The sequence below is a fragment of the Labrus bergylta genome, chromosome 7 (assembly GCF_963930695.1).
Source record: "Labrus bergylta chromosome 7, fLabBer1.1, whole genome shotgun sequence".
Lineage (NCBI taxonomy): Eukaryota > Metazoa > Chordata > Actinopteri > Labriformes > Labridae > Labrus > Labrus bergylta.
Genome location: NC_089201.1, coordinates 24297787 through 24570545, shown reverse-complemented (window position 1 = coordinate 24570545; position 272759 = coordinate 24297787). Strand labels below are relative to the sequence as shown.

Below are 272759 nucleotides of genomic sequence, written 5' to 3'. Positions count from 1 at the left end.
TGCAATAATATTTAATTTGGATTAAAACATATATTGTCTATGTGCACTTAAAAAGTGTAATAATGTCGGATGGTCCTAAAACTCTTAGGACTTTCTCTTTTTTATACTCTTTCTTTTTTTCTTATAACTCTTAATTTTATTGACTTTTATAACTTGAAATTTTCAGGGACAAATAAGTACACTAACAGACAAAAAATCAAAATCAGAACAGAAACTTTACAGACATTTCATTTCCTTCTATTGCACAACAGAAAGAATTGTGCAGTAGAAGCGGAAGACACCCAGAGGGGCTTGTCGAGTGGCCCTCCTATTAATAAAGAATAGCTAAATTTGCTGACAGTAATGCAATGAGCATCAAAGATGACATACACAACTACATATAGCATGTGTTGAACAAAGTCCAAGGTCAAGTTGCTTCCATTCACTGTCTGAAACTGTCCCGTTGTTTCTAAGACATGTCATTTTTCCAGTTTCAGTTTTCTGAGAATATTTTTTCCTGAATCTTTTGCCTTCATTTGAAGCCTTAATGTTTTCAGCATATGGGTTTGACACTCTTTATTATCTTAAAAAAAGATTAATCTGATTTGCATGAGTGTGGCTGAAAGCATGAGAGGAATGTTATAATGTTGAATTACAAATTTTGTTATAAAATGTGCAATGACAATAAAGGTATTCTGTTCTACAACTAATTGACTTTGACTGATGCAATTCCTTCATATTAAAGTAGGAAAGGTCCTCACATGATTGTTCTGATGGCTTGAATGGACTGACCTCCTAACCTAGTTAACACTAGCATGGATAGTCAGGATTAGACACTGACTTTAAGGAAGCTGTGTGGACTGCAGGGCTCACCTTCAGACAGATTTAAACCAGAAGATAATGGTTTGTTTTTCTTTCCCCAGATCAGTTTGCCACTGTTTGCATGTAATTCTTACAGTCATAAATAATCTCCTTCTAATTGTCAACTTTCCCACGGATAGCTTGCAGCACACTAGAACTCCTTTTGAAGTTCGAAAAGCTTTTTATAGTTTAGAAATACATGTTAAATAGTTTTTAAAAATACTATACAAATGTAGTGGAGATCCACAGAATGCATGTTGTGGAGGACTAAAATAAAAAATTGAAGAGAAATTGTTGCGAATTCTCAAGTGTGATTACTATGTTACACATACGTACAGTCTTCAGGCACTGGAGGTTTAGTAAGACGATTGTTTTTTAGATAGAGACTTTGCTCTCCTCTTATGTTGAACCGATGTAAAATATAGAAAATGTTGCACAAAAAACAGAAAGTCTGCACTTTATGTTTTTTTTTTTTTTTTTTTTTGGAGGCACAAATCATAAATCACATTAGATTTTGTGCTCATGCAATGGGGGTCAGTTTGAGCACTGGGGGAGCAGATAGTGGATCTTACCTCAGTCAGGAAGTCTAACTTTTGAGGTGTCTCTTTATTAGCAGATCACCCAGACAGACTATACAGTAAAAATAACCTTTATCCTGGCCTCTTGACAAGCTCTCTAAGGCACACGTGCCCACAAACTAAGACTTTGTTCTATTTGTAAATGTGGGTCAGACAAGGGTGTGGTATCCTCTGTTTACTGGAAACTTCTACCTGTCTACGGGGAGATAATCTTCATGGTGTTATTGGTGTTCGCTCACTGTCATAAGGAGGGATTTCTGAGCTAGCTTGTATGATTTGATGATGTGTATGATTTTTTTACACTCACAATAGGGTGTCTCGGGAATAGGTTGTCAAGTGGAATACAAAATCTATTACACAAACTAGTTTTTTTCTTTTTCTTTGGTGTGGTCAAGGTGTTTTGAATGAGTGGGCGGGGGATTCCCTCACTATTATCAATTTGAGTTGTTTGAAACATGGCATTTTGCACAAATAATTTCCTTAATATCCAATTCAAATAAGCACTTAAAATAGTCCCTTTAGGTCAATTCCCTTTTATAACTGTAAAAAGCTGCTTATAAAATACTAAACATGGCTTCATGTACAGCAATAGCACTAACTCCTGGCCACCCCTCCCTGCTTCCCGGAATGGTCCGGCCCTTATTTGCATAAGTTGTCTGCGGGTAGCTGCATGACCAGCAGGGGTAGGTTAGAGGAAGGAGGGCATGTGGACTACACATACTCATGAGTAAAGACACGGAGAGACGAGCTTTGTGAACTGCACTGTGAGCCTGGAATCTCGCACTGAAGCGGACACAGTTATGTATTGTACTCAGCCTGCCTCTGGCACAGGAAACAACTCATTGATGTATTGCTACAACATGAAACCAGTGAGTACATTTCTTATTATGTTTGTATAAGATACAGATGAGGATGCATGACAGTGTCTGTGGGTTTTTATGGGTGATGCTGTTGCACTTTTTAAATGTCCTGTTTGTGTTGACTCATGAATGAAACACCAGTTTCCAGCTGTTTCTGTTTATTCTAGCTGAACAGTGTGTTCCTCAGCTGACATTATTCAAACTTTTTTCCTGACTTAGAAACACATGCACATGTGCAATCTGTATAGAAGTTCAGATACTTTTAATTTAGCATGGCTTACTCTTTTTTTTTTTTTTTTTTTTTTTTAAACCTTGTTGTGAAACATTTTCGAATTATATTAGGTGCCGCTTTTGTTATGATAAGATTCTTTTATCTGGATGGTTTGCATGTTTGGGAGATGTGATTTAGACTTTACATAGTTTTTCCTCACTTCCATTTGGAGTACATGTGTTTATTCTGCTTAGTTGTTTCAACTTGATTTAATGCACAAAACAAGTGTTCTATGGACTACTATAGGGTAAACATGTCTGTGACCACTCATTATTTACTTTGTCTCTTTTTTTTTGTGTCAGCTAAGAATTTTATTTTTCATAAAATAGACAAAGATAACTTCTAATCATCCAACTTACATCAACACAGAAAGCATGTAAAAATTCACTTCGATACCTCACTCAGTTATTATTAGTGAGCGAAGTATTATTATTATGTTGACAAACTTGTGTTAAAAATGCACCAGTGAGACTCCCGCTTCCTGTTAGATGAACTACATGCAGTCAAGCCTGGCAGCAGAAAAACATCTTGACATGAAGCAGATTGCTGCTATTTCTATTTGATTTAACCCCGCTATGTTCGGAGCAGTCCCTCCACCACTGCAGCCATTATCAAAGGCAGCTTTGATCTCTGTGAGACTAACCATATCCAGACATCGTGGATCACAGAGGCAGAAAATTGGTTGCATGTGGCTGGAGTTGGCCATGGTGGAGCACAGCATAGGGCTTGAATAGCAAGTTGATATTTCACTCATCTAGCATGATAATGTTGTGTGCATCTACAAAGGGGGGGAAAAAAGTGATGCTTTTGGCTCTTTTTTCTGCAAGTTTATACCAGTTTTTCTTTTTAGAATACTGGCTACAGATACAGAGAGGGACAGTAAAGCAAACCTGTTTTATCAAGCAAATATTAAGGTTTTATTGTGGCTAAATTCCCTCTTAATTGTGTGTTTTATTTGTTGAAAAAAAGTCCCTTATCATTTGTAATGCCATGATTGATGGTCCCTAAATCAATGCTATGCTAAAAGAGGATGCCATGGTGACGGCCCCCTCTCCAGCAGGGGCCAGAGAGGGCGTGCTGGGGCGGGGGGTGTGACCATTATTAACGGGTCGCCTGCTATGCTGATGGTAAGGAGGACAATTGGCTTTATCCTCCGCCATATGCTGCCCATGGCGGCTCAGACGGGCCCAGTGTTGGTGGGGGCTCCTCTGTTTGGCCTAGCCCACAATCACCATGGGACTCATGCCAGGCAGGGTCATGGCTGCGTGTGTGTATGTGTGTTTAAGTGCGTGTGAGAGCCTGTGAGTGTGCTTGCGCGAGCATACTCAAGAGAGTCTTTAATAGCCTGCTTTACAGAACTTGTCGTCCGGGTAACTGACACCCCATTGATGCTGCGCAGGAGGTTTATTTTCATTTCCTGGGGCACATCAAAGCAATCGAGGGAGGTGCAGGTGCAGCCCAGACCTCTTGGTGTGTCTGAGTGAGGGAACATGTGTTGGTGTGTTTACTGTGCATATGTGCATGTGTTTCTTGCCCCATGCTTTATAATTAAAAGAGAAAAAAAAATAATTGCCAAAGGTATTGTAGTTTAATGTGAGAGATCTGTTTTTTATTTACTGTTTTTTTTTTTATGGTGAGACTCAGCCCTCTGTTATCTGAGGACAAGTAGTAGAAAAAGGCCGGAAATTTAATTTTATTCTTGAGGGAATTGTGTCCCAGTCTTCTGAAGCCAGCCGAACCCGATCATGATTAGGGCAGGGATTTCTCATGGTGAATGGTTCCTAAATCCGGATGAGGAGGTGCATGGATCTGCAGCTTATGGATTATCGCAATAGCTCTAAGTGTGCATCAGCTCTCTGCTTTGTTTTCGTAATACTGTTGCTTCAGCTTCCACGCACACGTTTGTTCTTGTAAGGATTGGTTAGAGTGAAACATCCACAGTAAAAAAAAACAACAAAAAAAACATGGCTTGTGTTGATAATGTTTTAGTTCAAAGTTGATTCCTAAAATGCCTTAAACAAGCTGTTCTCCTCAGGTTTATGGGCAGTCTCCCACTAATGACGACATCAACCAGAACACCTCTTTACACCCGTCCTCCAAGGCCCCCAGCAATGTGTTTGCCAGCACCTTCTTCGGTGAGCTCAAACAGTCCAAAACAAGCCATCCATCCCATGATCCATTGCATTTCCTGTGATGTTTGTCTCTGGTTCATTCCAACCTTTAGTCTCTTTAGTATGGTTGACCCTGACAAGAAAAACTGCAAGTTTATAAGGAATACCAAAACAGCCATAAAGTTTAAGTTTAGTCAACCAAACTTACTCTATTAGCACATCGTGAACCTGCTTTCCTGCTTAGATCTCTAGGCAACAATAAAATGTTCTCAACCTTCATTTAGTGTATGTTTTATGGACAGTGTTGCATTTATTCATAGAAAATTAAATTGGAAACTATGGCACCCTAATCCTAATCAAGCTAAGCTTTTTACACAGAAGTACCAAATGTATTAAACAAGTCTGAGAGTCTGCAGCATAGCTAGCAGCAAGTCATGGCTGTATTTTAATGCATAGCTCTGAGAGAAAAAAAAATGCATTTGAATAGTAGAAAAGCATGAATATTAGAATTAGGATTACCTAGACACAACTTTTTAATTTTCACTAATTCAATCCATATTTGATAAGCCAATAAAGTACAGCATTTAAAAAAAAAAAAAAATCCATATGGGGTCACTGTAGTGCAGGATGACTTGTTTAGCTGCTTGAGATGCTGTTCCAGTGCTGGCTATAACATTTCCTTATCTATTTTAGAGGGTACGAGCAATTCACCCGACATCTGGAATGCTGTAAACGGGCTGAACCAGCAGGGCTATGAAGGTGCACTGGGAGTAGCCACAACCCACCAAACACAGGCGGGGAGCTACAGCAGCCTGCCTCCATCACACAGTCACCTGGTGAGATTTACCTCCAGGACCTTGGATGTTGACAGCACAGCATTTTCTTAACCCCCCCCCCCCCCCCAGGGGAATAAATGTGTGCAATGTGTTTTTCCCTTTTGGTTCAGGACTACTCTCCACATGCAGTGATGGCGGCTGACATGAACAGGGGACTCCCACCAATGTCCACTTTTCACCGCAACAACGCAGCACCGCGCACTCCGTCAGTCAACACCTCGGAGAATTCCACAGGTGAGCAATGGAGAAAATAATCTTTTATACTTTATTCAGCTCAGCTTTGTCTGCTCTTTGTTGGAATATTGATTTTCATTTTTTATTTGTTGCAGTCTCAGGGAATCAAGGAAATGTGTCATTAGGGTCACAGACGGGCGATACCTTGGGCAAAGCTCTGGCCTCTGTAAGTATGCAGCACCTTAATCCCATAAGACTGGCTCATCTATACCCTGTAATGTCTAAGCAGTCAGTCAGAGCATAAAACAAAAGCCTGTTCATTCCTGCCATGAAGAGAGTACAGCATATTAACAAAATGCTACTCCTGTGCTGCTGGACTTTTTATTGGCTGCAGAAAAGTAAAATGAACGGAATTGATGAGTTAAGTCCAGGTTATGAGCCCGCTCCAAAGGCAGTGGCAGCAGCTGTAAAACATAACGCAGAAATGTCAAAGTGTGCTTTTAAAATGATCCATGCCCTGCTCACACTCCTCCCCCCCCTTTTTCCTGTTTTTTTTCCCCCCCGTCTGTTGCCAGATTTATTCCCCTGATCACACCAGCAGCAGCTTCCCCTCCAGTTCATCCACACCAGTGAGGTCCCCGTCCCCGCTGCAGAATGCAGCAGAGCCTGCAGGTAAACATGAAGACATCCACGCTGCCTTAGATGTGGAGTGGAGTCAACACGTTTTGTTTGAAACTTTTTATTTGTATTTTACAACCCTTAACAGAGTTAATTTTGTCTCTTCTTCTCAGGTACAAACATGTGGCCCCGGAGTTCAGCTCAGGCACCAGTCTCACCACACTATGAGTCTTCACTTATTTCTCTGGTAAATGCTTGATTTGATATGACATGCCTGAAGTTTAAATGTATTATATATGATCAATACAATCACAAGTGGTGGATTGATAATTGAATACATGTTGGCATTGCAGAAAATATAAAAAAAAATATATATATATATATATATATATATATATATACATACATACATACATACAAAGAAGTTCATTTTTTAAATGTATACTCTGAAAGTAAATAAAATGATCCTCCTTATGCTTTTGTTTTAATCCTAAAAGCCTAGTCAGGGACACGGATTGCAAATTAGAAACCTGTATGCATGACATCTACTTTGTATTTTACATGTGAAGCAATTGTCATTGCATTAGATAAACGTGGAAAAAAACTAAATGGCTGGAGTTTTACATGATTTATGTGACTGTCTGGCAGCAATTTTCTCCACCAACATAGATTCTCCTTTAAGTTTATGAGACGAGGTTGAGGGGATTGTTTGAGGTGGGCAAACTACATCCATACCAGATATCACTATTTCCTTCACACTGGCCCTTTAGCAAAATAGCATTTTATTTCACAACATTTTTAAGTAGTCCTTCAATGTTTCTTTAGAGTGTAGATCATATGTTAAAAAACTAAAACATTTTTAAATCATACTATATATTTAATTTCTGAAAAAATGAATATGCCACATTATTGAAGACATTCTAACTTTTTTTTTCTCTTGGTGTTCGCAGTCTCAGGTGGAGGACAGACTGGACAGACTGGATGATGTGATCCACATCTTGAGGAACCATGCCGTGGGCCCCACAGCCGGCCTGCTCACCGACATCCAGGGCCTGCTGAACCAAAACCACCAGAGCCATCCCGGATCAGCCAGCACTCTGCAACTCAACTGTCACACTCCAACCATGGTTAAGATCCATTACTTTGAAGTATTTAAGGAAGGACATGGATGGCATGTATGGAAATTCTATGCTGTGTGTGCATGTGTGGACAGTATGGGTCTGTGTTTTGGTATTCAGTTTCTGGAAATTTAATGCCGGCTATGTCTGCATGTTTTCCTGATGTAAAGGTTGTTGTCCTTGAAATAGGAAACAGCACAATGGGAGAGAGCAGTGACGCGTCGTCCTTGTATGGAGAGCGTAGCGTATGTGCGGACTCTAATTCCACTATGGGGTGATGAGGACGCCTGCATCGTACTCTCCCATTCCTGCATGTTTCCCTTTCAGCACACCAGGGGATTTTGGCCCAGCTGGAGTGGAAGTATATGCAGGGGAAACGAGGTTTAATCCTTTGGGGGGAGGGGTGTATTAAATTCTCTCACTTTTTCAAATGATGTGTCAGTCAGAAGTGACTCTTTCCTGAAGAGAATTAGTGATATGTTTAGGGAGTAGTAGTTTTAAGGGGAGGATTAAGATTGTTTTGAGATTAAATTAATGCTGTAGAGCGAGAGACGCCGGAAAAGCAGCGGCAGATGTTGGGTTGGTGACTTATCTGTCAAGAGTGGTATACTGTGTACGACTGAGCCAGACTCGTTGTTGTATGTGCACGTGAATATTGCCCTCATCTCATCCCATTCTTTTTGTGTCATAAAGGTTGAAGCTGTCAATATGAACAACAACCACTCAGCCTTCCAGAGCCGCACACTAAATGGCCACCCGTACCCACCCAGACAGAGGCCCACGCTGCAGCAAATGCAGGGTGGAGGCAGAGGCGAGTCTTTCCTCTTATATATGCCATGCTGGATTTATTTGTTCCACTCACTCTATCTGCAATGTCCAAAGCTTTTAACTGTAATGACTAAATGCGCCATTTCCCACAGGAGGTCTGGGAATTCAGAGTAATCTGGAGCTGAAGATGGAGAGCGGGGAGAGAGAAGAGATGATGCACACCGGCCACAGTCACAGCTCTGACAGTCAGAGATCAGATGAGGAAGGCGACCTCAAAACACATGGAGAAAACAGCACGAGTGACAGGTAAACAGCCCCCCTAACATGCTTTCGTCAGAGTGGAAAAATCTACAATTCATTCAGCAGACGCTTTTATCCAAGGCATGTGTTTTGTCCATTCAAGGCTACAGTAGATCAAATGTTTGTGGTGGTGTTCATGAAGAAATTGAAAAAAAGGATGAACAATCAGATACATTTTCTGAAGTACACCAGATTTTAAAATAAAAGCCCCTTTGTTCTAAGTCGAGTCTGGGAGCCCTCTCCATTTGGTTTCATCAATTTGAAATACAGTGAGGCCCTCTGCTGTGAAGGGCAGCTGTGTCCAGTGGAGCCTTTTCAGCTCTGCCTCGTATTTCTTCTTCGTGTAGCATTTAGTAGCTGTAATTTAAATGAAGAAAAAAGAGGAGCTGACAGGACACGAAGCACTTTTAAAAGACATCAATGAAACAAGATATATTTTGGCAGGGGATAACAAAAATTAACACATTGGTTGCAGAAAAATAACTGACGACTGGTTGCAGTCCTCAGTAGCCACAAAGACTAAAACATAGGCTTTGTTCTTGCACTGTCTTTGGTTAGCTTATAGGATAGAGGAGAAAAAAAACTTTCTAAGCTCCCAGATGTCAGTGTAATTTTACATCTAGAACATCTCACAGATTAAATAAAGTTTAAGTCTCGCTGTCTGAGGAATCCAAGGTCACTTCAGGACACATCTCGTTTTGACATCAGCTCCGATGCCTGAGTGCATGTCGTCTCCTTTTCATTGAGATCTGGGATAAAGTCGAGGGATATCGATGTTGACATGTGAATGAACCTCCAGTTATTGTTTTTAGACTGAGCTTTTTTTAAGATTTAATGTGAAAGAACCAGTGGTTTGACAAGAAAACAAATCTGCAAGACCATCTTATGTTCATTTTCTGAGAAAGGACCAAAGTGAAGAGCTTGTGGATTCATCATTAATGAACGACACCTGTTCACATGAGCTTATTGTCAATGTAGCCACTGTGTAAGCTCTTTAAACAGCACAAATGAGGGATCAGATAACCAGGGAGACACTCAGTGACCAGCAGAGGGCAGTAAAATCCACATTATCACTCAACACAGTCCTGTTATGTGTGACGAACAGTCGTGCTTAATGAAACGACTTTCTGAATGATAAAACTGTCATTTAAAACAGAGATTAAAAGTGTTTTTCCTTGTTGTTCTTTCAGTATCCATGAGGACGAGGACCTGAGTCCTGAGCAGAAAGCTGAACGTGAGCGTGACAGACGGATGGCCAACAACGCCCGTGAACGCCTGCGTGTGCGGGACATCAACGAGGCGTTTAAGGAGCTGGGTCACATGTGTCAGCTGCACCTGAAGAGCGAGAAGCCACAGACCAAGCTGCTGGTGCTGCACCAGGCCGTGGCCGTGATCCTCAGCCTGGAACAACAAGTCAGAGGTCAGTGAGCGCTGCTTCTGCAGGCCGGGCTGGGGGTCCAAAACTCAGGGAGAGACGTCAAAATGGAGACTCTTTGTCAAGTCAAATCAGTAAAGGAGAGAGGGGAGAGGAGGCTGAAACCAAAACATAAGGGGTGGGAGTGGTGTATTTATGATCCATAAATACTTTCTGTTTTTTGCTTTTATTGTTATTATTATTAAATGGGTATTATTTTATTCTTGTATTTGTGTTGTTTCACAACCATTGGGGCACAGACTCTCCTTTTTCCACTTTTAAAAGATATTGAGCTATTTTGTAATTTATTTGGAGACATGTGTGTCTAATTTGAGCTGTTTACTCTTTGGTGCCAAGCAGATAGAGCACAGCAGGTTTTCAGAGCCTTCTTTTACCCAAAACAGCTGTCTGTTCTAGAAAAACAACTTGAGAAAATGAATTAAAACACTGAATTGCTAGCTGAACGAAAAAAACATCACTTAAAAGATGCTTGAACGCTCCACAAACATGAAAGGGACCGTAGAGCTGAGTGAAACGCTTTCTTTAGGTCAGATAAATTATATTCTTTGATTCATTATTAACATAAAAACATTGATGGTGGCAACTTTAAAGCGCTACAATCAGAATTTGAATATTCCTGACTGATGCATCCTCTTGTAAATGTATTAAAAAGAAAATGTAGTTGACAGCAGTGTATTTCATTTGTCTTAATGATTGCTAAACAGTTCTATTAATAATAACTACGTCACATTGAGTAGCTTAACAAGAAGGAGAATTTGTCTTGTTTACCAGAGCAGGGTAGTACATTTTCCAACACACAGGGGATTGAAATGAACAATTTCAGTGTGCTACCCATTGTTTGTTTCATCCTACAGAGAGGAACCTGAACCCAAAGGCGGCGTGTCTGCGCAGGAGGGAGGAAGAGAAGGCGTCTGCGGTCATTACGGATCCACAGTCCATGCACCTCGCTTTCCACCCCAGTCTGTCAGACCCTGTAAACCCCATGGGCCACCTCTGAGCACGTAGTCATGACTACATCAAATCCAGCATCAAGTATGCAACAACAACTAATATTAATCCATTTTATTCAAACAAGATTGAACTAATTTAAATGCATTAATAATCCACATTTCACATGTCATTTGATGTTTCCTCTAACCTCCTTTCTCTTTGTTGTCCAGATGTTGAGTGAAGAGCATCCAGCTGTTTTAGACGTTCAGCGTTTCTTCTGATTTCTGACCAGAGCGGAGAAGTCGAGGTCTATTCGTGATGCAGTTGAACAATCATCTTCTCACTTCCCCAACGGACTTTAACTTGTGCCTAAACTTTACTTGTATAACAGACAAATGCATTGTAAGCTGCAGGTGTTTTTTGTACATATTTTGTATATTTATTGATTATCAGTGTCTTTCAATATATCTGAAAGGATGAAACCCAGTAGTGACAAAATGTCATCTGCAGTTTGAGGTTTTTTTGGCAGAGCCAGATCGGTTTTTGACTGACTTTTACCGTTCATCTCGACTTTTAACAAGTATGCTTGTTGTTTCTCCGAGCCCAGAGCACTGACATTCCCACATTTTGTGTTCAGACAAAGGATTTCATTGGTCCCGTGGTTTGTGTGTGTGTGTGAGAGTGTTGGAGGAGTTTCACCATTCTGTGAATGAACAGATCTCCGAGAATGTTCTTAAACAAGCAGGCGTCGGCTTTTATTTGTATATTTGTTACAAATCTGTGTTCTAGCGCTGTTAACAAGGTCACACTTCATGGATCGCTGGTGGACAGAGTCTCTTGTCCTCTCAGTGTGATTATTGCTCTTCAAGTGTAGTCGAAGCTCTTTGCATGTTTGAGTTTTCAATAGAACATCAAATGTTTTTACTAAGTTATGTAATTTATCTTTTATACAAATATTGTGTATTTGGTAATGTCTCTATTTACTTTTGTCGCTCTGATTTTACAAATGAAAACCCTCTTTGTGCAGTTTAACTAGACATTAACACATTTCATGCTCTGAGCAATACAGTGTTACAGAATAATGGATGTCTTGTTTTATTATCACAATACTTAATAACAATCAAAAATACTCCTATCATAACATGTACAGTATGTGTACAGTTTGAAGTAGCCTACAGGCATGTGTCAAAATAATAATGTAGCAATAAATGTCATTTTTCAAATAGTTTGAGTCTGTGTCTTCTGTTTTATATTTTATTGGAGTGAAGCGTGCATGCATACACTTAAAGTGCTACAGTTTGGCACTGTGTTAGAATAAGTACTCAAAACCTTTACTGCCGTAGAAGTGCAAATCCAACAAATATCCAAATACTGGAGCTTTATTAAAATGACTTGTGACTGACACTCTCAACAATACTAAATAATTAAAGTTGCCCTACTTTGGCCTTGAGGTCCTGACCATATCACAACTTGACAGGTTATGGAGACCTTTCTTGCTTGTGTTTCTCCTTGTTTTCTCATTTCTTATCAGCTCCCTAACCATCCATGCTCTAATGAACACATTCCCATTAAAAAAAGAGGCTAATAATACATGACTCGTGGTCTATTTACAACAGGGCTTGCATTTAGGAGAAAAAAAGAAAAGAAAACTCAAATGTAGCAGTTATTTTCCTTCATGGGCAGAGACTTAACATAAAACACATGCAAACATTCCGTTGTGGCGTCCTCAAATTACAAATATGTCCCACAAACCTATCAGGCTTTATAATCAGAAAATCCCAGTGTGATTTACGATTCTATTCTTCGAACCAGTTTGACTTTCATATTGTGGATATTAAATCATTTTTAAGTGTTAAGGCGTAGGCCTATGTTTTAAACATCGGACACGATGCAGGCAGTGAACGCCTCTCTCAGAGGCCAGTGTGATCATCGTGTCCGGGTGGAGGCAGGACAGTGAGAGCGGACACGGAGGAGGAGGAGGAGGAGGAGGAGGAGGAGGATTCAGTTCAACTCTCCGACTGGACACAGCCGCCGGTAAGTTTCAACTCGGGTCGATATCTTTGCGTTTCCTCTTAAAGACAATAAAATGATCGCTTTTGTGAGTTTTGTGTAGCCTGTCGTTGTTTTTAAGTGGAGACTTATTGTATCGTAATTAACTTTAAACTGTTTTCTGCCTCTTTCACTTGATCTGCCAGTGTTAGAGGCTACTACTCCTGTAATGATTGGACGGAGTTTATGTAATAACACGAGTTTATTTCACGTCTTCATTGTGTAGCCTACTTTTCCTGACCGTGAACTATTTGTTTAAAGTCATGTTGTTAAAACAGAGTGAGGTGAAGTGAAGTTCAGTCAAACCGGATAAACGCAGATCCGCTGCAAATAATGCATGCACACACTTGTAGCCTATTCACATATTAAAGCTGAATTCAACTTTAAAACACTTATTAAATCAAAATCCTGTTTGCACAATGGCCAATAGCATTGGACCGTAGTTTGACATTTGCCACTCAACTTAACGTACACAGTTATCTCAGTTATCACTGTTGGACTAAAAGTTGTTCCCATATGAGTTATTGATGATAAGTAGGTTGTTTTGTAATGTTTTACTATAATATATATATATATAATATAATTTATAGCTATAATCGATTTATGAGATAAACACCATTTGGGTTGTTGGGTTGTATTAAATCCTGCTATTGGTTTTTAATTTCCTTTTTTTGATAATTTTATCCATTCTTTAAAACATCATAGAAAAGCCATTCACTGTCTTTATGATCATTTAGCAGTCGATGCTGAAACTTACGTTCTTAAAAACAGTAGCCTAATAAATTAATATGATGGTCATTCTGATTAATTTTGCAACAGGGACAAATAAGTTATCATGCTGGAGGGGGATTTTCCACAACCTGGGATACTAGAGCATAAACGATTAGACTATTTTATCAAGAGAAAGATGATTGCAAAATATTTTCGGTAGCCAAATTAATTAAAAGTAGTTTTTCTATGCAGATGATGTTGTTTTCATCCTCTCAGAAATAGAGATTTCCTTTTTTTCTAAGTTGTGTCATATTAAACTGGGTGTGTTTGGTTCAACACCAAACAAAAAAAAGACTTGTAAAGACACAACTTTGGGTTTTTTACATTTTAGACCAAATGATGGATCTAGAGAAAAGTCTGTGGATTCATCCATTATGACAATTAAAATACAAGTTATTTCCTCACTTGAAACCTAAATGTTGAAAATGTATTCACTGATCTTTAAACACCAGCATTTTCTTTATAAACCATCAATAGGTTTTATGATAAAGCCTTCATAATAAAAACTAAAATCAGTCTTTATTTTCTATTAATGAGCAGCTTGAGTTTTGTAAAGAACTTGAATGACTACACTCAGGATGGCGCTCTTAAGAGGATACCGTTTTGTCTGCTTCATAACCCCTCTTGTGTTTCAGTCTCACAGTAACACATTTGTTGATAAGCACTTTCCTTGAGTGTCATACCATGAACTGGATGACGACACCTTGGAAACCTCGGTCGGTTGTAGTCGTCATGCAGTTGTCTCAGCTGTACAATAGTAGACTGTCATGAGCACACAGAGCGAGCTGTTCTCATTGCACTGCATTATCAGGCTATTGTCAGTCTCCATTTATTCGCTCTTTTACTGAGTGCAGCTGTGTTAGGAGTCGCATGGACGTCTATCATTGTGTCCCTGTGTGGCTCCCTTCGCTCCTATGTTGTGTAAACACTCTCTTTGACCGCTCACCTTCCCATGCAGCAAGATCACTTTTCTTCAGTGTTATTTTGTAACACAGGTTTGTTTTTCACCAGTTCATTTGTTTGTCCAAGATGGAGTCTCAGCAACTGAGCAGCTCTCCAGACATCAGGATACAGCGGAGCCAGGACAGCATGTTTGGAGTCAGGGTCCAGGTCCAAGGGATCAAAGGTCAACCCTTTGTGGTTCTGAACAGTTCCGGCCAGGAGATCCACCAGGACATCTCTGTGATCACTCACCAGGCTGGGTATAACCCGGGCATGGTGAGGAGGTCTGTGGACTCTCCATCACATGAGTCACAACGGACTGCATCCTCCGCTGGGTTTCATTATCAGAACCATCCTGAGATTCTGCGACCTTATGACCCTGAGAGAAATAACCTGAACCTAGTTGTTCCTTCAAAAGGATCAAAAGCTCGACTAGCACAGCCAAACATGGCTCTTCATCAAGAGACAACCCCCTCTACTAAACCCAGGATCCCCCTGCCTGCTGAAGGCCCAGAGGGAGACCAGGGGGAGGTGGTCCAAAATAAAGAGTCTTCCTTAAGTCGACAGCTCCCTGGGAGGTCCCCAAACACAGTGGACACAGACTCCATCTTTTCCGTAGGGAAGCTTATAAGCCAGTTCAACAGCAGCCAGCGGAGAGGAAGAGGAGGCCCGAGGAACAGGTTGGACCCAGAGCAGTGTCGAAGGTCACGCAGCGTGGACAGCAGCAGAACATCTGAATCCTCGTCGTCCTCCTGTTCCTCCAGCAGAGCGTCCTCTCTGAAGGGTATCAGGGGCGAGACTCCAAGTGGGATATATCCTCCGGGGTCGGCCAGAGCTCGGCTCCTCAGCCGGGAAGCCTCTTATGGGAGCAAGAAGGAAGAGAACAGGCCCAGCACCCTTAATAGTGTTCAAAATGGAAAAGAGATGAGCCCTCCACAGGCTGTCAAACATCTTCAGAGAGCAGAGAAACCGTTCATCTCCACATTGTGCAGTGACCAGATGGATGAATCTGATGACAGAGATGCACAGGTAAAGAGATTTGCACCAAGGCACAGTATTTATTTACAAAGGGTGTGTTTATTGCTGTATATTTCCTAACCAGGTGACTCCTGATCTTCTGAAAGGACAGCAAGAACTGTCTGTGGACTCAACTGAAGACACAACGAGGCAAATGCTGTTCACGTACCTTCAGGACGGGTAAGTGCCCCATAAGACTGAGAACTTTGTGAAAGTTGCTCCAAATTTTTTGGAAAATACGGTTATTTGCTTTCTTGCTGAGATTTAATAGAATATTGACAACACTTCTGTCGATTCCTAAAATATGAAGGTACAGGCAGTCGCCACTTAGCTTATCTTAGCACAAGAGCAAGTCATGTGTTCTATGACTGCAGCTTTTAAAGTCCCCATTAGTTTAAAAATACATTTTCCCAGTTTTAATACCTGCATTAAATGTCCATTATCTGCCAAATATATCGCAATAAATAATTTTCTAAGTATATTTACATCAAAATAACAGTATTTTCTCTTCCTTCTAAACATTTCAAATGTCTTATGACTTGTCCTGCACTTAGAGGCGTTTACTAATTTTCCGACCAAGTTAAACACAGTCGATTGAAAAGCATGAAAAAGCTAATCAAATTCATCCCAACGTTATTTTCCGCCTTGGGATAAACCTTATGATTGGTTCAATCCCGTTTCAGTTAGAAACATGTCACGACAGTCGGATACTCTTGAAGTTCCATTTCATTGGGACTTTAAATAAAGAGGCAAGTAGTATTTAAGTCTTTTTAACCTGTCTTCAGTTGTTATGCTAAGCTCAAACAAGCTAAGCTAAAAATTATACAAGATGTAGCTTTGTATGTGATATATGAAAGGATTAGTGGTATCAATCTTCTCATTGAAAACTAAGCAAAACAAGAAGTGATGCCTTTTTCTGAAGATGTCAGATTATTAATCAAAAAAAGCTTGATAAATACGTTCGCATTCCCACTTTAAAGTAATGTTCAAACTAAAACATTGCTTTGCCATGTTTATTTAGTTTACCCTACAGCCGCCTTTAGGTGATTAGCTTGTGGTTGTGATCATGTAATGTGGTCAGATAACGGGGTGCTGCTCCAGCTGTGTGTGCTCACACTGCAGTCAGGAATGCAGGGCATGTTCTCGTTTCCCCTGATAAAATATCTTCTTCACACGGAAAAGTTTTAAGACCCGTCAGTACTTTGTAAATATATGTGCTTAAGCAGGGCGGTTTTATTCAAGAATCACTGCCAGGCTGTGGCGTGTCAGGTACCGGTGTTTCATTCGCTCCACTGAAACATTCTGCACTGTCTTCGTTAGACAACATTTTACTTTATGATTAAACCCTGAGAGAACTTTTGATGGAGGGATTGTAAATCATTTTTATTGATTCTTAGGACGACTGACGATGACTCCACCACTCAGAAGAAAGTCAACCTGCTGCTTGAAAGAGTCAACAAGATCAAGTGGAAGATGGCTGAAAATTTGGAGGAGCTGGAGGAGAAAGTGTGTGTTGGGGCGAAATTCTTCACCAGTGTTGATCCTTGTTCAGCATGACTGAATGTGTTTGTCCGACCATAACGCTGACACCGTGTTGCTGGACGTCTCCTTTCTCTCACATGTAGGGTTCTGCAGCTAAGGTGAAGCTTTTACAGGACAAACAAGTCACACTGGAGAAAGAAGTGTCTGAGTTAAGGCAAAAACTGGAAACTGAGATAAAGGTTAAGTACTGTTCCATCCTGCTGATTCATTTCTAAAACACTCACTTCCTGTCCCATTGAGTGACGTTCCTGTTTCTGTTTTCTGTTGCGTGGTGCAGAATGAAAAGACTCTTGCCAAAGCTTGTGAAAAGGCCCGGACAGAGAAGAAGAAACTTCAGGAAGAGCTGGCCAAAAGTCAGGAAGAGCTCTGCAATCTCAGGGACAGACTGGCTGGGATCGAGGCGGCACTAGTGTCCACCAAACAAGAGTGAGGACCTGACCTCTACTCTCAGTTTACACAGTCAACAATGATGACTGAACTATGCCATGTCTACATTTTTACATCTTAAAGAGCAGGAAACTTTGAATCGGTCAGTAACCTCAGTTATAGTGAGGCTGATGCTTTCAAGCTTACTGTCTCTAAAACAACTCACTAGCTCACTCCCTAGCTGGACTCTATTTGGGTAAATGTGTAGTGATCTTTTCTTTCTTTTCCCCCTGACCTTCAGTTGAAGACCTGCTAGGTTGTGAAAAATGATTTTCACAGATTAGCAGCAACTTGTTAAAAAAGTTGCGAAATTAAAGTTGTTCTTGTTCTGTTGCAGAGAGATATATGTAGAAGGTCAAGACTCAAATGTTTTGTCTGTGGGGCTCTGTCAATAAGAGGCTGAGCTTGTTTGCTTATACAGCTTAAAAGAAAAAAACAGGAGGAAACAGTTTGCCTATTAGCCGAGCTGTAGCTAGCTCTACTTAGAAATCACACAAATAGGCCAGAAAGGACTCACATACTATTTTCATTGTACTTTATTGTCTGGATAAACAAAATGTGTAAATTATGTAAATTAATAAGCTGTAGAGTTTCTGATAAGTTGAATGTGTTACCTTTGAGCAGGGCTAGCTTTCCCCTTAGTGCTAAGCTAAGCTAACAGCTGCTGGCTGTAGCTTTATATTGTTTTTACTGTTGAAAAATTCCTTAGAACAGAAAATGACAGTTTATTAGATGACGTTCTTTCCCCTTGTATATCAAATGAATCAGTCCAGAGCTTAACAGAATACCTGTGTATACCTGTGGCCTTCGATCAATGCTATGATACACTTCCTTTTACTAAGCTTCTGCTCGTACTCTGAGGTCTGTCAAGTGATCTGTGATGATCCGATGAAGGTCACTTGACCGAAAGAAGAGTCAAATACCATTTGGATTAAGTGTGCACATGCCTTTCTGTTATCTAGTTCTTTCAACCTTTTTAAATGCTTAAAGCAGGGCAAGCAGGCGTCTTCCCTTGACATGAAATATAGAAATCCAATATTTCTGTCTTTTCTGCACATTTTTTTGCATGCTGTCAGGCTGACTCAGATGAAGGCAGAGAGAGAGAGAGCTAAGACGGAGATGAAAGACCTTCAGCAGCAGCTTTCTGAGATGCACGACGAGCTGGACCACGCCAAGAAGGATGAGGTGATATACACGGAAAAAGAAGTCCTTCTGAAGGTAAATGAAACCACATGAGGGAGAAAAGCTTCAAAAAATCAACAACAGCTGGAAAGTCTCCTTCACTGGCCACAAGGTATTGATGTTTTGTTGGATGTGTGTCAGGACATGGCTCTGCTGCGGATGGACTTTCAGGAGATGCTACAGGTGAAGGAGGAGCAGGAGGAGGTGCTGCACCATAAGGAGAGAGAGCTGAATGCCCTGAAGGGGGCGCTGAAAGAGGAGGTGGAAACTCATGATAACTACATGGCCGCTCTGAAGGAGGAATATGAAAACGAGCTTGAAAAGCTGCTCGTGGAGTTAGAGCAGGCCAAAGAGGTAGCAGAAGAGGCATGTTTACCTTTTGTCTTGAGTATAAAAAGCTGAACCATTTGTTTTTTTAATCCATTTTTAATTATCTCATCCTGACCTCCAGAGCAATGCTCTGCTGGGTCAGAAGAGGGTCGCGGTAGAAGAGGAGAGTGGTGCAGCTAAGATGCAGCTGAAGGAGCTGAGCCAGGAGAAGGATCAGCTGAGAGGAAAGGTGCAGGAGCAGAACAACAAGATGGATCAGCTGAGTCTGGCAATCCAGGAGAGTAAAACCAAAGAGAGACTGCTGGAACAGAGAGCAAAGCAACTGGAGGTGAGAAACACAGACAAAATGTCCATCCAGATGGTTTCATCAACCTTTCTTCTTTGCTGATGTGTGATGGTCTGATATTTTCTATAAATATTCATGTTGTTCCCCAGAGAGAAAAGCAGCAGCTGGAGGAGGCGCTGAGGGATGTAAGGAGGAATGAGGAGGAGATATGTCAGTCCAACCAGTCGCTGCTCTCTCGCTTAGAGGAGGTGCAGGTAAAGGGAGGTTTCTGTTAGCTTTAGAGAAACAGCCTGATGCATACTGTGTAGCTTCTTTTTCCTGCATGCAAGCTCCTCTTTCCTTTGATTTGTTTTCCTCTCTGTACCGTAAACAGTCAAATGACTCACACACAAACATGGGACAGTTGTTAAGTGTGCTTTGTCGCTCACCATTACCTCTTTCTTTCTTTTTTTCAGGGTAGGCTAACCAAGCTTAATCATGAGCACAGGGAGCTGAAGGAAAAGCTCAAGGAGGAGAGAAAACAAACAGAGGAGCTGTGGAGGACAAAAGCTGAACTGGAGGATGAGAGGAGGATGCATGACAGGACTGTAGAGCAACTGCAGAGGAAGGTGAGAGAAGGATCTGGAAAAAAAACATCAGCATTTTTGAGCCAAATGGACAGAAAATACGTTTATCTTACATGACATAAACAGACTGTGGATACTTCTTGTGCTTGTAAAGTCTTTTAAAAACAGATATGAGATATGTAATGCCATATAGCTTCATACCCACAGAGGGGCACTTTTCTCACTGTCGGGCTCTTTGTTTATCTTCATGTTCAGATGAATAGCATCATGGAGGAGTGTGAGGCGTCCACAGATGTGCTTCAGAACCAGGTGGATGAGGCCAAAGAGAAGAGTCAGAGGGAGTTGGACGAGCTGCGGAGACAGCTGCAGGAAAAGGGAGTAGAGCTGGAGAAATCCCGACAGGCAGCCAAAAAACTGCAGGAAGAGGTGTGGTGCTCAATGTCCCTCTGGTTCATCAGATCAACTGTCTTTTGTTGGCAATAAAAAAAGATGACTACAGTATGAAAATGAAGAGGGGCTCCTTTGTTTTAATATTTTACTTCTAACTAGGTGCTAACAGGATTATGGAGGGTTATTTTTTTTGGGATGTGATTTAAACAGAAACATAAAAAGTAGTCAAGGATGTCTCACAGGTTTGAAGAATTCTGTATTTGTTTAACACTGTTTGAATGATTAAACCATTCCATAATAGCAGGAACTGCTGGTCATACTTTATGCATGTTACATCTTATCTGACATGTTTGTGTTGTGCTCTGTTCTGGGTCCAGCTGCTTCCTCTGGAGGAGGATCTGCGGAGGTGTCTCAGGGAGCAGCAGGAGGCCCAGCTCAGGGGCCGGCAGCTGGAGCAGAGGGCGGAGGAGCTGGAGGAGAGGAATGCAGCCACGGTGGGGGAGCGGGAGCGGCAGGTCAAGCTCATGGAGGTGAACTGCAACCTTTAGGAACCATTACAACCAAACGTTATGTTTTTGATTGTGCATCTCATTATATTTATGAGTCTAATATCCCAGCTTTAAATGTAGACTCTCTGACAAACTCTAACAACACAGGATTCTTGAATATCCTTGTATACGTCTCAATAGCAGCTCTGATTGATCTTTGATTTCGCGAGCTTCCTTCAGTTTGCGATGCAGATTTTGAGTTTTGGATCAGTGCATGATATCTTACACTGGTGAAAACTTGACATGACAGCCATGAGTCTGATGTTCTTCTCGTAGGGTTTTCACAGTTGAAGCATAAATATATTTTCAAAGTGGATTGTGAGGTTTTAAATGACAACTCCAATTTTCCATGGCCTAAAAGTAATATTGTCGTGCACATGCTACGATTCTAAACGGATGATCTTTCGATCAGAAACAGTCCTCCCTCTTATCAGAGCTCACAGTCAAACACACTTCAGGTTATCACATGTTGTGGAGTGTTTATCTTCTCCTGTGCCTGTATTTGCCCTCGCTTAGTCCTGTGAACTGTAAGGGTGCTGAAAAGAGCCAACAACATCTCACAGCTCAGCACTATTTGTCCTGCTGATGACAAAACATTACACAGTGATAGCAGTGTGCTCAGTGTTGACTCTCTGAATCGACCAAGGAAACTGCTGTTTACTGTAAAAAGTTATCAGACCAGTCTGGGTGTTCTCAGGAGTCCTCTTTCACTTTTCCTTCTGTTTTCAAACACTCACATCCACCGAACAGAGCTTTCAGTCTTTCGGTGTTATCATGATTTGAATGCAGTTTTCTTTCTGATTTTATTACATTTCCATACCATTTTAAGTCTGTTTTCTCATCACGTCATCATTTCTCACGTCCTCTTTTCTGAGAAGCATGACAGTGTGATGTTATAAATTTATCAAATAAATGTTGGTTTGACGCTCTTCTAATGTTTTCCTCCCTCCTCAGAGTCGTATCGGTCAGCTAGAAGAGGATCTTAATGATGAGCGAAGCAGCGCCGACCGGCTGATGGAGCGATTAGACAAAACCAAAGAGCAGGCAGGTTCAACCCCTCTCTGTGTTTGCTTTTTGTCTGCACACATAGGTCTTATCCTGTATTTTCTAACATTCACACAGTGACAGAATTATAACCTGTATTAAGTCAGAACCACCCAGCCCTACATCTGTTTTCATTATAAACAGATTTCAGGCCGAGTTCTCAGATTTCCCATTGGACATGAAAAGCTGCTGATTGGTGTTTCCCAGCCAGGCTGAGAAACAAGTTTTGTTTTGGTTTCTCCACTTTAAGCCCTGAAATATGTCTGAACCCCTCTGACTTCATACATGTTTTCTCCATATCTTAGGCCGTCACAGGAGCCTCACATCCTCTGTGTGCCCGTAAAGTAGGCCACCATTCATAGGAGCAAAGCGGTGCAGACTAATTGACACAAAATCCTGTGTTGGTTACAAAAAAAAAAAAAAAGAAGCAAACTATTGTGAGCAGCCTTTCACACTCCCTGCACCGGGCCTCTGGATGTTATTAGAGAGAGCCTTTAGATCTGATGTCGCTGCTCAGACCAGACTGCATTTCCTCTCATTTTAGGAGTTAAGCTGAAAACCTTTCATCAAACCTGAACGTCAACAGGCGGTGTTCTTTTTTAATAAGAAACAGCCGTGTTTCCAGTCAATATGAAAGCCAGCACATATGAAGTACAAGCCCATATTTACCTTCAAGGTTGGAAATTGGCAAAAACAAATGAGTTCTTCAGTTCCCACGTGTCTTTGCCCTGTTAGTTTAATAAACAATTACTTTATTCCATGAGTTTGAACAGATTATCAGTCTAAAAAATGGTTTTATGATCTTTTTTTCAACCACAATAATGTTGTAGTAGTCCTACATAAAGTCGTTTTGATTTTGTTAAGACTTCACAATAAGGTCACCATATCTACTATGAATTGGTTCTCATTAGCATGCTTATTGGTAGCATACTAACTGCTGGTTAGTCATAATTAAGTGCTTATTTGTAACTTAATCTACATGACCATATTCTATAGCTAACAGGCCATTGAAGAGTATATCCTTAATATCCTCTTAATGAGCTCATTGATAATAAATTAGGAAGTTGATGATCACGAATTATGATCTTAATATGCATTTCTTAGTATGGCAAGAATCGTTCTTCTCCCTTAATAACTCTCAGTAAGTTTGGTCTGTTCTCATGAAACAAAGCACAACACTTCTTGTCTTAGTAATGTTTGAATAACTCTTAATTAAGTCTTTGTACCACAGAGTATGTTCCCCACTCTAGAATAGGCAACGAAAATGAGAGCGTAAGTGTGAAACTGGTGGTGAATTGTGAACAAGACCTCACTTTAAAGTTGCCTACTCTTCATATTTAATACATTGAATATAGTGTCATAAATTCTAAATCTGAAATCTGATGACACTCAGTACACTTCCATTTTTCATAGTTTGATCAATTTCTTAAGAGTATGCTCCAGTTAGTTGTGTGCAATATTTAAGTTATGCTGATAGCCCAGTGGTTAGTGAGCGACCCATACACAGGCGTGCATCCCGGGTTCAAATCCGACCTGTGCCTCCTTTCCCGCATGACATTCCCCACTCTCTCTCTCCCTGATTTCAGACTCTATCCACTGTGCCATCTCTAAATAAAAGTCATAAAAAAGCCCATGAATAAACCTTTATATTGAATTTATGAAGTGGTGAAAAATCAAGTATTAGATTTCACATAAGTGTGAAACTACTCGTGCCTTTTACAGGGGGAGAAAAAGAAAACAAAATCTGCTTGAAAAAATATTATTAATTAATTAATTATCTTAATTAATTAATTGTGTTCTGAAATGTTGTGGAATAGAAGTGTGGAGTAAGTCAGCTATGTTAAAATAGTTTTAATTTAAAGTATTTGAGGAGATGTACTAAGTTGTTTTTCACCACTGCTGACTTATCAAATCTGTGTTTCCCTCTCCATTTGTCATGTGCTACAGACGGACCAGATAAGGAACGAGCTGATGCAGGAGAGAGCCATCAGACAGGATCTGGAGTGTGACAAGTTGAGCCTGGAGAGACAGGTATACTCACACCTGAGATGGGTACAGACCCCTGAGACTGGTGCTTACCTCTGGCACTCAGGGACTCCTTAATTATAAAACTGATCTGTAGTGCTACACAGTGTCTAAAAACTACATAGTCCCTTTCAATTATTTTTCATGACTATCCTGTGGTATATTTTCTGTTTCAGAATAAAGACCTGAAGGGCCGAGTGACTCATCTGGAGGGATCACAGAGGAACAACCAGGATTCACTCCTCTCCAAACTGAACTGCCGCATCCAGGAACTTGAGGAGCGGTTGCAAGGAGAAGAGAAGTAAGCTGTTTCTACAAAATATTACATTGATAAATATATGCAGAGTTTGTATGTCCCTGTGCAGGATACTCCTCTGTGGATCATGGTTTCATCAGACAGTCTATGGTAGCTTACGAGCAGTGACACCCCCTCGTATCACTTTCCCTGTGGTTGTAAGAGTGAGAGTATCTCTGGCCTGAAACACACTGGGTAGGTGTTGAGTTACAGGAAGCTGCAGCTGCGATGTGATCTCTTGCTGCTTTTGCGTCCTCAGACACAACAACAGCCTGCAACAAGCCAACCGAAGACTGGAGCGTAAAGTAAAGGAGATGAAGATGCAGGCGGATGAGGAGCACGTCAACCTGCTGAGCCAGAGAGACCAGGTAGCCACTTCTTAAACTTATTATATAGTAGTTGGGAGCTGTCTAGTTGACTCATGATTAAATGTTTCACTTCTCTGAACTCTGCAGCTGACTCAGAGGCTGAAGACGGCAAAGAGGCAGATGGACGAGGCAGAGGGGGAGATCGAGCGTCTGGAACACTCGAAGAAGAAGCTGCAGAGAGAACTGGACGAGCAGATCGAGGCCAATGAGCAGCTTCATGGCCAAATGAGCGCACTGCGGAATGAGATGAGGTGACCACTCACCTTATACCACCAAGTTCCTCGAACTGCATGTGCAGCATCACGTTCAGTCTTGTAAAATTGTATTTTTTTTTGCATTGACAGGCGTAAGAGGAAATCCCCTCCACTCAGTAAGGCTGTGGAGGACAATGTGAAGGACGAGGATGACTATGGATCTGACTCTTAATTCAAACACACTCACTAATAGTCATCCCTGGACTTTGTAATGACATGATGAATCACTGCGAGGACTCCTTCATGTCATAATTCATATAATGTCATTAACAACTCAGGTGTGATCTCATAATGTTGTGAATAGCATGGCAGCTTGCCAAGGCTGACCTCTTGTGGCAATATGTGTAACAGCACTATCTGGCATACTGATGTTTTACAATGCAAAGGCCTAAATGGCTTACTTACCTGTACTTAAAATGTATTTTCTGTTCCTTAAGTTATTTCTCTGAGGGGGGAGTTAATATGATGCAAACTGCAAATCTTAAACCAATGAATAAATACGATTTAAAAGTATTTGAAACATTCATTTATGTTTTTCCATCATGAGAGAACTAAGCTCAGTGTTTCCCTTTGACGACACATAGAAAATCCTCCCTGAAATAATGTTCAATGACGATACATTCACGTCAGATCATGCACTCTAAACTTACTGAGTAGATGCGGATATAAAGGGCAGAGGGATGGTTGTACAAATGGATCGATGGTCTGTGCTGAATGGCTGCAGGCCGAGCAGAGGTGGCGATCTGACACAAGAGCTCTGATCAGTCCCAGAGCTTCACACTGCTGCTGGACGTCTGGTAGTTGTATCAGCAGTTGGCACAGTGACACATGGAAAAAAATCACAAGAGAAGCATGAGGCAACACTGTGCTCTCAAACATGGAATACTTAAGGAATTCCTGGCAGAATTCCTGGGGACGTTTGTTTTGGTTGTAAGTAGAATTTTGTTGTCTTTTGTGAAGTTTTTGCAAGTTTGATATCTTGTTTTATGCTTAATTAAGTTGCTTCTTTGTTATTGTCCAGACATGTTTTTATGATGTATTGGTGAAAAGATTTAAGATGTGCCTGTTTTGAATTTGTTGTCCTTTTTCCTCTCTGTTGGTCAGCTGTTCGGCTGTGGCTCCGTCGCTCAGACCGTCCTCAGTCGAAACACTCTGGGTGAGCCTCTCACCATCCACATCGGCTTCTCTGTGGGACTGATGATGGCGGCCTACGTGGCCGGTGGAGTGTCAGGTGAGAGTTGCAAATGTGGTTGTTGAAACTTCTGCGTCTGATAGTTTATTTCCATCAAGTAAAAACTTCCATATCTCCCATAAGCCACCAGCAGTGTTTGGTGTTTTATTTTGAAATTCATGCAGCACAGTTTGATGAATGAGGTTATTAGATGGTGTTTAGATCAATTTTCTTCTCCACTGGCATCCTACAAAATCAACTTTACAGTTTGTTTTCATAATTAGCTTCGATGCTCTGTTTAATCTACTCTTAAGCTCTTCAGACCCCCAGCATTAAAATAATTCATAGTAATTACAAACAACCAGTGCCTGAACACATAAACATCCTGACACAGCTCGCTTGTATGTGTTATAATGAAATGTTACTCCTAAGGCTTGCAGCTTGTAATAACATAACTTTATGACTTCCCGTCCAGCCATGTGCCACCTCCACAGCTCCAGAGTCAGCAGGAACGTGCCAGCGCTCCGTCCACATCCAATGAGTGTGGACTGGGCATTGATTTGTTAGCACAAGTGCACAGGCTCTCCCGGGTCATCCATAACCCTGGGCGTTAAATGTCCTTCAAATTGAATTGATCACAGGCTGCACTCGTGTGTCTATGACAGTGAACTGACTGAGTCTAAACTACACAGCACATTCTTTCCGTTTTTTCATCAAAATTATTTTTTTTAAAAACCACGGGCAGAGTGTCTAATGTGTTTTTGAATTGAAAACAGGCAGGATGTGAACACAGCTGGATGAAAAAGAGGAACAGAAAAATGCTCCTTTTGTTTTTCTTTGAATTTCTAATACTTGACCATTATTCTGCCGCTTTTATTGTGAATATACATAACAAAACCCGGCACCGCCCAGGGCGCTGCTCCCCTTCTGCTGCCCCTCGTAAATGTGACACCCTCACTAATGATGGAGAGGGTATCGTGCCAGACACCCCCCCACCCGCTGCATCCCTCCCTCACTCCTCTTGCTTTGTCCTCTCTCCCAGGGGGCCATGTTAACCCTGCTGTGTCTCTGGCCATGGTGATTCTTGGAAAACTGAAGATCTGGAAGTTTCCCTTCTACGTCATAGCTCAATTTCTTGGCGCTTTCACTGGAGCTGCTGCAGTCTTTGGAATATACTATGGTAAAAAAAAAACTAAACTAAAAGAAAACACACATGCAGTTTAAGTCGTAAATAAAGAGCCAGCAATCATAGAACTCAGAGCGTAATCTTTGATCTGTCAGAGAAAAGTATTTCAGTGTCATTTTCTTTCAGATGGAATAGATCCCCTTACACTTTCTGTTTGTCCCCCCTCACAGATGCTTTCATGGACTTCACCAGTGGGATTCTGTCAGTGACAGGTATCAATGCAACAGGTCACATTTTTGCTTCTTACCCAGCGAGGCACCTGTCAGTCCTAGGCGGCTTCATTGATCAGGTGAGCTCTGGCTAGACGTGACCCGACCACCCTCCTATTCTATCTATTGTTCACCTTCGCTCCCATTCAGGCTCTAAAGCCTGCAAAGTTTGGCAATTGTAACTAAGGCAGAATTGATTGCCCCCCTTTAGTCTGAGAACACCCCCTCTTTTGCGCTGCTTTGGGTCTAATCACAGATTTCCTGGTATTCTCTGAGGGGTCAAATCTATACCCAACACCACTTTCCGTCTTTTTTAAGTGGGCTAAGTGGTGCAAAAATAACATGTCTACCAGCTTTTAACTGTTGAAAAGGACATGAAGTGAACCACTGAGTAACTCAGATAAGTGTGATTGTTGTTATGTTGAAGTGTCCTTTTGAGTTTCTGCGTAACAATAGTGTTATTCAGTCCTCTGCATTCTTTTTGGAGGAGACATACATTGGGGGTAAACAGCTGTAAGGCGGCGTTAAAGGATAACATTCAGAATGATTATTGTGAAAATGTATGTCTGACTGCTTTTCAGATCATGCAGAAGTAATTATAATAATATAATGATAATAATAAAGTTTGTTTATAAAGCACTTATCAAAACCAACGTCACAAAGTGCTTTACAGAAAAAAGAAAAATCCCAAGAGTTAAATACACAACAATAAAATCCTAATTTAAAAAGCATGACAAATAAAGTATATGTTAAATGTTTAAGAAATGATAATACATTGCAGGTTCATGATTCTGAAAAGCTGGAGAGTATAAAGTGAGTAAACGTGATTGACTCTGCAACACATCAGTTTCATGCTCTGTGTTTGAACTATGTGGAATGGCATCATCAACAGGATGTGAAGTAACAGTTTATGTTCAGCTTCTATTGTTACAAAATGAATGCTCAAAGACACATTTAGGTTGATTTAAAAAAAACAAACAATTTTGCTGCATATAGTCATATTTACATGAATTTAAAGTAAACAAAGCTTGAGCAGGACATGTAGGAAGCTAAACGTTCATACACCATTTCAAGGAGACATGAACAGAGCTTAAATATAAAAAGAAATTAGGGTAAAGATGATCTCTTAAAAATTGGAGAATTACAGCTGTATGTCTGAATGCTTTTTAAATGTCAGCTGCGTTGACGGTGTGCCTCAGCTCTGCAGTTTATCAAAGAGGACATTCATCTCCTGCAGGTGGTGGGGACGGGCATGCTGGTCCTGTGTATCCTGGCTATCATCGACGGGGGAAACATTGGAGCTCCTAAAGGTGTGGAGCCGCTGGCCATCGGTCTGATCATCATGGCCATCGGTGTGTCCATGGGGCTGAACTGTGGGTACCCCCTGAACCCGGCCAGAGACCTGGGGCCCCGACTGTTCACGGCGCTGGCAGGATGGGGGATGGAGGTGTTCAGGTAACTGCACAGCACAGAATGTCAGACACTATTTCAAATCAGATCCCCCCCTCCCCCCCTCAGCTTGATTCATTAAAAAAAGTCATTAAGACATGATTTTATATGGCTCTCAATTTGTGTAAATAATATGTTAAAAAGTAGCCAACGAGAATATTAACTACAAAGAAACAAAGAAAATAAAAAAAGATTTAACAAATATTTTCACAGTAATTTAAAAAACCTTTATTCAATTCCTGTTTGTTCTATCGTTTTTATGTTAGCCTTTTTCTGAAGCAAATGAATGAAGATGTTGTTAGCCCACTGTGGCTTTGATTTGTTTGTTAGTTTTCTAGAGGGATCAACAATAAATGTGATGTTGTTCTCGATATTATTTTGAATAGATTACATTATGTCGTTTGTTATCGTATTGGGTCATGCTTAAATCATTTGACCAGCCCAAAAGGTGTTTACGAGACACAATTATAAAAAAAAAAAAAAAAAAGTCAGAGCCAAAACTTAAACGACACATTATATTAAAGACAGTCACACCTCCGACGTTTTTTCTTCTCACTAGAAGTCCACTACTCATTAGAAATGGGTATTAAACAAACATCCGTTTTCTGTCATCTGTGCATCAAATCATCTCAAGATTTTAAACATGCATTTTATTTGTTAAAGGTTTTCTGCACTCAACGTAATCAGGACAGTAGAAGAAAATATGAGTCATTCTCAATGTCGTCTATCTTACATGAGTCCCATGAACACTTGTCTTTTTTTTTAAACCAGTCAGCTCAAGGGCAAGAAGAAGGATTTCTGTTCTCAACGGTGTAGTTTAAGACCTCTGTGTCCTTCTTAAGTTCACTATAACATAAGGTTCAGTGTATTATTTGTGTTTGGTCTGACTTTATGTGTTTTCTATTAGCGAGTTAACTATTTTTCTGTATATTTTTCATATACTAGAAATGGTGTTAAGGCATTTCAGATATCTGCTTGGTAGTCAAATCTTGATTATATCCCTTTATCAGATTAATGTATAAAGTGAGACCTGAGCTGAGATGGACGGTGTTGTTATATAACATCACATGCAGTGGACAGATGCGATCGATGTTTGTGAATGATCCAGTGATGGCATTAGTGAACTACATGACCTCAGTGACCGCTGCATGTGTCACTGACAGAGATACATTTCCTCTGATGTGTTTTTACACTCAGCACCGGAGAGTACTGGTGGTGGATCCCCGTGGCCGGGCCCATGGTGGGCGGCGTGCTGGCAGCCATCATCTACTACCTGCTCATCGAGCTGCACCACCAGCGCCATGACGAGCCTGAGAAGCCCCATGTGGAGGAGGAGGAAGAGGAGGAGGAAGAGGAAGACGATGATGACAGCAGTCTTAAGGATAAATACGAGATGATCACCATGAGTTAAAAAGACATTAACCTCCAGGACAGTTTTTAAATGTTTGACGGTTAACCAGGTTATTAAAACAATGCACATCTTGCATCTGTACGGACAGTTTTACATGTTTATAGCTCCTCCTCTGGTTGACTTTTGCTTTGCAGCTCAGTGATGGAAGCATTCCAACATGCAAAGTTCAAACCACAATGCGTAATGAATTAAGAACCATTTTAAATGGAAAGCTACTTTTAGCCCTGCAGCTTCTGATGTTGTCTGTGTTGTGGTTAAAAAAAAGAAAAAGAAAACAAGGAACAAGTTTGACTGTCTTTGCTGAATAATGCTCCCATCACCCAAAATGTAGTTTGTTTTTTTGTGTTTCATGAACACATGTCAGTCCTGCGTGGTTACCATTGATAAGACTTTCTACATAAATGTAAATACTGTATTATAGATCTAAGATGAACCCCCACTTTAGAGGATATTTTCATGAGAACAGTTGGTATTGAACTAATAGTTGTACATGCTCCTTAAGCTCTGTTCCCAATTCATCTAGATATGATATTATAGTTTTGTTCTTTTTTGTCTTTTTACTTTAATATTTTTCTTCTTTATTTGTTATCATAATGAACCTCTCGTTCATTATAAATGTTTGTATTTTACCGAGTGTTGTTTTGTCTACATTAAAGTTTCTATAAATATCGATTTCATGAGACGTATTTTACTTCTAGGTCTCATTAACAGTAAGTCTGGTTATTATCTTACACATATATTCATGACCCAAACTGGCATTAAAATGACTGAGCACTTTCTTCTCAGTGCTCAGACCATTAACCCAAAGCTTCATTAGAAGAACAAAACTCAAATCTACATTTTAACATTTATGCTGAATAAGTTCTGGAGGCAGGATGATCGCCACTGACAGCAGAGGCACCAGTACATGCAGCCAGCAGGTATACCCACAAATTCTGGGCCTGAAAATTGGGGATCAATAACCAAAAGAGAAAAAGTGTGAGATTTACTCAGTAACATCTGAAGGCAAGGCAAGTTTATTTATATAGCACATTTCAACAGCAAGGCAATTCAAAGTGCTTCACACAAGACATCAAAAGCATCATGACAGAGGAAAAAAGAAACATTAAAGTTTAAAAATCACTGAAATTATTAAATCTGAAAATATGTTCAAATAAAAATCATTAAAATGAAATTAATTAAAATAAATAAAGTAAAAATATCGAAAGAGTTCAAAGTGACGGTGCAGCGTTAAAATTTAAAATCTTATCAAAACTGTTGAATGAAAGGCAGCTGTAAACAGGTGAGTCTTCAACCTGGATTTAAAAGAGCTGAGAGTTTCAGCAGACCTGCAGTTTTCTGGGAGTTTGTTCCAGATATAAGGAGCATAGAAACTGAACGCTGGTTCTTCGTGTTCGGTTCTGACTCTGGGGACAGAGAGCAGACCGGTCCCAGACGACCTGAGCGGTCTGGATGGTTCGTAATTATTCAGAATGTCACTAATGTATTTTGGCCCTAAACCATTCAGCGCTTTATAAACCAGCAGCAGTATTTTAAAATCTATTCTCTGACAGACTGGGAGCCAAGTGTAAGGACCTCAGAACTGGAGTGATGTGATCAGCGTTCTGGAGCAGCTGGAGTTGTCTGTCTGATGTTTTAGGCAGACCTGTAAAGACACTGTTACAGTAATCAAGACGACTGAAGATAAAAGCATGGACAAGTTTTTCCAGGTCCTGCTGGGACATAAGTCGTCTGATTCTTGATATAATCTTCAGGTGATAGTAGGCTGACTTTGTAATTGTCTTAATGTGGCTTTTAAAATGCAGGTCTGAGTCCATCACTACACCTAGGTTTCTTGCCTGGTCTGTGGTTTTCAATTTAACTGACTGAAGCTGCGTGCTGACTCTTAGTCGCTCCTCCTTTGCTCCAAATACAACAACCTCAGTTTTGTCTTTGTTTAACTGTAGTCATACTATCTGCTTCATAACATACCTGCAGGGGGAAACATCCTCTACTGGACTTTTTGCCATGCGGCTGAAATCCACACCACCACAGCACTGTCGTTCCATGCACTACTTAGATATTTACTGTTTTAATCTCTCTCATATATTTTGGCAATTCAAAAGAGTCGCCTGAACTTCAGAGGTCAGAAGCCAGAACTTTGTATCTCCACACATTCCCTGGTGGCATTATAATTAAGAGCCAGCCTCCTGTGAGGCATCACTGCAAGCCACCACACTAACGTGCAGACTTGATGGGCTTACCTGTTTAGATTTTCTTACTTTCAAGTACATAATGTCAGTTCAAACCGTGGGACACACTCCTGTGGGAGGATGCCAGAAGATTATACTGTATGTCCAAAGCCCAGGCTGTGATTTGAACCCAGAACCCACTGGCTGTGAGGCATCAGTGCTAACCACCACACTAACCCTGCGTGTCTTTCTTGTGTAACTTTTTACAAAAAAAGAAAAAGAAAACAAGGAACAAGTTTGACTGTCTTTGCTGAATAATGCTCCCATCACCCAAAATGTAGTTTGTTTTTTTGTGTTTCATGAACACATGTCAGTCCTGTGTGGTTACCATTGATAAGACTTTCTACATAAATGTAAATACTGTATTATAGATCTAAGATGAACCCCCACTTTAGAGGATATTTTCATGAGAACAGTTGGTATTGAACTAATGGTTGTACATGCTTTCTATTATATAACAGTGGTTTAAAAGCGTGGTCCAATACTCCAGTGGACACTTGAACATTCTTTCTCCACACTGGAAGGCCTCTGCTGGGATTCACATCAAGAACCAGCCTGCTTTGAGGCGACAGTTCCACTTGCATTGCTTACTTGTTCAAGTTTTATTTACTTTCCAGTAAATAATGTTCGTTAAGTAGTTCGGTAGAGGGATTTGATCCATGCGGTGAGTTATGCAGGGTTGAACATACCTCAGCATCTACCTGTTTAAGTATTTTTTTATGGTTCATCAATAGCATGGTTGACAATCTGTGGGAGGAAGACAGAACACTTAAATCGCACAAATGCGTGTTCCTTCATAGCATCAACAACCATAGAAACGAGCTGAACAAGGAACCACTTCTTTGTTTCTGCGAAATCACAAGGACACCAAAATAATTCAGTATGAGGAATGTAGTTTTGAATAGTGTGGAACAAAAACTGATGTCACTCTTCTCCCTGTAGATTTTTGTTCATTTAAAAAAATGGGAGAAACAAGATTTGATAATAACCTGTGAAATCCCTCCAGCTGTCAGCATATTGTAATAATGACTTCTTTCCTTGCAGCAGATGCTTTAACAAGCTAAATCCACATTGACTAGCTTTAAGTTCCACACGACATAATCTGATGCTTGACAGTGAACTAGGACTTTTTACTCTTTGCTTCCTGTGTGTTTCCATTCTTTGTTAGTCAGTCTCCAAGGTCAGCTGCTCTTTGCGATGTGTCAGCTAGCCCTCAGCCCGGTCTACAGGCCGGTGCCACTTCCACAATCATGCTCTGTCACTGCACAGAGAGACAAAAGGTGCCCCTCGCTTATCAACTGTGATGTCAGCTCCTTGTACAGAGTTGGATCTCTATATGTAGAGCAGGGTTTGTGGTATTGGCCTCTCTGGTGGGACATTGTTTGAGGCACATAGGGACATCAGCTAGAAGAGCAGTTTGATCAAACGCGTTGTAGCATTGATTATAAAAATATAAACTAGAATGCAGCTCTCTGCCTGTATTATGTAGGAAATATTGAACCTAAACTGTTGTTGTGGTCGACTGTGCTCGGTCATGTCACAGCCGGCGAGTGCAGCCAAGGATCCATATTGAAAATCAATAGATTGCTTCATTCCATTGCATGTGTTAAAGCGTGCTTCCAGGATCTGACTTACACTTTCCTATGATTGTTATGTCATCAAACATACTCATAATGAGGGGGGAAAAGGTCATCAATATGTAAAGGCATAATGAGGGAGGAGCTGTGTGTGGTGCTGATGTTGGATGAAGCTCTCCCACAGCTGCTGCTCCCTCTGCTGTGGACGCCCCTCTACTGCAGTCAGCTACTTACTGTACAGACATATCAAACTCAACAAGGTGTGTTACACATACAGGATGCAATTTTCATGTCCAACATTTGAGGTGAGGAAAGATTTGTATGCAAACATCCCAAGTTCTTGCTACATTTCTACAAAAAAAATGAAAAAAAAAAAAGATAGAAAAAAGATTGAAGATGAGAAGAAAAGGGGGGACACATTTTTTTGAGATGCTATTTAGTCTGAGACCTTTGTTCGAGAACTGAGAGGGAAACTGTATACTTCCTAAAATCCCTTTTCTATACCTAAAGGGAAAAAATAAAACAAGGCTGCTGTAAAATTATACAACAAAACTAGTTGATAGCTAAGTTCATAATTTTATGACTCATTGCGCCTTTTAAAGAACACTTAAGTGATTTATAAGTGCACTCTCAAAGTCAGAAAGCTTCTCACCAGAGATTAATTTATATACTTAAAAACTAATGTCAAAAACTAAGGTGTCATTTGGGGGTTAAATGTCTTGCAAGGATACTTTGATACATATTGAACTGCCTAATCTAAAATTGCAATAAGTGGAAGAGCTCTTCCTATTGAACCACAGAGGTCCCTCTGATGATTACACTCCAGCAACCCCAGCAAGCTTTTATTTTGTGAGCACTGTTCTTGTCAGGATGAAAGAACTTCAAGCTGCAGAGGTCCAGATACACTTAAAAAAAAGAACATATACAGTATATATTGTGGAAACTTGTACTGCCTGTCATAAAATTTCTTCTCTTGATGGGTGACAAGCAGGATGATTGTCCTGCTTGTCACCCATCTTTATTACTTTAAGTATCAAGTGTAACGCAGACAGAGCTATTTATTTCGATCTGATTTTAAGGAGGACAAATGCCTGAAGAGAGACGAAAACCATTGCACTCATCAGCCTTTCTAAGAAATGTAGCTTTCTAATATTTTTTGATTTCACACCACATTTGACGTGATCAACCACCATTTGCTTATCACCTGGCCAGAATGAACCATTGGTTTCCAGGAAACGGCACTAAATTAGTTGGGGCCCTTTAAAAAACAGAAGCTTTATGTGTTTGATGAATATTGACTTCATCAGTCACTATGTATCTGTGGGGTTTCTCAGGGCTCTGTTTTGGCACCTCTCTACATTTGAGTTTCTTATGACCTCTTTCACGTAGACACTAAACTGCTGTACAGGAACAGAAACAGCCAAAGACAGCACACATTACAGACAGTAAACAGGGGTCTATTTTATTTTGAACCAGTCTTTTAATTAATGCATTTCAAGTACTCCAAAAATTACATCTCTTTGCACAATACAATTTGAAATCTTTTTTTTTTTTTTTTTTAGTAAAAATGTTCAAAGTGAACAAAAATTTCCGATACTGTATAAAACACAGTGAACATTAAAATCAGACAGTAGTATTACTTTTTAATCTTGTGTTCTTTCGGCCTACATCACCTACGACATTTCAACTCAATTTGGACATTTTCAGTGCACGTTTATCTAAAAACTTCTTTTTTTTTACCAAGACTACGAAATGAAAAAGAAAGTAAATTTACAGGCATTATTCTTCTGCGCTTCTACCCAAACCATGCCACAGGATAACGAAGACAAAAATGAGAATGTAACTCCATCACCCTGAACTGTTTTTATCATCGACGATGGTGGAGAAAAGTATCAGAAGCAAACTCCATTTCAACTAGCACATAGAAGAACATAAATAACTTAGCAGAAAGGAAAGTTTGTCACATATGAACATCTTTGAACAACTTACTCTGGAATTAGAATACAAAAAATGGAACAGATGTATCAAAATGTAATTTTTCATTTTCAAATGAAATGCTAATTTTTCGAAGTACTGTACAAGTTTACATGTAAATTCTCCAGGCGTCAACGGATGTGATTCGGCCTCGAAGATGACATTTTAAAAAGAGCTCCTTATTGTACAGACATGAGAAGTTTTAGACACCGCCGACCTGCCTGATTCATCTGCCATGTGAGATCAACTGTTGACTGTGAGACATTACTTTTAAAGTCCCCTCCAGAGCACGTGTGTGACTAGAACAACCATTAGGACAGTGTTGTAAGATATTAGCTGTGATTAGTATTGCATGCATTCAGAAAAAATAATGCCAGGATGCCAATTAAGTCAGAGCACACACACGAAAAAAACTTTGCTGAATATCTAATGCAAAACATCAAAGTTTTTACTGCCTGCGTCCAACTTTTCACCCACTCCCATTATCCTATTTGTGGACAAAATGTAAATAAATCCTAGGACATCATGACCAGATTTTGAAATCCATTCGCTTAGTGTAACCATATGATCACTTCCCAAAGCATCCCCTCATGCTGTGCTGCAGCAGCGAGGGAAGGAAGAAAACACCTGAGGTCAAACAATCCCACAAAAAAATAAAATAAAATAAAAGCTCACATCCCTCCTTCATTTCTTTCTCTGAAAGTGGCTCCTCTTAAAGTTTCCTGGTATGCCGATGTGAACTCACACTGACGGCTGCACTCGTGAACTCTCAAGGGGATGATGAATCTGACCAGGATGTAACTGCAGGTGATTTTTTTTTTTTTTTAAAGTAAATCAAACGGCAGCAGCTTGTCTCCTGTGAAAATAGTGAACACACAGAGGAATGTAATACTGTGACAGCACTGCTGCGAGGCTCCTCCCACTCGCTTTAAGACTAACAGTTACAGCTGTCAAAGTAAATAGTGTTGAGTGACATACAAATATTACAGACCTTGGTCAATTAATAGTCACATTTAATAAATGTGTCTGCATGCCCACATTGAAAAGTTCTTAGATTCGCTATCTGAAGAATAATAGAATGATTTAATCATACTTTTTTTTTTTTTTACATCCACACACTGGAGTCGTTTTTAAATTTATTTCAACACTCATGTAAACTAACTCTGTAATGTGATAGACTCTCACTTCTAAACTAAGCCACAGCATCCCTCCTTTCCCTCGTCTTCATATCAGAACCGGTAGACTCATCATCTTCATCAGCTTCAGTTAGTGGTTATTCATTCTTCATTATCAAAAACATAATCAATAAAGACAATAAAAAGGTGTACCAAACTAGGCGATCTCTTTCCCTTTCTGTTCCCACGACCCCTTCCGTCATCTAGCTTGTTACACAACATGAGCGAAACAGGATGTTAGAAAGACAATTAAAAAAAAAAAGATGAGAAAAAGAGACCTTGAACAAAGAAGGCCTGAAAAGTGGGATATGGTGATCTTCAAATCCGAAATCTAGCAATCTAACGATAGTGACAGAGATCCACCTGATTGGACGACTGCAGGGAGAACTTGATGGCGTCAAATCCTCCACAATGAGTCGACCAAGGAACTCATCACAACCATCATTCCTTCAATAAATGTGTTAATAGTCCTGAGAGCACTAACTGAATAATCAAAGAAAAAAAAAAGTGAAGAATTACACATATACAGTAGAAGAAATAGTTTGTTTTCACTTATGATACACTAAATATGTACAGTCACATGCAGAAGACTGTCTGCACGAGAGACCGGAGCCTGTGTCTTTTGCCGTTTGACATGTGTAAATCACTAAAGTGCCGCAAATCCTCACCGAGTGTCTCTCATTCCTGGCAAGAATGGCGGAAAGAAAAATAAACAAAGAAAAATAGCACGGAACAATTCACCAGCAGCCACGGGCGTGTCACTCAAAGAAGATGTTGCAATCGACCAAAAAAACAAACAAACAAACAAACAAAAAAAACACAGCACAGAATGTACTAAAGCTACACATGATTCCTTAACTCCTTGGCACTCCTTAAAAAGAAAAAAGAAGAGGTGGAAAAAGATGCTAGATCACACTGCATTTGGAAATGGCTGATGGTCGAGTCCACTCCACAAAGAGCCAATCGAGTTGCTAGATAGTGTTTTCTGTTTTCCATGTGTCTGTTTTGTCTGTCAATGGAGGATGATATGATGATGACTAACAACCATGTCAGGCTTTTCTTTGGATGGAGTGACGCTTTTGTTTCCCACTGTAGGCACAAGGAGGAGCCAAGGCATTGGGGGGAGGGGGCGGGATGCAGGGTCTCAGCGTCTCATCTGACCCATCTGATAGTTCTCTCGGGGCTGACGGTGGTGCCTCTGGGGCTGCGCCTGAGGCTGAGGCTGCCTCTGGGGTTGCCGCTGGCCGCCGTGCCTTCCGTGCCCGCCGTGCTGGTGGGAGTGCGGGTGCTGAGACTGATGCTGCACCTGGGAGTTAGCGTGCTGCTGCGCTCGCCGCCTCTTCAAAGTGCCTGTCAGGAGGAAGGCAGTTAATTAAGCTTGTTAAAAGACGGTGGGATCACTCCAAACTAAATTAAGACTTGTGACACTCTGTAAACATTTTCATTGGAGTCATCTCTCGCAGACTGAAAGGGTGTAGCAGTCTGTGTCAAACCGTAAAATATCAAATTTGAGGCATGAAAAAGCGGATGATGAAAGTGTGGCACTATAATGTAAACAGAAAAATGTGAACACGTTTAGGACCGACACATGACATTAACTTGCATCATCTTTGTGAAAGTTTGGAAAATGTAGAAAAACAGGAGAAAAGGCTTTGGCCATGGAGCTGCAACCTACACACAGTGAAAAACCAGGAAAACGGAGGACAGCCCAAGAGGACCATGGGCCTCATTCAGCAGATGATTTTAGGACGATATATTTTCTGTTAACCAACATCTTTAAGTTTGACAATTTATATTGTGTGTTTTGTTTTTTTTAAGTTGTGCATGTGGCTTTAACCGTGGAACAAGCAGGACATTTGACTTTCACAAAAGCCTTTGCTGAGGTTTATGAATAAATATGCTTTAGGATCATTTCTCTGGTGTGATTAAGTTTATCTGTGACTCTCTGGACTCACCTGGAAGTGGTTTGGGAGGGGGAAGTTTGGGGTTACTGCTCGGGGTGTGCACGCTACAGATCTTAATGAAGCCAGCCATGAGCATGATAAGAGCAATACCCATCAACAACACTGCCCACCAATGAGCCTGGAAAAGAAGGAAACTCAAATCAGGCAAAAGTTACTAACAATATTTAATAACATATATTTTTTTCATTTTAGGAAGTGAATTCATACCACAATCCACTCTGCAATGTTCTCATAGAGCTCTGGGTTAAAGATGGCCTTCTTCAGCCTGGCCAGTGGTCCATCTGCATCCACTAAACGGCACTTCATGAACACGTCACAGTAGCCCTTGAAGTCATTGCAGGGCGAGCCAGCTGGCAGCGTAGTCACTTTCTTATTGAAGAAACGAGCCAGACGCTCCGATCCTGTGCTGCTGCATGTGTTGGGATTCACTGTGGAGACAAAAAATCACAGACAGTCAACACAATATAAAATGACAAAGATTCAATTCAAGGCATATCTTCTTTAAATAAATGATTCATCAAGGTGGGGAAGGAGGAAATGACTCACTCTTCTCCATGCAGCAAACGTGGCACAGCTCAGTCTCATCTTTGCCATCTTGGCTGGCACAGGTACACGCCTCGAGTCCGTACTTCTCACAGATGGAGCCAGAGCAGCCCTGCGGGGGAGGAGCACGAGGACAGGCCAGATCAGACACTGAGTGCCATGAATATAAAGTTGCTATAACAACCAGTTCCTCCAGGTGTGAAGACACTTACTCCGTTGAGGCAGACTTGAGTTTCTCCATGGCAGGCGGTGAAGTTGGCCTTGGGCTCAGACGTGGGGCATTGAGGGCTTACTCCGTTACACATGCCCTGGTGAGCGCACTCTGAATCCTCCCTGCACTTCTCGTTACGGCCCTTATAGCTGCACTCGGCAGTACAACAAGGACCCTGGCTGGGACTGATGGGAGAGAAATGTGAGAGAAGTATTCAGTCAAGTGTGGTCACAGTTAATCTTGTTGAGATTCCTATAAATGATGATGCTTTAAACGAGTCCATTTACCTGCAGACTTTGTTGGGTTTTAACTTGCACTTGTTGTCTCCCTGGTTGGCGTCATAGCAGCACTGGTCTCTGCACTGATCACTGTAGCCGCAGTCACACTCCTCTCCTGGCTCCACCAGGCCGTTACCACAGATGGGCTGGCCAGACTCTGTTTGAAAAAGTAAAAAATAAGCATGGAGTCTGGCTCAGAAATCATGTCTTTCATACTTTGGTTTTGTAATGAGACAGTTTTCATATCTAATGCCTCATTCACTCAGAGCGAACAAATATTGTTCTGAAGGAAGAAAAGAAATCGGAGAGCGAGAACCTATTACAACTCTTCAGGTTTAGTTTTTGTAAAAAGGCAAAAATAAAATAATACAATAGCAAAGTATCAAGCTGAAACCAGCAGCTTATTTTAAAAAACAAAAAAAACATTTGAGACATTTATTTATAGGCTGAAGCAAAACACAGAGTTTTTGTTGCCATGACACACATGGTTAATAAGATTTTTTTTTTATGCTACCCATTCAGATTTGTGTTGAGTGTCAATTCCACAACATGCCAAATAAACTTGGTAAAAATAAAACTGGAGTAGTGCTGTTCATTGGATCGTCTCTAAGACACTGTGGTTGAAATCTAAAACACTCATCAGTACGGAGAAAGTAAAATCTGAATGACATTGCGGTTCATTTTAAAAAGAAACAAAAGAATAAAATGTAAAATTGTATTTACAATTTGACCAAAAAAGTACAACGTACCGACAAAACAGTTGCTCCTCTTTTTCTCCAGCACCTGGCTGATGTTGCGCACGCTACATATGGAAAACTTATTGTTGTTGAGCTTGTCTCCAGATGTAGCCCTTGCATACATGATATAATTGCCCTTTTCTTTCTTGTCTTGGCTTTTAGCTTCTCCGGGCGTGCACTCAGATCCAGAATCATGCTGAGAGTGAGACAAGAAAAAAAAAAAGCCCAAGTTTAAAAGAAGAAGGGACAGAGTTTGAGATACTAATAAATTCCTCCTTGTCTTGCATGAAATGTGGCACATCTAAGTAACTCACCGGGGAGCCGAAGTTGTGTCCTACTTCATGTGCAAAAGTGATATGGGAGACCTTAGGAGGTACGTGGGAGGCGTAGTTCTGTACAGTGATTATGCCAGTGTTGAGAGATTTCTTCTTTCCGTCCGAGTACAGCTTGCTTTTTTCACAGATGCCTCCGGAGCTCCCTAGAAATGAAAAATTGCGGATGTTAAAGCATACCTTCTTTCAGATCACAGCTTTGTGAAATGAAGGTTTTTTACTTATTAAAAAGCAGGGACTTTCATTTAGCCCAAATGTGTTTGAAGATGTTTTTAATTTTAGATTTAGATTTTTTTTTGTCATCACTGGTATGAGACACTTATCTGTCCAGTGTATTTAAAGATTGTTTCAATGTTGTTTTTTTAAGAATGCAGCACAAAAATCACATTTCTAGTTTACTTAACCAGTAACAGTGTGTCTGCCTATTCTCAATAAATGAGCATGTACAACCCCACTAACCACGTATGTACCATTGGTAGCTACAATGTATAAAGCAGCCACGCTTCTGTTATCTATGACCTTATGCTTTTAAAATGCTAGCATCAAGAGGTTTGATATTTGCAGTTGTTGACCACATGCACTGTCTGTCTTTGAGTACCTGAAGGGGCGCCGACCCAGGCCAGACCCAACACCCCATCATCAAAGTCTCTGTCGGTGAAAACATAAGCCAAGCAGTAGTCGTCATGGTTCTGCTCTGAATTCAGCTCCAGGAACTTCTCCACCCCGATGTTGGCAAAGCGAAACGGGTTGGACCTGTCCCTCTCATCATTGGTGGTGTTAATCTACACAAGGGGACGACGATGAGCTCATAGGAAACATGGAAAAATTCAAAAAAATAAAAAAAATAAATAAACAATCTGCAGGAGACTCACTCTGATCCTTTTCACCATGAAGCTGATGTTGCGAATACCCATGAAGTCTGTGCCCTGGTAGATGGCATCAATGGCCTTGACATGACTGGAGATCTGAGGTGAGAGACATAAGCAAAAAAAGAGCTTTAACCCCTGAGTCTCAAGGAACAATTTATGAAGCTGTTGAATTTCAGTGCTACAACCACACTGTGCGCGCAAATATACATGGAGAGAGGCATCCAGAATTTCATATTGTATCTTAAGCAGTAATAACTGGAAGAGTTCAACCTTTTGAGAAACTCACTTACAGGCCTTCTGAAAAGGAGTTACATGACAAGATGGCAACCGCACTCGTTTAGCGTAAAACTGGAAATATTAGAAAGCAGGTAGCATGGGGAGGTCTACATGTTACACAGGTACACCCACCACCACCTCTAAAGTTAATTAATTGATATGTACTATCTCATTCAACAACTTGTTATCAATTTTATAGTTAAACCCTTGGAGAAAAAAAAGCACATGTCAGCAGTTCCTGAAACTCACTATGGTTGTGCCCAAATTCACTCAATAATAACCTTTGAACCCACTATGTATTGTGTTTGCCATTTCGTAATGCTGTTTAATGTTACTTAAAATTACTCTACTCCAAATAGTAGACTCAAAGTATCTCATGTATTATTGTACTGACTGTGGCCACTAACACAGCACTATAAACCACCGTGCACTGCGCTCAGAGTAAGAACAGCAATGTCTTCATTTCATACAAGCACAGAGAAAAGAAGCCAAGCAGTGTCTGAAAGGCTGTTGTTGTTGTTTGCTGATGAATTACCGTAACTAGATAGCCCTCTTCATAGAAGTTCCTATATACTGAGCATGATTTGTGAGGAAACCTATTTTTCTGTAGGAATGATTGCCCTTACATAGATTCATCGTTTTTGGCCTTTGTTCCTCTGTTGCAAGTGTTATGGCTCACCACTCACACCGAATAAATACAATATTATTCCACTACCAACTGCCTTTACACTCTTCGGTGTTACTGCTGGTTAAAAATATACCTCTCCTCCAACACTAGACACGAATCCTACCTACTGACTGTGTAAATCTAATCCCTAAAGCAGCACAGTAGGATGTGTCAGGTAAGTAGCTGACTGTGTGTTACCTGAGCGATGACAGCTTCTCTGGTCTTGTAGTACTTGTAGAAGAGGTGGTCTGTCTGAATGAAAAGCTGGCAGGTGTTTTTCTCAACCTGGGCCATCCTCTTCTTCCTCAGCAGCACAGGTTCATTAAAGGCAGTCTCAGTGTGGAGCTCCTGCTGTGGAGAAGAAGAAGTCGAAGATTAAATAAAACATATATGTAGCATTTTCAACCAAACAGTGGCTAAATAAATCATGTCTGGTATTTTTAGGCATTTTCAGCTACAGTATGTTCCATCAAGTGCGACTGAAAAACATGTACTGTATGTGTACCACCAGCCTGATGGAGGGGGAGAAATCATTTAAGTAAAATCACATCAAATGTCTTGTTTGAAAACATAATAGAAAAAAATCCTATTCATTTAAAAAACATTTGTTACACATGTTATTACTGCTCGTGCATTTTATGACTCTTGAGTTTAGAAGGTTAACCTAACAGCTCCTAATATACTTTTTTTTTTTTTTTGTTTAAACTTCATGACATGAACCTCAGAACTTCCTGCACTCATGTACTGGTGTACTTCAAAACCAGATGGCATCACTGTTGGGTGTAGTCATATGTGAAACAGAGCACAACAGAGCTATTGTTTAAAGGGGAGGGGTTATAATTCACTTACAAAGAAAAACTGTGTTGATGTAACATTTCCAAATAATTCTCAAGGAATACGCTTTGGTGATGCTTTTCCTGCAGGAGCTCCATTGTTTTTTTTTATGCTTGCAGTCAAACCTGCCCCTAGATCTTAAGTTCAACTTTTTTTACACGGTCAAGGTCTAGTCAAAACAACACAGCACTTAAAAAGACAGAACAATAAATAAGATATGTTTCTGAAAGCTCCAAAAAAACTTCACTTTATAACCAATGCATAATATACAGACACACAGATATATCCATATACAGACACATATATCATGCATGCATATATATGCCTCTACATCCATACATACACACGTACAGTATATAAATAACTGTAATCATAAAAAGAGGCATCTGAACCAGTGTCTCCATAACTGGGACTGATAGCAAACACTATTGTATCTGATGTGCGACATTACCAACATGATTTCATTCTTAGAGGTGTCAAGTCGCCAAATAAATGTATACACAAGATTTCTTAATACAGCTTGGAGTATTAATGTGTGCAACACCACACTTGCACTGCACCCTCTAGGTCTCTTCAGTAGTATTCTAAAAGTGTGATTCTAAGCTACTTGCAGTGTCTAATACTGGCTTTCTTATAGTTTGTCCTAAAGTGTGCAGTAAACAGAGGTGTACAAAATGCAATTCAAATCAAACAGTTTCACAGCATCTGAACACAAACGTGTCCTGTGTGTAAGGATGTTTGCTGCAGCATTGCCTTCAGATATCATCATCGTCTGAAGTTTTTCTTCTTCAATGAAGATATTTGAATTTTTTACAGACATCTAGATTATAATTTGCCCTTTTTAAACACAGAAAAATTCAGTGTCTGATTCTCTTTAGTGCAACAGATCAACACAGCACTCTTAACTGTTGTTATATTTGACATGGTGTTCAGAACCATGAACAGAACATGCAGTCAGTATGGAGACCAGCACTATACAATATACTAATTCAAAAAGAACTCAGGACAAAGTTCCCCCTCGTCTCACACCATTACTTTCACTAAAGGGGGCTGACACACTATGGCCCCAGTTTACCTACAATGTCTCGTTGGCTGACCAATAAGCGAAGACTCTCACAATGTGTTTGAGGACTACTCTTAACTCTTTCAGTCATTTTAACAAGCAGCTTTTTATGATGCATCAATTAAACACATGACAACTGACAAGGACCTGTTTACAACTTCCGTTAGTACATATTAACCCAATTCTGTGCCATGATAAGCTTTAAACCCAGAGCACCCTTTAGGAACTATTTAAAACTTCATCCAGAGGACTGCACGGCCCGATGTCAAGCTTCTCTTTAGATTTCAATGAATGCATACAGGGTGATAATTTATTAAGCGTATCAAGTGAAGTAATAAACTATCAAAAATATAAGCAGAGCACACATTTCCAAAAACATATAAATATTGTGTAGACACCCATTAACTTTGAAACATTTGAAAAAGGTTTTTCTCATCAGTGCGACTTCAAAAATTGACAAGCTGACTTTCAAAGAGGCTCCATGTGGACCTCTGGCCCTGACTTAGAACCAAACTCTCTCTCTAAAAGACACTGAAGGGTTTTGTGTGGCGTGCGGATGAGTTTACCTTGTGCAGCTCCTCGACAGCTGAGGCTTGGTACCTCTTCATCCTATCAAACACTGTGCTATCAGCACAGCCTCCCTCTGGGCCGTACTTGTGCGGATAGTCTGAGTGAAAACAGTCAGACACAACACTGTCAGGATTATGGAAGACAATGATAGCTGCTTACCCCCTGAGTCAATCTATTTCTGGCGCTATTCACCACCTGCTAAAGGATGTACTTACAGAACACTCGAGCCTAGCTTTACAATGGGAGCTGTTACTTTCCTGTCATTTTCATTAGCAATTCCTCTCAGATTTGTGCTTAATTAGCCTATACAATATGTACACAGATGATTTCAAATTAGGGGATGTCAGTGTGGTGAAGAAGGCTCTGTGCTGACTTTCAGTACCAACATTATAAAGTCTGCTAAAAAAATGAACCTTTAGCCCGGGAGATAATTCGTGTATAACTCAGCTAATGAGCACCGCGGGTATCTGCCCCCTGGAGGGTGATCACGCCAACCTGCCTCTGTCAGCGCAGCTGCCCTATCCTTGCACTTTCTTGATCACACATTTACATATACGTGCATCCAATTACATATACTCTGTGATTACAAGAAAATTGCTTGTCAGAGTGTTTGTGTTGTAGCTGCAGATGTCATAGACTCACGTATATCGTCTTCATGGTAGATGACTGAGTGGAAGGGCACATCTTTGCCCTCCAGGTACCTCTCAACAGGCTCCACGTAGTAATTGCCGTGGTAGCTTTGAATGAAGCCCTCGAACTTACCATCCACAATGGCACCATGAGTAAGGGTACCTTTCTCACCTGGGAATCCAAATCATCACAGAGGTGTCAGGGTATTCACACATGATCAGGTATTCATTTTTCCCTGTTTGAAAAATGCTTTGGATCACATGTCTGAAAAAAACATCAAACATCAAAAAGAGAAAGGCAACCGTACCATAGATTTCTCCGGTGTAGATATGTGAGGTATCATACGGAACCTCTTGTCCTGAAATCTCCACCTTTAAATCTTGGGCAAACAACTTGGTATCCCTCTTCATTCGTAAATTAAATTGCCTGAAATCGAAGAGATGAAACTATAAGCAATAAGGAAGAAAGACATGAAAGAGATGACAATAATCCCAAATAGAGCCTAACCGATTATCTGTGTGCTGTTATCGGGATATATTGGTCAAGACAGATATATCAGCACATGTTTACAAAAAAGAAATACATGTATAGCATTAGTCTAGCATTAGTCTAAACAATTCCATATTGGTTGCTCTCTTCTTATTATGTGGTACTCAGAGGTTTGTTGGTCTTGATGTCCCCAAACTGTCTGCAGATATGATTCATGTCATGGAGTGTGCTCCTATGAATTTGGGTATGGAAATGTATTTAATTCACTTCAGGTAAGCAATATGCATCCAGCATTTTAAAAAAGGAGAGTGCAAATGAAAGGGGAAAGAGAAAGAAAGGGCTCTCTTTGTTTGGCAGGTAGTATAAAATCGTAGCTGTTTCTGTTAAACAAAAGAAGTGCAGTCTTTATCTAGCAAGCGAGGGAACAAACATCAGAACATCTTGGAACAATACTGTTTTGCTTACATGTGGCAGGGAAATAAAGATGTCACAGTAAAACTTTGGACTTGTTTACGCTACTGCAGGCATAGAAGTTTAATTAATTGCAAGAGAACCAAGATCTTTGTTATTGGGTAAATATGGTCAAACTTGACGTGATGGAAAGTAAATCCTGCCGAGATGTGTACTGAACATATTGAATCTTTCTCGGTTTCCATTTTTTTACTTAATCTTTGGGGGAAAACAAGACTTTCTACACTGAAATTCTATCTGGAAACATGCTTTTACACAAAACCAGAGAGCGGGAGGTGGCTGCAGAGCAGCAAATTAAATGTAAGAACTTGTGTTGTGTCCCTAGCTTTGTAATGAATTCAGAGGAAAAGCAGCTGACACATTCTGGCTTTCAAAAGAACAGACATCTTAGTTCCGTGTGTTTGTTTGCTCAGCTCTTATCATTCTTTTCCCTTTTAAGCAACATCAGTGTTTGGGAACAGCAGGCCCTGCTACAGGCAGGACGATAAAGAGCCTATGCCAAGCTCCAAGCCAGATGGTCTTGACTTTGTCATGGAGAGTGTAGGGATTTTCACTCAAACAACACTACCACTTCAAAATGCTGGATGAAGGACCATTGCAAGGATCATATGTATGAATTCATCCATCTTCTTTACCTGGAGGGGGTAGCCACCCAGGTATCAAACGTACACAAACACCTGATCCGTCACAGGGAAACAAACAACTTACACTAAAGCACAATATCTATGTCACCTGACCTGTTTTTAGATTATGGCAGGAAATCAGAATGGACCCACTATTGGGCTGCATAATTCATCAAAATTGCTATATAGATAAATAAAGTATCCATATCACAGAAGCTGTGTGCAGCATTTAAATGTTGTACTGTGGTGATGCAGAGATGCCCTGGCCTGGAAGTCATATTCTCCAGTTATCAGAAAATATGTGTGTTAGTATAGACCCCTTACAAATGTCACATCGCTTTGATGGTAAAAGTCTTTCACTGAAAATAAACAGTGATACAAAAATGATTATATCCACTTATCATTACAGATCGCAAACCTTACATCCATTCCTCCACTATTGTACAGCCCTGGCTGCCACTCATAATGACCATTATCACCTAACGTTGTGACTGTTGTCTAAAATAACTGTGTTATATCAATCAATGTTACAAAATACAGTAGAGATCCTCTCATTTCCCCCCTTACGATACAGACTCCAATATCTAAACTTGAGTATTGGCTGATACGGAGTGTCCCTCTGATATTAGTGTTATAAAAATATATACCGGTACATAATATCACAAAAAAGTCACTTATTTCTGCCATTTTACCAGCTTAATTGACTAACTTTACACTTTTAGCAAGCAACACACTATTTATATCTGTTCTTGTCAGAAGATCATCTACCAGAAACCAGCTACCTTGAGAGGGGCTTGTTGATCATGGCACTTAAGAGGCTGATACTGATCCCTCCCAAGAATCGGAACAACAGAAAATACAAGTTACAATAATCTAAAAACTTGTAAAAAGTTGTAAATACATAAAGACCCAATATTCCCATGTATACAAATTATAAACTGAGAATATGGGAGTAGAGAATGCATAGTATTTTGAATAGTTAAATGTCTTTGGATGCACCATTTGATACTCTTTTTTTGCTCTAAAGTTAAGTACAAAACTACACAGAAAGAAACTACAATGAGATTTGAATCCATCATTGTAGAGCAAGTGGCCCTATTCAGACTGCCGCTTCAGGGCACCGTTGACGTTTCCCTTCAATCTAAATATCACACAGACGCATAATGAGGGGACAAAGGGTACCGAAGGAGCAGCAGAGGTGACACAGGTGCAAGGTGGGATCCGCAGACACAGAGGGGAAGTGCAATACTATGTGTTTGTGCGTGTCTGACTGTGTGTATGTGGAGCTCCTGCTGTGCTGTGTTTCCGCACAACAAAGAATGAGAATTCACAGACTGGGACAATGATATTACACCGTCCCGGAATCAGTATCTATATGCTGATGGCTGAGCTTAGTTACGACACTTTTCCAGAAACACATTTTGAAAAAGGCTTATGATTTATAAAACGGGACCAAATGTAAAAAAAAAACTTTCAATCAAAACTGCAAATCTCTGCAACAGCTACCCTCTATTTTTAACCATAAACAACAATGTAGGCATATCATGTGATGAGCTTTGAAATGTATAAGCAGACAGGTAAATAAAGACATAGATAAGAAGAGACAAAAACAGACTGAGACCCAGACAAAGTTTCCCCTCAGGTTATTATGTGAAGAAAATTGACAAACCTTCCATGGGCATGAAAATCTAAATGAAGGAACTTGTCTTCATGAGAGAACGCCCTCTTGGCCCTCTGATGCTTGCTGTGCACAAGCTCTGTGTCGTAGGACAGGCCTTCATAGTGACGGATGTACTTGTTCAGGGGATTTCTATAGTGTCCTATGTGAAAAGAAAAGAGAAACTCTTGTTATCAGCGAAAAGTGATATGATGTCCTTATAGATACCAAAATAAGTTACAACACACAAACCAATATAAGTACAGTCGTTCATTCAAGGTTGAACATGCATGTAACTGTGTATTTATACTGTATGAGCCCTAACCCTTGTTCTGAATTTGTTAAGTAAACATTATAGGTTTAAGGTAACATAAAAATAAACAAATTCAAATTCACTCCAAAAAATGTAGTAAATTAAAAACAAAAAAGTTACTAAGCTTGTGAAAGACACTTTTTGTCATCTTCATTAGTTTTAGTGTGGCAGTCAACCCGAAGCTTTAGATAATTTATCCTGCCTCTTTTGGGTGACAATACAGTGTTTCAGCAAAGTTTTCAGAGTCAAAAACTTGGACATGGTACATCAAAAAAAAAAATCTAAATTCAGGCAGACACACAAAAAATTGATGATCAGGGCAGATGTCTAAAAGGCAGGGTTACTACAAACTGACAGCATACCAGTAGTCTGTGTTTTAAAATTCAGCTAAATCCATTTGAATCAAATGAAGGCCGGTTCTGGAGCTCAAGCACAGCCCCCAACGTCCCAGCGTTATTATTTATCCACCAGAAGAGTGGGTGGAGGGCTCTGGGAAAAAATAATCCTGAAGCACCTCCACCCATTTCGCCAACTTCTTCACACTCAAAAAGCATTGCTTGAAAACACTTATTTTTGTTAAGACAATTACGGCCCTCCAGTAAGTGGATTTGTTTTTGATGTTTTGCATAGTATACTGTGCATACAGGCTAATCTGAAAAAAGAAATCACACATGTACCCACATAGCATGTCAACCAAAAGAGAGTGCTTTGAGTAAATACAGTAATTAGTTCTGTCTGACACATAATTACGCCTGACTAGTGAGCCATAAACTACAAGACTCAGTCTAAGTATGTAACATAGATGGTGAAGTAGCCCAGGCTTCAGTTATTTCCCGTTCATGTGAATTATGAAATATTGAAATGCTAACATTAAATATTTCAGTGAGGTGACTATGAAAAAAGAAGGCAATGACTGCAATTTCTAAATGTCTTACAGCAAATACTGAACATTGAGCAAATAAATAATTCCTCCGTGTCTGTGACCATTCAATACTGACAAGAAATATTAAAAAATCCCACACAATAACAACAGAAAGCAAGAAATAAACACCAAAAAGCAACATTACATGTTAATTTGAACAAGTCAATTGGCCTGTTTTATGTTGACAGTTTGACAAGAGATCAATCTTGTGGTTAAAAAAAAACATGAAGAATGTCAAATTTAATTATGAACCTTAAATCTACCTGAGAGTTTAAAGTCAGAAACCTCAAATGTATTTGGGTATGAAGCCCAGTAGCACAATATAGCAGGTGTTTGATACCTGGTGCATATCCCAATTCATTACAGAGTTTAAATGAGGGGGATTTTAGATCCCTTAATAATAAAACAGATATTATTTAACATATTTTTTTAAGATAAACTAGAATATATAAGGAGGACAGCAGACACACACTGTGACTATCAGAGAAACCAAAAAATAATAATAATAATTTCTGGAAACTTGTGTCATTTAAATTGCAAATGCAGAAAATGTGGTTGGTTACAATTTAAATTTAAACTTAGTTGCTGTTGATAGAAAAAAAACCCCCAAAAAACCCGTTTACGTTAGCTTCAGTTAGCATTCAGCTAAGGGTCCGTTAACCCAGTCGGTATCCCCGTCCTCTCATAACAATGGCTGTCGGCGCTGTTCACACGATAACAACAAAACCGAGCCAACGCTGACAACACAACCGGTGACAACACATGGAAACAACTCCTCAGTGTGCGATTCGTTCAACAAACCGCACGAATGACAGTCAGCTTTTACGCGTTGTGTGATTTGTAAGCTTGAACTAAATACGGCTAAAAAGGGTGCAGTCCTCTTCATAACAAGCAGGCCCCGCTGCTGATCCTCTCTCGGTTAGCTCACAAGGCTATCAGCCCTTTTCTTGCTGCTCCCGCTTTGCTTTCAGGAATTCAACACAACTTGAAAGGGTTTTTTTTCCCCCCCACTGAAACTCACCTTGGGCGTCGTTTAGTAAACACGCGAAGAGAAACACTTTAAGAAGAAGCATTTCTGCCAAATCCATTGTTAGAGCATTGATGCCGTTTTCACTTTATTGTCCTACTTAGATAGGCGCAGACGCCCTGTGTGTGTTTATTGCACCTTCCTCCGCTCATCGCCTCCTCTCTCGCACAACGTCGTGACGTCAGACGCTTCACAGCTCGGGCAACCCTCGCCCCCCCCCCCCCCCCCCCCTCGCTCTCCCCTCCTCCTCCTCCTCTCTCTCCCTCCCTGCATCCCACGGTAAAGGCCTGCATACGTTACAGCACGCCCCATACACGTCAACAACCAATACTGGGCGTTATATTTACAGTCTATGGATGTAATGCAATCTGTTTTTTCCCTCAATTTAACGCTCACTCAAAAACAAAATCTAGAAATTGTACCAAACACCCAAAATTACAAAAATCACAGCGTTTGTCCTGTGGTTATGTGACTTCTGTCACGTCACATGATGCCCGAATTGTATTTAAACGCCTGTATTTTTTTCATCGTCTATTATTTCCCAAAGAAGACTCAGCTAAGTATAAACATGTAGACACATCCATCCCTGGCAAATAAAGGATTTATATACTGCATCACAGAGCCTCAGATTTTCAGTGCAGACTGCCAATTTTTCACCTTGACCTTTGTTTGCAAAATAACCTGGACAGTTTTTGTTTTATTATTTTAAATTCTATTTTCAGTCTGAAATCTACCAAGCAAAATACAGGATCAAAAATATTCTTGCAACTTTTTATATCAAGACAGTTCATTAAATGATCTCTTCAATGTCAATACATTACATTGGACCGGTCTGCAAATATGGACATTCTCCGCAGGGAAAGGGCAGAGCTGTCCGTACTTGTGAAGGCTGGGTCTTTGAACATCTGCAAAAAATTGCCATAAATGTTTACCTATAGTCTATGGTGGCAAGTGTCCTCTTCTACGCCGAGGTGTGCTGGGGAGGAAGCAGAAAGAAGAGGGATGCAGCACGGCTAGACAGACTGGTGAGGATAACTGTCTCTGTGGTGTGCACAGAGCTGATATTTGTTATGGTAGTAGAGTATTGCATATTTATAGGCCAACTACTACAGTAATTACCTGCAGGAAAAAAAAAAAAAACTTGTGGAGTTGTCATTTGATTCATAAGCAGCCAACCGATTGTGAGTTTCTGTTGCTTGGCAACCTACGATCAAGAGAACATAGTGTTCCAAAGGAAAACACCCTCAGTTTGGTATGGATGTTAGATCCATTTTCTATACGTATCATCTCTGATGATGTGTAAGCGAGCTATTTCTGATCCTAGGAGTTCTACTCTTCATCATGATGCACCTCTTCAAGCTGAAAGCAGAGGTTTAAACCCCTTGCAACGGCCGAAAGTCATGCAGAAATCAATCTGTGATGTGTGAAAAATTGAATTTTTGAGATAGAATCAAGCTCTTTTCCAGGTGAATAGAACAAGAAAAAAGCCTTTTGGATTTTTTTTTTCAGAGTCTTAATCTGCAGATGTTTTCATATTGACTGCACTTTTATGAACTGTGGCAAAATCGTATCAGTCCTTTATTTCAGTGTCTGTTTATTCCAGACGAGCTCCTCTGGCTCCAGTAGCCTCGACATGACAAACTTCCACATCAGCCCCGAGTTTCTGCAGCTCATCCAGCCAGATCTGCTGCTTCTGGGACAGTCTGTCACTGGGCCCCTTCACCTCCACCAACTACAACCAGAAGAAAATTCATCTCATGATGCACAGTGCAGTGTCATTCATGTAGCGATTATTAAAATAACCACCAAAGGAAAGCATTCAATTACAAAGGCAGGATTTAAATCTCACCTTGTAGGTGTTGTTTGTAGTGTTCCACACCACTAGATCAGGCAAACCTCCACGACAGTGTCTGTAGTCTTTTGACATTCGTGCTATTACCCCGCCTAAGAAGGCTCCTCTCAGGCATGAAACAAGGGACTGCAAATAAAAGTGTCAAAGTGGTTATGTTATCCCGTTTTAGGAGCTTTTAAAGCATGCAAAGAAGATCCTAGTTATATATATGAGGTTACAAGTATCCCTCACCACTGATTGCATATGTAAGAGGGACAGAAAATACCTGTGCCTGTTGAAGGGATGAGAAACGCTCCCAGTTGACCAAAGAGCACACTTTACCCTCCTGGGAGGTCCAGGCATCCTCCAACATGTCGTGCAGAGTCTCAGGAGCTGCCTCACTAATTAACTGCACACGAGAATCAATCGCTTCTTTTCTGTTCTCATAAAAACAGTCAGTGTAAAGATCCAGTGGACATGACTGTGAGAAGAAAAGGAGGAGGAGCTCAACATGGTAGAACTGCACATATCGTCTATGAATATCACACGTTGAAGGTGAAGTAAAGCTTTCTTTACCTGGTATGGGTTTTTGAAAACATCAGGAATACCATCCATAAAAATGACGTCCCACATTAGAAGGGCAAACAATGTCGAGAAAGTCGAGCCCTCTCCATGGATTCCTATTCAATTTGCAATAATAAAACAATATTAAGGTAATAAAAGGACATTCAAATATTCTTTATAGGTATAGACAATTCGACTACCTTGATCAAAGCCTTGTTGACGGTAATGTGCTAAAGACAGTTCTTCCACAGAGCATATAACAGTAGCATCAGCACTTTCTTCCCCTTCTCCATCTGCTGGTAAAAGAAACCTAGATTTCCCCATTCCTCCCTCATGAGGAAACAGCTGTCCCCGGATAGTAACCTGCAGGAAACAAAAACAAACTTTCATTCATAAAAACATCCTATTTTTTTTTTTCCCGTACACAATTTAGACATAGTGTACTAAGCTCACATGTTTGACATCTTGGACATGAATAGTGGGCAGGTCTTTTAGTCGCAGGCGATGTTTCTTAAAGCTAGCAGACTCTTTCATCCTGACAGCTCTCTGATGAAGAGAGAGTTTATGTCCAGTTCGCACCAGGGGGTCCGACAGGCCATCTCTGATCGCACATATAGCCTAGAAGTGACAGAACAGACAACTGTCATGGAAAGAAAAACAGCTTTTACTGAGCACCGTGTCGCACACAGAGACAACAGAGTGGACTTAAAAGTCGAACAACACCACAGCTCACTTGCTCAGGTTGTTTCAGGTGCTGGTGAAGGTTTAGCGCCAGTCTGTCCCACCATCGTCCTCGACTATCAGGACAGTAAACGGACTGCATCAGTAAAGACCGCAACTCCTCCACTGCTTCCTTTTATAAGAAAAAGACCCACAACATAGTCGATCTTTTTTTTTCTTCATGCCATACATTTTTCACATTTATAAATACTTGAATTTGTGTGAAAGAATGAGCGCATTAGGTCAAAACACCTCATAGCGACGGAGCCTCTGCAGGATCTCCACCCCTCTCGATAAGATACGAGTGTAAGCCCATCCTGTTGTGAAGCTGCGCAGGAACACAGGCAGCTCCTCCTGGTGCCTAGCCAACACAATAATGTCAATATCACATCACATCCAGGAACTATTTATCTCTGTTTAAACAAAGAAGCAAATTCATAGATCTATGTCACCTGAGGTCATGGTTCTCCCTCAGCTCCTGCCAGTGACTTTTGGCAGCAGTGTAAAGCTCCATGGCCTCTTCCCACTGACCTCCCTGCATAGCCGAGACGATCTCAAGCAGGGCTCGCATAGAAGCTTCATATCTAGTGTGATGAATGGAAGCACGGAATTCATTGCTGGCTGCCCGGCATAGGTTCAAACACAATAAACCTGAAGGAAGTCTTGTGTCTGAGCCTCACCTGATCAGATCGTCTCTGTCCAGAAACACCTTGGCTTGACGATGCACTTTGTATTCTGGGAAAGCCAGACGTCCTGAATTAACCAGCAGGATGGTGAAGAGCTGGCTCTGCCCACCAGCCGCCATCTCCTCTTCATCCATGGTGTCAGACAGAGAGAAAAGCAGGAGGATGCGAGAGAAGACAGCCCGAGGACCCCGACACAGACGCACACAAGAACCAGCCAGCTTCCTCGCCCTTCCAGGGTAAAAAGAACAGGGTTGAGGTCAACACTGCAGCGCTATTACTGTGAAAGAACACAAAATATGAGATCAGCTCACCTTTTCAGCATGACAGCATTAATACTGTTCTGCGCAGGGTTCAGAGAGAAGAGGGACTTTTGCCGGCTGAGACGTAGAAGTCCATCCACTAGCTGCTGTTTCTGAGTCCCAGGGTTTCCCAGGTGAAAAGTCTTAGCCAGGGATTTGAGTTCAGGAGCAGGCAGGAGATCTAGAGCCTCCCCCAAGTCCTGTAGGTCACTCTCTTTGATTTACACAGGCAGCACAGGAAAGAAAACCAGAAAGCTACATGTCAGAGGGGATGATGTGTTGAAGAGGAGTATGCCAGCAGAGTACTTTATTTATATTGCACTTAAAAACCCACAAAGAACGTCACAATAAAAAAACCTCAGACAAAAAAAGATATACATGGCAAAATGATTGTGTTATTGTTATTATAAAAATAGGAGCAAAAAGTGACGAGGTGAGATCAGTCAACACAGAGATTCAAGAGGTCACCAGGAGATACAATAAAATTTGTTTTGTTAGTTCAATTCAAACTTTCAAAATTCAAATTCAAGTCCATTTAATGTCAAAGCAGTGAAGGATTTTGTGCAGCCTTTCCCGGTATACATTAAGTACTACTCTTCAGATAACACTTTTTCTATTCCCTATCTTTTCCTCAGTCTCAATATCTAAGCTGCGTTTGTGCAACAAATGTTAAGAGAAGAAGAGCAAGTTTTTAGTTCAATAATAATTCATGAATTGTCTTTATTCTTGAAAATACAACAAAACCCATTAACTATAAAGTCACCGCTTAGGTTGTCAACATGTTCGATACATGGATACTTTAAAAAAAAAACTTCAGATCATCAGACATATTTTAACCAAAATGCTAGTGTTTTATTCATCTTTTATTGAGTCCATCTTGACTTTTGGGATGATCAGCTGGTTTGCTAACCTCAGCATCACGAACAAAAACAGGCTGGGGAATATTGTTAAACTTTGCCGAAAGATAGTTGGCTTTCACTTGAATGATCTTGGCCATATTTTTCAAGCTAGAGACACTCAGAAGGCAAAGGCCGTCTTGGAAGACCCTCAGCACCCCCTGCATGCAGAGTTTAGAATTCTGTCGACAGGGCGGAGGTTCACTTGTGTTAGAAGGTGCCAAATCCAACAGATACCTGAGGTCGTTTGTCCCTTCAGCTGTTGGGTTTTTAAATAAGCTGTAGACATGGTTGCCTATACACTTTACTATGCACTGTTGGTTTTTAAGATAAGATAAGATAATTCTTTATTTATCCCACAATGGGGAAATTTACAGTGTTACAGCAGCAAAGAGCAAAGATTGCAGACAAAAAGTGAACACAGTACAATTTAAATTAAAAAAAAAAAAATAATAATAATAATAAAGAATGTACAAAAAAAATAGATACTTAAAAAAAAAAAAAAAAAAAAAAAAAATCTCACTCACATCCATCATGATGATTTCCATGGTAGTTGTTTTATATGTATGTATTTATGTCATATTGCTGTTTTCTGATGGATGCATTGCCTGTATGGACCTCTGTTGCAAACCAAATTGCCACTTGGGGACAATAAAGATTTTCCAAATCCAAATCCAAAAATCCACAGGGCCAAAGAAAGAGAGATGTTGAAAACATATTTTGGCAATTCAGACAGTGTGCAGAAGTTTGCCTGATTATCAAATACTGGGTAACTAGGACTTGCATTTGGTTGCCGAGGTATCAAAACATAAAACATTATTGTTTGGTTTCTACAAAATCCTCAAAATCTGGGATTGTGACTTAAAGAAAGAATGTCAATAATCAAAGAGATTTGGCTAACCCTCTAAAAGATGAATTTTACCTGACTGTAGAAAACCAGCTCGAACCAGCTCCTGAGTGACAGGTCCCAGATCGCTGCATATCTCTTCATAATCCAGTTTATTTACCAGAAGCCACTTCAGTTTCCTCTGAAAGAGCCTCACGTACAGCTTCTGGCCCATGACTTTGAGAGGAGAAGCACACGTGAGCGATGAGGCCTGACTTAAGATTTATTCACAATGACAGTTCAGACACAAACTGAACGTACCTGATAGCTTCTCAAATCCATGCACGACTGACAAATCACTCTCATCAAATAGTGCCCTGTCGTCCTCGTTCTCCAGGACAGCCTCGAGCACGGTGCAGAAGTTACGCAGGTAGTAAGGAAGCCGTGAGGGATGAGACACCTCGACAGCCTGCTCACTATTAGTGTTCACAGCACCAGACTCTGCTGGTGAATCACTTTTCATCAGTGCAGCACTTTCCTGACGTCTTTCGTCTGAATTTAGAGGGGGCACACGAGCAGCAGTAGTCAGAGGCGAGTCTGTATTAATAACATCTTCTGTTTCATGGGCGTGATCTTTCTCTGCCTCTCTGCTGCTCCCTTCACATTTTGCTTTCTTTCTAGAGACAGACGCTCGGCCAGTGGAGGTTTTTCTCTTTGCAAGTTCAGAGGTAGAGTAATGCAGCTCCAGTTTTCTGACCGATTTAGATTCTTTGAGATCAGGATCGTGTCCTCTCTCTGCACATGATAGATCACCCACAGCTGTAGGAGCTTCTGAGCCGGTTGCTGTCAGGTCAATGACGGTCACGCAGTCTCCTTTGTTTTCTGAACTCTGAATCTGATTCTCTTTCTGCGAGCTGCCGAGCGCCTCAGAGGAACACATCTCCTCCTCTCCTCCGCCCTCTGCCTTTGACTTCTCAAGCACCTTTTGACATTTCTTTGACAACTTGGCGGCAAGACTCCCGAGGTCAAGCGTCCTGACCACACGTTTACTGCCCAGCTCCCGAGGTGCCCGCTGACAGTTATTCTTTTTAAAATAAGGGCTGGTGTCGGTCCCTTCCACCACTTCTTCCTTGCTTGGATCCACCTCTGGGGACTTTGGGGGGTTCCTTCTGGGTGACAGCTGAGATCTTGGCACAACACTATTACCTGCTGAGGCTGCACTGCTGTCCCCTCTCTCAAAGTTCTGACATTGTAAATCAATGTGCTCATTGATCTTGAATCTTGGTACTAAGTGGCCGCACAGGGGGCAGGCCAGCCGAGGTGGAGGATGGCTGCAGAAAAACGAGGTGATTGGAGATGTGGCAGCAGCAGCAGCAGCAGCAGCACTGCCAGCTTTGACACTGCCTTTCTTCTTACTCTTGGACAATGACAGCCTCGTCTTGCGTGTGTCTTTGGGGTTCCTCTCGGTCATGATCGCGGCAGAATGGTTTTCGAGGAAAATGTGGCTTTTACTTTTGCTGCATGCTCATAAAAGGAGATCCATCGGCGTTGACAGTGCTGCAAAATATCACATAACTTTAAACGCTGTCGCTGACTTAGAAAAGTAAAACGCGTGACTTGCTTTTTTCTTTCTTTTTTTGCAAAAGTAAGACAAAACGACAGACGGACATGAATAAAAACGAGAATGACGCTTCAAAAAACAGAAGCTTAACAAACCGGGTGGCTCATTTTGCATCAGAAGGAGCAGCACGACAACAATCCCGCTTCCCAGGCCAAACCAGCAGAGCGAAGAATGTTCACAAGACCAGAGCAATCGATCTCAACTCCATCGATGTTCTCAAATCAAAGCCTACTAATCTATTCAGGCACTGTTATAAAAATGAAAAATACTTTCCTGCATGCATCATATCCATATGTATACATGCATATTTTCATAAAGAGGTAATGTTTGTGCAATTAAAGTCCATATGCATAATCTATTTTGCATTCTGAATGACACCCTGGTAAACTGTTATTTATTTATTTAATGAATAAGCGTTCAGATTGCAAACTCCTGTGATATAGACAAGTTATTTCTGCATATATTTGACACTGTTTTCATTACAAATCTCCCTGAGTTATTTGTTGGGGGGGGGGGGGGGGGGGGGGGGGGGGGAGCAGTGAGCACATGATTGGGGGTGTATTTCCTACACAGGTTCCTGGGCTGCTGTGCGGCTTTTATTCAAAAAATCACCATTCCGGAGAACAATCTGATCTGATCAACACAACATCAGCATTTCACAAGGAGGGCTGCAGACAATGCCGATGTTGGTAAGTACCACACAAAATAATCCGAGAACATATGCACAACAAGGTTTTAGAGATGCTCAAAGGCCTCTCGGCTCTCTGATATCAGGGCTGGGGACAATGCTGGGTGTCTGCTACAACATCAGCAGCACGTAAGCTGGATGTCAGCATGGTGCAGTCTCTATGCTTCACATCAAGGTCGATGTAAATTGCAGCAGCAGGATGATATTGTTCCCAGATCGGGAAACAAAACGGTGTTTGTGAAGGGATCAGCCCCGTAACTGCGGTGCTATGTGCGCAGGAAACCCATATTTCCGATTATCTTATCGATATTTATCCGGACGGGAATGCGGCGTCCACTTGTAGGAAAACCAGAGCAACCACAATAACCACTCCTGCGGCAAAAGTTAATCGTAATGGGTTTATTAAATACTTCCATTAACACGCCAAGGGCAGGGCAAAATACAGAGCCTCCATTGAAGCCTATTATGAGTCTTATTGTTTTTAATTAGCAGTTCAGCACCATGGAGAGGTCAGGATTAGGTCCGCGTGTTATTGGAGGTGATCTGTGGGGATTAGTTTATTTTCTCTTAATACCATAATCTCAGTCGCATTATCAACACTTGGGATTTATTGTGTTTATGGCGTGCACCATCAATCATCCCCCAAATGGTTGCGCCCAAACAGCTCAAACGAACTGTTTTTTTTTTTTTTTTTCCCAGATTAGCCACAGGCTGAGATGGTTCATGTTTAGATGAAAGTGATGACATGTTTGGACTGGGCGTGAACCATTGTTCAATGTGATATCTAGAATGCATCAAGTACTGGATACAACCTTCAACAAGCAGAGAACACGTGTATCACATTTCAGATTGTTTTTTTTCTTCTTCTTCTGTAGGATAATTTCATGTTGCGTATGAAAATTGATTTTAAACACAGAACCCTAAACATTTTTATTGATTTTGAGAACGCTTTGAATTCATGTTGGTGGCAATACAGTTGTGTAGGATTGCAATTTTCTGTTACTTACTTTATTACCACAGTCAATATACCAAGTATTTAGTGGTCAGGTCTATTCCTGAACAGAAAACGTTTTAAAATGCACATCATATTAGCCTCAAAAAGTGTTCTTCTTAATTTGACACGTTTAAAATGATAAGCCTACCAAAAAGGGGAAGCAATCTGTTAATCTTTAAATTGTTTGATCCTGCTGGATTTAGCTTTTCGCCCCTCTTACATTTACTAAAAGAGTCAGAAAAGAGAGGGCAGAATTCAAATTCAATTTGTTTTTCACCAACTTTATTTACACGCATAATGGGCTGTGGCATTATCAGTTCATTTGCAGAATAGAGGATGAGGTGCCCTGCCTTTGTCTAAGGCAAAGATCCATTAAGAGATGCCATTTAGCTGCTTTTCCACATTAGTCTCCTCACGCTACAAAAGTCATGGATGATAAATCGGGCACTCACACCCATGACATGAATGTTTCAGGGATGTATGGGATTTTATGTGAGGGTATGTTTGAAGTAGAAAAGCAAAGACTGTTTTTTTCATCAGAAAATATCAAATGCTACTGGTCTGACTCAACTCAGACTGATTGTCTCTTCTGCAAGACATACAAAATTAGAGCAGACCCAACAAACCAAAATAACTGACAACAAACAATTGGTCAGAGAACAAAAGGTCTCACATGACACATTTGGGGGTTAGTCCTTGAAAAGGCTCTTACTATGATATAATAGGGGATTTCAGTCCAAACTTTTGTGTAATTGTTGAAACAGATCTTTCTGGGTGTGTTATTTATTGTTATTTAAAAAGGTTATTTATTCGGGTAGTATGTGAAAAAGCATCAGCATTGTTCAGTGAATATACTACACGCATCTCAGATATGTAATTTACTTCATCTGTTAATATCCACAGGGTTGAGGGCAGTGGGCTTACAGGGCCAGTAATGGCTCATGGACAAAGGCCAGCAACCATCTCCAAAACATTGGCCCCCAGCCCTCCACTGTGCCCCAGTCCAGAACTCATTAAACTGAGCCAAGAGGAGCAGCAAGATCTGGTGAGGAAAGCGTCCGAACAACCACCGTGCACCTTGGAGGATGATAACAATGAGCAGCTGACTCTTTCTGTCTCTGAAAACCAGTGTTACATGAGCTGTGACCCAAGTCCTGAGGACATGGAGGACACCTGCTCTGAGTACGACAATGTGGGCTCTGATGTGGAGCAGGACTACGATGAGGTGCTGCATTTGAACAGGGAGGGTGTAGTGGACATGAGGTACTACAAACAGTACTCCCATGAGGGTGGTGGCTTTATGAAGCATGCATTAGGTGATGACATCAATGAGAACAGCAGTGGACAGTTCACCCAAAGGCCTCGTCACGGCACAGAGGTTTGTGAGGGATCACATGCAGACACTAAAAGTCACAAGACGGCCCATCGCTTCAGGTCAACTTGTGCTCCTGCTGCTGGCGATGAAGTAGGTACAGAGGTGGGAAAAGGCCAGGAGAACAGGTTCTTCTTCAGTGATGGGGATGAGATAGAGGTGGTGCTGGATGGAGCCAAGTTTATTGAGGATTTAGAGGAGCCTGAGGAGAGTGTACAAAGGCCGACTATCGTTTATCAGGACAATGAGAATGAGAAAATTAAAAAGGGAATTGATGAAAGGGAAAGAGAGGAAGATACTCGAGTCAGAAGAAACCAGCATATCCAAGGAGCAGGCAAGAAGTGTGAGCCCCCTCAAGTGGGCGCAAAGGAGAAAGAAAAGCAAGGGAAAGGACGAGGGAGAAGGGGAACAGGAGAAGACGTGGAGTATGTTGTCTCTGGCAACAAAGGAGGCCCCACAAACAGTGCTGAACAGCGTCCAAAGACTTTGTCAAAGGACAGCAAAAAACCTGCTGTGCGCTCTAAAGCTCGGTCCAGTTCAAGTAAGCAGCATCCTCCTTCACCTCCTCGTCAGTCCAGTGCTCAGTCCCCTACAGACACCAAGAAGGCCCCGTCTCGTAGAGAGCCTCCTCCTGTTTCCAGACCATGTCCTCCATCTTCTAACAGCCAGGATAGCGACACCGGTGTTACCAAACCATCCCCGGCACCTCTTCACACACCAGAGCAACAGAGGGAGCCTCTTGAGGAGAAGCAGAGACGGCCAGAGAAACCTAAGCAGGTAACAAACAGGGCAGGTCTTTGTCACACTCTCATCCCTTGTGGCGTGTGATTGTTAAGGTGTCTTCACAATCCTCCAGTCCCACAGTGAAATCAGTTTCAGATAGTCCTTATCGCCTGTTCCCCACAGGGTTCTCATCTTCACTGGACAACAAGAAGCATTAAAAACCTTCTTTTTTTTTCAAAGACCACATTAAAGCAGATGTTTGCATACAACAGGTTGAGAAGCCAGTGACCCCTGCTGTGACACCTGAGGAGGTACCAGAGCACCAACAAAGGCCTCAGTGTCCGGAGCTCGTCCCTGCAGAGGAGAGCAACACACCCATGGTGAAGAATTATTACACAGCGGCAGGTTTAAGCCCAAAGATCTGTTTAGATTGTAACACCTTTTGCTAAGTTTTTACTGCTTCTATATTCAAACTTACTGTCTTTAATTTGTAAAAAGAAATCTTTGTTTTTCAACCACTGTATAAAGGCAACAATACTAGAACATATCAACTTTGACAATATAGTTGAAATAGCATCTCAGGTAAAGCTTTAAGTCTAACTAACCAACATTCAAACTTATTTTAAGAAGACCCAGGAGGCGGCTGCTTTCCCCAGCTTTGAGGATGGTAATTATTCTTACAGTTTCTTACAATGCATAGTTTTCCTTCTTTATTGCAGGACAATAACATTTTCATCCCCGTTCAGTGCCAGGTCCCTGTGAGCCAGAGGATCTTATTGATGGGATCATCTTTGCTGCGAACTACCTTGGCTGCACTCAGGTGTTGTCAGATAAAAACCCATCGAAGTCTGTCCGCATGTCCCAGGCCCACGAAGCTGTCAGTCATATCAAGGTAATCTACATTTTTTTTTTTTAAACTGCAAATCGAGACAAAGAGGTTACTGTTCACTTATAAACCGCTTTCAAATAGATTTGGCAAACAGATTGGCCCAGTGTCCAGGAGAAATGTATATTCAAATTTGATCGTGATCTGGGATTTTTGCCATTAGACTGGTTTCATTTTAATTTTCAGCCATCAAATTAACTGAGACAAAGACTTGAATCTAATCTTAAGGGTGGATTTGCAGGTTTAAGGATGAAAATTGATGTCTCTGTGTTTAACAGAAGCTACTTTATCAGCAGTCTTATGCTCCCATAAGACTGCCCTTAGTGCCCTTAGCTTTGGATTTCAACAAACTGATTGGATTTTTAAGTAGGCCTGTGTATCTGTTTTGCCAGAGTTTATGCAGGGTTAAGTATAAGCAGCAGAATCATTTCTGACCACATGGTGGAGCTGTTGTATACCTAACTAGTTCTCCAGCCCATGTCAGTGTTTTTATAATGAGGTGACATTTTGCATTGTGTGATTAAAGTATGGGAATATGAAATGTCTGATAAAACTATATATTTTTGTTTATTTGAAAGAGTCAAGATGAGGACTCTCAGATGATGACAGAGGTGGACCTGTTTATCTCGACGAAAGCTGTCAAAGTGCTGAATGCGGATACACAGGTTAGAGCTTTCTTTTAATTTAGCCTCATCTCTGTGTTAAACGTGTTTGTGAATCTATTTCAGGCATATTGAGTTCGGACTTACATTTTTTCGTCTCCACTTAGGAGACAATGATGGACAGCGCCCTGCGGACCATCTCCTACATCGCTGACATTGGCAGTATTGTGGTTCTGATGGCACGTAGGCGCATGTCTCAGGCGTCATCAGAGGATTTCTCAGAATCTGCCGACTCTTCCAGTGAAGGGAATAATCAGTACAGGATGATCTGCTACGTCTTTGAGTCTGAGGATGTAAGTGACAGTTAAACAGTTTGTACATTAAAACCATCCAAATTTCCTCTCGCCTCATTGCTGCTGTCGGCTGGGAAAGCCTTTCTTGCTGAGTTGTTTCCCTCAATTTCTCCCCTTCCCACAGGCGCAGCTCATCGCACAGTCCATCGGTCAGGCTTTTAGCGTGGCCTACAGAGAGTTCTTGCGTGCCAATGGCATCAACCCGACCGACCTGAGCCAGAAACAATACAGTGACATCATCAACTCCCAGGAGATGTACCACGATGACCTGGTCCATTTCTCAAACTCAGACAACTGTAAAGAGGTGCGACAAATTGTATTCTTCAGCAGGTGAACTGTGGATAATGATTGATGGATTTCATGAAACATAAATGGCTGCACCAGAAACTTAAATGTGCTTTTTTTTTTTCTGCGTTCCAGCTGTATGTGGAGAAGCAGAAAGGAGAGATTCTTGGCGTGGTGATCGTGGAGTCCGGTTGGGGCTCCATTCTGCCCACAGTGATCCTGGCCAGTATGCTAAACAGCGGCCCTGCAGCTCGCTCTGGGAAACTCAGTGTTGGGGACCAGATTATGTCCATCAATGACACCAGCCTGGTGGGACTGCCACTCGCCACCTGTCAGGGCATCATTAAGGTGTGTTTGGTCTAACAGTGGAGCTTTTTGAAAAAATAAACCTTTGTCACTACTTAGTAAAAAGAACCACCTTTTAGCAGGATAAATTACAGTTTGATTTTGGTCTTTTCTTAGAAAATATCACTAGATTTACTGTTCTCTGTACTGTCATTTCAACATGTTTATTGTCTTGTTTTTTTTACGACTTCCAGGGTCTGAAGAATCAGGTGAAGGTAAAGCTGAGTATTGTGAGCTGCCCTCCTGTAACGACCGTCCTCATCAAGAGACCTGACCTCAAGTTCCAGCTTGGCTTCAGTGTTCAGAATGGCATTGTGAGTAAGCACATAAAGCATGACATCAAACTTTAGGTTGAGGCTCAAAATGAATGGTTGGTGACTTCTGAAGAGCACTGTTGTTTTAACTACTGAGAGCTCCTCTACAGTACATCCTATGCTGCTTCAAACAAGGTCTCTTCTCTCATCCTTAGATCTGCAGTCTGATGCGAGGGGGCATCGCTGAGCGAGGCGGTGTTCGTGTTGGACACAGAATCATTGAAATAAATGGTCAGAGTGTTGTTGCCATGGCACATGAGAAGATTGTTCAAACCCTGTCTGTCTCAGTGGGTGAGGTAAGAAGTCCTGTGGTCACAAGATGGCAATTTTCACTGATTACTGCACCACACAGATCACTATACCATACATGCCTTTCAAAGATATACTGCATCAGTTTGAGATTGTTTCCAGGAACAGAAAAGTACTAAAACATGAATCAATTTATTCATAAATCAATGAAGGACTTTGGTAAAAAGGGCACAGTCATGTTCTCCAGATACACTTTTTAAGATGTTGGTTGAAATTGTCTTTAGGTCCTGACAGACATTAATAATTCATGTCCTCTGAAAAAGGAACGAAGAAAATCAGTCATCTGTAGCAGTTGTAAGCCTGTAAAAACTTCGACCAATGTCTGCCACGAGGTGCCAATCTGATGAACCAATCACACGCCTCTCTGTCTCACTGCTCGTTCTCTACCCCATGCATGCACGAGCCCACACTCAAAGCATGAGCTGAGGTCCGCTTCTGGAACATTGGCGCTTGTGCATGTAAGTGAAAGGCGTGGCTTTAGAGGGAGCACAGAGGGGAGGGGGTAAGTGCAGACGGAGCACTGAGGGAATGCTACTTTCAAAATCATTCTAGTTTTTTTTAAATGACCAACACTGATCACTCTAATCTGCACCAAAATAAAACAAGCGTTTTTTAAAGAAAGGTTTGACACGTGAGCAATAGGCTTATTCGCTTCCTTGCTGAGCGTTAGGTGAGAAGGTCAGTACCACTCTCCTGTTTTGTCTGTTAAATATGCATCTACTAGAAGCAGCTGGTTAGCGTAGCATAAGAATAAAAACAGCTTGCCTGGCTCTGAACTAAGTTAATGAAATCTGAATATCAGCACCACTGAAGATTATGAATTAAAAAACATGTTAAGTTGATTTTTGTAGTCATTAAACTGAAGGAGAGTGTTTATAGTGGACAATTTGTTTGCAAGGAGAAAGGACTTTGTCGCTTTATAACCGCATGGAAACTGACAATTAAAGAAGTTACTCTGTCCCTAAAAAAAGTGTGAATCACATAACCCCCAAATAAAGAACGCAATGTGTTATATAAGATACATGCATTTTTCTTGCTCTGCTTCTTCTCACCCATTTCAGCTGCAGTAAACATACTCTGTGTTTGTATTTGTGAGTTATCTCAGTTTCTGAGGATGGAGCTCCAAAAAAAAAAGCTTCTTATTTGACAGTATTTCATACATGGTCTCTTCTGCCTGTCAGGTTTGCACATAAGGGTGTATATTAAGCCAGGATTAATGTCACGAGATCAAGTTCTCCTCAGCTGACAGTATAATGATCCCCTCTGCTCTCTCATCTCTGCGCCCCCAGATCAACATGAAGACGATGCCTGCTGTGATGTTCAGACTGCTGACAGGACAGGAGACGCCTATCTACATCTAGAGACCCTGCATGGATCAGCCCACTGTAGTCCTGCATGTCTGGCTGTGTGGAGGCAATGGACAGATGATGAGACAGGTGGCTCCAGTGGGAACCAGGAGAATTTATTTTTCTATCATTTTATTTTTTGGGCCTCTTGTTGCAGTGCTGTAAAGAACACCCAGTTCTCATTTTCAGGTTTGATCTTGAATTACATTGTCATAATGGCCTTACAATGTGAATACTCCGTCTGTAGTACTGTACTTGAGTGTCTGCTGTTGAAGAAAAGTAGCTTTAAGGTCATGATTATTTTCTTATGAAGAGATAAATTAGTACATTTATTTTTTATTTAGTCATTTTATAATGTGTATGGGCTTAAAAATGTATCTACTGTAAATACTTTGGATTACTCAAGGACTTGGTTGGAAAGGCCATATTACTCCTAAAGTATATGCATGTTATTCTGAAGAATTACTGACCAGGGATGAATCATCAATCTGACATGATAATCTATTACTGTAAGTATTAAAAGAAGCTAATAATGTGCTTTACAAAGCACTAAATTATGTGTATTATGGTGATGCTGAAGGCCAAAGACACACCTACTTTTCAAAGACATGCAGTATGGGGGATCACTACCTTTACTGGGACGTACAGTACAAGAATGTATCAAAATATACATTACTGAATGAATGTAATGTTATACCACAGTAACAATACAATCTCACAGCTGAATCATTGTCATCTGTTTTTTTTTTAATTTCAGGAGTTACAGCAAAAAATAGTAGCAACCAACCCCCGACATGTAAAGTCTGTATGTTTGGATTTGAGGTGAATCAAAGACGAGTTGAACAGTGAGATTTAATCCAGTGTACATACGAAAAGTATGGATCCCATACAAGTTGATATATTGTACTTACAACTACTGCTCTGTGACAGTGAACTTTAAAAATACTATTTACCTTAAATAATTTACAACACAAAACATTTACAAGGTCACATGCATATTTAAAAGTGGTGTGAAATTAAGACACTCCATCCGTGAACATTCAGGATAAAAAAAAAAAATCTTCAAGTAATGGCGGGAAAACTTCCCCTGAGAAAACTGAATGGCTTCATAAATTGTCCTGAAACACAGAAACAAAATAATCAGTCACTGTGCCACAGAGATGGAAATAACTTTCTTTACAACAGATTTTCATTTATTCAGGTATATGAAGAGATTGTGTGGTGCAGCAGGACAACATAGGAGTGATTCATTTAACTTTACTTATGCATCCATTATTAATACTGCATTGTACCCATTACCATTTTTCACATGTTAAAAAGTAGAACATTCAATGTATTTTAAAACAATAAATGTATCACAAATTTAGGTTTCCAACAATGTCATGAAAGAAAAATGAAAAAGTCACCGCTCGTGAATGCTAATGCATCGACCCCTCAGTTTCACCGACTTACCTTTGTCTTTGCCGTCAGTGTTGAGCTTGTCACTCTATCGAGGAACGCTGCGTTCAGGTACCCCTCCCCATACGAAACATCTTCATCTTCATAACTGTCGACGCCCACACTGAAAGCCTCTTTCATCTTCTCCGGCATCACAAAGTTAAGTATCACCACGAGAATCCCGATGATGGTGCACAGCAAACCTGAAAACAATGTTTCCGTCACTACAGATCGCCGTCGTTCAGCAAGCTTTGTGCGCCAGGTTGAAATAAAACATGAAGTTAAAAAGCAGCTTTTTCTCTTTACCTGTAGCCAGGGCCAGCCAGAATGAATGGCTATATTCGGTTTTAAAGGAGTCGGTTCCTATGGAGAAAACACACTGGGGCACGGAACTGATGTTGGAGAATGAGGCCATCGAGAAGAAAATGAAGGCAGCAGTAGCCATCATCATGTATCCGGCGTACAGAATGACCGGCATGGAGAATAGAATATTGGCGAGCAACCAGCTGCAAAACGCAGTCCTGTAAAAGTGTGCATCCTTTTTGAGCGTTGTTTTTTTTCAATCTTCACAAACAGCCTTTTATAGAAATGTGTTTATAAACTGCAGGTTTGTTTTGTTACCAGAGGGTTGCAGAGGCGTATCTTCCTGAAAATCTGTACTGTAAGATGAGTCTACACGGGCTGCCCAGAGTGAATTTCTCAGCAATGTACAGGATGGGGCTGGGGAGACCTTTCTCCAGAGCTTCCTCATAATCTTCTTCGATAGTGTCATGCCACCTGAACATCTCATTGTAGTCAATAGTCTCATTCAACTGTACAATAGGATTCCCTGAGAGAAAAAAAAAAGAAAGAAAAGCAAATCAATGCAGAAAAAAGACGCATGAAAATGGTTTCAGACTCTTGAGCAAACATCCTAATCAACATCTAAGTTGTTGAAACATTCAAGCATCAGTGTAAGAGTGCATGGCACAAGAGCAGCTGCAACTGTGACTCACCCTTCAGTGTGACATTAATGCCGTACAGTCCAACATGTAAGCCAATCTCGGCGTTAACCACAGCATTGCTGAAAGACTTATAAGTGGCATTAGTGGTCATTTTGGCCTCGGCCCAGTTGCACGTGAAGTTAAGTGCTGCAGTACAAAGGAAATAAATGATTAATCAGGAAGAAGGAAAAGGAAAACCAATAGTTGAATCAGCAACGATGATTGGAGTACAAAACTCACCGACTATCACCACACCTATGAAAAGGCTGATAATGATTCTAAACGTCCAGAAAAGTCTCTGACAGGAAGAGAAAGAGCAGATTTAATTTAGGTACATCTCGTTAAAAATGTCAAGACAAAACAAATGTATGCAATTAGTAATACAATATCTCGCACTTTCAATAACCATTAAACAAGCAGGCAAGGAGGCTACAATCATGTGCTTGCAGTGAGCAATAGTTTATTTGAAAGTTTGAACTCACCGACTTCCCTCTTATCCCCGGCAGTATGAGAAGTAGACTAAGTGCTAACACGAGGAAGACCAGGATAACAGTGAGCAAGTGGCTGCTGAAGATAAAGGAGGACCTTTGTAGAGGGTAGAATGGGTAAATGTCAACGTAGAAAGTCATCTTAGCTCCGGATCTTATGCACGCAGCTGAGACTAGACGGTGTGACAGAGAAGACAGTGTTAGTCGCCGGGTTCTCAATTTCCTCCAGATGCAGAGATAGCAGCTCGTGTTCTTTACACCTGATAAGAGATGGGAACAGTAAACGCAACAATTTCTTACATACTTAATACCATAAAATGTCCCTCGGTTTGATGTATTTGTAATGCGAAGGGAAGAAAATGCAAATGCAAAGCTTCATGCAGAAAGGTTTACATTAATATACTCCAAAGTAGGATCCTCCAAACAATGTGGTAATGTGCTGACGAGTTAAATGCATTGGATTCATTTGGAAGTAATAACAATAAATCCATCAATGAAATAGAGAGAAGTTTTTTTAAAAATCCAAAAGATCTTACCCACACAGTTGTGAGACAAAGACTGAAGAACACCTGCCTGAAGAGTGAACGCTGAGGGAACACTCACTTCTTTTATAGCAGCAGCAGCAGCAGCAGCAGCCCCCCTTGAGGTCACCGAGGAAGGAGGATGTATTAGAATGAATGCTGTGGAAGAAGTAGGTGTGATCCACTGTAGATAATGACCATTCGCATTTGGGCAACCCAGGTCACATGCACTTTGGGACACGCCGTGCAACACAGGCTGGCTTTAGTATTGCCCCATCCCTCACCTGCACAGGTGTTCTCTTGCAACATTTCAGCCTGTACAGTTGGTAAGACTCAACTGTTTCATCTTCTGTTCTAAAACGTAGAGCAACAAGGAAACGGGACACTTTCCTACGCTGTGTGCACTCTACAAACACACTGGAAGAGCACCAAAGGTTTGTTAAAGTTTTTACTTTTCATTCAAAAGAGTAAAACAGGCAGAATTAGACTCCCGGGCTTTTCTTTTTAGTCACTCAAAACCAGCTCAGACGAAACGAAATGCAATAAATATACGTGTTACCTTCGCCTAGTCTCCTCAGGAGTCCTTCACTGCTCTTGGCTGCAGACTGAGCCGAGGAGCATCTCTCGCTTCAATGGATTCACGTAAACAGGTTTGGAGTATCTGTGCAGCTTTTGGCTTTCTGCTCTGTGTCAGTGAATGTAAGTAGCCCGAAGTTGTCCTTCATATTCCTCAATTTAAAAAAGTTCACAGGAAGAAACTGCTGTTTTACGCTCGACCTGTATTAAACAGATTCACGCGGTGAAATAAACTGGGAAGTTCCTCGCTTCGACGGCTGGTACAACAGTTTGGGGAATCCGAGACGCGGGGCAGTCGGTAAGCAGCCGAGCTATAAAAGTGTGATTTAGCGGCATGACCTGCCGACATACCTGATCACCTGTTTGTGCTCGCGCAGGTTCTAACCTAGTGCGCCTCGTGCCCGCGCATTACTGGGACGGGGTCTACCAACCTGTCCACGAGCCGCAGCTGCCAAACCCCCGCAGACTGAGCAGGGTGCTCACCGCTGGAGCTTCCGGTCTGCCGTCTACACGAAACCGGACCGTGCTGTCTCTGTTCTTTGGTAAAAGATTATGTTCATCTCAGGTGCTAAACTATAATAAAAACGAAAGTTACCAGTATGGTGCGTTGATACTTTCATCACCGATATGAAAACGACATCAAAGTGTGTCTGTCACAAGGGTTTTTCTTTTTTTTGAAACAATAATGTAATTATTGACCTTTAAAAGTTGAAGTAAGTGGTCAACCCCTTTGTAAAGATGATGTGCTACAAAATCCAAACAAATGTTATCTTCACTTGTCAAGATTTTTATCTCAACTTTCTTGTTTGATACAGGTAAATATTTGTGGGTCATTTCTCATTTCTACTGCTCAGGTTATCATGTTGCTTTTGAAGTATTTGATTCAAGAGCCCCTGGGTGTCCCCCTGAGTTCATGAACATCCCGGTCCCCAAAGGTGACCCCGTCTTTGACCCTTCTGCCAACGGAAAAGTCCTGCTGCCTTTCCAGAGAGCGCTCTGGGACAAAGAGTCCGGCCAGAGCCCTGGTAATCCTCGGACACAGGTGCCATTTGTTAACCATCATCACTATGAAAAACAAATTGTTTGATAATGTTTACAACGTTTAACTATGTTACCCTACATCTCCCTGTCCTAACGTGTGGTCTTTTCATACGCATGCAGGTTAACTTGGTTACAGCATGGATAGATGGCAGCTCCATCTATGGCCCCTCCACGTCCTGGTCTGACTCCCTGAGAAGTTTCTCTGGAGGGCTCTTGACTTCAGGCTCTGAGTCGAACATGCCAAAAGAGGGAACAGAGCGCAGTTCCATGTGGAGCGCTCCTGACCCATCAACAGGAGAAAATGAGCCGTATGGCCTTTATGGTGAGACTTCATACTTCAGGTCTGAGCTCAGAGCTAATTGGTGCAGTAAAGTTCCCTAGACTCAATTAAAATCCCTTAAACTCACAATGAAAATTGATTTCCTCTTCACCTGGAGTGCAGGGCCTGCCACCAGATAGTTATATGTCATTTAATTCAGAGTTATTGCAGACATGATTTTACCCATGTCAGAGTTGAGTCCACAGAGGGCCAGACTGATTTATGACTCATTCATTATTATCCCTACGGCTTGTCATGCTCACCGCTCTAAATCCCTCACTGTACAGAAAATAAGATGTTGTGCAGGTGTATTGAAACCAGTGTTTTGTTGCTTTTGTTATTAAGGGTGTGTAGTTTTTATCTGAGGTTAAGGCGGATGATCTTCTCCTGTTATCACATCCTTGTAAACAAATTACCAAATTATCATCCCATTAGTGGGCAGAAATCCTCATCCATTAATTTATTGAGTTGTTTGATTTTGGGGCATAACCTGTATAAGAACGTAACCTTAAAAAATACAACCTGCTCTCTATTTACTGTAGCCATAGTGATGATAGTTCATACTGTATGTTTGACAAGCAGAATTCTCTGTCATTTGTGCCATCTTATGTCTCCAGTGTTAGGAAACTCCTGGGCCAATGAGAACTTGTTCACGGCAGCAGAGGGGATTATCTGGTTTCGCTACCACAATTATGTTGCCACCACACTGCATGAGGAACACCCAGAGTGGTCAGACGAAAAGCTGTTCCAAAACGCCAGGAAGACCGTTGTGGCCACATTCCAGGTAGAAGGAAAAGTCTCTGCATAATCCTCCTACTGCACAGGTGCTGATTTAATTTCACTGTGGAAAGAAGGACTTACATGCACACAGATTATCATATTTTACGGATTTGAGTTTGCATCATCCTTCACTTGTTTCATTAGTTTAGTCTGTCTTCTACAAGACCTGTTCTGACTGCCAACACGTTAATTGCTGTTTTTACTTTTATTACAGAGATCATAAACGAACTACTCCTCACAAATTCCTAATTTTTGTCATATCAAATTTGAAATAGATGGAATCATATAATAGTTTTATGTACAAAGAAAAGACAAGAAATCTGCCTACAGCATAAATTAGCTTCAGATTTTCTTACAGTTGTGTGTAACTGTAGTGCGCATGCAATCAAGCTGCCATAACTTTTTGTCTTCTCAGAATATTGCTCTCTACGAATGGCTGCCTGGATATCTTGGTGACAAAAAGCTTCCTCCTTATCCAGGTAAGAATCACTCAGAGTGCGTGTGCGCACAACTCGAGGAGAACAGGTAATGCACTGGTGACCACAAGCCGTGGTGAGGTGAGCTATCGTTGTCAGCCTTCGACAAATGCGCTCCGTCAGCAAAGCATCAACTCTGAGTCTGTCTACTTTGCTGAATAATCAGCCACAGCTGTAGAAAGTTAAAAAACCTCTGAAACAGATGAGCAACATCACCTTCATCACTTTTCTTTCTCACTAAACAGATGCTTTTGTTAACTCAGTTTCACTGTTTGTGTGACGTTAAAGGTGTTTGAGGACAGATTTTAATTCCATGTCTCGTTGATTTTGTTCTCTGTCTTGATTGTTTTGAAAAAATATTTTTTATTTATCTGCATACAGGTTACCAGAAGTTTGTCGACCCAGGGATTTCTCCTGAGTTTGAGGCTGCTGCCATACGATTTGGCATCACTATGGCCCCACCTGGTGTTTACATGAGGTATTGTTGATATCTTCCCCATGGCATAGTAGTAGAATAAGAATCAAAGTTATGTTTAGAGGGACTTTAATTAAGTGTAATATAATCAAGTGTCTGTGTCAGAAATCTAAAACTAACGTTAAGGGAACACATGCTGATCTTTTCCCCCCACAGAAACAGAACCTGTCAGTTCAAGGAGATTGTCAATGCAGATGGCAGCCTCTCACCAGCTGTGCGTCTCTGTAACAGCTTTTGGAAACGTCAGGTATGCCATGATACTGACTGGTGAGATTCATTAATTGCTAGATGTTTCCATCACGTCTGACTTTTTCTCCATCCCTGATGCAGCTCAACTTCACTTTGATTTACTTTTTTTTTCATTACTGGTAAGGGCCCTATGTATTTTTTTAAAACAAGGGCAGGCGGTCAAGTCACATTTAGTTCTATTTTTTATTTATGGAGACAGAGGAAAAGAACAAGAGAACAGCAGATAAGCTCTGGCAAGGTCTTTGTGGCTTTAACAGCAGGTACTTAAACCCCTGTATGAGCACAAAAAAAGGACTGTTTGTAGAAATATTTAACCTTGGCTTTGTTTTACTTTCAAATAACTCAACCTGTGCTTCTGTAGAGAAAAGTGATGTTGTTGTGGGCCTGACACCTAACATGTTTTGTCATATACTGGCAAGTCAACAGATTCTTAGTTATGTTATAAATAAAATGCAACTATGTTTTCTTTTAAAGGGTCTAAAGCATACAGTGAGCTGTGATGAATGATGATGATTTTTCTGCAAATTCTCTCTCCAATGAATTTGTTGAGGTTATTGTAACAAAAAAGAGATCTAGTATGTATTATTCTGTCTATTTCACATGAATTCTTCTGCTATCTTAATTTCAGAGAGTAAATTTGAACACAGGCCGAGATGTAGACGACCTCCTCATGGGCATGGCCTCACAGATTGCAGAGAGAGAAGACAACGTTGTTGTGGAGGACCTGAGAGGTTTTTAATCCTTCTTATTCACTGAAATCGGAAAACAGGAAATCAGGAACAGGTTCATAATAGGCTTTATTTCTGAAGTAAGAGAAGAAACAAGTATCGCAAAGGTTGAGCAATCACACATTTTACAAAGCACACATCATACTCTCATTCATTTACACATAGTGAAAGTATAAACTTGAGTTCCTGATGTGATTTGCACCCTGCAGACTTCATGTACGGACTCCTAAGGTTCACTAGGACAGATCTGGTGGCTCTTACCGTCCAAAGGGGAAGAGACTTTGGTCTGCGTAGTTACACTGAGGTCAGAAAAGCTCTGGATCTGCCTCCTGTCAATACTTTTGGTGACATAAACCCTGATCTCAACCGCACCAACCCACAGGTAAACAGAGAGTCTCCAAAGCAAGAATGCCCTGAAGCTCAAGAACATATTAATATTAAAATGTGAACTGTGTAAATACATTTAGCTGTGGATTTAAAGTGTGTCTTGTGTTTTTTCCACTCTAGTTGCTCCTCGATATTGCAGAACTGTACGACAGAGACATCTCAAAACTGGAGCTCTTCCCTGGAGGACTGCTGGAGTCGCTCGGCGGCCCAGGTCCAGTTTTCTCAACCATCATCCTGGACCAGTTTGAACGCCTCAGAAACGGAGACCGCTTCTGGTTCGAGAATAAACACAACGGGTAAACTCTCAAAGACTTTCAATACAAACACAACTTTGATCGCGTCAATCGTTCAATTCTGTGTGATCGATCGGTGACACGCTACGAAGCTATCAGATGATAGGAAAAGGTTTACACTTCCTTTAAGTGAAGAACCACATTTAGCCATGCAAGTGTTCTGCTGAAACAAAAAGGTGTCAAACAAAGTCCTTTTTTTCTGATTTTTGTCTTCCTGAAAAATGCAATTTAATCTCCTGAATGTTAGAAGATGTATGTTGTGATGTTATGCTGTGCTTACAATCATTTCCGCCTTTTTAATGAGGACCTGATATTTGTCTTACGTAGGCACAGAGTAAAGGCAAAACCCACATGTCAAAGATGCAGCAATTAACTCTAAGCGGACCGTAACTCTTCTCTTGAACACTAACTGTGACAATAACAGCTGTCCATATGTGTCAGTCCTCTTTTCTAACAGTTGCGTGCCTTGGGGTGTTTTCCAGTTTGTTCACAGATGAAGAGATACAGAGAATCCGCCGTGTGACATTTAATGACGTCCTGATTGCAGTCACAAGTGCAGAAGCCACTGATATACAAAAGAATGTGTTCTTCTGGATGAACGGTACAAACATTTCCCTTTATATATTTGATTCATAATTGCATAATATTTGAAGAACAGATAAAAAAAAGAGTCCCTCTGTTGCCTCAGGTGACCCTTGTCCTCAGCCCACACAGCTGACTGCATCAATGCTCCATCCCTGCACTAATGCTACCAAACTTAATTACTTTGACGGGAGCCAGGCAGGCTATGGGATGTTCATCATTGTTCTGTTCCTTTTCCCTGTTGGTCAGTGGCAGCCCCATCAATTAATCTCTATATGCACTAGAACAATACATATATCACTCATCAGCAGTTTTTGTCTGTTAAGCTGCTAATAATGTTTGACAATTTGACTTTCACAGCGAGTTTTCTAGTGGCCTGCATAGTGGCATATCTCCGGAAGCACAGGTTCAGAAAATTCCAGAAAATAAAAAAACCTGGGGACAGAGCAGAGGAGCCAGCTCTGGGAATCCATGGTATGAAACCAATCTGTAAAATGCTTCATTTGTAACGTCCACAACATGTATTGTATGGGTCAGGTTTTACGATTTACTCACTGTATGAGTAACTACTGCAGTTACTACTGTGTCAGTTGTTTATAGAAATTGGCTGCAATCATTACATGTTTCACTTAAGTATTGAACCTAAATTGAATTGTTAAAACAGAACATAATAAGGAGTATCCTAATTTCAAAAAAACAAATGTGATAGCCAATAGAACTCATAATAAACACTATTCAATCCTTTTTTTTTTTTTTGCACGACAGCCTACGAGTGGCTCGGCCGTAAAAAACCTCTGCATCCTGTCAGCGTGGAGATCGATGAAAAGAGGAGGCTGCAGGTCTTTGACAGATCTGGGTCCTCTCACCGCAGCATTAATCTCAGTAACCAGGAATACCTTACTGTCCATTTGTCTAACAACCGTCAACAGACAGCTCTGCTGCTCAAAGTATCAAAAGAGTACGACCTGGTGAGTTTTGGGGAATTTGAGACACACTCGGCTCCCTGATCTGAAAAAGAAAGTGCAGTTCAATTAAGGTTGTGAGAAAGAATTTAAGTGGTGTTGCTCTTGCACTTTGCGTCAGCATTTAACAACCAAATTCTGTGTTCAAGTTTACGATTGTTTGCTGTTTCGGCACATGCAGCTTTTCCCTTTTTGCTTCTACTTTAGTGTTTCAACTCATCCAATTGTTGATGCAAGCATGATTCTGCAGAAGTACCTGCTCTACATCACTTTTATCTCCCTGTATCCCTGTTAATCTTCTCCTGGCCCTCCCTGTTTGCACATTCAGGTGCTGTTTTTTGATGACGAGAGCAAACGTGCCGCATTCGTCAAGCATCTGCACCCAGGGGTGACGGACATCAGGCAGGAGATTAGAGTGAAGGAGATGAAAGAGGAGGAACTGCTGAAGGAGGCTTTAACCAGAGAGCAGAGGGCTCAGATTGTGGAAACTTTCATTCGACATGCTTTCTCTCAGGTACAGTCAGCCTCTGGATGTTTACCTCATCCTTTGCTCTGTAACAGCGGCAGCAGCTTTACACTAACTACACCACAAAATATCGTCAGCGCTTGTTTGAGGTCAAATTTGCTCCCACCTCCAGCCAGAAGAGCTAATTGTTGGTCATGATGATGACCTCTTCAGTGATGGACATTCGCTAACCTCGGTTTACGTTGACATTACTAATGACACAATCATGACGCTCACTCTGGTACACAGGTTTTGGAAATAGAGAAGAGTGACGCCGGGGACATGAGTGGCGTTTCCCGCAAGAAAGCCAAAGAGTTCCTGGAGTGTGAGCTGGCAGCAGCGGAGTTTGCTGATGCTCTGGGCCTCAAATCGGACTCACTATTCGTGGACTCCATGTTCACACTGGCTGATAAGGATGGAAACGGTTACCTCTCCTTCCAAGAGTTTCTTGATGTGATGGTCATCTTTATGAAAGGTAAAATGCTGGAGTCCAAAAGGCTTTCAGAACTCACATATGAAACAAAAGTCATTCATGAAAGTCATTAATTAACTGCTTAAAGCTGAGCATTTTGGCATCAAATTTATTATTATTATTATTATTATTATTAATAATTCTCAGTTTGATGTTCCCATAACAATAAGGTAACAAAGTTTGTGCAGTTGGGATGCAAATAAAAATAAATTACGAATCCCATTAATTCAATTAAATAAACCATTAACCATTAACTAAAGTTAAGAAATTCCACTTCATTAAGCTTAATTAGCTGATTGTACTGAGATAGGTAGGAATGATGTCATATTCAGAAATGGTCAGTAAAAAAACCCACATTATATCATTAAGGAGATGTGTGTTCCTGCAGGGTCTCCTGAGGAAAAATCCAAACTCATGTTCTCCATGCACGACACTGCTGGAACTGGTTTCTTATCAAAAGAAGAATTTGCCAGGATGCTAAGGTCGACTCATTTTTCTTCTTTACTCGCGACTGCACCGAGTATTTTTTCTGTCTGTTGGTTCATCTCGACTCTCTTCCATGAACTGCAGGTCTTTCATTGAAATCTCAAACTGCCCTCTGTCAAAGAGCCAGGCAGAGGACGGCATCAAGGCCATGATGCAGGCGGCAGGCTTTAATAAAAAGGAGAGAATAACGTGGGAGGACTTCCATTTCCTCCTGAGAGACCACGAGAAGGAGCTGCAGTTTGCACAACTCAATGTCAAAGGTTGTCGAAAGTTTTGTTTAAGATGATCTATTTAAGTCACCGACCTTGTCTGATAAATTATGGTTTTCTGTTTGTGTGTGTGTGCGTCCCTACGTGTGTGTGGGTGGGTGCGTGCATGTGTATGTGTGCAGGCATGGAGAAGCAGGTGAGGAAGCGGCTGAGTCGAGACATGAGAGTATCCTTCATCTGTCCAGCTAGCATGTAAGAGAACATGGCACTGAGGCTGTAATCACTCGACCAGATCGCAGACTTTTCTGCTGATGCTTGTCACTCTAGAAAAGAAGATGTACTGTTTAGCTTTTTTTCACATTTTCTTCTCATTTATATACTCCCAGTGTTCATTGTCTCATGTTTTGTTCACAGGAGCACCAAGACAGAAGGACTGGAGTTAAGACGACGGAAAAAGTTTGTTCTTACTTCTTTTTTTCTGCTCATGTAAATTAGTTTCTGAATTTTGCCTAATCCTCAAGTTCCTTATATGCATGAATGCTTGTGGCTTACCAAAAGATCTGGAATTTAGGAAGTGACTCATTGGATGATACTTACCACATTTCCTTACATTACATACATTAAACTACAGAATCACAATTTACTCCACAGCACCTTCAGTCAGCTAAATGACTAACGGAACAATAAAGTATTCACTGATGTAAATCTGATTATTTGAATATTTCAGGGCAGGTGTTCACACTCCGGATGTCTATGTGAAACCCAAGCGGGAGCAGTACATACGGAACCCAGTTCAGCAGGCGATCCAGCAGTTCAACCGTTTCATTGAGAATTATCGTCGTCACATCGTCTGCTTCATCTTCGTCTACGGCATCACAGCAGGCGTAGCGCTGGAAAGATGTTACTGTGAGTGGAAATCACTCTGCTCCTTGATCAGCTTCCTCATTAAGACTCATTATACATTCTACATACATAATATTGAACGTATGCAAGTCCTTGTTAATCTCTAGACTCAAACTTTTCAGACTACGCTTTGCAGTCAGAGTCTACAGGCATGCCTGAGACTTCAGTGGTGGGCATTGTTGTCGCACGTGGCACTGCGGCTGCCATCTCTTTTCTGTTTCCCTACATGTTGCTCACTGTGTGTCGCAACCTCATAACTCTGGGCCGAGAGACCTTCCTCAACAGATACATCCCCTTTGATGCCGCCATCGATTTTCATCGCTTCATGGCCATGACTGCCGTCATCCTCTCAGGTCAGCGGACTTAAAGAGATAAAGAAAAGCAGCGTTACAATGATTCAAGTTTTGATGCCTTAAACTGTTGACACTTCATTTTTTGAGCTCACTCCTATTTCCTTTGTGACTGAAGTTGTTCATAGTTTGGGACATGTGGTCAACATCTATATGTTCTCCATCTGTGACCTCAGCATCCTGTCCTGTCTGTTCCCAAAAGTCTTCTCCAACAACGGGTAATGCTTAAGATATCTGCTCTGATACTTATTAGAGTTCTCAGAGTTATGAATGCTGATTTACACTGCTTCCATTTTTAGGTCTGAACTTCCAATGAAGTGGTCTTGGTGGTTTTTCCAAACAGTTCCAGGTATCATAAGAAGCAGGTTTTTGTTTTTATTAGCTCCATTGGTGTATGAAGTTCTTGTATTTTATTACACTAACTGTTTTCTCTCTGACCTGATTTGCCCTTTTTCTAGGAGTGACTGGTGTCTTGCTTCTTTTCACTTTTGCATTTATGTATGTTTTTGCCTCACGCTATTTCCGTCGCATCAGTTTTCGAGGATTTTGGATCACACATTACCTCTACATTGTTGTGTACATTCTAGTAAGTCATTTTTCTAGCTTCAAAGTTTCCCGAGTACCCTCTGCAGCCACATGGCTTTCATAAGTAGAGACAGCTTTACAAATACAGGGATGCTTACTTTGTTATTGTTCAACAGACGGTTATTCATGGCAGTTATGCTCTCATCCAAGAGCCTCGATTCTACATTTACTTAATTCCCCCTGCGCTGCTCTTCCTGCTGGACAAACTGATCAGCTTGAGCAGAAAGAAGTCAGAGATCCCGGTGCTCCGAGCTGAACTGCTGCCTTCAGGTGACACTTCTCCCTACAAGAAACTTTAAGAGTCTTTAAGATCTCACTTTTCGCTCACATCAAGTCAAACTTGATTTTTTTTATAGCACATCTCAAACACAAGGCAACACAATGTGCTTCATATTCAAAAACATAAACAAAACAATCACAGCACTATTACAAAGTGCAAATAGATTAAAAAAAAAAAAAACATCAGAAATTTAGTGCTCATACCTACAGGTGCATACATAAAGACATAAAAACATACATTACATTCACACGTCTCACATGCAGATACACATGTATCAATCGTCAAGATAAGCACAACATGCACACTACATATGTGCGCGCACACATTGACAGCTTAAACATTAACTGATGAAAAAGGAACGGTTTTCAATCTGCTTTTAAAAGTGTTCTGTGTTGGGGCCCCTCTCAGGTCTTCAGGCAGGGCGTTCCATCTACTTGGGATGGTCAAAAGACCTCTGCTGGTCTGTAACTGATTATTATTGAGCCAATGAAAAGATCAAAGAACATGTGTGATGTGTTCACACTTTTTTTTTGTCCTGGTTGGAATCCATGCTGCTGCATTTTGACTTGAGTTGTAGTAAGTGGTCATGATGACTTTTGAAAGCTAGTGAGCAGTAGTCTACTTGAAATAAAAGCATGTATTTCTCTCTCCTTGATTTTAGTCTGGACTAAATAAAAAAACATGTTTCCCTCCTCTTCACTGAAATCACGTAAAGTCACATCATTTGCACAGTGTGCATTTGAGTTCACACTTCCCTTGGCTTATCTACCTGTAGGTGTGACACATCTGGAGTTCAAGCGACCTCAGGGCTTTGTGTATCGTTCTGGCCAGTGGGTTCGTATTGCATGCCTGATGTTAGGCACAGATGAGTACCATCCGTTCACACTGACATCAGCCCCTCATGAAGAGACCCTGAGCCTGCACATTCGAGCTGTGGGTCCTTGGACGAGCAAGCTCAGAGAGCTCTACACTGAAGAAAATGTGCTTGAGCTTGGTGCTTATCCAAAGGTATGTCGCCATTTTTAAAAAAAAATTTTTTGCGGCTTATACATTCGGTCTTTAATAATGTTTATATTTCTCTTTGGTTTTCCCTTAGTTGTACTTGGATGGCCCATTTGGTGAAGGCCATCAGGAGTGGGTTGACTTTGAGGTGTCTGTTCTAGTTGGAGGAGGAATAGGAGTGACCCCATTCGCCTCCATCCTTAAAGACCTTGTGTTCAAGTCCTCCATCAAGTCCAAGTTTCAGTGTAAAAAGGTGAAAACAACCTTGAGAACATTTCTGTCTTGAATGCCTTTTTTTTTTTAATATGAAAGCAGCTCAAATGATAAACGTTTGCTTTCATTTACTGATAAGGTGTACTTCATCTGGGTGACACGCACACAGCGTCAGTTTGAGTGGGTGTCAGACATCATCAGGGAGGTGGAGGAGATGGACACTCAGGAGCTGGTCTCTGTCCACACTTACATCACTCAGGTGGCCGAAAAGTTTGACCTCCGGACCACCATGCTGGTGAGATTTAGTCAATTTTTCAAGGTGTAAAAAAAAAAGCGTCAACAGAATGCTGCCTTTCATTTGAAAAAACATTAGTTTCTATATTGAATCGTGGATATTTTCCCATGTAAATACAGAATTTGTTTGAATTTGAGTCAGTAGTGAACATACCACACTCATCTCTGTGGGGGAAGTTTTTTTAAGTTAGAATTTACAGCCATTAGCACATTAATTCATATAGGTGTGTACACTAGCAAAGGGGAAATAAGTGACCTAGCTTTTTTTCTAATTTGAGTGTCATGTCTTGTTTCTTTAGCCCTGAAACCATTCAACCTCACTGTGGATGTTCAAAGACATTACTGCACTAGGCCAACACAACTTCTTGCTTTAGACTTCATGTGTAGCATCGTGATTTGAGAGCGTGGGAATCAAATTTACTCAAACTGTCACTTTTATTTTAGACAACACTGAAAACATTCCCTTACCGTTGTCTTTGTTTGGAATGCACAGTATGTGTGTGAGCGCCACTTTCAGAAGGTTTGGAACCGCAGTCTCTTCACTGGCCTTCGCTCTGTCACTCACTTCGGCCGTCCGCCCTTGGTGTCCTTTTTCAGCTCACTGCAGGAAGTCCACCCTGAGGTCAGTCCTTCATTCATCTTCATCTGCTTTTGTTCATCTCTGACTTAATCAATGACACCAGCCTGAAGAACATAAATGATACTTTTCACTTTCTAAACGTGTGTTATTCCCCATAGGTGGGTAAGATTGGTGTATTCAGCTGTGGACCACCTGGACTGACCAAGAATGTCGAGAAAGCTTGCCAGCAGATGAACAAGAGGGATCAGGCCCATTTTATACACCACTATGAGAACTTTTAACTTACCTTCTATATCAGAGTACAAGTGAAAGTAAAGGCTATAAGTGAGCGGATGAATCAAATTTCTTTACCAGTTGTTTAATACTTTTTAAGATAGTCACAGAGCTGATGTAGTCCTGGAGAGTCCTGTTAAAACATGTTCTTCTCTCTGATGAAATGTTGTCTTCTGTAAGTTGTTTTCTTGTGTTTAATTGATTATTTTTACGTTTATTTCTTTCATTCTCAGAATGAGAATTGTTACTTCATGCAGGGTTTGAATCCAAATTCATGTCAATTCATGTTTGTTTCTAATTTGACAGACAAATGTAACTTGAGATTGCTGTTCTCCCGATTTAAGATTTTTAAAGTTAGTTTTTAAAAGTATGCTGTTGGCTTCTTCTGGTGTGCTTAGCTTTTGGACTAAAACTTCTCTTGAAGCCTTGACCATTTAAACTTGATTTGTTGGTTGAGCAATAAACCACACGGCTCCTCACCCCAAAAGAAGAACAACTGGTAGCTGGTACTTTTTTTTTCCAGATCAATTAGCTGAACACACTTATTTGCTAATCAGATATGTTGAAAATATGTTTTGTAGGGTTTTAACAAATATTTTATGAACTGAGTAAATATGGCAAACATGTGAAACTTCCAGAACAGGATAACCAGCTGGCAATGTAGGTCAGTCTTACGTCAATAACACAATGTGTTTTGATTGGATATGAAAAAGGGCATTGTCATGACTTTAACTTCAAACATTGGACAGGTGTGTTGTTGTGTTTTGTCTTAAATTAAAACAGGTTAATGACATAACCCAATGTTGACTCATCAATAACCTCCATTGTTGGAAAAATGTTGAATATTGTTGGAAGAAAATCAGGTCCGAGCCCAACGCTAGATGTACATCAACCGTAAGAATTTTGGTTGGTTATTTAATTCAAATCAGGTTGATGTAAAAGCCCAGCTGCTTTGACATCTACATCCAGTGTTTTGTAGGTTTTTTTTTAATTATTATTTTGGCTGGAAAAGAAATTGTATTTGCCCACAAAACCCAACATTATCATCAAACTCCAACCTTGGACAGATAATGAATTTGGTTGGATATGAAGATCAGGTTGACTTCAAACCCCAATTACGGCCTACACTAACCTCAACATTGGAAATATGTTGTAATCAAAGGGATGGTATTTCAAAAACAAAAAAAAAGACAATTCAGGCCTTTTATGTACACACTACATTATTATTGTTACTTAACCTTTGCACTATAGCGAAAAGTTACAGAAAGAGACATAAGCATCTTTAAACTGTCAAATAAAGTTACATAAATCATCAATAGTTCACAGAGCTAATGTAGTTTTCACTTTATGTAATGTCTCTCATTAAAATGTTCTTTTACCATCTAATGAAATGTGTTGTGTTCTGTTCATCTTTGTCTAGTGAACATAAATATTATTTAGGCAATCCTCTACAACAAAATGCATATGTTTACTCTTTTGTCTGATACAGTAAGTTCAGCCAAAACAAATAATAAGCTACTGCACAGTCCCAGTCAATGGGCACGTTTATTTGCTCGTCAAATATGTAGGTGATATTTTGGTGATCAATGGAGTGTGCAAGTAAGTAAATATCATGGCAGCCATAACTGTAACTGTAAGACATTTGACTCCAGCATGGGACAGTTACCGATTTTCAGTTGGGTTTTAAACTCAGGTTGACTTCAAAACCTAAAAGTCAATTGAAAATAGAAATCCAAATTTCAAGCAATTCCTTTAAAATAAAAAAATATGAATATGAGGGTTGACATCAAGACCCTATGAGGGAAAGTGATTGCATTTTGGTTGGTTATAAAAACTGGGTTCACATCAAAACCCAACAATAAGTCAACATTAATTGACGGATGTTGAATGAAAATGAAAATTGGGTGATTTCAAAACCCGAAGTTGGTTTGAACCAACATTACACAGATGTTGAATTCTGATTGAATATGATAACGTTAACATCAAAATCCAGGACTGAGTTGTCATCAATGTGAAACATGAGACAGACGTTGCATTTTAGTTGGTTATGAATGGCAGCTTAACCAAACCTTGACGAGACAATAATATCCAACATTGGACACACCTGGAAGTTTGAGTGGATATGGGAACGTGGTTGTTGTCCATAACCCATATATCGATTGGGTTAGGTCGCACTATATCACATTTGTTTGACATAAAATATTGAATGATCAAAAAATACTGCACTTTTGTTTGATATGATAACATGTTTGATATGATAACATGTTAATAGCGTGTTGAATATGCGCTTCTGAATGCCCCCTAAATCCACCAGGTGTTGGCATTGGTGACTATACCAAGTGGGACATGCGAGGGGAGACGACGCAATATATATTTTTATCCTGTTTGAAACTAGTCGTACTAAGATTAACTCTAAATTGATGAATTTTCTGCAAAATTGTTTCATATTTCAATGACTCGTTCCAAAATGTAAGTGTAAAATATTGTTTGTTTCCCTTTTTTTTAATCAGTTAATCTTCACCCTGGCTAGTACCAATGCTATTTAACGTGGAAGTAGGCCTTAAGCTAATGTTTGATCAAACAGCCATTTTGTGTCAGCTCTACATGAGATTACTTTTCTAAAGTTTTCTATATGCTCACCAACAGACAGGCAGCTCAACTACATAGGCTGGCTGTCATGTTTTTCTGTTACAGGTCCGTGGGCTAATTTGTTAATACCAGTTCTGATATGACATTTAAAGCCACTGAAACTGTTGTAAGATGCATTAATTATTCTGCAGGTCCATGTTGAAGTTGTCCCTTTATAAAGTGATAAGTGTAACAGATTCACAATTGTTTTGAGGAGAAAAATCCATTAAAACACAACATTTCTTTTACTCCTTCTAAAGCAGTTGAAATACTCTTTGATACGGTTCGGTTGACATGCACAGTGTCACTGTAGAATGAATGATGTGTTGGGACACAATGAAAGACTAAACATTCACGTAGATTACTCAGCCTTAATTATTTTGGTTTGTCACACTGCTGTCCATCATTTCAGATGTCTTTGTTTCATTGTGTGGAACAGAATCAACATTGACATTTTATTTATTAATCCAATTTGTACATACACTGTCAGTTATGAATTAAAATCTGTGTCAGAGTTCATTTCCCTTAGCCTGTTGTTTCAGATTAGCCCCAATATACGTAGACTATAAATTATATATTTCATGCAGTAGTTTCCAGCACTACACCACTGATACTCTCTCTGGACTTAGATACTATTTAGAGCTTTGTTTAAACTTCTGTCTCTGCTGTTAAGCAAATAAAACTCATCTGAGTCAAAAAAAATCTTCCATATTCGCTCATTCTCTGAGTTCATAAGATTTTACATTCATTAATATTTAGTTCAAGATTTTCAGCCAGTTGTATTCCTCTGTTGTGGGATTATTAGCAGCTCATTCTGTTGTGAGATTTATTTTCTTCCTTCCATTGTTCAGTATTCTACTTTTTAATAAACCCAGCTCTGTCACTCTGACTGAGGCTGACGGGTTTTAGAGGTCCGTTAATACATTTCTATAAACCCCACATGATTTACAGTACCTAATGATCAAATGGCACCCTCTTCTGGTAAAGAATAATCCATCATTGTCCTCTCTTCCACACAGCAGCTGGATGAACGGTTATTCAAGGTCACAACTGGAATGTGCTGCATTACTGTTTTTTTAATAGATTTTCAGTAAAGTGCATCAAGCTCCCCTTTAAACGCCCTTGTTCCATTCTATTATATGTTAATGCTTCTCATCAATGCCAGCCTGACATCTCAATGTAAAGGGTCAATGCCTATGACAAAATGTTTTAATCTGGCTTTAATCAGATGTCACATTCACAGCAATAATGGGCAAGGTGAGCTGTTGAGAAGAAGACCGGTAGGGCTGCTGAGTTTCTCCAGATGAAGGTGAGCGGCCTTAAAAGTGTGTTACATTTTCCAAGGTTGTTTGACTTAAGAAGATTTCTTCTGTAACTCCTAGTTTTGTTTTGTTTTGAGCCCAGTTAGCTTTACCTGAAAACTGGAGTCTGACATGACAAAATAAAGCAGAAAACTCAAACTAGCCCCCCATATTTTTAATCAGAAGAGACATATGGCGATTAAATGACAAGTTAAGATGCTCACATTTTTTGTCTTCTCATCAGAGGTAAAATAATGTAAATGTGTTGAAGCTGTCTGCACAGTGGTGAGCAGTTTGCATTGGTGTACTTAAGAGTCTTCTAATCTTCTTAGTGTCGGTAAGTACCTAGCTAGAAATCAGCTACTGGCCAGATTGTCTCTTCCTGCCCCGGATAAACGACTCAGACAACAACAAAGTGAGGGCCAGAGGAAGTATGTGGCATGGTCGCTTCCCTTGCATGAAATATGCACCTCACCTCCTTCGGGACTTGCGTTGACAAGGCCGTGGAAGAGCTTTTGGTGGGTCTCTTTGATGTGAGGATGTTTGGCAGCGGCACCAAGAAGTGGTTTGTGAAGAAACACAAAAGGCAGCATCGGCAGAGGCCTTGCAGCAGGAGGCCGTGCACCAGGAAGAAGAAGAGATGGGCGGCAAGGATCCTCAGACAGCACCGGCAAAAGATCCTGAGTGAACTGGATGTCAACACTGTGCTGCCCTACCTGGTGTACGATAAGGTTTTCTCTCTGGGGGAGTACAAGGAGATACTAGGACATGAGTCCAGGAAGAAACGGACAGAGATATTCTTGGACCATCTGTCCACAAAGGGGCCTTCTGCGTTCTGCTCGTTCTGCTCTGTTTTGGAGGAAGTTTGTCCCCACCTGCTCACGTGTTTCCTGCTTGATGGAGGTAAAGCCATTTGTTAACAACAACTTACATGAAAATCTACCAAAATCAAAGATCTTACAGGGCTGTTTTTCCACCTAGGCTAGCGGTCTCTGTAGATGAAATTTAAGTAAGCTGTCTTTAAGAAAAGGACAGCTCAGCCATTTTTTGCTGAATTCTAGGTATTGTCCTCGATTGAACCTGTATTGCATTTATTCATCTGTTCAGAAAAGTGTGAAAAAGAAACAATATTAAGGAAAGAAAAGTGCTTTGCAATAAGCCAGCACCACAGACTAAGCTAGCAAAAATAGCTTCTTAAATCTGGTTGGCTGAGGGGATTACTGGGCCGCCAGCGTTCCTGACTAGCCTCTGACAACATATGGCCTCAACGCGGCTGCAGACTGCAGGGCCCTGTCTGCGCTGCACTGCTCCAAATCAATAGGCTTTACTTACTTTTCCATAAAACTGAGTACTCTCGAGAAAATTACCCTCACTTACAGCTCACTGAGGCTAATATCCCACAATTAAGAACTTGTGGGTCCTGCTGCTTCCTCACACTGACAGATACCCACTGAAGTGTGAATTAAAACCCATAAAAAGAGGCCAATGTATCTGAATCTATTCCTACAGATGGCGCCCTGCGACACGGCCGCAAAGGGGGGCCCCCTGTGCCTCCAAACCGTCCAAGAGAGCAGCCTCTCTGCCCCCCTCCCAAGTACACCGACCCTGTTTTCGACACCAGGTGAGAGCTCCTTCACGTATCAAGAATGTTATGTAACATCCAGGGTGCTTTCATTTCTGCTGGATTACTTACCGTTCTATTAAGTTGTTTCCAAAACACATTAGACAAACTAAATCTCTGTGATGGGGTTAAGTCTGAGCCTGCTTGGCGTTGAAAAAGAAGAGACACTGGAGAGCTGCAATATGCCAGCTGCATAAATGTACTTTAATTGACTTTTCTTAACGCCTCACAAGTGCTGGTGAAGACTCTGTACACACGTTTTTTGATGCTTATGATCACGTCTACGGGGGCCAACGGAAATAGCAAATTCACACTTAAGGAACATTGCCACAGCACGTTTCTTTTCCTGTAAAAGCAGCTACTATGCATCTTTACCTGTCTTTGCTGTAGATGTTTTGATTACTTCATCTACACATAAAGCTAAATAAAAGTGAGAGAAAGAAATGCAGATGATTCCATGCATGGTACTAGAGATCTTGAATATTTTTTTATTTCATTATAAAAAGGATTTGAATCGTCAGAACTGAAGTACTTTTTAACTTGATGTTATGGTTGCTTGGTCGGTATAGCTGTGTTGTGTTCTGCATGTCCTGAATGGTGGAGGCTGTGAATTTGCTGCTCTTTATGTCTATGCACGATTTCCTTGCAAGCTTGTGTGTGCTGAGTGTGTTGCTGTTGTTTTCATACTGGCTTCTCGTTTCTTCTCGTCTCAAGTCTGCATTTGTAAGCTGTCGCTGCATTCGTTTGAGCACATTCTGCAAAAGGACAGCAGTTGAAACTCTATGAGTATGTGTTGTCAATTAAATACACAAAAGGCCTTTTTCATTCCACCACAGTGCTGTAGCAAAGCTCCGCAGGAACACACAACAGCTTATTATTGGTCTCCGGTGTGTGATTGTACGCAGCCAAAGAGAAAAGAGGTGTGATGTTAAAACAAGCAGACGGAGCGTCACAAACAAACACATTGTCCTTTTATATTCCACCATGATTCCATCTACATAACTTTCTCACAGATACCGCAAAACTGGAGTAACTAAGCTCAGCCCTCATGACTTCTTTGTACATTTACATTGATTCTTAGTTGGTGTGTTATTCATGTCCCAGTCTGTGAATTCACATTGGGTTTCGGTGTTGTGAAAGCACGGCACATGCGGCAGCTCCACATACACACACAGTCAGACATAAAGAAAAAGATCAACTTTATTGATCCCCCATTGGGGGAAATTTCTTTGTTACAACAGCTCAAAAATAGGAGAATAATTAGTAAAAAAAAAAAGCAACAATTTTAAAAAACTAACATATTTACATTAATCAAATAAAGCAAGAAATGACAATAGAGATAAAATAATACAAGGCATTTACTATAAACACTTTCACTAGTGGAAAGACAGAGGACACTGAAATGATTGAACATGCACAAACACACAATGTTGCGCTCCCCCGCTGCCTCAGCTGATCCCATCTCGCCCTTGTACTACCTCTGTTACTACCTCTGAAGGCAGTGCAGGGATGGGGGGGAGGTGGGGGGTCGCTTTGTTCCACCATTACGCCTCCACGACATTCAGGCAAAGGTCACAGGGACGTACAGTCTCGATAGGACATGTGTAAAAGGGGCCATCGGTATGAAGACATGAAATCTGTTTAAAAGACCTCCTAACAGAGATTAAACATTTTTTATTATTATTATTATATTATTATTAATAGAAAAATGCTGCTAGGAGGCTTAGAGGGATCTTAACTCCGACGCATGAAAATACCCTGTTCATTGAATTAAAGACAGAAACATAACATCAAGTTAAATAAGAATAAGGTGATTGTCAATGGAAAAAAAATGGAGCCCTGCTACTGTACGCCTCTTTGTCCAAATCTTGCCTTACTAGTTGAAGAATCATTGCAAAAAAAAAAGCAGTTCTCTCAAACCCTCAAACATCTGTTCTACGACTACTTTGGCAGACACTGTCCACGATTGAAGGTCCATTCCAGCCCTGTAATGTAGCACCATACCAAAAGTTACACATAACTACATAGATAAATGACAGGACTTAAACAGAGGAGTATAAAATGACATCTGCTGAGTTATTATTTTTTTTTTTTTAAGAGAGCGACCGGAGCACAGCGGAGCGAGGAAGCTTTTGTCACCATGTGTCAGGCCTGTGAATGCATCACGACTGACTGACAGTGACTTTCTTGACATGTGTGCGGACGCCTCGGAGAGTTCCTTTGGCCTAGCTAACACAGTAGTAGGAGAGTGTGTGTGTGTGTGTGTGTGTGTGTGTGTGTGTGTGTGTATGTATGTGTGTGTATATGTGTGTGTTTACATGCGTGTGTGTGGGGTGTGGGTTTGCTTGAAGTGACGAGACAGACGAGCTGATATGTTCCCCAGACCGTTAAGAAGACCTCTTTAATGTATGACAGCCAAGTCAGCATGGAGGCAGCTATCCCAGTGGTCTGGCTCTAGGCACTGGCACACACATAAACGCAGACACACACACACACACACACACACACACACACACACACAAAAAGGCCTGACTGAAACAGATCAACACACACAACACATCATTGCATCACGTACAGGCAGCATGGACACAGAGCTTCTACAGGAGATGCTGCCCGATAACGAAGGGATGTAAGTCCTCTTGAAATCTAACAACAGAGTGTTTATTATGCCAAGACTGCTGTTTGTCTCATACATTTTTAAAGACAGGCAAAAGTAGGGAGGATGTTGTGTTGCTCTTGTTGTATTTGCATTTGCCTGTTTGCTCAAATTCCTGCTTGTTTGTACCTTTTAATTTCAGTAAAAGTGAACAAGAGTCTAGCAAAGTTCACCGGATGTATGTCTAGATAAAAAAAAATGGCATTATCTTTTGTTGTTCACTCTCAGGAGAAGTAGGACAGAAACCGCCCTAAGTCATAGATGCTTGGCTTCAGAATCTGTGTGCCAGCATGTGTCCCCGTGTGACAGAGTGAAGCACGTCTGCTTGTTAAAAAAAAAAAAACGCGGAAACAACCTGGGAACATCTTTCTCGCGGTGAACTGTGACTCTCAGCGCATAATCGTGTGTCTGTATTGTGTGTTGTTAGTGTGTGTGTGTGTTTCTTTTTTTGTAGTTTGAACCCTTCTGGTGTGCACACTTTCCTTGATCCACAGCAGAGGTGCAGATTGATTGTCAGCCGTGCGGGTTTGAAGAGACACTGTGTTTATTAGTTTGGCTTTTTCGTGTCCGCCTCTGGTCGGTGTCCTGCTGACTGTGAGTGAACATGCAGCGTTTAATCACATCCCAGGGCTTCTGCCATAAAGGGCACAAAGGACCCCATGCATCACAGCAGCACGGAAAACTGACGTGAAGCTGAATCCAGTGTAAGGGCAGGCAGCCCTTACAATCTGAATCCTTACATTAAAAGCGATGTTTTATGGGCATTAAGCACATCTTTATGCTGAAATATTGATTGGGTATCTGGCTTTTTTTTTTTTTTTTTTTTTTTTAAACTGCAGGATATTTTCCCTTTTCCCAAAGAGGATGTGTGTGTGAGGATGCCATGTGTTAGAATCGGTGGCCTTGTATGCATGCGTGCGGCTGCAGCGATGATGTAAGTCATAGTGCCTTCATCCATAAGTGGAGAAAATGAGATGCTGGCAGGTTGAGGAGGAGTTGTAGGAGGAGGAGGAGGAGTAGGAGAGGAGAGATTAGCTGGAGCTGCGAGGTTATGCTTCTCAGTGCTGATGACTCACCTCGCAGCACATAGAGAGAAAGCACTGCGACAGCGCTGAGGTGTGACTGTGTGTGTGTGTGTGTGTGTGTGTGTGTGTGTGTGTGTGTGTGTGTGTGTGTGTGTGTGAGTGTGCGTGTGTGTTTCATTACTCTTGTTCTTCTTGGTGCAGTGCATTCATGTGAAGAGGACTTTCTCTGTGAACTTCTCCTCCTCGTTTGGTGCAAAAGTAATAAATCACAGTGTTACAGCGGTAGTGGTTCTGAGGGCTTTCGTCCAGGTTTGTCTCCTCTGGGAGCAGCCTCCAAGTCCTACAAACCAGCTTTGATTTTTTTTTTTCCTTTTCTATACAGAATAAAGTGGACAAGAGAGTGTGAGGACACGAGAAAGAAGGGCAGCCCCGTCTGTCCTATTTACTCGCTGGGTTAAAAAAAAAAAAAGGTACTCTAGTGTGTTATTATTACCACACACACAAGTGCCTGTGAGTCTTGTGTGTGTGAATGTGCAGCGTGCAATAGAAGATGTCAGCAGTGGGTTCTCATGTGAGAAGGGTAATGATGGGGCAGGCTGCTCAGGAGATGCAGAGTGGGGGATGCCAACATGAAATCAAAGTGCTGCAGTGGAGTGTGCATGGGTTTGCAGTGGGCTTCAGACTGCAGCACAACCACTGACCCACTGCTGTCTTCAATGCTTCCCCACTGACACACTGCTACTTGTTCTCATACACACTCCCCTGTCATCTGTGTGTGTAGGGACTAGTATGCATGTGTGTGTAGGTGTGCCTGTGTTTCCCCATCCTCTAATGATTTGCTGTGTCGTACATGCCTGATAATGACGAGGCGTAGTGTCTGATTAATCATGAGAGCTCTTTGAATGGTGCTCTTGTCAATGGGAGGTGACAGGGTGCGTTGCTGGTCGCTTTGTAGGAGCGGGGCTCTGCTCTGATGATTCTATTAGCGATGTATTAGATGAGTGTTTACTGGATTCAAGAGCACACTAACAGGAAGCAGTAGCCTCAGTGCCATTGGCAGCCAAGACGGAATAGGCATTTTGCACACAGCTAACCATAAAGCCTTTCAAAATGTGTGTTTTCATCAAGTTTGTCCCCAACAGTGACAGGAATCCTCATTTGACAAAGATCCACAATACACTCATTTACACTCTCATAAAAAAAAAAAAAAAAACAGGAACATGAAAAGGGATTGTTAAAACAGCCACTGATTAAAAAGACAGGTGAACATGCGGTGTCTCTTTTAGATTAATGAGATTGGTCATGGCGGAGGGAATGAAGGATTCCCTGTAGATATTTTATTGGCCGCTGGGACCTGGTACTGTCTGTCTGATGGCAGTAACTGAAAGGAATGGTGGAGGGGGTGGGGGGGTGGGGGGGTCCTCTGTGATGAGGGGGTCCTCTGTGATGAGGGTGGCTTTCCTGATCACAGAACAGTTTAGAGCTCAGAGAGAGAGGAGGCTGGGATGAGCCAGTTATTATGCTGGCCTGATTAGTAATGCAGGAGAGGTCCGTTGTACCAGAATGAAATGTTTATGGGGAGAATGAGCTGTAAACCAGAATTCAAATGTCCATTATTTGTTTGGAATCCTTTTCATTTCAGTTTTTCCTCTTAATATTAGGTTTTTAAAAATGCATAAAACATGTCTCCACCAACAACACCGATTAGGCTCAGAGAGCTCAGAAGCAAGAGGTCACATACACAGACAATACAGTCTTTGAAGCATCGGTGGCATGTTTGATTCCCAACCTCGGCCCTTTGATGCATGTCTACCACACTCTCTCATTCTCATTAACTGTCTCTTTTTAGCGTTCCTGTCTTTAAAGAGTACATTTTTCGCCATAACATAAGAATGTGTTGGATAGATAGATGGATAGACAGACCTTAATTGTCATTGCAGTGCACAAGTGTAGTACAACATATTTTGATGGCTGTCCTTGCGGGTGCAGATTGCATGAAAAAAATAAAAATAAAATTTGATAAATTTGAACAAATAAATAAACCAAAACTCAAAACACAATATTTCACATTGCACACTTCTTAATAATGTAGAATGTTGCAGATGCTGATAAAGTCAATTAAGCCCTACCCAAAACACGTTTTAGTATGTGTGCTAACAAACTGAAATTCTGGAGTAACACTACATTTACAGTACAATTCGTTTATTTTCTTTGGACCAAATTAAAAACAGGAATCAGGCTGTAGAAAGCAGAAGATGTGTTTTTTTTTTTTTTAACTGTGGTTTCTGTTTGTGGGGTTATTGATCATGATCATGATCAAACTAAATGTATTTCACAGCCCTTGTTGCAATACATGATTTTGATGACCTGTTCTTAAATAAAACCTTCACAGTCTCAGTAGTTAGTTAGATACGGTTAGAAGCCTTTTCACTGCAGGTACTGCATGAAAGAGTTTTTGGACATATGAGCACTGGATGAATTTAGGTCCCTTAATGCCCTGAAGGCTTTTCTACTTCCATTCAACCAGAAGTAACTAGCTGGCAACCACAAAAAGGGCTGTTTCACATTTTAAAAAGGCCGGATGTTCTTTCTCTGTCTATTATGTCAGACTTTGGGGCAATGGCTGTAACTTGTCAAATACAAACAGCTTTATAAAGTAGGATGTTCACTTTAAAAATACTGTATAGTTATTCACCACTGATTGACCTCTGACTTCATTTATCAGATGTTTTATTTTACATAACTACTCTATTAAACATGCAGCTTGTATGTTTACCCAATACCTTCCAAAGAGAGCTTCACACTGTCAGTATACAGCAAGTGAGCATATAATACACTGTGCAGGATATGTTCATACAGAGTCATGGGTTCATACATTTTTAGCAACATCAGCCACAGAGGGAGTTGCTCCCTTGACACTGACAGTATCAAAGCCAGGCTGTTCATGTTTATCCGTACAGTGGAAATATTCTGAAGGACACAACAAGCGCTCAATTCAATGTCTGATTTTTAATTAACAAACTAAATAATCCCTCCATCAAGTAAGCGCTCATGTAGTGTCATCTTGCTCATGGAAGACTAATCTAAAATCCTCCGTTTGCGTTTAGTCTGTGGCCTCCTCAGACCTGCTGTTTATACTCTGTGTTTAAGTCTGTCTGCTCTGATGGGAGTGCGGAGTGCACTGCTCTTCTCAGGTGAGAAGGCGGCTCTCTTCTTTAAGACTTCAAAGTCTAGACTAATCGACTTACTCTGAAGCTTAGAAAGGCACCAGTGTGTCAGTCTATTGACTGAAAAACAACCCACGCCAGCCTCTGTTTGCTGCTGATGACGAGTGGAGCGGGCACAGTTCACTGAGACGGAGCGGCTGCGTGCTGCACTCTGTCAAGCCAAAAACACTGAATCACCCAATCATCTGAAGTACAACTGAGGATATATATTTTCTGTGGGAAAGCATTAAAATAACAAACTTTTAAGAAAGACTGACAAAGCTAAAGCAATTAAATATAAAATATAAAACCCTTGGAATTAGATTGGCCTATAAAACACATTAAAATAACATATAAAGTTACTATTTTGCAATCTAAAAAACAATCAAAATTTACAAACAAAATTCATATTTTTTTAGCCAACAAAATAATATGTTTAAACATAACCCAGGGTCTTACAATTGGAGGGCAAACGTTAGAGATAAAACAAACAAAAAATGGTTAGGTGGACGAGGACAATTATCAATAAAAAAAAAAAAAAAATGAAGATGTTAAAGCTCCTGTGGGGAACTTTTGATGAAGTCCCAAATTTGGCGCCCCCTGGTTGAGAATCTCTGCTGTGAAAAAAAATGAAAAAGGCCTGATTCAATTTAAAACTGTCTGACACCTAACCCTCCGCAGTGGTTTAAAAATAAATATCAGAATGAGTCAATCTTTATGCTGATGTTCTTTCTTGATTTTGTAGTACTCCTCACATAAGCTTTAATATGTCTTAGTAGGCACCAGGTCAGGGAGGGGTTAGGCAGTGAGGGTGAGGGACATAAAACTGGCAATGTTGGGCAAATTTTTGATCATTCAGCATGAGACTGATGCCACCAATTTTCATTTAGATGTGTCTGAAAATCATGAATTTTACTTAAATTGATACAGACAATATTTGTTCCTCTCACCTCTGACACTGTCTCATTTCATGTAATTGACCTGCCATGTTTCCTAGATATTTGCTGATGCTAACTTGTAGTTACAGCTGATAAAAAATTTACTTGGTGTTACAAATGTCTGTGTAAAAGTGAGATCTTCATTCAACATTCTCCATGGTTGTCCAAATTGTTGCATCTAACAAACAAATTGTTTGGAAACTTTCTTTTTTTTCCGTGATAGTATTCTTCAACAGTCTTAAGACATATGTATAAGGTTAACCATCTGCCATTTTCTAACACACATAACGAAAGAAAAGCTAGTAATTTCATTAAAGGTCTGTGTAGGGTTTTCGGATTTTAATCAGACACTTAGTGACATCAGCAGTAGACATCCATGATATTTGGCTGACCTGCTCATTTAAAACAGAGCCAGCTTTGTCTGACTTTAGAGGTTAACAGTAATCACAAAGCAGTTTAACAATAATCTTGTAATGATGTTATTCACTGTACTTTCACCTTCCACTTACACTGTTTGGAGATAACAGGGTAGACAGGCTCCATGCCATATGAGATTAAAGTCTGTTGTGTATTGGAAACAACAGTTTTTGAAATTGGCTTCTTAACTAAATGTTTATTAACTTGAAATGTGCTGATGAAGGAAATGATGTGCAGCATCTTACAGGCCAAGCCTTCGGTTGCATCATATTTCCACCAAGAGATGAACTGGGTTTACCCAAAAGACATTTTAAATATCTTATTTTAATTATCTTCTTATCTAAAAATGTTATGATCTTTAACTTTGGCATCACAGCTGACACTTTTACCAACAACAGTAGGAAAAGCACAGGTGTCACTGTTATTAACAAGGACCTTGTTGTATTTAAATGTTCAAAGAAGCATTTAATTATTTATAATTTTTACTGGAGAGGTATTAGTGGTAAGCTGGTAAAAGATGCAGTAATACAGCTACTAAGCAGTGTTGACTACAACTGATAATCAGCGTAAAAATAGCGATATAGGCTGACGTTACTCATCATTTCAATCCAATTCAACCTCAGGAGAACATCACAGGACTCGACTACATCTACTGATTTAAAAAAAAGTGTTTAGTTCTGAGGATTTAGTCCGGCTCGGAACAGGGGAGTTTGTACATCTCATCACTAGAACCTCCATTTTTGCTGTTATATATATATTATCATATTGCTGTTGGAGTTTCTTCACCTGACACTGCTCTCCAGAACATTGAATGCCCCTCTTGTGCATGCTTCCGTATCTTTTTGAGTGGTGGGGGGTTAGGGTTTTTGAGTGGTATCCAACATTTGACAAATATGCTCATCTGCCAAAATGTCCATAGAGGCATCTGACCTCCTTGCTGCTCCAAGTGAACCCACTATCATTGTGTTGGTATGGTAGTTTAACTCACCAATGTAAGTTGGCATCTTAGAGCTGTCCCTTAATGCAAAGTTAACTAGTAGGCATGGTATGGTATTTATTTACGCACGGGGAAAAGGAGGTTGTGACGTAACGGCCCAAGGACAGTCCTGCTTTGGTGTGTTCTTAGGCCCGCTTTACAATATTGCAATATTGCAGACCCCAGGGAAAAATGCAACAATTAGCGCTTTCACACTTGCACAAAACGCCTGAAAAACATCTTCAGGATGAGCTGCATGTGAACACAAACAGCCACAAGAGTTTCTCCTGCCAGACCCCTGGTATTTTTTCTGCAGAAAGTCCAAGTGAGCTGATGTGAGAACAACAGAATATAATCAGGAGTATTCACCTCGAGCAAGTGAGAGGGTGGTGACGTTACCAACCAGCGCAATCTCCATGCATGTAATCAAACTGCTTCGTATTGTTTTCTGTTTCCAGTACTGTATGTCGTTCTCTTCTCCTTTGTCGATATTGTGGCTCCGTCAAACTACACATAACATTCATATAATGGCAAATATTTTCATTATAGTGTTGGATTGTGGACTCTGTTTGTCTGTCCGCCGCTTCTGAATCATTCTTTTTTACGGAACGTCTTGCCTTTTGTGTCTATAAACTACCAGTCATAAAAAAAAAAATCTTAATTTACTTTTCATCCAGATTTTTCTAACTTGACCACAGAAACAAGTCAGATACAGCCTACCAACTGAATCATGATTTACCTTGCCAAGACAAGAAACGTAGGCTGTAACCTTCAAAAAATGAAAGACAGCATAAATGCCAAATGTTTTACGTGTGTCCTATTTTTATATTGAAGTTTGAAAATCTATGGTTAACCGAGGTAGTGGATGGAAACATGCTTTTGTGATTTATTTGCAGTTTTGCTGAAAATTAAGTGTAGAGTTTTACTACGAACAGAAGCAGCTAAACTGAATTCAGCCATCATTAATCAACATTTTTACGCCCCCTGTGACATCTCAAAATGTCTACTGTTAAGAAATTACTATTTGTAGAAAAGGACGTGTGCACCATACCCCCCCCCCCCCCCCCCCCCCCCCCCCCCCCCCCCCAAAACACGAGCAGGGGTGTTAGTTACGCCCCTGTTCACTACTGCTTCCAGGAAGTGTTGTGCACAGACTCGACTTTGTAAATAAACCGCCGTTAACAAGTAGGATTAAAGGCAAACTGTGGACTTCCGAAACAGATGCTACAAATGAGCACCTCCAAATGAATCGCTCCCTCGCCTCCCTCCTCCTCCTCCTCCTCCTCCTACTCCTCCTCCTCTCCCTCCTCCCCTCCTGCACAGTCGCTCCCTTCTGACTACACTGTACACACACTCTCTCCCCTACCTCACACACACGGACGCCTGGACTCTGCAGCGTTTTTTAAAGAGTGTTTTCCAGCCCCGGATAGGAGGGAGGAGGCAGGAAGAAGGAGATCATGCCCAAATCCTGACCGTATTTAAAAAAAAAAAAAAAAAAAGAAAAAGATATATATAAAGACACTGACAAAAAAAAAAAAAAAAAAAGGTAGAAATCGGATGGATCCGGGGTGCTGTCGCGCGCGCTAAAACACGGTCAGAGTGTCATTGCAGACATGGGTCGCAGCGGTACGGCACCTTTCGCTCAGCAGCTCCTTGGGGAGTGTTTTCTCTGTCAGTCCTTCAGCGCTGGAAATGGCGTTGTGATGCTGAGCATGGAAGACGCAGTGGAGGCGGATGCCAGGAAATAAAGAAATATATGGTCACCTGTGCTTTTCTTTGGGTTGGATTTTTAGTAGCGGTGGACAGTACCATGGTGAATTATCAGAAATACATTACTGTAATGCAGCTGGCTCTGGGGGTGACCGCCTCCAACAAAGAACATTGTCTTCCACCCAGGAAGCGTATGTGGTGAGTATGAATCTTGGTGCGGATGATGATGATGATGATGATGATGATGGTGGTGGTGGTGGTGGTGATGATGCAGGTTGGGAGGAAAATAGAGGAGCCGAGCTGTTTCCTCCCTCATCTCGTCAAATGATGGTACAACGCGAGCGCTTACTCTAAAAAAAAAACAGTCATTTAAGCCACTGCAGCCGGTCTGCACCATGTTCAACTCATCTCAAACCTACACAAGATGTATTAAAGGCAACAACTCTGAATGCTATGATGAGTGCGAGCGCGCGCGCGTGTGTGTGTGTGTGTGTGTGTGTGTGTGTGTGTGTGTGTGTGTGTGTGTGTGTGTGGCAAGTACAGTGGCTGGATCTAAAGCTGTGTCCTTCCTCTCCATCACTTTGTAAAGTTGAATGCGTAGGGATGATGTCATAGCTCCATAGTTTCTTTGCCTCCAACTTCTGCTTTACAATGAACTACACGGCCTTCCTCTGCACTGCTGGATATGTCACCAATCAAGCTAACCATGTGGGGAAACCATCACTCTTCCTTGTCTCTCCTCCTCCTTGCTGTGTGTGTGTGTTTTTTTTTTTTTTAAACTAATAAATAAAATGTAGAAGCATGAAACATGATCCTCTACTTGCTTTGTGTCCTATTTACACCTCTCATTAAACATTTTCTACCATTCCTCTGCTCTCAGCATGTGTGTTTGTGTCTCGTCTCCACCTCTCCAGTGTCCTCATTACTCTGTGTGCCTGAATGATACTAATGCAGTGACCACATCGCTTCCTCCTCCTGTGGCCTTGTTCATTTGTTTACTTTAAGACCTTTCATTACCTTTTTTCTCAGCTTTAAGCAGGTTGCTACACAGGCTGCAACGTGTGTGACATAGTATCCCTAATTACAGCAGGATTACCATCTTGTTTGAAAGCAAAGCTGGTTAATTAGGAGTCAATGGGCTCAATGGCTCCCTGATAGGAAAGTGTTTCCTACAAACTGTATTGCATTGGATCATTTACCCTCATAATGCAGTCACACTGGCACAGCTCCAGCTGTGTGAGAGGCTTAAACTGTTATCATCAGCCCTTTAAAACCAAACTTTAAACCATTTCCTGAGCCGTCTCTGCCACTGAAAACACCAATTCTGAAAATCTCTGAGCATCATGTTGTCTGGAGTAAGATTATCATGATCAGAGGAGATTTAGAGACTCACACAGACACAACTTGTATTTCATAACATGAGGGTAATTCCCTCCAAATTTCCGTTTATTTTTTTTTAAATGGTATTCTCAGCTATTTTTGGACTGTTTTACAAAAAAACAAAGCCGCCATCTCTCCTGTCACTGTAGCCTAAAGTGCTACCATGACCTCAGCCGGGGTCACGCTCGTACCATATATACAGCTTCTTTTTTTCTTAATGACTCTGTCTCTTCGGCTAATCATATTTCTTAGTCATCCTCTTATTAGCCTAATTGACCCCCCAGGAGGAGATAATGGGATTACACTGAGACAAAGGAGTCCCTTCATGTTTCTTCTCTTATTGTTGTGTTGATACTTACCTCTCCATTTTCATGTCGATTTGGTAAAGAGTTTCTTCTTTCATTCACAGCAGTGCACGGATATAAAAAGCCTAAACTGGTTATGTAACTCTGGGAGAAATCTCTGACCAAATTGGACGGAGCGTTTTAACCAGCTGGAGTGAAAAGCAGAAGTCCACACGATGGGGACATAAAATGAAATGAATATTAGTATCGTTTAGCAAATCTTTCCACTGAACTTTTGAAGAGCCCAATACATTTTTACAACTTTAAAGCAGGCATTATTTTCTGTTTATTTACACATTGTCGTCGTTACACTTGATAATGGCGTTATTTGTGTAATTAATAATTCTTTATATCACCACTTCATTACGTTTCTTATCAATATCATTTAGGGAAAAGGCAGCGCACATTTTTCAAATGTATCTACACTTACACTTAATGTTCATTATCCCTGAAGCAATATTTTTTAATAATTAATAATTATTCTCCGACAAAAAATTACTGGGATGCATCACCTGTCTGTTGATAATTTGTGTTTTTACTACTTTTCTTATTTCATAATATCAAGGTTGAAGAGGCAATGAAACCCAAGTCGAAGAACATACAACTTTATTTGTTGAAATGGAGATCAAATTTGAAAAAACGCTGATTTTTTGAGAATAATTTACCTTTACCTAACGTTGGTATAAAGAAAACGTATAAGATAAAGGGGTTCATCAGCTACAGTTTAATCAGGTATTATAGCTTATGTGAAATATAAGATGCGTTATCTGAGATTCATGCTCATGGTCAACATTTGTTCTCATTATCTTCATTTTTATTGTCTTTTTTTATTGTCTTCATTAACATCCGTAGAAATGACAAGAATAGTTGTTGATTCATTTAAAAGTATTATAGCAAGATACATTTGTGTATTTAGCATTTCTGTTAAACCTAATCAATGCTTCACAACTGCAAAGCCCTCCTTAAAAAAATGATAAAATGACAATAAAATAATAGTATTATGCAAACAACATAGAAAAAGAATAAATGTGGCTAACAGGAAAACTAACAGGATGTAAACCAAATCATGACTAATTACACAGCACAGTTGATTACAAGACATAGGTAACATAGAAAGGAATAAGGGTTCATTTTGAAAGTGTTAGAAATACATAAAATAGAAGAAAACTGTGTCCTGCTGATCTCAGTTTAGATCTGTGACACCATACAGTCCGATGTATTTTCAGTCACTTTAGAAAGTAAAAAAAAAAAATCACTGTTATGACTGTGATATAATTTGATGTGCCGTGCAGTGCCCTCGTTTGATAGGCTCGTTTTGTTTGGTAATACCTGTGTGGAGTCCTTGTAACGCATGAAGTGTCTGTACACCTGACTGATGTTCTGCGCTGTGACATTGACGGCTAAATAGCTGAACTTTGTCACCAGTGTGGGTGAGTTTCAGGTCAAGTACAGCAGCACGCTTTGACACCTCATGAATCACAAAAAAAGATTTCTATAATGATGAATGTGTGGCGTTACTGTAAGCCTTGTTTGGTATATTTCTCCCTATTGAAGCCGTAATTCATTTTCTTACAAACATCTGCCTTTGTTATGAGAAAAAATGGCCCTAATCTTTTCTCTGCATGGAGAAAGATAAGGGCCATTGGTTGAAGTTTTTCTATAAAATTAAATTGATATCTTAATTATAGTGACCTTTAGGATCAATAATGCTCTATATTCAGTCATGCTTTGAGCCAATGCTGAAAATAAAACAGATAAACACCACTGAAGCAGAAACTATCACTTGAAAATAAAAGGCTGTTTTAATTGTTTTAAATCCTTAACTACTATACCAACCACTGTCATGTTAAAGCCTCCAAAACATGAAGATTTATTGTTATTTGCGCTTGATATAAGTGTCAAATTTTTATAAATATCAGAGTTCGTTCTCAAAGATTAACTAAAAAAATAGTAACTTGATGAACGCTTAGTTTAATAGGGTTAGCTCTAATATGAAAATGATTTAAGACACGGCATATACGGCTAGTGAAAGAAGAAATCTTCTTAAGCAGAGCATGATGGACATGTTTTAAGATAAGTTAATCCTTTATCATCCCCCCAAAGAGAATCAATATTTCCGCAGAATTAATGTAGGTCCCGATAAAGAAAGAAAAGAATCCTAAGAAAGTGTAGACTCCACTGGCAGAAATACTGTTTCAATCACAAGAAAAGGCCTCGTTGCATTTTTAATACAGAATTTTAAGTATCCTGTTTTAAAGGTTGCTCTTTACATAATTGCAGCGCTAATTCTGTCCCATTTTCTGCTCAGAGCTGCTTGCTGTTCTGTTGATCTCACAGCGTGTGGCAGCGAGATTACACATCTCTCTGACCGGACACTTACACTAACTGAGAAGCAAAAGCGTGCACCATGTGCATCCTTTTCTCCCAAAATTAGGAAGCAGCAGAGCTCTGCTTGCCTTTGATAAAGACTGGATAGCAGCAGCAGCAGCTCTCTAAATTAGGATTAGTCTTCTGCAAACAGATGTTCCTCTTGCCTACAGTCTTAAAAACCCACTCCCCCTGCACACAACCAAGATTAGCATTAACCTGGCTTAATGAACTTTACACTCTGTTGCAGGCCTGCAGGGATAATACAACAGTTCACAGTTTATGTAATATGTCCTCTTATTCTTAACATGCACCTTTTCTCCAAAGCAGAAAACAAACACAGGCAGATTATGTGGTTAGGCGCTAGAGATAACTCATTTAGGCTTTGCCTTTTGCAGTGTGTGTGTCTCTATGTGTTTTATTATGTCTGTGTATGTGTCTGTAGCAGACGCTGATCAGGATTGCACTCCCTGTTAAGAGTTATATTAGCGGTGGCCGAGATGGGAGGAATGAAGCGTAACATTGCCTATTGACCTGCTGATTAAGCAATAGCAGTTATTGCTCGAACTAATCGTACCTGATGGCTCCTGGAGGCAGACTGAGAGAAAAGGCTACAGAGGAACAACATAAAGTCCTGCAATTGAGCAATGTGTGTGTGTGTGTGTGTGTGTGTGTGTGTGTGTGTCCCTCATCCTTCCTTTTAATAGCATCAGGCATCTGTTTGACCTTAGCTTATCTGTGAACCACGTTATCACACTGTAGTGGGCTGTGCAGTCCATCAGGGTGTGCCTTAGCACAAGATCTTATTCCATTTCCCTTTTGACCTGTCTTTGTTCAGAGGCTGCTGAAGGTCCAGGATTTTCCCAGTCAGTCACAAAATCTGACACAAGGAGACATTTATTGTACTGTGAACTCGCCACACAACAAGCAAAACAGCAAATAAAGGAGTGAGGCTTCTATTAAACCCGGTGTGTGCATGGCTTCTATTTAACCCGCACAGCAGCTGTTTTCCTCTGAGGCCGTGTTCAGGGTGGGCAGCCAAACTCATTTTACAATGTTGAACTGCTGGCTGTGTTTAAGGGTTGTTAGTGGTATAAACATACAGAATGGGACTGATCATTATAATATACTTGCTTCCAAAGTGATCAGGAACTTTAAAGACAATATACAATGAAAATCCTCCATGACATGGGCCCATATTTTAAGGTGAGACAACACATTGTGTAACTTAATTAGCTACAGTCAGACACTGTTAGCATTTACAACGTCTTAGCTAACATAAGCGTATGATGGAAGGTGTTCCTTCTACGTTATTGAAAACTATCAAATGGTTAATTTATCTTCAGACACTTCCTAACTTACCTTTATTTCAGCTAGGAAGTTAGTGAATGCTGTTGTTGTCTAAATGTACGGTATGCTAGCTCATGAATATGTCGTTTGAACTTATAATAGAGTCCATTCAGATTTTCACAAGCACCAATGAAAGGAAAATGATTTGCTATTACTGACTTTTATATTATAATTTAATTTGATTTTCAGCAGTGCAACGTCATGCTAGCGCCTGAGTGTGGGTTCGGAGGACAATGGCAGCTGTGTGAATACATTGATTTAAATGTTTCCTCAGTCTTAACACAGCTATCTGAAATAAACAGATCATTCAAAAAAAAAAAAAAAAAAAAAATCCTGCGCTGTCCTCACAATAACATTATGTTGTACCGTATGTAGTATTGGTCACAATGACTAAAAAGTGACCAAAAAAATGTTCAGGGTTTTTTCTTTACCTTCTTTCTTTTTTTGTCCCTTAAGACACATTTTATGAAATTGTTCTTTCTTGTTATGTTTTTTTAGCGTCATGTCTCTTCATTAAATAAATGCTGGGTAAAATGTGCTATAACAACAACAACAGTAGCAAGAGTTAAGACAAGACTAAGTCTGAGGAGGTTACTGTACCTGGCCAATAAAAAGTCTGACAACAAACCGCGACCTGAAACTACTTCTTCTTGTTTTCCCATCAGATATAATGTGTCACGTAGAGAACTTTAAAGGAAGGTGTTTGTACGCACATGGGGAGTTTTCTAATTGCAGGGCATTTGAAAAACAGCAGCAAGGAAAAGAAGACGAGTCTGTACGCTTACATGCCTACTCGATGCCACAGAAAGTTTAATCTCCACAACATTTTCACACAATGGTCTTCATCAGACGATAGATTTTGTTTGGAGAACTTAACAGCTGCTGGACGGGAAATTGTTTCTACTTTTCCGAGCCTGGCGAGCTGCTTCCCTTCATTTCCCCTCTTCGTGCTCAATTAAATGCTGCTTTTCGTGTCTGTACTTTTAATATGGAGCTAATCTTAAAGATTGCTTTATAATTAGTCTACGGATATGAAAGTCAGTCTTCTCATTACCTGCATAAAATATATTTAGAGAATGTCAAAGTATTTCTTCACAAGTATGCCACATTTTGAGAGATAGTGTTGTTAAAAGCTATTTTTCCTCTACATACTTTAAAATGATTGTTCATGTTCATCTTTGCCAAATGCTGCCCTCTCAGCGTTATATAAAGCTATAACCATGATAAAGTGTAAAGTAGATGTTCAATTTTAATCTCACAGTTTTATGTATTTTGACAATCCTCAAATAAAGCACTCACACCTGCATATTTAATATCGAACAAGGAGACATCACAGGAGCGATGTGGGATCATACAGCACATTATATCAGAGCTGCACAGTTACTGGCACGCCGTTACAATCTGCCTTTGTAGCCTCAAGTGTTTTGGCTGAAATCCATATTAGAATCAACATCCAAGAAATTAGGCTGTGAATGCGCTGGACTGCACCGGGCCTGCCATGCAGTCCGAGCAGCTTTTCTCATTACTCATGTTTGCCATATTGTTTATGAGAACAATCCGAGGTCGCTCGTAATCGACTGCAGGTATTGCAGAGTGCTTTTACCTTTTGCATTCGCAGCCAGTAAGCACCTCACACCGCTTCAGGGCGACTACTGAGGTAATGCAGAGAGAAAATGGATAGTGATGTTCTTTTTCTGCCCATCTCTGTTCACTCTTTTCTCATATAATTTCCCCCCGGCTGAGTCTCCAAACCTCAGGAGCTCCGAGTGCCTGCTGCTGAGCGCACTAATGGATATCTACTATCCCTGAGCCACACTGTGTAGACAGGATTTTGCCTCATTGAATATTGTGTTAGGTAAATCCTCATTAAGAGTGACTGTCCTCTATGACACAGAGAGATAGGACTGGAGAGAGGCTACAAGAAGGAGACTGTTACAAGAGAACCAATTTAAGCTCCATTGTACATTCATGGGACCAGCTTTTTCTGGACTACATTAAACATCATGGTTACAGAACAAATCTGTAACACTGACAGTATTATCAACAAAATGTAAGAAAATATCTACAAAATGCTGGTCACACTTTCACTATAAGCCAAAGGTGTAATCTGTGTATTGCATTTGAGACCTCAAAAGATGTTCTATTTAAAATGAAAAAGCTAGCAGTATTATGGCTATGGAAGCTTAGCAATGTAATGCTGATGTGGACAGGGTCGGCATTGTAATGTATTTCAGGCACCCTTAAAAAGCCCACCTTAAAAAATGTATATAATTTCTAAGTGCGCACTATATTTAGAAATGTGTGCTTTCACCTTGTTTTCATACATCCCTTTCTTTTGGCACTATGTTTTCTCATTCTTACAAATTCAATATTCCTACATCCAACGCCCTGTGTAGCCTAGTGTAATAGCTGCAAATCAGCTGTTATGTTATTGCCAAATACAAAAAGTCAGCAAAACATTAGTTATTGATTTATTAAATATCGATAAAGCCATGCCTTATCGGTCCCGTTATAATTCATGTGCTTAATATATAGAGATGCATGTGGCTGGCCCTGATAAAGATTTTTTTAAATTCTCAGTTCAGTTCAGTTCAGCTCTATTCGTCCTGACAGAGATATTTTATTCTATGTTAAACACAGCACATTTCACATCAATTAGGAGACAAACATGGGCCACGAAGGAAATGAGAGGTGGAGGGTTGTTATGTTGGTCAGCAGGGGTCCAACAGTGTTGTGTAAGTATGTCATTTTGTGAAGGGTAAAACCTTTCCTGAGAGTATTGGTGATAGGTCAGCCAAGTGGGCCTCCTCCCCACATCTCACCCTGACCCAGCTACAGTCTGGTGGCTGTCGCCCACTGAGCTGCTCAGGCCTCTCCCTGTTTGAAGCTTCTGCATTTCCTGGGCTCCAACAAACCCCCCCCTAAAGGGCTGCTGTGACATTAAATCTAATTATAGATTTCTTTAAATGCCAATATATCCAGCAGGAGACCATGGCCTTTTGAAAAACACCAAAAAAAAAAAAAAAACATGACCATGTCGTGGTCTTCCTCCTCGTCTTCCTCATTTTTGCCTGTGGCACTTTGTCCTGCTGAGAAACAACAACCATGCTGGATTCGTACTCATACTGGCCCTGATGTAGTGATGTTTTTTCTTTGTCCTCCTCCACTTCGGTGTGTTTGACCTTAGGATACACCCCAGCCCGACCGCCGGCTCCGTCACTGCAGCCTCCTCAGCGAGCACTGCCCAGGGCAAACCATCACTCCGCCGCATCAAGGGCCGCATTCACCGGAGCAAGAGTCTTGACAGCATTGATCTCCTGGACTCAAATGTAAGTAAACCGACTCAAAGGGCACGCAATGCCTTAAATTAGTGTATCATGTGATTACAGACACACCAATGATGTCCAAAATGTACAGAAGAAACAACGACCTTTGTTTATGAATGAATGGCTATAGATTCACAGAAGGCCCTCGAGAATTTGCTTTAGGTTTAAAAGAGTTCTGCAGGAATTATCCAGAGCAGTTGAAAGAGAAAACAACAACTCAGTGACATGGAATGATTTAATGTCAACACTTTAATCCTTTTCATCAAATCTACCACAAATCAGTTGCAGAGAGACGACATGTATTTGTCCTGGGTAACGATCATAAAAAGACAGAGTAACATATTTGGGACGGGCCCCAGCTGGGCCAGTTGCACAAATGATTATTAAGCACTGCTTACAAACAAATCACAAATGGTGAGAGAGCCATGGGCGCAGCACGAAGCCAGCATTCTCTCTGTGGGCCCTCCCGCACATCCACAGCTAAGAATTATTTCATCTTTGTCGGCTTTTCTCAGGTGTGAGCCCTGAATACTCTGTCCCCTCCCCCCCTGGTTTGATGCCACATTTTACAAAGTATCCTCTCTTCTAAAGTGAACAGTAATTAGCCTTTGGTCCTACAGGACTCGTGCATTCTCCTGCATAGACTACAAGTGTGGGGTTTCACTTAAACTCATGAAATGTGTGAGGTTTTTGTTTATGTTTTTTGCATCAAAGAACAAAAATACGAGCTACATTTTGGATATAGAAACTTTGTATCCGTATGCTGGATAATCCTGTGCTATGTCAATAAATTGCCTTGTTATAAGCGGTTGAAAGACATTTTGGAAATTGCTTGTCAAGCAAATAAGATGGAAACAGGGGAGACAGATGACACTGCCGTGTTTAATCCATACCAAAAATAAAAATGTCAAAACAACATTTGAACTTTGGATTTTTAATGGATCAAACAAAGAAAGGAGAAAAGATAGAGAGTACAAATCCAAGTTGTATTAGCTATGAACAGAGTCAGGCTTGATATTCCCCCTAGTTCAAGTCTTAATGCTAAGATAAGATCACCAGCTGCTGGCCTGAGCTTCATGCTGTACACACAAACATGAGAGTTGTATCAAACTCTTGTTAGATTCTCTGCAACACAGAGAAAAGCTGAACCTGAATCTGTGGGACCCAAATGAATTTACTCCTCCACAACTAACTCAAGATTGAACCCGAACTTCACCAAAAAATAGTTTTTTGATATTTGATCTTTGAGTTTTGACCAATCAGCTGTTTGTAATCTTTCAGAGATGAACAAGGTCCAGATGCTGATTAAGTTTTGCATTCATCCGCTTCTTTTAAAAACAACGGCCTTTTCTATAACTGATAAAGCAATGTCAGATATTCTAATATTATAACTATTCAGATACAATACTCACTATCTTGGTTTCTAAGGAGAAATGTGGTGGAGTGTCAGGGCTGTATTTTATTGTAAAAAAAACAAACACAAATCGGTGCCTTGATCCTTGAATGCTTCAGATTGTATAAAATGCTCAAAGTCAATTTCTTCCTTCATGTAGTCATGTTGAATAATCCTGAATGCTCTTTGTTGTGTGTGTTTTTTTCGATAAAAGGCATATTAATTCACAGAATAATGTTTCATATCTCTACCTCTGATGTGCATAAATGAAAGCACACACACACACACACACACACAGTTGTAGTGCACACATGTACTGTGTTGTTCTCAGACAGGGCAGCAGACTGCTGGAGGGCCTCAGCCCCGGGGGAATTATATCATGATGACAGCTCAGCTATGACCTAACTATGAATTCAGCTCCAACACTCCAGCTCGTTAAAGGATATAACAAAACCTCTCCGCTGGTTGAATTATTGATATCAGTCAGCAAGTTTAACACAGCTTGCTCAGCGTGTGTGTACAGCTAATATTGCTGAGGGAAAAAAAGCAAACTAAAAGAAACACCATGTAGTGTTGAGAGTGCCTCTACTCTTGTGTAACGAGGGACGCTTCTCAAAGTGGTGCTGTCTGTGAAGCCTCTCTGACGTGTTGTTTTATGAATGACTCTACAGACATGCCTGCAGATCTATGATGATGCATGCTAACATGTTGATGTTTACCTTGTTAACTATCTTAGTTGAGCATGTTTGCATGCACAAGTACACACAGTAGAATCCGGGGAAATGGGAAAGTCCTTATTTCTACAGATATCTGTTTTAAGTTTTGGACACTTGCATTTCTGACTTGAGGACGGCACTAAAAACAAAGTCCGAGAGAATCACTGAGGTTACAACAAATCATCTGTCAGGTGGCATCAATGTTCACATTAAATTACATGGAAATCCATCCGATAGTTGTTGAGATATTTTCCCAAACAGTTGTGAAGAAATGTCCCTTAAAACCACATGTGTAAGCACACATGGTGGTGCTATCGTTAAAGTCAGGGGATCACAGAAGTCATTAGGAGTTTTCCTCGTGGGCATCATGGATGTCTGTTTTAGATTTAAGGGCACTCCATAGACTAGTGTCTGAGATACAGTACTTAACCAAAGGTAAAAATGTTATTTTGCTTGGATTCATGTTGTCTTTGCCTTCCCTAAAGTAAGCATGTCTAAAAACACCGATACGAGTTATTGTGTCACTGAAAGAGAAAATTGCCATGGAGTTTGAACTAAAGCACTACATTTTAAAAGCTTTTTACAGAATCACCCTCCAGTTCCCTGCATGTAAACCTGACTGTGCAATGCTGGAGGTGGACGCTTTTTCGGCCGTAATTGACAGATTAGTAGTGGCCTTGATTCTGAGCCATGCACAGCCATCATAAGCCTTCATCTGAATGGAAAAGGCAGCATAGTGTCGCTGCATGCTTGTATTCTCTCCTGCTTTGTAAGGCACAGAGAGCGACTTACCACATCACAGTCATTTGTCTTTATGGCCTGTCACTCATAGGAATGCCTCAGTACAGCTCCAGAGGCCTCTCAGCACAGACGGAGCGCTCGGCTCAGGGCTCTTGGCCTCTTCATGGTATATTTCTTTTGTACAGGCTGTGTGTGCACTGGAGGAAAAACTTGCTGACTTGCCCAAACTGAAATGCAGCTGATGGAAGTAACAGTCCGCCTTACAGTGAGTGATGAGACTGCAGGATGCTGAGCTGAGGAGCAGTTTCCTTTGCATCCGTACCAAAATATCACAACAGACACAACACTGAGCCTCCGAGCTGTTGGATGATCTGCAGCGGTTTAATGACGGAAAAAAAAAAAAAAGATCTTGCCTGATTTAACAGAAAACTGAAGATATTAATCAACTGAGTGTATGAATTTAGGTCCATAACTATCATTGCCCATCAGCGTAGAGCTAAATAATCAATAGTAGTTAAGACTTTGTTTTTATCGATTGCTCCTTTTGATTGCTTTTCTCTCTTGATAGTCAGGGGAGGACTTTGGCCCCTGGCCCACTCCCGCTGTCATTTGTGTTGGCAAGCAGCGCTCTTGTTCACAGAAAGCTTGAATCAGATTTTAGTGCTAAGGCTGCAGAAAGCACAACAGAGATGAAGGAGAAGAAGAAGAAGAAGAAGAAGAAGAAGAGGAGGAGGAGGAGGAAGGAGGGGAGTAAACTACAGTCTTTTATGCACCCGATGCCTTTGTGTATTGCAGGAGGTATTTTTCTGCATTCATCAACAACAGCTCGTCTCATTTCAAAGCAGCAGCGTTTACAGGATTTCTGTCGGGAGAAGCATTAGTCCATCTGTTCAGATACTGTACAACACAAACTCCTATTCTCTTTATTATTCACACCATGAATCTCAAATCCAACAATTCTGTGACTTTTATTTGTTGCTCTGAGAAAAGAAACCTTAGGGAATGTATAATAACGTTTTTCAAGGGATATTCCCGCTTGCTGCGTGTTCTTTTTTTTAAATGGATCAAAATGACACCATTCTGAATTTGTCTCTTATTCCTGTGTGCATTCTGTACCATCATAATGTTGGTTGGGGGGGAAAAAAAAAACACTCACATAACCCTATTTTGTGTCCCTGCTGGTGCAGTGTTGATGCTAATGGGTTTTTGAGGGAAAGATGTGTTTTTAATGCAGTATTTTTCCTGCCCTCTCAGCTGTTTTTGGAAAATGTAAAAGGAATGTTTGCTGCAGAGGCTATAACCAGGTGAGTTGCAGAGAAACTAAGAGTGTATCAGCAGGAGCAGGTGCCGCTAAGCCGAGATAAAAAGCGCAATTAAATTAATTACTCCTTAACAGATCAGGATCAGTCACTGGCGGGGCCCTGAGCTCTGCCTTGGTCAAAGTCTTAATCTCTTATTAGTTCTGCTTGCCCTGTCCCGCTTCTAAAATCTCATCCTTGGCTGCAGTCTGCTGTGGACGGAGGCACTCCCCCCCCCCCCCCCCCCCTATCCTCCACCACACACCAAAAAAAAAAAAAAAGCCCCAGCGTAAGCATTTATTTGCTGCTCGGTCTTGGGAAAGTGCTGCAGATGCATTTACACACAGAGCAACTGCAGCTGAATTAACCAATCTGCATATTCAGGGCCTGTTAGAGGAAGATTGTTCCCGTGTGATGAAGGCTTGGAGGTACGCGAGGGTGGGAGCGATGAGACCTGAACCTGAGTGAGATGCAGCACAAGAAAACAGAGGGAGGGAGGGAGGGAGGGAGGAGGAGGCATGCGGGGGGTTGGAGCAGGAGATTTATCACGACTAACGCTGTAGGAGGTCTTATTGGAAGGGGGGGGGGGGGCTCTGTGATTGGGGCTGTTATGTAAGAACAGTGTCAAATGGATGCTCTTCTTTTTTGTCCTATAAGTGATAAGCACAGGGGGATGGTTGGAGGTGATGGAGGGGTTTGTATGGGACTCCAAGCTGTCTGTGTGTATGTGTGTGTGTGTGTTGCATGTGTGATCCCACATGCAGCGTTGAGGGGGATGGCAGATGTTGGGTTTGTTTCTGGAGGCTTTGACTCAGGAGCAAGGTCTGCCTATGGGTCCTGTGATGAGACATATGGCAGGTCACTGAAGGCACTTTGCACCGCGTGTGTGTGTGTGTGTGTGTTGTACTATTATGTCACACATCTTGTAGCAATATGGTGACTTTACGACCTCTGCAGCCGCAATTTTTAACAATTCACTGCATGAAATGTCAGTATTTCCCAAAAAACATATCTATTTGTATAAAGAAAATGCTCTAAGACATATTTTGTGAAGCAGAATTCAATGAAAAGAGCTTTTTTCCCCCCACTTCTTTCAAGGGTGCTGCGTTAAGATCATAAACAGCAGGGACCTTGGTTGTCTGAGGAAGATTTGAGGGAAACGACTCGTGCTTCAGAATTGTTTTTATGGTCAGCGCTCGTGTCCCTCATCTGCAACAAATCATTTCAAGAGAGAGGACTCAAACCCACATAAATCCCAACAACTCTATTGACTTTTCCAGCCTGATTTATGACAAGAGGAGAGACCTGGACAGTAAGCACCCTCAGCAGCCGACGATGAGTGAAAATGTAGCACTAAACCAACATCGAGTACAATATTTTCCGTTCCAAAAATACAGTCTGCATCTATTAATACCACGGTAACAAGCTTTCATTATGATTCTGGCTCTTTATCAAGGAGGGCTTGATGTTCATGTTATCCCCCCCACCCTTATTTGAGCTCTTGAGCATGGGGTCATGTGAAGGACAAGCAGCAGCAGCAGTAGCAGCAGCAGCAGGATGATGTAATGTTTGTAGGAATCAAGATGGTGGCCATGAAGGGGAAGTCAAGCATTGAGAATAAAACACAGGGAAGGTTGTTCTGAGACAACTTAATCAATCACAGGGTTTGATGTCCTCAGCTGTGGACACTCGGTGGATTACATTGTCTGCTGATGGATTCTGTGAGATGAACAGGCTGCTCTTCAGGGGCACGTTTTTGGTATTTTTCTAATGCAACTAAAACGAGGTTTGAAAGGAAAAATCTATGCTATGGATCCTCTTAAGTTATGCTGCTGCTGAAATCCAAACTCAAACACGTATATATCCATCAATAAGCATGTCTTTTTCCTCACACTTTACATCAGTAAACAAATGTAATTTACTTAAATTCTATTTTTTACAATGTTAAACTAATAGCTAACCTGAACATTAATACATTTACATTAAGATAAAACTAAGAAAATTTTAATTTGTGCATTCACACACAAAAAAAGTGTGCTTAAAAAGTGACTCAAACAATCAATCTAATAGTGCAATAACCCACTCTATGATCCCCTAGTGGAGAAAATTATTAATTGTTTTATCCCTCCTGTTATTAATAATAATAGTAATAATAATAATAATAATAATAATAATAATAATAATTCAGCACCATTCCTTTAACAATAGCTGAAATCTGTTCGTGAAACTTGCACTTTGATGTTTGAAAGCATGTTATTTATATGAAATGGCATAATACTACTGAGATTTTATGCCACAAACGCACCAAAAAAATCACAGAATTATTAAGCCAAAATGCATTTATTGTGTTTAAGCATGAATGAAAGGAAGAAATGTCTGACCAATTTGTGTATTAAGCAGTGTGTTTGTCTGCTGTGTCAGAGTGTGTGCGTGTGTGTGTGTGTGTGTGTGTGTGTGTGTGTGCAGCCTGCCGTGTTGCTGGACATGGAAGATGTGTGTTGATGCCCAGGGAGGCACCATATGCTGTTTAGACTCAGGAGGATCCCATCCCGGCGCACCCGTGGGTGAACAACGCTGGCTCCTCGTTGTGTCTCCCTCCTTCGGTTCACACGTGCATCATCAGCCAGCAGGGACTGCAATCACGCAGATCCACTCTTACCTCACGCTTGTTTTCACGCCACCGTGAATAATTCTTCATATAGATTTCCTCTTGCACGGCTCAAGATGTTTCACTGAAATCCTGCAGAGGGCAGAGTTTTACTACCTTTATGTGCAGAAACATCCATGTTTGCATGGCTGACGCAAAAAAAAAGAAAAAAGGAGGAGGGGATGGATGTGCAGTATGGAGGTTGGATTTTGAAGAATGTTTGTCTTCCATATGAGGGAAGGAAATGTTTGTTGGGAAGAGGATGGTTGCTGGTGGTTGGTGAAGTCAAACAGCTGAATCGCCCTTGATGTACACTACACTTGCATTTTTCTTGTTAAGGGGAAATCATCTTGGCTCCATTTTTTCTTCTTAATTGGATTCATGAAAGACTCCACCTGTAGTTGTGATTAAATTGTGAGGGGGTGCATATTAATAGTATCTCTTAGCTTCTTTCCGCAGTGCAGTAAGGTAACTCTGGGTGATTTTTCTCCTTTTTTTTTTTCCTCGCCGTGTCTCTCTTACCCCAATCACCTGCCCTCCACAATACCCCTTCAGTCTAGTCCGAGGGGAGCACCTGATCCCCGCACCACACAGGCCTCTAATTGCTTCCCTCTCATCCTGAGCGAGGTTGCTCTCTTGGGGGAAAAGTCATGAATAGACAAACTCTTATGAATCCAAACTCATTTCGAGGTCTGCTGGATGGAGAATAAAGAAAGATAGACACTTACTTAATCATTTAAGTGGTAGTTCACATCAGAGGTCACACTTTGTGTATCCATATAAATTGTAATAGTGTTATATCATGGATTTTGTATAGCACTGTATGTTTTAGACAAAGTGAGTCTCCTTGGAGTGACCTGCAAATGAGGCTTCTTAATTAAAAGAGATGATTAATCCTCCGCCCACTTTAAGCTGTCTGTCAAATCACTATTGGATTGATAAGAATCTTTTCAAAGCTTTTATTCTCCCAAAGGAATTTGGCTTCGTGATTATCGCTGCAATCTAGTGTTGTTGAAAAACAAAAACAACCCTTTCCTCCTCTGCAGGTCTTTTCTGTCTCACGCGCAACCACATTAACTGATTGGAATAGTTCATCTTTATTAGCATCAGGGCCTCGCCGCCTGCTGGGATAAACATACTTAGGTGATTGCTTCTTTGCTACTGTACATGATGCTGTAGTTAGATGCAGAGGGGATTTGGATGTCTCTGGCCTCTTGTCACATGATCCGCAGGGCTGGGGGGATGTGAGGTCATCTCGTGTCACCTGATACGTCTGAGCGCGTTGGTGGGGGGGGGGGAGAGAGATGGAGATTAAGGGTTCATTTGGGGAAATCTTTACAAATATGTACTTCCTCTCTGCACATGGGTTCTGTTAGCTGCTTTGAAGTGTATGAATCAGTAAATCCAGTTTGATATTCTGCAATCACTTCCCGTATGTTGAAAATACTCCCTTAAAAGCGTGTAATGATAGGACATCTGAAGACAGAGGAAATGTGGGGTAGGCATGCATCAAAGGGTTGAAGCTGGGACTTGAACCTACTACCGATGCATTGAAGACTGTCGCTTATTTAGATGTGCCTTGGATGGGTATTGACACTGAAAATTGTCTTATTTGGAAACACAAAGGGCATTAAGCATAAAGGATAGAAACGAAGAATTGCAGACGTATCAAAATGTACTGCAGATGAGCGATGAGATATTTCTTCTTTTGCGGGACAGGTGTTAAAATTGCATATTGTAAATCCAGCTGCTAATAACCTGGACAGAGATCAAGAGGCAGCCGCCAACCTGTACCTCCTCCACGTTTCAGAAGATTTAACCGCTGCACATCCTCAACTCCGCGTCCTCGAGGTCGCGCCTCGTCCTTCTATAAAGCACCTTTTGATAAGTGTCTTTTTAACTGCTGACTTTATAAGATATCTTGTGCTCGCTGGATCATGGAGCCCTGTGTCTTTTTCCCTGCGTGCTCTGAACATGCTGCACCTTGTAATCGTTGGGCTTTATTACGAAACCTGTTATAAGGAATTCTCTGTCCTGAACTAATGGCTTGGCTGTCAAGTCGAGTGTGCTGCATCCTCATGCTAGAGGTCAGCGTTACTGACAGAGGACAACACAGAAATCACAGAAATACAAGCCTCTGTACAGTAGCCAGCTCACTCCATTATGAGATTACACTGATGTACTCCAATTTGTAAAACCAAAGATTGGATAACAAGATAAGAAGCACAAAGTTTCCTGTTTCATCTTGCTTTTGGCAACACCGTGTCACATAATATCCTCTTCTTTTTCTCACCCAGCTAATGGACAAAAAAGCATTTATTCTCCACTGCTGCAGTGCTATGTTTAACGTCTGTCATGTCATTTGATAGCTGCAGTCATTAAAGCTCATAGATAGCCACGCCAACCTTTTGCTTAGTCGGCTGTTTTGTTGACCTGTACAGCTGAGAGGTGACTCGCTCACCGTCAGGGGCGGTGCACTCTAAAAGCCGTCCTGCTGTGAATTTCTAATTTGCTTTCCCCACTCGTGTGATTTGTTCCTGCAGTCATACTCTGCTTTGGATCCTGTCTGTGCATCTAAATGTGCTGATGGGAGAGAGAGAGAGAGAGAGAGAGAAGGAGGAAAGGGGGGCTGCATAATTCTGTTGCACGGCATGTGAAACTCCCTCTGTGCTGTTGGAGCCAGCGATGCAAACACTGTCGAGGCATTAACAGAGGGTATTTCAAGGGCTTCAACAAAGATACATTAAGCGGCATAAACTCACATCAAAGCCGGTTTAATCAGATGCAGACTGTAAGAAAAAGTTTACATTCATGCCCTTCCAGAGGGGTTTGAGAGCTTAATTGCATTTTTCTGCTTCAGTACTTCTGCTAATACTGTAATGCATGATAACTAATGGTGATACTTGCCATCATCTACCCATAATGACATTAAATATCCTGTCATATTGTAAAATGTGTGCCTCTTATCGCTATCAATGGACTGTAGAGGTGCAGGTCACGGATATATTTGCCTTTCTGTGGGGTTTCCTTATCCTCGTGATTACGCCTGCTATTCATCATATTTTGTTTTTCCACAGGATATATATGACCACCCGTGTTTATCTAATTCTTATGACCTTGGCCAACTCACATTCTTCCATTCAAGACGCCCCCACCTCCCCCCCCCCCTCCACTCTTCTCCTCCCGATCCTCCAATGGAATCTGCAGCGAGTCTCCTTACGTCAGCAACATTGCAGGACCTCTGTGCTCCTCCGGCATTACATTCTGCCCCTATCTCCTCCTGCGCTCATTACTGCCAGAGGTAGAGGTGACAAGAACGGTCACACAATCTCAAAGTGATAAAACACACAACACAAGCTGCTGCAGAGAGTGATGTACTTGTGGAAAAAGCAAGCAGGAAAACTTGAAAAGTGCATGGGATGGAGTCTTAAGAGTGGTGGTTTGGTGCAGTGCACAATTTACATTCTACTGTATATTGATTCAATCTGTATACCCCATGGGAAGGAGTATTGAGCATCGTGACTGTAGGCTGGATTTTAGTTCTCTCCTCTGCATTTTAAATGGCTTTATGCAGCATGTCATTACTACTTAAGAAGCCGACCTCAGCTCTCCCGCCAAAGAGCGTGTTTGCTGTAGTTAAAAGTGAAATCTACAAAGATTTGTTTCACGCTGTCTTTTGCATTCTAAACATGGTAAAGTTGGTGCTAATCATCTTTTACATTAGGGGCCTCTGATCCTCGTCTAAAAAAGCGTATTTTGCACAAACGATAAAAGATACTTACACACAAACACAGACACACAAGGGAAGGCACGAGAGATGAACACCTTGTCCTTGTCTAGCCCTTTCTTTTTAAGTACCTCTAATCAATCAAACTAAACGCTCATTTTAAAAGACAATTTGTCAAATCAATATTAAGACCTTCATAGCATCAGAAGGTTCTTGTCTAAGGATATTTTGTTTTACAGCTGCAGATATTTGATACATGTAATACAGGGAATGAAAATAGATATGTAGTGTATGTTGCTGCTGCTGTTATAAAAGAAACTCCTCAGGTCGGTATGCTTTGTTAAAGTGGAAGTGTAAAAGATTTTGGAGTAAGTTGCTGCATAAACACTAAAAGGCAAGAGCTGCAATGAAGGCAATTTAAATAATCAAATAAAGCTTCTTTTTCTAACATGTGTTTAGGTGCATTAGTAAAAGGAAGACTCTCTCTCACTAAATATGTCTATAGCTATAGCTCTAACATCCTCACACAGATAAAAGCTTTTTATTAAGATATTATAACTCCTTACTTCACATCACATCAAATGCTTCAAATGCTTAGATTGAAAAAAGGTCTGTTATGCACACTACATTTGTAGGAAATACTTTTAGGAAGTCATATGACCTGGAAAATGAAGTAATTCTGCAGGCCAATACAGAGATAAAGCATACATATTTGAAGATGCTATTGCCTTGCTACAGTAGTAGGTTATAATAGTTCCATCCTGTTACACATAGGCCTATAAAACACATTTTATTGACAACTAATAAACATAATCAAAATCTAGTAGCTTACAAGTTGAACTTTTAGATCAACTAAAACAATCAGAAACGTTAAGGGGTTTTTTTTGTTCTCAAAAATAAGGCAAATGAAAACATCCCACATCTAGGCCTCCTCTTCTTATTGGTAATAGCCCTTTAATTTATGTCACGCTTAAAGATTCTCTGGAAATAACTTTTAAAATCATATTAATAGCCTATTAGTGTTACAACGTATGTATTTGGCATAGTGTAGCCTAAATAGTGATAGCTATTCTGCAGTTAGAAAGGCACATTTGATTTTTTTTTTTATATATATAGAGAGGGCCTACAGCAGAGTAGTGAGTTTTTGTTTTTTAATTATGTTTTTTTATAGGCCTATGTATTGTTTGTAAGGATGGTTTCCTTATTAATTCACATGGGCGGTTCTAGGGAGGGGCCAACAGGGGCCAGTGCCCCTGTAACTCTGAGCTTGCGCCCCCCCCCCCCCCGTGGCAGAAAGAGCCTCCCTAATAACACATACACAGTATTTGACTCAACAACCAGACTCACAATCTAGTATTAAATACTGCCAACAAATATAAATCATGGTATTTTATCTTGTTGTATTTCATGATGTGCTCTATTATTTGGCATAACATATATATATATTTGTATTTCAAAGCGATCATCTTTGTCTATTTTTCACCTGGGTTTAATGTTCCCCTCTGACAAAACAACTTGGAAAGTGGTCTAGAACCGCCCCTGTTAATTCATGTATTATAAATGAATGTCGGGTGGATAACAGTTGAATCCTCCATATTTAGTGAAAACAGCCAAGTTCACTGTTGTTTTCTATCCTAATCATCACCGTTTGCTACCCGCGCTGGAATGGCGCTTGATGCTGCGGCTGCTGTGGACTCTGTCTCTCTGTCTCTCTGTCTCTGTCTCTCTGCCCCCCCCTCTGCCTCCCCCCGCCGACAAACTGGAATGGTTGCTTCCAGGCGAACCTGTCACTGTCACCGCGGTGAGAGAGAGAGAGGGAGAGAGAGAGAGAGAGAGAGAGAGGGAGGGGGGAAGGAGAGGGGGGGGGGGGGGAGCAGAAGGCTTCATCCACTGCCTGCCATTGCAGTGCGGCGGCTGCTGCTCTGGAGCCTCACCACAAACACGTTTTCATTCCTTTTCTCTTAAGATTTTCACCAGCTCGTCGTAAAGGACCACTGCTGCTTTCCGCGGAGGTGAATCGATTTTCTTGACACACCCGTGAGTACATTGTTTTGGGGATGTTTCGCTGTAAGCCGCAGGAGCCTGACTGGATGTGTGTTGCCCCCCCTCTCTCTCCCTCCTTCCCCCCCTCCTCCTCCTCCCCCCCCCCCCCCCCCCCCCACTCTCCTAACGGATACAAGCGATAACGGTGCTATGCTAAAGATGAGCGCTAGTTGCCCAACATGCTAACGGTACCTTCTACTCAAAAACAAGATAAACGACGACGCCTAGTGACCTCACATGTGTTGCGCTTGCATTAACGACGATAACAGGAGTCCCCAAAATGCCTCCAAGTTGAGCTGTCACCGCACTGACGAGCTGTCAAAGTGCGCGGAGCAGCGTCCAGGTACCGGGAGGAGGGGGGGGGGCTAAGATGAGCTAGCTGCTGGAACAAAATGTCGGACAGCTCGGAGGGTTTTGATTTGACCAAGAGGGTTTTAACTGTGGAGGGGAGGGGGGGGTTACAAAGATGAATTAAAAGGGTTTGAGGTTGGTAATGGTGAAGTGATATTGTGATCTCGGTTGATGTAAATGCGATGTTTGTTATCTACATTTCCGTAAAGGTCATGCGGGGGGGGCTCACCTTGTTTTGATGGAGGTGGGTCTTCGGTGAAGCTAGTTAGCTCTTAGCTTGTTAGCCTGACTTATGTTTGGTTGTATGTGCTGGTTTAACTAGTGGTCGTTCCGATGCATGTCTTTTTTTTTTTTTTAATCTGTGTTTTAGGAGCTGTCCTGAGTTGGGGTGGGGGGGGGGGGGGGGGTTGGTCCTCTCGTCTAAGCTATACCTCCTTATTTACATTTCTGTGCAGGCTGACATGCACTTAAAAGAAGCAGTCGTCACCTGTTGAATATTGACAACACTTCACTTTTGCATGATGTCATCGTTTGTTTTGTCTTGTTTTACACGTGTTACATGGGGGCTCATGACTTCAGGATAACATGCACACTTTTTTTTTGGTGTAAACTACCAGGCATTGCCAAATCACAGGATTTTAGACAGAAGACAAAAATCAGATTAAAAAAAAAAAAAAAAAAATCAGATTAATAAGTGCAATAAGAAAACATATTTATATTTTCATCTCATTGTACAGTGTTTCCCTTTTTTTTTATTTTTTTTGTATTATATATTTGCTTTAATACAGTGTATAACTTCTGTACAGTTTATTTTAATTTACTTAGCTGTTAATACAACCTATTTATTTTTACTTTTTTGTACTCTTTCTTTTTTTTTACAATGCTAGTCTATTTTATATATAATTTTTACTTTTTTTGTAGAAGGGAGAAACGCACATGAATTCCAATGTACCTGTAACTGTCCTGTACCTGTGCAAATGGCAATAAACATCTATTCTATTCTATTTTATTCTATTCTATTCTAAAAGGTAAATATCAACTTCTTAATGTGTAAAACACCAGCTTGAATTTATGAAACATATCCTTGTAATAGATGCCGCTGGGACAAATAATACTGAGCTTGCTGTGGGAAGTAATGTCTTTGATTTAGATAACATGTTGTCACATAGGTTGTCATTTTTGGTTTGTAAGTTAGAAAAGTATGGTTTCTTGTCATAGATGTTAGTTGCAGATGATTTTCCCTCGATTTGCCTTATTTCTTTGACAGGCTCTGCATTAGAAATCCACCCTCAAAAGACTATTTAAAAGCATTAACATTTCATTAGGTATGTTTCAATGAAAGTATGATGCATTTTTTTTTATTGCACATCTTTAAGTAGGTCTTCCCAAGAGCATGAGTCTTTGACTTAAATATGTCGTCACTGGCTGTAAGAAAGTAATGTTATGAGAAATGGGAGCTGGGCAGGGCAACAGATGTGTCACTCATGTGTCATGAGTATGGGGAGGCACTTACCGTACAGGTTTGTGCAAACCATTGGATGTTTGTAGCTGGATTAAACTGGTTCTTTTCTTTAAATAATTCAGATAGCTGTGTTGTGGAGGGGATTTGAGACGAGGAGAATATCTATCTGCCCAAGGGCAGCCATACATGTTGGCCTGTAAATCATGATGCCCTAAGCTGTCAGGGGAGCAGCAGTCATCTGAGTCATTGTGGTTTTGGAAGGACAACTGTATCTCATCTTTTGCCTGCTTACGTCATATCTGACTGTTGTTTTATTTTCTGTATACTTGTAGAAGCTGTATGTAATAAGAGGCTTATCCAGTTGCTTATTATTACAAACCTACGTCACAACAGACACAGGAATAAGACTGCTCTGCTGTATTAATATGATGTTCTTGACTAATAGCCTATATATGAGAAACCAAGCTTTGTTTATTTTCTAAACCTCAGGTTTTCATACATGCCGATCAATAACAAAAAGAAAAAGGCTTATTAATTTAAAAGAGATCAAAGTTTATATTCTTAGGTTTCCCTTTGGAGGGATTAATGGTCTAGTGATGCAGAGAGAGTCAACTAAGGTCTAATCTGTTGGTTCTGGTGGCAAATAGTTTTTAACAACTTTATTAATCAGCAAATTCTGAATCAAAAGCGTTTTGTGTTCACACATTTGTCAACCTCATCACTGACATTTTCTGGGTCTGGCTTTACACAAGTGATGAACTTTCTTCTTCTGCTATACTTTATTTTACTTCGCCCAGTTTTTGGATACTGTTGGAAGATGAGATAACCTGTTGGGAAGTAGATTAACAGGTACCTTGGACGTTGAAAAGGTCATTGCATGGCAGAGCTAAGACTTGTTGCATTTCTAAAAAGATGACATTAACGTCTGTTCCTGTAGCACAGCAAGCCTCTGTAATAACAAATGGCACATTTACATCATGGGTGTAGCTCCTGTGATACAGAAGCTTGCTCATATAAATCAGGGCCATCGTAAATCCCTGTTTGAAAGGGGTGTGGAATTATCAGGATGAAGAGGCTTGCAAAACCTCTCATCAATCACAGTTCAGCATGAACCACCTTTTCTTATTGCGCTGAAACATCCCTTATCATTTCTGTTTTTCATTGGCTGCGTTGTCCTCATTTCAATCACTGTGACGGAGAGGAGGCGGGGTGCAGGTCAGTGGCTCAGCTTATCAGCACATTCCTGCCCTGTTATATGCTCTGTGTGGGGCACTGATAACTTCCACAGGGCTGATTGAGTTCAGGAGCTGATTTGCTGGTGCTTGTGCTCCAAAGAGCCCTGAAGCAGACTCTACATACACAGAGCCACTACACCTGAACGCCAGTATCAGAGGTTTACATTAGTTTTCTGTATCTTTTTTTTTTTTTGTGTGTGTGTGTGTGTGGAAACGGTCCATAGAAATGTAGATGGCATAATTTGCGATTTCACCCTCAGCAGGAAGTTGCTTTACATGAAATATCTCTAATAACCCTCTGAACACTGTATGCTCTATATCCAGCTGCTACTGCACAAAGTGGCACATTTACAAGTTTAAAGACACACACTGTATTTCCCTTAAGGTGTTGGGGAATTTTGAAATAACAATTATTCACCAGGTTGGTGTCACACACATAATAAATCATAGCTTTTGAAGTCTATGCTAAACAGCTTCGTCAGTTTGTCGGTACGTTCACGTTATCTCAGGGAATATTCAGTGTTTTATTTCCACGTTTTAAATAGAATACCAATGAGACTCAGCTTTCACAGGAACTTAGTCTCTCCATGTTCTTATGTTAGTTAATTTAGTTCCACTGGTATGACAACTTTTCATTTGAGATAGACTTTCTGAATATTAGATATTTCACAGGTATATTAACTTATTTTTAGAATAAGCACAACTTAGTTATTCTTAAGTTTCAAGAAGTGAAACACAAAATGTGATGTGATATACAATGCAATAATAGCAGTTACAAAAGTTATGGTTATGAAAACGCCATCTTTCCCCAGAGTAAGATTTCTCGATATTGAACATAGAAATGTTTGTTTGAGCAAAGCAGTGCTTTTGACACACCATTTTATGAGTAAGGTTCTGCCAACTCTTTCGATTGAGTAAAACTGTAGAATGAGTCTTTAAGCTTGAATAGCATATCAGATTGTCTGAGCAAGGTCATATTCTTGATAGTTGAAGTGCTGGGAGTGAAAAAAATGGCTTGGAAAAGAAAGTTTGCGCCTACAAGGAATCTATTTATTCGGCAGAATGTAATCACACTTCTGCTAAACAAATAGAAATGAATATTACAAAAGAAAACAGAAGAGGTTTCATTGCTGACTTGTTGTGATGAGCAGCTCATATTCTCCTCATGCTTTCTTTTGTTGATGTAGAAATAATTAATTTGGAGGCTGATAGGCAGAAGGTAGTGAAGAGAGCAAACTATGTGTGGAATTTGTCACCGCTCTCGGGTTCTGCTCTGAGGGAAGTAAATTTAACTCCCCCAGTTGCCAGTGGTGACGTGTTGTCTGTCAGGCTTGTCCCACTCGATCATTATTCTGACCTACAGGTGGGATGTCATGACCCACATGGCCATGGTTAGTAGTTAAAACCATGTTCTGATGATAAATCTAGGCCAAAGACTTATAAAACATGTGTAAGTCTTTGTATGTTTTCATCTTCTCTCCTGTCATGCATTTTGTGTATTTGTTGTATTTTAAATGTGAAGCATTTCATCCTTCGCAGTCACGATCATCTGCGACATCGTATAGCTCTTTGCTGAGCTCCGTGTCCTCTTTACTTTGTGTGGATGGACACTGACGTAACAGTGGTGACTGCTGGTTTACCTACTGCCTAATGAGAAAAGGAAACAGACGGGGTGTTCAGATGGTGCCCATACATAAATACAGTATGGTAATTATAAAAGTCTCATAAATGTCAGGGATGTGATGAGCAACAGTAAGTGATGTTTAACGTTACACTTAATGCATCCTGTGCTAATCGTTTGAATTCACAATTAAATGCTGCTACAATGATCTGATTGTGTGACGTGCATGACTTTCCGTCACGCTCCTCTCAAAGTATCCAATCTGAAAAGTTGTATTTTTAAGGACAGTGTAGCCTCAGGCTTTAGTAACAAGTCTGTCTTCCATGTATTCCTGTCACAGCTGAGAGGAGTAAAACGCAGTCCTTCATAGACAACAAGACATGCTTTTGTCTGTTGAGACATGGTGCTGATTCTTGAAGATGCATCAAGCGAAATGTACGTGCAACCATGCAGTGTGCCGCTCTACAGAAAACATGGCATGTCTAAACAGTAATGAGGTGAAAGGATTTTACTTAGCAAACAAATATAAACACTTCAGACCGTGTTGTTCTGCTGCAGCCTCTTAACGCTGCTGAATCGGTTGTAAACTATTCTCTAGGCAATGCCATTTTAAGTGGATGCCATTTGTTATGAATGAGTGATTGAGAACATCAAATTGGATTGTTGGTTTATAAATAATGTATATTTATTGTCCGGCAAAGTATACAATTGAATAAAGAAATGTACAGTAGTTGGCAGTGAATATGTAGTGACACTGTGCTGAGCTTTTGGTTAGAATGTAGAGTTGTCAACTACTGTTTTGTACATGCTGCACAAACAAGGCTTTTTATTTTAGTTCAGCTTTTTCAAGTCCTTGTGTAAGATGGGAGATACACTTGTGATAATGTTTGTGCTCTCTTCAGCTCCAAAAATAATAATGTGGTGTGTTTGACCGTCAGTAATTCTCTGTGGGCTATCACTGACACGATAAGCATAAGTTATGCATGTAATGCAGTACACCTGGGGAGGAGAGACATAATAATGTCCCCTATGCAAAGAGAATTGATAGATTCTCACTCTGGTTCAACACGGCACTTCAGGGGTTAAGTCCGATACAGCAGTTTACACTGCGGTTGGATGTTCGCTAGTACAGAGGAGTCCCATGCTGTAGCGGAACTGCAGATCCCACACAGATCGCTGCCAAGCTAGAGGGGATTTGCTCCGATCCCTTGAGCGTGTAAGGAGAGAGCTGGAGGGAGGGATGTATTCTGAGGAAAGACGTTCGGAGAGGACACAGACCCGTGTGGGGCAGAGGAAGCATAAGGGCGTCGCTGCGAGGCGTGTTTGGTAACCCCTCACCTGTGGTCATTATTTCAGTTGTTGAAGAGCTAAGAACATAGAAAGGAAAGAAAGGTGGAGGCGAGAATCTCCTAGCGATGATCTGTACTATTCTGCACTGAGGCTGCTGAAGTGCGTCTGCAGGAATCTCCTGCTGGATTTACTGAGGAGTAGCTCGAGGTTGGTGAGGCTTTTGTATGCGTCCTCTGTAGCGGCCAGGATGAACTAATGTAAGTACCTCTGACCTTCTCCGCATCAAGTTTGATCAGAATTCTTCAACAAATTAAAGAGAAGAGGGGAAGAAGGTGGCGTGCGTTAACTTAAAAATAGCATTTTTGTTGCAGTTGAATGGTTGTAATGAAGTTCTGTGTCACAGTTAATAGGTTAAATCTCTTGTCCTGCTGCTGCATCTTCCCTGCTATCTGTTCTCCATTAGAGAGCCACAGTACAGAGTGCACATGTTGTATGTGCACAGTGTCACTTGTTTCTCAGGGGACCCCCTGATGAGGCTAGGCTATGGGCCCTCATTAGCATTTGAATATGTTCTCCGGGGCAGGGGAGTTTTAGCAGTTGTCAGCACTCCATGGCACATCGTTTTCAATTTCTGAAGTGATCAATCATCTTATTCTACTTGTTTGCTGCTTCACTGCCAGCAGCCACAGCAGAGAGTGATACTGTTGTTGTTTTCTGTCTTTGGCTGCTGTGCAACTTGCACAATCTTCTGTCTGACAGTATGCTTGTTTGGACTGAGGACTCTGTCCATTGCTGGCATGCTTCTCCACAGTGTCTTGTGAGGCAAATGAGAGGTGTTTCTTTCCTTGCTTGGAGACTGAGCCTCATTAAGCTTTATTACTGCTTATCATGTTTTATCAAACAAGTAAAATGGTTTTACATTAGCAAAGCAGCTAAACCATCAGCTGAATGAATCACCACGGACAGTAAGTATCACCATTTATAAGGTTTGTATGTCTCAGCATTAACATTTAACATCCTCTATTGTTTCACTTGTTAATAGCTACATTTTCACTGCTGTGCATCGTAAGGGCTTAGAGAAAATGATCCACTCTCTTTGTTTTCCCAAAGGTCTTACAAACACATCAACCACAGGCACCAGAGAGAAGGAGACTACATTTTCTTTGCTTTATTGCATCATTTGTTCAGTCAATTCGTGGCATTTAATATAACAAGAGGTTATTAAATGTTCTCCAGTGTTGCTGCTGCAACTTTCCCTTAAATCACTCTGTTGCAGCATCACAACGGCAGAATTAATGAGAGCTATTTTTAGCTACTCTGGTCCCAGAGCGGTCAAAATTGAATAAGGTTCTGCCTCAGCCCTAAACCATACTACAGCACAAAATCTATTCTTTCAGTCAGTGAATTGAACAGCCCACCATTTTGCCTCAGTTCCCTCTGTGGAAGAAATATGATTTTGTTTTTCTGCTGAGTAGAGAGTCAGGGAGCCAGCACTCTTTAATTTTAATGATACTCCAAAATGAATACAAAATGAAACACCATCTTAGCTCCCCCCTCTGTGGGTCATGTTAGGTTAGAATTGTGATGACTCGTATATTAAGGACTATTGTCTCCGGTTGGAGACACAGATCTTCTTCTTCTTTGGTTTGGATTTGATTTACACCTTGTATGGATTTAAAGAATATCTTCTATTAAAAAAAAGCAGATTTCTACATCAATAAGAACTGTCACATTTCAGATCAGCAATCAAGGATTACTGTTGTCGTGATTTGAGGAACAAAGCAACTCACAAAGATCCTCCAGCATTTTAGCAGCCAAAATCTAATAAATCATTTTTGCTGGTTTATTCTGTGCCACCAGGTCACACAGGTACTTTATTTAATTTAACCATCTTATGAGTCACAATCTCAATGAATAGCTTGGGCTCTTATTTACTAAAATCTATGATATGACCCTGCCTTCATGTGGTACAGCTGTCAATCAAAATGAAATGTCCTTGTAATAATTTAAAACAAATTTGTGCAAAGCAATGATGACTTTTTGTATATTTGACTCCACACTGTCCACTTCCACTCCACTCATCTGTGGAATCCATCTGTGTTGTAGTCCATCTGTGATGTAGAGCTGGCTCCCAAGTTAGCTGATTGTAATCCCCCCCCAAGCATGACCCATGCGACATGGTGCGTCTCCGCTGTGGAGCGGCTGCCAGCCCTGGCTCTGGCCTGTGGCATGAAGCTTCTGTTGGCACCAGTTGTCAGTGGCCATAAAGGACATTCACAACATTTCTACACATGTCCGCTGCTGGAGCGACGTTAGGACAAACTGTACACAGGAGCAACGTAGAGTCCTCTGTTTGATTTACTTTCTGTAATGCTAACTTGACTTTTTTTGAAGAGTGTCTTTGAGAATGCTGTTTCATTTGTTCTGTATAGATTTGTTGCGGATTTATTGCAGACACTTTTGAAATGCGCTTTATTTTTATCGGGCCATTAGTGCAAACTGTATCCTGTGTACATTTGAAAGCCAGTAGATAGTGCTTCACAAAAAAGTCTTCTTTTTGAAAAAAAAACAACCTCCCACAGTTGAGAGGAACCTTCAGACACGGCCTGAAAATGTCAAGCCACTTGAACAACACCACACTGTTCCCCCTCTGTTACCAGAGCAACAAGCTCTGCAGGAGGAGAAAGCAAAATTACATCCCTTCAAAGTGAAAGGTGTGTGTTTGTGTGTGTGTGTGTGTGTGTGTGTTTCAGGAGGAAGCAGGGTGGCAGAGGGTGAGGTGCAAAGGAGCATGCACAATCAGTCTCCCCTCTTCTGAATTGTTCTGTTTGTACTCAAATTCAGATTCCTGCTCTTTTGCTCCATTTTGGAAATGTTTACCATTCATTTGATGGAGATTTATTTGTGTTGGATCAACACACAGTCAGCATCAGCTAATCACATTTTCCGGTCGACTATTTCACATTCCTCATAGCCTGTCTGCGACGCAGGGCCTAAACATTGAAGGTGTGCATGTTTGCGTTATGCTGCCTATAAAGATTCTTTAAAAGTAAGAATGTCAACTGGAAACAAGTGCCTCCTAAAACTTTGCAGTTTAGTGGGGAACCATCTATAAATTCAGACAAAATGTCAGAGTTCCTTGCATCAGCGTTTCCACAGTGCATATCAAGAAGACAGGGGGCATAAATCCTCCTCCCCAAAGAGCAAACTTTCCAGTGAGAATTCACGCCTCTGCTTTCAGCAGTCTTGTTAATATTCAGATGTCTTTCCCCCCCCAACCCCCCCTCTCTCAAGTGCAGTGTATTCAGCGTAAAAGGACACGGGGGAGTTCCCCTATTCAAACTTTTGTCCCCTCCTCCTTCCCTGTGTGCGACCCGCCATAAGCTTCTTGAAAAGTTTGTGACTGTTGCTGCCAAACTGAGAACGTCTGGGGCCACCTGTGGTCAGTTATTCAGCTGCTTGTAGTCTCAGACAGTAGCTTACCTTTGGCACTTGGCTGACAGGTCACAACACACAGAAAGACAACGTGTTGAAGGAAGTCTGAGTGGTTAAACAAAAACCAGGGAGCTAGCACAGACAACAGGACAATTAACTGCTGCCTTAAAGTGGAGTGGACATCGTTTCCTTTAAAATTGTAAAGGTTTTGAAAACTATAATCTAGTTTTTAAATATTTTGCTAGTGGCTTATTCGTAATTAAGGCATCATTATCACTTCTTGGAACTCGATAGCCAAACCATTAGCAGGTTGTCATGTCGATGTGTTGCCTGTTCATCTTTAACATGAAGCTGCACTGACACTTGCAAGTAGTACAGAGCCCGAAGCTGCAAACAAGGTGGTTATAACAACAGCCTGAGGTCCAAGCACTGAAACTGAAGCTGCAATTAATTTTGTCATCACATTTTAATGTGCCGCAACATGAGATCACTCCTCCTAATGTGCTCTCTGCCAAGGCAGCCATACTGTCAGTGTTTGAGGTGTCGCAGAAATCACTTGCAAAGCGAGAGGTGAAATGTGTGATAGTCTCATCTATTAAGGTCGCAGACCTGGGATCAATTTACCTAACAAATGGGGGTTATTGCATTAGGCGCTATGATGTGTGTTGTAATTTGCCAAGGGGGATGGACCTGATAGTATTTTATACGCAGTCATTGAATGTCTAATGTGTCGTGAGATTGTGGTGGAGGTGAAATGATATAGAGGAAGAGATAAGATAAGAAGTGAGGTGTCGGGCATCGAGGACACTGCTGACCTAACAGCAGGAGTCGACCTTCATCTCCTCCTCTGTGGTTGTTAATGTGATGCAGGGTGTGCTTGAATTTTAAACACTTAGTGTCAGTGTGGCCTCATTGTATCGAGCAGAGATGTAATCATCATATAATTATGCCCTGTAAACATGGTCCCTCATACTGCACAGGAGATTATGTTACTCATGTTGTGTTCTGTTTGGAGATGTGGGATTGTTCTGCAAATGAAACCAAACACAACAATGTGCCTTGAGTAAAACTTGAAACGAACTCGCTAACATGCTGAGTTGCAGACCCGTGTGTGACATTGACAGTTTTCATCCTTTTTTAAATCTGCCTGTGAAGTGCACAGAAACACTGCCTCCCTCTTTTTGTTTCTAGTTGGTTCATTTAGACAAACCGTAAAAAGGAAATACCTCTTCTCCCTCTTTACGTTGAGGGAAAACAGGCTCATGTCCGATCCCATTATTCCCTTTCAAATGTGCATGCTTTAAGGTTGTTTACTGTTTTTTATTTCTGATTGGATGTTTTTCAGTGTGTGCCTTTGTTCTCTGTGGTTTAGTTTACTGCATCTTACAGTGCAGTATATTCCTCACAACCCCCCCCCCCCAGGTGGCTCTAATTTAAATAAACTGCAGAAGTATTGATCGTTCTTATGTTCCCTAACCACCAGCGTGCACATTATGAAGGCAATCATATATACTGGAGCTCTTATCATCCACATTATTCAATCAAAAAGCAGATGATGGATCATCCTGCAGATTTCTGAAATGGTTAAATTCAAATCTCTGGATGAATGCTGCTGCGCTGTATTTCTATTTTAGGAGCAAGATGACTCTAGCCCTTGCATCACACCAGTTTTGCTTTGCTATAGACATGCTTCTGTCCTTCCTTGACACTTGATTACTTTTCCTTTTGTTACCTCCACATTGAACATACAGTCCATGCATTACTGGAAACCATTGAATCCAACTAAATAGGAATGATTGTATCAAAAATCCCCTTTGATTGGGCCAGTCTGCCAATTCAACTCACATGATCTATCAAAAATACCTATTTTGCAGGTTTTTTGGTTTCACAGCAGTAACAGCTTTTAGGTCCAGCATGAGTGTTCAGTACATTTATATTCTTGCTGTCCTGAAGATGTGAAGTGACTTTTAACAAGGGCATTTTACTGTTGTTGTACTCAAGGACACTTTGGCAGAACACGTGACTCTTCTGGTGACTGATTCTGTGTGTGTCCCTTTTTGTCACAAGACTGTTGCTTTCTACAGCCTCTTTGGATCTCAATGTGTCTTCCCTCTTGTGTTAATCACACTGTACTTTATCTCTGTCTTTCAGAGCGCAGCAATGGAGGAGACTGTCATTTGGGAACAGCACACAGTAACACTACACAGGGTAAGTTTCTCTTATCCTCCCTCAGATGCTCTTTAAATCGGTATTTTGTCCTCGTCTCTTATCTCTCTACCTTGCATGTTCTGCTGTCTTCTCTTCCACCCCCGTCTCTGCATTTTGTTCCCCCTCCAATCTTAATGATCACATCATGTAGGTGTGCTAACTGTGCACACAGATGCAGGTGAAGATAGAAAAGAGGAGTCATCACAGTGCTCTTCTTTTGTGGAGCTGAAATAACGTGCAGAAACAACAGCTGCATTTTGTGCATGTTTTCTTACAATGTAGAGAACAAGCTGTGTGAGCTGTTAGTTTATGTAATTTCTGACATTAATGAATAGTTTGATGTACAGTGAATGGCTATTGTTTTTTAAAATCATTTTATAGAATGGATTTAAAAACTCTGAATTCAAACCTTTTATGTGATGTTTAGTCTTTTGGTCTGTGGACATCTTAATCTGCATCCTAATCTTTTTTTTTTTTTTTTTCTGTTTGCAGGCACCAGGGTTTGGCTTTGGGATAGCCATATCAGGAGGTCGGGATAACCCTCATTTTCAGAGCGGCGAGACCTCCATTGTCATCTCAGATGTCCTGAAAGGAGGCCCCGCTGAAGGCCTGCTGCAGTAAGAATTTTCTTCCAATATGAGCAGATGGTTATTAGTATTATATTACCCGGGCTGCTACAGAAAGACTCCAGCATGTCTCTTATCTCTGTGTCCCCTCCACAGGGAAAATGACAGAGTCGTTATGGTCAATGCTGTCTCCATGGACAATGTGGAGCATGCGTATGCAGTGCAGCAGCTTCGAAAAAGTGGGAAAATTGCCAAAATTGTGAGTGTGAACATCGCATTATAAAATCCTGCTTAAGCCTGTCAGTATTTTGTTGAAAGCAAAAATCTGAAATCCAGAGGTACCATGTACTGTCAGAAAAATCTTTTATTTTTCACAGTTGAGAAATTTCAGATCACCTTCCTATAATTGACAGACTTTTCCCCTCATCTCAACCAGACAATCAGAAGGAAGAGGAAGGTGCACGTCCCCATGGGCCGCCTGGGGGAAAGGGAAACCATGTCCGAGCATGACGAGGAGGAGGACAGCTATGATGAGGAGATATACGAGACAAGGAGCGGACGCAGCGGTGCTTACAGTGGTGTGGGTGGCGCGATGGGCAGGCGAAGCGGCCGGAGCAGCGGGCGAAGGGACAGGGAACGCGAACGCAGCGGGTCGCGGGAGAGGAGCCTCTCCCCTCGCTCCGACCGCCGCTCACACAACCTGCCCCCACGTCCCGCCAAGGTCACGCTCGTCAAATCTCGCAAAAATGAAGGTGAGGCTCAAAAAGTCGGGGATAACAAAGGAGGCTAGAATAAAAGTAATCCAGGAAATCACCTTCCATCTCATTGACCGAACAACAATAACTAGACAGGCGGCCCTTTTAGAAGAGAATAAGACCTCCAAATCAGCATTGGTCAGCTGCCAGAGTAAACAAAACTTGCCAGCCACAGCAAAATCCAAGTCAACCCAAGTCAATCCAAGTAAAAGAGCAATTAATCTTCTTTAATCAGTACTGTTAATCCCAGCGGGAGCAGCGGCTTGACAGCAGAGAGCGGTCAATGTGGAGTGGTCATGTGAACTCTGTGCTAACATGGTCTTTGTTGCTGTCGTTCACTTTGTAAGCAGAATATGGCCTGCGCCTGGCCAGCCACATCTTCGTCAAGGACATTTCCCCGGAGAGCCTGGCAGCCAGGGATGGCAACATCCAGGAAGGAGATGTTGTACTGAAGGTGAGGGGGGAGGGGAGAGTGGCCTGGGGGACATTTGATATGTCATCAAATATTTACCATAAACCCAACTGATGAAGATTTAAAAGAAAAAAAAATGTATTTCTGTTTTTGAATTGACTGAGAAGAAGAGACAGACTGTTATTAGTCAGGAAATAATGACTTCTTAAGTTTGCTGAAGAAGCCCCTCTGTTTTTTTTGGCCTAATAATCTCGATTTTATATTTTTAGAAGCACATAACAGCATGTACAGTTTCAGCTAGATCTGCCTGATGTTGCTGAGAACATATGAAGTCCCTGTGACTGTATAACATTGACATGTTATTTCCTCCCATTTAGCCTTTTCACACATCTTGTTACTTTCCTTTAATTCCCCTAGAATAAAAATGAAAGGTCAATCAAAGTATACTCGTCAACATTTGTTTAAATGAATACTGTTAGGTCCATTCTGAATGTTGACTTTGTCCCTCTTGTTTGGCTGCCTCTCAAAGATTTACAAATGGATCAGACTCTGATAAACAGAATCACTTTTGCAGTTATTTGTCATCTGATCTTGTGCCTCAGAGAAAATGTGCTTAACGTCTCATGACAATTTTATTGCTTCAAAGTGAGAAACAAAGACATCTTTCTTTGCTTCCTCTCACTCTTTAATTGAAAAAATGATAAATGGCTTCTTCTACTGTATCTTGCAGATCAATGGCACGGTGACAGAGAACCTCTCCTTGATAGACGCCAAGAAGCTGATAGAAAGGTCAAAGGGAAAGCTAAAAATGGTGGTTCAGAGGGACGACAGGGCGACCCTGCTGAATATCCCTGACCTCGATGACAGCATTCCTTCAGCTAACGCCTCTGACAGAGACGGTGAGAGTGGTGTTAAGTGTTGGATTCAGCCGAAACAGGGCGCGGTTCAAAAAGCCTGACATGTCGTCCTGTATTTCAGGCGACACTCACTGAACAGATGCTCTTGTTTGATCAGACATTTCAGATATCCATTCACTGGCATCTGATCATTCCAATCGATCGCACGACAGACATCGCAGCAGCCGCTCCCGCTCTCCAGACAGACGATCTGAACCCTCGGACCACTCCAGGCACTCGCCCCCTCAAATCAGCAATGGAAGGTAAAGAGCCTCAAGCTACACATTTCTGTTTAAGCTATAAACTCTAAAGATCTGTCATGTGCATTTCTAAAGTTTGACTTATCTGCTTCTTTATCGGTCTAGTTGGTAGACACACAGCGGTGAAAACTTGTAGAGATGTTTGCAAATCTTTTGGGGATTTTTTAAAGTTAATTTGGAGCGTAAACATTTAATCAAGAAGCCTGTCTTAATAAGTGGCTGATCTCGTATGTAGTTTTTTTTAAAGCATAGATGCAGAAGCATATATGCTGTTTTCATGGACCATAATCAGCAGATTAATAACAGCATAGTGAATTCTGAGATTTAAATCCTGTATGATGTTTTAAACCGATGTTATTGAACTCATCTTGTCATCTTGCTTCATCTGTCAAACTTTATTAAAACAGTTCTGCTCTTCTGTCTTGGTTGTGAAGGACTTTCGATTTTTATGTCGTAGGTTAAAACCCGCCATCAGCCCATTCAGCACTTCTTGACTGTAATCTTGTTTTAAAGTACCTCATTAATTCTTTATTTAACTCAATAGAGCAGCCGACTTGTTCTCCTTTCACACCGCGTATTGACCTGAGAATAATAGAAGTGGACTGTTACGCTGCAGAAAGAGAGAAACCTGGTCAAAGTGAGGGCTGAGACGCAGGTCTGCTCTTCCTGCTGTAAATGTCCAGTACTCAGCCTGTGTTACTTTGTGTCTTCTTTCAGTCTGATCAAAGCTCTTTGATACCACAAACACACAATATAAATAACTTCATTTCATTTTCTACACTATAAAAGTCTTGAAATCAATGCTATATGCCTAACAAGAAAACTTCTTTAAATCATACTCACACAAACACTCACATCTTTTAAGAGTTCTCCTTAAAAGTTTGAATGGATGAAATGCTTTGGGGAATGTTCAACACATCTTAATGGATCACTTTTTGAGCGTCCTTGGAAACAGTTCATTCGACTCATCTCTATTACAAAGATCTAACAATGTTAGAAACATTGTCTGTGTAAAGTGCTTCATATGTTAGTCATCAAATGTTTGATATGTCTGCCCTTTTTATTCCTTTTATTCTTCAACAGCTGGAGAATACCGTAAGTGTTTACCCAGTGTGACTAGTTGCTCTTAGAAGTGGTAGTAAATCAAATATAGATATAATGTAGATTGATAGAAAAGTAGTTCTAAGTGTTAAAACTTTAACCAACTCCAAAGTCTGTTTCTGCAGCCAAACAAATATCCAATCTTTTTGAAAATCAGCGTTTTTTTTATTGCAGCTGTATATACGCTTTTGAATTATTGCTGAAGCTACTTTATACAACATCAATTATTCAGTGACATATCTTGTTTTGACTTGAAGTGCCAGTCCTGTGAAGTATCACAGGATCCCTGTGTCTCTTGAATGTTTTGGTGGGCAAACCGCATGTTTGGCACGGGGACAATATGGCTCTGACACTGAAGAAACATAAGGCTGTCACCAGATATCAGTGTCGGCTGTCTCTCATTTTACATATTGCCGAGCTTTTATACCATTTCTTCTCTTTTTATATCTATGCCTGGCTTGATTTTGTTCTCTTGTTACTGTTAAAAAAAATAAAAAAATAAAAAAGGTTTTAGCCAATACTGACAACTTAGAAAGTGAACGTTAAGACGCCAAGAGCAAACATGTATGACACATCTAGGCTACTGGAGCACTTAAGCAACAAAATGTCCAAGCGTTATAAAAAGCAGGAAGGAGATGCTGTCACAGGATTGTATTGTTCCACTGAACCTGATCTGTGGCCTCTGACCTCTTCTCTCAGATGAGGAAGTTGGCAGTTTTTAAAAGGATCTCCTCCAGCATGGGTTGAAAAAGAAGTTTGTTCATCTGCAGCCAGTTCAAACGGGGTCCTTTGTTGGTACTTGGACACTCAGCCTGTGAAGAAAGCATTCTGCCAGTAAAGTTGTGCCAGTGCACAGCCATGTGACCAGGAGGGTGAAGTCGTATTGCTGAGAAGCAAGATTTGCTCACCTCTCTTTTGAAACTCTTTCTTGAATCCCTGCTTTTTAAAACCAAGGAAATCATTTACAATAAAATAATTTTAATTGGCCAGGGGGATTGTCAGTTTAGAAAGCGTTACTGTTTTAAACTGACATCATTTAGGGTTTTCAATCTTGCAGAAAACTCTTTGAAAAACTCCTGATATTTGCAGAGGGAGCTGTATGTGTGAACAGCCACATTTGTATTGTATTGTTGACTGTTGACTCTGGACTCTGTTGCTTTGTCCACTACTTCCGTGTAGTTATTTTTTTCGTCACGTCTTGCCTCAGAAGACCCCCCGCCCCCTCTCATGTCTTAAAGGTCCGCACTCCAATGCTGTGAGGTGTATATGTGAACAGACAGGTCAGGAGAATTTCAGGAGTCCTGTAAATAATCTAGATATTTTCAGGTGTGCATATGATAAGCTTAACAGAAAAATTCACCTGCAAGACAGAATGCACTCTGACACCTTGGATACGCAGCTCTAAAAATAGAACTAAAAAGACAAAAGAAAGACAAAGAAGTAACCTTGAAGACTTAGATTCAGCCTCAAACTTTTCACCTGTTTTTCTTCATCCAGCCACTGCGGTGAAAGAAAGTCTTTTGAATAAGTGGTGTAAGGACTTTGTAGTAGTGCGTGTTGTCAAGATATTGTAGCCTTAGAGCCCCTCTCCTTGCCTTCAAGCTATACCTCTCCAGAGTACACTATTTATAATCACTTCTTTTTATAAAATAAGTTTGTCAAAAACATCTTCTTTTGTCCACAGTCACAGGAGTCGTGATGATGAACGAATGTCGAAGCCGGCTTCAACACCAGCCAAGCTGGCAGAGGAGGTTCCTCTGCCCAAACCGAAGGAGTTAGCTGCTGCTAGAGAGGAGAAACAGCTCCCACCGCTCCCAGGTCAGAGAGATAACCATCAGAAATTATACAGGAATATTGTGTGTATCTGTAAGACTGATTATTACTAACTCAGAACTCAAGACAGAGACATTTTTGTAGACCAGTTCTTTGTGTTTGTGAGCACGTACAGTGTGTGGGGTTCCCTCTTTTTAACAAGCAGTAGCACATTGTAAGACCTTCTGATCGTTAAATAAAATCTTGTTTGAACCAGTCGTTTTCGCCCTTTTTAAAAGCACAACTATAAACAAAGTTGGATCCAGACGCCCGCTGAGCCCGGCTGAGTTTGCCTGAAGCCAAGTGAAAATAAACCGTATGAGTTGATCGAGTCTGACGTTCCTCCCCAGCCTGCAGCACTCTGCTGCCTTTCTGTTTGACCTCCCTGCTCAGGACACTCTGTGCCTTGAGTGTGTGTGTGTGTGTGTTCAACCGTCTGTGTGATAATAATCTGCCCGTGTGTGTGTGTGTTTTTTTCTTTTTCTTTGGTGTCTCAGTCAAACACATGAGTCTGCAGTATTGTTAAGTTGTGACAGTGTTTGAGGCAGTTTACTTTGTTTTCAAACACATCTTCTTCATGTTTGTGTGTTTTTCCTTCAGAACCCAAGCCGGTGTACGCTCAGCCTGGACAGCCAGATGTAGACCTGCCAGTCAGTCCTTCTGATGCCCCGGTTCCAAGCGCTGCCCATGATGATAGCATCCTACGGTAATATTAACAGTACACTAGGTTTTACCATTACACTAAGTCTTATTGCACATTCTGCAGTCGGATATCTTCACAAAGTAGGACATTCTTGCTGCTATAAGACATTTTAATGCCGTCAACACATGTTTTTTTGACTAAGCAACTTGAAAATGTCAGTATTCACAACCATCATTGTGTTTTAGCAAGACAATATAGAAAGAAAATATCTGTAGGACAAAATCAGTTGTTGACTTTGTTTAGTTAAAGCTCACTGAACAGTAGAATGTCTCACGAAAAATGAACCTTCCTGTCCTCCACCAAGAGAAATATCCTATTAAATGGATCCATAACAATGAGAACTTAGCAAAACTGTTGTCTTTATTCTCTATCCTCAGGCCAAGCATGAAGCTAGTGAAGTTCAAGAAGGGGGAGAGTGTGGGCCTGCGGCTGGCTGGGGGGAATGACGTGGGCATCTTCGTAGCAGGAGTGCTGGAGGACAGCCCAGCTGCTAAGGAGGGTCTGGAGGAGGGCGACCAAATTCTCAGGGTGAGATACCTTCTTTTTTTTTTTTTTTTACACAGCAAGTGTAGAACCTGAAATCAAGTGGTTGCTTTTCTGAGCAAGAGTTTTCAGAATAAGATATTTAAAAAAAAAAACCTTTGAGCTTTTATTTCATATGAGAAAATAATCGTTTTTTTCTTCTTCTTCTTCTTGTTTTTAACAATTGGTACCTGATAGTGTTTGTAAAAAGCCATGTTTATGTGTCCTCAAGTTTTGCCCCTTTTTATTGATGGTTTTACACACTGCCTGCTCTAAAATTCTTGTACCTCCAGGCCGGTCTCTTAGCAATGGCCTTGAGGGAGCACACACACAAAAAAACAATGTTTCCTCTCGCTGTGTGTCCCATTTCCTCAAAGCCATATATCTCTCTCTCTGTTTGTACCTCCTCCTTTCTCCAAGAATAACGAGGAATAGCTTGAGTTCTTGCAGTGCTGTTACCCAGGCAATACTAATAACAAGAAGTGTTATGTAAACCTTAATCTAGCTAGAGATTAATACTTCATGTTGCACAGTCTCAGCAAAACCAACTCCTTAACTTTGAGGATGAATCAGTAACCCCTGTGTTCCCAAATTACAGGTAAATAATGTAGATTTTGCAAACATAATCAGAGAGGAGGCTGTGCTGTTCCTCCTGGACCTTCCTAAAGGTGAGGAGGTCACCATTCTGGCCCAGAAGAAGAAAGATGGTAAGTGAAGTGAGTAAGGAGAGGAGAAAGGAGATCAATTTGAATGATCGAGCTAGTCCTCGTGTTTGTGACTCCTCCCTCGTTTCTGCTCAGTGTATCGGCGGATAGTGGAGTCTGACGTTGGAGACTCTTTCTACATTCGGACACACTTTGAGTACGAGAAGGAATCTCCGTATGGGTTAAGCTTTAACAAGGGTGAGGTCTTCCGTGTGGTCGACACCCTCTACAATGGGAAGCTGGGCTCCTGGCTGGCCATACGCATTGGCAAGAACCACCAAGAGGTGGAGAGGGGCATAATCCCCAACAAAAACAGGTGATGACACACCCCAACACACGTGTGGTGCTATTACTGGAATCTGTCTAAAAAAAATGACACTTTTTGCATTAACAACAGTCAGCTCCAACACGTGCCTTACATTTGTTGTTGTGTTGTTCTCATGTAATGTCCTTAGATATTGGCAGTGTTTTGGTTAGCTGTGCCAAGTTTATGACACATCCATTAGCTCGTGTTACACTAAGAGCTGTCCCTGTCCTTCTGCCATTCATCAACAGAGCCGAACAGCTCTCCAGCGTGCAATACACTCTCCCCAAAACAGCAGGGGGCGACCGAGCCGATTTCTGGAGGTTTCGTGGTCTTCGAAGCTCAAAGCGGAACCTGAGGAAGAGCAGAGAAGACCTCTCTTCTCAGCCGGTTCAAACAAAGTTCCCAGCTTATGAGAGAGTTGTACTGAGAGAAGGTGAAGAGTTTGACCATGTTTTCATGTCTGTATGTAACTCTGACACAACAGCTGCATTCTTAAAATGTCTTTTTCTGTGTGTGTGTGTGTGCAGCTGGATTCCTGAGACCTGTGGTGATATTTGGGCCAATAGCTGATGTAGCTCGAGAAAAACTGTCCAGAGAAGAGACAGAACTTTTTGAGCTTGCAAGTATGTTTTTTTTTTTCTGCCTCATACTGTAAAGCAACTAAAACATCTGACAGAAAACCCGTTGTTCTTTTAATGTTTTCTATATAAATCTCTTCAACTTTTCATTTGCAGAAAGTGAACCAAGAGATGCTGGAACAGACCAGCGGAGTTCAGGAATCATTCGTCTTCACACTATCAAGCAGATCATTGACAGAGTGAGAATATCTCCTTCTATGAAATACAGTTTATTTATTTAGTTTGTTGAATCTTTGTTTAATCAGGAAAAAAAACTTGTTGGGATTAAGAATCTCTTTTTCAAGTGTGTCCTGGCCAAGACAACAGAGTAGACATAGAGTGTCTGACAGACAACAAGCAGCCGTGCTACAGATACATAATTATAAAACATTAAAAGACACATTTAAACAGCAAATACTTGTCAACATCATCAGCACCCCTAAATATATCAGGGAGAACATCTTCAGCCAGATGTGTCTGCCTCCAGGTCCTTTAATAACCTCTTAAAATCGCCAATCGGAGCAGCTCGTTCCGTTTCAGATCTTTTTGTCATTCATTCAAAGTAAAGGGAGCAGCAAACTTAAACGCCTTTTTCCACCAGTTCAGTTCTGACCATTGCGTTGCAAGGTTTGGATATATTTCAACCCTTTCCTGTCTTTATCTCATGAAGGACAAACATGCTGTGCTGGACATCACCCCGAATGCTGTGGACAGGCTGAACTACGCTCAGTGGTACCCAATTGTAGTATTCCTAAATCCTGATAATAAGCAGGGTGTGAAGAACATGAGGACCAGACTGTGTCCAGAGTCCAGGAAGAGCGCCAGGAAGCTCTATGAGAGGGCCCTCAAACTGAGGAAGAACAATCACCACCTGTTCACCAGTGAGTGGGTGGAGACGGTTTAAACATAATAAATGAAAAACATTACATGTTTTCCTTTTGATGAAGTGATTTTGAAAATATATCCTTTTTGCAGCTACCATCAATATGAACAACATGAATGACGGCTGGTACGGAGCTCTGAAAGAAACAACCCAGCAGCAGCAGAACCAGCTGGTGTGGGTGTCTGAGGGGAAGGTGAGAGTCTGGCCTGTTTGATTCCATTTCACTGAACAATATTTTGAGTCCTTTAAGTCCGACTGAGCAACATGATGGTTTTTCTGCTCTGCTTAGGCGGACGGCACTACAGAGGATGACTTGGATATCCACGACGACCGCCTGTCCTACCTGTCGGCACCAGGAAGTGAATACTCCATGTACAGCACGGACAGCCGCCACACTTCAGATTATGAGGACACAGACACGGAGGGTGGAGCGTACACAGACCAGGAGCTAGATGAGACTTTGAACGACGAGGTGGGTCTGCCCACAGAGCCTGCCATCACTCGCTCTTCTGAGCCTGTGCGTGAAGACCCACCTGTAATTCAGGACACCCCCGGTTACTCTGGATACCAGCATCCTGTGCAGGCCGACCCAGCAAGTCGCATAGATCCCGCTGCTTTCAAGATGGCCGCCCCGCAACAGGTAAAGTTTGTACCCGGCTCTGCAGGTTGTGCCTGTCAAAATGTGTTTAGCAGAAGAGTAGCTCTTTTGTGTTCAGTGTTGTGTCTTTGTTCAGATAAATTGTCCATTGCTAAGTGATAAACATGTTTAAGAAGCTACTGGTATGTAATTGATTCCAAGAACATATTTGCGAGCGCCTTCTCTGGCTCTGGTGTTAAACTGATTCAGTGTAAGGAAGGAGACCTTGGAGTTGGGGTAAGCTGTACTTTATGTGACCTTGGCAGGCTGTGTCATAAATGTCTCTTAACAATACTTCACAGCAAGATGAGGCTGCTCTGCCCATGCCCTCCTTGCCTCCACCGGCGGTAGCGCCCCCTGCTGTTGAGCAGCCCGTACAGCTAGAGGGTATGCACCTAGAGGAGCCGCCTGCTGCAGCCGCAGCTTCTCAGGCTGACTCACTTAGCAGCCCCAGCCCTGCCCCTGAGCTTATTCAGCCCCTACCATCATCACACGAAACCCACCCGTCTGGACTGCCCGGTCCAGAACCAAAGGTACCCGCTGTTTCATCAGCCACTCGGACCGGGCCTGGGCCCCAGCCTGCTGTTTTAACTGCCTGTCTTCTCGCACATGCTTTCCACTCGCTCTCTGCATGACATGCCCACACTGTGTGACTCACTGAGCCCACTGTGTGCCTCTGACTCCCAGAGAAAATGTGCGACAGACTAGTCCACATGCACCACAGTGGGCTGGGAGACCAGAGGGACTGGTACATCTGAGTCTTTGAACAGGGTGAAGACATCCACAACCAGCCCTAATTGTTGCCTTTACTTCCTTTGCATGGCTCCTAATGGTTTTGGGTTCCTTTCAGCTTAAACTCTTCTGTAGATAAACAATTGTAGCACCTACAGTGGCATCATAGTGGTAGATGTGTCGTCTTTTGTAGTGCCAGTAGTTTGACGTTGCATTAGGTGCAAACTGAATGTTGGTTGCATGATGAAAGCTAACCTGCAGACAGTATTCTTTGTAATGATCGAGCAATTTAATATGGAGAAAAAAAAAACTCACTTACCAACACACTGCATTGTGTCTTCTGTTTAGCACTTTTGTCCTGAGTAGATGCCAACAAATCCACCTATTTCCATGGAAATAACTAACTAAATTTGCTGTCTACAGGCTACACATCATATGTTTGAAATGAAGCCTTTCAGAAATGTGCAAATTGCTTTTTAGCTCATCATTTATAAAATGTGTAAATGTTAAAACCCTTTTTCTTTTTTCTTTTTTAAATGATCATTCTTGAAAGGCATCTTGTCAAACAGGCATTCAGAACTGTTCGAATAATGGACAAGGATTTGCCTGTGAAATTGCACTATTTTTTAATGATTAAAGGATTATTTCCAATGATTTGGTCAATGTTATACATGTTGAGTTCTGTGAGGTTTCAGTTGATTTCCCAGAATTGGATTTAATCTTGAAGTTTCTCTTAATCTGGTGTTTGGAATTCATTTTTCCTGACTGCTTCTGTTCCTCAAACTGGTGGTAGTTAAAAGCTCAGAATTGAAGAGATGTGCTCATTCATTCTGTTTCTTCACAGATGTACAAGAAAGACCTGTATAACATGGAGGACCCTGTGCGAATCAACCACGGCCTGAAGCAGTCTCTGAGCTACACTCACCAGCCGCCGTACCAGGACAAACAGCCATACCGCGAATACGACCACCCGCCTTACGGATACGATGGAGGCGGCTACACAGAACCAAAGCCTCACAACACTGACTCTCACCTGCACTACGACAACCGTGTGCCTCATTACAGCGAACAGTGGCCCCCCTACGACCAACAGACCTCGTCCTCCCAGCCAGCAGGGTACCAGCAGGGCCACCAGCAACCTATGGGCTACAGCCCCCGGTCCCCCTACGATGATGGACCGGGGAGGGACTACAGCCCTCCTCAGCCACGCTATGACGAGGCCCCGCCAGTGGGCTACGATGGCAGACGACGCCACAGTAAACCTGGGCCCATTCGTTATGATGAGCCCCCACCCCCGCCACCACCAGCTACCTATGACGCTCGCTCTCCTTATGAGGCAGAATCTCATGGCTTCCCCATTAATTCACCTCGCTCTCCGGAGCCTCCAAAGCAGTATTACGGGGACTCTGGTCTCAGGCCCACCTACATGCCCGGGCCACAGACGCGAGGCTACAAGCCAGGAATGCACGAGTCTATGATGAACTCTGATCCCACGATTCCCCCTCCAGAGACCCTGTCCTCACCAGGTGAGCCAGCTACCACTCCAGGCTCCAAACCCTTCCCTCCTCCGCCTCGGGAAGACCTGGATGACGACCCGGCCATGAAACCGCAGTCGGTGCTGAACAGAGTCAAGATGTTTGAGAACAAACGATCTGTTTCTATGGACAGGGCTAAAGAGGGAGAGTCGTCGGCACTCAGGGTAAGATTCTCACAGAGGTGTGCAGATGCCAGCTCAAAGCGCCACATACGTTCAAATGTATTCTTTCTTTTGTATTAGGAGGTAAAGAAAGCAATGTAACATCTGGTTATTCTACATGGTAAACATGAAATAAGTAAAATAACATGAAGGACATAATACCGCAGTCAAGCAACTAATTATTATGAAAAATGCAGCCAAATAATAAAAAACATTTCTTACTATAATCTAGAACAAGCTGAACTTAACTAGAAAATAACCAACTCCTTCTCTTAATATAAAAAGGTCAGTCTGTACTTTTAAATGAGTTGTTTCAAGCATTTCTAGATAACCAGCAAAACCCTGAAGATGAAGATTGTGTTTTTCCAAACTGCAGAAGCATCAGTAAAAAAAACTACTAGTTTTTCTTTTTCTTTTTTTTTAAGTGATTGTTTGGCCTGTGAGCTGTGTTGCATGGTACTAGATATCCATGTGCATGCAATCCACTCATGTGAACCCAAATCTAGATAGAATGCAAGATGCACTAATAAACCCGTCTCTTTGCTCTTCAGCCTGCAGATGTTCCTAAGCCTGTGAGTGCACCTGGCCCAGTGCTCAAGGCCAATTCCCTAAGCAACCTGGAACAGGAGAAGTCCTCCTATAGGTATGTAGTCCACGTCACAGCAACACCGGGTGCAGTCTTGGTGGGTGAAGGACAACTCGGTGATCCTTGAAAAAGGCATCTTGGATTGAATTTAATTGTTGTTGCAGCTCCACCTAGTGGACACAAGTCCTTTTGCTGCAGGCCTGGCTCTGACGTTGTGAGAAGACTTGTTGGCAGATGTTAGGTTTCTCTGACAAGTTCCTGTTCTGCATGTTAGCAGGATCATTAGAAGCCTCAGCGCAGCACCAGTCTGATTCTCACCTTGTCTTGAAAGTCCAGATTGTTTTCAAACATACTTACTAGTAAATATGATTTAAAAATAAACAAGATCTTCAAAAGCATAATTGATCAAAACAATGTCCAATTGTTTTCTGTCCTGCCTGTTTGAATCTCTGCAGCGCTTTAACATGTTTGTTTTTTATGCCTCCTCTGCAGGGCTCCTGAGCCACAGAAGCCCCACCCTAAACCCCTGGATGACCCAGTGCGTTCAAACCACTATGACCCTGATGAGGATGAGGAGTACTACAGGAAACAGTTGTCCTACTTTGATCGCCGCAGTTTCGACAGCAAGGCCATGAGCCAACCCCCGCCTGGCATCAACCGCTTCCATGATCTGCCCAAACCAGCTCAACTGTCCTACCCGTACAACAGGTACAACAACACAACTCCTCCCCGCAGCATTGGCTTGAGTACAGCATTGCTCTTTAACCACAACAGCTCAAGTATCCTACTTGTTTGAATGACATGCGTTGTTTGTGTGCACCTACTGCAGGGTTGAGTCCGTAGAGAAGGTGAGTCCAGTCGAGAAGAGGTATGAACCTCTGCCCCAAATCAGCCCATCTGCACAGTACGGGCCCCCCGTGTCCGCCATTCCACCCAACACACTGCCCAAGCTCAGCCCCGGTGATGGTAAGTAGCAACACTCTACCTTTCTCATTCTCAAACTTCATGAACATTCGTTGGAGTGTGTCTTTAAAGTCTTTAAAACACATTTTTCATAATTGATCAAGAACTGAAAACTCAAAGATGTTCAGTTCATTGTCACAATAAATAACCAAAACTACCTTTGTGTTATCCTTTTTGTCATGAAGTGAACACTGAGGATTAAGGTGGTTGACAAATATGAAGTCATTGTTCCCTCCTTTATATATTCCCAGTGAACTCCATACCTGAGCCGTTGACCTCACCCAATCCTAAACCTGAGCTGGCAGCCCTCAGGCCGCCCAGCAGGGACGAACCAACACCAGGGGGCTACTTGCCCCCAAGGGGACCCCTCGATAAACCTCCAGTCAACGGCACTGATACAGCACCCCCAAAGACGCTGGGCGCTCCAGCTCCAACCAGCTACAACCGCTACGTCCCCAAGCCGTACACAAGCTCAGCCCGGCCTTTTGAGCGCAAGTTTGAGAGCCCCAAGTTCAACCACAACCTGCTGCCCAACGACACGCAGGTGAAGACAGACCTCCTCGGTAAGCCCAGCGTGGTGAGCAACAGCGGGGGGAAACCTCAGCTTTCCCCTCAGCCCTTGGATCATGACAGCGGCCTGGACACCTTCACTCGAACCATGGACAATAGGTCCAAATACCAGCACAATAACATCAACGCCATCCCCAAGGCCATCCCTGTGAGGTAAGAAACTCTGTCTGCAGGGTCATAATGAGATCCTTCCCCCCCTCCCCCCCGTGTCCTCTGCTCTGCTTTATTCTCTGCCAACGCTTTGTTAACTGATGACTAATGATGCCTCGGTCCCGCAGCCCCAGCACGCTGGACGATGACGAGGAGGATGAAGGACACACTGTGGTGGCCACCGCCCGGGGGATCTTCAACAGTAACGGAGGTGTCCTGAGCTCCATCGAGACGGGCGTCAGCATCATAATCCCCCAGGGTGCTATCCCGGAGAGCGTGGAGCAGGAGATTTACTTCAAGGTGTGCCGGGACAACAGCATCCTGCCCCCCCTCGACAAGGAGAAAGGTCCGGCCCTGACTTTCTTTATATACTTAATACCTCAAAGAGAGAAAATGGTCTATAAAAACAGGAGTGTGTTCAAATTTAGACAAAAAGTAACGGCAAAAATACATCTGTGATTTTTGTCTTCTAAAAGCTAATGTACAAGTCAAACTCAGTTGTTGTTTTTTGTGTTTGTACTTATCATCAGTGTTCAAACATATTCAAACAGAGAATATCAAAGCTGTTAGTTGAGATAACAGGTAGATGAATAAGAGATTTATTTACAGGTGTGGCAGCGGTCACACCTTAGAAATCCCCCCTCTAATAAAAAAAAACATCTATGTCAACAGTCTCATTGAGGGGGGATTTTTTTATTTGAAGTTAATATCAACCCTCCAGTGGAGTGCAGTAAACATGGCAACTCAGTTAGGAGGTCTCCTTCACTGTTTAAGTCTGGCAGTCGACTTCATTCTGCCTCCTGATTGGCTGACGGATAATCCTGTGTGCTGATTAACCTCCAGACGTTTTAATTTGTCGAATTTAAATCCTGTTTTTGCATTCGTGCAGGAGAAACGCTGCTAAGTCCGCTGGTGATGTGTGGCCCTCACGGACTCAAGTTCCTGAAGCCGGTGGAGCTGCGCTTACCTCACTGTGCGTCTATGACCCCTGATGGTTGGTCTTTTGCTCTAAAATCCTCCGACTCCTCGTCGGGTACGCTGTCCTCTCTCTGTCCTTTGGGGTCTGTGGGCTTTGGTGAGAGGAGAGTGTTTTGGTGTCTGAATCATTTGAGTCAGCTCATCAGTCTCCATATTCCCCCCGTTTCTTCTTCATGCATGTGTTCTTTTCATGCTTTAACTGAGCTGTGCAGCTGGATTTGTTCAAATATTGGGCTTTTACAAAAGAAAAACAAAGCGACTGCGGCTCAAACATTCAGACAATCGGCTAACTGATTGTCAAACACAGAAAAAAAAAAACTTTTTTCTGTAATTAATTGTCTTTTTCTGAAAAAACGTTGGCATCCTTTGTCCCCAATTATTGCTGCTTCTGTTTTTCCTGAGATAATGAACTGAATAAATGAGGGTTGTGACTGTTAGTTTGACAAAATATATTTTAAGATCTCTTTTTAGCATTTTCTGACCTTTTATGGGGGAATAGATTACTTGATACAAATAAATACCATAAAGGAATAAAATCAACTTCCAGGTTTAATGGCCTTTAATATTGCTTATATTTTCAATTATTTATTTTCAACAGCATCATCGTTTTATAAAAGCACATCGTTTATTCTCAGTACTAAACTATTTCTTCTTTTTTAAAACTCTTCTTTATGAATGGATTTAAAAAGTCCGACCATTTCCTGCTTCTTCTGTCATTGCACTGTGATCAGTACTTTGATTTATGAAGTGAACCTGTGACATGAGGCGACATTTTAAAGTGTGCTTAACAAACATGCTGATGTCATGCATGATGGATAATTATGGCACTTTGATTTTATTATTTTCCTTTCCTAACCTTTCATTGGATTGGCATACATACTAATGCTAGAACTTACTGTACGTTATGACTCATTAAATCAGGGATCCATTTAATTAGTAATTAAAACCTTAAATCATGAGATGTAATTCAATGTTTTCTAAACGAGACCTTGATGTGTCCACTGTGTTTCTGCTTCTTTAAAGAGAACGATGTTCCAGCAGCTCACATCATGTCTCTCTTTCCTGTAGGTGATCCCAAAACCTGGCAGAACAAATCTCTCCCTGGAGACCCAAACTACCTGGTGGGTGCAAACTGTGTGTCAGTGCTCATTGACCATTTCTGAAGAGGGCAACAGCTGGCCTGTTACTGAATGTGATACGCAGGGGGGGGCCCCTCAGTCGCCCCTGGCGTGCTCCCTCCACTGGGCGAGGTGCACAATGCTCGATGAAGTATGAACTTGATACTCTCACGTTGTTTACTGTGCCCAAAAATCTACTAATAATTAAAAAAGAAGAAAAACAAATCACACAAACACACACAAAAGGAGAGTCAGAGGAGTCCAGCATCCCCAAGGCTGCACTCTTGTTTTTTCTTTTTCTTTTTTTTGGTGCTTTCAAGGCTTGCAAAAAATAAAGATTTAAACAAGTTATTTAAACAAAGGAACTGAAGTTGGAATGCATGACCAGTGCCACAGACTGAATACTCTCATTTTGACATTTTTAAGCTCATTTTATAAAAGGTCAGAGCATTGTGAGGACAAAGTAGAATTTTAAAACTTCTTTAATATTGCAATGGGATTTTTGCGTACTGTAAAAAAAAAAAAAAGAGATAAATAAAAAATGAGACTCACAAACGACAAAGTTGGTATATGCAAAACTTGAGTTTGTGAGTTGTGTGGTCATGCGTTTCACTCATGAAGGACGTGCTGAGGCTCATGAAGGAAGACGTTAAGATGAAAAATAAGATGAATAACGAAGGTTAAGTATTAATGAGGCCACCGTTTGTTCTGGCGGGGCTCTCTCTTTAAAACTGAAGTTTTTGTAGCAATGTTTTACTGTAGATAAATATACTGACTTGATTTTACAAACTCCTGCTGTCTAGAGATCTATGCATGTGCTATGACTCAGGTCCAGAAGCCTGCTACTACTAAGTTCAACACATGAAAATCCCATCGTACACTGCAAGCAGTGATGCCTTATCTGCATATTAACTTTTCAGTGAAACTTTAAAAACATCGGATCCTTCAGTTCTAGCGATCACTACGGATGAAAATGTCGTCTCTGCATTTTTCTCATAAACGGTGAACTCGGATTTAGCACACGAGAATAATCGAGGCTGATGAAAAGGTATGCTTTCTTTTAACTGCTATGCATATGAAGTCTGAGGAAATACAAAAAAGCTAGAAGATGTTTAAAAATGTGGCTGTACATATTGCTAGTTTATGGCCTTGGTTCTCTGTAAATGACCTTTTGTACATCTTTGTTATTTTGTATAAAAGAGAAAATGTTTGTTTAAAAAAGAGAAAGCGGTTACATTGGTTATGTTTGTATTCTGGTTATACCCCTGAGCCTTGGAACTGACATAAGCAGTAATAAGTCCGACTTTTCTACCAACGTATACACACACACTACTTAAGGCATTTTTACTTAAGGTCAGACAACTTTTTATTCTTATTTACAAACTAGAGAAGTGCTTGGTTTAAATAATTTTAAAAGATGTAATTGAGGGGGTCTGCTGTGAAGAGTGGGCCCTTCCTTTATTTGTGATACTGGATGCTGTATTGTGTGCCCTGAAATGTATTTTTGTACTAATAGACAATTTATTATGGCACATCAGTACTATTTTCTTTTGATATGATAACACTGCTTCAACCCAACACTAGTTTACTTTCCTGTGTGGCTGGCATTCTTTTTATTTATTTGATTTGTTTTCTTTGGTTCAACTGTGTATCTTTCCTTTGCAACACATTTCTAAGTATACCACTGTATTAATAAATAAATTCATTTTTAAAGTAGCTGCTGCTTGGCCCAGTGTGTTGTGTTGAGCTAAACCTCCAGATGTTTTGCGTATCGACACACCCAGACATCAGCTCAAAGAATTCACTCGTGGGTTTCAGAAGTTGGCGATTGTATCGTCAGAAAGCTTGATTTACATTTTCAGTCTTCCACAGCTGCTTCCCAATCTATCCCACATGGAAAAAGTGAGCTGTCGGCGGGATTATTCTGCACACACAAACGTTAAATCAGGGCAGGCAGTTTTCATTTAAAGGTTTGCATCCTGTGTTCGATTACAGAAACTTTACTCCATGCTCTGTTGACGTGAAGTTCCTGCTGTCCTTTTTCTTAATCTGACTTTGTATTTGTTCCCTTTCTGTACTGAATCTTAATTAAGCTCCTCTTATTAAATACAGAGAGCCTCTTTTCACACGTTTCACATCATGCACTCGATGGCTAAATTGTAAGATAGAGCCAACTAAACTAAAGTGAACCATTACATCAGTCCTGCAATAAGTCCTCAGTGCTTGAGTTCAGTTTGTGATGAAACAGTTTGAGAAACTTGTTGATTCAACTTTGTATTCATTTGGGAGACTGATGTTTGCAGTGGGCCAATCGTAATGGATTCGTCGCATGGACAAAATAATACACGTCAAAAAATAGGAAAACACCAAAAACTGCCAACTCTATGCAGTAAAACACTTCAAACTGAAAATGCTACCTTCCTGGAATGTAGGATTTATTACACAATGGGTTTGTTTGTTTGGACCTTAATTTTCTGCAACAGCTATTCTTCCTGGTGTCAGCATTAAAAAGATACAATACACAGTCTTGAGATAAGATGTGTTATGAATTGGTGCTATCCAAATAAAAATGTATTGATTAATATTCACATTATTCCTTACAGGGAACAAGCATTTCACAACATCACACCTGAAGAAAATCAAAAAATATAAACTGACTGAAGGTGTTACTGACTCTAGTTGTATGAAGCTTCTCTGCTCTAAATAATTTGTGTCTGAAGGTTTTTTCAACAAGCAGAAGGTCTGTTACCTGCTTTAAAACTCTTAAAAATAACATCCACACCTTCTTCCCCAGAATCATTTAATCCTAATAAATGGGGTTTTATTTAGTGCGTTTTAACAACATACAAGATGTCCCTCCTGTGGGCCCGAGGTTTGAAGTTTTGTATCATACCTTTCTTTCATTTTGGTCCAAGACTGGTTTGAAACTAGTGCAGAAGTCATAATTTACCACCGACACCCGGTAAACTGAGCAACAACAGAGAACATTTCCAAGCACAATGTTTTTAGCCCTTCACTACATCATTTATACGGTGAAGTCAAAATGTTCAACATAAATTTTTTTTTAGTTTTTATGTGAAGCACTCTCCCACTTGGTTTCCTGAAGAAGCTTTTCCTGACTTTGACATGTGTGTTTCATGTGGTCAAGCTGGTGACAGTCTGAGTATCACTTCATGTCAAAGGCTGTGTTGGTCAATCTCTCATTGATTGTTTCCACGGTCATTCCCCCCACCAGAGCTAGAAAGGGTCTTTGTTTGCAAATGGGACTACGTGAGAACAAACATGGAGCTTTCTACATGAACAACAGGGCACAATGTGGGCAGCATACCCAAAAGACCCAAGAAGTGATGGCCGACTGTTTTACATAACATCAGAGCAAAAGTTCACTGATACACCAACTAATTGTTGTACAATGTGACAGAACTATCTAGAGAGCTAAAGATAATTACCCGAGTCATCCACATTTGTATTAAAGTCTGACTGCACTGTCAATATGAAGAGAAAGAAAAAGGTCAAACGAAATTTTGCCTTTTCATAAAAAAATATTGAAATTCAACTGTGTACCTGTCCAATCATAAAATAAGAGTCAAAGGGAAAAAGAAACCAGAGTGTATTTATTAAAACTACAACAGAGGCAGTACATGATGCAATGTTTCACAGTAAGTCTGTTCCTGAGAGTAGTTCAATGTTACAAATGTTCCCAAACAGATGTTTGTTTTTAATCTATTTGTAGGCATCAATCACCTTTGCTCTTATTTTGACAGTCAAAGGGTTTGAAGTGATGGGTGAGGATTTCAATTACATGCTTAATTCTATTTAGAACAATCTAATCAGAATACTTACAATATGAAATCTAATTCATAACAAAAGTCTTCAAAAGGGTTAGCAGAATGTGGCAAAACTAACTGTGAGATTTTATCAATGATGGCCACAGTAAACATTTATTTTAAGATATTTCTTAATTAAATCCTATAGGAGGGTTTTGTTGTATGGAAGCCCGAAGCGGACATGCATCGATACATTTTATTTAACTTAACTTCATTTTCCTGTGATGACCTGTACATTTCAGTTGTTTTCTCGAGATCTTAACTTCATTAACTTGTTTTCACAGAGTAAAAATGCTGGAATCCCGTGAATCATGAATTTCAGCCTTTTCAAGAAGTTCACTTGTTATTATGAGAAAAAAATAAATAATGTGATCCCAGATTTTTGAATGAATTCATAGCTTCATTATGCATTGTCATTAAGTACATGTGAGAAAACATTTAATATTATGACTCATCCGTCCTGAAATAAACACAAAATATCACTGTATGCAGACGACTTCACTCTATATATAAGAGATCCAGAATATGTAATCACATTTATAGAGTAAAACTGAAAATTCTGTAATAAATTCGGTATACGATTCATTTCAACACATTTTCCGCTCGCCTCTTATGAATGACACAAACAAAACACATATTTCCTTTTCACTGTGCTTTTAAAAAGCTTGGACATAAATATTCAGATCATCTATTTAAAGAAAAGTAAATCCCTCTCAAAGATCATATAAAACGGGATATTATTATAAATGATTAACTCTACCAATGGAATGAAAAGAAATAGAATCCCATCTTGAAACTTAGTTTCTATTTATTAAACATTGTGGATGATTTTGAAATGAGATCCAATATAAAACTGAGAATTAATAATAAGTAGTAAAACTTTTTGAAATGCATTAATCCATTTGGGAAACATGTTTTTACTCCATCTGTGAAATTTTCCCTTAAACAAATACCTGGAATTAAACCATTAAAGAAAAAATATATATATAAAATAATATGGATAAGGTTTCTAGACTTGGTTTTCATTATTATATTATTTGGAATACTTGTCCTGCCGGTGATTTGTTTGTCTTAACCTGTTAGTGTGTTAGTCTTTACTCTTGTTATTAGCAGGGCGTAGGGCTGTAGAGGGAATGGACAGTAAATATGAGGACACTCGGACACACTGCATTGTGTCGTGGTGAATGCTTACCAACTGGTGCTGTTATATCTCACTCTCATCAGAAACACAAGATAAAAAAATAGTTCCTTGAATGAGCTGCTACTTTGAAAACGAGTGATCCCTCTTGTGAAACAAGACTGGCTTTGAGTTCTGTGTTAGAGTTTTATTTCTCTTGAAGCGATTGCTCTGTAGATCTCCTCAGTCATGGGAACATACATCTTTTTCTCAGGATCTAAAAAGTATAAAGGATCTTTGATGTGATCTGGGTTGAATCCCTCCTCCACCAGCTTCACTTTCTTCATCTTGAACGTCCCCGTCATCTCCAGACATGGCTAGGAAACAGATTGTGAATATCAGAAACATGTTGGGCCAAATTTGGTTTTAAAAGAGCAACAAACAAAGAAACAACATGCCTCCAGCACTAAGCTAGACATCACACAACCAGATCAGTTTCTTCATCTTTGTCCTTCTGTGTTTTTTCAACATGTATGCACCTACTTGTAGACAGCTGACTTAATTTTTAAGCCACAGAGAACCCACCATGACCTTTTGTTAACTTGTAACACAATGACAAGTCAGTCCCATGCAGTGAGGGCAAGAGAGAAGAAGATAACATAACAGCAAACCATCGACAGCAAACACCTTGTAATTAATCATCAAAATATGTCTTAATATCCAGGAGATATCAGTGTGACTGTAAGGTTCTTCAACAAAATAGCATGAATCAGAATAACTCCCTTGTGAGTGTATATTTCCTATCACCAGTCAATTTTCAGTTCTCCATTTGAGAAAACAAAGTGTCGTCACTCAGAGATAATCTTCACAGATCCATGTGAATTTGTCAGGATGTGAGATCACGGTGACCCTGGCCTTTGACCAACATTTCTTATCAGTTTAACTATTTGTCAAAGTTGAATTTGTGCAACATGTGAAGAAATATCCTCAGGGCATTTCTGACATATGGTATTCATGTGAATGGGACAAAAGTCAACAAAAACAAATGGTTTTAAACCACTTTTTGGAATGATAATCTAAAGATGAATAACTAAACCAAATCATTATTTTTACCCAAAAGTGCAGAGAAGTTGCGAGATATTGTTGAGCCCTGAGTAAGTTCTGCTTTTTTGAGCTTGTCCCAAGCTGCGAACAACCCCAAGTAACCTCCAGTAAGTTGGTATTGTCGCTTGTGTCGTCTGTGAGGTAAAGTCCAGGGCACATTTTTTAAGTCCTAGTTTCTGTTCTCAGAACTTGAATGCTGAAATCACATGATATTACTGAAGGAACATCAGATGAACATCATGTTTTGATCAGCTCAGAGATTGTCTTTTCTTGAAGGGAGGAAAATAAGTTTATAAAAAGTGGGAATTACACACCAGAGTACAGAAAATGGTGAATTGGTGCCTCCCTGAAAAACATGAATTTCTTCTTTAAGTTTGTTCTTTAAAGTCCTGGCTCAAGCTCTCCAGTAGCTTGGTCTTGGATATACGTTAACAATCTGGCACCTGGTCGCAACATTTTTATAAAGGCCAATCCTCACACTCCACCATGTTATTGGGAGTGCAAACCACTGCTGAAAGGTGGTCGTAAAAGTAACTCCTTTGAACATTTATAAAGTAATTTCAATCTCAATCAACTACTCAGGTCTTAGACTATAAGACTTTAACCTGAACTAACCACAGTGTTGAATAAATCTAAGGGATACATTTGAGAGTAAGTCACAATTAAGTGCTACAAGGCTGCATGTGGAAAAATAAACCTGAGTTTCCTCTTACCTGGATCCTGATGAATCGAGGTCTTGCATAAGCCGGGAGGTAGGTGATGACCTGTTTGTAAATGTCTGAAGAGTCAAAATCCTCTCCTTCTTTCAAAGTGAGAGCTGCCATGCCAATCCGACCCTCATGACCTTAGCAGACAATTAATTAAAAAATATGAATAATGAAAAAAAACAAAGGAACAAGTATGCACTCCTCTTTCATAACACAAGAGCTGTAAAAAAGGGTTGACATTGAGCAGTAATATATTTGACATCAGTGTCTTTACCTTCAACTTGAACCCCATACACATTTGCCTCCAGGATGCAATGAGCCAGTGTAAGAATATCTGCAACTTCTGATGTGGCGACATTCTCTCCTTTCCACCTGCACAATGCAACACGTCATCCCCTGTAACTTATTGGCAACTTCACAACCTAAAGTATAGTAGTATTTAGTCCAAAATTACAGAGACAAAGATTAAAGATCAACACTAACATCAACCTGAAGCAAATGATTTAAGGACCAACAAGAATCACTAGTAACACTGGAACTCTAATTGATATGGTATTGACCAATAAACTTGATCGGATAACAAAAACTTATTGTCTGTCTGACCATAATAATAAAACAGGAAACAGATAAAAAGCGGTCTTCAATATTTTGGTAACAGTAATCCAGACCCGAACACGTTTTAGGAAAATCATTTATAAACAGACTAAATAGCAAAGGGCCAAGAATTGACCCTTGGGGAACACCCATTTTGTTATCTGAAAGAGATGATTTTTCTTGGTCAATTATCAGAAACTACTCTATTCTGAAAATATGCCTCAAACCAATCAACTGTTTTCTTGATTGAATGATGATAACTTAAATAGTTGCCATGGTTGACAGTGTCAAGTGCCTTATTTTAAGTCAAGAAACACTTCTCAAAAGGCATACCAACAATAAAGAGAATGCTGTATATTTTCAATGAAAAAACTTTGTCCCGGCTTACCTGAAAGTGTCACCAACACGATCCTGAAAGTACACAAAGTTGTCGTGATCAAACCGAAGTAAATCTCCGGTGTTGAAGTACAGGTCGCCTTTTTTCAACACGTCACGAAGCCTCTTTTTCTCAGTCTGCTGCTTGTTTCCAGCGTAGCCAACAAAAGGAGACCTTTGAGTGACCTTTCCAACTAACAGTCCCGTCTCACCTGAGAAAAAGAGAAATAAGAGGAGATGCCTTAGACGTGCTCTTTGTATTAACTAAACCAACAAAAACGAATTAAACTGAATTCAAATTAGAATAATTATGATTATACAAGTTAAAATTTAAATGTACGATACATAAACCATAAAAATGCAGGAGCAAAATTTCACAGCTAGCTTTTACTTTATCGATTTTATACCAGACAAATTATCAACTTGTTAATACTCTTGTTTGATGTTGTCGATTAATAGTTTTAGCACTTTAAACAATAAAAAAAACTTGTGTAAATTAAAGGCAATAAACAGTTATGTTTCCACCTGTAATATTGTCTCACCTCTGGCTGCTTGGATGCACAGACCCTCAGAGTTCCTCACAGGCTCCTCCTTCGCAATATCAAACTTGATTAAAGTGTAGGGGAAGAAAAACTACAAAGAAAACAGAAAAAATCCATTAATTGGCAAGGTTTTTGTTTGTCAATACTTAACATACCACAGTTCACAAAATGTAGCTTTGCTAGTTTAACAAAGCTCAGCGCTTACAGCCATGCTAGCAGCTCTGTCAGGCTTTTAGTTGGACACAGTATTGCTTTAGAAGAAGATATACTTTATTAACCCTGCAAGGGGAAATTACATTTTAAACCTTGTTGTTGAACATGCTACACACCCATAGGCTGAAATATTAGCTAAATGCTAATGTCAGCTTGCTAACATGCTGATGAAGTGTTTACCATGACCTAATTGGTGGTGCTGTAGTACCTTACATAATCTCCAACATATTTTAATTTTTTCCTTGAAGGAACATAAACGCTGGTACCAAATTTCAACGTTATCAGTCCAAAGGTTGTTGAGACATTTCTCTAAAAAGCTCAAATGTGAAACAATAAATGGTGCCAGAAGAAAAGTCAGAGTATCACTGAAGTCAGTAGGATTCATTCCATAAAATAAGAGAATCTGTTTAAAACATCGTAATGATTCATTCAACACAGTAGTTAATGTATAAAAGATTGGTTAGTCTGGACTGACTTATGTGCTGGAACTCACCCTGTGGACAAAATTGACTCTTCCCACAGCACCGATCTTGGAAGTGTAATTGATGAAGCCGATGTTTCCCTCTGTGGCTGCGTACAGCTCTTTGACTTTGATGTCACCGAAGCGATTTAGAAAATCTGACCACACGTCTGTGCGAACTCCATTTCCGATGGCGATCCTTACACTATGGTTTTTGTCACTGTCTTTCTGCAAGCAGACACACAAAGCTCAATATACTCTAACATTACAAAACCTTCATTCAACAAAAAGTTGGTTGGGACTCCTTCTACCTGGGGTGTGTTGCAGAGATAGCGCATTGTTTCCCCGATGTACTGCATCACCGTCACATTATACTTCCTGCAGTCGTCCCAGAACTGAGAGGCCGAGAACTTTCTCCTCAGAAAAATGGTCAAACCTGCAAACAAGCATCATTCGACAGAGCATTTCTCTTAGTGCATACTGTAACATCACCTTCATCAGTTCCCTAACTAGATATGTTTTGTTTTATGCTCATGAGAGAGGTAAATTATTACCTCTCTCAATGCCTCCGACCATCCCGATGAGGAAGCCTGCACTGTGGTAGAGAGGCAGGTTGATGTAGAAGACGTCCTCCGCTGTGACTCCACACACTGCCTGCAGGAAGGAGGCAGCCCAGATCCTCTCATGGGTGACAACAGCTGCCTTAGGCAAACCTTATGAAAGCAAAAAGAATAATAACTCATCCCGAATGTGGTAAACAAAGAAGGAGCCATCTCTCAAAATGTTAAGTCGATTCGACACCTTAATAATACAGAATCGCCATCATAACGTAGGATTCATTTCAGTGTGTTGGGCTGCATTGGCGTTCATCAGCTGTCAGATTAAATGCTTGTACACATTAACTGAAACTTGGTGAAGGCTTGTGCTTTCTGTGTGTAGATCTGTCAGAGGAGTTACCAGGCGTACCTGTTGTTCCTGACGTGTAGATGTACAGAGCCGTGCTCCTGATGTTGATATTTGCCCTTAGGTCCCGGGACAGTGGCTGATCTGAAGCCTGGGAGATCTTGTCAGACAAAGCACTGATGCCGTCGATGCTGCAGGACTCAGACAGGAGGAACACACGGATCTCCTGCTCTTTCAGTGTCGGTAAAACCTCCTCCACAGCGTCCTGCAGCTCTGTAAACACATAGAAGCATTCAGCACATGCAGGTATGTCAGAGAGCACTGTTGCACAATGCAGCACACGTGGGCCTGTATCATGTTACAGCAGGGGAAAAGCACATGGCATTCCCAAATGTATGCTTTTCTTTGAAGAGACACTCCAATTCAAAAATGGGCGTTCTCAGAGTGAATGGTACCTTAAATGAGCTGATCAAATCTAGTTTGTTCCTGGGGGAACTTTCAGGTATATCAAGAGACTCCTGTCGTACTTTTTTTCTCATATATATTCTGTGTTTTCTACTTTCAATTACACTGCCGGGGTTTACTAACAGAGTCTGTTTGGAACCTACAGAGCAGTGTAGTAACTATTTTTTATTTCTTTTTCAAACCAGTGAAAATGTGACGGACTGAAACAAAAAAGAGTGATTCTGTTCTGGTTCACTTTTCAGCAATAAGGACCGAGTGATGATTCAATAGGACTCTTTTCTTTCCCTCTAATTATTTGAGATTAAATTTTGAATATTTGAGCATACATTTTAAATTTTAAACACAAAATAAAAATGTCTTTGTATTCAGTTAACATGAGTCACAGTTTGTATCCTGTATTGTGTCCATATATCCCCTCACTAGCACTGTGTGTAACAAATAAATCATTAACAGCCTCTAAATTGGGGTAAAAGTCTGAAAATGGCCGATTAGCTCTGTCCTCAGTTCTTCAGTAACTACTGAATGTAATCTTGGGTAATTTAATCTCCCACAGTAAAGGTTTGATTATCAATAAGGCACAATGAGAAAATGATCTGGTGATCAAAATACCTGTGGTTTAATATCAAAGTAAAGCAGAGCAGAACCTGAAGACAAATGCCTCGTATAAAACACTCTAGGTGTACATCCCTATGTTATAATCAATCAGTTAATGTAGTAGGTCCACTTGGTTACTGGCGCTCAAGACAAAGTCTAATGAAGCTGCCATGTGCAGGCTGCTGTTTGTTCTGTACCTGTAGGGTACAATAAAAAACACACAGAGTAAAGGGAGCAGGGGTCATTCAGAGCACAGCTTCAGGATTGCATCACAACAGCTCTGATAGCGTCACGTCACGTTCTTATCAAAACCTGCTTTGAATATAAAATGTAGATTCACAGAGCCATGATGTTCAAGATGAATGCATCCGTAGAGTAAATCTATGCATCAGTGGAAGAACTGATTAAATCATTTACTCAGAGTATTTATCTCAAATGAATCTCCATTTTAATGAATGAATGAAAACTATACTATAAATCAACTGATTTGGAAGCGCAATAGTTTCCTTTTGAAAGGAGGCAACTCAAGTTCAGTTTAAGAGCGAATACTTTGCCACACTTTAGGCTGCGTGACCTTGAAAACCTGAAAGAACCTCATAATCACAATCAGCTTTATAGGTGAAGAATGTGGATGCGCAGAAGAAATGCAATCCCTTGTTTTTCTGCGGCTCTCAATCTTCTTGCACTGACTCAACAACAAAGCTGAACAAACAAAAAGTAAACATGACCATAAAGAATACAAACAAAGTGTATGCATGATTTTTCTACACTACAGCGTTGAGCCTGTCAAGGGTATCTAATTAATAAAGTGACTAGTTAAAACTATAGTTATTAAAACTATTAATAGTTTTTTGGGGAGAAGCATTGCATCATGGGTTGTCTTACTGAAATTACAGTTTGTTCATTATTATTTTATCCTTTAAATTGTGCTTTTTCCTACAACTTCTTTTCATTACATATATAACAAAAAAAAAATCTGGACTTTAGACTTGTAAAAGCAACAGGCAGCGTGCTGGTGGAGGAAAGAGAGCAGAAGACCCCCCACTCTTCTTTTCTTACGCCCGTGTTTTTCACATGGCCGTGTGATAATTACCTGGAGAGGCGATGATGACTTTGGCCCCACAGCAGGAGAAACAGTGCAACAGAGACTTGGACCTGATGTTAAAGTTGAGCAAGGCAGCAGGGCAGCCCAGCTTGGCCAAACCGAGCCAAGTCCACACATAGCTGGGCTCGTTGGCCAGAAACAGAGCGACTGTGTCCCCCTCCTTCAGCCCTGCTTCAGCCTGCAGAGCTCTGGCCACCTTGTTGCTCTGTTTATCCACATCTCCATAGGAATACTGCAGACCCTCGAAGTGGAGGAAGATCTTATTGGGGTGCCTCTTCACTGCATCCAAGAAGCAGTCCACGACGCTGTAGAAAGGTTTGATCTTCTTGTATTTGACGAGTCTGACGCCGAGTTTGAGGCTCCTCAGGATGTACGTGGAGTCCTCGACAAAGTGAGGGAGAAGTGACTTGAGGAAGGCTAAGGACAGAATAGCCAGTCCGGCGAACACGGTGAACCAGATGTACATTTTGCAGAGCGCACTTTATTTTTTTACAGTCTATGAGCGCACTACGCGGAACTCATCTGTCCGTGCTTCTCTCACTCTCTCTCTCTCTCTCTCTCTCTGTGTGTGTGTGTGTGTGTGTGTGTGTGTGTGTGTGTGTGTGAGGAGAGGCAGAGGAGGGGGGAATAAAGCAGCTCACTGTGATTTGTGACAAAGTTCACCCACTTGGACCTGGGCGGTGCTCGGAGGAGACCACCCCTCCTTCATTCCCAGAATGTTTTCGAGTTGTCAGCTCGGGTGTTTCCTCCTGAACTGATTTAAAGATCATTTCCTCCTCATACATATTCATGTTTTTATCAGAGGCTAATAAAGTATCAAAATAAAAGAATTTAGCTATATTTCGAACTCACTCAATGTATATTTAGACTGATATTTTTACGCTTATTAGTCAAAATGGGCTACAGCAGGGAAATATTAACTAGCCTATGTTTGATGATTAATTTATATAGCCTACATATTATAGGCCTGCATATAGACTTTATTAATATGACGCCAGGTATTTTTCTGTGCATTTCCCCTGGAGATTATCCCAAATAATGTCAGACTTTGGCTGGAAATATTTTGCATTTTTAGCCTAAGTTTAGGGAATGTAGGCTACTGTGGAAAGTACAACTACATAAGTAAAAGTAGATTAAAACAGTCTGGGACAAATATTTGCTATCTAAATGTCATGGATTAAAAGTTAAACAGAGCATAGAATTAGAATAATCAAATTTATAGGCTAACCTACTTCAGAAATGTATTAAAAAAGGCTTCAGTAGGCAACCTGAGTGAAACTAAACCAAACAAACCAAACACACACACACCCAAACACACACACCCAAAGACACACACCCAAAGACACACACCTTCAGAAACCAGAAACGCGGGGAAAAGGGACACGTGTTTCTGAGTTGACCTCTGGGAGACTTGATGAAAGAAGGCTATAATCTTCCTGCAATAGCCCAAAAGATTTGACCTGACATCAGATTTCATATAGATCTTTCAAATCATTTTGCAGCTTAAATCAAATGATTCAAACACCTGAAGCCTTCATAAGTTCACTGTCACTGTCCCATAAAGAATGGGTTTAATGAGCTCGAGTCTAGCCTGATTTTTCAAATGTTGGCTGTTTAGTTGACTGTTTAGGATCAAAATTTGCCTTTAAATTAATAAGCTAAGCTATATCATAGTTAGTTGTGTTTATTAGACTTCTGTAACTGGATCACAATCATTTTCGCTTTGTTTTGCTCCAACATTTCACTTGTTAAACATAAAGCTGAGCAGTTTTCATATAACCCTCCTGTGCTGTATTTTTTTTCCATTCATTTCATTTGTTAGTATATGTTTAAAAAAGCACTACATAAAAGTTTGATCCAAAAAGGGAAGTCTTTTTTGAAACGTGAACTTTGTTGCACGTGTAATATATGAACCTGTTAGTGGTGCTGAATCAAGTCGGGGACTCGTCTGACTTCTTTCTCTGTCTGCACTAGACTGGCTTTATTCCATGAATCTACATTTAAACATAAGGGAAACTGCACAGGATGAGATGAGAATTTAAAAAAATGACACTGAACACCACAAGAAAGGCACATTCAGCTCACAGAAATGTGGGCAAGAAGTAGGGTATAAAAATAATTAGAAAACGTTGATTTAAAAATCCACAGATGAAGATTTATTGAAGGAACACAGAGTTCACATGTGTGCTTTTCAATTTTCAATCATTACATTTTCAACATAATGTGATAACAACTCATGCACACAGGAGTGATTTAAAATGCGAGATGTGGAGAAGTACAATTTTTCAGACTGATCTATTTAAAGCATTAGAATCATGTGTGCAGGGTTTCTATGTCCGTGGTGTCAGACGCTAATAAATGAGCAGCAACAGACAGAAAGTCGTGGTCTATGTGCACGCTGTTAACTGTCCATAAGAGAAAGCTCAACATCCGAGTAAACCTCAGTTCAAGAGACCTGCTTTGCAACAATTACACAAAAAAACCCATCATGAACACAAGGCAGAGATGTCAGTTCCCATAGTGACTAAAGCTTCCACAGACCAAATGCACTGAAGTTTAAACAGGTTCATGCACTCAACTTGAAAAACTTGATTTCTTGCTGTAAGTAAAAGTATCACTGAACCTGTGTGGTGTGTACATGTGGTGTGTACATTTTCATTAGTCAGTCTCATAATCAGGTCCAATGAGTTCAAACATGTTCTCAGGAGGAGAATAAGAGTCATCTAGGGAAATTTATGAAATTATTGCAGAAGCAGAAATACAACAAAAACCTTAAGAATAGATCACAACATTTGTTATAAACCACCTCTCAAATGTGCTAAAAACCACAGGTGGGTCATATACATATATTTTATAAAAAATTAAAAAAAATGTTTCACTTCATAGAAAAATAAAGAAAGTCGCTCTAAATTTTGATTTTCCCTGACATGACGGAATCAAACAAGTCCTGCGTTAGTGGGATGTAATCTTTGACTTCTTCATCCATAAAGTAGAGTGGAGCTGTTATTTGATTTGGGTTGAAACCATCCTGCACCAGCTTCATCTTCATGTGCTTGAACGTGCCTGTAACATCCAAAGTACTCTGCAAATCACAGCATAATGAATTAGTAAGAGGAGGGGGGGGGGGGGAGTCTGAGACAAACTGCTCTTGAATGATATACCTGAATCCTCATAAAACGGGGCCTGGCGTAGGTCGGGAGGAATTTTTTTACATGTTTAAAAACACCTGTGGAGTCAAAGTGCTTTCCATCACTTAAAGAAATGGCAGCCATCCCGACTCTCCCCTCCTGACCTGGAGAAAAGCCAATCAGAAAACTTTAGATCAGTGATGTCATATGTTATTGATAAAGAGATCAGGGATATGCGTTTTGACATGCTTGGAATTGCTCTCATCACATGAACTGCAACATTTGTTGTCAAGTCTGTTAAAATGACCCTGATGATGTCATGATGATGTCATCAGGGTCATTTGGGCTTAGGCTCAAATGTAAAACAAAAAACCTTAAAAAACTGTGGGCATAGAGGGAAGTACTGTTTTCCAAGAAGGAAAGGTATTTTAAGATGTTGCACTGAACTTAAAGCTTGTGGCCACAGAGAGAAGTTGACTTTTGATCTCTTGAGTTTATAGAAACAATAATATGTCTGTAAAGAGAGAGTGAAGTTGAATCAGTAATCTATATGTATCATGTCTCTGTATCAGGATGACTTCTGAGTGACAAAGTGGTCCAATAAGATAAGATAAGTGATCTGCACGGGGAAATGTCTGGTGTTCCATGAGCACAAACACAGTTTAAGTTGAATTTACAAAGAGAAGCCATTATAAATACTGAATCCTGATACGCATATTCGATAGAAAATGTGACCTTTATGGGCACTTTCAACATAAATAAAGAGCAGGACTTGGAACCTCTGGGAAAAGAGATGCGGCTGATACAAGAATTTATTTTGGTGTTTAAAAGCATTTTGTGGTTGATATTTTAGTTTTATTTTATTTTAGTTTCCAAACTGAGTTTGAGGCGATACCATGCTTCCACATCAGGTGCATTTCATCATCATGTATGCTTTTTTTTAACATTTTAAGGTCAAGGTTCACTTATCTGAACCTCTGCCATGTCTGCCTGGCTTCAACCACTTCTGACTGGCTCTTTACATAAACGGCGTCGATAAAGGGCCAATAACCCTGCAACACCTAGAAGAACTCTAGGGGCAGCTTCAGTTGTGGATACACCACTTTCTCAGCATAAATTAGACTTCTTAATAAAAGCAGTAGGGGTTCATATATGTATATATTTCAAAGGGAGTTGGTAAAGAAGTGGTAGATGTCCAGTTAAAGTATTTAAGGAATACAATTGATGCTTCTTTTTACTTGCTCTGGGCTCCAAAGAGAAACTAATTAAGAATAAAAAATAAATTCTCCTGAAAATCCATTAGAGTATGACAGAAATAAATAAAGAGGAAGGAAAAAATGTCATGCTAAATCTATTTATAACAATACTTTCATTTCATAGAATTATCAAAAGCTGTCTGAGTTTTATTCCACATTTCTTTTGAACTTACACTTGATCCTTTTATGAATGAAAGTTGCAGACAATTGTTTTGTTTTTTATTACACAAATCCAAAAATCCCAAGTCCCTTAGCACATACAGCTTTAGAACAATTTGACATTTTATTATTAAATTAGTGTACCTGCATTTAAAAAATGAAATAAAGAAAGTTCAAAAGACTTCAAAAGAAACGTACCTGGCACTTCAACTCCATACACGTTTGCCTCTTTAATGCACTCCATCATTGTGATGACGTCAGCAACCTCAGTTGTAGCCACGTTCTCTCCTTTCCATCTGTCACCAACACAACAACAACAACAACAAAACTGTAAAGCTGCATGCACTCTAGGATCAGCCTACATATTTGAAACATGTAAACCTGGGATGACTCCACCTGAAAGTGTCCCCAACTCGGTCCTGAAAGTAGATGAAATTGTCTTCATCAACACGAAGCAGGTCCCCGGTGTTAAAGTACATGTCTCCTGTCCTGAAGACGTTATGCAACCTCTTCTTCTCAGTCTGCTGCACGTCTCCTGCATAACCCATGAACGGCGTCTTCATTGTGATTTCAGAAACCAGAAGTCCAGGTTCACCTGAGGGCAGTTCATGGAGAAGAGGGAATCTTTAAAGTTGTTAAACATGCGTGCACTTTGGCAGCAGTTTGTCATTTCATGCTTTTTATGATGTATTGTCCTGCAGAGGCCAAAGATACACATTGCATACATCATTGCATTTTACAGCATTTGGAAAACATCCACTGGGTTCAATTTAACCTTGCAGTGGAGTTAAACATTTTATTGATGCACAGAATCAGTAAACATTATCAGTCCTGTTATATCCAACAAGTGTTGATTTGAGTGTGTTTTCATTTAAGTTCAGGACATGACCTCTGTGTCCTTACAAACTACAAACAGTAAGACACACCTCTGGAAGCCTCGACGCAGAAACCAGAAGAATCCCTCACCGGCTTGTCTTCATCTACGTCGTATTTGATCACAGCATACTTAAACAACAACTACGAGATGACAAACAGAGGAAAAAACATACTAATTAACAGTTTTTACAGCTTCAACCTCATAATGTGGAATCAACCTGGACTCTTACCCTGTGCATAAATGTGTCTCGCCCAACAGCTCCCATCTTGCCGCTGTAATTAACCGTGGAAATATTCCCTTCTGTTGCTCCATAAAACTCTCTAATTTCAACGTTTCCAAAGGTGCTAATGAAGTCCCTCCAAACATCGGGCCTCATCCCGTTGCCTATGGCGAGTCTCACTTTGTGGACTTTATCATTGGGTTTCTGTTGGGGAAGAAAAATGAAAAGAAAACATGGGGGGTGTTTTTGTTATTTTGACTTTTCCTATGTCCAGTGCTGTGACTTGCATTACATACCTTTGGTGTGTTACAGAGGTAACGCATGATTTCACCGATGTACTGTATGACTGTGACGTTATATTTTCTGCAGTCGTCCCAGAACTGCGATGAAGAAAATTTAGTCCTCAAAACCACCGTGATACCTGCACACGGCCAAGATGAAAATGAACATTCTTGTAGGACACGGTAGTTCAACATGTTCTCAAGACCCACACCAACGATGAAGTGACTCGAGGGCTAAATGTGACCTAATGTGGCTTATATAATGTGGCTAATCTGGACCATAGAGGTGAATTATTTTCTGAATATAAAATGAAATCAACTGAAATGAAACACACCGTGCTCCTCTTTAATTTTGGATTAACAATTTTTAACAAACAAAGTCCTTTGAACTGGGACTCATCACTTTTGAATTTTTTTTTAATGTAACTGCATTACCAGCAGTTGTCTCTTGTCTTCAGCAGGTTGTTTCTGGTTTTATTTTTTGTTATTATGAAGCTGCATATCCTTGAGATAAGCCTAACACATATTTGTAACCTACGTCATTTGTGCACCAATTTTCTTTAGCCGTCCTTGACAACCTGTCGGTACACTGAAGCTCTGGATATGAAAACAGCTTAAAATAGGGCCCAACAAATGCATCACTAACTACTGTTCAATTTTTGCTAGCTTAAAGTACAGTAGCCAGCTGCTTAGGGTATTTGAGGGTTCTTTTAATTAATGAACAAAGTAGTTTTTGGTGTAAAATCAATGGGCCTGTAGAAGGGTTTATTATATAGACAATAATATATCCTAATGTGTACTCACCCCGCTCAATGGCTCCAAAAGCTCCAATGATACCAGCAGTGTGATACAGAGGGAGGGTCGTATAGATCACATCGTTGGATTTCACTCCTGTCATATACTGCATAAAACTGTACATCCACATTTTGGTGTGAGTGACCATTGCTGCTTTAGGGAGACCTGTTGAAGAGCAGTCACAGTCTACTCACTGTTTCTTTTATTCTTTATACCCTGAACATTTAAAGTGGCTCACCTGTTGTCCCTGATGTGTAGATGTAGCCTGCTGCACTCCGCATGGTTACATGTGACCTTAAATCTTTCGGTAGAGGCTCCGAGGAGGCTTTGCTCATTTTGTCTTTGAAGCTCTTCACGTCTGCGATCCTGCATCTGTCTGCCAGGATGAAAACAGTGACCTGCTGCTCCAACAGACTGGGCAGGACCTCCTCCACGGCATCCTGTAACTCTGTAAATACAACCAAATAAACTTCTTCTCTGCAGCTTAAAGACTCAAATCATTCAGAGTAACAAATACTTCTCTTCAGGAGTAACTCAAAGAGTATCTTTACTTGTACTTGTTCACTTTCCACCACTGCCGCACACATGTCAAAATGTACCGAGGAAGATACTGTCCTTGACCTAAGCTTGCTGTATTTCTTCCTGGTACCAAATTCCCTTCCTTGTTTCTTGAAACAATGTTAAGATGATTCCACGTTTCCTCCTGATATATGATGACATTTGTGCTTTTCAGGCTGAAAAGAAATGACAAGCTTTCAGTGGAAAGCACCTTTTAACCCCTGCATTGTTTCTATTTAAACTGGAATATCTATTTTCTGCAGAAAAAGCTGAGTAACAGTTGAATTTAATATCAAAGAGTTGATGGAAATCCCTCCCAGTGTGACCCCCCCCTCATTCAAAACTGTTGAGTCCTTCTTCTTCCTGGTTGCCATCATCAGCCTGGACTGAAGTGTGACCTGAATGTCTTCTGAAAGCTCAGGAGAGAATTTAATTCCTGCAGCAGCAAGGCAAGTTCAACCTGCCAAATTTGAGAAATCAACAATGCGGCCCTTCTGCATCTCCATCGCTGAGTCTATCGCACTCATATCTTGTCTTGACTGTCACAACTGTGTAGGTAAGGGCAGACCTCAAAGTCTCATTTGCTCAAGATTGAGAAGGAGCAATCCTATTCCAAATACAAACCTTTTAAAACCCTACTTTCCTGCAGAAGTTTGCAGTACATCAGGACCCAAGTTTATAACAAGTTTCTTCTTGTTTTGGGTCGACTCATCAATAAGGCCCGGGACCCAAACAGACAGATCCTTATTTCTGTGATGCTCAAAAAGTTACTTTATTCCTTATTGTACAAATTACAGCAACACCAACACTACGCCAACAAACAACTTACTTACTTAGTCTTGCATATAGCACCCAAACATATTCTTAACTTTGCTCATTCCTTTGGTCACTATTCCCTGCTGCTCTTTCATATAAAGTTGAATTTTAAAAATATGTGGTAAGAGCTGCAGACAAGGCTCAGTATGGATCATGTGACTCACAGTAGGTGGTGCAATAAAGACCCGTCATAAGATCAAAGGAGCTCATAAAATAAGCATACAACTAGAATGTAAAATATGTTTTGAATGGTGACTGTAGCTGTTTGCAGATTTAATAAACAACAAACATAATCTTTTAGATTGACATGATAAAAATAACGATTATCATGTATTCACAATAAAGGGATACATGTTACATAGTGGCAGAATTATGTGAATTGGTTCCTATCTCGAGCAGATATAGCCAACCTAATATATCCTGCAGGAATCTGCTTTTCAGATTCAGCTTCAAGGATTGAGAACAAAATGTCCAAAAGAGGTCTTTACCTTCTGCAGCGACCAGAGTTTTGGCTCCGCTGCATTTGAAGCAGTGTAAAAAGGATTTGGCTCTGATGTTGCAGTTGAGCAACGCAGCGGGACATCCGAGCTTCAGCAAACCAAGAAACAGCCACAAGAACTGAGGCTCATTCCCCAGGAACAACGCGACAGTGTCTCCTCCTTTGACGCGTCCACTCTGCTGCAGGACTCTCGCAGCCCTGTTACTGAGTTCATCTGCGTCCAGGTAGGTAAACGTCTCGTCTTTATAACGCAGGTAGGGCTTGTGTGGATGCGCCTTCACAGTGTCTGCAAACTGGTCCGCTATGGTGTAATTTTTCTGCATGAATGTCAGGATACGTTTCTTGATTTTCCATCTTATGAGCACGTGTTGAACATCCTGGAAGAAGTAACTACGTTGAAATAGAAAGGCAAGAAACCCCACAGCTGCTAGAACTACCAAGGTAAACATGATCCCACATAAAGTAATCGGCCGTGTGGGGAGATATAGGGCATGTGACAGTTAAATACATTAGTGAGAAGAGGAGGACTGGAGTCACAGGAGGAGGAGCTCAGGCAGCGAACTTTGACTCAACAACTTCAAAATGAACACTACACGTTATCAAATAACAGAGAGACAGGAGGCTGTGCCAATCTAAGGCTAACAGACAATAACCCAGTCAGTTATTGATCGACCTGCCACATAGTTCCTCCACTCATGCGTTACAATGACAGGAAATGAAAAGAGGACACACAACATTATGGATATTGCTCTTTTCTGTTGATTTTTTTTTTTTAATTCTTTCACTAATGTACCCATTTTTAAATGGTTGTATCTTAAATTTGTAATCTACATTGGTTTATTTAATTTTGAATTGTCATATATGTATTTGAATGTATCCTCATTAAGTGTTATGTGGTTTTATTTGATCAATGTAGTTTATTTTAGATTCTGTTTGTTTACCTAGAGGCCCAATAGGGACAAGAGTAAGTCATTAGTTATAGCTCTATACTCTCTGTGCAGCCCGTCAGTTTAATGCTTTGTATTGAAGCTTTGTTAAATTGTATCGTCCATATTAAATGAATACATTTTAAACCTTTTAAATAGTGAATAAAGCAGCAAAATTGCTTGCTTTCTTGTATTACATTTACAAAAATGATTGACGTAATATTGTTTGCTGGCCAGCCCAAATGAAACGGCTGGGCCCCTGAAAGGCCCACACATGAGCCCTCCCCAGATGTCTTTTGATAATATCAACATGTGCACATTGAACCAGCAGCGTTAACGTTGATCTTTTGGTCAACATCTTCAACCTGGCTCCAATAAGCTTTTGGAGCTGACTGAAATAAGGTCTGTTTGAGGTCCTGGCATGGCACAGTTCAACGTGACTGGTCTGATAACTCAGTTCACACATTGATATCATTACAGACAAAAAGACTTATAGCAATTTAAGAAGGAGGGGGTTTACCTTCTGAAACAGGCAACAAACAATAACAAGTCTGACTTAATGTTGCCTTAGGAAGAAACAATGAGTTACTTTAAAATAAAAACGTGGTTTGATTGATGTCATTTAGGATGGACTCCATGCAGCCCCGTTCAAGAACCCCCCCCCCTTTTCTATATTCAGCATCACAAGATGTTCTGGAGAGGTCCAGCTCTGATGACAAATAAGTTCTCACTCAGTTTTCAATAAGATACGATTTATTAAAAGTCTTAAAACAGTGTAAAAAACATTTATAAACTATGCACAGCATATTTCATTAAAGTCGTATAAAAACATTAAAAACATTAAAACTCAGACACACATGAATGTAAATGGTTCTGGATCCAAAGAGAGGAAACGGAGCACAGAGGGACACGTTTTTATCTGAACCTTATCTCGTACTCCGAGTCTTTTAAGGGTAACCTTTTTAGTATTTCTTATTCAGGGTTTCACAGTTTATCGCTTATCTATGATGGAAGTGCTACACCCAAGAAAACACACAAACAAGAAACATTAATACCTGAGGTAATTATGCAAAAACAGAAAAGTGTTTGATGTTAAATACAACTATTACCTCATAGACACCTTTCCAACAAAAGAAGGCTATTTACGTCCATGTTTTCAAGGCAGTATTAAAAATCCTCTCAGGGCTACCTCCTCTAAGAGAAAGTTTTTTTATATTACTTTTATGTTTTGTAATTGTGGCTATAAAGTTAATAATTTCCTAAGTTCAATACACACAAACACTCTGCACGCAGTTTCAAGTTTAAAGCCTTGACACTCGGGTTAGGGTTAGGGTTAACTTTAAAGACTGCATTAAAGGCACCGTTTGTTCAGCTGACTGGAAATGTGGAGTGTGTTATAAGCTCATCTCCCTACCTCTGTATCACTTGTGTTGGTAGAATGGGCTGTCGAAGCCGCTGTCCTGCTGCCGCTGCCTCAGTTCGGAGAACAGAGGCTGTGAACAAACTCCCTGCTGCTTCTCGCCCTCGGAGCCTGGGGTAGGCTCCCTGTGTGAACTCAGTTTTCCATTAAGAAAGTTCTGGGTATGAGGGGTCCTCTTGGCTATTTCATTATAAACAGTCAAGTCAGAAAAGTCCGGGGTGAGGCCGCCAAAGTCTCCCAAGTCACTGGCTGATGTAGAAGAAACAGAAAAAGGTTTGACCGGTTCTACTTTGCGTCCTGAGTGGGACAGTCGGGAAACCTGGAAGCCTGTCTCTGAGTCACTGCTGGTCATGCTCCAGTCGGCCAGTCTCTCGTCTCTGACTGGAGCCTCCTGGACAACAAATGGTTGTCTCTGTCCACCCGAGTCTGTTTCTTTGGAGTTAACTCCCTGCTGGTACAGCGCCCTGCTTTTACTTCTCACAGACGCATCGACAAAATCCACCTGGGATGAAGAGGACATCTGTTGAGAAGGTTTGAGAGGGCGGAGGTGTGAATGAGCAGAAGATTGGAGTTTCAGCCCAGAGTCCTCTTCCTTTCTAGCCACAGGTGTGTCCCGGTGGCACAAAGGTTTATTCCTCGCTGCAGTGATTTGTTTCTGCTCTGAATCTGCAGAAGTCTTTTCCCGGTGGGACCTCTCCTCCGGCCTGATGTCAGGAAGCTCAGGCAGTGTTGACAGGATCTTACTGTAACCTGCGTGTCTACCTGGAGGACAGTCAGCTGTTGAAGCAGCTGTCAAACACCCTTTAAGACAAACAGATACAAACACCGTGGGAATTTTGTGACAAAAAAGTACAGTGAAGTGTTTCTGCAGAAAGTGACTCACTTTGTGAACTGCTCTTTCCAGATTTACTCTTGATAGGCGTCTCTAGCACTTTAGCCATGGCTGCCAGCTTGCTTGCCGCGTTCATAATTTTCTTTTCAGCCCTGCAAGAAGACAGGAAGATCAATACAATTACCATGAGGAGCTACGATGAAGCAAACAAACAAGTTTAGGACAATCATGGCCTCTTGCCCTGTAGTCTTTCCTCCATCCTCCAGTAACTCCTGCAGACAGGTGAGATAGTAGCGCCGCATTTTCCTGGCAGTGTCCTGCCGTTCCCTCTGCACCTCCGTTCGGATCGTCTCTGCTGCTCTCTCCCGGCTCTCCTGAAGGTACCTCAGCATGTCCTCTGCCATTAAAACAGATATGATTTGTGATTTACAGTATTTACATTTACAAGAATGGAGCTTAGCAAGGATGTAGTATTTGCATGCAATTAAACATGCAAATCTGCATCATGTAGTCGTTTTTATAAAGCATGGATCACGCTCTCATTCATACTATTGATATCTCCTGCTCAACAATAAAACCTCCCTTTAACCTCTACTACCAACCTCTGATCTTTTCCACAGTCGTCAGGTATTGCTGCTTCATCTCCTCCAGGCCCTGCTGAAGATTCTGTTGTTGATCAGAGCTTCTGCAAGCAAGAACAAATATATTATTTGCAATTTTTACTGAAATTAATTATTCATTATGGGGCGCAGATGGCCTAGCGGTTGAAAGGGATTTGTTTGGGGATTTTAGAAAATACCAAGATACCCTATTATATGTGTTATTTTTGCCTTTATTTAAAAAGTCAAGAATTTCCCCATATATCCTTTGTGTGATGAAAAAAAAGTCACTCATGTTATTAAGCTCCTTCACCAATGAGAAATAAAAATCTGTTTGCACACAGGTAAAGATGTATGCAACCTGAGAGATAAGATTGGGCCTTTAATGGCATGGAAATCCATTTGTTTAATGCCTAACATATAATAAACATGTTTGATAAATGTTATCAAACTTGGCACAAAGTAACAATAGAGTAATTGGCCTTTGAACAGAAGATAAGAAATGATGAAATCACACAAACCCAGAGGATTCTTTTGCTCCCTTCACTTCCTCTAGCTGCTGCAGATGTTCCTCCTTTGCTTTTTGTAAGCTGCTTTCATGCTCATCTACAAAACACAGCATTGTAAACCACCGTCACAGGCACATAGATACTGTCTTGTTCAGGAAAATTGATTTAAAAACATAAATAAAATGAATACTGATATGCATTTATTACCTTTTAGACGTTGCATGGCACTTTTGTGCTCTCGAACGCTGTGCTGGAGTTGACGACAGGCTTTCTCCAAGTGTCTCTGGAGCTCCTGATTCTTCTTCTGCAGCTTACTTTTAGTTTCAGAGCACTCCTTCCTGCAACTAACCTGCTCCGTCCTCTCGCTCAAACAGCCTGAAAAAAACGACATTGTCATGCATTAGGTACAATACACTACACTCTAATCTAAATTATGTATACTGGATGTCATATTATTAAAAGTGCACATCACATACTTTTAATGGTGTTGATTTCCCTTTCATGCTGTAAATGTGTTTCCTTTATCACTTGGCTTAGTCTCTCCTCACTTATCTGTGGGGGCATAAATTAAACTAATAAAGACAATCCAAACTCATGAACAATTTTCCGCTGGATGATTAACGGTTACAATGACTTACTTTCTTCCACTCCTTTTTGGTTTGAGAGACCGCTCTGTTGATTATGTCTGTACAGAATGTTTGGATGATGTGTGTTATTGTATCGTGTGATGAAGCCCTGTGGCTCCTCTTGATGTCTGCAGTGACCAGGTGATCTGCTTTGTGATCCATTTGAATCTGTTCCTGGATCTCTGCCAGACCAGTCTGAAGCTCTGCTATGAATTCCTTTCTCATCTGCTGTCTCTGAGCCTGCTCCCACTCTGCATGCTGACATCTCCACTCCTCCTCTCTGGCACGTAGAGTCTGCTGTAGCTTGGCCTCCATCTGCAGAAGCAGCTCCTTCTTCTGAAGGTCTGCCTCCTCCCTGGTCTGCTGCAAAGACTGCTCCAGTTGCTCGCGCTGCTCTTGAAGCTTGTTTTGGTACACCTGCTCAGTGCGGGCCTGGATGACAGCGATCTCCTGCTGTTTGTCTCGGTTCCAGACTGCTCTAGTTCCGGCCAGCTCTGCTTTCAGCAGGGCTGCTTGCTCTCTCCTCACTAGCTCAAGCTGGCTCTGAAGAGCTGCCACCTCCTCTCGGAGCTCCTCCATCTTTTGTGTCCCAGAGCTCTGCTCCTCTAACTGGTCCCTGTGCTTCTTATGCCACTGCTCCTCTGCCTCCTTCAGGGCCCGGGATATCTGGAACATTACAAATTGAGGAATATACATGATCAAAATGATTTGATTAAAAAATGATTAATTAAAAACAAAACCCTGTCTTACCTGTTGTTCTATGTGTTTTTCCTGAAGTGCTTCCCATTCCTCTCTCTCTGTTTGGAGTGCAGCTTTGTATTCTGGAAGCGAAGTCAAATCCTCAATCCAGCGATTGTAGGCCCTGGTTATTGTACCTTCAACCTGGAACACAAACACGTATGTCAACTTCTAATTTTGTCAACCTCTGTTCAAAGTAAAGCAGCTGAAAATATTTAAGGAACCAAGCACATTATGTTGCAAACAGAAATTAGTAAAACACTTAACTCTAACACATGAGCGCATTGGAGTATATCCAAGTTTTGCCACTTAAAAAATGCACAGAAGCACTTTGGTTAAGTAGCACAGAAATAGCCAGGTCAACCCACTGACCTGTTTGGCCATGTCCTCCAGGTGTTTCTCATGCAGCTCTCTCTGAACTTGTTTTCTGGCTTCCTCCACAGCTTTGCGTTTGACTTTGTCAGCTTCCAGTTGCAGCTGCTGTTTCTGAGCACTCAGCCTTGAGTCCATTTCAACAACAGTAATAGTCACACTGCTCGACTCATTATGATCTGTCTGACAGGCCGCCTCGGTGGTTTCTCTGTCTCTCTTTCTTCTAGCCTCCTCCAGCCTCTTGACCCAGGTCTTCTCCACCTGTAAAAAAAAAAAAAAAAAGCAGTACAAAATTTCAGGAACATTTCCCCCCAGAAGGAAGTTTGAGCAGTGACTTTGGGAAAAATCATACCTTTTGCAGTTCTTCCTTATAAGCAGTCTTGACCATCTCTACTTGAGAGTTCACCTGGAGCTCCTTTTCTTTGGCCCACAGAGTCTTGAGCTGGTTTATTGAGGCCTGATGCTGAGATTCAAGCTCCGCCCTCAGTTTCACCTCAGCTGCTTCACTGTCCTCTCTCGACTTCAGCTGGGAACAGCAATGTTAATGATGAACCAATTGTAGTTCACAAATAGTCAATGTTGGTTACAGTCAACCTCATCACAGAGACCAAAGGGGAAGTTAGTACAGTAGATGTTAACTGTGTGAGTATCAAGCTAGAACACTTTGTAATACGGTCATTATTTACTCTTTTATCGTGTCTTTTGAATTTTAAATAATTCCGACTTCTCCCTTGTGACGTTTGTGTGTTTAGCTGTTTAATATTTTCTGTGTCACCTTCGCTCTTTGGGTCGTTCTAGAAGCCATTTGAAGAGAAAAAGTTCTTAGAGGCTTTAATTGCAGATATAAGGCTAAGACTTTATTTTTGGTTGAATGTAGTTAAGAGCATGTTGTACATTAGGTATGTATTACTTTATATATGTATAAAAAATGCTGTCAGCTTTTGTTGTAATGACAATGTATTCTTGGTACAACAACAAAAAAAAAATCACTTTTGTATCTTGATTACCTCATCATCCCTTATCGAAGCCTCCTCCCTCTCCCTCTTGCGCACACTTTCTTCAAGCATGTCCTTCTCCTTGCAGACAGATATGTAACACTCCTGCACGGCCAGCATCTTATCATTGGCCTCAGACAGCTTGGTCCTGTCAATAAGTAGTCAGTCTTTAAATGAGCTACAAAGGTTTCCAGATTCCTTTTTCTACTAAGGCTTTGACTTACTGTATCTGTTGGACCTGCTGCTCATGATGTGAAGTCAGCCGTTCAATCTGAGCATCATGTTCCAGCATGAGCTCTGTCCTGATCCGGTTCACCACATCGTCCCTGTACTGCTGATGAATCCGCTCAGTCCTCCACAAAGACACACACATATACAGTATGTATAAGAATAAATCAATTCAATCAGTGGTCAATTTCATAGTATGCGCAAGAACCATTCCAGCATATGCAGGACACCTTTATCTTCTAAGTTACCATACGCACAAATGTGATCAGAGTGACCGAGCCAGAGAAAGAAGGCCAGCCCACTAATGCAATACAACCCCAAACTTTCAGTTTGACAGAGTGAGACGTCCTTTAAAGGTCATCAGCCTTCGTAAAGCCGGTGTCACCTGGAGAAGCGGAGGTAGCACATATCGTGGATTTTTGCTGCTGTGTGGAAAAAATGTGAGAGTCTACTAGGCTTGAAAAACAGTGAGTGATGGGGATATCTAAACTTCATCATGGACTAGCAGACTGCTGCCTTCTGTCATAGCACTAATGCTAGCAGTGCTAACATAAACAGACTCTGTGCCAGTATTACACTCGGGACAGGCTTCGCTGCAAATCAGCTTTTAATCTCCAAAAGCCTGAAAAATGTTCAATTGTTTGACTTCTCTGCTCCCAAAACTCTTGCCAACACACACAATTTAATGAATTCAACATAGCTAACTTCACATTTCAGCACAGGAAATGTTTTGATATATGAAGCCTTGACAGTTACTATTACTAGACAACACCAGTCATATTCCTTCAACTGGACCCCCGCGAAAACGAGATGGTTCATCTCAAGGGGCAATCCATCAAATAAACAGAATTTCTCACAAAAATGTATTTGTGTCATCATGATGTTGGTGACTGGACACAGGCATAGACCTCTACTACTGGTAATAAAATGTACACACAGCGCGTACAGGATTACGGCTGGCGGGGCCACTGAATCGTATTCCTTGTGCCTTACCTCTCAGCAGCTTCCTGCTTCTCCTGGTCCAGTTCTTGGATCATCTCTCTCATCTTGGTGCAAAGCTCGACATTGGCAGACCTCACCTTCTCCTCACTCTGTTTCAGCTCCTTGTTCTTCTTTTCTAACACCTTGAGTTTGGAGAGATGACAAAGCTATCATCCAATCTTTTCTTACGGTCTAAAACAAAGAAGATAGTCACTCTGAAGATAAACTATGACTAACCTCCACTTGTTCCTGCAAGTGTCGTTTGTCTTCCTGTACTTTCATGAACTCTTTTTGAGACTCCCCAGTTAGGTCCAGATGTTTCAGCTGGCTGGTCTCCCTGATCTGTGAACACACAAGCAGCGTTATTTTATGTGACCATTTTTGCATGAGAGCCCTCAAATCTCTTAACTTTCATTATCTATTAATGCATATATTTAATTAGAGCCGGACAGCATTGTAGAAAATATGCAAAAACATATTACTAATCCTTTCAGATCAATTATCTTTAAAGGGGTTTGTTATTTAGAATGAGCAATATTCACATTTCTGCTTTTGTTTTTATTAATGTATTAAACGTAAAGCTTGTGTGTGGTGCTGTCGATGGATGTACTCACTGAAGAGCTAAGCTTGGCTTCATCTAGCTGTGTCTGCAGCACGCTCACTCGATCCTGACAGAGCTGGAGCTCCTCCTGCATCTGACTGATCTTCTGACGCTTCCCCTTCAGGCTCCCCAGGCAGCGCTGCATCTCCACTCGCAGCAGCCGCAAAGCTTCATCTTTGGGAAGCTTGGAGTCTGACAGGTGAGCCAGGGCAGTACTGACCCCACAGGAAGGAAAGAATGATTTCAATGGAATATAAAGTCACCAATAGCTACAAATAGTGCAAAGAGACTCAGTCGCTGTGTAAGTACCTGTGAAGGGTGCCATTTTTCCTGTTTGTTTTCTTTAATCCTAAATCCATGCAGGATTCAGACAGCTGGTTCTCCCAGTCACTGCTCACATCAAAAGCAATAACTCCATGTTTCACAGCAGACTCGTAAAGAGTGATCTGCTCCTTCAAATCAGACAGATCCTCCTTTAGGAAACAAATGAACATGTTACCAAACATGACTAAATAGAGTTTTTGAGTAATGTTTGGATGTGAGTTTATGAGCTCATTCTAGGGCAATTAATTTAAAAAAGCAAACCTGAAGGACTTTGTTCATATTTTCACTGAGTGCCTTTGCTGATTGAGCCTGTTGTAGTTTTATTTGAACCTGAGTCAACTCCTGCACTGAACCTTTAGGAAATAAAACAACAACAGAGAAAAGAGGGTGGTTACCCATTGATATTCAGTTTCTTTGATTTATATAAATGAACAAAAATGTGTTTGTAGACCACGTTCACTCCATCACTCACTCGTCTGCAGCAGCTTGGCACATTGTTGCTGACTCTCCTCCAGACGCTGAGTGAGGCCGTTGACAACTCTGGCTCTTTCCAGCTGCTCTTCTTCTCTCCGCCGCTCCAGCTGCCTCACCTGCTCTTGAAACCTCTGACTTACATCAATCTGGAGACACAGATCAATAACACAGGAGTTAACTACGCCTGCTAGAGACCTGACTTTAAAAGCATGCTTTGTAGACAGCTTGCCTAAACATTCATTTCTTATTGCAGCAACCAGTGGCAGTAATAGTACAGACCTGATCGTTCAGGGCCTGAGAGGTGGAGTCTAGCTCCTGCTGTAGTGTCAACAATACAGAATTGTGCTGTTCCTTTAAGACGGCGAGGTCTCTGTCATGCTGCTCCCGTGTTCTGGACAGAGTATCAGAGCGACAAAGCTCCAACATCTGCTGCTTCATGCTGTCCACTGCAGCCTCCGCCACCCTCTGCTTCTTTGTGTTCTGTACAACAAAATTGAGCTGTTGTTTACACTAATAAAATACACATATATAGCAAAGGTTTCAATGAAGATTACATTATTAGTATCACCATGTTTCAGAAAGTGTTAGGCAATATAAATCTGGGTGAGTTTGAGAGAGCGATACATAACATTTGAGCTGGGCATTATGATTATTTCCCATATCATTCCCTTCAGGATCAATTTCAAAATGTCATTAATTACATACTAAGCCCTGCATGACCTGGCTCCTACTAACATCACTTAATCACTGTGCCGTTATTCTAGCAGCCGCCTTCTTGGGTCTTCTGATCACGGCCTTTTTAACAGTTCCTCACTCTTAATTTAAATCCAGAGCTGATCATACGTTCAAAGTGGCTGCTCCTAAATCTCTGCAAACTCTTTTGCAGACATTTACTTAATCTTGAATTATATGAATTTCTTACTTTCTTATTTCATCTTAAACGATTCAGAATATGAGGAGGAGAGCAAACAGAATGTGTGAGGGTGTGTACCAGTTCAAAACGTACCTCCTGGTCTCTCTCATTAAGGACCTGTACTTGCTGCTCCATTGCCTTCAATTTGTTTTGCATTTGAACTTCTCTCTGCTTTGCCTCTTCAACCAATTGACTCGATTCCTTTAGACTTACTGCAAGGCCATCCTTTTCATCTATTATTAATGATAGAAAATTATATTATTTACCATGTAGCAGGACATCAAGAGAACAAAGACAAGAGGCTAACAAAGTGGGCAGTGCAAGTCCTCTTACAGCCACCAGGGGGCCAATAGTGTATACAGTATATCTAAAGTAGTGCAGATACAGTACATAGTACTTGCCAAGTACTATAAAAAAAAAAACAGTAAATATCTTCAAATAGATACCAAGTTGTTTTCCTTCTGTAAATATTGATCAATGCTCTAGACTGATGTGCAATCAGACATTGGTTCTCCAAGGTTTATTGGTCAAAATAAAACATATTGTTTCGAAGAGTAAACTGTCTGTCTCTTTGAAAGAATACGTTTTATTTTCAAGTGATCACTTAGCTCTTCACGGTTGCCTGAAGTGAGGGACTTATTCATAGTGATATGTTTCATTTCTACAAGAGCTTAATTCAAGCTTCAAATGTATTTTTTGTAATGGGTCAATAAATCATAACATGCTAAGCTTACATGTTAGTCCTTTAGGTTTCAGAGTCAGTGTCTTTACATTAGTTTACATGTGCTGTAAAATTCAATAATGGACACACATCTTTTTTAAGATACACCTATGTGAAAAATACCTTTGGCAATAGCAAACTGATGCTCGATGTATCTCATATTACGCCTTGAATCCTCCAGTTTCCTTTCCAAGTCTTCAACTTGCCTCTGCTGAGCCTTGTGTAAAATCTGCAGCTGAGCCAGCTGCTCTCTATCAGCAGTTTCTGAAATATAGCACACACAAAATGACCACCTAACACTGAAGGCTTGTGGGAAAAATGTGAAGACATTTCACATTTCAGCGATGACATTTTCAAGGACAAATGTTACATTAAAACACTTCAGTCAGCTAATTCAATGGTGACAAAAAAAAGTGCTTCCAGTCTATGGCCTCGGTCTTAACATCATGATGAATAATAAAATGACATAAGTTCAAGCATTAAGTGAGCTTCAACCATTTGCAATTAAAGTAACACTCCAGCAGTCTAGCTGAATACATCTCTTCATTTCACAGAAATAGTATTGAATGCATTTTTTCTTCAAAATAGTCACTTTATAAGCAAACTACTGAGGCCTCAGTTTTTTTGACAGCAGCTGTTTTACCAACAGCTCTTTAGACACATTTATTCCAGTCCAATTTTACAAATTCCTAAGTTGTCTCAGATCACTTTTCAAGCAGCACAGTTTCGTCGTTTATATGTCAAAACACTCTTTTTCACTATTCGTTTAGTAATAAAATACAGACTCACGTTGTGTCGAGTCGAGAAAATCTCTTTGCAGATGGTCAAGTTGACCTTGCTGGTGAGCAGCCTGGGAGTTAAACATCTTTGGCTGATGGGCAGGATGTTGGGGGTTGTAGCTGGCCTTGTACTCTTCCACAACTCTGTCTCCTGCTGCAGACCTTACATTCTGAAGAGCACATCAAGCAAACAGAGTGTGTTTAACGTAAAAGAATTATTGTCCTCAATCACTCAAGAATAAACCAAGTTAAGTTGCACAATAATAAAAAAAAAAATATTCTAAACTAATATACAATTGTACAACATAATAAGGAATGGTTAAGTTCAGGATAACAAGATAATCATGTGAAATGATTAAGGTAAGGAAAAAAATTTACTTAAAATGTATATACATTTCAAACACACAGAAGTGCTGCTTTTTTAAAAAGTTCTATAAAACCGTTAAGAGAACTATAATGAAACATCAATACTATGATGATATTTGTTTCACTGACAAGACAAAATAGACCAAAAACTAAACTCCACTCACCTGAAAATGGTTTCCGGCATTGTTGTGGTCCCTTTGGCCTTCCTCTTCATGGTACACTGCAGCATTATTAGTGCCTTGAGTGTATGGTTTAGAACCATACACATCTGTGGAGAAATCATTAGTCTCTGTAGATTGTTCTGTGCCCATGCTGGTGTATGTATAATCTCCCTGGGTGAACCGATGATCCTCTGAGTGCTGGTTCCAAGTGTGAGGTTGACTTTGAATCTGACCCAGGTGTCCATTGACTTGAACAGCTCCATCTCCATAGTTATAATCATCCTGAAAGCATTGATCCAATTCAGTTTATGTCTTAAAAAAGATAATGATCTAAAACTAGTTGGGTTTTTCTTTAAAATGTTTCTAAGACAAAAAAATATATAATAGATAACAACAAACTTGTAACCTACTTGTTCATGAGAGGTTGGCCTTGGATGAACCGACCATTGCTGACTCCATGCTGACTCAGGGCTGGAAGAAAAGGGCAAAAACAGCATAATTGCATTTCACTGGGTTTAGGTATGTCACCAAGTTTTGAACAACACCAAAAGACCTCCAAATCTGAGCTTCCTAATGTGCCTGCAGCAACATGTGTGTTACCTGTTTCCAGTGTTTTTATTGCTTATTGCAGAGTACTGCAGCTCTGGGGAGGAGGAGTCTATGCTGTCCTCCAGCATGTCATCAGGCAGGTCTGTGAGCAGTTTCTGCAGCTGTGGAAAAACAGCACATGGAAATGAGTCATCAAGGTTGCCCCGCAACCCAGTTGTAAAGAAACACAGATAGAACCGAGAACCAATCACTGACAGTCTGGGAGACAGAATGTGAGGAAGAACATTTGTAAATTATTGAAAACCGACTAAACCAAAAATGTTTTGCCTTGAAAGAAAGGTGTAGCTAAAAACATTTTAGATGGGTTTCAGTATTTATAATAAGTTAGGTCCTTCATATGTCATTGTAAAGCATGCTAAAACATCATATTAAACATTATATACATTTATTAAGTAATTTAGGAAAAAATCAAAACTTGTGTTGGCTTAAAATCCTTAAAGTTCATCATTTACATCTATTGATTTTTTTCTCTAATCAGTCATGAAGGTTATACTTAGCTGCTGCAAAGCTCTGTTTGTGTTAAATATGCTAACTAATCATTCGGCCATTCAAATTAAAGACAAATCGGCGGCAAAACATTGTCAAGCAATTCTGTAATTTAGTCAAGTCAGAGTTAGTCCTTAATGACACTAAAACAAGGCCATTCCTCTTTTGTGTCAGTGACAGATTGAGCAGGCTTGTTTTACAACCAGTGATAGAACAAGCAGAGCCAGCTGGACTTACTTCCCACAAGGACTGCTGAATACTCCTCAAATCCTCCGTAGTGTCCACAACCGAAAGACCCATGTTATCCTTCTTACACATTTAACATTTAAGAGGCACTTCTTCAGCTGTGAAGCTAGTAGCTACATGACAACCTCCAATAGTAATCTTTCTGTAGAGAAGACCTTCCATGTGAAACATCCAAAACGTGCCTGGCATGTTGTTGGCTCCCAGCAGTGCTGCTGTGCTTTGCTCGCAGTGAACTCCATTGTTTAGACAAAACATATAGCAAGGTTAACTGGAGCAGAAACATTCCGATTACTGGTGTTGTGACACACATTTTTCACTCAACCAGCTCACATTCAATTCATAGGCTATACCAAAACAAAAACAAGAATCCTCAGGATAAATATTCTATTAAGTCCAAATCAGCTGATTCTCAAAACCCAAAAAAATATTCACAAACAGTTCCTTCATGCTCGCTCTAACCAGTACAAGTGAAGCAACAGAGAAACAAGGTAACCTAAATGGAGAGAAACTAGGGAAACCACCGTTTCAGTGTGACACACCTGGAAGGAGGCCTTTACCTTGAGCCAATAATAGCTCAGATTTATGGCGTAACAGATTGTAGGTGAGTTATGACACAGCTTGAATGTGGAGCTGTGAAGCTGAAAGTGATTGTGAAACTTCAACAATTCAAACCTCAAACAAAACAAAACAACACTAACATCCAAGAAACATACAAGATGAAGCAGAAGGTAATGTGAGAACTTAATGAAAAACACTGACCTATATATGGGTCAATCAACATGGTTATTTACTTCATAAATCAACACACTTTAACCGTTTTATCTCTGTGTGATTTAGTGGCAAGACATCTCTTAAGCACTTAGCACTATATATATTTTACAGGTGATGGTTTGATAAAATAGTATGAACTGGCTGTCATCTGTCCTCTCAAACTGTAAAAAGTTGCAGTTTAGTAAAACAAACAATTACTGACACTGATAACCTCTACATAGACGGATTTTTCAACAACTTCACAATGCCATAGCGATGATTTCTGCTTGTTATATGTCTACACTCATGCACTTTAACTTATGTCAATACTGTCCATTTACAGCTCTGTTTTTGCACATTGACATCTAATCTTTCATATTTAATTTACAACTCTGTTTTTGCACATTTACATTTAATCTTCCATATTTAATCTTCCGATTTAAGACTAGTAATGCTTAGTTAAATCCTGGTTGTATATATTCACATTCTTAGTTTTGATATTTTTAGTACTTATTTACTTTGTATTTAATATTATATTATGTTTAGATTTGCTAACATTGTGTTTTTTTACTCATATTGTGTGTTTGTACAACCTGCTGCTGTAACACCACAATTTCCCAGTTTGGCATCAATAAAGTAATTATATTCTATTACCTCTTGCTCTCTTGCATAGTCCTCCTGGTCATATTCCTCTTCCTCATGCTGGGTTTGAAGAGCAGCACTGTCAAAATCAATGGACATGATGCAAACCGTGTTTGTGCAGGCTGCTCTGCTGAGAAGAGGAAAAACAGAAATGTTGAGCATGATTATCATCATTATGGTCAAAGTCCTGTAAAGTTACAAGTACGTTTCCCACCCTGGTATGAACCAGTCAGAAACACGGTCACTTACCCGCTGGTATTAATGGACTTGGCGTCTCTATTGAAGAGTTGTTATTCCTTTATCTGGGTGGCGTTATTATCCATATCACTGTTTACAAAGCAGCGATGCTAGCTAACTTTAGGTAACCAGGGGCGCTCATGCCGGCTTGCCTTGACTACAGCGGGCTCAATAAGAAAAGTCGTATTGCTTTAAAAAGAAACTGTTTCGATCAGTGTTGAAGATTCGTTACCAAATTGAACAGTTCAATGTAACTTTGGAGGTAAGTTGGCCCCGGCAGTACGAAGCTAACGCTAGCGCCGGCTAGCCGGCTGGAAGTCCTCTTTAAGAAGAGACTCGCCCACTTTGAAAAGTCGCGCGCATTCTCAGCGCCAAACCACCGCAGCGGAAACAAAACATAATAAACACATTAAAGGTTTCACTCACTGTGGCTTCATTTACTGACTAGTGCAGTGGTGTCAAAACTTCTTGCGGGCCAAAATTGTCGTGTTAGAATCAAAAATAAAATATATAGTATAATTAAAATATAGTTTAAAATATATTTTAAAAAATAGTAAGGAGATCAGAATCAAAAGGCTCGCTAAAAAACACTTTAATAAAAGGAAATCAAATATTTTGATTTCTTCCTTCTACTTTATTATTTATTTTTTTCTTAGAATCAAGCCTGTAACGTGGTTCATTTTTTTTTTTTTTTTTTGGAAAAGCTTTCTGCATTTAGCTCAGGTCATTAAATGGTTAAACAACAGTCTTTTTTACAAAAAAATGTGGAAAATAGTAAAAGCTGTAGATTTAAAAAAAACAAACAAAAAAAAAAACAACATAGATGTTACTGAACATTTTCTATTTTAGGAATATTGTTCAGCCCTTGTTAACATGACAAATCAAAGACAATGTGCCAATCTTAATCAAGACCTCGGGCCAAAATCTCCCCCCCAAAAAATCCCCTCAAGGTCCGCAAATGGCCCTCGGGCCGCAGTTTGGACACCCCTGGACTAGGGACCTCAAACTGACACACTTAATATTTGACATCAGTTGTACTTCATCCATTATTGCACCGCCCCCCTGAACACAGCAGGTAAAACAGTGCAGCCTCAGCAGTGTTACCATGGAGACGAAGAAGCGTTCCTACTGAAGCTTTAACGGACATTTCCTGTTCTCATACCTGATGCACTAAAAAGTATTTCTTCAAGCAAGATCGTATAAAAGAAAAGCGACATTTGTAATAGATAAACTCAAACGAAGAAACAAAGCTTGACTTAAAAGCATTTTTTTTTCATTGTTTTGGTATTTAACAGAAAAATAATCTAGGATTAAGCGTTTGGTCTTAATTTTGTTTTTGTTTCATACTAATGATTTTTTTTTTGCGTCAGTGCATAATCCCTACGTAACTTAAAATTAAAAAAAAAAGGGTAAGCATGCTCTGTGTGCAGGGGGGATATTATAAAATATTGAATTTAGTGTCTCTGGAAATGGAGAGGGACTTCTTTGTGATGAAAAGAGAAATATTGTTTGCATGATTCCACTTTTGACAATATTTTCTTAAGCATTTCATGACCGTATTTTGTACATAGAGTTTTGTGACTCTTCTGGAAGAATCAAGTGATTTTTTTTCAAGGACATTTTTGTGTCCTCTTGCAAAAAAAACTCATATCCGTCATATTTCTAAATGGTTCTTTGTTTGCAAACTGAAAATGCATAATACAGTTAATATTAAACTGTACCCTCTGTGTCTTGTTTGCTGTCAAAGCTCAACAAATTCGTCTTGAAAACAATCCTCCTCCATGTTAAAATACCGACATGAAAGTAATAATTAAAATGATTACGGCAATTGTTGATCATGTAATTATGATATCATTTTAATACTGAAAGAGAATGCTGTGATGTCATTACGTCGCACTCCTTCCGCTTACGTTTTACCACTGAACCACGCCCCTCGGGATACTTCCTAGATTTTTTTTTTGTTGTTGTTGTCGCTGCAGCTTCTAAGATTAGACTCAATTCTCAAAAACACATAATCAACACGTCCAACTGAGCTGAAGTCATGTTGAAGAACTGACGTCAGCTCGGCGCTTTTTTCGCATCCGGAAGTCCTCTTGTGACAGTCAGCTGACAGGACATGAAAACGCATTGAGCTCTCCTGGACGACAACAAGGAACATTCAAAGCTTGATTTGAGTTGTTTTTTTTGTTTGTTTTTTTTAAAGCCGTTTTGGAAAAAGAAGAAATGGCTACAAACCCACCTAAATTGAGGGTTGGAATAACTGCCAGTGAAAGGTGAGTTGCAGTAAAACAATCTAATTGTCACTGAGATAGAGCGATGACAAATGTGGAGGAATTGTATGCAGACTTTATTTCTTGATTCTCTCTTTTTTTTTTTTTTTACAGGCTACAAAACTTGAAAAATGCATTTGAAACAAAGTATGGAGAAGCTCCTCTCTTCTATGCATGTGCACCGGGACGGGTAAATCTAATAGGTAACTTCTTGTCCCAGTTGGCTTTAATTGTGTGTCAATTTAAGCATTTGTGCTGACGTTGCTGTATTTGCTCAAGAAACCATGCTCCTCCAAGCACAAAATATTTCTGGATCCTTGGTGTTGCAAAGATTGATGTATTTATAATTTCATCACATTTTTGAGTTGATTTGCTTAAAGCATAATATTCAGGATCATGATTCCTGTCTGCACCCTTCATGAAGTCTCATCTTTAGTGTTATACTTGTCATATATCTTTTTCTTTTTTCCCCCCAAAATGTGTTATTTAACAGGAGAACATATTGATTATTGTGGCTATTCAGTACTTCCGATGGCTATCGAACAGAATATCCTTGCAGCTGTATCTGTGAACAATTCAGGGACTATCACACTGGCCAACACGAATCCTCAATACAAGTAAGATATTAAAATAGTTCTTTTGTTATTCAATTAGGGCTTTAAACCCCACACAGTATCATCATGTTGTTGTTTTTTCACATTGCAGGGATTTCACTGTGTCCTGTTCAGATGATATTGCTATAGACAGAGAAAATCCAAAGTGGTATTATTATTTTCTCTGTGGGGTAAAAGGTATCCAGGTAAGACTTTTTATTTTTTTTCTATTTCATGAATGGCAAAAAGGGGGTAAAATTAAGCATGCAGTACTTTGGCAAAGTGATGCAACCCCCAAACAATGTAAACCTTTCTTCTGTGTTTTTACAGGAGGAGTTTGAGATCGCTCAGTTAGCAGGGATGTCATGCGTCGTCGATGGAACCATTCCACCCAGCTCAGGCCTGTCGAGTTCAAGTGCCTTAGTCTGTTGTGCAGGGCTCGTAACAATGGAGGCAAATCAGAAGTCCCTCTCCAAGGTAAAATTTACAAGTTATTATCTGTACTGAATATGTGTTAAATGCTTTTTTCATGCAAAAAAAAAAATCAACTTTACAATGGAACAAACTATTTTACAAGCAAGTATAAGCTTTTTTCCACGTTGTGAATATGAACGAGTATTTGTTGTGTTTTTTTTTTTTTTAATTCCCTTTCCCTTTAATCCCCCAGGTGGTGTTGGCTGAGATGTGTGCCAAAAGTGAGCGCTACATTGGCACAGAGGGAGGCGGCATGGATCAATCCATCTCATTCCTGGCAGAGAGAGGAACAGTAGGTGGCATTTCTTTTAGCAAATAAAGTAAAACCGGTTTTGTTACTTAGGCTAATTTTTTATACAAACTATTTATTTACCAAGTAAATGTCTGAAGAATGTAGACAGAAAAACGCACTTCCTAAGTGTCATGAGTCCCTGATATTTAAATAATGAGCTAAATCTTTTTTATCATCAAGTTTGTTGTTGTTAAAATGCTCCATGTGGTCGACAGTGAATCATTTTTAAGAGTTTTGTATTTTCAAATTGTCTGTCAGGCAAAGCTGATTGAGTTTCAGCCTCTGCGAGCCACTGATGTGAAACTCCCGGACGGGGCCGTGTTTGTGATCTCCAACTGCTGCTTGGAGATGAACAAAGCTGCTTCTTCTGACTTCAACATCCGTGTGGTGGAGTGCCGAATTGCCACAAAGGTACCTTGATCCTGCCTGTCCAGTGGTTCTCAGCCGGTTTCCATGCAGAGACAAACAATGTTATATGGAACAGGACAAATATTATTTAGGAGGAAACTTTAATATTGTAGCTTTTCAGTTTGTCTCTGCGCTTAAATATTTATGGATTTGTTTGCTGTCAGGACACATTTAAAACACTTCTTTTCCTTCAGGGTAAACTCTAATCTTCAGACAATCTGTGTATGGCTAAAGTTAAAGTTAGGAGTGTTTAAAACCTCATGTGTCCTTGTGAACATCAAATAGCATGTGTTTGGGGTTAAAAAGTATAAAATGTCTTTGTATATGTGAACTCAGATGCTGGCCCAGGCACGGGGTCTGGACTCCAGTCGGCTGCTGAAGCTGGCCCAGGTCCAGATGGAGCTGAAGGCCTCCCTGGAAGAGATGCTGGCTCTGGTGGAGGAGGTGTTACATCCTGAGCCGTACAGCCGAGAGGAGATCTGCAGGGTGCTGGGCGTCACCTCCGAGCAGTTCTCCAAAGAGCTGCTGAGCGCTAACACTCAGCATGGTGAGCAACGTAACATAGCCAATTATCACTGATGAGGAAAAATCATTATGTCTATTGAAAGGATGAACGAGGACAGTTTAGTTAACTGATTTGTTGTTAATAAGTTAAAATAATATGAACTATTGTGATATGAGGATTTTATTTTGTATGTTCTAATTTTTTAATTATTGTAGATTCGATATCTTAAATTTCAGACTACTAATCATATTTTTTTTAAAGCTCATTTGTCATTTCTTCTTTTTTTCTCTCAGTCACACATTTCAAGCTTCACCAGAGAGCCAAGCATGTGTACGGTGAAGCTGCACGGGTGCTTCGGTTTAAGAGCGTGTGCGACTCTGAACCTGCCGAATCTGTACGTCTGCTGGGAGAACTGATGAACCAGAGCCACGCAAGCTGCAGAGATCTGTATGAGTGTAGCTGCACTGAACTGGATCAACTGGTGGACATATGTCTGTGAGTACAAAAAGGTCTCTCCTCCTTGGCTTTTGCAGCCAGCCTTCAAGTGGACACTCGAGAAACTGCAGTTTTATTGCACTTCAGCATTGGCTTCATGTTTTAACACCGGTGGTTGCTTCTTGGTCGTGCCTGATTATTTTCTCCGTTTCTTTTGATTACAGGAAGTCGGGGGCTGTGGGCTCCCGGCTGACAGGAGCAGGATGGGGTGGCTGTGCCGTTTCCATGGTTCCCTGTGAGAAGGTGGACTCTTTCCTCCAAGCAGTGAGGGAAGCCTACTACCTTCCTGATCCACGCAGAGCAGCAGTGGAGAAACAGAGTCTGTTTGTGACAAAGCCGGGCGGAGGTGCTGCAATTTACCTCGAGGAGTGAAACCATTTTTGTATCTTCCATTAAATACACGACTATTTGCACATTTCAGGCAGAAGGAACTTGTAATGACAAAGTAATCCAAAAGTAAAGTGTCTGTGTTTACATTTTCCTCTTTCAAGATTATTCTTAATCATAAAATGATTACATAAGGGACCAAAAATTATCAACAGTGATTCACTTTTATACAAAGGGAACAGTTCTTATGTTTGTTTGTTTTTTTTAATTGAGAATTTTGGGTTTTTGTTCAAATTGATTTTGGTATATCTTATTCACAGTGTAACAGATTTAAAAAAAACTGTTGTGTTAGTTATGGGCAAGGATCAATGTTCATGTCATTAGAGAGCAGCACTTTGCATTTCAATCTCTTCAGGGACCTTCATATCACCATTGCTGATGAACTCCATGGTCAATAAATTACCTCTTCTGAAATGTTTGGCGTTTGATGAGTGTTCATGTTTTTCAGAAACTGCACAATGTGAGTAATAAACAAAAACATTTCCTACAGGATATCTGAGAAGAGCCACGCAGGTCCGCTTCACACGTTGCTTTTTTAAACACAAGTGGGGGAAAAAGTGGAACTTCAAATAAAAAATAATATGCAACATTTAAGGTGTGCTACTTAGAAAACAGATCCAAGAATGACCGTTACAAAGAGTGAGTTAAACTTTGAGGTTTAAGGTTTGTTCAAGTGAAAACTTGTAAAATATTGAGTCAGTAAAATGTATATATAGATCATTAAGTTGTGCATCTATACACTGCTCCTTTTTCTTTTTGATCTTTTTAATACATATACAGCAGTTTGTTTGTGACATTACAGTGCCTACGTTTCAGGTTCCCTTTAGGCACTGAAATGTCCAAAGTTTCTTAATTTAGAAAAGGAAATGCCCTTAAAATAGTTATAAAGTTCAAATTGGATCAATTGAATCGGGAGATAAATCTTTCTTGAACTTTGGTAAGTCATATATAATATATTGTCCTTAAATCCACCTGTTCTTGTCGAGCTGAGTTTCTACATTCAAAAAACGTCCTACACAATAAAAATTCAAACATTTTCTTAAATAATTTTTTTCAATTGGCTGATTTGTTTATGGAAAAGATTACTCTTGATATGTTTTGACTGGCTTTAAACATTCAACAGAGTCCACAAGATTCATACGTATAAAAAAATGAAGTTTCCCTGTGTTGTAGGATTTACTCTTTACTCAAACTTTGTAATAAAAAATAATTAAAAAAAAATTATCCTAAGTGCTGTTCAACCTGTGCAGACTGTGTTTCTATGTTTTCATCAGAAATGCAGGAAACTTCATTCTTCTTCTTCAACAGGTTTTCCATCCAGACAAAGCGGTTTGGTGTTCTTCCAGGGGAACGAGCAGAAAACACAGATCCCACTTTCATGTTTTTGCCTGAGGTGATCAGCTCTCCGTAGCCCTGCTGGTGGGAGAAAGCATATGCAGAGCGACGGGAGCTTGTCCTGCTTACTCGCTTCAGGTTCTTCTTCTGAGGTCCTTCCTTCTTTCTATACTGTTGAAGACGTCGTACCTGCAGAAACACAGCAGAGGAAGTGGATCCAAACACCACAATGTAAGCATACTCCGTTTGAAGTACATGTTTTATGTTTAGAATCTTACTTAACTTAAGAGTAAACATATGAGCAAATTGTGTGTAGAGTAAAAGTACTTTTTCTCTCTGCCCCTGATATATTATACAATGGGACTTTATTTAATGGCTACTACAGACATATTAAAGTAGTATTTTCATTTAGGAGCTGGTCACGGTGTGACAAGAATCCAGTTAGTTCAATGGTTCCCAACCTAAAGGTCAGGCCCCCTTCAAGGGAAGAACATAAATGTGAGGGGGTCATGAGATGTTTAGTGTTTCAACATTTCAAATAAAATGAAAGCTCTGCTACAAAGACCTACTTCACTTTATATTTTAAAAAATTTGACAGCTTATAGGTCCTATAAAGTTATTTCAATGAAACCATATGAGAGGGTTTGAGGTAAAAATCATCTTAATTTTTATTGTAAAGACAAAACGGTCTTAAAAAATGTGGAACTGCTGGTTGAAGCTTTGCCATGTCTTTCTACATTTTTTTAGATTTGAGGAGAAAAGTGCTATTCCTGTTGAAATGAAATGGAATAAAAGTTAAAAAAAATATAGCATATAAATACAGCTATCTCAAAGTTGTATGTGATGTACCATATGTGAAGATTGCACTTGGTTTTCTTACCACTATTGAAACACAGCAGGAAGAGTAAAATGGTTCATGTTTATACATTTCAATTGGTGTCCATGCATCGACTTATTGTACCTTATCTGTCAGGGTTGGGAAGTGGTCCACTTTCAGGAAGCTGACGACTAACCCGGGCACCACACACACCACAGAGGTGAGCAGAATGACCAACCACACACTCTGCTCTGCCAGACAGTTACGAGCTGTTCCTGAGAGGAAAGTGTTCAGACTCATTTCCACGCATCACAGCTGTTCATGTGTACACATCTGAGGAAAAACTTACCAACAAATGGGAAATTACTTGGAAAGATCCCAAACATGCCGTTACTTTGCATTGCAAATAATATGGCAAAGTACACTATCAGACTGCCCCATATGAAGAGATGATTGACAACTGTCCAGTAATGTGCATCAAGTCCAATCTATGAACAGATGCAGGCATCATTAGCATGGGTGTAGCATTCATCTTTTCCAATCAACATGGCTGTTTTTGTACATCTCTTACCTGAACGCTTACCACGATAACCAAGGATGTTGCTACTGTGACAGCAAATGTTTGTTGGTCAGAAAAATGGGAGCCATCTTCTTTGACCATGACAGATAATGCTCCATAGGGAATAAAGAAAAGCAGGAAGGATGTGCCTAAACCCTGAAGTGTGCACAGGAAAAACTGTGATTTGTTGAACAGAAGATTTTGCTGGCCGGGTTTGTACAGGCTCGGGTAACGAAGGCTGTTCTGGTCATTGACGTCCTGTTGAAACACAGATATCATGAGCGCTATGTGGTGTGGTAGCTATTCATGAAGCAGAGAGGGTGAAGTATGGAGGGATGATTTGATCGCAGTTGTGTGGCAGGTGATGATTTCAAAGTGATAGATGAACAAGTTACAACGAAATATGAAATGAGTACTGATGAGGTTAGTACGGAGGTCAAGAAGGACCCTGCTTGCATAATGTTTTAAATGCTAGTTTCTCACAATAATAATAAAGTTGATTTATCTCAAGAAAACAAGCTTAGGGATAATAACCCAGATTTCATGTGAACACAAAAGAGTTTCCTCTAGTGTCTAAAACGTTCATCCTGTTATCACAGAGGGCTCTTAGGGCACGGTCACACTGGCCATCCGTACCGTGCCCAAGCACGCTTCAACGCTAAAGTCCAGTTCGTTTGACCAGTGTGACCGCTCCGTATCGTGCTCAGGCACGGTACACTTCCTTGGCTTTGGGTACACTTCGGACTCGGCCGCGCATCTATTTTATTTATTTATTTATTTATTGCTGTGTCTGATTAAAATTGCTTAAAATAAGCTGTAACGTCAGTAAAGTAGCTGTCATGCTCTGTGTTATTCTCTGATGTGCGGCTGCGGACTCGACTGCGCGTCTCTTTTTCTTTCTCTCTCTCTTTCTCTCTCTCTCTCTCTCGTCCGCCTGTTTGTAAACTGAGCACGCATACTTTTTCCACCCTGCACTGTGAATGTTTACATGTTGTGTTCAATAAAAACATGAAAACATATAATTGTTTGTGTGGTATTAGTTTAAGCAGACTGTATTTGTCTATTGTTGAGACTTAGATGACGATCAGAACACATTTTATGACCAATTTAATCAGAAAACTAAGAAATTCCAAAGGGTTCACATACTTTTTCCTGCAACTGTATAAAAATATTCAGTCTCGTTCCTGATGGTCTTTTTTGCTTATGTAGTTCACAGGAGCTTTAACCTGAAAACCTCAGATAAGGAGGAATCCATTGTTGGTGAAAAAAATCACAGCATTGAATCCTACATCGACAGTCCTTAAAGTTTCTATTCACTGCTATATTAATGTTGCATATTTAAGAGTGGTACCTGATCAAAAAGTCCCATCGCAAGGACTGGTAGAGATGTGTAGACTATATTGAAGAGCGTAATGAACCACTGGTCATAAACAGTCTGTGGACAGAGGACAGTTGTGTGCATTAGTTTGTGTTTCCAAATCCAGACTATTCAAAGGATGGTTTGAGGTTAGATAGGCCAGTTTATTAAAATACCAAAATGATCAGTTTACTTACCTGAGCTGAGAAACCACAGAAGAAACCGTACCAGAAGTGTACCAACGTGAAGGCAAAGTTCTTATAGAAAAAATAGCGCAGGAAGTTACACATGCGAAGGTATGACCAGCGGCCGTGCACCAGCAGGAGGCGCTGCAGGTACCGAAACTGAGCGAAGGAGAAATCTGATGCTAGAACAGCCTGCATCCCCTCCTGACCGCTGATTCCAACACCGATGTGAGCAGCTGAGGAGGAACACACCATGTGTTACTGCCTTTTATAACTCCAATATGAACTAATATTTACACATCATTTGAATATTTGAATGAAAACCCTTTTTGCTCTTAGGGGGAATTTGCCTTGCACAGAGAGCATACAAACACAATACACAAACAAGCATATACAGGACAGCACATAAAAAACTAAAACATTAAAAGATAAATTAAAACACATCATTAAAGCATCACATGATTAAATGAGGGTTTACAGTGGTGCAGAGTGCCACGTTCATATATGATCAGAGCTTACTGAGCAGCTGAATGCTGCGTGGAAAGATGTAAAGCCTCTTTTAGTCCTCATCCTGGTCATTCTGTACCAGCACCCAGAAGTCAAGAGTTCAAACTCCAACCAAAGAGGGTGCAGAGGGTCTGCTGAAATCTTATTGGATAAATTCAGTGTGTACTGGTCTGTCAGTTAAGAAATGCTGCACATTTGCTTCCCAGTTATCTTGTTGCCTCATTTAAAAACCTTGTCCAGTGTGTTCATATTTTGTAGAGACAATGCTCACAGTATTAAACACACCATGTTATCCTAATGTCACTTTTATATTGGTGTATTGAACTTTTAATACATTGAGTTTTAGTTAAAGGCACAATGTGATTTTTGCCACTAGGTGTCTCTTTAAATAGACAAAGACAAAATATGTAGTTTGATGATATCAACAGAATGGGATCATGGGAGTTATTATCTTCATTGTCAAAGCCCAATTCTGGACCAGTATTTGATTTTGAACCATGGATGTATTCAAATACCTTCAGAAGTGTTATAAATGTGCACAGGCTTTGTTTTTGACCGAACATTTATGCAAAGCCTTGTTACTTGAACTTTACACTTCATGCTGCTAAACCTGCTGTTTCTATGTGAAGCAAATTTGGTATTTGAGTGATTGTTCCTTAGACTTACTTTTTATCATGCTGACATCATTAGCTCCATCTCCGATGGCTACAGTGACCGCCCTCTTGTGCGTTTTCACCAGCTCTACCACCTGCGCTTTTTGCAGGGGAGTGACCCTGCAGCAGATCACCGTTTTACACAAACAAGCCAAGTCCAACAAAACATGCTCCAGCTGCGGATCCAGAGCGTAAGCCTGCAGGGAGAACACAAACATTACACTTTTTTTTTAAAACCTCTTTCATAATGTCAACCTCCTGCAGAGACAACAGCTCAATAGCATCTCCACAGAGCTACTGTTCTTCATGCTCCCAGCGAGGGGGCAATTCATCTGCGAGGAAATGGATGTTAATGAAAAGCGTGTAACAGAGCATAGGACCCACACGAGCTCTCTACTCATTACAGAGCACGCACAGTCAGCAGTAGGTACAGGGATTCAATCCTCAGTGGAAATCAACACAGCAACTACTTAACTAATTAAATCTTTCAGGCACTCAAACAGGAAAATGTTTTGTCTTACCAAACTGTCACCATTGATGACTAAGGCATACTCTGCAATAATGCATTCTTCGAACACAGAGTCATCTGCAGACATCTCCGTCTTATCACCGTCCTCTGCACCACAAACTCCACTGAGGCCGAGAATCTGCTCATTAGCGTTCCTAAAGAAAAACCAGAAAACAAAGTCTTTCAGGATAAAATATTACGTTTGCAATGAGTTTCAAGTTTGTCCGTTGTTGTAAGAGTATAAACCCACTGTAAAAGGGAAATGAGCAGCGCATCACCTGAGCTGCTGCTGCACCTCCAGCAGAGTGTTTCCAGAAATAATGAACACTTCATTCATGTCGTCTCGAAGCATGTTGCAGGAGTAGCCGATGTTCACTGCAGTCTCTGTAATGTTTTACAGTTTACATCTCGTTCAACAAATGGATTAGTGGTTATATTTTTTTTTTTCCGTTGTCTTCTACCTAGTTTGTCTCCTGTGAGGACCCAGATCTTGATGTCAGCCAGATTAAGACAGGCGATAGTTTCAGGGACGCCTTCCTGAAGTTTGTCCTCGATGGCTGTGGCTCCTAGAAGCTTCAACCAGGACAGCGTTCAGTCTTCAGAAGCTGCTTGTTTTAAAGGTTTTCAAAATGTAAAATTCTACCTTCATGCCCTGCTCGATCTCCTCGTAGAGCTCAGCCAGCTGGTCATCGCGGTTCTCAATCAGAGTGCTGGCAAACAGGAGCTTCTTCATCCAAACGTCAAAATGATCTTCATCGAGATCTTTGTAGGTCAGAGCTAAAGTTCGGAGCCCTTCTCCTGCAAATTCCTGCAGAGAAAATGATTGAGAAATCTGACATCAAAAACAGTTGTAGTGGGATATAGAACAGGATACTGCACATGTTGTCACAAATCTTCACTGATTGTCCTGAAGACTAAGATCGGTCCTATTCTGCAGCATGAATGCAAGTCTGATCATTAAATGGTGTATTCTTTGTTAACACACCAATATATAAAAGCTAAATCCAGCTATTTCTGAGATTTGCAGCAAAACATCAAACTATATCATCTCTCTCTCTCTCTCTCTCTCTCTCTCTCTCTCTCTCTCTCTCTGACTGCTGCAGGAGTCTTCAGCATGATGGACTCATGTTGATGTTTTTGATCACTTTCAGCCTGTTTTATGGTTTGTATTTAGAAGCAGTTTTTGTACAAAACGTTGACAATGACAATAAACCAACAGAATAAAACTCACATTAAGATGCTCCAAGGTTGTGTGCATGAGGTCCTCACTGGATGGATCCAGGCGCTCAAAGATGATAGAGTCAGCTCCTTTACAGTACAGTTTGATCTGACCCTCTGGATTTCTGACTAGAAAACACAGCAAGAAGAACTTTCTTTTCATCATATATTAATATAATACAAACGATTCCATGGAGTATCTACTGTAAGCAGGACCAAAGAAACGATCAACTTCATGCTATTTTCTAGAGAATTCAGATTTCACACATTTATGATACCATATTGGCTATTCATTAGCTTTGCTGTTAAAAGTGAAGACCTAACCAATGACACTCATTCTCTTGCGCACGTTGTTGAAGTCCAGTATGGCCAGCAGCCTGTAGGTGACGGCTCGTCCCATCTCACACAATGTGATGCTCTCAGGGGTCCGGGCTCTGAAGACAAAGCCAAAGTTTCGAGCTGCAGTGACCAGGGCTCCTTCGTCAGGAGACTGGGCCTGGTACACCAGATCCCCTTCATGTGAACACATGGGATATCATTCAGAACCCCTTTCATATCTCAAGTAATTTCATTGATCACGGATGGATCTTGTGCTCAGTTTACCTTCACTCTTCTCCTCAGACATGACGGTGTGACACAGAGCCAGCAGTCTGAAGAACTCGTGCACTGCTGCGTCCTCCAGTTTAACCGCTTCTAGCAGGCTGCCATCGTAAAATCTAAATCTTCTATCACTGAGAGGGTTGAAGGAAAAATCCACACAGGCGCTTTTCTGAGGGCAAACAACATTATTAATATCAGCATTAGATTTAAGAGTCTAGTCTTATTTTAGACGACTTACTTCTGTGATTTCCACCTTCTGGTCAAATTCATTATAGAGGTCACCTGGGGAGAAAAAGGCACTGGTTGCAAATCACAGAAATATGGTTCTTTCTTTATGAAAGGATATTAGTTATATACTGGGGATCAATACGGGTGTTGACATGTTCAAGCTTACACAGCTTTAGCTAGAGTAAGACATGATACGATCATTTGTCAGTCTCTTTAAAGTATTACTGACATTACATATAATCATCGTCATGAAGACAAGGTTCATTCAGCTATAACTTTGAAATTTGACTTGTATCCCAGCAGCTTGATTTACAACATTAAAAACTAAAGACAAGATACAAAGATACACACACTTGACACAACATTCAAACAACCAGACAAACATTCATAAGCCTTCAACGTACTTCTGATCTAAGATTGAGCTCCATATTCAAATTTTGGATTGAGTGATAGAAGACGGGCTTCAGTCTGACTTTGTTCAAACGTGTGACCCAATACTGTATGTCAGGTTTAAATTGTTTAAATTGTTGCATTAGTAAAATAATAAAACAGCATTTAATTCCACTACTTTTCTACGTATTTTGATACTTAACCTATCCAACCTTTATCTATATTTTATTTAGGCATGTTTTCTTTGAACTCTACCCTCATTTTTTATTTTGTATGACCTTTTCTACTGTCTTTGTGCCGCTGCAATGCCCAAATTTCCCCTCTGTGAATCATTAAAGTATGAACCTATCCTATCCTATCCTATACACTTTAACGCTCTTACATTTTATTAAACACTGTGTTCAAGTTCACACATTCAATGTTCTTTGTGTTACTCCTACTGTGAAGTTGAAGCAATCTGGCTCCAGAATTTTTTGGTTTTGTTAAAAGGAATAGTTTGGACATCAGTGTCCTGTCAGTGGCATGTAGGTGGTATCAATTGAAACCCCAAACCCTAACTGTATTTGGAATTCAATATCTTTTATTTTTCACCTATTTTTCTAGCAATTATTTAATGTAAAGACAATTCAAAACGTCGGGGATATGTGCTTTAAAAAGTATTATATTAGTCTCACAATTTTAAAGTGTGGCAAAAAAAATCCTTATACCATACGTGTGTCCATTAATTGAGCACTTCCTGAACACCATGATGTTCTGGGTGAGCGTGCCCGTCTTGTCCGAGAAGACAAACTCCACCTGACCCAGCTCCTCGTTCAGGGTGGTGGTGCGAGCCTCTGCCGCCGTGTCTGTCTGTGCGCAATACATCTTCTGGTCCCAGTTTATGAAGTAACTGTGACCGAGCCGCAGAACCTCCACACTGGAGAAGGGTTTACACTTTCAGAGTATCACTTTTAATGGAGATTATGTACATGTAGAATTTAAAGAAATACTTGAACCTTTGTTAAGACTTTTAGACTTTTAGACTTTTGCAAGGCAACAACACAAGCTGGTTAGCAGTTTAATAAAACTTTGGGAATAGACTTGTTATGTTTGAGGTCTCGATCGTTACCTGACATACAGTGAGATCGGCACCACCGTGTTGAGTATGATGACATAAGACCAAAAGGCGAGGAAGCCGGAGAAGACAGCACTGCTTTGAATCTCATCCCATGGCAAAAACACCTGGAAGTTTCTTCCGATCCAGCTCTCCCACATGGTGTTTCCTATGGCCAAAATGACTCCCATGCAAATAAGGAAGGCAAAGATCTGAAATATAGATCACTTTTTCAAGGATGTGTCTAAAACATGTTATCAGTAATATTTTGTATCCATGCGTCCTTCATCTCATTCTTACCCATAAAACTAAGGTGTTCATCAGCTTGTCTATACTTGTTCTTTTAAATATGGTCTTTCCACAGTTCTGCATCAGTTTGGTTTGCAACCCTATCAGAGGGGGAAAATTAACCAAAGGGGGAATGTGTTTTATTAGCCGGTCAAAGAGAAGGATTGTAATGGATAAAACAAGCATTTCAATTAAACTCCAACCTGCAAAGATGACCAATCCAAAGCACCATTCAGTGTTTCTGAGCACACAGCCTCGCAGCAGCATTTTTTCATTATTAAGAGGGTATTTATTGTCGCTCCAGAGCAGAGTTCCTGTAAATTTGTCCAGCTTGTTGTTCGGTGGCTCACAAATCACTTCTCCTGTAGAAAAAGAAGGAAATTAAGTTCGACCATTATGAGTCAACAATAAAGGAATAAATGAATAGTCACCAGATCATCCATCAAAATACAAACAATCACTCTGAAGAGAATCACAAATTGACAAGTCAGCATATAGATACCCTGAGTTATCCTTAAAGAGAACGTTATAGTTGTGTTACAAAGTTCTGTTGGCATGTTGGTTGTTTTGGATGTAAAGTTTACAATGTGCTTTAGGATAATTGTAAGGGTTCAGGAAAAAAAAACTTCTTTAAATTTGATTATGATTTTATTTGTCTGAAACACATTTCTCAGGCTTAATCATCTCACCATCAAAGTCGATTAATTTGGAAATATCTCCCATTTCTGAGGTGACAGTCAGAGCGTGACGAACTTTCAGATTAGTCTCTCTGTTTTAGAAAGACATGAAAATCAAAAAATGACTTCCACATTTCATCAAATACAAAAACAGTAAACTTGTTTCACATATCTGATTGTGATTTTTTTGTTCACCTCTATATTACAGAACAAGCATTATTCCAAGACATACCCATCAAGCTCTGCAGTCTCAATATAACACAGTCCATAGGGCTCACTGCTACAGAGAAGGAGGATGTCGGCCTGTGTGTTAAAACAGCATGAAACACTCAATGAGGAGAAAAGGTGAATTACCAAACCCTGCATCACAGAGACTGCAGGAGCACTACACAGCCTCTGTATCTCACAGAACAGATCTTTAAACTACACTCTACTTCTCTCGAATGTATCTGAAGAGACAGAGTAGAAAATCCTTCAGTAAAATTAAATAAAAAATACACTTCATTTTAAATGAATCAGCAGCACAAAATCATGCAGAGTGCAGAAAACATGACAACATTTTACTCACAGCAACAAACTGATTGTTCGACAGTTTGATGATATCACCCACTCTGACGTTCATCCATTTCTCATTCTGCAATCTAGGAAATGAAAAAACACAATCAAACCTCATATAGTCCTTCAGCATATCATTTGTCAAAGTGATAAAAAATAGAAAGATGAGGACAGTGATGCAGTACCTGCCCTTGATGAGAATCTGAGACTGGCGGTTGTTGACTTGTTGGTCGCTCCTATACCTAAACTAAAATGTTAAAAAGGGGTTAATGTTGAATGGTTAATGATGAATCGAGGAAAATGTAGTGGAGCATTAAAAAGAGCACTTACATAATCATCTGTGGCATCCTTAACTGCTGTGATGACCAGCACCAACACCAAAGGCACGATTGTTGTGAACCAGGACAGAGAGGAAATTTCTGGAATTAACTACACGAGAAACAAAGCAATTAAAAAAAACATTACATTCATAGTAGGAAGGTGTAAAAGCAAACATTTCTTTACCTGCAGTATCAGCAGCACCAAGAAGTAAGCGTTAGCCACCCTCTGAAACTGCTCAAACAAGTTAACGGGCAGGAAGGTGAACACGTTGTACTTTGAGGTTTTGATGCGATTGTCCTGAAAGAACAAAACATTTGAAAAAAAAAAACTGGTGATATAAAAGAAGCAGACACTTGAGGGTAAAGCAGATGATTGGACTTCTTCAGGTTTACTTACAGCATAATGGAACTTATCATTGTAATCCCTGGCATTGGCTTTAACATGGCGTTCCTTTTCTACAGACAGGGAAACATGATCAATTGAACAGAGCTGTTAAAAAAATCACAAATAAATAAACAAACTTAAAGGTAGAGTCAGAAGCATTTTCCAGAAAAATTGAATAAAGACTTATTAAAAAGTAATTCTGCTCAATCGTCACTTGTGGGCTTCTTAATACGTGTGGTGATGACTGTGTCTGCAGAAACCCGCTGTCCTCTGCGTGTAGTTTGATGTTTTAGTCGACTCGGGACGTTTCAGAGTGGGGAGTGAGTGGGTGTGTTTCCCAAAGCCAATGACAGCAGCGCAGGTGAGTGGATACAATGCAGCGACTGGACGCCATTCAAACTGGCGAATACGGCGGCGATAATAACATAATCGAACACGAAACAAGCAAGCAGATAAAGCTTGTTCCAAAAATGAGGGTGAACCATGGGTTAGCTTTCACCTGCTTTGAACAGCAACGCAGGGTTGACCTGTTTCTGTTGGACAGGTAAGTGCAAAACAAAGGCGGTTAGCTAGTGCCAGCATGCTAAATGATCAGCTTTTACGTTATCGCAAATGTAATATTCTCAAGTGGCTTGCAGTGTCGGTACAAGCAGCACATGTAGACACTAAGTCCTGCTGTGAGTGACGGCAGCACCTCCGGTTGCTCCGTAGCACCGAGTTGTCTAAACCTTCTTTTCTTCTTCTTTTTTTGCTATTTCTGCTGCCTTCGTGCAGGAGTAAGTTGTTTTTAATATAGCCAATGGATATGACTGACTTTGTATACCATGTGTTTTTATTTTATTCTTTGTATCTGTGTGCTGTTCTATCCTTTGGTGTTACCTGCTGCTGGAGTCTGAATTTCCTGAGGGAATCTTCCCAAGGGATGAATAAAGTTCCTATCTATCGATCTGCAAATAACATCACGTTTCAGGTTGTGCATAGAAACGTGATGCTGCAGGTTGTTGTTGGGCCGGGGGAGTGTGTTCTTGCAACTGATGTGCGCTTGTGGTGGCAATTAACCCAAGAGCAGGGGCCAGATTTAAATGTTGTGTTTACAAGCTGCAACAAACATTGCTCCTGACTCTACCTTTAATTTATTTACTGTTATTAAAATCATCGCTTCATTTAGTAACTGCACCTTTAAGCTGCTTGAAAGTGGAAAAGACTGAGTTTAGAGGTTATTGGGCTGCTGTCTGACAAGCGAGAAGTGGAGCCACTCGGTTTTTTTTTTTTTACCTATCTTGCTCTCTCTCATCACAGAAAACCAACTTTGGAAATGAGCGATTATTTTGTGCCAATACATTTATTTACTTATTTGTCTATGCAAACAGTTTGACCACAGTCGGTTCATGTGTAAACCGCGCGTTTCCACTTTTTGGTGTGGAACACAGAAGAGGGAGTAATTGGAGCGTTAAGCTAAGGTTTCATCCAGTGGAAACCTGCACAGTCTTTACTTTTATGACTCAGAATCAAATGTTACAGCACAATTATGAATGCTGAAGCTTTGTTCAAAGGATATCATTCCGCCTTACACCTAAAACCTTTTGGTTTATTCACTAAACAAGAGCAAAAAAACATTTTAACATCACTGGTTGTGGCCTTTTGTAAACAAAAACTGAAAACTTTAGCTTCAGTTCCAACGTCAGCCTTCACCTTGAGGCTCATTTGTCAAGGTGATGCCTTAAGGTTCCTTATTGATGCTGAGTCATGCTTTATAAATAGTCAACTGGAAATAAATTAACGGACAAAAAACACAATGCATATAAGTCAGAAGCAGCAAGATAAAAACCATTCATCACAGCGCTGGCTGTCAGATGTGTTGTTTCTGACAAGGTTAATTCATTGTTGTATTATTCAGAGCACACACGCTCAGCGTTGCAACAGGAGAGACCTTCTCACACAACAGACTGCCCTCGTCCTGCTATCAGTTACTTTCATGATGAATTATTAAGAAGAGCTTTTGATCCGCGAAGGTCTGCTTAAACATTTCATTACAGGATGCATGACAGCACAAAGTTATCTCTGCAAGTCTAAGCAGAGAGAGAGCGAGAGAGGATGCTTTTTCATGTATCCTTCTGAACCAGGACAGCATGAGCTGTAAAAGTGCCTGGGAAAAAAAACTCAAACATGGCATTCTTTTGAGACAGACAAATTAAAGAAACTGGAATGTCAGCTTTTTTTCTTTTTTTTTTTTATCATTCTTCAAATTATACACCTTGAATCTGTTGGGCCTACCAGTTACACTCAAGACTTGAGTAAATCCAGAAAAGACTTACCAATGTGAGTTTTTCTTCTCCAGAATGCCATCTCCTCCAGGACCTCCAAAAAGATCTCCTGAAAGTCAAGTGAAGAAATCAGAGGGGGAATGTAACTAGTTGAGATGTACGACTGTACTTATTGAGTTATACATTTTTGATTTCATGCTACTTTAAACTTTACATCAGCAGGTCAGATTTGCTCATTGAACTAAGGTAGTCAACATTCTGTTACCTTGAGACGTTGGACATCACATGCTTATAAACTATACAAGCTCTGTTTTCTTTTAAATTGTCTACATATGGAAATGTAGCTAAGCTTTTGAAAGACCTCAGATCTTGATCATTGAGTTTAAGACATTACAGTAGGTGCCTAGGACTTCTATTTTTGTTCTTGTGCTAAGAGGTATCAACATCTAAATTCTTAACATTAAATATGATCATACTTCTAGGTTATGTTGAATATTTTCTGAAGTCTTTTTTCCATCCTGACACCATTTCAGTGCATTGTTGTAGTAATTATAGTGTGACATCTGAGGCAACCCACAGAGCAAATTGGTGTTTTGTTTCTTTACAGTTCACACAGGTAGCTATAATGACTGTGTCAGCAGCAGCAGGTACATCCCCAGTGAAATGTGTGTCCTTGGCAAAGAGATCCCAGGTGAGCAATACAAAGCTGAGTGTAACCCTTAAACACACTGTAGTTTATTATATTCCAAAGAAATGATGGAAAAGGGAAGGTTTCTTACCTTTCACTGGCCTGTCAAAGGAGCATTCTAGATTTGTCTCCATGTATCCTGTAATTCAGTGTAGTCATATTCTCAAACACCACGTGTTTGGAGCTTTATCTAAAGAAAACGCAATGAGCCTCCTTCTGAATAAAAGGCTTTGAAGGCTGGATAAACATTACAATGTGGTCAACAAGAGAAATGTGGCAGACAGAGTGAGAGAGAACTTAAAACTTACCGAAAACCTCCCACTGAGAGCGACGACATGCTGAGGCTGCAGACTATACTACCAGGAAGATGAGGCAGGGATGTGTGTGCATGAGTGTGTGTAGCCTATATATGCTGTAATGAGCAAACCCTCTCTCTCTCTCTCTCTCTCTCTCTCTCACACACACACACACACACACACACTCATCCTCACTCTCTGTGAAAAATCCAATAAACGAAGATGCATGTGTGTATTTTGTTTCTGTGAAATGTTTATATTCATGACATAACAGAATTATAACATACATACAAAATGAATAAGATAAATATAAAAAAAATAAAGAAAACTCAAACGTAAACAAAAAGACACAAAATGAATTAGATAAAAATAATAATTAAACTTAAAAGAAAACTAGAGCAGAAGGTGTTAACTCAATTCAATTCAATTCAATTCAATTCAAAAAAACTTTATTTGTCCCCAGGGGGCAATTCAAACTGATAACTGATCATAAATTTGACCCCCATATTCAATTTGGCAATTTTCCTCTGTCGTCACGCTCAGGGTGGGAAGTTCATGACATAGGACTGCTTACATCCAGGATGAAAATTGAGGGGGACTCTTTTAATTTCACCGCTTACTCATCAGAGACCTCAAAAGCCCCTTTTCGATCGTAGGAACGTTCCCTCTGAACTAGGGACCCTTTGAGGAAGAATATAGAGTATACTTTCCTTTTTAATGAAACACCAAACACAGCACTCGTCTTATTAGCTAAAAATGTACCCCAGGTCAGCCCTGTTATTATCAATTAGTATATTTAACAGTCTTCTTAGTTTTTACTTACCTGGTTTGTTGAACCCACCAGATCTCTGTTGAGGTGGACGGGGTCACAGACCCTTTCGAGCGTGTAGAAAGGAATATACCTGAAGCATTTCAGGTGCAGGACCAGCACTCTTTATTTTGTGTATTTATTTTAACAATGATGGGTAAAATATACAATTTTACATTTTTTAAATTTGTATTTTTTTTGTTGTAAAATCCAGAAGCAATGAAAAGATGACAATGTGTCACATTCACTTGGTTTAAAGGTTTAAGGAGTTTAGCGTCTGAAATAGGCCTTTTGGCAAGCAAATATTAAAACCAATAATCTTAAGGCCTTGTGTTTAGATCATTGATATTTGTCCAGTGCTGGTGGGTTTCTTGTTAACTTTATTTTATGGCCTATTTACTTACTTGTTCAGTAGTTTCATCAGAGTTGCATTTAGATTTATTTCATCACGTTTATTACACACAGTGTAAGACATAAAAAGGTGTGCTAAGGGTGAGTCTTATCCTTCTGGAAATATAAAACCACCTGACACTGTCATTACAATGAGACAGACAACTCCAAAGGACATGGGTGTATTCTTTATAGCATGGCAGATTATTTACCAAAAAGCTGCGTTGTGAATCTCAACACTTGCCTGCCAGAGTTTTATTTTAAGTTGCCAGCATTTTAGATCATATTCACCAATCTCTCAAGACCCCCCTGAATATCTTGTTCTATGAATATGTAAATAGTGAATATATCAAAATAAAGAACAAAGCTTCTGATCTTGTACAAAAAAAAACATTTTAATGTAGCTTCATTCATTCTTTTTTTAATCAACACTTGAATGTTGGCCATTTTCATTAAAAGAAAAAAACATGAGAAGTTTAAACATCCATTTCAAGCAGAAAATTGATTTCCAATTTACATTAGGGGTTTTCTTACTTCTATGTGGTAACTACAATTGTATTTAATATATATATATATATACTGTATATATATGCAACCCAGAAACGAATACATACAATTATACACGTGAGACATCTTACTAACTTTACATCTTACACATTGTTCTGCAGTTCAACATTCAGAAATCTTTTCTCTCTTTTTTTTTTTACAAACACTTGAATACTGGTCATTTCCAACAATAACAAAAAAACATGTTGAACAATATCCTGAGAAAACTGCATCTTCAAACAGAAGAACTTCTCATTTACATTTGTTTTTTTGATACTTCCTTACGGTAACGTCAATTGCCAGTTTTGGTTTAATAAAAATTAAAATTAGGCACTATAATCTTGCTTTGAGTGGTACAATGTCTAACATTCCCCAAAAAAGGTTTTTGAGGATTGTACACCCTGAAAACTAGTCGCCCATGCCACTGAAACATACCCTCATCAATACAAATGTTTGTGTTAGGTTGATACGTTTCACAGAATTTAGACAAGAGGTAGTCTAAGACAGGGCAGACTGTGTATAATCTGTCAGTACTATTGGCTGCACCTGGCTGCTTCACAGGGGTCCTGGCTTGGTCACCAGCTGCGTCACGCTCACATAATTGACCCGGTCCATGAGATCCACGTGTCCGACCTCTGCCTTGTTGCTGTGGTCGACCTGTGAGTAGTTATATAAATTATTAGAATGAATGTAAAAATATACAGTATAATTTTGATTCTACAGTGTGGCAACTGTGACATGCACAAAGAGACAAACATTATTTTTGGGGCATTTCATATCTTGTCTCACCTCTTGCACCTCTGGTAGGTGGGATTGGAGAACGAGACCTGGACCTAGACTCACTTGACTCAGTGGCTGATACATTATTATTTCACCTTCTCTCACAATTGAACAGATGCTCTTATCTTGTAACGTCTAGATTCAATCTAAATACAACTCTGATGAAGCTTATAGTTGTTAAAACATAGTAACTTTATCTTTATTTTATTCCTACATATTCTAATTTTATTTGTAGTCTACTCCTATGCATGTTCTCTTGCTGCAAAATTTGAATTTCGCCACTGGGGATCAATAAAGTATTATCTTATCTTATCTTAGTCAAACTAAATAAAACACTATCTAAATGAGCATGTCTTACCTCTTGCACCTCTGGCAGGTCTCAATGAACGAGACCTGGATCTTGAATCCCTCCACTCCGTGTCTATAGTATCACCATGGGCGGATTATCATGACCACAGGCCCTGGACACAGACTCACCTCGGGCCCCTACCGCCACACAAATACAGAATTTCACGCACAAATATTTCTCGCGCACTGCATGTGCCTTCCTACAAATAAGAGTTTGGTTGCACAATAGTAACCCACAACCACTCAACACATATTCCTTTGAAATTCAAACACGACTGAACTCTATAGAGATACACAAGTACCAATACACAATAAACAGCGCTAAGAAACCAGTGACCTACACAAATACAACAACGCTATCCATGGTTCTGAACCAATAGCGACGCAGCACACACACACACACACACACACACACCCAGCATTTATATGCGGCACACCCAACTTCAGCACACATCCGCAGCACATACACACAGCACACACACACACAGCACATACGCACACACAACACAGATATGCGGCACAAAGCAGAATAGAAACACAGCAATTCCAGAGCCACAGCCACAGTACTCTCATAAAAATAATTAACCCAAAAATATAGACTTTAAGAGATTTAATTACATGTAAATGTTCCATGTATTTTTATTACATAAATTCAAAGTAAAATATTGCATTAAAGTCTAAAGGTTAATATGACATTGTGACAGCTTGAATAAATTAAATAACTTAGACTGATTTCATTGAGTTAGATTAATGAAAACTTTAACTTTAACATAAACCTTATTAATTAATTTAACTAATTTAATATAAACCTTAGTTGATCTTTAACATAAACCTCATTAATTTAATTAATTGATATAAGCTTTAGTTGATCTTTCACATAAACCGTATGTGTTTATTTAATTTATACAGTTTAACTTTAATTGATCCTATAAATAAACCTTACGTAATTATTGAAGTAAAACACATTTAATCATGAACTTCTGTTTATTTTTATCTCTTGCAATTTATCCAAAACACTTCTATGGTTATTGAAACTTTATTGCCATTTCCTATCACATGGCAACAGGAGACTTCAAAACATCCGTTCTTAAATGTAATGTAGCTTTAGCATTTTAAAAAACACCAATTAGGCATATAGCCAAGAACCAAGTAAAGCAGAATGAAAGGTTAACACGTTACAATAAGGGTATAAACTCTATCAATTATTGCTCAAGTAATGCATGAGTCATGATCATTTAAAGCATGAATTAACCACCATTTAAGCAACATGATTTATATCCTACATTTATTCATGAATTAAATTATCAGGACTCAACTGCAATAAAAAAATTAGCATTAACTTTTCAAATTTGCAGTTTCAAAATTCTAATGTTTGGTAATACTTCAAAAGGGCACAAATTATACATAAAAACTACTTGCGTATATAATGTGTACCCTTATTGAGAAGTTTTGAACTCCAGAAACCTTTTAGAGTTGTGAAACGTCCTATACATAAACAATGCACAAGGCTTTCCACTTAAATACATTTACAGTGTAAATGTACACAATTCAACACAAACCCATTTCTTTAAGGCACATGAAATATACAAACAAATTCAATGCACTTAAGGTACACATAGGCTCTTGATGAACTAAGTAGCAAGTGTAAAAACTTCACCAACGTTCACTTTATAATAACATAAGAACAAAACAACATATAAACGGTCAATGAAAACCAATAGCATTGAGGGCTGGATTCAAGATCAATGTAACACTGCTGACATTGGACAACAGCAACTGTCATTCAAATCCTGAGCCAGTTGACTGTTGGCAGTCTGCAGCCAACAGGCATCTACCCCCTTTCCCCAGGTGAACTAATCACCTGATTGAAACCAATCAAGGAGTCAGTCAGAAGGCAGCAGGACACAGTCATTCCTGAAACAATCAAGGAGAACTTCTAAAAGAAAAACACTGTGCTTTTTAACCCTGGACACAAAGCTGGACTTAACTTAACTGAGACTTCAAGCCCTTGAGGAGCTGATGTGCTGCTGCTGAGGAGGAATGTTTTAGGACTGAACACTGGTGAGACATCCACAATGGAACATTTGATTAAATTGCTGCTCCCAAGTTGAGCAGACGTGTGATTTTGTTACCTGTTTGCCTAAACAGGTCAGGCCATATTGCCGGAGCAAAGAAGATGGCGAGCTAAAGGAGCAACTTAAAAAGACTCAAGATTCCCTCAAAAGGCAGGTCTCAAGCCTGGCTGTCTGGTTAAAGGGTTTGATAGGATTTCCCCTACCTAAATAAACATTTGAATTCTTTGGACATCTGCACACACATAACACTCAACTGCAGCACGTGTAATGTGTTTGGTGCCTTGATTTATATGAATAGAATTGGGAATGTTTAGCATATGTTGTATGGAGGGTAAAAGATGCCCTTAAGAATCTGTGAATTGAAGGCCTATTTTATTTTATTTAATTGTGGGATTTTCCTTGATTAAGTTTAAGTGTTTTTTGTTATTTGTCAACATTCTGTGTCGTGTGTTTAATTAATTCTCCACCAGCTCAAAGAGTCTAACCTTTGGCTTGAAGCATTTGTATAGTAGTCAATCATTTGCTGATGCTTGGCAGCCAATGTGAGTGGTATATTCTTAAAACAATTTGTACGACGAGCAACCTGCTTTAAAAAAAAGCTATGCTTTGCCTCAAATCTCATAGTCCATTGCCCCACTAAAGTTCCAAAACATTTAATCACCTGAGGGTAATGCTCAATGTAGTGATGTTTTGGTTGGAGTCGCGCAGGAAAAAACTCCAAAAATCCATTTCTGTGTTCAGTGATTCTGCATTACAAGTAGGCAATGGTCTCTTTATTGTAAGCAGGTGCCACAACGAGTTCAACAATGTCTTTTAAATCAAGCAACACAAGCCAAGCAGGCTCTTCCTCTGGTATTAAGTCTACAATAATTAATGGAAGCAACCTTATTAAATTCCAATTTCCGTGGGCATTGCCTCCGACAGTCTTTGTAGTTGCTAAAGTGCGAGCTATAACATGCGGTTTGTTAGTTTTATCCCCCCACTTATACGGGAAGTTTATGATTAAATTGTTTAGAGTGTCAAGAGAGAGATACTTTTTAGAAATTAGTATTCCAATGCAGAGAGAAAGCTCAACTAGTCCCTCAAACAAATCATGAGCAATGACGTGAAAATAAGACAAATTCTTGGAAAACGCACACTCTTCTCACTCCACAACAGATTGTTGAGCTGTCATCTGCAGATCTAATGTGTGTATCATGTACGTCTTTGGTTCTTGGTGTAAAATGTCCTGACTGAACAGTCTTATCCTGAATGTCTGATCTCTCACATGTACAAAACCTGCAGAAGTAGGTGCCAGAAAAGCTTTGAATGAAGCCTGCTATCCCGTGTGCTCCTAAATTCTCTGCAATGACCGACTGGACAGTGCCTTTCACAAACTCTCCAACACCTGAAATAAAAACACCATATTTCTGTAATAGTATCAAATTGTGTAAAAGGGGCTCTAAAATTTGTTCCTGGCCATACAACTTCACATCAGTACTCTTGCACAATACTGCCAAATAAATTGAAGATACAGTTGAGTGAGATCCTGGTGGTGAATTATTTAAAATCCAGTACACACCACAAAGTTTATGGGTCTTTCTGGATGTGCCTCAAAATCATCAACATATAAAGATATTGATGATTTCAATTCCTCTTCTGTGGAAAAAAATATTTTCTTTAAAGAAAACTGCTCTTACTTATCCTGCTCTTTGGCTGAGGTATTTCTCTGTGCCTTGTTGGTTTGGACAGCACTTTCTGTAATGCCAGTGATATTCAACAAATGCTGCGAAGAACTCAAAATAGGAATATAACGAAATCTCCTATTTGTTTTAGGATCAAGGATGTACTCAACTGGGTTTAATGTTCTGTTGACGGTCATCGTTGTCCTTATCGTCGTCATCGTAATTATCATAATTTTTGGCACTTTTTATCTAGAATTACTTTTCACTCTTTTGTTTAAAAGCTACATCAACAATATCTGGACTTTGCATTTTATTTTGATGCAAATGAGTCACAGTTACAAGCCCACTTAGTCTCTGTGCGGCATTCTTCAATCTTATCTGCCACAATAACTTCATGTATAATATCTATTAATTGGCATAGGGATCTAAGCCCAAAATGTACACATTTGTGACAATGTGTCCATTAAGTCACATGTTTTCTATGCATAACATAAACAGGTCACTGGTTTGTTGAGCCTGCATTAAAACTACAATCCTTATTATTGACAGAAAGTGCTGCATTCAAAGGGAAACAGCAAGATTGGCGATTTCATTCTGTCTCCTCTGACAGGATGTATACAGTCCCACGACTAGGTAAGATAAGCCTGTAGACAACGGTAAGCAACAACATGTTTAAGTAGGCTATATTTTTGTAAACGAGATTTACAGTTTATCCCAGGACGACTACATGCTGCCAGACAGGGCTTCCAACAACAACAACAACAACACTGAGTAATCAAACGTCTGTGCACTCAAAAAGCAGAATTTGTCAACTTTCCTGCAGCCTATGGACACACGACGTGTACACTAAAGGGGATGGACATGTTTCGAGATCCCTTTAACGATGAACAAAATAAAGCTTCATTGTGACAGAAATGAAGCTACACGGACACAGAATGTTAAAACGAAAGTGAAGAATTGTGGCTTTTAATTGGTCGAGCGACGCAGGAGGCGGGACTAAGGGCAAGTTCGACTCGTCCCTCAAAGGAGAAGTAACACCAACGACGACTTCACTTTTAGGCAATAGGTGGTGACAGCTTTACCTCTCCAAACCTGCCGAGAGAATCAAAGACAGGCTGAATTGTTGTTCCTTTAAACGGTAGGTAAACAGCAGTGCTTGTTTACGTATCATTCAAGAGTGTCTTTACTTTATTTTTCAGTGTTAAACCTCACCTGGTTATCATGATGGCAGTTCTAATGTAACGCCTGCAGCCTGCTGAAGAGGTTCAGTAAATTCATCACGCAGAAGGCAGTGCAGTGGTTCATCTCAAATGTTGACGTTAAAATTCTTATAACAAAGGTGTGCTCGTTACGTCATCGTTACATTATTACATAATAGTCTACACGGGTCTCCGGGGCTTCTGACCAGTACAGGGCTTCTGTAATAGTTCAAGGTTGGACTAAGAAGCCGCTTGCTGCCCTGCTTTGGATCTCTCTCCCAGGTTAAATGATGTCTTTGGCAGTGTGAGCTTCATCCTAAAGCTCGTTAAAAGTATCAGCTGTTGTTGAAGTTGCTCCTGCAAACCCCCATCTTGAGTGTTTTGTAAGGTTAAATTATCCTGAGATGTTCCTTGGTTGCAGTGTCTGTGTGGCAATTCAACAATCCCTTTCATAAACAGGACTAAATTATTTAAATGTTTTAACCTTGTCAGAGATATACTCACACTCTAGTCACTTTCTGATTATCCAAATGTAAATGTGGGGCACAATGTGCATGTTAGATTATTAAAGTGTCAGACAGTATCTGATTTGTTACTAACTAAATTGACTTGTCATTATCCTTCAGACACAGAAATGGCTGCACTGCACCGTCTGAGACAATGCCACCCTGCGGGCATTGCTATCTCTCATCTTCACACAAGCAGCCGGGCGTCAGCCAAACAGCATTACAAAATGCTTGTGCTCGGAGGAGGAAGTGGAGGCATTGCAATGAGTGCTCGGATGAAGAGGATTATGGGAGCTGAGAACGTGGCTGTTGTGGAGCCCAGCGAGGCAAGGAACTGCCGTGCCTCTTTATGTATTTTTTTTTTTTTGGCCGATAATAATAAACATAAACAACAAATTAAAACAGCACAAAGAAGTGGTGGCTCTCACCTATTTAGCTGTTTTGCTTTTTATCCTCTCACAAACTTAATTCTTTATCAAGTAAACAGTGTTTCTGTATTTTCAGACTCACTACTATCAGCCAATATGGACCCTGGTTGGTGCTGGTGCCAAAACCGTAGCCTCATCAGGTCGTTCCACTGCGAGCGTTATGCCGTCTGGAGTGAAGTGGGTGAAATCTAAAGTTCAGGAAATAAACCCGGCTACAAACACTGTTCGAACAGATGACGGGAATGAGGTATGTGTTTTCTGTTACTGTATATATTAGAATGATAAAAACTGCTTAATGTCAGCTTCTGACTTGGTGTTATCTTGTAGATGGTAGAGTAAGAGAAATTCGAAAAATGTATGATGAAGTGCAGTCTTTCTTTCACATTACAGATCTCCTATGAGTATTTGATTGTGGCTCTTGGTTTACAACTCCATTATGAGAAGGTAATGCTTCATTCATTCAGCTCTACCTCCACCAAGTAACCTTCCCTTTCATATATTAATAAGTTACACCAAAGGAAATGTATGCTTTTGTTGTCGGTAGATCAAAGGACTGCCTGAAGGATTCGACCATCCAAAGATTGGGTCAAACTACTCAGTGAAAACTGTGGAGAAAACGTGGAAAGCCCTGCAGAACTTCAAAGAGGGAAACGCTGTGTTTACTTTTCCAAATACTCCTGTGAAATGTGCTGGAGCTCCACAGAAGATCATGTATCTATCAGATGCCTTTCTCCGAAAGGTATTTAATTACAGAATATCATATTTATGGGGTACATTTCCAAACCTATCAAGTGCTCTTTTATTTATTTTTGTCTTTCTATCCAAGACAGGAAAAAGGGCAAGGGCCAACATTGTGTACAACACATCGCTCCCTGTGCTCTTTGGGGTCAAGAAATATGCAGATGCATTGTGGGACATTGTAAAACAACGTGACCTACAAGTAAACCTGAGGACCAACCTGGTTGAAGTGCGGGCAGACAAGCAAGAAGCTGTGTTTGAAAATCTTGACAAACCAGGCGAAACCACAGTGATTGAGGTAACTGTGTTCAGGTACCTCAAAAGTGACTTTACAAAGTAGTATAGTATTAACTTCCTGTGCCATGGCTTACAGTATTCACTTTCCTTAAAAAGTTCTGACTTTACTTTTCTGTTATTAGTATGAAATGCTTCATGTCACACCACCAATGGGACCCAATTTGGTGGTTAAAGGCAGTCCACTGGCAGATGAGGCTGGATGGTTGGATGTTAACAAAGAAAACCTCCAACACAACAGGTATCCAAATGTGTTTGGGATTGGAGACTGTACCAACCTGCCCACATCTAAAACTGGTGCTGCTGTTGGTGAGTGACAACTGAGTCATCAGTTTGAACAATGCATTGATGCAATAATGGAAAGCACCCTGTTGCTGCACACAGTTCCTACACTTTTATTACTTGTTAACTGCTTGCTCTTTTTGTGTATTGCTCAATAAGCAGCAGTTTACAGGACAGTATAAACCTTTTCAACAGAAACCATAAAGCTTGTAATTGAGGGACACATCTCCGTAGTATCGGTCTCGTTAAAAAAAACAAAACAATTCAGTTGCATTTGTATTGGCTTATTTTGTTGTATTATAATCGAAGTGACAAAGACATGCTTTGCCATTCGCTCAAGTTCGACCCTCTGTGCCCAGTTCATTTCCTGTGCCTGTGTCATTTCCTGTCTGTCAACTGTGGATTCAGTGATGGGACGTTCTTGGCAATTTAGCATCAATGGTGATTACATTGTTACGTAAGGAAGTACTTTCACCTCCAGCAAACTCACTGTAGTAAAGAGTCATGTAAATGCTCCTTCTCAATCAATCCAATCAGTTTATTAGTTACCATGTAACCATGACCTTGTATGAACTTATGTAAGACTCCTCACTGCGTTTTATATTTTACATTTGACATTAACTCCTCAAGATTAACCCAAGCTGCTCCCCACAAGCCCACTACCCAAATATGTAACAAGTGAACTATTTTGATATGTACACAACTAACTCACAAACTACCTCAAGGTCCCGTCAGAGTGTAAGGCCAAGCCTCAGAGTCAGTTTGCCATCTAAGATTCATGCATAAGAAACAAGACTGAACGAAGGAAAATAGACAAAGCCTCCTCAGAAGCAAAACTCTCTCAGACCAGCAGGCAGGTTGCGCAGCTGACCAAGAGAGACAAAAAGTGATGGAAAATGGCATGGCCTAGTTGCCCACCCATGAGTCACGCCCAGCATCCAATACCAGGAGCAGGGACTGACTGTTACTTCTATTTATTTATTTGTTGATTTAACATAGACATACAGTAACATTAGTGCTGTAACATTTAACCATATTTAAGTCCCAGATGCACTGCTCTTTGTGTTTATAGCAACATTGGACTTTGCAACACCTGTCCATGGGAGGTTGTTGAAGTTACCCATAGAAATAGACACTCCACAACACAAAGAGAAGGAGCCTCGTTGACTTGCCATTGCAAGTACATGTGCTCACTTGGGCAAATGGAACTAGCAGATTATGGAGTATATTTTTATTTGTCTTGAAGCTGACAAGGTACTTTCAGGCATGGTGATTAAGGAATTTGGTGTCATATTGCACCCTGCTGGACAAACTACACACTATGGGATCATTTCTAAATGACCTCAAGCGTCGTTCTCCATGCAATGTTCTGTGAAAAAAAAGTTTTCATAAAGGGGCTTATCTGAAATTAAAGGCTATTTAATTATACCAATATATATATATGTGATAGGCCTACAATATTAGTCTGATATAATTGCCACATTGATGTATTTTTCTGGCACTGGAAAATCATTTTTACTGCATTCAAACCACTAAAGGTCAAAATGTCTTCCGAATGTTTTCTAGTTTTTTTTTTATCACTGGAAAGTGACAGAATTAAAAATACTCAAACCAGACGTGATTCAAAGCAGACACACTCAGTTTGTGAATGTGTAGTTCAAAGTTCTAGTTTTGAAGGTGGATGGTGACATGTCCTTTAGAATCAGATTTATTGGCCAGGTATGCTTACACACACAAGGAATTTAACTTTGGTGAACTGTGCTCTCATATGTACAGGTACATCATTAAATATCAACAATAAACATAATAACAAAAGACTAATATTTACATGACTAAATATGAAACAGTGCAGTGGTGCCTAGTGCAAAAGATACTGAAGTAACATGATGATAAGTAAAATGCAGTTATGTGACAGAAGGGTCAATTACAGTATTTTCATAAATAAGTGTGCGTACATTGATCATTTAAATTGAATAATATATACATATATGTATATTCACAGTGACGGTTGGTTCAGAGTCATTTCACCGCGACAGGTCTGACACTCTGTGACTGTTTAGCGTTCATCAGAGTGACCGCCTGGGGGAAGAAACTGTTCTTATGACGGGTTGTTTTTTGCCTACAGTGTTCTGTAACGCCTGCCAGAGGGGAGGAGTTTGAAAAGTTTGTGTCCTGGGTGTGAGGGGTCTGCAGTGATACTACCTGCCCGTTTCCTGGCCCGGGACTGGTATAAGTCCTGGATGGGGGGCAGGTCGACACCAATGATTTTGGGTGAAGGGGTGAAGGGGGGCTTCTCCTGAAGTCCACTGTCATCTCCACAGTCTTGAGCGGGTTCAGCTCCAGATGGTTCTGACTGCACCAGAGAGCCAGCTGCTCCACCTCCCGTCTGTAAGCAGACTCGTCTCCGTCCTCGATGAGACCGATGATGGTGGTGTCGTCTGCAAATTTCAGGAGTTTCACAGAAGGGTCCCCTGAGGTGCAGTCATTGGTGTAGAGGGAGAAGAGCAGTGGGGAGAGAACACACCCCTGGGGGGCGCCAGTGCTGATTGTCCGGGTGCTGGATGTAGTGCTCCCCAGCCTCACCTGTTGTCTCCTGTCAGTCAGGAAGTTGGTAATCCACTGACAGGTGGAGGCCGGCACTGTGAGCTGGGTGAGTTTGTGGTGCAGGATGTCCGGGATGATGGTGTTGAAAGCCGAGCTGAAGTCCACGAACAGGATCCTAGCATAGGTCCCTGGGGAGTCGATGTCATGCAGGATATAGTTCAGTCCCATGTTGACTGCATCATCCACCGACCTGTTTGCTACAGGGGGTCCAGCAGGGGGCCTGTGATGTCCTTCAGGTGGCTCAACACCAGTCTCTCAAAGGACTTTGTGAGGGCAGTAAGAAGATCATAGTCTGATGGTTGGGATGGTGTTAATAGGCTTGGGTGGTGGTTGTGAAAACCTGCAATAGAAGCTGTTCAGGTCTTCAGTCAGTCTATTTTTACCTGCAGGAGGGTGGGTGGGTCTCCTGTAGCTTGTGACCTCTCGCAGGCCTCTCCAAACCGCCAAAGGATCGTTAGCTGAGAAATTTTTCCTCAGCTTCTCAGTTCTCAGTGTAGCTCCTCTTAGCTACCCTGATCCCACTCGTCAGCTTGTTCCTGGCCTGTTTGAACAGGTCCTGGTCCCGCTCCTGTAGGCCTCCTCCTAGGCCTGACGCAGCTTCCTAAGTTGAGGTGTAAACCAGGGCTTGTTGTTGTTGTATGTGCAGAAGGTCCTGGGGCCCGTTTCTGAAAGAAGGTTCAACAAACCCTCAGTCTAACCCTGAGCTCTGAGTTGATTTACTCTCAGATGGGAAACTCTGAGTTTTCGGTTCCAGATCAGCAGATTTGAATTTGGTAAATCAACTCTGAGTAGGTCCACTCGGTGTTCAGCGCGTGCACCACGGCGATAAAAAGCCAACATGAATGGAGCCCTGATTCTACGATTCACCATGGCAACAAGTGACAAAAAAGAGATCCTCCTACTTTAACCATTTCGAAATATAGCATATCTTCATGTGGCCATAGGCTACGGCGAATATGAACAGGTTTTAAGATGGAAAAAAAGGAACACTGCTGCAGCGCAGCAGCAAAGGAGAGAAAAGTAGTGTAAGAGAAAACAGCTGCTCACGTCAGCACGTAATGAAGTTTATTAATTTAACATTTAATCAGAATTATAATATTGCAGGTCAAAACTGGTGGAATTGTATTAAACCTACAATTTATTTTCATTAAGATGCAATCCAGCAGAAGAAAAGCGACTTTAAAACAGCTCAAAATGAAATACAAGAACATAATAGGCTCATATAGATTTAAAGTTAACTTCATTCAGAGTCTATTTGAATGTGCATTAACTTTATCCCCAACATAGGCTAATGCTGTATTCACTCCTATGATTCACACACATAGCCTAGGCTAAATATCCTCTGTTCGATAAAATAGTTCATCTTATATGCTGTAGTAGGCTTTTGCCACACTAACATATCATATTAAAACAACCTGGATTTTTATTCAGACAAACGGTGAATCTTCACTAACACACGTGTGATACGGAGTGAATGAATGATTGAGGAAATAAAACAGCGTTTCTGGCTCGTAAAGAACCAGGAGGAGACCGAGAGAAACTCGGGGTTCATTGAAGAAAACCTGCTCCCGACCAGGTTAGGATCACAGACTCAGATACCGTAGTAACTGACTCAGAGGTAAATTTACCTCTCCCTCTGGAACGGGCTGGAGTTACCCCTCTTTCTCGGGTTTGAGTGAACTCCCCCTCTAAAACGGATAACCCAGAGTTTCCCTCATTTCAGGGTTAACGGACTCAGAGTTTGCACATAAAAATGACAAGAATCCGTATTATTTTTAATACTAAATGCTAAAACAAACTGCTATCACAATAAGTATGTAGTACCTACTGTATAGAGTAAGTGTTTACGCCACACAATCATAAAAATTTAAAAGGCTTACCATTTGTTTTCCCGTTCACAGCTGCACAGTCTGCTATCCTGCACAGAACCATCAGTAAAATACTGAAAAATGAGAAGCCAGATTGGAAGGTAAGTGCCAAGTTAACATCAAGAACATGAGGAATGTTGAACTTCTCTGTCTGAAAATTCTCTGTTGAAAAAGATCAGGATACATAAGCACTTCTCATCTTTTTTTTTGTAGTATGATGGCTACACTTCATGTCCATTGGTTACAAGCTACAATACAGTCATTCTGGCAGAGTTTGACTACAATGGACAACCATTGGAAACATTCCCCATCAACCAAGCCAAAGAAAGAAGACTCATGTACCACATGAAAGTTGATGTGATGCCTCACCTTTACTGGCACGGCCTTCTGAGGTAAAATATTATAAAGTGATTATATGTTTAAAGTGGTTAAAAAGGATGGAATCACACCATTCACTGCAATGAAATGAGGTTTTTTGTTTTTCTTTCTTTAGGGGCTTGTGGGGTGGACCAGAACCCTACAGGAAACTCCTTCATCTTGGGATGAAATAACACCTCATGATCAATATGCAAAGTTATAGTTACATCTACTAAACTTTAAGTAAAAAGTTAGCACATTAAGTCCATATCTTGTGAGGGATGGACACATACAGTGGCTTGTGTACTACTATAATCTATTGTTTGGACATTCTGGCTTGTCTTATTAACAGAATCAAATAACTGTTTGAACATGAAACCTGCAGTAGATAATGTATTGATAATACATAAGAACATAACCCCCTTTAATGAGAACCAGTAGCTCATACTGAAACACTGATAACCAAAACTCCCCCTGCAGTTCTACAGTATTTATCTTATAGCTGCTTAAAAACTCAACCAATATATGTGATTTTTATGATATTAAGTATGATCAATGTAAAAAGCATAAAAACTCTGATAGAAAGCTAACATGCATTCATGTGACATGAAGCATTGAGGAAATAGGAGGTTTTTGTATCAACTGCTTTAAACCAGGGCTGCAATTTAGGATTGCAATGTTTAAAGAGTTAATAGTGAACTAGACACTCCACAACACAAAGAGAAGGAGCCTTGCTGGCCATTACGTTTTAAGGCGAGAAGACAGACCAAAGTACTTTCAAAAGCCGGTGGGTTTCACAAATGTCACAGAGTCTAACTGAAGATAGAAAGGCACTTTCAAAGTGACTATATATAGTTTTGATATATTCCAAATAACTCAGTTTTTGTAAAGATTAATGTTTAAAAAAGTGATTTTTTTTAAAATATCTACATTGTATTTTCTTATTTGCTTCTGATGAATATTTTAGGGGTGCTTTACTCAACAGATGTAATCATTGTCCTACCGTCATTTAGTTTTTTATATTGGGTATATAAACATATATCATTTTAGATCGCTTGTTTTAAAGTTAAGTATACTAATGCACTGTATTATCTGATTAGTCTCTTGTTATTTCAGCAATTCAGTGGTCTTCATGTCTGTTTTGAATTGAAATACAAACCCATTCAATCTGTGTCAAGTTATTTTTTCACACTAAATTAACTTTGTATGCTACTGAAAATGTTCAAGTTTTTGCCTCCGAACCTTTGTCAAGTGTGTCATGATAGGCTATCCATAATAGCAATTTGCCCTATAGTGAGAGCGAGTAAGAATTGTAATTAAAGATACCCACATTAACATTCTTACCATCTACAACTGTAACGTGATTCTTCCTAGGAGAAATTACGTCACTTTTACCATTCATGTGTAATGGACTTTCAATTTCTCATCTCTACAGAATGAACGTTCAAGATTCTGCAATCGAGTTCCTCCAAGGAAAAACTCAATTTTCAGATATCTACATCTCAACTGTTGTTGATTATAATTTTAGTGTCAGATATCCAAAAGGAAAATCAAGGACATCAATATCCCTAATGTCATTTTTAATATCCAATTTCTGATTGCAATCAAAGAGACAGTCTACCTTGCAGTTTTTCTGCTTGTGCTGAAATCAAACAGCAGCCATTTTCTTGCATTTTTGTCAAAACACAATACAGGAGACACAATGCCCTCTTAAACAGAACACACAAAACAATGCTAGAGACACAGCTACCGATAAAGGAAAACAAAACACTAAACAAAAGCAATAAACCAGTATTACATTTACAATCGGCTCTCCAGACGCAGCACCTGACATAGTGATACTTCTCCACTAGATGCCCCCAGACATCAAGAGTTTCACTACACACAGTTTATCTTAGTGATGGTAGATAAACTCGGTGTGTTCATGGGTTGTCCCTCATGAAATGAACACCCATATTTTGTCATGTGGACACCTTATCACGACAGCTCTGCCCTCCATTGAGACAGTGTTGGCGGTGGGGAGCGGCCATTCCAATTAACAGCAATACATTTCTATGATGGATACAGAGAGTGCTAAATTCATGAAAACCTGAAAATATGATTTTCCTAAATGGCACAATGTTCCCCGGCTAAGCTTACAACAGGAATAAAATACAAGTTCAGGTTTATTTATTTGTGAGAAATGATTTTAAGTTCATTCCAGAATCTAAAGCACATCCAAAAGTGTTGAGTAGCACATCAGAATACAATATTCTGGCTTGTTGGTCTGCAGCATAAAATGATCTTTATACAGTCTATGGTCTGCAGACTACCCAGGGCCAACTAACATCTACCCAAACTCGAAAAGGGAAACATCAAACTTGTTATTTAATAGTAATAATAATATAATAACATTTTTGAGACTACATATCTCAATGGCTCTACAAAGGTGGCCGCATGCTGTGGATTTGGACTAATTGTTTATAGGTCTGTTAACATAGAACTTCAAAACTGTCAGTCAGGAATTGTGCTTTTTGATTGGTCGAACGACGGAGAAGGCGAGACGAAAGTTAGTTTGAGCCTTCCCACTTAAGGGTGGCGACTGGAAGTTCACGTTTAGTTCAGCGCTCTGAGTTCGAAGTTCACGCAGGTTTTTCCATGTGCAGCTGCCAGGTCAGTCGGACTTACGTTTCCAGATTCATTTAAGGAACTGGACTAAAGTGAAAGGAAGACAGGCGGTTGAGAGCAGAGCTGTTGGTCGGTAAGTGCATGAAAGAGTCTGTCTTTATCGACGTTTTAAAAAGCTGCACCAGAATGTCATGTTGTTGACAGTTTCCAAGAAAGATTGAATTCAGTATGCAGTGTAGAGAGAAACGGCTCAGCTGAGGTTAAGATGTAATCAAAGCTAAATAAAAGGGGTTTATTTATTTGATTATGGGTAAGTTATTTGTGCTATTGTCAGGTCAGTCAGTTTATTTGGGATATTCCTTGTTACAACAGCCTTATATGTGTGGTAAATACACAATCAAATGATGTTTTTTGTTTTTTTAAAGCTTTAGTTTTGAGCATTTTGTGCCATTATATCAGAGATAGGACAGTGGATAGAGTCAGAAATCAGGGAGAGAGAGAGAGTAGGGAATGACATGCGGGAAGGGAGCCACAGGTCGGATTCGAACCCGGACCGGGCTTGGAGGTCTACAGCCTCCATACATGGGGCGCTCGCTCTAACCACTGCCCCACCAGTGCCCCAAATTCATGATGTTCATGATTTGATCTTTTATCAAATTGGGTAAAAAAGGCTCTGACCCCCTTTGATTATTTACAGTACTCGTATTCTCTAGTTACCTACCGGTTGTCAAAATGTAAATGCAGAGCAAAAATGTTGCTGGTTCATATCAGATTTGTTACTAACTAAATTGACTTGTCATTACCCTTCAGACACAGAATGGCTGCACTGCACCGTCTGAGACAATGCCACCCTGCAGGCATTGCTATCTCTCATCTTCACACAAGCAGCCGGGCGTCAGCCAAACAGCATTACAAAATGCTTGTGCTCGGAGGAGGAAGTGGAGGCATTGCGATGAGTGCTCGGATGAAGGGAATAATGGGAGCTGAGAACGTGGCTGTTGTGGAGCCCAGCGAGGAAAGCATCCAATCATTATCATTATTTCTCCTGCTTTTTTTTCCAGCCAACAATTAGAAACATAAACAACAAATAACCCCTCAAAAACTACAAAATAGTGGGATGATACATGTGCATGTGGGGTTTCAGTTTCTCAGATTGTTTTTACTCTGTCAAATGAAGCTAATGTATCAACTTTTCTGTGTTTGTTTCCACTTTCAGACTCACTACTATCAGCCAATATGGACCCTGGTTGGTGCTGGTGCCAAAACCGTAGCCTCATCGGGTCGTTCCACTGCGAGCGTTATGCCGTCTGGAGTGAAGTGGGTGAAATCTAAAGTTCAGGAAATAAACCCGGCTACAAACACTGTTCGAACAGATGACGGGAATGAGGTATGTGTTTTCTGTTAATGTATATATTAGAATGATAAAAACTGCTTAATGTCAGCTTCTGACTTGGTGTTAGCTTGTAGATGGTAAAGACAAATTAGAAAAATGTATGATGAAGTGCAGTCTTTCTTTCACATTACAGATCTCCTATGAGTATTTGATTGTCGCGCTTGGTTTACAACTCCATTATGAGAAGGTAATGCTTCATTCATTCGGCTCTTCCTTGTAAACTTTTAGTTTTATTGTTTATTTCATCCAGATACATCCTAGAAAAAGTGACTTATTGTTTATGTAGGTTAAAGGACTGGCAGAGGGATTGGATCACCCAAAGATTGGGTCAAACTACTCAGTGAAAACTGTGGAGAAAACGTGGAAAGCCCTGCAGAACTTCAAAGAGGGAAACGCTGTGTTTACTTTTCCAAATACTCTTGTGAAATGTCCTGGAGCTCCACAGAAGATCATGTACCTATCAGATGATTATTTCAGAAAGGTACTGAGGTTAAAAATATAGTACATTTTAAGCTTTTCAATTATGGCTTTACAAATTAACTAAATATATTTAATGTTTTTATTTAAGACAGGTAAAAGGGAAAAGGCAAACTTAATATACAACACATCGCTCCCTGTGCTCTTTGGGGTCAAGAAATATGCAGATGCATTGTGGGACATCGTAAAACAACGTGACCTACAAGTAAACCTGAGGACCAACCTGGTTGAAGTGCGGGCAGACAAGCAAGAAGCTGTGTTTGAAAATCTTGACAAACCAGGCGAAACCACAGTGATTGAGGTAACTGTGTTCAGGTACCTCAAAAGTGACTTTACAAAGTAGTTAGGTAATAACTTACTATGCATCAGATTTAACCATATGACATTGAAAATGATGCTGTTATTTGTGTTGTATTTGTGTGTATGAACAACCAAATACACGTTATGTTTTTCTAACTTTACACCTACTTAGATGCCAAACTAGGAAAATGTTCTCTAGTTTGTCACCATCAACGTTTCTGTTCTCTTTATCAGTATGAAATGCTTCATGTCACACCACCAATGGGACCCAATTTGGTGGTTAAAGGCAGTCCACTGGCAGATGAGGCTGGATGGTTGGATGTTAACAAAGAAAACCTCCAACACAACAGGTATCCAAATGTGTTTGGGATTGGAGACTGTACCAACCTGCCGACAGCCAGGACAGCAGCTGCTGTTGGTGAGTGACTACTGAGTCATCAGTTTGAACAATGCATTGATGCAATGGGAATCATACTGGTAAGGTATACATTTCATACAGTGTAATTCGTAAGTGCTTTTTCACTTTTTTGTGTCTTGTGCAATAACCCATTCCAGAGGGAAAATCAATCAGACTATAAAACGTGTTATTCAGGGTCACTCTATGGTCACATGTAATGTTTTGTATCACCTTCAAGGTACAATATGCAACTTTCAGAGTAGATGTCCAGTGGATGTCGCACTTTAGCCCCAGTCTCTCAAACCAAAACAAAGCTGTCCCTTCAGCGCACCGCTTCACTTCTTCCCCATACCTCCCATAGTCGTGTTCTGAAAGGCATTACTCACTGATATATTTAACTAGAATATAGTTGAGATCGGCCATATAAACGTTTAAAATGTGAACCTTTTTTTTTTTATCACTTTCTGCATGACTGCATTTTGACTGCAGTCAAGAATTTTGCCCAGTCATACTCGTCAAGCGTACAGTCTTTGTATTTACGGGGGTTGATGAAATGTTGAACAGCGGTTCGTAATCAAAACATTATTCAAACTGTATTAATGTTAATATTTTGGAACGTGCTAATTTACATGCAAATAAACTGCTAACATACAATGCCATGTAAGCCACAAGGTAATGGTCAGTTTGTAGGCAAGATCTCTTCAAGAACTTAATTCCAAAGTCTAGGAGCCCAAACAGCATTTGTGCCACCCTTTGGTACAACAGTTAGACTTCAGGAAATCAAGGAGGGACTCATCTGAGGATCTCAGGGAGCAGGAAGGGACACAGGGCAACTGATAAATAATATGGTGCAAAGGCTGCAAGAGCTTTGTAAGTAATCAATAACATTTTGAAATATTTTTTTTAGAGCAACAGGTCGCTGGAGAGAGTAAAAAGAGAGAGGCAGATATGGTACTGATACTGGACAGAGATAAAGTAGTCAAATTGATGAGTTATGTAAGCATTTCTACCTCTTGTTGTAGAAATGTACCTGAGATTATAAAAGCATGATTGAACCAATGACTCATTGTTGTCTTGTCTTATTATGGACGTAAATAGGGCAGATTAACGGGTTTTGAGGATTCTGAAGCTTGTTCGAGATCACAGCTTGTGTAGATTTTAATATGGTTTGTTTAAAAATTGAGTTGATATTGTTTTATTCGTGTTGATAACGACCAACTATCTCATGAAGTAGGAGTGTAGGACATTGAACTGTCACTGTCAACAATTCCGCACACTACTCTTGCTCGGCATCACCAAAATAAAATCACTTGAATACTGTATAGAATTATTAAATTATGTTGATTTTGGACACAGCAATATTTGTCTTGTTTTTCTTTAAATATTAGAAAGGCTTACCATTTATTTCCCATTATTAGCTGCACAGTCTGCTATCCTGCACAGAACCATAAGGAAAATAATGAAAAATGAGAAGCCAGATAAGAAGGTAAGTGCCATGTTAACATCGTGAATATGAGGAATGTTATAACTGCTCTGTTGAAAGAACCTCTGATGAATAGAAATGCATTAAATAAAAGTAATTTTCTTGTTTACAGTATGATGGCTACACCTCATGTCCATTGGTTACAAGCTACAATACAGTCATTCTGGCAGAGTTTGACTACAATTTGCAACCCCTGGAAACATTCCCCATCAACCAAGCCAAAGAAAGAAAAGTGATGTACCACATGAAAGCTGATATGATGCCTCACCTCTACTGGCACGGCCTTCTAAGGTATGTCGATTATTAATTAACATGTCAAAATCTGGCAACGGATATGGTACCACAACATAACAATTAATTGATGATCACTTTTATTCTACTAAAGGGGCGTGTGGGGTGGACCAGCACCATACAGGAAGCTCCTTCATCTTGGGATGAAATGAGACTCCACCATTATTATTGCGAGTTCATAGTAACATTCCCTAAACTTAAGGGAAAGAAGTAGCACATTAAATCAGTCGTTCTACTTAGGGCTGGACACACTGTATACAGCGGCTAGTACAATGGTCAAATAAGTAGCACATCATAATTATTACTTCAATATGTGTTAAGTAATACATTAAAATGAGTCACTTGGCCTGTGAGAAACACTGCAAATTAACAGTGAAATCTGCAGTCTTCTTGGCTTTTAGCTGCTTAAAGTTTAATCATTATTTTATGGTGACACATTGCAAGATCTTTCTGCCTTTAACAAACCCCATCAGTGGCATACTCAAGCTGAGTAGGGGCTAAAAATCCATTGGAAGGGCTCCTCAGAGCGCACTTTATCACAATGGAAGGGTCACTCAGAGGGAAAGTTATAATTTTTCATCAACATCCACGAGGGCATTCTTGCAGGATATTTAAGGAATGGATAACAGTGTAGACCGAGCAGAACTAATATTACTAAGACTGCTTCAAAAAAATTGTGAGGGAAAAAGGGATCGGTATTATAAGTGCATATTATCACAAAGTAATGTTCTTTATGTCCATGAATTTCATTGTAAAATACTATGTTCACTATTTTTTCTACCAAACATATTGTGTATGTGTTTGGCTTAACCACTTAGCAAACTGTCACTAGCACCATTCTTATCTTTTAAATACAAAATTATTTTTTGTATCAAGACATTCGTTTTTATCAGCAATTATTTTAAAAGATGAATCACTCTTTCATCTTTAAAATGAATGTTTACACTTCAACAATCTCATGTAACCATGCTGTTAAAAGCTATTCTTAAAGAAAAATCAGGAATGTACACTCAGTATAGTTTCTACCTTGTTGCAGTGTAAGGTATTTTATATCCTGAGATGTAACTGGCATGTTTTGTATGATTTAGCATCACTGGGATTTTTACATAGCATTGTTGATTTTACTGAGACCAGGGGCGCCACCAGGAACTCCGGGCCCCATGAAAACATATCACATTTGGCCCCTACCACGGCCCAAACTAACCCGGAAAATTTCTATGACCGCACCTCCATCACACAAATGACCCATAAAAACTATGCTTTGTTTTACACCCTGAAAATGGAAGATAAATAATCACTGTAACATTTCCTCATAGTTTAAAAATAATTTAAACTTTGTAATCTACACACCTTTCAGACAGTTGAAGCAGGGGGGAGAGGGGCCTTTGAGACACACACTTTAGTGTGATGATTGACCCATTGACTGGAATTTCTACTTTTGACACTCTATCCATTTCATAATCTTTAGTAGAGTTCATTGTGATGCAATTTTCATTTTCAAATCCTAATCAAGCTGCACACCCGCAATAATGTTGTTGGGAAAAAAAACTGCTGCAAAATGTAAAACAAAACCCTAAATAAAAACAAAAATGTTTTAAAAGCCTAGCACCTGTCTCCTCACTCAAAATGGACTTATGCGTTTATGTAGCCACTCAACAGTACAGAGATAACAACATGGATCAGGGGTGGGCAAATGGCGGGCTGGGGGCCACATGCGGCACCCGTCGACCCTCAACGTGGCCCTCGGGTCAACTTTTTACACATCAATTAATTGAAAACATGACGAAAACACGATGAAATCTGCCATGAAATCGTGAAAACCAGAAATACGTCCATAATAATATTTGATTACTGGTACATGTTGAGTTCAATTTGAGACATAATTGACTTTAATCGTTTTTTTGTATTCTACAATTTGGCCCTCCGGCAGTGAGAATTAAATGAATGTGGCCCTTGCTGTGACCAAAGTTGCCCATCCCTGACATAGACCAAGGGTGGGCAACTGGCGGCTCGGGGGCCACATGCGGCCCCCATCAACCCTCAACATGGCCCTCGGGTCAATTTTTACATATCAATTAATTGGAAAACATGAAAAAAACATGACAAAATCTGCCATGAAATCATGAAAACCAGAAATAAGTCCATAATAATATTTGATCACTGGTATATGTTGAATTAAATTTAAGACATAATCGACTTTAATGGTTTTTTTGTATTCTACAATTTGACCCCAGGCAGTGAGAATTAAACAAATGTGACCAAATTCCCCCCCCCCCCCTCCACACCCCCCCACCCCCCCCGACACAGACTGTAAATGGATAACGAGTGTGGTAGTTACGCTTCAGTCCAGCTGCGCACACACACGCACACTCACGCATCATCATCATCATCATCATCATCATAAGCCATTTTCCTGTTGACTCCACTCTCCACCTCCGCCACGTTGTTCCTCCTCCTCCTCCGTGTGTGTGTGTGTGTGTGTGTGTGTGAGAGAGTGTGTGTGTGTGTGAGAGTGTGTGTGTGTGTGTCGATTCCTCCTGCGCACAAACCCAACGTTATGTTTTGTGATGAGGCGGGAAATGGCGTCCGCAGACATGGATGATCACTGAACTAGCCACCGAGCAACACACACACACACACACACACACACACACACACACACACACACACACACACACACACACACACACACACACACACACACACACACACACACACAGCAGCTTGGCAGCAACAACAACCACGACCAACCAGCCAGGCCCCCCCCCCCCTCGCCCCCCCCCCACCGACCCGGTGGCCGTCCACACGGTCGCGAGCCGAGAGCTGACAACGCCGCGGCGACATCAAAGGAGCCCCTCAAAAATCACCAGTAGGTAAACAAAACAACGTCAACATGTAAACAAAAAAAGAACGGGTCGACTCGCTGCTAGCTGGAGGCTAACGCGAAGGGGGCGTAGTCTAATGGTAACAAAATGTCGCGTTAGCCCCGATTAGCTGTAGCTTTGTTTATCAGGGACTAGATGGATAAATCACCTGTTTTACACGCACTTGTTTACTGGGACACGCGTGACACGAGCTGTGGGAGTCAAAGTTATTCATGTCACTGCTTTCTGCTGCCATTGGGGGGCATTTTTTTTGTTAGCCGTAGTTAGCTCACCGTGTACTACCAGACAGCATCTGGATTACATTTTATTAAATCATTTCAAATGGTTAAAAAAAAATGGTGTTTTTTTTTTGTCACCACTCGATATCGCGTTTTGTTGTTGTTGTTGTTGTTGTTGTTGTTGTTGTCCTTTCCAACATTCTGGGGGACATGAGTGTCAAAACAAAAAGTAATGAATGTGCTAAATATCAAACAGCTGGCTAATGTTAGCTTATCTGACGTCGTTGCCCTGATGTTACATAACAGGCAGCTTTCTGCCTTCACGTTTTATTTAACAACACAAAGCAGAACTAATCTTCACAAACTAACCTGCAGGTACTCTTTGATCTTTTTACTTAAATGCCGAAAGGCCTCGTGTTTCATGTTTCACCGCCCACTCCCCTGAAAGCTTCACAGACATGAGGTTGTTTTTTAACTTTATTTATAATGTTGTGAAATGACAGTGGCAACCAAAAATATATATAAATACTGGGTGAATAAGTGTTATATACGACTTACATTAAAGTTTTAGATATATATTGACACAGTAGGCAATCATTAAGTTTCCTCCATCTAAAATAACAACCTGCTATCATAGAGTACTTATTTCCTTTTATTCTTATATAAGTGTTGTTTCTTGTTGTTGTTTGTTTTTGTTTTTTTTAGGGGGGGGTAGCAAGAAATAATAATCAGACTAATGAGGTGTCATTACACATATACAAGTATAGAGTAACGAAATGAGGTTTGGCATCTCACCAGAAGTGCAAGAATCTGTGCTGTGTACAAGTAATTACAAAATGTACAGATGTAGACTTAAAAAAAGTGAATTATTGGGTATATATGGATGGCTGGATTAATGGGATGCTATAAATATAAATAAATGCTATGAATGTAAGTATATTTTTAGGGTTATAATATACAGATTAAGGTGCAGCGAGCATGCTATACTAGATTACAGATAATATACAGAATATGGACATATTGTACAGGTCGATAACTTATCGAGGTGATATGAACAAACTATAATACAATAATACAGGTGGATGAGAGATGTGTGTGTATGATCAATAATTAAATGTTAGTTGCAGCCCTAGTTTTGGTGTCAAGAGGGGTAAAAGCAGGAACTGAAATGTAAAAGTATGTACAATACAAATCTTCATAGAAGTTTTTTTTTTTTTGCCAGAGGTCAACATAAGAGTAGAAACCATTGGGAACAATGGTTTTCACTTTCACTCTGAATGTTGTCCGATAGGTAACAGGAAGTTGCAGAACAGAAACCTCAACAATCTTGAATGTCAAAGGCATTAGAAGAAACAGTTTGTCAGGCAGACAGTAGGTTGCTGTTAAGACAATTTTTGTCATTTAATTTAATGGTAACAACTTGTATAAACCAAATTTGTATTATTGTTTTAAATGTTGATTTGTGTTTTTGTATTTAATGTTATTGATCAATTTGTTTTGGGGGGTTTTGTCATAAAAAAAAAAAAAAACATGCAACAGCATCAGTGTTTGCCTTTGAGTCCAGTGTCTGTCCTGTCGCACGACTCGCACCTAAGACTTGTCAGGTTACTGACAGATAATAATTAGAGAAGTCGATGTGTTTGAACCTTGAGAAGTAAAAGCTCCACAGCTCTTTGGACAGAATTGTTTGATAAGTGTTAAAAAAGAAATGCAGATATAAATGAAGACATTTGAAGACAAAAGCAGTTAAACAAATGAGCTCTGTTTCATTCAGTGTGCACGTTGTTGTGTTTGGGGTGAAATGATAGAAAGGACAGTTACTTTCTACTTGTGTATAGTTTTCTGTTTGAAGCTTCTTGCCCCTTTCTTTAAATACAAGTTCAGTGGTCAGTGTCATCCCCAGCACAGACAGTACTGTGAGCAACAAGGTTGAAATGAATTCAACTTTAGCTTTTGAAATACAGGATCAGACTAGATTCAGATCTAGATCATTTCTCATTAAAAATCTACTTTTGTTCATTAACCCATCCCAGAACAAGATTACTTATTGAGTGTTTCCTCTGGATGACTTCAGTGGGATTTAAGAAAGTCTAGAAAATTCACCAGAAGATAGGGCTAAACTACGTTGGGAAACACTGACAAAGTGACTTTTTTCTTTCTGGAATATACTTTTCTATTTAAAAAGAAAGGAAGAGGAAATACAACCAAATAAGTGCAGTGTATTTTGATGTCAATCAATTGATATTTAGATTTTTAAAAATCCTACTTTTAATGAGTTTGTCGTAATTCTTTTGCAAGTGAAGAAAACCGTGTAATATTGTTCAGAAAATAAAGCTTGTGGCGTGCTTTATTACATAGTTAACTACGATGAACACATTGGAAATCACGCAGGAAGACAGTTCAAACCTTCTTTCACTCCAGGAGACTCTCTGAAGACTGATGGTGACATCAGGAAGATTAAAGATCAGTCAGAAAAACAAGAAAAGAGATGGTTTTGGTTTGCATTAAAAACAGAAAAGTGGCAGCGTTATGCGCATCCTGCAAGTGCAATGGTAAAACGATTTGTTACCCCATCAGAGAGTATCAAAAATAGTGAAACGCTTGTAAGCTCGCATCAGATCTCTGTTTATACATTCTAACAGTGTAAAGTCTGCATCATAACTCTGTGTCCTGAAGTGCAGTACGAACAAGTTGTGAATTATAAATGTGGTTTTCTTAAAAGAAAAGTGAAAAATGTTTCTCATAACTCAAAGTTGATACATTGTTCTTCTTCCTCCGTCAGATTTATCTATGTGACGTCGGAGCATGATGAGGCTGAGAGTGCGTAAAGCTCCTCAGCAGCCAAACATAGGCCGTCCAACACATCCATCCAAGGCCAAACGGAAACACTGTGAAGTGGAGCCATCCCCTGTGAAAGGTCGAGGCAAAATGCAGAAGAATGAGACCGGCCTGTTCTCCACTATAAAGAAGTTCATCCGTGGAAATGCCGTCAAGGTGGGATTGCATCGTGTTTTCAGCTTCACGTTAACAAGTTCAGTGTTTCTCTTGTGACGTGAAATGAATCTCAGAGTACACGCACGCGTACTTACAGCAGCATTGGCATTGTGCTGATAATGTGAAACAGTGGCTTAAGACAAAAGACTATTACAGTGGAAATAACCAGATGCATAGTCTGTTTTTAAAAGACCAGCGCCCCTACAGTGTAGCCAACAGTGAAGCCTGTAGATTTCTGACTATAGCCTCCATACATGGAGCGTGACCTAACGCCTACGCCATGAGCACCAGTATTATAAAAATATATTGTGGTTCATTGTGATTAATCACAATTAAATTTGACAGCACTACTTCTTATTCTAAGTAAAATATTTTCAGATTGAAAGTTTAAAAAGAAAAAAAAAAGTATATATTTGAGTCATCTGTAACCCTGACTGGATTTGTAATCCTGTTTTTTTTTTTTTTTTTGAACAAAGGTGGAGCAAGATATCCCCGCCAAGAGGAGTCGTCTTGATTGTAATTCTGATAGCAATCTAATCACTTCAACGCCACAGACTAGAGGCCTTGCCAACAAATCGGTGTCCAGAGTTTGCCGGAAAACTCCAAATAGAGGTACTACAGCCTCAGATTTCTCTGTTGTAAAAGAAGTGTCTTGAGTACACATCAGAGATTCATATGACTGTTCCAAGTTATGCAAAGAGTAAAAATGTTCCTGGGTTGTTCCTAAATACTTTCTCTTCCAGACACAATGACGTGCAACAGTAAACCTATTAAACCCAATGGTAAACTTGAAGTCCCAGTCGAAGCAGCAAGCAGCCCACCTCGCACCACCCTGCTTGGAACCATCTTCTCTCCAGTCTTCAACTTTTTCTCACCAGCAACAAAAACGGGTAAAACAAAAGATCTTTTGATTTTGATGCATTAAACTCAATGCAGAATTGATTTGAAAACTGTCTTTTAACTGGTCATGGTGTCTCTAAAGCTTATTCTTTGATATGCAAGTGAAATGAACAAACTTGAACTGACCCCTCTTATCATTTGTCTGCAGCCACTCCTGGTTCAGACTCTCCTGGCCAAGCGATGGAGGCAGAGGAAATCATGAAACAGCTGGACATCGAGCAGGCAGAAGAAATGCCGAGCAGCACCCTCACGTCCACAGAAGGCATCACCCCATGTCACACAGCCCCGATTCTACCACAGAGGCTTCAGATGACCTCTGATACAAGTATAGAAGAAGGCGAGATCGTCACCGAAACTGACATGCCACCACTAACAGGTAGGACCAGCCTCACATTAAACCTTAAATTTGAGCTTACTTTCAGTAACAGAAGTTAGTGGGGGGAAAAAAGGCACGGCATGGACATGACATCACAACTTCAGCTTTCCCTTTGCTAAATGATATCAATGTAACTTTGCCATAACTGTCTTCAGCAGTTCCTGGTTGTATGCCAGATGGTGGCTACCAACACACATTACCTCCAGCTCCTGCAGAAACCTCATATGATGAGGACTGGGAAGTTTTTGATCCGTAAGTACCGAAATAAGTTTTAAAAAAAACAACTAACAATCCTAGAAATCCTGAATTTATGACAAATAACTTTAAAAGCTTCTAAGTCAGACTTTTAAGTATAGAATTAAGTGATCACACGTTTTTATTTTGATCTTTGGCTCACCAACTTTTTGTGATCAGAATATTTTTTGCTTCATTCCTCTTGGAGTCAAAACCAAGGGTACATTGCATGTTGGGCTTAGTCCCAATATACCCCTCGCCCCTACCACTTTGCCCTACCCCTACGTCTAACATGCTCTCTGAGGGGACGAGGGTTATCCGGATTCTTGTTGGAATGGAGGGGTAGGCTGACATGTTAGGGCTACATGGCTCTTTTAAACTGAGACTCTACACACTCCAGAGTGTTATGAGAAATCTACCAGAATGTATATCCGGTAATGACGTCGATCACTACTGATGTCGTATCAGGGTCTTGAAGGGTCGTCCCATTTTTGTAGGGGGGAATTTCACCACAGCAAAGGGGCACCCTCAAAAACAAAGGCAGGGGGTTAAGATTAGAAATGGAACTGAGCCTTTGTGTGGCTGAGCAGAGCTGGCTGCAATGTGAAGCTCTGAACCCCTAGATGGCAGCAGAAACCAGAAAGTCCGTCTGAGTACCTTGTGAATAGATTTGACTCCATGTAAACATTACTAATTTACCTCCAGCCAGGACTCGCGTCATGAAAAATTCACTTTTTTTCTGCTCTTTTGCCCTCAGGTACTTCTTCATCAAGCATGTGCCTCCGCTGACAGAAGAGCAGTTAACACGTAAACCAGCGCTACCTTTAAAAACACGCAGCACGCCAGAGTTTTCTCTCGTCCTGGACCTGGTGAGCAGTGAAATGTTTCTCGTCGCTAACTGTGAGCTCTCATGAAAAATAAAATGGACTTTGATGAATTTATCTTTTTTTTCTGTCAGGATGAAACTTTGGTCCACTGTAGTTTGAATGAGCTAGAAGATGCAGCCCTGACATTCCCTGTGCTCTTTCAAGACGTTATATACCAGGTAGTAACTGTGAAAAGCAACTCTTCAGTTCAAAGCTTTAATTTCCTGAGTCACCTGTGACCCTATTTTGTTTTTCTAGGTGTATGTTCGGTTGAGGCCCTTTTTCCGTGAGTTCCTTGAACGCATGTCCCAAATGTATGAGGTGAGACTCCCTTTAATTTCCTCATTTGAAGAATTTGTTTGAATTGACATATTACTCATTCATGTCTGTTTGATTCAATTTTCAGATTATCCTCTTCACCGCGTCGAAGAAAGTCTACGCTGACAAACTGCTCAACATCCTGGATCCGAAGAAACAGTTGGTCAGGTTGGTGACTGGACATGACTCTGTAACGGCTTTATGATAAATGTTTACTTTAGTGCTCGGCTGGTTTTGTAGTGTGTCAGCTTTTAGCTGTAATAATGAGGATGAAATGTAAGTGTCGGTATAAAGTTTGTGTCGGTATAAAGTTTACATGAAAATACGGCCAAATAAATAATGGACTTCATCCATGAGTCAGCTAGCAGAGATGACTGGGTTCATTCTTCAACTAGCCACGGTTAATTATCAAAAATGTATTTATTTTCAATCTATTAAAGACGTGTAGTGGAATTAAAAAGCTTCCTTGTTGGATTAGGTTTGTTATGGATTCAAAGTTTCCATTGTGATGTTTCAGGTTTATCTCGTTTGTTTCTTTGTTCTGACGTCTTTGTTGAGTCCTCCACACACACACACACACACACACACACACACACACACACACACACACACACACACACACACACCTTATTTCAAGTAGTCTTTTTGCCTGCTCTAACTTGCTCCTTTAAATCAACAGATGACCCTCATGTTACTATTTAATGCTTCGTTAGTTCGCTTTTAAAAAAAATCTTTACTTTTCTCTTTTCCTGACAGTCGTTCAGAAATTCTTTGCTCTTGTCACTTCTTTTCAAACGAGTCAGGATCATCCACATTAGAGCCCGACCGATTAATCAGTTTCCTTACACCAGCAGAGTGTGCAACGAGCATTATCACCCAGTGGTGACGCACGTACATGCGCAGTTAGTTAGAAGTTTGGTCTCGTCTTCATTATACTGAAAATCTTTTCCTCAAGTATTTGATATATGCATTTGAGGGATCAAAGCAATACATGTGTCCATTTATCTCTATCTATCTCTACAGATTTCATAGATCTAAGAAACATATCGGCCGATTTATCGGTATCAGATTTAGCCTCCTCTACACCAAAAATCACAAATACTGCCGGGGCCTAATCCACTGCACCAATAATACATTATTCTGACCTTGTAAATACTCCAGTTCAAGAAGGATGTTGTTTTTTCTTTAATTTATTTGTCTTCAAGAAACCGTTTAAAAAAAAAACACACATTTAATTGCATGTTTTAATGGAGGATATAATCTCTTTTTGTGTTTTTCTTTTCCAGACACAGACTATTTCGTGAGCACTGCGTGTGTGTCCAAGGAAACTATATTAAAGACCTGAACATTCTGGGACGGGATCTTTCCAAGACGATAATAATCGACAACTCACCCCAAGCCTTCGCCTATCAGGTAAACGTAATCACACAGAGATAAACCAGTTTAAATAAAGGGGGGGGGGGGGGGGCTTACATTTATGTTAATGAGTCTGTTTGTCATTTTTCAGCTTTCCAATGGGATCCCTATTGAGAGCTGGTTTGTGGATAGAAATGACAACGAGCTTCTAAAGCTCGTCCCTTTCCTCGAGAAGCTGGTGGAGCTGGTATGTATGATGACTGGCACTCTTTAGCTTTCTTACTCATAGAGAGTCTCACGATTGGATGTACAGTTACTTTAGTATTCTACAAGTGAGAAAAAAGATCCATCCATCATCTATACGTCTGATCCCATTCGGGTCACGCTGGGGATGAAGCCAGCCAATCCCAGCTCAGCTATCATCGGGCGAGAGGGGGGAATGTGTCAATTATAAATTCATGTGGATCGAGTGACGAGGTTTAAATTAAGATCAGATGACAGAGATATAATTTATTTATTATCAACTGCATGCTATAAATCTGTTTGTGACAAAAACACTCTTAGCTCTTTGACCTGAGAGTAAAAGTTATTTCTTATGCACACAGAATTTTTAAAAGTAATGCAAAAGCATATAATCAAATAAGAAATCACAGTCCGCTCATATCTTCATTTAAGATGATTACTCATCTAGAGGGTTCCTGCTCTGTCAGCAGCTCTACTTTAACACGCTCAGAAGCCAGTTCAAAAGGGAAACTGGGGATAAAGCCAGCTGGGAAACAGTCCTACGTTTGGGTTATAATGTGAATTTTTGTTGAAACTGTTTCAAATATATGTTGATTCAATTTTGCAATAGTTTTATTTAAATAAAAATAACAAGAAGAGTACTTAATTCATTTTTGAAGTTAGCATATGTGGCAGGATAGCATGTTTGAGCTATCAGGAGCGAATTAACGGGAGTTTGTTTGTTTTCCTGGAGGCCGGTGGATCTGCATGCCCTGAAAATATATTAATGATATAAGTAGCTGAAATGTGCATATGGTGAAAACCTCATCCTGTCATCCACCTGGCTTTACACACATCATTGTGAAACCAAAGTCATTTAGTAGTAGTAATCTTAATAGTTCCTTGTTGTGTTTACTTTGTGTGTCACAGAACGAAGACGTCAGGCCGCACATTCGAGAACAGTTTCGTCTGCACGCCCTCCTTCCTCCAGACTGAACGCCTCATGTTCCTCTTTTATGTCCCAGATGGTATCAACATTGGAAAAAAAATCCCAGAAGAAAATATTCAATGAATTACTCTTTGCAAACACAACATTGCCATTCTACCGTAATTGTTATACTTTTTTTAATCATGGAGAAAAAAAAAAAAAAGAAAAAGATAAAATATGAAGCTATGTCGGGGTCAAAAAGCCCGGGATGTTTTTGAACCAGACTGAGAACAAACTTTTCACTTTTTGCTCACTACTTTTTATTCCGACGGCCCCCTGGAAGGTGTTCAGTCTTTTTAAGAACCATTTTTGGATTGACAAAACTGAATGTCATGCAGTGTTGGATTATGTGGACCTTGTCGGCTCCAGCCTGACCTTGAACGGCCAGTAACACTTGTATCATATTCACTCTGTTGTAGATACTGTACATATGTTTTTTCTTTAAGGTTTTTAAGTTGTTTTATTTTCACTTCAGGTTTGAGTACGTATTCTCTGATTGGGTTGCTTTTATAAACCAACATGTAAGTATGTTTGCTTTTAAGTTGTTGAAGAAACGGCTGCTTCTCTGTTGTATGCCTGCCTTCTTCCTGTCATGCTTTACTCCATTACATGCAGCTGTCTGTAACAAGGTGCAGTTTTGTTTTTATATAAAAAAAAAGAAAAGAAGTATCTTTGGGAGGAAAATGTTTCAGAAAGGATATTTTCAAAGTGTATGTAATGTAAGCTGGAATAGGGTCTGAACTGAATACAAAGCCATCATGGCTGAATTCTAATTAGAGATTTCTATTTGAGCGTCCATGTCTGATTACGACACCTTGATCATCCTCTAAAACAAAAGCGGCGGGGTGGGGGTAGGGTGGGAGAGGTTCAGGCATCTTGCACTTTGACATCCAGCCCTTTGTAAGTTGATGTGAAATCTTGTCACTTTTCTACACAGGTGTGTATCACCTCAGTTTGTTATGTGTGTGTGGGGGAGGAGGGGGGGGGGGGGGTTAAATTGTAGCACCAGCAAATTGCCAACATGTTTGCTTTAAATGTTGTTTTTCCAAGACGTCTTGTTTGTGGGATCTTTACGATGTAGGAGTCACGAGTTTTATTGACTATTGAATGATCACTCCTGTTGTATTCAGTGTTACTTAATGGTTTCCTTGAAAATAAAAACATTTTTATATGACGCAGAGTGTCCTGTAAATCATGTAAATACATGATTATATCATACATTTATAGTAAGATTTAGTTTAGTGAGAAAACATCTAGATAACTTGCATTCAATACAGCAGCATTGATCAAGATAAGTGAGCTCTACCAGTGATGTAGAAAACATCTGTCTTACTGTTATCAGACTGTCATCTGTAGATCGTGCACAGCTGCTCTATAATGTTTAAGGGCAGAGTTATAATCTGGACACTTTGACAAAATTGTCAGGGGACCTGGATTATTAAATTGTCAACATATGAGGGAATCTTTGAAGCAGAAGCTTCACGTCAGTGAAAACCTTTTTTTGTAGATCTTTTTTAGAGGTAGCAGAACTTTTCCTACCATGTACCAAACCTAATGTAGCCACTAACACCAACAGCTGCCAACAATGTGAGAATAAAAGATTACTATAATATTAATGATACAAAACTATCTGTTACACAAACAGTACTTGTTTTTATGCAACAATCAACACTTTTTTTTCTTTTGCTTAAATAACAACCTGATGAGTTTTCAGCTAACTGTTTATCTTAGTAATGATGTTAGGAGTTCAGGTTCCATTGACCCTTCAATCATAACCACAGGATAATTCTGTTTTTTTTTATTTCCATATGTATAACTACATTTTACAACACTTCTTCTAAAAATGAAATCACTTTTCTTTGTAATCTAATGTTAAAAGCTCTTACTGACCAACAGGTGCAAACAAAATGAAAAAAGAGTTCTTAAGACTGTAAATGGAAAAATATTTTTTATACTGAAGTTAAAGATTAGACTGAGGCACATTCCAACTTTGACTAAGAATTCATATTTTTAAAATATGTACCCGGTATGTGTTAGAAAACAGACAATATCACGGACTCTTAATGGACCAAGGATATTGGTTTAATGTTGGAACTTTTTTGCAGACACATGAAAGAATAATGTTGATGTTTTGATATTATTATGGCCATACTTTGATGTTGCTGTGGAATCATATTTAATCAAATTAAAGATTCTTTTTAAATGACTAATTAGTAAAAAAAAGTTATTTGAATTCTTTGGAATACTTTACGCCTGAAATACTTCATTTCTTTGTTACATTTTTGTCCCATCCAGCTGCATGCTGTCTCATATAAAGTCATAAAAAGACAAATGTCAGATATTTTCTTAAGGTGGGCATCTATTGTCGTCAACACAACCTGCCAGAGTTTCTAAAATGCCAAACTTACAAGATGTCTCGATCAGATAACCTTCTCATGTCTAATCCTTTTGTTCTCTTAAGAAATAGGTCATTACCTGGTTGAAGGTGTGCACTGAATTGCCCCCTCTAAAGGTCAGGTGAGTCCCAACACAAAGGGGGCCAGTCTTCATCAGACTTATCTCACCGTGTTCAGACTGAGGAATTATTTCTAAACAAAATCACACTGTTGATAGTGTAAAGATAAGATGTGGGGATAATTAACTGTGTATTTCAACTAAATCCACCCAGTCAGCCCACCTGCCCTCTATTGGCTGCTGGTGGGGGGTGGAGGTTGTGGATCATAAACTATGAAGCCATGCTAGTGTGTGGGGCTGACGTATATAAAAGGTGACCACAGTGTTCTCACCTCTAGACAATATTAGGTGGATCAAAGATGTGGATGCTCCTCTTTTCAAGTGCCTTGTTGGGGGCGTTGGGGGCACAGGAGACGGCTTCCAGAGAAACTCAGCAGCTTCAGGCTCTACACTGCCCACCATGCGAGCGCATACACTGCTCGTCCCGGCGGGCGCTGAAGCTCCAGTGTAAAGGTGGTGTGACGACAGGGGTGTGCGGCTGCTGCCCCGTGTGTGCCAGAGCAGAGGGGGAGGCCTGCGGAGGAACGTGGGACTACCTGGGCAAGTGTGACAAGGGGCTGGTGTGTTTTTACCAGGACTCAGCGGCTGACAAAGCAGACATGGAGCGCAAAGGGATCTGCAAAGCAGGTGAGATTCAGCCTCGAAAGTATCAAAGAGGCGATGTGGACTGGATGTCTTTTTTTATTTTTTTGACAGAAGGAGCCAAACTTTGTCACATTTACCACAAGCTTAGTTAAAGCAGTGTCTTGTGCATCACAATGAAACATAAAAAGTACAAAAAAAATCTGATTTGTTTTCATTCAGAGTTTGAACTTTGAAGTTTCTCTTTTCTGTCTGCTTTCATATCAAGCAAAGGTTTTCTACTATACCCACACAAATGGGTCTTTATTGTTTATGTCTGTATCTCTACTGGAAAAAAAAAACAATAGATTTGAAATAAACATAAACATATAGGGAGAAACCGGGCATGAAAACAGTCCATTACAATTAAGATTCCCATGGTCAAAATGTAACTTCAGCACAATTATAAGATCAAAAGAATTAAGTAAAATAACAAAAACCAGTGCTGGATTTCTTCCATTAGTTTTGAATTTTTGAAGTTATTACAGTCATTACAAAATATAAGCTGCCTCTTAAGGTTGTAGCTGACTAAGGGGAGGGGGCTGTAGTTTTTGGCTTCTTTATTCCATCAAAGTGTACACTATAGTAATGGAGCGTGTGGTAAATGTAGTTTACGAGCTGTGAGACTGATAGTGAGCTCAAGGCTTCCTTTGATTCAAAGGTTTCTGCTAACAGTTCAGCCATCATTACACCTCTTATCTCCTCACAGTGGACAGAGTTGTCACTGTTTATCGATACGCTATCAGACGTAGTAAGAGATTATTTTTCTTTTGTTATGCTTTGTTGCTGCTCGGGGAAATATGTAAATATTAAATGTGATATATGGCTTTGTCGTTTTTAAAGTCCCACCTCTGTGCCTAATGTTGGTTTTCAAATGTTTTGTGCAGTGATTGAATCCTTGAATCCTGAGGTTTGTCACCCAGAGTGCACAAAGGAATACTGCCAAGCCAACCCCTCTGAAATATGCTCTGCCAGGTAACTGAAAACTACAAAGACATCCCCCCCCCCACCCTCGTATCATCTTGTGCTGCATCAAACACATATGTGATGCTCTGTAGGTTTGTGTCTCTGGAGAGTAAAGACTGCCAGGGCTCCTGCCAACACACCTCGTGTTCGAGCTGTCTGCTGCTGAAAGCCCCGTCATGCCCCCAGACCTGCAGCCCCTCCGATTCCTCCTGCCTACATCACTTTGGAAGGTGTGTGCACCAACACCTGACGGCAAATCATAGTCCTGTATGCCACAACAACCTGCAGGTAAGGAGAACATAAACAACAAAGTCCCCATTTGTTTTTTACATCGACTGCTATATCTCTCATAAACAAAACCAACACTTTGTCTTTCTTTTCTTCGTAGAGTCATTCTGAGGGACATTTTCTGTGTTTTGTTCCTGCCTGTTCAAACTCTCAGCAGTAACTCTCCGTGTATAAGGAGGACACTCAGAGGAAACTCGCTCATGTAGCACGATGTAAAAATGGCAGCTATCTGTAAACTTTGTCTTCTTGATCCAACGATCACATTATGAATGCAGTGTACATCTGAATAAAAACCTGTAAAATGTTATGTATCTTTAATAAAGAGAAATAAAAGTTCATGTCATTCTGAACTCTCTTCTCTTTATTTGAATGTGTTCAATGGGAACAGTGTTTTAGAGGTCACAGATTTGTTTGTATAAGGTGGATCTCCTCTAGGTCTTACTTTATCTTGTCACTTCATGAACATTTTTATCAATGAGCTGTGTTTTGGGTTTTATAGCGTTTTTGGAATGTTTTATTGTGTATTTTGTGTAGTTAAGCTCTGTTTTATCTGGCCTTAACAAATTTCCACTATGAAATATTCTCAATAGAAAAACCTCTGAAAACCCTTTACACGTCCATTTCATAAGCCCGGTGTGAAGGAGAGCGATGTGTCCATCAAACCTTCTTTACTGTTTACTGCCTGATGAAGGTCGAGTTCTGAAATGTTGCCAATAAACGTTTGTTTGCAAGTTAGACGGTGTGAGGGAGTTTACCGTTAACCTCTGAAATATTAACATGACATTTTTATAGTAGGTTACAAAGTCTATACAAGAAAACATTGTTTTTGTACTATCAAGATATTATCTAACTTGAGTGCACAAGATTCTTTTTTTTTTTTTTTTACTTTTTGGGACTTCAGGGGCTCCATAGATGATAGGTTTTGTGTGAATGAATCTTAACATTAACTCAGAGTCATACATTCTCTATTAAACTATTTCCCTGTTAGTAAATAACAAACACTTTTGTTTCAGCTCGTCTTCACAGCTGATGAATTCTCTAAAGTTTTCCACTCTACATACTGAAGCTACATACATTTTAAAATGGCAAATCAAAGGAGGTGATTAAGTGACGGTCATTAATGAAGCACCTACTTACATGATAACTGTACATCATCTGCATATAGTGTTGATTTGATTGTTGCTAACACACTGAACTACAGTTGTTCCTGAGGTAGGGTTGGTTCAACGCACCATCCTGCCTCAGTCCTAAATGTACCTCACAGAGCTGCACTCTGTGACCTCTCATTTCATCTTTAATAACTCATTTTATAGAGAATGATGAACCACAACGTTTTTGTACAATTTGAATAATTAGAAACTTTTTTTTTTTTTTACATGAAAGTGAATAATGATGATAATAGAAGTGAGAAAACATCGTCTTTTTGGATCGGCACCATTTTCCCACTACTTCACAGGAGAGGTAAAGCGTCTTGAAGTGCCCCTCTGCCATCGCTGCCCCCCTGACAGACAATGGTTATTGAATAACAGACACTTTATGAGGCAGCAATAATGAAGCGAGTACAAACAGGGAATAAAGTGTGGACCAACAATGGACGGTTTGTTCTGTGTCCTTCAAAAGTGAGCCGTTTCTGAAGAGAAGTTGTTTATCTGAGGGATTTCGCAAGAAGGAATATTTTTTTTATACTAAAACAAAGGCTTGCCTTTTCTTTCATCTTCTTCTAACAATTGCGTCACTGAAGCAGCGTGTAAAATGTACACACTGCTTAATCAGGGAGAAGAAAGGACTCTGCGGCTCCTGCTCCAATTTGATGAGTAAACAAACAGGAGCACGTGTCAAAAAGACAAACACTGGACAGTAAAGAAGAAACAGCACGTCTGCTATCAGTTAGAAAGCAATAATGCTCAAATAAAGTCAATCATTACTAAATAAAGCGTACTATGATTGCTTCCAAATTGGCTTTAATAGAACTGCGATGAAATGTACATCATATATGATGTCAAATCTTCGATCTCTGAACGCAGCACTCGATTGCTTTGTTTGGTAATTTGCCCTCTTACAAGGCTGTAAGGCAAACAGTAAAAAGAAATATCTCCAATCCTCCCGTTAGTACATTCTTATGCTTCCTAATGCAGATAGAAATCAGCATATCAGGTTTGTATTATTAAGACAGGATGCGTCAACAAAGGAGCCGCCTCTGTTATCAGTCCCATAACGCCGTCTCACTTTTTTTACTGATAAAAATGGCGGATCACAAAGGACCGACTGCGTGCCAGACGTAATAAATGCGCCCGTCACAGAATTCAAGAGTTTGAATAAAACTCAAAACCCGAGAACAATAGAAGAGCTTATTAAAACAAGGCTGCAGCGCTATACAGGACTACTGTCATGGTGCCTGGATGGACTTTAAAACAAGCCTAAAACATTTTCTTCTTGACTTACATCCTCTTCTGCTACAGTGACGTAAAGGAATACACCTGAACTTATTCTAAAGGTTATCTGTTGTGTGATCCATCGTTTGAAATACTGTATGTAAACACAGCTTAGATTTGTGATGTTATTCATTTCTTAATTTAAACAGTACAATTATATTTATTACCCTTAAGTTAGACTTCATTCAAGAGTTTTAAAAATATGTTTAAATTCATACAATTATACCTGTAGAAGTAAACATTTAAAATTAAACTTGTGGTTTTTTGTTTTTTTTTAATAAATTGATGCGTCAAATTCAAGGAAGCTTCTTATGAATTATTTCAGGATGTCTTAAATGTTCTTGTGTTTGTATCATAAAGAAAGAAAGAAGCTTTAGCAGTTTTAAGAGTAAAATTTTTTTTTTTTTGACAAAGGCTTAATCTGATGACATCACTCTGGGCTGATGGGCATTTTCATGAGCCTTTGACTTTTTTCTATTTTATTGACCAAACCTTTAATGACCAAAACATTCAGCATAATAATCTACAATGACAAAAACAGTATCAGCCCTAATTTGCATTTGGGACATTTATGATTAGTGCCTGGTCAACAGACTGGCATATACAAGTATATAATTATAATAGAATCAGTATAACAAGTTGCTACAAAAAGCCTCAATTCAGAAAAATAGGATTTCAACACTCGACTGTGAAGTTATTTCAACAGGAGGATTTTTCAATATCATCTTTTTTCCATTTAAACCCTTTGGGTTTGAGACAGTGACCTCGGGGGACTGAAACCACACAGCAACAGAGCTGATCTATTAATCAGGATGTTTACTGAATGATACAATTTACAGATGAAACGTTGAATAACATTTTAAAATGCAGAACGATAATAATTCCCATTTCAACCAAATTAAAACAGATTAGCATAGCTGATGTTGTTTAGAAATAACAGTAATTATTGTTATTTGTACAAAGAAAGAAACATATAATCGTAGAGAGAAAACAGTCTAAAAGGTGCATAAAACTTCAGTCAGGCCTCCAGTCAGTCTCTGAACAGGAAGGCACTGAGGAGAAGAAACATCCAGGCCGTCTGTCCTCCTCTCTTGTCACCTGAATAATCTGTTCCAAAAGGATACGAAGGCGGTGGAGTTAAAGGCACCTATGAATATGAGCAGCAGAAGATAGAGACTCATCATGATGGCAAAATGATGTCTGAGGAGCCAGGAGGTGCTGCGGGAATGTCTGCAGGAGAAAAACACAAACAAAACTTTTGGTTTGCTGACACTACCCAAATCTTATTTCACTTATTCTGTTTACAGAAAAACACGGGGTATATATTTTGATTCATGTTTCGAGTTGATGTCCTATATTCAAATCAAATAAAACCCACCATCTTAATCAATAGTAACGTTATTTTTCTGGAACTAATTCATTGAGTTCTTGCAATTAGCAGCTGTCAGATAATCCTGTCTGCCTCATGTGATGGAACTACAACTCCAATGAATTCAACAACTAGTTACATGTGTGAATCAAAAAAACAAACAAGAGCTGTTGTCACAACGTTGCCCCACCTGTATGCTTAGAGAACTTCTCCATAAAAGTAAAACTCTCTCAACATTACCATCTTATGTTTCGAGGGTTCTCAGTACTAGTGTGGGTAGTGTGTACATATTATTGAAGGGCAAATTTGTAACTCATTGCAACCGGACACATCTCCAGAGGTCTCAAATGTGTCTGCGTGGTATTTTCAAGCCGAATATTTTTGGGTGTAACGTAGTTCATAAATAAAAAAACTTTTACATCCTTTACGCAAAACAAACTATGACATAACCTCACCTGGACAGGTGCCTCCTTTGAGAGTAAACCAGCAGGTATTTTACACGCAAAAGCTGATTGTTGGTTACTACAAAGTACTTCTGCGGTACTTCTCCCCCTTCGCTGTTCTTTGCTCTTGAGCGCTGACGGTCAATGATTTCAGAATCTGAAATGAGAAATGATGGCATTTATTTATTTATATATATATATATATATATATATATATATATATTAAAATATATAAATATATAACATTTGGACATGAGTGCGGCAGAATTTTTAAAATTGTGAATCCCACAGTTAACTCACCTTTTTTCTTCACCTGGCACTTCACATCTGGGTGATCAATGACTTCACACAAGGCAACACAGCTGAGCAGTGGACCCAGAAGACTTTCTCTCCAGCCGCTGCTGTGAGGACTGTAGAGCACTGCCATGCTGAGGTCACTGGTGAGGTAGGTCCCCTCTCCGAACACTGAGTTCTACAAACAACATGCAGAAAAGAAACCAAACCCAATGTAGTTTTTGTTGGTCGAGCAGAGCCAAGAATTCAAGAGTACCTTCACTTCATGCTTTACGTATCTCTCTTCTTCAACAGCTCCATGGCGTCCTGCACAATAACAGAGAGAGTACTTCCCAAAAGAAGGTGAAACACTGATGGCTGAACTAACCTTGTTAAGGTGACAGTGCAGCCCGTTGTGAATGATAGAGTGAAAGTTCTCCAGTCGGCTCCCGTGGAATGCATAGAAGACGTCTCTGCCGGCCCTCGTCTTCTCAAACCTGGCGTTCCTCTGGTCACAGTACTCCAGCTCAAACAAGAAGTCTGGTGCAGGCGCAGAAATCCCTTCATTTTCCGTCAGGTTACAAAGTTTTCCATACTGGTAGAGATGAAAGAAACACAATGTGAAAAAAAAAGCAACAGGTAAAAGACACTTTTAATGCATCTATTCTTGAAGTTATGTACGTCATCTTTCTGCAGGGTCTTCACAGCAAAGCTCTTTGAAGAGAGAATCCAGTGTGTTAGAGCCAGGTGATGATCTCCCTCTCTGGGTCGTAGTCTCACCAACTCTCTCACCCCAGGCAAAGAGTTCACATCAGCCAACTAGAGAAGAAAAATAACTTATTGCATTCTTATATTGACCGAACAGTAGGAGTCAAACATATCCTTGGTATACCTTGTCTTCTTTTCCTCTCTTAAACCTCTGTTTTTATGGTCTATGCTTCTGTGTTTTAGAAATATTTCAAACCAAAATGCTCAGTTTTATATAAATATTTACATCATAAAACCATCAAAAAACCTCTCCTAATTTTCGTTCACCATCTTTTTACTGACACATTGCTAAACAGCACAACACTGCCACCAAGTGTGTGTTATTCCCACCACAATGCTAACAGCATTCATGCAGTCCATTCTATCTCAGTGTTTCTCAACTGGGCTAGCTTATGGACCCACTACACACTCCTTAAAGAGACAGTGCGACCTTTCAAATTTATTTAATGAAAAATGGGCACTTTTCTGACACTTATGGGTCCCGACCCACCAGTTGAGAACCACTATTCTATTCTAAACTAGTTTATGAAAAAGGCATGTTTCTTATTTTACTTAACTACCTTGTGTTAACCTCTAATACCTGAAATCAAGCCGTTTCTAAACTTGAATAATTGACTTTTGTGCGTAAAAATATCATTTTACCAGCTCATCAAAATCCTTATTGTCTCCACTTAAATATCTTGGAGGGAAGGGTCTGAGGAGAGAGTCCTTCTTGTAGTTCTGTGCAGCAGCAACAAACAGGCTGCAGCGGAGGTCTGCTGCTACGGGGTCTCTGTGCAGACAGGAGCACACCAGCTCTCTGACTGCCTCAGGTGGGAGCGGGGGCTGCATTCCCAGCACTGTACAAACAGGCGATAAGATAGCACCAAAGTTAGCTTAGATTTGATTGATTGATTTATTTCAGACATATCAAATAAAATCAAACATATCAAAAATACAAAACAAAATGAGAAGCACGAAAATACAATAAACAAAAAACAATGTTCAAATTATTTCACAAAAAAAGAAAAAGAAAATTACATACAGTGTATTCAATTGATATACCTGAAAAGGAGTAGGAAGAAGTATAAAACTTATTTAATCCTACCTTTTCCACAGCTCAATAATTAATATTTATTAAATTAACTTCCTGTGTTCTTTATAATCTCTCTATATATACAATCTATCTATATACAATTTGCTAAACTATATTTATGATACTATATTTGATATTTACAATCCAATGATTTTCCATACATATACACAACTTGATATACTATGATTTTTTATAATTTATATATTCATACAATCCATATATCTATATATACATATCTATTTTGACTGATTAAGAAGGCCTGCTCTGTGATAGGCTGCAAGCTGGACTCTTTTGTAGTGGTGACAGAGAGGAGGACTCTGAACAAACTGTTATGCATTATGGATAATCCTGATCACCCTCTGCACACCCTACTGGACAAACAGCAAGAGCAGCTTCTCCAACACACTGATTCAACTCAGCTGTCACAAGGACAGATACAAGAAATCTTTCTTATCGAAGGCCATAACTCTGTACAACAGCTCACCTCATACGAGCAGAGAACTGTCATCATGATGATATCTGTCTCTGCATACTGTAATCTGTTCTGCACATGTTACATTTACAAATGATCCCTGCACTCATGTTCACTTCATTTGTCTGTCTACTCACCCTTATATTGAATAGTTTCTGCTTATTATATGTCTACACTCATGCACTTTAACTTATGTCAATACTGTCCATTTACTACTCTGTTTTTGCACATTTACATTCAATCTTCCATATTTAATCTTCCTATTTAAGACTAGTAATGCTTAGTTAAATCCTGGTTGTATATATTCACATTCTTAGTTTTGATATTTTTAGTGCTTATTTACTTTGTAGTTAATATTATATTGTGTTTAGATTTGCTAACATTGTGTTTTTTTACTCATATTGTGTGTTTGTACAACCTGCTGCTGTAATGCCACAATTTTCCAGTTTGGGATCAATAAAGTAATTATATTCTATTTGCACAATTTGATGTACTATATTTATACAATCCTTATATCTATACAGTTTGGTACAGTATGTTTACAATTATACATTTGATGCAATCTTTATATATATATATATATGTATATATACAAAGATTAATGTAAAGCTGGGTGTTAACAGTGCAGCAAACAACAAGACACACAAGAAGTCTTGTCATAGGCCAATGTTTGCTCATCAAGTTACTTTAGTTTCTATTTAACGTCAGCTGTAACTTTTTTGCTAAGCACCAAAACAAAAACATCAATTAAAAAAAAGGTCCCAACTTTGCATAATACAGCTAATGTTACCGTTCAGTTCCTGCATTAGGTCAGCTCGTCATGTTATCACTCTTATCAAGCACAGCTGAGTGTGAAGGAGCTAGCTACATTAGCTCACACAAACTGAGCTACAACAAGTGAACAGCTGCTCATTTCTCGGTCGCAATGAAGCATTGTCATAAATATGTGGGATGTCTTGAATGTGTCCGGGCTACTCCCCGGTTGCACATAGGCCTATTTCACTCGAAAGACACCGGTTTTATATCGTAAATTGCTTTTACCTTTAGTCTTCCTCAACTCATAGCACCACAGGAACAGCTAGCGTTAACCCCAGGCACTGCTGCGTTCAAGTGCCGTAGAAATGTCGAAATTGTGAAAGCTACGCTCATGGAAGCAACAAAATTCAAACATTGTCGAATGAAAAATAGTACGGTAGTGCTGTGTTCAAATGTCACATGGGAGGACCACCTTTCTTCTGCAAAATAAATGTCTCCGACTATGTTTTACGTGTGGGAAGAATCAATAGTTATGAAACATGCGATGAATCGTCAAAGACATTTAATAATTTTAGCCCCTTTCAAATACACAAAAAGTGGCTGGGAAAGTCCAACCACACAAGACACTAGCGTTCAGACAATATAATTTGTGTCGTTGACATCAAGCTTGTGGGAAATACTGAGATGTGAACTCATGAGTGTCTCCTGTAAAGGGTCATTTTTTTTAACAACCAAGAAGTTGTTCTTGAAAAGGCCTCACATTTCATACAGTAGGATTGATTAAAACAATCCAAAATTAAATAACAAAATTTCAGTAACAAGTTTTTCAATTTTAATAGATGTTAATAGATTTTTTTGAGTGGGAGATGAAATTGGTTACTATTATTCATTGTGTTGTTGTTGCTGTTTTATGTTCACTTCTAGATATAAAATGTGATGCAAAATAAAAATTGCATACCTCAGATTTATTTATTTTTTTGCTAAAAAACATTGTCAAAAAGTAGTCTACGCAAAATGTAATTCTGATTTATGAATACATCCAGTTCCAGATTGCGATAGGCCACTCCTCTTCCTCATCTGTTTTTTTTTTTTGCAGTGACATCTATGTAGTAATATATTCTAACTATCTGGAAGCCAATCAGATCAGGTTGTTTAATGCCTCCTCTGATTTTCAGCACTGTGGAAAGCATCATGGGGAGGCGGGGCTTGATCAAATATTCCTAATTCCTGATTGGTTTATTCAGGTCAGCAACAAATCCAGTTTTTTTTTTGTTGTTGGAGCTGGGTCCTGCCAAAGGGGGCGGGGAGGAGGGGGGAGAGGGGGAGGGGGGTATGTGCGTAAAGAAAAGACCTGACGTCACGTGACCGCCGCTTACTCCCAACCACCCATCATTTCAAGAATAACGTAACATATTTCTGTGAGCAGCGCCTGATCTGTCTGTTTCATCCTATGTGTTTTAATGCCGATTAATCCAGAGGATGCTATTTAAACGAACGGAGGGATTCTAGTGACATTCTTGGACCCCAAAAAAAAGGAGGTAAGGCGTTTAAAATCATACCTTACACCATCTGAAGAGAGAGAGAGAGAGAGAGAGGGGGGAGATAAATGTATTGACACAAATCGGATTCTGTTTTCCGTGAAACCTTGAAATCTCTATACTGTGGTTGGGTTTTTTGCATTGCGAGGAGTTTGGGCTTGACCAGCCTGCCCGTCAATCCGGATGATGTTAGAAGAAGCAGCAGCGATGCACCGTGTCGCACAGGCTTGAAGGACGCTTCTCCATCGCTGTGATCACGATGCAAGCTGTGTCCCTGCTGCAACATCACCGAGATCCACCGACAGAAACACACATCTAAAAAAAAAAACCCCAAGGGTCACAGTGAATGAAATCAACCGGGATGTATCTGTATTTCTCTGCAGCGATTGCTTCTTTTTTTTTTGTAGCAGAAAGATGCCCTTCAGAGCCCATAGCATACAACCACCATGATCTGCGTTGAAATGTGGCACACAAAACAGTCAAATAACTGTGGAAGCTGGTAAATTGTTGCCTGGGGAGCTTAACAGATTGTTCTATTAGATCTACATAGTTATATCTGCAGACTGTGTAGGCCTACACGCCTATGTCGTGCCCATAGGTTATGAATACATGTTAGGAATGGCGTCCAGGCCACAGCACTGTTCTCCCACAACGCGTATTACAGCTCTAATATGCGGTGAAAAGCATGTTTATCTCTGTCGATTTAATGTGTGGTCCACAAATAGGGTGTGCAGGACCACCACCACCTCTAATCAAACCATATAGGTGTTCCAAGCCTTTTTTTTCCCCCCTCCCCATGTGTAGTGGGTGCATGCATCCACGGGGAGGCCTATGAAGGATGGTGGCCCTGTTGCCTCCAAGGAGAGCAGTGTGAGAGTGATGTTGCACTTCATTAAAACAGCTATTTGATTCTCTTGCAGTTTGGTGTTAAAGGCAGCTGAGATCGAAGTCCGTGTGCCTCTTTGCAAGCAGAAGGAAATACTGAGCGGGTAACATGGCAGGTGAGCTTCCCTATCTTAAAGTCCATGCACAGAACTGGCCGTTACTGCAACATCAACCCATTTACAGAAGCTAGATTGTAATCCTCCATGCAGCTGTCTTGACTTGATTTCTGTATGAACTTGGCTTGTGGGCAGCTGTGGTGAACTGTGTCTTTGTGTCCTAGAAAACAACTTCCCTCCCCTGCCTCGATTCATCCCCCTCAAGCCATGTTTTTACCAAGACTTCAACGAGATCCCAGACCAGTTCCGCACCATGTGCAAGAGGCTCTACTACTTATGGATCTGTGAGTGCACATGCTGTTAAAGTTTTGTCTTTTTGTCATCTTTCACTGCATTTCAAGTGTCAGCATTTTTAAATATCATCACCCTATTTACCTTTGCACCACCTCTGTTGGTTTTTCCTGCCATGTCACTTTGTTTAACCCAAAATATTATGAAAGCCCAACATCCTAAACACTCCAGTGTAGCTGCGAGAGACCGGATCGACCGCTCTCACTGTCTAGAGTTTTCTTGTACATTTTTAATGCATACTCTGCAATATTGTGTAAATCGAAGACCTTAGTGATTCTGATTAAGCAAATTGCCATTCAATGTCAGTTTGAAAACATTTAAAGCTTTTCTTCAAGCACAATGCAAATGTTCTTTTGTTCTTTTAAACATGAATAAAGATGATATGGTTTACTGGTTGCACATCATTGATAGAAGATTATTGGCCTGTTGAAACATTTTCAGGAGCCAAAACTTTGATGGGTTTTAATTGAGATAATAATTTCCCTATTGATTTATTAAGCAATGGTTAGTTGCTATGTTAAGTGATAACACTCAATCATAGCACTGTGTCACACTGTCATATTTAAATCAACATGATGGTCTCTTTTTTTTATGTAGGTTCTTCCATTTGAAAACAAGAATGTAAGTCTGCTGAAAAAGTAGTTTAGTCTTCTCCTAATGTTTAGTAATTGTAGGGTAGGAACTGTGTGCTGTGTGGGCTTAGTAAATCGTAGCTCCAGTCCATATAGATTTACTGTGGCTGTAATATAGAACTGAAAATGTGATATTGTGTATTCGCAGAGATTCCTGGTGATTCAGTCCTGCTGAGTTATGAGTAATGCACCCTGTGGGACATTTGCCAAACAGGTTTTTGTCTTCAGTCTTTCCTGTCTTGGTCATCCTCTCTCTCTCTCTCTCTCTCTGTGATGGTGACAGTGCATAGTGCAACACTGGCTGTCAATGTGATTGGCTGTCTGGCGTGGATGTGTGGAGGTGGCGGAGCGACCAACTTTGGCATGGCCTTCATCTGGCTCATCCTCTTCACCCCCTGCTCCTACGTGTGCTGGTTCAGGCCCATCTACAAGGCCTTTAAGTGAGCTGCTTCCACTCGGAGCATTAATCAACACAAGTACCTGCTGTCCTGCTCGATGACGTCATCTCTGACATGCTTTACTCTCTCTGTGCAGAACGGACAGCTCCTTCAACTTCATGGCGTTCTTCTTCGTCTTCATGGCCCAGGTGGTGATCAGTATTATCCAGACTATTGGCATTCCAGGCTGGGGAGTGTGGTAAGAAACATGATCAGATAATTATCAAAACACTCAATCATTATGTTTGATTTGGAAGTATTTAACAACTTCTGTCACTATGTGATAGACATTAACGTTTTTGTTTTATCTTGAATTATTTTTTAAAAATCATTAATATTTTCATAATGATTGGATAAAGTTAAGTTCGGTTGATATCAAGTGACTGCAAAGGAGCTAGCACATGCTTTACATCATTTCTGTCAGTTTCTTGAAAACAAACAGGTACTCTTTGTGTCTTTTTTTCTTCCCTTTTGCTCCAATCTGCAACTAAAAATTGAGTTTAATGCACAAATACGAATAATTTACCACCAACGTGTTTAATTTGCCATAGCCAGCACTGAACCAAAGGTTTTCTTTACCAATTATTTACTACATGGTTCATTAAAAGGTGAGAATAGGTTTGTCTAAAGGGTTAATATTGTCTGGCAGTTTAATCTGGATGTAGACAAAAACATCTTTCACAACAGTCCTAAAACATTACTCGATTCTCATTTTACCTCTAATCAGGGGGTTTCAAAGTCTTAACACCATGAACCCCTTTCACATAATACTGGGATAACTGTGCAGTCCAAAAGCTTGTATATGTGTTGTCATCTGACATCATTACAATAATTTATAGAGTTAAATATTACCTATCCAGGGTGATGGTTTGGCTCAGTTGGTAGAGCACACTGATCGCAGGTTTGACTCCCTGCCTGACGCAATTTGGTGTGTTTAATGCCCCACTCTCTCTCCCCACATTTCCTGTCACTCTATATTTGTCCAATAAAATAAAAGGAGTCTTTAAAAAAAACTGATTATGGATATAACTGAATTATGCTTGTGGATTAATAGACAAATTACTCTGATAGGGTTATAAAGAATGAATCCTAGTTTTGTCAAAGTTAATGTCACACTATATCTTAAGATATTTATTATGTATAAGTGTTTACGTTTGAATGAGTTATGACTCATTAAGAGAAGTTTGAGCTAAGATGAAAATTACAGAAATTCAGCTCGAAGGGTTTTTAGTTATCTTAGGTCTCATTCATCTGAGGACTTCACGTATTTATGAACAACTTGGAGACAATGGAGCTACTGATTAATGAGCAACAAAAAAATGTTCATAAATGTGTGATTTTTCTCATTTCTTTATTTTGTCCCGTTAGTGGCTGGCTGGCTACCATCACGTTCTTCAGCACCAACGTTGGCTCAGCTGTTGTCATGCTGATTCCCACCATCATGTTTACTGCCGTGGCTGTACTCTCCTTTATCGCCCTCACAAAGGTAACAAAAATAGATTTCTAAAGATGGTCTTGTGTTTCAAATACATGGGCCAGACATGGCCATCAAACAGGCCGGGGGGGGGGGGGGGGGGGGGGGGTCTGGCACCGTGTAGGTCCTAGAGCAAAAAATGTATAGATATTGTAGAGTTGTTGACTGTTTCCCAGACAGACAAACATTTTTGTCGACTTCATTTTGTTGAAATCAAGATTAAAAATAGAGATCAACTAATACTGAATGTCTTCCCTTTTATTTAAGGAAATATCGACCATGCTGCTTTTTTCATGTTTTGTGTACATTGTTTAAAATGGGTTAGCGTTGTTTTCAACATTTGTGGAAATAGCCTCTAAGCTGCAAGCCTTCAGCTTAGTGATTGTCTTGGCAGTGTTTGCTGACATGTTGGGTCCATGTTGTGCAACTGACTGGATTATAAACACTGTAAAGAAACCCTTTTTCCTGACTTTCCACTCAGCAGTTGTTATAGAAACTGCGCTCTAGTCCTTTTTTATTCCACCTAAATCATGGAACCTAGGCTAATCAACCTAGCTTGCTAATGTTAGCATTGGCTAACTTAACTTTTATACAAAAATAATTGTAAGCATTGTCATTCTTGTTTCTCATACTTTACTTTTTTTTTTTTTGCAACAAAATTATTTTTGAATTTAGTCGAATGTTAGTTCTGTAGGATGTTTTCTTCCTAGATCCCGTTGATGAAATGCATTCTGAACTTCTTTTAGGTGCATAACTTCTACCGTGGCAGTGGGGGCAGTCTGGGTAAAGCCCAGGAGGAATGGACCACCGGGGCCTGGAAGAACCCCCACGTCCAGCAGGCCGCCCAGCAGGCGGCAATGGGAGCCGCGCAGGGAGCCGTGCAGCAGAACCAGTACTCAGCAGCTCCCACCTACAACTATGACGACCCAATGTAGGACAGAGGAGGGGGCTGGGCGGCAGTGTGGGAGAGATAAAAAGGGATCAATTAAGAAAACAACTCAGAATTAGGTGCCCTCCATTATTTCACTGTACAATTCAAAACAATGTCATGTTTTGGTGAAAGTGTACTTTATTTTATTCCGTAGGGTGTGGGAGTTTATCATTTCAGTCAGCTCATATTTAAATCAACAGCAAGTTATTATAAAGCTGTTGTATGTTGTTGTTTTAAACTCTCAATGCTGCTCAGTTTCAGCTGGTCAGTGTGTGGATTGCTTTCAAACGGAGACACCAGAATATTTCTAAAACCAGAACCCTGAGCCTCTTTAGGTTATTCAGGTAGGTTTATCTGTGGTTCAAACAGAGTGACTTCTCTTGATCTATTAATCATCTTTGAATTGGAGTTAATTTGTTTCTTATGCTTTAGTAGCTCCACCGTCCCATTGGCCTTCAGCGTCACCAAACACTAAAAACTGCCACTCCATTGATGAACCGCGGCTGGTTAGAATTCATTTGATACGTCCTTTATGCAAAATGTCCAGAAAAGTTGAATTAGTTATTTCATGTTCAATAAAATGTTCAACAGTTTGGACAATGCGCTAGTTTGCTTCTTGCAGAGTTAGATGAGATAATGAATACTCCGTCTTGTCTCTGTATGATCAATATGAAGCTTGTTATCCATGGAAAGCTGGTTAAATCTATTTCTCTTAGTCTTTATGTAAACATTGACTTTTGAACCAGTCTGATATCCCATCAACAGAATCAATAACTCCCTATAATACATTTTAGACCGATTGAAAGAAGCCCAAAGCAGATATAATTTACCAAATGCAAGCCTCAGATTTCTCAGATCCTGTGATTTATATGATTTATACCTGGTGACCACATATTTCCATTTTTTTCCGTTTTACTGTTGAGAAGTTGCTCTGAGTCAGTTCCAGTAAACATTTTTACACGCTCAGGAAAGATGATAAATTGCTGGTTTTAAATTGAACTTGTGAAGCCCGTACACCTTCAAAGCGTTGGGCCTTTGTCTCCTTCTTATCACCGTCATTTAACCATTGACAGGTGTTTCTTTTGACATAACTTTACATAACAAATTAAGTGGAAAAAAAAACAAATATTACATGTTTAAAATGAAGCACATGCAGTATTTAGGATCGTAGTTTATTGGATTAAACATTCCAATTGAATGATTTAGTGTTGTACCTGTAAAATATGATAGGAAACCAAAACACATGCAGGTTGGACATACAGTAAATCATACTAATCATTGTCGTAGGTGGTCATAGCGTTGTATGAAGTGATGGATGTTTCCCTCCTTTGGCAAATTCTCCCACGTAACCCTACATGTAAATGCTTAAATGACGACCTGTTTCTGGAGCTCTGGGTTTCAGGCCTTGGTGTCATTTTTGTGGCTGTTGGTGTAATTCTATGAGTAGCTGTAATATGATATTTATATTAAAAAAAGCAAGCCAGTTGTTTCTTTTTTTTAAAAGTGAAACTGAAAGGGAGAGGATTTGTGTGTAGCCCTTGTGAGGCTGGAGGTGGCGTCATATCGATTTCAGTGAAAGATTTTGTCTGAAAACGTCTTCTACATTCAGTAGATGGTGATAACAAACAGTATTAGACTTGAAACAAATGTGAAGTGTCAGAATGCTTGTTATTCCCAAACCTGTGAGTCGTCTTGTCCGATTGTGATGATGTGGTATTTAAAATAGGCTGTTTGTTGTTTTGACTCTTTCAGTTGTTGTTTTTTTTTTTGTGTGTATTTAGGAGGATGTGTGAGTGAGTTTGAAGTCGTATCTTTCCATGGCTGTGGGTAACAGATTTGTTTTTTTGTATAACTGTTATCATTTTCAAAAGTTTAAAATCATGTTTGCACTTGGTTACCTGCTGACGTCAATGCAAACTAAATTCACATGACATCACAGTGCAGCAATACTAGGATCAATATATTAAACAGTAGATTTATGAGATAATGGGTTCCTGTTGTACAGGCTTCAAATATAGACATCAATTATAAAGACCCAAAACAAAAAAGTGAAAATGGGCTTTTTTTTAACGTTTGGACTACAGGCCCCCTAAGCGGACATGCATCCATACATTTTATTTACTCCCTTTTCCCGTGATAACGACTTCATTTAATTTTCTTGAGATCTGGACTTTTTTTTATCTTGTTACCTCGAGCTAACAAAGCTGGTTTTCTCGTGATAATGGCACAATTTTCTGGCGATCTAGAAAAAGCAAACCAGTAATCTGGTCACTGTGATAGGCCAGACTACGACTTGCCATGCTGCCACTCCAATGAGGTTTTAAGCATTTTTCTGTTTGGTTTGTGATTTTGCAACTCTGGGGATTCAAGATAAATAAGTCTGGATCTTTAGAAAACAACCACAGACTGATTGTTATCACAGGACAAGTGAGTCCATAAAGTGTATGGATGCGGGGTCTTAGGGGGTTCTATACAGTGTGACACCACTAGTAGAAGTAATCATGTTCACCAGCAGATGCACAGACAGTAACCCTGAGTGTAACCCTGTAAACTGAACCATTCACCTGTTCATCTGTTAGTTCATGCACAAAGTTTAGCTGATCAGTCGAAATGAAGTAAAGAGGATGCACAAACATGAACAAAAAAGCGCTACTTCTTCCGGTGTGTAGTGAGATGTGGTCTCTGTTGAATTCTGGATCCGTCCATTCTGATGTACATACAGCACAGTAAATGTGATTATTGAAACGACGGTACAGCTGTAAAGTTATCATGTAGCAGAAACACTGCGTTCCATGTTGCTGTATCAAAGCTTTTCCATTGCTGCACCTAATGTTCCCACATGTACTGTATATTGTTTGATATGTATCATCATGTACTATATCATAACTAGATATAAATATATTATTACTTGAGGTGAGGTAAATATTAGCCATGGATAAACGCATTTAGTAAAAACTTGCCCTAACAAGAAGAATGAAAGAAGGCTGTCTCCACGAGTGAGGCCAATGAGGAACACATTTTTGTGTATTACTTTTGTATTATTTGGTCTTACCCTCATAGATATTAAACAGTTCTTGTTGCATCCTGTGTTGTCATTTGTAGTTCGCACAAAGATCTTCTGCACACACAAGCCTGAATTTGAACTACATCGTTGTAGATGCAGAAGAACCCTGCATGAGGAGTTTGAAAATAAATAGTGTGACAAAATAAACGTATGCTACAAACTCTCAAATATCTTCACTAAAATTGGCGACTAAGATATCCCCCCCCCCCCCCCCCAACAACCCTCTGTATTGTATCCAGTCATTCTTTAGCAGCCAATTATGAAAATACAATAAGTGGACATGCTTTGCATTATCATAAAACACAGGGCCATCTTGTTTGGCCCCTTCTTCCTCCTCCCCAGCACCCTTTAAATAAAGAGTCTGAGTTGTGTGGTACCTTGATAGTTGGAGCACATCCTCTGGATCTCCTTTATACTGGGGGATCACCAGCCCAGTCTGCCCCAGACCTCCATGGGACATCGAAGAGTCTTGTCAGTCCAGACACTCCTTCTACATCCGGGGCCTTCAGCATCTCAGGGCAAACCTCATCCACACCTGAACCTATTCCACTGAGGAGCTTTTCGACTACTTTAGGGACTTCTGCCAAAGATACTGGTAAGGCTTCCCCTGGCTCCTCAAACACTGACACCTCACAGGAGGAACATGTCGGTTTGGTGATATCCAGAGTCCGGGTCAGCAGTTATCTACACCTGCTGTGAACAGATCTCCATAGCTCCCAAAACTCCTCCCACATTTTAAATAATCAGTTATAAATGATTATGATTTAGTTTTAAATTATGTAATTCCCAGAAAACGTCCTCCCTGAAAGGCATTTATTTAGAGTTGTTTAAAAAGTTAAATCAGCATCAACTACAATTAGTATTATCAACTTTGTACCATAATGTCAGCACGTCCAATGACTGAAATAACGCAGAGGGAAACCAGTAGCACAGCGGTAATCTTAAAATTCTTTATTCATAAACTTGATGCAAGTTTACAAATTACTGTACATGGTCAAAATGTCTTCAAATGGAAAATGAAAAATAAAATAAAACCAACACGAGCCAACCCAAGCAGACCTGATCGTCCGTTTGTTGGTGCCAGAAAATGAATCAACAGCTGAGATAAATGAATATTTGAAACACAGTCCAGTAAGAGAAGCGTGCAAGTCTGTTCACCAAGGCATGACCTCCGAGTTCAATCGTCTCTTAACGTCCCCTATGAGCAGTTTTGGCATTTTTTTTTTTTTTAGGGGAGGGGATCACCACGGAGGGAAGGGGGGGTGGATTGTTAGGAGGAAAAAAAAAAAAAAGGTTTGTGGTCCATCTCTCCTGTACCGCTGGACAACACAGCCCATGTAGAGGTGACGACCACCTGAAAACTCTTCCTTCATTAAATATATCACACATGTAACAACAGGAAGTGGAGAAGTGTGCGGAGGGGGGGAAAAAAATGAAACGCTAAGAATGTGTATGTTTTGTTAGATTTGACCTCTCCAGGCACATTATTGCCAGTTGTGCAAATGTTATTTATGAGAAATACTTAAAGATCACACGCGGAGAACCTCCTCACCAGCAGCCTGTAAGTAACAGCAGTTAGTACTCATGAGTCTTTAACTGGGGTGGTCATCATGCTGCTACAATCCTGTTAAAATAGCATCTTTTTGTAAGTGCCCTTCTTCTTGCACTGCTTGAATTAGATTCAACATGTGGCCCATTTTATTATGAAGCTCTTGTTTTCTTGGAAATCAGATCAGTGGGTGAATTCATCGAAACATCAGTGGTACAGAGAGTCGATTAACCCCAAACTCAAAAGTGTGCATGTCCAGGTTCCCCTTCGTAGTATTGTTTGTTACCTGAGTTGCCATTCCAAACATACTTTTACTGACAGTGTTAACAGATAAGCTGCAAAAGAGCCACTGGATTGATACAGTGTGTGTCCTGTAGTATTGGGACCAGCAGTACTGAAGTAGTACTACAGTGTATTGCATGTTTAAAGTTAAGATTTAAGTGTTTCAGGTCGGTTCTTAACACACAAGAAACCATCTATTTTGTAACATACCGAAACACATCTGTGGTGTTGTGTTGTGGTGAAGGAAGCTCTGTGAGAGATGGACATTTTGGTCGCTGACTGAGAGAACTAAAAAGGTGAAAAAACAAGAGAGAGGTTGTGACAAGGTAACAGTCTCAATTTTCAAACTGGGCACAGGAAAAACCACTACAATCAATATATGTCAAGAAGATTTGATGCACATATTTAGCTGCAAACCTGTGAGGAATGATAAAGAAAAATAAATCACTTCTTAACACCCTTCATCCCAGCACAGTTCTGCTTAACGAAGTCGCTTTCATCGAAGCTGATGATGTTCTTTATAACAAGCTTCTAACGCCAAACCTGCCATCAAGCTCTACAGCTAAACTGATCAGAGACCAAGAGCCAAACTGATGTGTTAACAAAAATAAGGCAAAAAGAGATTCAGCATTAGGTCTAAAATGATCGCTGTTACACTTATCTTTATATCCTCTTGAAAACGATATTCATGTCTCTTCTTATTTCAGGTCCTTTTGCCATTTTTTTAAAAATCAGGAGCCTCTGGTGGATTCCTTCAGTGTCTACAGGAAATCTTAGTTCCTGCAGCCACATCATTGATTCTGCTTGGCCTAATATTTGTCACACTTCTTAAACAGTGAGGGCTAAAATATACAGCATGGAAGTAGGGATTTCAATTTTTAAGATACTTTTTAATGACGTGGCTCAATTATTGTCTAAGAGCCTGAAATAATAAAAACAAAGGTCAAATAAAACTTCTAAAACAATTCTTGCATTTAAGTACCAGTTCATTTCCAAAAGAAAAATCAAAACAGGGAAAATTAAATAAACAGGAGATTGTGGTTAATAAAAACAGGTGCAGCCAGGTGCCGGCTGAAGAGTTTCCATATCAATCTTCTTTTTAAAACTTTCCATTCAGAGAGGAGAAAACTGTTCGTGGAGCCCACTTTGTCAAAGCAGCTAAAAGAAAAAGCCTTTCCCCACATTTCAAGGGAGAAAAGTTCTTTTTTCAAAAGACAAATGAGCATGTTTAGAAAACAGGACATGTGATTCCCTCACATCATCCTCCTCACTACAACACTGAGAAGAGAAGCCGAGTGATACCAGAACGAGGTCTTTCCTGGAGCAGTACCTGTCCAATGAGCCGACGAGATGGTTTCAGCATGAAAGATGACGAATCCCCAGAGAAGTCAGATGGGTGGGGGGAGGAGGGGGGGGGATATTCCAAAGAAAACAAAATACTTTGACCCAAAGACGTGTTCTCAGTGCATAGTGGTAGTAGCTCTGTTTATCCGTCCTCTTTAGGTGGTGTGTACCAGCCTGCAGGATCATAAAGACAAAGCATTTTGTAAAAGGGTCCAAACTGTTGTGTGACTATTGAGCCCAAACAGTTCAGAAATATTTACTCACCATTCTTTTCATGAATCTGCACAAGTGATTTGTACGACTGTTGTGCTCTGGCAAGATTGTACTGGTTCTGAAAAACAAATGATGTTTTTGTAGATGCACAGAAACTGTTTCTGATGAACAAGACGGAGATATATTGGACATTTGCAGTCAACAAAAAGTAAGGGACATGGTTTAGGTCTAGCAGGGTAATGTCTGTCAGTCCACATCTTATGGTCCAATCATATTCAGCCATTATTCTACAGGATCCAAATAACAAATAAAAAGCATAGAATAGCCACTGATAAAGCATCAAAATAGCCCATAATCTTTAATCTATGACAGAGAAATGTCAGCACATTAACTGATCCTACACCAGTTTAACCAGTGAATGACCTCTGTGAGTGAAAAGACATGGTCATGTAAAGGTCAAAGAGCTGAGATGAGATGAGATACCTTATTGGCTCCAAACTGCACCCTGGCTTTTCCTTTAACCAGAGTTGCATTTATCTGCATAATGACAGACTCTATGGAATAGGCACTGCTCCAGCCCTACAAATAAAAGACAAAACACACAAAACCATGAATCCTGATGTTACAAATGATGATGATTACATCATAATATAAGCCTCATTTACCGTACCTGTTTTGTGAGAAGCTCCATGCACAAGGCCCCTCCTCCTAGAACATACCTGAAATAAAAGAATAATCAAATTCTGTATCAGGCTTTAGTATAATGTGAAAAATTATTATTAGAACAGGTGTAAACTGTATATTTGACAAGGAAAGGGATCACATGACTTTTTGCTTATGTTGTGCTTAAAATTGCTTTGAAAACGTCTTGATTTGTCGTATGAGATTATTCATTTTACAACGAGGCAATGCTAATGTAGAAACTGTTGCACTTTGGGAGATTCAGGGGCCGGTTCATTAACACTCAGTTAGAAAAACGTGATTTATTATATTAGTCAGACTAAAACTGGACTTTTGAAATACCTGTAAAAACATTAGTCTGACTGTTATCATTATAAGTCACATTTCTTAAAAGTCAGCCTAACATAATCTAGATAATCTGGTTGGGTATCAATTTACTCTCTAAAACCTCAATTGGACCAAAACTGACTATGATGTTCTTTCCATAAAGTCTCAGTAAATTGCGTTTCAAAGCCTAACACATTTTTGCATTTTAAGATAGAATCACTGAAGATAGTTTACTTTAAAGCAAATCACATTGCATGTACAACAAAATAATAGCATATCATGAAAGAGTACACTGTGCACCTAAAAGAACAACATGATTTTTAATCTGATGATCTGATGCAACCTTTGTAAGCAGGAAGCGCTCAGCATCAACACATCTTCAGCAGCTACAAGCATCACAAAGGTTGCAGAACATGTTCAGTCAGTGTCATCACATCTGTCTTTTTTCTATTTCCATCCACAGTACTAATTCATACTGGGAGTTAAAGTGTCTGAACTAAATTAAAGGTCCTAAAGAGGGAGTCTTTTCTTGACAGATGCAGACGGGGCAAAGGGAGAGATCAGCACACACTCACCCTCCGGACAGCACAGGTGAGACAACCCGTACAAAAGGTGGGTCAAAAGGAAAATTATCCTGTCACATGAAGAAAAAAAAAACAATTAACTCTCAAGAAAACTACAACAACCATCACATAACACAAATATAATCAAAGATGATCATGGCACTTACTTTATAAGAGAAATTGAGCAGAATATAGTCCACTCCTTCCTTTTCTTTTAAGACCTGCAAGTCACTATGCAATGGACTATCTGGGTCTACCCTGTAATAAAGAAGAACAGGTCAAATCTAAGAGAAAAGAAAAAGTCATCCAACACTCTGTAAAATGATATAATCAAATTTAAGTGAGAACTTACGTCCTTAACTTGACATGCCAATCATAAAGGCTGTCACTGACTAGTTCGACCGAATAAATACCTGTGAAATAAGAGACAAAAGCAGAGCTTGACTTGAATCTGCAGATAAGATTCTTAAAGAAGAAGATTTCTGTGAAGAAATACATCATTTCAATCACCTGTCTTGTAACTCTGTGACCTGTAGATCTCCCTGAGTTCCTTCATTAGGCGGTCTGAGGCTTGGACAGAGCCTGACACTGCACCCTGCAACACAAATCACAAAGTTATATCACACAAATAGTCGGACCCCTGAACATATCAGAGACATATGCAGTGTGCGGGAGGAGAGCAGCTCTACATGAGTGAAATCAAAGATCATGAGGTGAATGTTTCATTTCTGTCTGCTACCAAGGTTTAGTCTGACAGTTTCATACACAGTTCGAAAGCTAAACAAGTCAGATTGTCACTAGGGATGGGTACCTAAAACTGTATGTGATTGGTCGGTACTGAGAGTACCGTTAAGCTCATGTACAAACGGTGCTCTTATCAGTATTTATGGTGCGTTCCATTTGATCTCAGATGTCAGAAATTCCGAGTAGCAAGTCTGATACGTCATCAGGAACACCCCCTGAAGTCAGAATTGTCTCGATAACTCAGAAGAACTTAAGCAGCCTGAACTCAAATCCAACATGGCTGCTACGTGCATCAACAGTAAAGTTTAAGATGTAGACGATAAGTTTTAGTCTTGTTTTACTGTAATTCGATCACACCGATAGTATTGTGAAAGTTCTATCCTTGGATAGATGTTGTCATGTGACTTTCTGCTGCTTAACAAAACAAAGGTAGTCGTGGCGGCGTTCATGTTGTTCGTCTTGTTGCACACTCGAAACTGGAACACAGTTAATCCGGGTGTGACGTCATTCCCAGCTGCGACATCCGTGTTCTGAGGTTAATGGAACACACCTTTACATTCACAGTCCCTCATCAAATGCTGTCACTCTGTTCATTAATTAGTGATAAACCTGAGGGTTGTTACCTACAGCTACACATCAGGCATCACACTTAAATGTAATAGAAATCAAGTATATCCTCTGAAAATAACTCTGTGAGTCATGACTGTCTACAATGGGTGTAACACCCGAGTCCCACTGTCTGTGATGCTTTCCGAGTTTTCCGAGTCCTATCTTCAGTTTGTTTACATCGCCGGGACGGCTGGCAGACTCCTCCCCTCGTGTATAAAAGTTGTTTAATTGAGGGACTAGAGAAAAGAAGAATAACATACTGTACTCACTGCTTAATTTAATGTCACGTAAGCATTTCTAGATCACGGCCATTTCAGGTAGTGTGAAGACAAAGCATTTTGTGAAGATACGAGCATAATAAAGATCGCTAGCATTAGCATGCTAACACAACAATGCAGCACGAGTTGTTTTGGTTTCATGCTGGTGCTCAAGGGCGACATCTGCTGGATCAACAAATCGCATATAAAGCCCTTAACTAACTCTTTGTTGGACAGCAGCAACACTTTGCCTGCAGGGGGAGGAACAATGAGCCTTTTTGCTGCAGTTGATGGACACACTGACATAAAAGGAATATAGGCAGAATAAATAAAACTAAGTAATTCACATCCAGTAGCCATGTTATACATCTGTAATAGTGAAACTATCAAGACAAACGAAGAAGAAAATCTATCCATGAAGAAGTTATTTAATAAACATTTAGAAATAAAATGCTGCTCATCTCATCGTCAGCTTGTAGCTACAGGTTATAAACATGAATTGGCCTGCAGATAACGGGTAGTGTCATCCTTCACAGCACAGTGATTAAAGTATGTACAACTTCAATTAATTACAAAATGAGACATCTCATTACATTTGCCGAGGTTTTAGAAGCATTTGGAATTAAAGAGAATATTATAGTGTGCCTGATCGGGGAAGTATGCTGGGAGTGTATTATGGAAGTGATAATAAACCGAATCTTCTTGATAGGACAGCTGAAAAGAGACAGGAAATGGAGAGTGTGGGGGGTGGCAAGTAGCAAAGGGGCCGAGGTCGACTTTGCAACCGTGGCCACTGCGATGATGAATATAGCCTCCATACATGGGGTGCGGGACAAAGCCGTGAGTCTATCAGGCGCCCCCAATAAACAGAATCTTGAATTAATTAGATCTATTGACTGAGATGTCAAATAAAAATAAAGTCTACATTAAAAAAGAAAATGTACGGAAAAAAAGAAAATTGTGGAACAACAGAGCACTTACATTCAAGTGATCCTGTCTCTGGTTTTTACGAATCTTCTCCAAGACGGCCAGATTTTCCTTTTCTATCCCATCATCCTCCGACTTTTTACCATCTACTGGCTCCTCCTCTTTCATTTCGTAATGGTCCAGGTCTTGGTCCAGGTCAATGTCCTGCTGCAGTTGTATAATTTATATTTAGAAACAGGATGTAAAACTAATTTCACCATTTAGCTTTAAATTATTTGAATCCTCTGAACTGTCAAAAATATACATAGTCACCTCTCCCATGTCTTCCTCCTCCTCCTCCTCTGATGTCACCTCATCTGAAGGGCCATGCTGTAGTGTGAGGAAACCATTGTGAATTGAAAAACCCTGAATGCCACAAAGAAAATAGAAATGCTCTTTTGTTAAAGATAAGTACCTTTCTCTCTTGGGTGATTGGGCCGGCAGGTAGAGGCTGGTCGAGCATTTCTACATCAGGATGTTGTGGCAGGTTGTAAAGCCGACAGAGGTCACAAATGAGACGCTTCAACTGCTGAAGAAGCTGTGGGTGACATCAGCAAGATGAAACATCGATACCAAAAAGAAAAAAAAGCTAACATGCAAAATGTGTGACATTAACATTTCAACCACATCAGCAAACTAACCAATGTGCTGCCTTTTCTCACATCCTCCAAGCGCTCCAACACTTCAGCCAGACTAGGATCATCAGAGTCAACAAACCATATCGGGGGCGTTGAGGGATACGATTCCTACAACAGAGTCAACAGCAGGACATGGAAAATTAGCAACTGATGTTCGTAAGTTAACAGATGTAAGGCCTACATTTTGTGAATGACCTCTTTGAACAAAACAATGTTGCTTTTCATGATACCAAAACGATGCAGAGGACATTTTCTGTTTAATCATAAGCTTTAAATGATATCCAAACAAACACAGCCAGCCAGCTTTACAGCAAAAGTATCTTGAGCACCTGAAGAAAAATGGCTGAGAGCACCACTAAAGCACTGGCATGTATGATGAAGAGGGTTATGCAGAAAGGATCTATAACTGGACTCTAGTGTAGTATTAAATGCACATTACTCTATAAAAAAAAAAAGTCCAAATATGTCATTTCTGGTACTATACAGCATATGATTTATAAATAATATTAAGTTTCCAGAAAAGGAAAATACTGCACACATCTATACAGCATGGTATAGATTTAAAAGTATTTGTAAGTTGAAACAAATTGTGATTTTTAACCATTCTGATATGAACAGAACATATCTCTTTCTGATTGCATGAATACAATAGCATTCAACATTTTAACTTGCATACCTTATGGGACCAACTACGATGCAAACAAATACAAATACCCTCTATTTACACCACATCCTATACTAACTGAGTCTTCTCGTGAAGAAGGCGGTACAGACCTTGCATGTTTTGCATCTCTACCTACTTTTCCTAGAACTGCTTGGTTAACCAGGTGGGTCTCGACAATCAAGTGCTGGTGACCATACAACTAATCTGCAGATCAGACATGAGTTAGGAGTGGTATGGGGGGGGGGGATGTCACTGACTGAACTCAACGAAGGGGCTCATTGTATTTATTTCTGGTTTATTTGATAGGGACAGATTGATATAAACTAAAAACAACAACATCCAATGCATTATCACAGTGTTTATAGCGGATGCTTATTTTTGCAACACCTGTCCAAGAAGGGCTTTTGTGTAAATAAAACATTAAAACAGTTAAAAGTTAAAAGGGAAAAATAATTTAACAGGCCTGTCTGTGTCCACCAAGACAACTTGGTGTTTTTGCTAAAAAAAAAAAAAAAAGAGGATGTGGTCATGGTTTGGCAGGGTGGAGGTTATGTTAATTATCTGTGATACCTGAACCATACAAAAAACACCATGGCCTTAATAGTTTTAAGGTTTTAGGTTGCATCAGCTGCACTTTCTGATTATTAAAAATAAGATATATAAATATATATATATATATATATATATATTTATTATGTGTGTCTAAATTCCCTGCCCAACAACAGTCACCAAAATTAAGAACATGTATGTAAAAATACATAACTCACATTATTAATAGGTTGAAAAAAACAACAACATTATTGCAGTACAGACCTGTCTATATGGCTTTCTACATGTTTTGTTTCCCTGAACAGGATTACCGTCACAGCTTTTAATGTATACCAGTTAACTTCGTCAGAGGGATCAGGCTATTTACTGAAACGGCAGAAAACAACATTCCAGTAAACCGCCTCTTATTTCACGATAAATAACTCAAAACCCACACGCAGCGTTACGGATGTTAAGATAACTGTGTCGTTTAAAATACGACGTTAAAAAGAGTCAAAGCCCCCCCACCACCTCCCCGGTGTGTCGACCAAATTAAGTTGAGAATAATAATCCGTGTGTTCAGTAGTTAGAAAGTTATCCTCCGTGTTAGTAGACGCAGTTATTTTAGGCTAACAAGACAGGCTAGCAGGAGCTACCGCAGCGTCGTTACTAATCGACGTTTTCGCTTGGTAGTTTTTTTGGAAGTGTAAATAAAAACCGACTCGGTCTTGTTTTCTTGAATCATCTGGGTTACTTTGGTATGTTTATGGCCAAACACAACGCGAGGTTTAAACGAAAGGCTTTTAGTCGTATTTTAATTTGTAAACACGAACACCTTCCCTCTCAGTGGGTTTTTTTTTTTGTTCCAGTTGATAGTCGGTGGCTGCGTTAGCTTGTGCGCAGCGGCTGGCCTGAGACTCACCGTGATGTTGCAGTGAATGATCAGCAGCTTCTCTCCTGTGACGTTAAATTGGCAACTCAGTTCGTCGGGTTTCCAGTCTATTATTCTAAATCGTTCGTGGTTTGGGTCAAAAATGGACTCCAAAAACTTCAATTCGGCCTTCAGCCCCGACACCGACATCTTCTCCTCATCTCAAAGCACCAGGCCGCTGGCAGGGGGAAGTCGGGGCGGGATGTGACCGCGCAGTGAGTCGGTTTCTACGGATCTCGCATGTTAGCGTGAGAACAACAACAAAGGGCTGGAGGGTGAGGTTCATGATGTACACTGAGAGGAGTATCTGACAGGTCACCGACTACACAACTTTAATTTAAATAAAATGTATGAAAAAGCTCTTTTTTTCCTATATTTTTTTTTATATGTGTGTATATGTTATATGTTTTTTGTATGTTGTGAAATGAGATTAAATTTAGTTTATTTCGGTCAGCATTTAAAACAAAACAAAAGACAAAGCAATATTATTACATTACAGTAATTTCATAGTTGTTTATAACCCATATCAGCCAATTGAAATAATACTTGAAAGTAAAAACAATATATAACAATACATTACTATTATTAGGATTATTACTATATTTGCTGTTTTAATACTACTACTACTACTACTACTACTACTACTAATACTACTAATACTAATGATAAGACAGTGCCCTCTTACTCCCTGTCCCAGTGCGGGTCTCTTGAGAAGAAAAAGCAGTCATACACATAAGTCAATAGCTAATCCATATATACCACATAGTCCTTAAGATTCAAAGAATAATAATCATATTTAATTGAACATATAATCATCTCAAATTGGCCATGAAGGCACAATTTTGCATGTGATAAATAAACAACAAAGTGTTTCAATTCTCTAAATTCATACATGTTGTTAATGCATAAATAGGGAATTTATTTTCAATCTAAGCTTCATGAACCCCAAAGTCCAAAGATGAATCAGAGTATCATGAGTTAATTTACAGTAGACAATTATTCAGAAAAAACTTTCTAGGAAGGACACGTCACCCTTTATTTTGTCACTGCCATAAGATATTGCCAACCTCTGATTAGCTGAAAAGGTATCTTTGTTTTAAGTGTAACAAGGGCCGTACCAATGTATTAGTTGGCCAATATTATTGGCTGATATTTCCCTTATATGGGCCAACCCAGATGTATAATGGTTTATGTTTCACCATCATGAATGGAAAATATAATACAAAA

The 272759-nt window shown here is 40.2% G+C and overlaps 21 protein-coding genes and 1 long non-coding RNA gene across 41 annotated transcripts; 13 read left to right on the top strand and 9 right to left on the bottom strand.

The window, feature by feature from the left end:
- The first annotated feature begins 2101 nt into the window (after positions 1-2101).
- Positions 2102-12064, top strand: LOC110002752 (transcription factor 12-like). Its single transcript, XM_065957122.1, has 13 exons — positions 2102-2287; positions 4585-4684; positions 5354-5496; positions 5607-5730; positions 5826-5896; positions 6246-6342; positions 6462-6535; positions 7239-7415; positions 8100-8217; positions 8327-8480; positions 9665-9894; positions 10764-10941; positions 11070-12064. Exons 1-12 carry the CDS (start codon positions 2219-2221, stop codon positions 10904-10906), a joined length of 1500 nt encoding a protein of 499 aa, XP_065813194.1. The 5' UTR covers positions 2102-2218; the 3' UTR covers positions 10907-10941; positions 11070-12064.
- A 727-nt stretch (positions 12065-12791) lies between these two features.
- Positions 12792-25387, top strand: LOC110004133 (cingulin-like protein 1). Of its 3 annotated transcripts, none has more exons than XM_065957120.1 (19): positions 12792-12873; positions 14689-15630; positions 15704-15798; positions 17016-17124; positions 17244-17339; positions 17438-17586; positions 18663-18804; positions 18910-19122; positions 19220-19426; positions 19534-19638; positions 19840-19992; positions 20206-20376; positions 20718-20870; positions 21843-21932; positions 23880-23963; positions 24134-24258; positions 24512-24620; positions 24708-24871; positions 24965-25387. In XM_065957120.1, exons 2-19 carry the CDS (start codon positions 14689-14691, stop codon positions 25044-25046), a joined length of 3189 nt encoding a protein of 1062 aa, XP_065813192.1. In that variant the 5' UTR covers positions 12792-12873; the 3' UTR covers positions 25047-25387. The 3 variants fall into 3 exon arrangements, with proteins under 3 accessions (XP_065813192.1, XP_065813193.1, XP_029138203.2); XM_065957121.1 differs by having other exon boundaries at positions 12813-12873; positions 14671-15630; positions 15731-15798; XM_029282370.2 differs by having other exon boundaries at positions 12813-12873; positions 14671-15630.
- A 129-nt stretch (positions 25388-25516) lies between these two features.
- On the top strand, positions 25517-30972 carry LOC110004143 (aquaporin-9-like). The gene is made up of 6 exons (XM_020659701.3): positions 25517-25804; positions 25979-26105; positions 27088-27225; positions 27402-27520; positions 28678-28895; positions 30087-30972. Exons 1-6 carry the CDS (start codon positions 25703-25705, stop codon positions 30298-30300), a joined length of 918 nt encoding a protein of 305 aa, XP_020515357.2. The 5' UTR covers positions 25517-25702; the 3' UTR covers positions 30301-30972.
- A 4577-nt stretch (positions 30973-35549) lies between these two features.
- Positions 35550-51888, bottom strand: LOC110003142 (disintegrin and metalloproteinase domain-containing protein 10). Of its 2 annotated transcripts, none has more exons than XM_065957117.1 (16): positions 51728-51888; positions 49484-49634; positions 46539-46657; positions 46244-46402; positions 45598-45698; positions 43338-43485; positions 42195-42292; positions 41921-42104; positions 41305-41468; positions 41003-41186; positions 40263-40410; positions 39977-40160; positions 39768-39876; positions 39429-39649; positions 39213-39339; positions 35550-38607 (listed from the first exon to the last, which is right to left on the bottom strand). In XM_065957117.1, the coding sequence occupies exons 1-16, from the start codon at positions 51792-51794 to the stop codon at positions 38402-38404; spliced, it is 2370 nt and encodes a 789-aa protein (XP_065813189.1). In that variant the 5' UTR covers positions 51795-51888; the 3' UTR covers positions 35550-38401. The 2 variants fall into 2 exon arrangements, with proteins under 2 accessions (XP_065813189.1, XP_065813190.1); XM_065957118.1 differs by having other exon boundaries at positions 43338-43482.
- Positions 51889-52410: 522 nt separating this feature from the next.
- Positions 52411-59410, bottom strand: fan1 (FANCD2 and FANCI associated nuclease 1). The gene is made up of 13 exons (XM_065957116.1): positions 57877-59410; positions 57652-57792; positions 55846-56047; positions 55529-55762; positions 55301-55432; positions 55101-55209; positions 54862-54981; positions 54582-54746; positions 54329-54491; positions 54141-54244; positions 53851-54045; positions 53583-53711; positions 52411-53465 (listed from the first exon to the last, which is right to left on the bottom strand). Exons 1-13 carry the CDS (start codon positions 59024-59026, stop codon positions 53328-53330), a joined length of 2982 nt encoding a protein of 993 aa, XP_065813188.1. The 5' UTR covers positions 59027-59410; the 3' UTR covers positions 52411-53327.
- A 306-nt stretch (positions 59411-59716) lies between these two features.
- Positions 59717-68119, top strand: apba2a (amyloid beta (A4) precursor protein-binding, family A, member 2a). 2 transcript variants are annotated; one of them, XM_020658282.2, is made up of 12 exons: positions 59717-59865; positions 61762-63007; positions 63226-63333; positions 63584-63620; positions 63700-63845; positions 64418-64504; positions 64609-64794; positions 64919-65098; positions 65215-65427; positions 65619-65738; positions 65894-66034; positions 67337-68119. In XM_020658282.2, the coding sequence occupies exons 1-12, from the start codon at positions 59723-59725 to the stop codon at positions 67406-67408; spliced, it is 2679 nt and encodes an 892-aa protein (XP_020513938.1). In that variant the 5' UTR covers positions 59717-59722; the 3' UTR covers positions 67409-68119. The 2 variants fall into 2 exon arrangements, with proteins under 2 accessions (XP_020513938.1, XP_020513929.1); XM_020658273.2 differs by having other exon boundaries at positions 63581-63620.
- Positions 68120-68261: 142 nt separating this feature from the next.
- On the bottom strand, positions 68262-70734 carry duox2 (dual oxidase 2). The gene is made up of 7 exons (XM_020658719.3): positions 70296-70734; positions 70054-70111; positions 69826-69960; positions 69452-69659; positions 69137-69351; positions 68846-69033; positions 68262-68511 (listed from the first exon to the last, which is right to left on the bottom strand). The coding sequence occupies exons 1-7, from the start codon at positions 70440-70442 to the stop codon at positions 68500-68502; spliced, it is 963 nt and encodes a 320-aa protein (XP_020514375.3). The 5' UTR covers positions 70443-70734; the 3' UTR covers positions 68262-68499.
- Positions 70735-72676: 1942 nt separating this feature from the next.
- On the top strand, positions 72677-85208 carry duox (dual oxidase). Its single transcript, XM_065956672.1, has 29 exons — positions 72677-72761; positions 73376-73542; positions 73954-74017; positions 74396-74492; positions 74646-74736; positions 75367-75469; positions 75676-75848; positions 75974-76149; positions 76629-76747; positions 76835-76972; positions 77089-77202; positions 77494-77696; positions 78019-78204; positions 78445-78670; positions 79056-79149; positions 79238-79413; positions 79545-79614; positions 79777-79818; positions 80090-80268; positions 80388-80618; positions 80734-80833; positions 80915-80964; positions 81074-81201; positions 81317-81470; positions 82256-82488; positions 82577-82735; positions 82835-82990; positions 83483-83611; positions 83728-85208. The coding sequence occupies exons 1-29, from the start codon at positions 72677-72679 to the stop codon at positions 83848-83850; spliced, it is 3966 nt and encodes a 1321-aa protein (XP_065812744.1). The 3' UTR covers positions 83851-85208.
- Positions 85209-99794: 14586 nt separating this feature from the next.
- tjp1b (tight junction protein 1b) lies at positions 99795-151938 on the top strand. 11 transcript variants are annotated; one of them, XM_020658188.3, is made up of 29 exons: positions 99795-100518; positions 108949-109090; positions 133198-133254; positions 133747-133871; positions 133977-134079; positions 134257-134572; positions 134926-135029; positions 135718-135886; positions 136002-136146; positions 138929-139062; positions 139657-139762; positions 140137-140287; positions 140880-140988; positions 141082-141301; positions 141541-141725; positions 141820-141915; positions 142027-142109; positions 142580-142790; positions 142885-142985; positions 143082-143432; positions 143732-143962; positions 145006-145860; positions 146409-146500; positions 146936-147151; positions 147273-147409; positions 147658-148129; positions 148255-148472; positions 149016-149099; positions 150173-151938. In XM_020658188.3, exons 1-29 carry the CDS (start codon positions 100367-100369, stop codon positions 150265-150267), a joined length of 5460 nt encoding a protein of 1819 aa, XP_020513844.2. In that variant the 5' UTR covers positions 99795-100366; the 3' UTR covers positions 150268-151938. The 11 variants fall into 11 exon arrangements, with proteins under 11 accessions (XP_020513844.2, XP_065813182.1, XP_065813180.1 ...); XM_065957110.1 differs by having other exon boundaries at positions 149016-149201; XM_065957108.1 differs by having other exon boundaries at positions 134923-135029; positions 149016-149201.
- A 1877-nt stretch (positions 151939-153815) lies between these two features.
- On the bottom strand, positions 153816-162843 carry zgc:101540 (hsFATP2a_ACSVL_like domain-containing protein). The gene is made up of 10 exons (XM_020660108.3): positions 162217-162843; positions 160128-160337; positions 159716-159874; positions 159473-159597; positions 159195-159389; positions 158489-158579; positions 157960-158158; positions 157252-157349; positions 156984-157114; positions 153816-155543 (listed from the first exon to the last, which is right to left on the bottom strand). Exons 1-10 carry the CDS (start codon positions 162692-162694, stop codon positions 155367-155369), a joined length of 1863 nt encoding a protein of 620 aa, XP_020515764.2. The 5' UTR covers positions 162695-162843; the 3' UTR covers positions 153816-155366.
- A 1518-nt stretch (positions 162844-164361) lies between these two features.
- Positions 164362-171312, bottom strand: LOC110004594 (long-chain fatty acid transport protein 2). The gene is made up of 10 exons (XM_020660118.3): positions 170807-171312; positions 169183-169392; positions 168954-169109; positions 168165-168289; positions 167878-168072; positions 167698-167788; positions 167168-167366; positions 166970-167067; positions 165390-165520; positions 164362-165310 (listed from the first exon to the last, which is right to left on the bottom strand). Exons 1-10 carry the CDS (start codon positions 171264-171266, stop codon positions 165134-165136), a joined length of 1842 nt encoding a protein of 613 aa, XP_020515774.2. The 5' UTR covers positions 171267-171312; the 3' UTR covers positions 164362-165133.
- A 1172-nt stretch (positions 171313-172484) lies between these two features.
- cep152 (centrosomal protein 152) lies at positions 172485-186661 on the bottom strand. Of its 3 annotated transcripts, none has more exons than XM_065957105.1 (28): positions 186365-186661; positions 186128-186245; positions 183983-184092; positions 183793-183853; positions 183386-183664; positions 182866-183025; positions 182200-182340; positions 181449-181588; positions 180722-180922; positions 180441-180588; positions 180230-180321; positions 179954-180117; positions 179658-179859; positions 179281-179385; positions 179056-179186; positions 178059-178187; positions 177847-177982; positions 177192-177365; positions 176840-177100; positions 176480-176611; positions 175742-176395; positions 175580-175655; positions 175311-175478; positions 175116-175200; positions 174598-174680; positions 174236-174392; positions 174047-174147; positions 172485-173964 (listed from the first exon to the last, which is right to left on the bottom strand). In XM_065957105.1, exons 2-28 carry the CDS (start codon positions 186212-186214, stop codon positions 173165-173167), a joined length of 4977 nt encoding a protein of 1658 aa, XP_065813177.1. In that variant the 5' UTR covers positions 186215-186245; positions 186365-186661; the 3' UTR covers positions 172485-173164. The 3 variants fall into 3 exon arrangements, with proteins under 3 accessions (XP_065813177.1, XP_065813178.1, XP_065813179.1); XM_065957106.1 differs by having other exon boundaries at positions 186128-186242; XM_065957107.1 differs by lacking the exons at positions 186128-186245; positions 186365-186661 and adding an exon at positions 184715-185179.
- Positions 186662-188275: 1614 nt separating this feature from the next.
- galk2 (galactokinase 2) lies at positions 188276-192194 on the top strand. The gene is made up of 10 exons (XM_020660035.3): positions 188276-188625; positions 188737-188825; positions 189116-189239; positions 189328-189421; positions 189546-189692; positions 189883-189981; positions 190240-190392; positions 190726-190936; positions 191188-191389; positions 191554-192194. Exons 1-10 carry the CDS (start codon positions 188576-188578, stop codon positions 191759-191761), a joined length of 1377 nt encoding a protein of 458 aa, XP_020515691.2. The 5' UTR covers positions 188276-188575; the 3' UTR covers positions 191762-192194.
- Positions 192195-192487: 293 nt separating this feature from the next.
- Positions 192488-205849, bottom strand: atp8b4 (ATPase phospholipid transporting 8B4). Its single transcript, XM_065957103.1, has 27 exons — positions 205767-205849; positions 203464-203522; positions 203251-203364; positions 203077-203175; positions 202932-202993; positions 202760-202832; positions 202424-202494; positions 202204-202283; positions 201718-201876; positions 201527-201615; positions 201242-201438; positions 200841-201049; positions 199754-199797; positions 199519-199684; positions 199240-199428; positions 198929-199044; positions 198341-198505; positions 198159-198270; positions 197976-198081; positions 197711-197852; positions 197203-197386; positions 196042-196265; positions 195839-195922; positions 194500-194745; positions 194278-194416; positions 194073-194203; positions 192488-193300 (listed from the first exon to the last, which is right to left on the bottom strand). The coding sequence occupies exons 1-27, from the start codon at positions 205795-205797 to the stop codon at positions 192998-193000; spliced, it is 3594 nt and encodes a 1197-aa protein (XP_065813175.1). The 5' UTR covers positions 205798-205849; the 3' UTR covers positions 192488-192997.
- A 4521-nt stretch (positions 205850-210370) lies between these two features.
- LOC114921717 (uncharacterized) lies at positions 210371-213166 on the top strand. The gene is made up of 2 exons (XR_003810035.2): positions 210371-211632; positions 211720-213166. It is a non-coding gene; the product is annotated as an uncharacterized lncRNA (long non-coding RNA).
- A 1126-nt stretch (positions 213167-214292) lies between these two features.
- LOC110003883 (sulfide:quinone oxidoreductase, mitochondrial-like) lies at positions 214293-222757 on the top strand. Its single transcript, XM_065957102.1, has 10 exons — positions 214293-214448; positions 215136-215341; positions 215520-215690; positions 215834-215887; positions 215988-216182; positions 216270-216479; positions 216601-216784; positions 221263-221330; positions 221443-221621; positions 221723-222757. The coding sequence occupies exons 2-10, from the start codon at positions 215144-215146 to the stop codon at positions 221778-221780; spliced, it is 1317 nt and encodes a 438-aa protein (XP_065813174.1). The 5' UTR covers positions 214293-214448; positions 215136-215143; the 3' UTR covers positions 221781-222757.
- Positions 222758-224170: 1413 nt separating this feature from the next.
- On the top strand, positions 224171-230139 carry LOC136176960 (sulfide:quinone oxidoreductase, mitochondrial-like). The gene is made up of 10 exons (XM_020659441.3): positions 224171-224326; positions 225004-225208; positions 225410-225580; positions 225720-225773; positions 225873-226067; positions 226155-226364; positions 226598-226781; positions 228179-228246; positions 228356-228534; positions 228629-230139. The coding sequence occupies exons 2-10, from the start codon at positions 225011-225013 to the stop codon at positions 228684-228686; spliced, it is 1317 nt and encodes a 438-aa protein (XP_020515097.1). The 5' UTR covers positions 224171-224326; positions 225004-225010; the 3' UTR covers positions 228687-230139.
- An 890-nt stretch (positions 230140-231029) lies between these two features.
- ctdspl2a (CTD (carboxy-terminal domain, RNA polymerase II, polypeptide A) small phosphatase like 2a) lies at positions 231030-241065 on the top strand. 3 transcript variants are annotated; one of them, XM_020659434.3, is made up of 13 exons: positions 231030-231403; positions 234420-234631; positions 235108-235243; positions 235375-235521; positions 235680-235907; positions 236066-236159; positions 236899-237010; positions 237100-237186; positions 237266-237328; positions 237414-237493; positions 238612-238738; positions 238833-238928; positions 239834-241065. In XM_020659434.3, the coding sequence occupies exons 2-13, from the start codon at positions 234443-234445 to the stop codon at positions 239897-239899; spliced, it is 1425 nt and encodes a 474-aa protein (XP_020515090.2). In that variant the 5' UTR covers positions 231030-231403; positions 234420-234442; the 3' UTR covers positions 239900-241065. The 3 variants fall into 3 exon arrangements, with proteins under 3 accessions (XP_020515090.2, XP_020515075.2, XP_020515071.2); XM_020659419.3 differs by having other exon boundaries at positions 231030-231407; positions 236063-236159; XM_020659415.3 differs by having other exon boundaries at positions 231031-231403; positions 236063-236159.
- A 1565-nt stretch (positions 241066-242630) lies between these two features.
- On the top strand, positions 242631-244630 carry si:ch73-330k17.3 (IGFBP domain-containing protein). The gene is made up of 4 exons (XM_020659826.3): positions 242631-243032; positions 243914-244001; positions 244085-244280; positions 244381-244630. Exons 1-4 carry the CDS (start codon positions 242705-242707, stop codon positions 244438-244440), a joined length of 672 nt encoding a protein of 223 aa, XP_020515482.1. The 5' UTR covers positions 242631-242704; the 3' UTR covers positions 244441-244630.
- A 2528-nt stretch (positions 244631-247158) lies between these two features.
- parp16 (poly (ADP-ribose) polymerase family, member 16) lies at positions 247159-252294 on the bottom strand. The gene is made up of 7 exons (XM_020659566.3): positions 252154-252294; positions 250208-250404; positions 249479-249616; positions 249186-249392; positions 248825-248996; positions 248537-248681; positions 247159-247942 (listed from the first exon to the last, which is right to left on the bottom strand). Exons 2-7 carry the CDS (start codon positions 250394-250396, stop codon positions 247807-247809), a joined length of 987 nt encoding a protein of 328 aa, XP_020515222.1. The 5' UTR covers positions 250397-250404; positions 252154-252294; the 3' UTR covers positions 247159-247806.
- A 928-nt stretch (positions 252295-253222) lies between these two features.
- On the top strand, positions 253223-261252 carry scamp5a (secretory carrier membrane protein 5a). The gene is made up of 7 exons (XM_020659583.3): positions 253223-253406; positions 254327-254407; positions 254572-254691; positions 255614-255770; positions 255865-255966; positions 257136-257253; positions 257988-261252. The coding sequence occupies exons 2-7, from the start codon at positions 254401-254403 to the stop codon at positions 258174-258176; spliced, it is 693 nt and encodes a 230-aa protein (XP_020515239.1). The 5' UTR covers positions 253223-253406; positions 254327-254400; the 3' UTR covers positions 258177-261252.
- A 920-nt stretch (positions 261253-262172) lies between these two features.
- On the bottom strand, positions 262173-271783 carry LOC110002812 (ubiquitin-conjugating enzyme E2 Q2). 2 transcript variants are annotated; one of them, XM_020658477.3, is made up of 13 exons: positions 271524-271783; positions 269413-269517; positions 269187-269309; positions 269045-269101; positions 268787-268936; positions 266706-266790; positions 266548-266608; positions 266363-266453; positions 266208-266266; positions 265295-265343; positions 265108-265203; positions 264676-264742; positions 262173-264585 (listed from the first exon to the last, which is right to left on the bottom strand). In XM_020658477.3, exons 1-13 carry the CDS (start codon positions 271680-271682, stop codon positions 264554-264556), a joined length of 1134 nt encoding a protein of 377 aa, XP_020514133.1. In that variant the 5' UTR covers positions 271683-271783; the 3' UTR covers positions 262173-264553. The 2 variants fall into 2 exon arrangements, with proteins under 2 accessions (XP_020514133.1, XP_020514126.1); XM_020658470.3 differs by having other exon boundaries at positions 268787-268939; positions 271524-271782.
- Between the last annotated feature and the right edge of the window lie 976 nt (positions 271784-272759).

Excerpts from the sequence above, each read along its gene's own strand:
- duox2 (XM_020658719.3), bottom strand. The coding sequence starts at position 70,442 with ATGACTTTCTACGTTGACATTTACCCATTCTACCCTCTACAAAGGTCC. Across the intron at positions 69,961-70,053 it reads CATAGGTGTGGTGATAGTCG|CACTTAACTTCACGTGCAAC; the intron begins GTGAGTTTTGTA and ends TTTGTACTGCAG. Across the intron at positions 69,352-69,451 it reads TACGCCTCTGCAACCCTCTG|GACTGCGTTTTGCAGCTGGT; the intron begins GTAACAAAACAA and ends ACACTTTTACAG.
- galk2 (XM_020660035.3), top strand. The coding sequence starts at position 188,576 with ATGGCTACAAACCCACCTAAATTGAGGGTTGGAATAACTGCCAGTGAA. Across the intron at positions 189,422-189,545 it reads GTGGGGTAAAAGGTATCCAG|GAGGAGTTTGAGATCGCTCA; the intron begins GTAAGACTTTTT and ends GTGTTTTTACAG. Across the intron at positions 190,393-190,725 it reads AGTGCCGAATTGCCACAAAG|ATGCTGGCCCAGGCACGGGG; the intron begins GTACCTTGATCC and ends ATGTGAACTCAG.
- LOC110002812 (XM_020658470.3), bottom strand. The coding sequence starts at position 271,682 with ATGTCGGTGTCGGGGCTGAAGGCCGAATTGAAGTTTTTGGAGTCCATT. Across the intron at positions 266,609-266,705 it reads GTCACAGAGTTACAAGACAG|GTATTTATTCGGTCGAACTA; the intron begins GTGATTGAAATG and ends CTTATTTCACAG. Across the intron at positions 264,586-264,675 it reads GCAGATTCATGAAAAGAATG|GCTGGTACACACCACCTAAA; the intron begins GTGAGTAAATAT and ends ATGATCCTGCAG.
- LOC110004594 (XM_020660118.3), bottom strand. The coding sequence starts at position 171,266 with ATGTTTACCTTGGTAGTTCTAGCAGCTGTGGGGTTTCTTGCCTTTCTA. Across the intron at positions 168,073-168,164 it reads ACCTCTGTAACACACCAAAG|AAACCCAATGATAAAGTCCA; the intron begins GTATGTAATGCA and ends CTTCCCCAACAG. Across the intron at positions 165,521-166,969 it reads GTATGGAGTTGAAGTGCCAG|GTCAGGAGGGGAGAGTCGGG; the intron begins GTACGTTTCTTT and ends GCTTTTCTCCAG.
- LOC110004143 (XM_020659701.3), top strand. The coding sequence starts at position 25,703 with ATGGAAAAAAATCACAAGAGAAGCATGAGGCAACACTGTGCTCTCAAA. Across the intron at positions 26,106-27,087 it reads CGTGGCCGGTGGAGTGTCAG|GGGGCCATGTTAACCCTGCT; the intron begins GTGAGAGTTGCA and ends CCTCTCTCCCAG. Across the intron at positions 27,521-28,677 it reads TAGGCGGCTTCATTGATCAG|GTGGTGGGGACGGGCATGCT; the intron begins GTGAGCTCTGGC and ends CATCTCCTGCAG.
- zgc:101540 (XM_020660108.3), bottom strand. The coding sequence starts at position 162,694 with ATGTACATCTGGTTCACCGTGTTCGCCGGACTGGCTATTCTGTCCTTA. Across the intron at positions 157,115-157,251 it reads GTATGGGGTTCAAGTTGAAG|GTCATGAGGGTCGGATTGGC; the intron begins GTAAAGACACTG and ends TTGTCTGCTAAG. Across the intron at positions 155,544-156,983 it reads CTCGATTCATCAGGATCCAG|CCATGTCTGGAGATGACGGG; the intron begins GTAAGAGGAAAC and ends TCTGTTTCCTAG.
- parp16 (XM_020659566.3), bottom strand. The coding sequence starts at position 250,396 with ATGCAGCCCCCGCTCCCACCTGAGGCAGTCAGAGAGCTGGTGTGCTCC. Across the intron at positions 249,393-249,478 it reads AGACCCTGCAGAAAGATGAC|TATGGAAAACTTTGTAACCT; the intron begins GTACATAACTTC and ends CATCTCTACCAG. Across the intron at positions 248,682-248,824 it reads GTGCCAGGTGAAGAAAAAAG|ATTCTGAAATCATTGACCGT; the intron begins GTGAGTTAACTG and ends TTCTCATTTCAG.
- tjp1b (XM_065957108.1), top strand. The coding sequence starts at position 100,367 with ATGGTCACCTGTGCTTTTCTTTGGGTTGGATTTTTAGTAGCGGTGGAC. Across the intron at positions 142,791-142,884 it reads CAATCACCACCTGTTCACCA|CTACCATCAATATGAACAAC; the intron begins GTGAGTGGGTGG and ends TCCTTTTTGCAG. Across the intron at positions 147,152-147,272 it reads CTGTCCTACCCGTACAACAG|GGTTGAGTCCGTAGAGAAGG; the intron begins GTACAACAACAC and ends CACCTACTGCAG.
- duox (XM_065956672.1), top strand. The coding sequence starts at position 72,677 with ATGCCAAAAGAGGGAACAGAGCGCAGTTCCATGTGGAGCGCTCCTGAC. Across the intron at positions 79,414-79,544 it reads TGCACAACTCAATGTCAAAG|GCATGGAGAAGCAGGTGAGG; the intron begins GTTGTCGAAAGT and ends GTATGTGTGCAG. Across the intron at positions 82,736-82,834 it reads CCAAGTTTCAGTGTAAAAAG|GTGTACTTCATCTGGGTGAC; the intron begins GTGAAAACAACC and ends TTTACTGATAAG.
- cep152 (XM_065957105.1), bottom strand. The coding sequence starts at position 186,214 with ATGTCCATTGATTTTGACAGTGCTGCTCTTCAAACCCAGCATGAGGAA. Across the intron at positions 183,854-183,982 it reads AATAAAAACACTGGAAACAG|CCCTGAGTCAGCATGGAGTC; the intron begins GTAACACACATG and ends CTTTTCTTCCAG. Across the intron at positions 179,187-179,280 it reads ACTTGCAGGAACAAGTGGAG|GTGTTAGAAAAGAAGAACAA; the intron begins GTTAGTCATAGT and ends TCCAAACTCAAG.
- LOC110004133 (XM_065957120.1), top strand. The coding sequence starts at position 14,689 with ATGGAGTCTCAGCAACTGAGCAGCTCTCCAGACATCAGGATACAGCGG. Across the intron at positions 18,805-18,909 it reads AAAAAGAAGTCCTTCTGAAG|GACATGGCTCTGCTGCGGAT; the intron begins GTAAATGAAACC and ends GATGTGTGTCAG. Across the intron at positions 24,259-24,511 it reads CGGTTGCAAGGAGAAGAGAA|ACACAACAACAGCCTGCAAC; the intron begins GTAAGCTGTTTC and ends TTGCGTCCTCAG.
- atp8b4 (XM_065957103.1), bottom strand. The coding sequence starts at position 205,797 with ATGGCATTCTGGAGAAGAAAAACTCACATTG. Across the intron at positions 201,877-202,203 it reads CAAATTAATCGACTTTGATG|GAGAAGTGATTTGTGAGCCA; the intron begins GTGAGATGATTA and ends CTTTTTCTACAG. Across the intron at positions 193,301-194,072 it reads TCCCAACCCTGACAGATAAG|GTACGACGTCTTCAACAGTA; the intron begins GTACAATAAGTC and ends GTGTTTCTGCAG.
- ctdspl2a (XM_020659419.3), top strand. The coding sequence starts at position 234,443 with ATGATGAGGCTGAGAGTGCGTAAAGCTCCTCAGCAGCCAAACATAGGC. Across the intron at positions 236,160-236,898 it reads GACTGGGAAGTTTTTGATCC|GTACTTCTTCATCAAGCATG; the intron begins GTAAGTACCGAA and ends TTTTGCCCTCAG. Across the intron at positions 237,494-238,611 it reads CCGAAGAAACAGTTGGTCAG|ACACAGACTATTTCGTGAGC; the intron begins GTTGGTGACTGG and ends TTTCTTTTCCAG.
- LOC110003883 (XM_065957102.1), top strand. The coding sequence starts at position 215,144 with ATGGCTGCACTGCACCGTCTGAGACAATGCCACCCTGCGGGCATTGCT. Across the intron at positions 216,480-216,600 it reads GCGAAACCACAGTGATTGAG|TATGAAATGCTTCATGTCAC; the intron begins GTAACTGTGTTC and ends TTCTGTTATTAG. Across the intron at positions 221,331-221,442 it reads ATGAGAAGCCAGATTGGAAG|TATGATGGCTACACTTCATG; the intron begins GTAAGTGCCAAG and ends TTTTTTTTGTAG.
- LOC110003142 (XM_065957117.1), bottom strand. The coding sequence starts at position 51,794 with ATGGATTTGGCAGAAATGCTTCTTCTTAAAGTGTTTCTCTTCGCGTGT. Across the intron at positions 41,469-41,920 it reads CTGGGTCGGCGCCCCTTCAG|GGAGCTCCGGAGGCATCTGT; the intron begins GTACTCAAAGAC and ends TTTCATTTCTAG. Across the intron at positions 39,877-39,976 it reads CTCAAGTCTGCCTCAACGGA|GGCTGCTCTGGCTCCATCTG; the intron begins GTAAGTGTCTTC and ends CCTCCCCCGCAG.
- si:ch73-330k17.3 (XM_020659826.3), top strand. The coding sequence starts at position 242,705 with ATGTGGATGCTCCTCTTTTCAAGTGCCTTGTTGGGGGCGTTGGGGGCA. Across the intron at positions 243,033-243,913 it reads CAAAGGGATCTGCAAAGCAG|TGATTGAATCCTTGAATCCT; the intron begins GTGAGATTCAGC and ends TGTTTTGTGCAG. Across the intron at positions 244,281-244,380 it reads TATGCCACAACAACCTGCAG|AGTCATTCTGAGGGACATTT; the intron begins GTAAGGAGAACA and ends TTTTCTTCGTAG.
- LOC136176960 (XM_020659441.3), top strand. The coding sequence starts at position 225,011 with ATGGCTGCACTGCACCGTCTGAGACAATGCCACCCTGCAGGCATTGCT. Across the intron at positions 226,068-226,154 it reads CAGATGATTATTTCAGAAAG|ACAGGTAAAAGGGAAAAGGC; the intron begins GTACTGAGGTTA and ends TTTTTATTTAAG. Across the intron at positions 228,535-228,628 it reads TACTGGCACGGCCTTCTAAG|GGGCGTGTGGGGTGGACCAG; the intron begins GTATGTCGATTA and ends ATTCTACTAAAG.
- fan1 (XM_065957116.1), bottom strand. The coding sequence starts at position 59,026 with ATGACCGAGAGGAACCCCAAAGACACACGCAAGACGAGGCTGTCATTG. Across the intron at positions 54,747-54,861 it reads ACCTGAAACAACCTGAGCAA|GCTATATGTGCGATCAGAGA; the intron begins GTGAGCTGTGGT and ends TGTCACTTCTAG. Across the intron at positions 53,712-53,850 it reads CATCCCTTCAACAGGCACAG|TCCCTTGTTTCATGCCTGAG; the intron begins GTATTTTCTGTC and ends TTTTATTTGCAG.
- scamp5a (XM_020659583.3), top strand. Across the intron at positions 254,692-255,613 it reads GCTCTACTACTTATGGATCT|TGCATAGTGCAACACTGGCT; the intron begins GTGAGTGCACAT and ends TGATGGTGACAG. Across the intron at positions 255,771-255,864 it reads CCCATCTACAAGGCCTTTAA|AACGGACAGCTCCTTCAACT; the intron begins GTGAGCTGCTTC and ends CTCTCTGTGCAG.
- apba2a (XM_020658273.2), top strand. The coding sequence starts at position 59,723 with ATGATTGGGGGTGTATTTCCTACACAGGTTCCTGGGCTGCTGTGCGGC. Across the intron at positions 63,008-63,225 it reads GGCCAGAGAAACCTAAGCAG|GTTGAGAAGCCAGTGACCCC; the intron begins GTAACAAACAGG and ends TGCATACAACAG. Across the intron at positions 65,428-65,618 it reads CCTGTCAGGGCATCATTAAG|GGTCTGAAGAATCAGGTGAA; the intron begins GTGTGTTTGGTC and ends TACGACTTCCAG.
- LOC110002752 (XM_065957122.1), top strand. The coding sequence starts at position 2,219 with ATGTATTGTACTCAGCCTGCCTCTGGCACAGGAAACAACTCATTGATG. Across the intron at positions 7,416-8,099 it reads ACTGTCACACTCCAACCATG|GTTGAAGCTGTCAATATGAA; the intron begins GTTAAGATCCAT and ends TGTGTCATAAAG. Across the intron at positions 8,481-9,664 it reads GAAAACAGCACGAGTGACAG|TATCCATGAGGACGAGGACC; the intron begins GTAAACAGCCCC and ends TTGTTCTTTCAG.